General features: G+C 41.2%; 19 protein-coding genes across 42 annotated transcripts; 14 read left to right on the top strand and 5 right to left on the bottom strand.

Moving 5' to 3' along the window:
- Positions 1–7,959: 7,959 nt before the first annotated feature.
- On the top strand, positions 7,960–8,787 carry zgc:153044 (uncharacterized protein LOC751678 homolog). The gene has a single exon (XM_040155643.1). It carries the CDS (start codon positions 8,086–8,088, stop codon positions 8,632–8,634), a length of 549 nt encoding a protein of 182 aa, XP_040011577.1. The 5' UTR covers positions 7,960–8,085; the 3' UTR covers positions 8,635–8,787.
- A 1,812-nt stretch (positions 8,788–10,599) lies between these two features.
- On the bottom strand, positions 10,600–14,647 carry tgoln2 (trans-golgi network protein 2). Of its 2 annotated transcripts, none has more exons than XM_040155641.1 (4): positions 14,374–14,647; positions 12,027–12,868; positions 11,275–11,358; positions 10,600–11,174 (listed from the first exon to the last, which is right to left on the bottom strand). In XM_040155641.1, the coding sequence occupies exons 1-4, from the start codon at positions 14,426–14,428 to the stop codon at positions 11,169–11,171; spliced, it is 987 nt and encodes a 328-aa protein (XP_040011575.1). In that variant the 5' UTR covers positions 14,429–14,647; the 3' UTR covers positions 10,600–11,168. The 2 variants fall into 2 exon arrangements, with proteins under 2 accessions (XP_040011575.1, XP_040011576.1); XM_040155642.1 differs by having other exon boundaries at positions 12,027–12,865.
- Positions 14,648–18,205: 3,558 nt separating this feature from the next.
- tcf7l1b (transcription factor 7 like 1b) lies at positions 18,206–51,426 on the bottom strand. Of its 2 annotated transcripts, none has more exons than XM_040156214.1 (12): positions 50,421–51,426; positions 50,215–50,287; positions 49,989–50,116; positions 31,400–31,483; positions 23,953–24,088; positions 23,186–23,288; positions 22,473–22,556; positions 20,453–20,596; positions 20,156–20,318; positions 19,958–20,065; positions 19,702–19,753; positions 18,206–19,079 (listed from the first exon to the last, which is right to left on the bottom strand). In XM_040156214.1, the coding sequence occupies exons 1-12, from the start codon at positions 50,604–50,606 to the stop codon at positions 18,595–18,597; spliced, it is 1,746 nt and encodes a 581-aa protein (XP_040012148.1). In that variant the 5' UTR covers positions 50,607–51,426; the 3' UTR covers positions 18,206–18,594. The 2 variants fall into 2 exon arrangements, with proteins under 2 accessions (XP_040012148.1, XP_040012149.1); XM_040156215.1 differs by having other exon boundaries at positions 20,156–20,315.
- A 13,864-nt stretch (positions 51,427–65,290) lies between these two features.
- Positions 65,291–69,743, top strand: ube2d4 (ubiquitin-conjugating enzyme E2D 4 (putative)). 2 transcript variants are annotated; one of them, XM_040155419.1, is made up of 7 exons: positions 65,291–65,575; positions 67,019–67,082; positions 67,245–67,276; positions 67,373–67,450; positions 67,620–67,725; positions 68,405–68,498; positions 68,613–69,743. In XM_040155419.1, exons 1-7 carry the CDS (start codon positions 65,552–65,554, stop codon positions 68,656–68,658), a joined length of 444 nt encoding a protein of 147 aa, XP_040011353.1. In that variant the 5' UTR covers positions 65,291–65,551; the 3' UTR covers positions 68,659–69,743. The 2 variants fall into 2 exon arrangements, with proteins under 2 accessions (XP_040011353.1, XP_040011354.1); XM_040155420.1 differs by lacking the exon at positions 65,291–65,575 and adding an exon at positions 65,599–66,197.
- A 1,931-nt stretch (positions 69,744–71,674) lies between these two features.
- On the top strand, positions 71,675–80,631 carry dbnlb (drebrin-like b). The gene is made up of 15 exons (XM_040156152.1): positions 71,675–72,095; positions 74,020–74,075; positions 74,307–74,419; positions 74,509–74,583; positions 74,930–75,079; positions 75,635–75,712; positions 76,192–76,343; positions 76,457–76,511; positions 76,785–76,856; positions 77,070–77,193; positions 77,516–77,632; positions 77,991–78,065; positions 78,290–78,348; positions 78,435–78,522; positions 79,268–80,631. The coding sequence occupies exons 1-15, from the start codon at positions 72,013–72,015 to the stop codon at positions 79,402–79,404; spliced, it is 1,434 nt and encodes a 477-aa protein (XP_040012086.1). The 5' UTR covers positions 71,675–72,012; the 3' UTR covers positions 79,405–80,631.
- Positions 80,632–84,223: 3,592 nt separating this feature from the next.
- On the top strand, positions 84,224–91,659 carry arid5a (AT rich interactive domain 5A (MRF1-like)). The gene is made up of 7 exons (XM_040154261.1): positions 84,224–84,368; positions 85,565–85,635; positions 87,969–88,137; positions 88,242–88,294; positions 89,174–89,271; positions 89,354–89,513; positions 89,616–91,659. Exons 1-7 carry the CDS (start codon positions 84,311–84,313, stop codon positions 90,837–90,839), a joined length of 1,833 nt encoding a protein of 610 aa, XP_040010195.1. The 5' UTR covers positions 84,224–84,310; the 3' UTR covers positions 90,840–91,659.
- Positions 91,660–92,830: 1,171 nt separating this feature from the next.
- Positions 92,831–96,662, top strand: gins4 (GINS complex subunit 4 (Sld5 homolog)). The gene is made up of 8 exons (XM_040154216.1): positions 92,831–93,122; positions 93,244–93,330; positions 94,150–94,263; positions 94,383–94,480; positions 94,576–94,664; positions 94,833–94,923; positions 95,077–95,181; positions 95,494–96,662. The coding sequence occupies exons 1-7, from the start codon at positions 93,024–93,026 to the stop codon at positions 95,171–95,173; spliced, it is 675 nt and encodes a 224-aa protein (XP_040010150.1). The 5' UTR covers positions 92,831–93,023; the 3' UTR covers positions 95,174–95,181; positions 95,494–96,662.
- Positions 96,663–97,677: 1,015 nt separating this feature from the next.
- zgc:77112 (uncharacterized protein LOC406459 homolog) lies at positions 97,678–98,913 on the top strand. The gene is given in 3 exon segments (XM_040155698.1): positions 97,678–97,730; positions 97,969–98,789; positions 98,792–98,913. Coding segments are annotated over 3 exon segments (873 nt in total). The 5' UTR covers positions 97,678–97,710; the 3' UTR covers positions 98,824–98,913.
- Positions 98,914–99,409: 496 nt separating this feature from the next.
- LOC120805476 (phytanoyl-CoA hydroxylase-interacting protein) lies at positions 99,410–105,182 on the bottom strand. Its single transcript, XM_040155725.1, has 5 exons — positions 105,091–105,182; positions 102,564–102,740; positions 100,786–100,960; positions 100,452–100,569; positions 99,410–100,356 (listed from the first exon to the last, which is right to left on the bottom strand). Exons 2-5 carry the CDS (start codon positions 102,738–102,740, stop codon positions 99,810–99,812), a joined length of 1,017 nt encoding a protein of 338 aa, XP_040011659.1. The 5' UTR covers positions 105,091–105,182; the 3' UTR covers positions 99,410–99,809.
- A 2,876-nt stretch (positions 105,183–108,058) lies between these two features.
- On the top strand, positions 108,059–111,976 carry polr3d (polymerase (RNA) III (DNA directed) polypeptide D). Its single transcript, XM_040154373.1, has 9 exons — positions 108,059–108,207; positions 109,669–109,845; positions 109,953–109,996; positions 110,096–110,250; positions 110,333–110,457; positions 110,548–110,707; positions 110,832–111,079; positions 111,161–111,313; positions 111,513–111,976. Exons 2-9 carry the CDS (start codon positions 109,684–109,686, stop codon positions 111,627–111,629), a joined length of 1,164 nt encoding a protein of 387 aa, XP_040010307.1. The 5' UTR covers positions 108,059–108,207; positions 109,669–109,683; the 3' UTR covers positions 111,630–111,976.
- A 538-nt stretch (positions 111,977–112,514) lies between these two features.
- On the top strand, positions 112,515–129,427 carry LOC120804980 (glycerol-3-phosphate acyltransferase 4). 5 transcript variants are annotated; one of them, XR_005709491.1, is made up of 14 exons: positions 112,515–112,677; positions 113,521–114,171; positions 116,751–116,820; positions 116,923–117,223; positions 119,496–119,570; positions 119,702–119,791; positions 123,930–124,023; positions 124,166–124,281; positions 124,578–124,633; positions 124,743–124,828; positions 124,957–125,085; positions 126,714–126,793; positions 128,025–128,399; positions 129,258–129,427. XR_005709491.1 is itself a non-coding variant. In XM_040154740.1 (13 exons), exons 2-13 carry the CDS (start codon positions 114,004–114,006, stop codon positions 128,131–128,133), a joined length of 1,374 nt encoding a protein of 457 aa, XP_040010674.1. In that variant the 5' UTR covers positions 112,515–112,677; positions 113,521–114,003; the 3' UTR covers positions 128,134–129,427. The 5 variants fall into 5 exon arrangements, 4 of the variants coding, with proteins under 4 accessions (XP_040010674.1, XP_040010675.1, XP_040010676.1 ...); XM_040154740.1 differs by having other exon boundaries at positions 128,025–129,427; XM_040154741.1 differs by lacking the exon at positions 112,515–112,677 and adding an exon at positions 112,686–112,823 and having other exon boundaries at positions 128,025–129,427.
- Positions 129,428–131,294: 1,867 nt separating this feature from the next.
- On the top strand, positions 131,295–150,604 carry inpp5l (inositol polyphosphate-5-phosphatase L). Of its 5 annotated transcripts, none has more exons than XM_040154748.1 (16): positions 131,295–131,787; positions 136,270–136,311; positions 136,741–136,841; positions 137,308–137,395; positions 140,671–140,734; positions 141,371–141,474; positions 142,551–142,603; positions 145,074–145,193; positions 145,502–145,586; positions 145,691–145,786; positions 145,872–145,946; positions 146,277–146,350; positions 146,461–146,572; positions 147,203–147,271; positions 147,360–147,424; positions 148,154–150,604. In XM_040154748.1, the coding sequence occupies exons 1-15, from the start codon at positions 131,728–131,730 to the stop codon at positions 147,399–147,401; spliced, it is 1,185 nt and encodes a 394-aa protein (XP_040010682.1). In that variant the 5' UTR covers positions 131,295–131,727; the 3' UTR covers positions 147,402–147,424; positions 148,154–150,604. The 5 variants fall into 5 exon arrangements, with proteins under 5 accessions (XP_040010682.1, XP_040010681.1, XP_040010680.1 ...); XM_040154747.1 differs by lacking the exon at positions 142,551–142,603 and adding an exon at positions 141,740–141,792 and having other exon boundaries at positions 149,098–150,604; XM_040154746.1 differs by lacking the exon at positions 142,551–142,603 and adding an exon at positions 141,740–141,792 and having other exon boundaries at positions 148,198–150,604.
- A 1,240-nt stretch (positions 150,605–151,844) lies between these two features.
- nkx6.3 (NK6 homeobox 3) lies at positions 151,845–154,953 on the bottom strand. The gene is made up of 3 exons (XM_040154220.1): positions 154,127–154,953; positions 153,280–153,449; positions 151,845–152,841 (listed from the first exon to the last, which is right to left on the bottom strand). Exons 1-3 carry the CDS (start codon positions 154,539–154,541, stop codon positions 152,611–152,613), a joined length of 816 nt encoding a protein of 271 aa, XP_040010154.1. The 5' UTR covers positions 154,542–154,953; the 3' UTR covers positions 151,845–152,610.
- Positions 154,954–155,136: 183 nt separating this feature from the next.
- On the top strand, positions 155,137–160,205 carry LOC120804696 (E3 ubiquitin-protein ligase NEURL3). Its single transcript, XM_040154219.1, has 6 exons — positions 155,137–155,189; positions 156,534–156,624; positions 157,216–157,408; positions 158,642–159,154; positions 159,253–159,417; positions 159,543–160,205. The coding sequence occupies exons 3-6, from the start codon at positions 157,378–157,380 to the stop codon at positions 159,698–159,700; spliced, it is 867 nt and encodes a 288-aa protein (XP_040010153.1). The 5' UTR covers positions 155,137–155,189; positions 156,534–156,624; positions 157,216–157,377; the 3' UTR covers positions 159,701–160,205.
- Positions 160,206–163,399: 3,194 nt separating this feature from the next.
- On the top strand, positions 163,400–185,614 carry sorbs3 (sorbin and SH3 domain containing 3). Of its 10 annotated transcripts, XR_005709534.1 has the most exons (22): positions 163,490–163,588; positions 172,292–172,364; positions 173,012–173,194; positions 173,425–173,497; positions 173,849–173,982; positions 174,152–174,215; positions 174,923–174,961; positions 175,059–175,146; positions 175,926–176,034; positions 177,506–177,559; positions 177,722–177,829; positions 178,487–178,542; positions 180,099–180,169; positions 180,777–180,838; positions 181,030–181,076; positions 181,216–181,330; positions 181,429–181,554; positions 182,259–182,804; positions 182,936–183,039; positions 183,166–183,272; positions 184,116–184,312; positions 184,777–185,614. XR_005709534.1 is itself a non-coding variant. In XM_040155242.1 (21 exons), the coding sequence occupies exons 2-21, from the start codon at positions 172,353–172,355 to the stop codon at positions 184,175–184,177; spliced, it is 2,157 nt and encodes a 718-aa protein (XP_040011176.1). In that variant the 5' UTR covers positions 163,490–163,588; positions 172,292–172,352; the 3' UTR covers positions 184,178–185,614. The 10 variants fall into 10 exon arrangements, 9 of the variants coding, with proteins under 9 accessions (XP_040011180.1, XP_040011176.1, XP_040011181.1 ...); XM_040155242.1 differs by having other exon boundaries at positions 180,780–180,838; positions 184,116–185,614; XM_040155247.1 differs by having other exon boundaries at positions 182,259–182,360; positions 184,116–185,614.
- Positions 185,615–187,067: 1,453 nt separating this feature from the next.
- pdlim2 (PDZ and LIM domain 2 (mystique)) lies at positions 187,068–220,978 on the top strand. 3 transcript variants are annotated; one of them, XM_040155914.1, is made up of 10 exons: positions 187,068–187,497; positions 194,452–194,580; positions 196,524–196,675; positions 200,176–200,245; positions 200,750–200,901; positions 202,303–202,366; positions 213,705–213,823; positions 218,719–218,864; positions 219,650–219,761; positions 220,334–220,978. In XM_040155914.1, the coding sequence occupies exons 2-10, from the start codon at positions 194,488–194,490 to the stop codon at positions 220,524–220,526; spliced, it is 1,101 nt and encodes a 366-aa protein (XP_040011848.1). In that variant the 5' UTR covers positions 187,068–187,497; positions 194,452–194,487; the 3' UTR covers positions 220,527–220,978. The 3 variants fall into 3 exon arrangements, with proteins under 3 accessions (XP_040011848.1, XP_040011847.1, XP_040011846.1); XM_040155913.1 differs by having other exon boundaries at positions 187,073–187,455; positions 218,716–218,864; XM_040155912.1 differs by having other exon boundaries at positions 187,076–187,497; positions 218,716–218,864.
- A 4,803-nt stretch (positions 220,979–225,781) lies between these two features.
- Positions 225,782–264,178, top strand: adgra2 (adhesion G protein-coupled receptor A2). The gene is made up of 19 exons (XM_040155821.1): positions 225,782–226,695; positions 242,194–242,265; positions 253,977–254,048; positions 255,084–255,155; positions 255,256–255,327; positions 255,772–255,935; positions 256,313–256,526; positions 256,719–256,883; positions 256,962–257,160; positions 257,286–257,435; positions 257,550–257,711; positions 258,038–258,238; positions 258,398–258,587; positions 259,420–259,628; positions 259,714–259,841; positions 259,928–260,051; positions 260,138–260,286; positions 261,024–261,113; positions 261,269–264,178. The coding sequence occupies exons 1-19, from the start codon at positions 226,394–226,396 to the stop codon at positions 262,686–262,688; spliced, it is 4,155 nt and encodes a 1,384-aa protein (XP_040011755.1). The 5' UTR covers positions 225,782–226,393; the 3' UTR covers positions 262,689–264,178.
- Positions 264,179–265,342: 1,164 nt separating this feature from the next.
- rab11fip1a (RAB11 family interacting protein 1 (class I) a) lies at positions 265,343–280,967 on the top strand. Of its 2 annotated transcripts, XM_040155224.1 has the most exons (6): positions 265,343–266,069; positions 271,046–271,482; positions 271,617–272,556; positions 273,840–275,585; positions 275,945–276,050; positions 276,705–280,967. In XM_040155224.1, exons 1-6 carry the CDS (start codon positions 265,720–265,722, stop codon positions 276,906–276,908), a joined length of 3,783 nt encoding a protein of 1,260 aa, XP_040011158.1. In that variant the 5' UTR covers positions 265,343–265,719; the 3' UTR covers positions 276,909–280,967. The 2 variants fall into 2 exon arrangements, with proteins under 2 accessions (XP_040011158.1, XP_040011159.1); XM_040155225.1 differs by lacking the exon at positions 273,840–275,585.
- Positions 280,968–281,062: 95 nt separating this feature from the next.
- prlhr2a (prolactin releasing hormone receptor 2a) lies at positions 281,063–284,325 on the bottom strand. Its single transcript, XM_040155227.1, has 2 exons — positions 283,877–284,325; positions 281,063–282,966 (listed from the first exon to the last, which is right to left on the bottom strand). The coding sequence occupies exons 1-2, from the start codon at positions 284,323–284,325 to the stop codon at positions 282,330–282,332; spliced, it is 1,086 nt and encodes a 361-aa protein (XP_040011161.1). The 3' UTR covers positions 281,063–282,329.
- Between the last annotated feature and the right edge of the window lie 245 nt (positions 284,326–284,570).

Here is a 284,570-nt window from a genome sequence, read left to right as displayed (position 1 = left end):
CAATCAATCACGTCATTAATTCTTAAAAACTTAATTCTGTTAGTACATTCAGTAAGTGATGCAACTCCTCAAAATCAGGGTGCTTCACTAATTCTGCCACTCAGCACAAAGTTAGTGATTTCAGTTTTTGTTAGATTATTAGTTTATTAGTAGGTTAGTCGGTTAGTTTGTAGAGAGCTATTAAAAGCTCTTTGGGTTAGTAACTGTTAATTCAACTTTGGGAGATGTTAGTAGCTTGTCCAAATAACAAAACTGTCCAGCCTAATTATACTAACTGCTGATGTTGTTCTTAGTAGTACTGCTCATTGATAAAAAGCACATATTTGTGACACTAGAGGATGTTTTGGATAAAAGCTTCCATGTAATGGGATTTAATGAACATCACTGGTACCGCAAGGCATGCTTTGATCTAGGTAAAGATTAACAAGGAGACATCAGGATTGAAATGATGTTTCCGTCAGAGAGAACAGAGAAGTTAGTAAGAGCAACAGGTGGACCTTTACAGCCTCCACCACAGTTAGTAACAACACCGTAAGGAGCTGGAAGTGGAGCCGAGGTTTGCTTGGCTTGCGTCTCACTGCATTGCCTGTGGTGACAGCAAGCCAGGCACTCGCCTGCAAAGGTTGACCACACAGTGCACAGGCAGAGACACAATGCTGGTCTCTCAATAAGTGCATTTGGCCCGTAAAGTGTGACACAGTATGGTCATATCATTTGGAATCAGTTTTGTGAGGATTCTTTTAAAGTATGTAGTCAACCAAGTTTAACATCAGCAGCTCTGTCTGCTCCTCTTTTCATCTTGTGGTTAATAACATCTCCCTTCCCAGGTCCTGAAACCCTTCTTGACATGCTCACTGTAACATTTTCTCATTGATCTTTCTTTATGATTAATCTAAATTGGTCATTTCTAGAAGAAGGATTGCAGGATCATGAGAGAGGAGTGTGTGCATCAGACTGCGGGCGAAAAGCAGAGGGTTAGTCAGTGGGTTAGAGAGAACCAGGCCAGCCATCAGCATTCAGAGTACAGGTTAGTAATCATCCGACTGTTAGCAGACATTAGTACTGTTAGATATTAGTGAGATACTGTTAGTACAATCCAGACCTCGGCAAAAAGCTATTTGCACATAATTATTAGCATTTGCTGTAATTTGCTTAAGTATCAGATGATGGGGCTGAAAGCATCAGGACAGTTTAATTAATTCCAGCAGGCATCATTTAGAGAACTACACACCATTAATGGCCAGAGTCATTCATATGATTATCTAAATCAAAAGAATTCCCACCCCACTGGTACTCGAATGAGGTTGTAGCAAACGCTAAGAATCATTTGTAAATATTTTTTATCCCTTTTCTGGTACATCCAGTGGCTAAAAGAAGAGCTTCGGGCATTTTAAAAGTTTTGCAGCTATGAGAAAATCACTGTAAAGCAGCTTATAGAAGCGGTTTATAGCTTCAGGCCCATTACAAATACATTTCTATCAGACAGACAAAACATGCACATTTACAGGAATGAACACACACACACACACACAAATAGAGAACATGCATACAAACACATGCTCTCACGCAGACACACAAAAACACCCACAAACAACAGTAAAAAGAATGTACTGTATATAGTGTCAAACCCAAATTAAGGTTTCAAACAAAAACATACTGTGTGAATTACACATTGTCAAATGTGAGAACACCATCCTCACACACTCAAGCAGATTTTTTTTTTTTATCATTAGAGTCTTAAAATATTAGAGCCTTTCCAGTTCTAGATCTAACATAGATACATGCTTGCTTTGTTGAGAAGTTTACTGTTAAAACACCACCTCCAGTGCATTTAAAGTGTCTCCTAGAGGGGATAGGTGCCTTAAGTGTTAGACAGAGTAACCAAGGTAACAGAGTGAAGAGAACACTGCACACGGCAGCTGAAGAAAGCAAGCGTGAGGTGTTCGATGGCTGCAGTGTCAGTGTTTCTGAGCAGCCGGGAAAAAAAAGAAAAAAAAAAAAATGAGAGTGGGGATGGATGAAGCTATATTAGCATTACTCACAGCTAGGGAGAAATACACACATTTGAAATGGAAAAACTGCCGCAAATTTTGGACTCAAAAAACTACCCATGAAATACCTTCATGCTAAATCTGATCACGCTGACACTGACTACAAAGTAGCGGCGGCCTTTTTAACTCTTCAAAGCTCTTTTCGCTGATACACAAAGGCATCAGAAGTCATCTCTCATTGGGGGAACCCTTGAACATGGATCCTCTCCTTCTGAAGGTACAGGACAGCAGTAATGGTGCCGTGCATCAATCACTGCAGGAGAAATGACATGACAGTTGTTATAGTCAAAAGTAAATCAAAAGGAAGAAAGTGAATGAGGATGTGATTCACATCCCTGCTGACCCCTTTTAAAGGACATGCTTTTAAAGACATATTTTTGTCTAACAAATATGCAAACATTTTTTTCCCAGGATAATCCTGCAAAATGTTGAATAAATGAATTTTAAAAGTAGATTATGCTAATCTTATTTGGTCTCCACTTTTAGGTTGGTTTATCTCCCCTCTTAACCATAATCCTGGAGAGGAGAGTAGCATACAGTGGAAAACACATCTGTTCCCCATTTATCTGCACTCTCATCCAGCACAGAGGCTTAACACACATACACAGGGAGACATACTGTATGCGTTCAAAAACAAGATAAGATTCCATAAAAATGGGCTCTGCAATCTATATTCATCCAAACCTTTACAACAAATCAAGGTGTAGAGTGTCAAGTGAATATGAGGGAAATAGAAGTCACTGTGGTGTTAATCTCCTGAAAGATCTTTTACCAGTCTGTGAAGGCAGCACAGCAGAGGGCGTTGGTGCGATGTCACCAGGTGTACAGCGAGGTCCAGTGCCAGCCCCGATCTGCTTTTTCAACAGTGTAACTGGAGAGGAACACACAACACAAACCAGCAGAAGAGTGGAACACAACCCGACTGTCCTTCCAAGATACCCCAGGGAGTGCCTGTTCTTTCATTTTATTGTTTCTCTTTAATGCTTTTTATTTAGAGACAAATGGAAATGAAATACACCCACTGCTAAAAGATAAATCACTTGAGATCGTCATCATTGATGCCAGTTATCTAACTCACTGAGTAATGCTATTAAATCCTCCATCTGATATTGTGTGAAAATTAACCTCCCTTGTGATTTTAATGAACGTAATCCAGCCTGTACACATAACCTGTCCTGCTGTTGGTTCCCACTTGGATCCTCCCAGTGTCCTGACTGGTGACATGTCAGCAGCTCTGCGGATGAATCCAGTGCAAAGTCCATGCAACACTGACCACAAGGTTACCTAAAAAATAAAAGCATACTGAATAAGTGTGTGGAACATTTCACAGCTGATCATAAAGCTCTATAGTTTACTATGTTTTTACATTGCATTTTTTAAAAATGTAATGGCCCACTTTGCCTAATATTAGCCTAAAAGCTAAAAATACAATCAGAATTTTAGACCCTGGCTAAGGCTTGATATATCTGTTGGCCAAGCACTGCAAAAATAGGGTAGGCTATTATAGCCCGTGCTATACTATCTATCTGTACAGTACAGTATTGATGCACAACATCTTGCCCGAGATTAAAGAAGTCGTAGATTACTATTCTGGAGTGTTTCCACCAGAAATAGTTGTTGGGGTTTTTTTTTCTATAAATAAGCATATTTTAATATTCATAAACCCTGCAAGGATGTCAGGTTGAGGCAGGACAAGGCCCTCTGCTGCAGGAAATTAAATGAGCCAATGTTTATCTAATCAAAGAACAGGAAAAACCCAATATGAACGAGTTGGATAAGCGCAATAAAAATGTTGACTGTGAAAGAATAACAGGATAATAGAAACTATGGGGTCTTTTTTTCTCCTACCAGCGCTCTCCAGGTTCATCACGCACTTCTCCCGCAGCATCAAACGGTGCGAGAAAAAAAAAAAAGAAAAAAAAAAACACATCTTCTTGTTCTTCTTCTTTTTCCAGGCTGAGGGCAAGCTGCCTTACCCGCATATACACGCTGTGTGAGTGCAGTGACTTCGCCTGCAGTAAAAGGCTCGTCGCCTCCTGGACCTACCCGTTACGCACTAACATGAGCCGTGGCTGAACATCGTCTATATGGCTGCCGAGCTGAGAACAAGCAGATGTGGGAGTGCCAACAACAGCTGCGCGCTGATGGGAGTCTAGACCGGGGAAAACAGGAAAGTGGAGACGGAAGCCCCGGGACAAAGAAAATGGATGGAAGGCATTAAAGAGAATAGCGACGTCTTTTACTAAGCGAGATTGCACAGACCTGAATTAATCCGTGGTCTCGGTCTCCAGCTGCTGCCACAGGTTTATGGTCCTTTGTATGCGCGCCCTTCATCCACCATCTGTGTTTCCTGGGCAACCGAGGACTGCCTGCATGCATTAACACCACCAGCTAATACACAGCAACCACTTCAAACCAGAAAACGCTACAGTATTCGGCTATAATGTCACTTAAAGGTGCATACTGTAACATAACTACTGTTTTTAACTTCATTATTGACTGGTTTCTCCACATTAACCCGCATGCATTTGTCCATATTGTGATGCCTAGGCTTAATTTCAGCGTCTCATTGTGACTTTTGTTCGTTGATGCTCCTGTGATATTTTCTGTGATTTGGATTTCACTGCTTTTGTGTGTGAAGAACTTTGTCGTTTTGCTTTTTTAAATGAGGGAAATAGTTTTTAAAGTAATAATAATAATAATAATAATGATAAATCTATTACTTATTAACAGAAAAACAGTGTGTGCTGATGAAATAAAAAAACCGAACATACATCACACTTTTTAAGGTGTAATGCACATGTGAAAACAAAAAAGTTTGATGAAAGAAATATTATTATTTTATTTTTCTTTACCACTAATTGAGCAAAACAGGCCTAAGTCTGGTGACAGAGGAAAGGCTATGTTTAATCAAAAGGGTTTATTTTCTGGTGAGTAGAAATAGTTCCAAGATTTGTATGGTGCATTTTTGGACCTAACGATGGTGCTAGAGTAAAGGACACTATGTATTCACAGGATTTTGGGATATCTTGCGTATGGATGAGTAAATCATGATACAATACTGTTGTCATATGGTGAACATCAAAATAAAGGAATGAAGAAGGTGGTTTCACAAGACACTGCAAGACAATTACGGTCCTCATCCAGTCCGCTTGAGGAAAACTTGAAATCATAATATACTGAATTTTTATACAAGTCATTATACAACTGAATTGAACTAGTTTGTGATACATAGTAACACACAGCACTATGTGCTGTAGGTTACATAAAATTCAACTGTAAAACAGCAATAAACTGTGAAATGGCTGAACTGACAAACAGCAACAAAGTTCAATATCTGCACTTCTACCCTTCCTTTTCATTTTCTGTCAGAGGGCCAATCTAGCTGACCTGCTTTAGTCAAGATGTGAAAAGTTCTATTAGTTTAAATCTGTGTTTTACATTAAAGAAGCATCTGGTTAATACAGTAAGTCACAAGCAAACAGTCAAATCAATAAACAGATGATGGAAACAGAGGATAAAATATTCCACGTCTGACAGTGACGCTCGCAGCCTGTTTGTGTGCAGACTTGTGCTCACAATAGCAGATGTTTTAGCAAGTGGGCTTAACATTTTGGCTAAAATTAAGATAATGAACATGCTCCGGTTACTGGATCTAGTTTAATATCAATTATCCTCTGGGTACCATAAAGGTTTACAGGAAAGTTCATGGCAACCCATCCGACACATGTCAAGATATTTCAGTCTGGACCAAAGTGGTCGACCGATCGACGAAAAGACCTTGCCATCCCTGGACCCCTGTTGTGTATGGCTAAAACATACTTCTACTTATGTATCATTTGTATTTGAAGTAATTATATATCTGTATAGTACATTCCAAAATAAGGCAAGTTTAATGTCCAGAGTCCAAAGTGTAGGAACTAAGGCAATTTAGCAAAAAACATACATAAAAAGCCACATATTATATTATCAAAATCTTGCCTGAGCTATGTAATTTTTATAGGTTTCAAATTTTGATTTGAAACCATCGTTGTGAAGACATCTTGGCCAGTCCAAACAACTTCAAAGTGGTGTCTGAGGGTTAAGACTTGGTTTTCATGTCCAGGTCAGAATCAGTGTGTGTGTGTGCGTGTGTGCGTCCGTGTGTGTGCAAGTGTGTGAACTACTACAGTCTGCTATAAACAAGTAAACCCAGGTAACGATGGCAAAAACAGACCACAGAATACAAACATTAAACATGTCGACAGCTATAGCTCTAAAATACTTATTTATTATTAAAATATATATTATATATCTATTCAGTATCGGAAATATTCTTCTTCTTCATGTGGTCGTAGAATAATAACAAAATGTTTATTTACATGAGCACATGAACGCTTCAGCTTCATTTGTGCAAGTGTGTTGACTAAATGAGCCCCGCTGACTCCATGGTGTAACCTTCACACGTTCTCCTTCTCTCTTCATGTTCTGAAAAGAAAAAATCAGAGAGCTCTGAGGTGCTGATAAAAAAAGCATACTGTGCAGCAGCACAAGTCGCTACTTTGTTCAGGATTTTCAAAATTGCCAAGGGTGTGAATTTGAGCAAATCACAGGACATGGCTCTCAAAATCCTAAAAATAGAGGTTGCTGCGAAAAGAGAGGTAGTTTATTTAAATGGTTTTTAATGATTACATTTTTTTCACATATTCTTGATTATGTTTTATTTATTAAATTAACTGCTGACACCATGCTATGTCACTTACAAGCACCTATGTCATTTTTCCTATTTTCTCCACAGGTCAAAATTCTGGAAGTAGTGAGTGTTCTTGAGCCCAAGGGAGTACCAGGTTGGCACTGGCATCAAGCCCAAAATATGGGGGAGCCCTTTTACAAGTCTGGATAACCTGACGACAGTCTGTGGCCCATTTCATGACTAAAGAATGAAATGATAACAATTTGCTCTGTCGCTGAGAGACAGGAAGCAGTTCAACTGAACTGGCACCTTCTGTGTTATAAATGCAGCACTACCCAGAGATGCAGAAATCCATTGAGCTGAAGGAGCCGAGAGCATTTGTCGGCCTTCTGAAATGCCTTCTACACACAGATGCAGAGAAGAGTATAATTCCAGAGAAGGCTCTCACCCACCCCTTCGACACAAAGGCCCAACTGGTGGATGAAATAGACACCAGCTTGTAGTAAGTCACTGTGTTTTGGTTTTACTAGTGTTGGATAGATACATGTAATGGACAGATTTGTTTACTGATTAAGTGACCCATTCATTTATTGTCATGTTTCATTCAGTTTTGAAGATTCTTTACAGAAAATGGCAGTCATACCACTGGACAACTTGTCCATTGGCAAGACTGCCATTTTCTCCTGACTATATTTAACAACTACACACCTGGTTTCCATTAAATTTGCTCTGACATTCATGTCCCTGTGGAGGATGAATCTGTATTTCTTAGTAACTACGAAACCTTTTCTTTAACATCACTCCAAATCACTTCAAATTTTCCCAGCACTGAAACTTTTTTACATTATTTTAAGCAGGTAAATTTCACTGCTTGCCCCCTGCCATGTGCCCAGCATGGCTTTGATCACTCTTGAGCACCCCTAATTTCTTCATTTAAATATGTTTAATTTTTTAAAAAAATTCTCTTCATGCCAGCGTTTTAATAATAATATTAACACAGTTTATTAACAAAGTACTCAAAATCAAATTTGCAAAATTGTTACACAAAAAATAGAAATTAAGCAAAAATACAGGAATAAACTATCAATAAAATAAGTTACACTAAACATCTAAAAATGGAATTAGGCCAATTTCTAAATGAATCATTATTTGTTATGGTTTCTTATCAAAATACATGAAAATTGGAAAAAAATTTGTTATGTGTACCTCATGAAAACCCCTTCCAGCGGAGGGCGACAGCGTGTGCGCTCACACAAGTTTGGCCTTCCTGAGTTGCCTTACTAGTAGCAGTAGGCGTCTGTCCCGCGTTGCCTGATCCAGGATACTCACAATATTTTTGCCGCGGTAAATTGCCTACTGTGTATGCATCGGTCGGGTCCTGCAGGTCTCTCGGGCCTGTGCCAAGTCACCGATCATCTTTATCTCAGTAATGGCAGAGCCGCCGGTGATCCCGCGCAGGTGACTCGGTATGAGATCAGCTGCATCGTCAACGTTACCGAGACCGCGAGCAGCCGCCCTCCTCCTACTCCCGGGCTCGAGTACATCCACATCCCGGTCTCGGACTCCCCGCTGTCTCCTCTCAGCGGTCACTTTGACGAGGTGGCGGATCAAATACAGCACACTGCAGAGCGCGGAGGGCGCACCTTGGTGCACTGCAACGCCGGCGTGAGCCGCTCCGCCGCCCTGTGCATGGCCTATCTGATGAAGCACCGGGGTGTGACACTCCTGGACGCCCACAGGTGGGTGAAGGCCTCTCGGCCCGTGGTGAGGCCGAACAGTGGCTTCTGGAAGCAGCTCATCCGGTATGAGATGGAGCTTCGTGGGTGCAACTCTGTCCGAATGGTCTCCTCCCCCATTGGAGAGATACCAGACATATATGAAGAGGAGGCCAGAAATATGGTGCCACTATGAGCACCTTACCTTGCTGCAATACTTTATGTGTGGGGCAGTGGGACATGGATTCGCAGTGATGAAATGTACTGTGTCGCCTATGTGCGGTGGCAGTAACCAAAAATGATGTTTATTCATGGAAAGAGACATAAAGAATGTTCCTTCTTGACCTATTATGGGCAGTGGTGGTATTTAATGAAGTACATTTACTCAAGTATTGTGCTATACTTTATACTAGTTTATAAATTCCAGAGGAAAATATTGTAGCCTAATTTTTACTCAACTGTAATTATTTGATAACTATAATTACATGTTAGATTTCAGAATACAGTGTTACATTAAAACGACATATGATAAGCTTATAAAGTACAATACATTTAACCAGTGGTTCCCAACCAATTTGCTAATGGACTGCTTAGAAAAACGTCTAGTTGGGACCCTTTGTTAAGTTTCAGATGTCTGTGAGTTGTTAGCAGTTACATCAAAGGGAGATTTCCCTTCTAACTTTCTCATGCGATTTCATTTAAATCATTGTTTGAGGCCCAAAGAGAGCAAATTATAATATTTATCAAAAAAGAAGAGATTGGAGAGTTTGAAAGTTTGAAAAATAAATGTGTAATTTTTTCGTCTTTGCTACCCCATTAGCTGTGACAATGAAGGCAGTTCAGGAATCAAACTCATCTGAGGCTACAAAGTACAAAAAGCATTTCATCTTAGAATCAATATTCATCTTAATTAATTGAAATAAATACCTTACACTTAGTTACTTTAGCTATAAAGTCATTAAACATATTGAAAACATGCTAACATCCAGACTGTATGAAAGAATGACTCATTATATTCCAACAAATTCTGGTGCTTATTTCACTCATTAAAAGAGCCATGTGTTATTAAAAAAAAAAAAAAAAAAAAAGATTATGGAAATGCTGAATTTTCTTTGCAGAGCTCACAATAAAAATATATTTTTGAGACTGAATCTGCCAAGGAACAACTGGGTTATATCTCTTTTACTCGCTACATAACATAGATTATGACCACCAAACCGGTAAAAATATAATATTCATTTATGAAACAGGCACAATACAAGAGTCACACACTGAATCACAGTAAAATCATTCACAATTTGGCACAACACTGTCAGCTCTAAACATCAAGACACACATCTACTCTTGAAGAAAGTCTAAATCTAATGTATTAGTGGTCAACCTATCCTCAGAGACATTTTTTCTAACAGTGCACTGCCAACTGACAGTTGGCTGACAGTTTGCAGATAACCAACATTTAAACACCACCACCCACACCACGCAGATTGTTTTCCATTACTTTCAATCTGGATAAAAAGAGAGACATTTACTTGTTTACCCAACACCCTCACAGCACTTAAAACTTGAGTCAGTTACTGAGTTGTATTTGAAAGGAATAGCTCAACATTTTGGGAATATGCTCATTCAGCTTCTTGCAAAGAGTGGGATAAGAAGATCAATACCACTCTCCTGTGCGTTCGCTAAATATGAAGCTACAGCCAGCAGATGGCTCGCTTAGCTTAGCTTAAATGCTCCAGTCCCTGAAATAGTCTAGCACGTAGCCCCTTGTAAAACTGTAACATGTAATTTTAACAATTAAGTTTTTGTATGGATTAAACAAAGGAATATAACATGTTAATTAGTGAACTTTAAGAGGTGCTGGAAGGCAGATTTTGTAATCTTCTGACAGAATGAGGCTTACTGTTTCCCAATTTCCAGTCTTTATGCTAGGCTAAGGTAGCCAGCAGCTGGCTATACCCTTAGTGCTATACTTACTGGGCAGCTATGAGAGAGGAGTTGATCTAATCATCCAACTCTCAGTAAAAAAGCAAATAAACATATTTTAAATGATAAACTATTACTTTAAGCACAGATATCTGTTTATCTGTCTGCATTTTAAAGACGCTGCCGTTAAGAAGCTGAAGTAGGTGAGCACTGTGCAAGCACATCATTCTGAAAATAAAGTTTGATATTACATTCATCTGGCCAACACCATATGGTTGTAAGCAGATATCCCGCTGAGATACTTTTGCACATCTTAATGGAAATCTTGATTCCATTCAACTAATAGACATTTAAAACATAAATTGTACACAGCCAGTATTTTACAAAGATTCAGATGGCTTATTTAGGTACACAGTGCAATCAATAATGTACTGTACAAACAAGGCTGCAATTCAACCGGCTAATATTTTCATCTGATACTGAAATATCCTGAGTCAGGACCTTAGTCAGGTCGAATTACAAGATTGCCTAAAAAGTGGAATAACGACACAAGTGCAAAAACATCATGCTTATTTTGCACTCACTGCATTTCACTAATTCCCTCAATAAGGCAACAATGTCGTCTGCATAGTCATGCAATAAGCATCTAAAAGGTACAAAATAGAACAATGTTTCATTTAACACAAATTGAAATCACTGCAGAGTAAACCAAGAAAATATCTAACACTAGTATCCACTCGCCCTCTTCTCACACAACCCAGTGTTTTCAGCTGCTCCAGGCAATGGCTTCACGAGAATGACTTGAGATCAAATCTGAAAGAAAATGCAGAGCATTCAAAACTCACAAAATATTTAATGATATTAGATTTTAATTTAATAAAAGGGGGTGCATTTCTTTATATCAGCAGCCTACATGCTGTTCCAGCTTCTGGTACTCTGAGGATTTAGGTCGACGTGCGGATCTGGATCGCTTTCCTTCCAAAACAAAGGCAATTATCTGTTGAGAAAAAAGTGAGACAAAGATATTGGCAAGTTTTCAACTGGTTTCACCTGGCTAACCTGTTCTACAAAACAAACGTGGTTTCAATTACACTAGTAATGAACAAGAGATAGCACAGTGGATTTCTCTTTCTATGTATGTTCCATTATATACCACACAGTACTTGGCAACAGAGTTAAAATGATTCAGCTAACATAAAAACAGTTTTTCAGCATCTTACAGAAATAGTTGGACATTTTGGGAAATTTGCATATTCACTTTCCCTGCCGAAAGTTAAATGAGAAGATTTATATTCCTCGCATATCAATACAGTAAACTCACTTAGCATAAAACTGACCACATGCGCCAAATATTCAGTTGTACACAAATGATGTGCAGTGAATTGTGCTGTTTCATGCATTCGACACTGCCATGAGTTAAATTACTCCGTTTCACATAGTAGGGACCTGACTTAATACAAAACAAAAGTGTGTGACAGAACTAGCACTGTAATTTTTGGGTTTCATAAAATTCCATTTTCATCTTCATGTGCTGCAACAAGAATGCACAGACCACAATGGTTGACTCACATACAATATTTGCAACTGAAATCTGGGTAAGTGGAAACACATTAAGTGTGCTTCGGAAAGGTATGAGTGAAAACCAAAGTGTTAGAGGCCAAGTACCTTGCGCTTGTTGTGGTAAGTGATGTAAAGCACTGCCACCAGCACAGCCGTAGAAACAAGGTAGGCAAAGAAATGACTGCTTTCTGCCTCATCCTTCATTCCAGATGAGTTATAGTGACTATTCTCTCCTGTTTCTCTATTTCTGCCTTCCTCTCCCAGCTTTTCCTTTTTGGCATCTTCTCCTGGTTTTTTCTCACTGCCGTCCTCTTCTCCTGTTTTTTTCTCACTGGCCTCTTCTGATTTTTTCTTACTGGCATGTTCTTCTGGCTTTCCCTTCTGGATGTCCTTTGTTACTTGCAATTGCTCCTTAGCAACAGTATTAGGACCTTTTGTCAGCTTTTCTCCACTGGTTGTCAGAATGTCTTTAGGCTTGTGATCACTGGTTTTCACATTTGTGTCTTTCTTTTTCTCTTTTTCAGTGGAATTTTGCTGATCCTTCTGCAAACCAGGCACCTGCCCCTGATTCTGAATGTTTGTCATTGTGTCGTTTTCCACGAGCTCACCTTGCTGACTTTGTATCTTTGTTTGCTCTTGCCCAAAGTCTTCCGGCTCTTGTTTTTTTTTTCCTGCCATATCAATTTCCATCTGATCTTTCTTGGATCTTCCTTCATCATCTGGTATTTTGGTCTTGGACTTGGACATTTCATTAGGTTTCGTTATTTGTACATTCTTTCCTGCTATCTGATGTTGATCGTCCACTCCATTAGTATCATTTAATTTTCCACTCTTCCCATCTATACTAGAGTCTAGTGTTATATTTTCATGGTTTTTTTCCTGAACTGGTTTGCTTGGCTGTATCATGGTTGAAACTGAGTCCCCAGCACCTTCTGTTGGAGCCCCTACTTTGAAAAAACAAACAAACAAACAAACAAAAATTTAAACAGCAGAACACAGGACAACAGACACTATAATGCCATCTAATAATAAAAGCCATGAATGCTGCCATTGTGAATTTTTGGATTTTGCATTAGTAACCTAGATACATCTACTTGTTTGTCCTCCTTACTTTTCCTTGATTGTTTCCACTGCAAACTTATTATTTTATTAGCTGATTAGATTATATGTTGTAAATAGCATAACATAAAGGCCAAGGAGGCGGCCTCTGCACACTGGAAAACATTTGGAAATATGACAGCTAGTTTGGTATACAGGCTGAACTAGACCAAATGATAATAAAAGTAATTCTATAATGATTTTTTTATTCTAGAGTTCTAATGACGAATTATTCTTTTGGAAAGTTTTTATGCCTTGATTGGATGGCAACAGCAGAGAAACGACAGGTAATTAGAGGAGAGAGCAGGGAATTGCCCCATGAAAATTTGGAAAGTACAACATCAAATAAGGTGGGGTCCTGCATTATTCTTTAATCTTGTGACCACATCTTGCAGAGGGCCCCTGTGTGAAATTCTATTTTTAAAAGCTTTATTTTTTTACTTTTATTGCCCTCATACTGTGCATATTCCCAACTAAAATTTTGTTCACTCAAAATTGTCACCAAATGAATTAACACACATCTATAAAACTGGGGCAAGGAAGATTTCAGAATATGAGTCCTTGTTGGTTGGGCATATAATTAAGCTGCCATTTGTAGTCTGTTGTGTAATTAATGGGAATTTGGAAAGGAAATGGTTCATAAGGAGTACATGAAGATCTAGAAATATCAAACAACATACACCAGACTTCAGGGGGGGAAAATTATAATTAACAGTAAATGCTCCGGATCTGCCGCAAAATTTAACGGGTTCTTCCCTGGCCCATGCCCCACCCCTCCACCAAGTTCGGTGCAAATCAGCCCAGTACTTTTCGCATAACCGTATCAATAAACAAACAACCCAACAAACGAAAAATCTCAAAAGGAATCTCACACTCAAACCCAGCCATGCTGCTTACATACCAGCTAGCACAATAAGCACTGCTTTTGCTTTGTTTGGTTCTGTTTTCCGTGTTTTTTTTACTTTGTTTAACGTCATATATGGTCAGGTGCTTGTAGTTTTGTAACAGAAAATAAAAGTAAACAAATTGTTCCACTTAACTTGTCTGCAGTCAATACTTCCTGTTTCCTTTTGCATAATGAATATTCAGTAAAGCGTAGTTGATGTTTAAACTGAAGGCACTTGTATATTCCCAACGTTTCCTTGTGGGTAAATTAAAAAATCCGTCAGATGAGCTGATGGGACGTGATCAGTTCAACGTCTCTCATTTAAAGGAAGTGTTACGTTGTAATTCAACTGTAGAAGACTAGCTGCATTAGCTAATAGGGATTATGAGGGAGTCCCAACATATCTCTGGGTCTAAAGAAGGCACTGATAGCAAGGGGGGAAAAAACGATTAAAAAAACTCCACTCACCTGTGACCAAGCAGCAACTCAGAAATACAGAGAGAAGCAGGAAAGCCGGCGTCATTGTGTCTTACACGCCGGTGAAAACACAAACCATCAAATCCACTGAGTCCGTTTCCCCTTCGCGCACAGGGAACAAGCTGCGTGGACAAATCCGGCTCGACAGGTTGAAAGGTTTGACAAGTCTCGTTCCAGCTTCCGTGTACAAACCAGCTTGCTCTTCTTCTGCTGGTGACAACAACAACAACAACAACACGGAGATGGGCTCTACTGCCATCTAAAGCTGGACTGCTGACACACCAGGGCTGCTGTATTTGCCGGTAACTAAAGTTCCCTCGTGCTCTTCACGTCTTACTTAAACTGATTTCAATTGCAGTTGAAATTTAATATCGAAAAAAAAATGCATCAACCAGATTAAAATATATTCAGTGCCATTTATTACAATACATTTAATTTCAGCTCTCACATGATAATCTAGAAAGTGCCACTTCCCGGCACCTTTCCCAACAATGTCACCTCCGATCAAGTGTAGCAGTTCGAAGTCCCTGACCCTGAAACCTTGAACCCACCAGTTTATATACAAAGAAATCATATGACCAGACACAACCAGTCAGATTCCCTTATGTCTCACAGATCTTGCAGCTAAGTGAAAAGGGTTAGATAAATGCACTGTCATCCATGTGTCATCAAAATGCTGTTCATGCTGTTGATGACAGTTGTTCAAACAGAGAAGATGTAAAGCCCCTCTTGCCCTTTTCAGGGATTGTCATTGCACATTTCCTTCAGATGCCTGCACATAGCTATGTATATAGTGAAACAATGCATGTTTGCATATCTGAGCAAGTCGACTTGACTTCTTTATGTCAGTGAATCTTGGTATAGACAGCCATCCAGTGGGAGGACAGGACTCGACTCTCATCGCCACATTGTTTAGCTTAATTTGAATGGCACATGTTGAAACAAAGGGAGAGTAAATGTTTAGATCCAGATATAGATTCTACTGTATGTGAGGCTGACATCCTCCTATTGTACTTACACCCCATTACACTCAACCGGCCTGAGCTTGTAAAGGGGAAAGAGAGCACCGATGGAAAATTACATTTTATATTCATTATAATACAAGATCTTTTGTTTTTTTCTAATGATCCACCACAGGAGGGAGTGGAGCTGATATCATTTGTGTTGTTGCTGCCACCCACAGGCTGGGTGTTGACTTGGTGGGGATGTTTACTCCACAAGAGGTGGTTGTGTCAGTATTTGACCTTGTCAGCAGATGGCAGTATTGATATACGATGCAATTGAAAAAAAAACTGACAAAAACGCAACATGACACCAGACTACTTTATCTATATGTGATCGTAGGGGTTTTCAAATACTATCAACTCATTGTGTTATCCTTTAACAAGCTTAAAGGGTATGAAATAGTACTTAGAGTAAAACACCATCAAGTAAAAATAATTAGCATAAAGTCAGTAAACTTTGCTGCTGAGCACAGTGTTTACTGTAACAGCATTATAAGGATTACAATTGAATGTGTGCAGTAGCTTTAGAGGTGAGGTAATGATCCAGATGTTAATTGGTGTTTTACATCTCAGCATGGTGTGGTGGACCTGTGGGTTCTTGTAATGAATATGTCTTAATTGTGCCGGGCTCTTTGACATTTGAAAAGTCCTATGATCCCTCTCATTCTTGACACACATTTGCATTTCCATCTTTAAGGTCAAATGGGTATGAATAATACATTAAGGACGTTCTTAAGCTCACAGCCAGCCATACCTATCTCCACGAAGGCACCAGCTGAGTCTTGCTAAGCACAGTGAATGTTAGAGAAACAATCAATTAATATCACCTTGGGAAACCACACGTGAAGCAAACACAGCATCCTGTTATTAACACGAATATAAGGTCATGGAATCGGATTTAGACCTAATGATGCTGATGGGTGATAGTGACTTCTAGGTGCAATATTATGCCTGGGAACTATCAAAGAGTTAACCTGGAATAAATTCAAGATCAAAGGAAGGCCCAAAAAAGAAGCTTGGCAAGAGATTGGAAGAATTTAATGAGCAAAAATTAACATGTATTAAATCTGACCTCGTGCTTACATGGCAGATGTTGAATGGATGCGAACGACATCCGTGTTTAGAGATAAACAGCAGCATGTTACATTTTGAGTGGTGCATGGGAAATTTAAGAAAACATACCTTTTATTCCATTTCAAATAGACATTTTGTTTGATACTGAAACAAAAGGCATGTGCTTTAAAATCCTACTTGCTAATCTGCTATGTACTAAATTTCGCCTAAGAAGTGTTGTTTTAATAATCACGTTTTAATAGACTTCAAGAAAGAAACAAGTGAAAACAATAAAAATAAGCAGGCACAAGTATGGCGATATATCTACCAGAAGAATACCCGCAATAACCAGCATATGTGAAGTCATTCACTTGGGAACTGAGTTTCATAATAAAGGTACTGTTTTAGGAGAAATGAACATTGAACTAGATATATGGCCTTGAGGAGACAGATTTGCTGGCTGTTTTGACAACTCATTACCTGTAATATCACTGAGGGATTGGTGAGGTGCCTCAGAGTAGGCAGCCGTGGCACCACAGACTGTGTGGTTTTGCCTGGAATGATCTAAGACAGAACGGCACACAAGCAAAAACTTATTATGGCTAATGATTTCCCTAAAAACCGAGCAGCGGAGACTTGACAGTTTGGTGCCTCTCACAGGGGGGCCAGAACAGAAACACACCCTCAGTCCACCTGTCTGCAGTTTTAGGAGTCTCTCTGAAAGGAGAGGTCATTTTGTTTTATGACACTGACATCTGATTCTGTCACAGACAATTAACATTAAATGGATGATAAATAATAGCTCACTAACTGATTATTAATGCATGGCTTTGACTCCTACAGATCTCCGATGGTGTTGAGATCATGTATATAGTGTGCTTAAAATCAATTAACACAGACTGCTCTATTGGTCCGGTGTGTCCGGTGGTGCTGTTTACTATCTGGAAAGTCATCTTTAATAGTAAAATGTGTATATGCGTCAGTGGGCTCTTCCAGGCCATGACGCCCCCCGCTGCTCTGACATAGTTGGTCCATCCCTGGCACTACTCCTCATCTCCAAAGCCACCAAAAACTGTAACCTACCTTGTGTATTTTTCACTAATTGAAATGCCTAATGAGGTCCCAGGGGCTCCATCCCATTACCTCTGAGTTAATTAAAGCCTAAGCTGTGTGCCAAATGGTGAATAAAGATGCAGTAAAAGTGCAAAAGGAACAGGGAACCCAAGCAGGGTTTGTTGCGCTGGGTACGGGCTGACCTGCTTTTTTGTCATTGTTGTGGGACACTATATTCCAAGAAGGAGCAGACGTCTATTATTTTTTTAGTTGTATTTATTTTGGGCATGAAATTTTTTGTTACCCTGGTTCAGGCACTCGTTTTCCAGTGTGGGTACTCCAATTCTGCTTTATTAAACATTAAACTCCTTGCCAACATCAGCAAGGTTTTTATGAAGATGTTCCCTGGTTAGTGCTGAAGCATAAAATGAACCTAAAAAAATTGAGAGGTGTGTTATGGACTTCCATTCAATGTCATTGTTGCTGTAGTAAAATTATACTGCTCATTAAATCTACATTGTCCACACCTACAAAATTCAATTATAAACTTATTACGCACCATGGTCTCTATTATGAGAATATTAATCCAAACCACATTACCTTGTTAAGGAAACCTCTCTTTATTAAATGACAAAAACATGGTCTAAATGCACGTGAAAAGACAGACCGAGGCATTTCTTTTAAGAAACAATTTCAAATGTTTATTTAACATGTCAAAGAAGGGGAACACACTGAATTGAAAAGGGGGCTGCAATTATTGGCCAGTACTATGACTTAAACTTAATACTAACATTAATCAGGTTTTGGCTAAAAAGAAAACATGTTTTTGTTCCTTTTTGTTTTTATAAAGAAACTTTATGTACATTGGTTCTTTTATACAAGAGGTTCATTGGATAAATGCATCAAAAAGAAACCAGTTCTGCAGTAAACTTTACAAAAAATACATTTTGTTTCATTGAGAGATGTAGAAAAGGAGACGGTCAAATATTGACCAATAATATTTCTTCCTTTTCATCATTTAGAAAAAAAGTTGTTCTAATACCTATTTTAAAGAAAAGCAATATACAGCGCAATAAATGGGAGAAAATTTGCCTTTGCAGATTCATTCAGTTGGTTTGGTTACCAAGGACAGGGGCTGCGACTGGAACAGGGCATGATGGGAGTGAAGGGCTGCCTGATGGAAAGGGGAAGGGGGGGAGAGCATGGAGGGGTGAAGAGAGGTGAAGGGGATTGGCCGGGAGAGGATGGGTGTGGTTGACTGGCTACCTGAAGTACCAATTGGGATGGAGATGGTGGGTTGGGATGAGGAGGAGGAAGAAGAGGAGGAGGAGGAAGAGGAGGATGTCGATCCAGAAGCCTTCCCAGGTAGGGAGAAGTGGTGGTGCATGCGACCCTCTGGTTTGGTGGTGAGCGATAGCGGCTGGGCCTGCTCGGAGTGAGTGGCGGCCGGAGCAGCTGGGGAGGCCAAGGCTGCGGAGGGAGTGGCTGGCGAGTCCAACATGCTGCCGTGGGACGACGCAGGGCTGTCGCACATCTTCTCCGAGGGCAGGTACTGCACACACTGCTTCTTGCTTCTTATCGAGAAGTCTGGGGAAGACAAAGGAAAAGTGAAGATGATGAATTATAGATCTCCTGCTGGCTTCAAATCATGTTCAAGTCCCTCAGTGCTGCCGGGTGACAGAAGTGGAGGAGTGATGATTACAACAGTGAAAATGATGGCAGTGGATGTTCTTGAGCATGACTTGTTCAAATCAAGTTGAAAACACGTCACAACAGGGACAGTGAAACAGAATGTTAAACATATTCATGGTGGTATTGATGGTATGCATTTATGATGCAAAAAGGAACATGACACCATATTAAAATGTGCACTTAAGTGTGGAAAGCTATCTTATTTTGGGCCAATTACTGTGGTCATTTAGTTGGACAACAGCAGACATACCTGCCACTATTAGCACTGAACCTCATAAGCTGCTTGTCAAAGTACAGAAGCAGGGAAAGAAGTTAGTACGTGTTAGTGATGAAAAGAATCCATGCAAAAAAATAGGTAGATAAAAATAGCAGAATAAAGGTTTAGTGTCCCAGGTTGCACTTGAGTTTTGCAAGAGAAATACAGCTCTCACTGTTAGTTTCTACAGTTTTTCTTTCATACTCCAGTATGTGAAATACAAAAACAAATAAAGGCTGTCAGGGCAAAAAGGCCCCTTACCTTCTGGTTTTGAGTCTGGTTTATTCTCTCTCTTCCTCTTTTTCCTCTTTCCCTGCACAGAAAAAAAAAAAAAAAAATGTCGTTTTTCACTGTGAACGTACGCCACCTCAGTGACTTCAGTTTATGAGAACTAAAGTGTGGTTACTATAATTAACTGATACAGTCACGTTTGGCTGAATGTAGTCAGAAAAAAAGGACTTTTCTAACTCCCTCTACCCGTTGATATAAGAGCAGATCATGGTAATGTCCTACTCACATAGTTATCTCGTGCTGACCATCCTGGGTAGAGCTGGGAGTGGAGTTGCCTCTCTTTTCTGGCCAGCTCGTAGTATTTGGCTTGTTCCTCTCTTGACAAGGAATGCCACTGTGGACAAAGACAGAATATATCAAAGGACTGCTAAACACACTCGCACACACACAGTTATAAATTCACATCTCTGTCTGCGCCACTTACCCGTCTTCCAAGGATCTGGTTGATGGCAGCGCTCTCTTTCAGAGTGCACTCTGCCACCACTTTGGCTCTCATCTCCTTCATATACAACATGAAAGCATTCAGGGGCTTCTTGATATGAGGCTTCTTGTCCTCTTCCTTCTTGGGAGCAACAGGGGATTTCCTGCTAATCCAAAACATTAAAAAGACGCTGTTAATAAAGTGTGAACGGTGGAGGGGTACTGGTAACAGAAAGACAACAAGAGTAAACACTGTGCAGCAACACAAGCGGGTTTTGATGACTATCTGAATTGTCCGTACGCATGCATTGAGGGACTGATGTTGTCACTGCTGGGCTCCTGCTTGATGGCCGGGGAGACGATGGCAGGATGGGGAATGCCGGTCTGGTGGAGGCTGTGCGGAGGCGGAGTCACCATGTGAGGGGAGAAACGGCTGGACACCAAGCTGAGAAGGCGAAAGGAGGCAACATTGTCACAGTCGAGTTTTAGCAGCGAATTTCTGATGCTCTGTTGAGAGAAGGCTCAGGTAACTTGGCACATTACTGCCCTGCCTTACCCTCCAGGTGAAATTCTCTGTGCCTACCGCGTCCGTCTAGACTAAATTCATACGCACAATGAGTTACATGCTCGCTTTTTGTTCAAATAAAGACTTTTTCAAAAGCCCCTTTATTCAGCCATGGCTGGAGAAAAGTGGAGTGTGTTGTCGCCATGGTGACAGCATGGCCGTGACACCTGAAACCACTTTCTTTAGCACATTCCAGACCATGGAGAGCGTTCTGACAGTCGTCCACACAGAACACCTTTTACAAAGCGGCGCTCTCAATTTCCCACTGTTAATACAATGCAGCGTTGTAATGGACAGAGTTCCATACCTCTCTATCAAACACTCCGTACTAAATGTTACATAGGAAACGTCCTCTATTCAGAGTCTTTCAATATGTTACACAAACTGTCGTGGGAGACAACGCACAATATAGCCTTGTACTTGCGTGAGGTGAGTCCAGAGTTATTAGCTTTACCTTATGATACATTCAGCACGGACCAACCCAGTGTTAACTTATATCCTGAAGCTTTTCTAACTGTTTCTAGCCATCAGAAAAAACAGCAGTGGAGTCAAGGTTACAATTGCTCACACAGAGAGATAGATAAAGCTGGCTTTGACTCCTCAGTCAATGTTCACTATCACTATCTCTATATCTATTTAAGTTTTTAAAAAAGGGTATTAAGTCTTATAAAACATCTCCAATCAAGAGCTGATGTTTTCGCTGTGATCTATTTAATAATTTATATTGTATAAACAAGGAGGTGCCATAGCATTCCCTTGGTAATAAACCTATACTGACTCTATCTGTAAACATCCGGCTTAGTCCACAGTGAATAACTCTGCTGCTGCTCCAAGTAAAGGCATGCAGTCAAGCTACACAATTTTTTTTTTAAATGCTGCCATTAAGATTCATGTGATGCAGGATTGGTGTGTGTGTGTGTGTGTGTGTGTGTGTGTGTGTGTGTGTGTGTGTGCGTGTGCGTGTGTGTGTGTGTGTGTGTGTGTGGATTGGTGCAATATTTGGGATGCCCTAAATCTGATGCATTACATAGTACAAACAGTTGTGTGAAGTATGTTCTGATTGTTGCAAGTTCACCTCAGGATGGAGCTGCACATGGTATTGATCACAGAGACCCTTCTGAATATTTCATCTCATACTAACACCGGAAGGCCCACTACAAATCTTTCCAATTTTGACAGAGGGTCAGAGAGTTTAGTCTGATGGGACGGGTAGGTTCAGATGAGCTTTGATTTGTCCTAATCGATTCTCAGCCCTTTCATCTCGGCGCTATGCGTGTGTGTTGTGGAATGGCTCAGAACACCGGCCTGACCACAGAAGCTTAGCTCTGAGAGAAAAGACAGGAGAGGAGTGCTGAATGCCAATAATGTGTTCACTCTATTTAAGAAGCTGAACTTGTCTGTGATAGACTAAGACCTCACATCCCTTTGTAGGCCTGACATCGATGGTTGTCCGTGATCTGACGATGTTTTGTCAAAAGTGGAAGTAACTTTTTAAATTCTGCTTTATATCCCAGATGTATGTGTTTGAGAGATATTAAGCAACAATTCAAAACAAGATTTAGGCTGTTTCCTTAAAGTGATGCCGTAACAGCTTAACAATGGTTACAAATGAACTTTAACTGACCACCAGCCATTTATTTTACCAACAGTCTAAAAATGCTGGCGAGAAATGTGATTAAATCATGTAACAGTAGCAGCAGATATTAAATCCTTCCCTGTGGGAAGGTTGGGGTGTTGCTGAACATGATCTGCTCACCTGGACATGGATGCATTCATTGCTAGTGCTGGATAGGGGTGACGGAATCCCCCTGGAGGGATGGAGTACATGGGCTGGCCTTGCCTGAGAGACAGAGGGAGACAGAGTGAGCAAAAGCTGCAGTGGTAGGTGGATCAAACACAGCTGATAGCCAACCCACCAGCACTAATCCTCAACTCATCAACTCAAATCCCCTGATCGTGGAACATCACCGTTGCAATTGATTATGAGGCCTGTAGCAAAACCAATAAATGCTCATAAATTACTCCTGGTAAACTCAAATGTTTTAATTCATCATTGTTCTGATATGATATACCTGCACTTCAACCATGGAGCATAAAATTCCAACACTGCTGTCAGCAAAGCTGACAAAAATTGTGTCCTTCATGATTAACTTGACTTGAACTTTATTAAAAATTAATTGGGCTTTTCCTAATTTTTATCTCACTGTAAGCAGCTGAGTTATTTTGCTAACACTTTAAGTGTGGCGTGATGACATGGGACTTCAAAGCAAGTGAACATAACTGCAAAACAAATGATTCGAAAAAAGCGATTGAAGATGTCTGCCCAACATATTTGGTATAAATATTTTTAGGTATGAGCATGTTAATTTAGTTTCTGGAACAAAAAATTTAATATTCCATTATTTCTACACACTTTTTGGAACAAAACACATCTGGCTACTTGGACAGCTGACAGTAAAGGGGACTTACTGTGGCATGAGCCAGCCCAGAGGGTGTGCGATGGAACCCACAGCACCAGGAGACAGGGGGTAGTATGGAGAGAGCTCTGATGGGTGAGGTGTCCGGGGAATACCTGCAGGTGTTACAGACAGAAGAAACAAGCTTTTAATATACAGTGCATATTTGCTGATGCAGCATGCTCTTTCCGTAGAGCGGTGATTTAAAAGAATTTTTAATCTCTGAAAATAAAGTCAAAATCTTTGTTATACTCCTGACAATCTTTTGAGTGTTGGCATTAAAGGCAGCTGTATAACGTTTGTAGTTTCATCTTTCGCAGAGGACAGAAACTGTGGTGAATTCACTTTGGTGATTCCAACAGTAACCAACTTTCAAGGTAAAAAATAAAGTGTCAACAAAATGTCAGTAGAAACTTGCTCAGTATGTTCCACAAAAAGAACAGCTTTGCTAAAATATGTCTAAACACGCTGCTTCCTTTTCATACTTCCCGACTCTTTCAAGCTTATCTGTGTACGTTCATTTGTGTTCATTAGAGTGCCTGCCTCCTGGTTTCTGCGGATGTTTCAAGACTTTTGTCTATTGTGTCTATTAGTCACTATCTGAATTCATAGTAACTGACAGGAATTTAAGATGATTAAAGCCTCTGAACTCCGTAAAAAAGAAAACTGTAATTTTTACATTTCAACATTTCAAAACCACTGGCCGATTTTATGCGGAGTATCACTATAGCATCTGAAGTGTACAGTGATGTGAATCAGTGTCCATCCATGAGACTTCACCTGTCTTTGGGTCGAGGATCTCTGGGGAGAGGTGTGACGGCGGCGTGCCGGGGGAGAAGTGTTCATTGCTGTAGGTGATGAGCGGCGTCAGTGGGTGGACATGGTGGGCATGCTGCACCACGGGGACTTTATTGGACTGTTGATGAAGAGAAGAACAGGCACACGTATTTATGAGAAGGAAGCGACCGATTCGCAACAAGTGTTTGATACAACGTTCAAAGCAGAGTGAAAGTCAAGTAATCCATCAAAGTAAGCAGTTTTACTATCCCACACTGTACCCTGCACATGATTTCTGTTGGCCATTATTCAAAAAGAAATGCATGTAGGAAATAGTCCATCAAATGTGAGTGGCCTCCATGGTAAACATCACAGTCTGTGCGTGTGACCGGCGCTGTGATGCAATCTGGACCGGCACCAAGAAACACTAAAAAGTATTGCAGACACATGCCAAGACAATTACGGTCATTTAGCTAAGGAGAGAACTGTTTGTTCAGTCCAACAAGAAAAACAGCACTGCCACAGAGTCCAAACGTCACACCAGCAAGCCACAAACAAACACAATCGGGTTAAGGTAAATTGAATACCCATAAAGAAGTGGAGACATCATCTCCCACTCTGTCTGACAGCAGTCACTTGATGGGAATGAGCAGAGACCCATGGGTGGATTACACTGCCACGTTATACTACAGATGACCTAATGTTAGAAAAACACATAAAATTCTGTATAACTAACGATAAGTGGTGAAGAACAGAGCGTACAGAGAAAAACGTCCTTTTACACACAGTTTGGATCTTTAAACTATTTAGACAATACTTTGGAAAAAGCGCAGATCCTTGCCGAGGTCTAACCTACACTACGACTATGAAGAGGATGATGAAGACAATAATAATAACCAGCGTCTCTACTTTCATTAGGCAGCACTCAGCCTCACAGTCATTTCCTCTGGCTGCCTGGTTGAATAGAGCACTTGTTGGCTCAACTTGTCACATGGGAGGGTCAAGGGGTGGGGAGGGGGGGAGAAAAAGGAGTCTTGTTCCTCCAGGCTAACCTTTCTTCAATATCCCTTCCCACCCCCTTCTCAACCTCTCGTCTCTCTCCAACGTGGTCTGCTAGGGAACAAGGTTTGCATTGAGAGTTGTGTACACTCTCCTGCTTCACGCTGCTTAGAATTGTTCCAAATCGTAGCTTTTTTCTCTGCCACTTTTTTTTTTTTTTTTTTTTTTTAAAGGAAGGTCCAGCCTTTTCCTCCTTTTAAATCTTTAGCAAGTGTGGTTTCTCCCATGTCTAAAGCACGCTTTGATTCTGGTAATGCCAGATGGAGTGAGGAAAATATTTACTGGTGTTAAACATGGCTATATTAAGATCACTTTGCTCAGGACTTTTTTTGGGTTCTCCAGACTCAGAGCGTATAAGGTCAACGCATATGATGATGCGCAGAGAATACGGTTTCACACAACACAGAAAACGCTTTGATAAAGAGTCATGGCAGAAATTGTGTTGACTTGCTGGGTTGAAATCCCAGGTCCCACTTGTCATGTATATTTGAGTTGTGCTTTGTTGTTCTACTTGATGTACAATATGCCTGCATTTTCCCTATATTGTGAGGACTGTTTCAGACCTCTAGACCTGGGTGCCAACACATTTTGGGAAGAAGTTCAGTGAGAATTTGAAATGATGCCTATTAATTATTCACATCCTGGAATAAACCAATAGTGTGCTCTAAACATGTTTCTAAGTTTGAAGTTTCAACTCCGGGTTGCCTCTCAGTTCAGTAGCCTGACAGAATTGGGAAAAAAATGGAGTATGCAGGTTGCACATATGCAAAACTACTCTGACCTGTATCCTACCTGCCAGAGTTTGTCCGTTAGGAATAAAGACTGCTACTTCATCTAGCAAAGTCCTGTGTTTAAATCATTACATTTTTGAATTAAGTCAATCAAAATTTGCAAAAATTTCTCAACTAATTTAAATTAATTAAGTTCACCAGAGCTCTGAGAGAGTTCAATGTGGTTTTGTAAAATTGAAAAACTAGACTAATGGCTCAATCATGACTTAAAACTAAACACTAATGAATCAATGCCTTCTTTCACTTGCTTTATGTGTAGAGGTAATATTCCTCCGGTCCTTGACAGCTTCATATGTCTGGTTTCACAACCCACAAGCAAAGTGTAATAAGGAAACCACAAGGAACATGAGCCATGTTTTAAATATAAACAACACCTATGTGATAGGATGGATAAAGAGCAACCTGGAACCAGATGGTATCTACATCGAGAGACAGAAATCATGCTCTTTACATAGACATGCTTATTGCAAACAGGTCTGCAGTGGTGCATACCTCTCAGCTAGCAAGTAAAAACACCCAGAGCAGGCCTTAGAGAGACTGGACATAGTGACAGGAAGGTTTAAAAATAAAAAATAAAAAAAACACGGCAAAAAGTTGCTGAGCCGATGCAGAGAAAAGACGTCTGTCTCTTAAGAGGGTTTGAAGCTAAAAAGGCCGAGGTGGCAGTACCTCGCTTGGCTGTCCAACTTGGAACAGTGCTAAGAAAAGCACAGTTCTTGGTCAATGTGGGTGGAGGGGTGGATTTCATTCAAGCAAACATGTTTTTGGATCCTGCACATCTGAATTGAATTACTAGGCAAACAGCCGATGGGGAAGAGAGCTTAGAACAAACTGAATAACCCTGCAGCTTTGTGTGTCTTTATGCTCGACGATTCTGGGTGGGAGGCTCAGAGGCCTTTCAAAACTCCAGGAAAGACAGGGTGAAAAGAATGCCTGGCATGCTGAGAAATCCAAGCCTTGTTTGTCAACGCCAACAGGAAGCGGACGTGAGAGGGGACTGACCGTGTCGTATGTCTTTAAAATCAACCGTTCCAAAACTATGCCATTCATCACAGACAACGTGTGCTTTACGTCTGGTCATCGCCTCTAAAAAAGGTCAATAGTAGTAATATTCTAGGTTAGAATAATAGAGCGCAGAGCGGCGTCATATTACTGGAGTGAGTATCCCCAGCGGTCATTAAATAAATTAAAAGGGCTAGCAAAATCAGCACAGCATATATAGACACAAACATGCACAAATCTCAATGGGATCTAGCGGTGTAATAAATATTTTTTATTTATCATTAATATCATTTTCTTGTAAATCTGCCACTAATAAATAGTATCTTGTGTAATTTCACTCATTCTGCAATCACAGATTTGTCTGTTTCAAAGGTTGATTGGAATCAAAGCACTGGTTCCTTATTCCATTTCTGAAGAGGATCTTGTCTCTGCAGCGGCCCAGCAGGGCTGCAGACCTTAGATCAGTATTCATTTCAGTCCTCCCAAAAGCCTTTGATTTCATGATGGATCCCGGTTGTTCACTGCCTAATGAAAAAGGAGAAAATCTCACCGGACTCCCAGTCAAAAGTCTGTTGAACGAATATGGGTCGAAAGCAAGTATACTGTACGTATTGCTTTGAAAGAGCAAAAAAAAAAAAAAAAAAGCATCTTTTTCAGTTAATATGTCTACCTAAACTGTGATACAGCCCTGAGAGTTGACCAGAGACATGCAGGGAGACAAAAGGCATCTCTGGAATGCTGCTCTAGACCTTGCCACTTCAATTCACTTGGACAATTCGGTGACTAAGTGATTTATGACACGCTGACAGGACCAGGTCCCTCGTTGCCTATATTACTCTAGACACTAACGCAATATTGAAACAAAGAGGGGGATTTTTTATGACCCTGTCAAGTGAAGATCAGCCCATATTTACGCTGTGAGTGCGCCCTGATCTGATAAGTAACTGAGAGACAGACACTCTGGTCAGTTCTGCCTCATTAGAGAGTCACAGCTCCTTCTAATCCAGCATAACAGTACTAGTCAGTGTAGTCGGTAATGACACGGGGAATAGGCCTTATGGACAAATTACTGCAAATGACTGAATGACCTCAGTGAGGGAAGTACGCAGCCTTGACATCTTTATCAGCAGACTGTTAATGACTGTGAATCGGTACGTTGTGTAAGATGAGTATGATCATTCAGACAGCCATGCCACCTCTACTTCTTTCCTCCTCTCCTCTCCCCTCCTCTCCTCTGCTCCCTGGTCCAGCTCGGCCACTACTGATGGGCTGACAAGTTCCTCATACTGCATCACTAAGCCCTGCAGCACCTTTGATGTATTATTCATAAGAAGGCAGCCCTCTGAGCACAGGAGATGATATGGGGGTTTTGGGGTGCTGGACTGGAATGAGTGGGTGTGTGCCTGTCTGTGCATGCGCATGTGAGTGTGTGTGTGTGTGTGTGTGTGTGTGTGTGTGTGTGTGTGTGTGTGTGTGTGTGTGTGTGTGTGTGTGCATGGTGGGGTGTGGTATGTTCATAGAAAAGCTTGTTCCCCTCTTCCCAGTCCTCCCACCCCACCACCACCATTACTACCAAAAGCAATACCAAGTGAATGCTAAACAAACCTGTCTGTTGAATAATTGAGGATCTCTGGCCAGAGCAGGGTCCGATTAGCATACAGGCCTTATAGACCCAATCTGCAGTGGCAGGATGGTCTTTCCCTGGACTTTTTTGTACCCATGAATGCTCCGATTTCTATTTTGCGTCGTCTTCTCTTGTTCCACATTGCCAGAATTAGCAGAAATGTCAAAGCGATTTCAGTCCTCCGACAATAATTGCGTTGATCTCTGCGGGCATACGTACGAATGCGAGATGATATCATTCATGAAAAAATTTAAATATCAACATTAATTTCACGTTGTGACTCGCTCTTGGAAGATTTATTAATTTGCAGAGGAGCCTGACTGAGCAGGTCTCGAAACTAATAGACCTCAAAAACCTAATCAGTACACTAACATTATGGATAGTTACCACGTATACAAAATATAAGATGCACATGTACCTACAAGCAGGTCTCGACAGATATTCCAAACCATGCCAGTCCATCATTAAAAGAAAACAACAATGTCAGATTTAACACACGTTTGCAGAATGACTGCAGAAGTACAAGTCTGCTTCAGGAGTCCCTGCTGGTGTCTCCTCACCACCTCTCCTCTGGTCTCTCTCTGGCCCTGGGCAGTAATCCCTGGCCCCCCGTGTGTGCCCATCCGCTCCCCCTGCTCTCATTAGTGCAGTGTTGGGGCCTGGGGGGCCTGCAGGCCTGGGGAGCCAGCCTGCTGCTCCCCTCCCACCCTCTCTCTCCCCGGCTGGAGTAATGAGCACATAATCAGCCTGGCTCCCTGTCAGCAGCAGCACACCAGAGGGGCATGTGGGCTCCTGGCCCGGAGTGGGGGTAAGAGCAGAGCAGGGTGTTTCCCTTTCGTACCCGGTATTAGAGTTTCCCACCACACATCAAATGACCCTCTGCTAACAGGTCACCGGATCAAGCATGGCAACTTCCTCTTTTAGTTCACATAATGACAGCTTTTGCACTTTCAGTGAACCTCCCCACCTTTTATACCACTTTAAAATCAAAGTGTAACATAAACTTTAAGACAATAATGTTATCTCATTTTCTTCGGTCTTGGACTGCCCATTCATTAAAGCTGTATCATTCAATTGCAATAAAAATAGTAAAATGATCATATATCTGACCTCCTTTAAAAAGTCAAAGTATCAACTATAAAAGTATGAAATTTAAAATCAAGATACGAAGCAGCCTGCTAGCAACAATGTACAACCTGTATAGGATTCTATAAGTTCCCATGTACAAATAATAAAGCATTTCAATAACCTTTACATGCATGACACATAAGACCAAATGTTCCAAACTTAAGGAAAGTACCGACAGTATATTTACATATTTACGTTCACAACAGTGAAGGCTACTTATTATTCAGACAACGTGATTGACATTTCTGCGAAAACATTTTGATCTCTCTCATTCTCAGTCCTCTACAATGTTTCTGCCTGTATTGACGTCTCTGGCTTAATGACGTTCAAAGAGATGAAGGCCAGACAAAAAAGGAAAAGCGCCAACATTGAGCCACATGAAAAGTAGCAGCAACCACTGAAGGACAGAAACAATCCAAGCAGAGAACCCCACCCCCGTCAGTGTGCTTTCATTTCCTTTAAATCCAGTTGCTATTACCATACTCGATGTTTTCACTTTTTCTCTTAATTCTATCTCCCTCCAATGTGGATTCAAATATTTCATAATGTTACGCACGGGCTGGATGAATTAAAATAACTTTGCGGCAACAAAACGTCACACAGCCGCTTCTGTGTCTCTGAGAAAAATCACCAGGGTCACTGAAAGGTCAGCATTTATTCTAATAGAATATCCTGAATTGGTTTCCATTGAGACGTAAGTCAGTCCTGGATTCCCATGAGCATAATCCATCCCCTTCACAACAATTTCCCATTGACTGTGCTCAATGAGTATTTTGTCATGTGCATCACTGCAGATCCAGAGAATCAACCACAAACTCAGCAAACATGTCTAGCCAGGATATGTCAGGTCAAGGGGCTGAGCCACAAAGGTTCTTACTACTAAAGTGTAGTGCTTGTGGCTTTCTGCTCCATGCACTGCTTAACATGACTGCCCGAACCAGAAAACACCCTGATACAATCAAGTAGGTGAGATGTTAGATAGATGCTCTGAGCTTCAAGTTATCTAATGTTTTCAATCCCTAACACACATCCTTCAGCGAAGCCACTAACCAAACAGGTCTGCTAAGGCCCCGCATTGTCCAACCAGAGTGAGACACCATCATGACCAGTTCACACCTGTGTGGGAAAGTTCATGAGTGGCAAGGAGGTTCAAACTTGAGAGATTTATGGTGGAGACTGAGTTATTGTGGTAAAGAAAGACAGACTGTTCAGCAGTTGGCCTGCGGTGGCTGTAGGCATCATGGGGGTAGCTGTTCATGGATGGGAACCAGTAAATTTACATGCAACCTATAACTTCATTATTCTCAATAACCACATTATGGTGATAGTTTGATTAAAGCATTTAAATGGTTTGCAGTAAACGGATTTCCCCAATAGGTTTACATGATTTGTTTGATAATTGGATGTAGCCTGAAGGAAACAAAGTAAGGGATGAAAAATTGTGAGACTTTGCTGATGTTGGATTCATTCATTTACTGACAACCAGAACAAATAGCTCAGTTATTTTTGGTGTGCGAAATTTTACTGTGGAAATTATGAGATTTTTTCCCCTCCTCCAACCAGCCACATTGCTCTTTTGTCAAACACACTTTCTCTGGTTTACTCCACAGTCTTCCTGACGCTTGCACTGAATGAAAACCACACAAGAAATCAGACTACAGCGTGCACATGCAGCAGTAATCGGAAATGTTGATAAATGTTCAATAATACTAATAATCCTGACTCCAAATTTAGTCTAAACTCCAGGACAAAATCCTGCTTAACCTGCAGTTTTTGGAGTTTTTTTTGGCTTGATCTTGTCATAATTAAATTTTTGTTTTTCTTTTGAGTGTTGGTGTATACTTACTAAATGCCCTGGTGTTGGAGAGCGGGAGTCTTTTAGTCCTGCAGATCCGGGAACATCCAAAAGAGGCCATTTCATCTGCAGGTACTGCAAGTGAGAAAAAAGGAGCAGAATTAAACAACAAATCCAGACACACTGCAGGGAAAACGTGCACCGTAATGAAAACTGGGGGGAAAAAAATGCATTCAAAAACAGGCAGAGTATCGAGACCAAATGGCAAAAGGGTCTAATGCGCAAAAATCATTCTTAATATTTACAATTACTGAACTAAAGCATGCAAAAGTGGTATGAATGGTGTCAAACCCGCAGAGATCTCCAGCAGACACCTGTATGAGACCCACATTGCTGCTGGAGTCAGACAGAGATTTCTGGCACGGGGGAGAGTGGGGAGAGCGATGTGAACAGAACAGACTGGTGGAGGACTGTGAAATTGCCGTTTGTCAAGGAAAAACAGGAGGCCAGCTGTGGGCGACCATCGCTGAGCGGGTGGGAAGAGACAGCTGGAAGGAAGCCCCATCTACGGAGCGGCGAAAGGTTGAGCTGCGGACTCCAAGGTAACTCCCGTTTGTCCATCTCAATTGGTTTGGCCTTTTGACCCGAGCTTAGACCCTCCTCCTTTCAGTATCACTGTTTTTCACACATGTATCAAAGTTATCATATAAAGGGTTGTGTAAGTGTTTGCTTTCCCTCTTTTTTCTCACTTGTCACAAAGATTTCTACCACAGTTTGTCTTATTATTACTGCTGCCCGTCCCTTTGCTGCTGTGCCATGAAGCAAGAGCTATGTACTCGAACAGAGGTTTTTTTGTGATTTACTGCTCATACAACAAGCTGAGATATTTTTTTTTTTGTCCTCGAGCAATGAAGATAGCATGAAGCCAGAGCTCCAAAAGCACGGCTCAACCATCTGGTTTATGAATCAGTTTAAATACCGGATACAGCAGCTTGTCATGCATGTGGATTTTCTCACTGGTACAATTTCCAATTAATTACAAGAGTTTTATGTTATAGGTTATGCTTTGCTCATCCAGGCCCATGTAGTGTAGACACATTAAGGAATCATTATTTAAGTTGCCTTTTGGGCATGGAAGTGTATTACGGGTTGTAAATTCTGTTTGTAAGAGTTGGTTGCACAATCTCACCATGCATCCACTGTTATCATTCTGCAATAGATACTATTGTTGTTGTTTACATAGCATTGCGCTTATGAATCAATATGCACAGTTTGATGTCCACCCATGGCCGACATCTGACGAATGGAAAAGACAAGACATAATATCTGACCCTTAAAAAATGACTGACAAAGCCCGTTAAAGAATGTATGCAAAGCTTTGTCTACTTTCAAGATCCGGTGCAGGATAAATGATGAAAAACAAGTAAACTGGAGGAGTTGTGCATTCAGGTTTTGATTTTCAAAACTTCATTCATCACTCAGGGTTTTTAAGGAGGAAGGAAGCCTGGATGGCTGTGGGTTAAAAATGGAAAAGTCATTATAACAGGAGGGAGAGAGGGAGAGGAGGGGGAAAAAAAAAAGATTTTCAGGAATGAGTTTGTCGGAGCAGGCAGAGGGTATTGTTTCCTGACAGCTGGGGTCCAACAGAGCACTGAGGCAGGGGGAAGGGGACCCTCTTTCCCTTCGAAAAGGGGGGAAATTCTTGGAGTTGACATCAGCCCTCTTCATTTTCGCTATACTGCTCAAGGCTGAATCGTAGGTTCCAGCTAATGGGCCCAAGTCCATACAACTGTCAGGAGGCAGTTGCTTTTAGAGGCTGCTAGCTCCCTATTGAAACTTTACTCTGCTGTGTGCATGGTGCCTAATGAATGCTACTCTCCAGAGAGAAAATCTAAAACAATGCAGTTTTCTCTGTCTAATCTATGTCAATCATGAGTCCTTCCACAAATGAAACAAGCACTATTGTGAGCATTTGGTCTAGCCCAGCCGTGCCCACCCTGGCTCTCACACCCAAGCCATCCCTTATTTGACAGCTTCTGCCAGGACTGAAGAACATGCCCCCAGGCACTTTTTTTGTGAGCGCCTACTTTTCTTTTAATTGCCAGTGTGCCCTATGGAGCAACTGTTCACACACTCCCTGAAACATCCAGCAAGGTAATGCCAGCCGCACACTGTCACATTAGCTCCAGTCCAGACTAGAGCAGCACACCTCTCACTAACACATGAGAGGGAGAGACAGAGGGTGTGTGGGTCCACGAGTTGTTTCAAGAAACAAAAGGAGAGGAATTGCAAGCCATGCCGCTCAGCAAAAACTTTCTCAGTGTTACACAAAAGAAAAAAGAAAAAAGGAAAAAAAAAAAAAAAAACACAAGGGAAGCGTAAGAGAAAAAGTTAGGACAGAGCCAGCATTTAAAATGGATGATTCAAATAGTTTTGACATGGCTTAAGTGATGTTAAATGTTTGTAAAAGATTGAAACAGAAGATAAACTATTATCAATTTAACTTCAAGACATTTAGTAATGCTTTACACATGCCCTTATTTTATTAGAAACAAATACAGACATATGGTCGGGGCCTGAAGCAATGTCTGTTTCAGCATGGGAGCTGGAAGCTCTGGTAAATAGACTCGGACAGACTACTGAAAGAAATGTGTAACTAAGTGAAGTTTAGCTGATCCATTTTTGTAGCTCTCTAATTGTCTTCCAGCCTTCCCTGTTGCCTCCAACACTCAGAATAGACATCAGTAGAATGTGCTACTTTTACAGGACCCAGATGCGACAAAGGTGGCAGTGATGCCACTGAAATTTTCCAAAAAGCTGCACTAGAGCCCTTTGGTTTTTTGAAGAGAGAGAATACAACATATGCTCTGGGGTATGTGGTCTGCCAGAGCTGGGTTCTAATTGTTACATTGCTCTCACAGAGCGCAGGAAAACACAGCCAAGAGTCTTTGTCATCTCTGAAGTGTGTGGTGCCATCCTGCAGGCCAACATCAGAGCATGGAGAAGAGACAGATGTCTGGACATTTGCTGTCAAACTAAGTCACACACTCTGCCAAAAGGACAGAAAAAATCCTAAACTTTGCAAGCAACTATCTACCGACTTCAGAGCTGCAATGCCTGTCCAAATAATATAAACATAGAATTATATTTGTAATTCTGTAAAATGTGCAATAACACTTCACTGCAATAATCATGAATAAAACTCTTGACTATTGACTCTGGGAAAAAGCAAAAATGCTGATAACTACGACTACCTAAAACACTTTATATGTCTGGACATTTGTGCTGAATTGGATTAACTCAATCAATCAAGGCAAACAATCAAACACCAAATAAAACAGTGAGTATGTATAAAGTGGCAGCTCAGACGAGGCCTGACACTTGTGAAATGGCTTCGCCCAACTTCTGGTGAATAGCAGAGCAGCAGGAATGCCTCCATGGATCGCTGTAGCAGATAATGTCAATCACCTACTGTGTGGGGAACCCCTCCCCATTGTTTTCTTTTACCCCCCAACAGAAAACAAATGGGCCACACAGCTTGCTGTTTGGCTGAGGTGTTAATTACCATCCCCTGCCCATATGAACAGCAGCTTCATACAATAGCCCTGTCAGGGCCCCGACACAACAGTCCCTCCCTGGTTTTCTCTGCTGATATGGCCTGCTCATGCGGGGCCATTGACACCTCAACCTGATCTATGCACGGAACACAATTAAAAGCTTTCGGGATGAAGACAATGTGATAAGTAGCCCCCGCCTTGACTCAGTGTTTGCATGAAGGCTCATTGTTTGCCAACATTAGAGGCAATTACATTGACAATTCTTAAGCAAACCTCGGCAGTCATTGTGCTAATTAGTGTGTAATTGATGGGGAAATGACAAGCAGCTCAGCTCGTCAGACCTGTAGATGCACTACTGGGCAACTGCAAATTTTTCTGAATGAGGACTGTGTCCTATTATCCAGTCCACTATGAAGTAAGCAGATTAGTCAGGGAGGAAGTTATTAATTAAAGCTATCGTTTAAAAAAAAAAAAAGCACAACGAGGAAGAAGCAACAGAATTATTCTGGTGACAATGTAACGGTTGATAAGTATTTGTCTTTTTCGTCCAAACCAACTACACCTTGACCCTGGATCATTTTTGGCTTTCTGTGCTTATCAGAGGAAATGTGTTACGTCTACCTGCATTTAGATGCTGAATACAAACCAGTCACATCAGACACCCATAAAGAAAACAGTTGGAACTACAGTTGTCCCTTTTTCAGCTCATCACCTACTCTCTTGGTTTACATCATATTAATCCTGACAAGGCCGTGATGCTGCAGTGGAGATAGCATGCTGCTGATGGCTACCACATCTGAAGTGTCCATTAGCCCATAGAGGAATGAAGTTAAGTGATTATGACAGGGGTACTCCCTCAGTTTGCCAGGCCTCTATTGTGACCTGTTTGGTTGTCCTGCACTCTTATTCACAGCCAGTAAAAAAAAAAAAAAAAAAAAACTGGGTCAAAGGTCAGACATCCAGACTGCTGTTGTTTCTATGGTAACGTGGCCTATTAAGGCCAGGCTCATTGGCCTCTTAACATGCTCTTGTACACAAAAGAACTATTAGTGCAAAGACGGAGAGAGAAGAGTGAGGAGCGGAGGCAGCGCTAGGGAGGTCCTCGAAACACAGAGTCAAGGTTTTTCCAGGATTTCCAAGATGGTTCCACATTCTGCCTACAGCTCCATCTACGTCTATATGTAGACTATGCAGAATTTCAGTAGCCCCTTCAAGGGCTTTAGAGGGCACACGGTAGAATGTAATGTATGCCTGGTAATTTATTATTCCAATATCAGTAAAAAATATTTGTGTTGTAACAGTACGTGCTGCATATAAAGTGGAGAAGTCAGCATCTCGCACAAAAGATTTCCAAGATTCAACTCTGAAATACTCAATGAGCGATTGAGTGTCATATGACTGCCTCGTGCATATTCTGTACGAGGCCAAACTGGCCGGCAAACTGGGTTTATTTGAAGAGTTCTGTGAGTGAATTTACTGCTGTTTCAGTAATAAAACAGCACTAACAGAAAACAAGGCCAAGATAAACCCCACACCCCCACCTCCACCCCCCTAAAAAGCTGCTTTTACATTCTATCCCAGTGAGTGAGCTCCGACTTCAGCAGGAGTTTGCAGTTTTTGCAACTCAAGCAATTATTTGTTTCAGGGTTTATTTTTTTTCTTCCTTTTGCATGACAAGATCCTGAGTTATTGCTTCCTGCATCTAGAGTGTTATCGTTGAGCTCATATGAGTGGTTAAATGAAGCCGCCATTGTTCTTAGTCTGTCTTGTTGACTTTCAGGGACTTTTAATCAGATATAGTTATAGGAAAGTTCTTTAACTGAGGTTAGAGTTAGGAATAACTGAGTAACTCTTTTACACAGCACAACAGCAGGTCATATAAAACTCACTGTATAATTGGACACACAAGAAAATAATTATGCCTCTGGTAAGAGCAAAGCCATCTCATAAAGACAGAGAGGAGGGTGCAAAGCTATTCAAGTCAATTATGTGCAGTCAGTTATGTGGTTTCCGTACCTGGGAGATCTGCTTTCAGTGGTCACAGACTGCTCTGCTTAAGGTCAGTGTGATCTGATGTCAAGACAGGCTACACCTCAAATGTCAAAGATGTCATCCTTTTCCATGTCCTGTGGCATTGTTTGTCCAGTCGGACAGGAACAGAACTTTTTATTGTTTGGGGAGTAGTCCTGTTTCACTGAAATTCACAGCCGTAAACATCTGTATAATTAACTCCAGAGCATGAGGTGGTTAACAGCAGCTGGCTGGATGCTTACAGTAAAGTGCGACTTGGAAATCAGATGTGTGTGTAAATGTAAGTGTGTGTGTGTGTGTGTGTGTGTGTGTGTGTGTGTGTGTGTGTGTGTGTGTGTGTGTGTGTGTGTGTGTGTGTGTGTGTGTGTGTGTGTGTGTCCAAGTCTCCGCCAATGACACACAAGTGAGACCTGAATTTTATATTTATGAACCAAACACAAATTGACTGGAGACAGCATGGGTTACCAAAACAATACCGAGTTTCCTGCCAAGGCATTTAGGAGGCAATAATACGTCTAGCATGCACCCCTCACACTGAACAAGGTAAACACCACAGCACAGTAATCACTCCAAATTCTCAGTGAAGACATAAAAATAATCTTTTTTTCTTCTTTTTCCAGAAATTGCAGATAAATATTTACCCTCACTCTCCAAGAGTAAATTTGTGTACGTCTGCTAAAAGTGTGTCTTTTTTTCTGACAGGGCACAGTGGGTGATTGTTTCCCTTTTTTTTTTTTTCTTAGCTTTTCTTGGCTCTATTTTTGAAACTTCCTAAGAGCAGCGGACAGAGGCAGGAGAGGCAATGAAGCATCTTGAAGGGAAAAAGTCAGTTTTGAGAAATTGAGGTGGGCATAAGTGGGTGTAGTGGAGAAGGCAAGAGAGAGAAAAAAGGGCCTAAATTAAACACATTTGTTTCTGCTCTCACATACCACAAGTCTTATGAAAACAGAGGGCTGATTGTGTTCACTCTGCAAGTCCGCCCCCCCCTTCCCTCCTCTCTCTCTCTTCACCACCACCCAACGCCACCACCCAGCTCCACACCCCCACCCCCCTGTCCTGAGCAGCAGCAGCCCCTCCCCCCTCACCCACACACACACACACACACGCACACACACACACACACACACACACATACACACAGCTGCCTGCAGATGCCTCCTGTGTTTGCTCTCCGAGAGCAGGCGCAAATCTCCAGGCCTCGCAGACTTCTGGGCCCTGCCTCATCTCAGTTTTTACTACCTGACATCCCTATCACCCCACTGCTAACCCCACTCACTTCACTCTCCGTCTGCTCTCCGCCCTCCCTCGCCCCCACCGCCTGCCCCCTCCAGCTCTGTCCTACTCAAACACAGACACATTCACACGCCACAGGTATGCTCGGTCCTGTCGCACAGGGACACAGAGACAGACTGTTAGAAAAGAAACCCACATTATTTATGAAAACTTTTAGAATCATTTAAGGAGAGCTGACCAAATACAAAAAGACACATGATAAAACATGCAAAAGTTCTAATTTTGGTAAGAAATCAGTTGAATCAAATGGGCTAGAAGCAAAATAATTCTCTTATCTGTCATTTTTTCCAATTCTTGCAGGCTAAATCAGACTAGCAGTAACAAATAGCAAAACATAAAGATCTACACAGGATCTATTTGAATAACAAAATGTTTTCAAAAGTAGCTTCAAACTTCCTCAACGTGCGACACAGTGCCCAACTTACTACCATGACATTCCCCAGGATTAGTTATGCGTATTGTCAGCAGACTGCAGGGAGGTCTGGAACGTGGCCAACGCGTTCATTTTTATACATGAAACATTTGTAAAAGTAATTTACCTGCAATCTAGAGGCTTTATTTTCATCATGCTGCGCGTAGTGATATTGAGTGCTAAATCATGATCCAGTGATAGGCTTGGCTATAAATTCAATTCACGATCACATCCGAGGGCTCATTTTACAGGTCTAGAACTTTGTAAAGAATACATTTTCCAGTAAGCACGTATAGGTTTTTGGGGGTTGGAGGGAAAGCCTTTGCAGGATGAGGTTGGGTCATGAGGTCCCCTGCCTCTTCAAGGTTCATCAAGTCTCTTGAAAGCAAAGCAATGGAGTAGAAACATAAGCAGGGGACCGTCAATCACTTGAGAATGTCAGTTTTTTCATCCGTCGATGTTAAATGAATTACTTTTTACTCATTTTGAGAAAAGAGACGTTGTTGAACAACTAATATTGATTAATACAGACCGTTCCAATTCTCAGAGAGTCAAAAATGTCTTCACAACATTAACCAGACCACCGAGAACTCAAGGCTGGATATGCAATTTAAAACAATATATACAGCTGCTGCTATCTTTCAGTTTCAATACAATCTAATGAGAATGGCGAGGTGATTACGATCACGGGCTGCTGTAAATATCAGATTCCCAGGGACAGAGTTTAGGAGAGGCCCCTTACAATTACACAGTATTCAGGAATGCAGAGCATGAACCACAGTAACATGGAGCTGAAGACAAATGCTCACATCCCATTTTGGACGTTTAGCCAGCACCACACGACAGAGAAGGTTTAGGAACGGCCAAAAAAAGTGGGAAAGTTTATCTTTCATGAAGAGCTGTTTCTGTGAGCCCCAAATCTGCACCACAATGCAACAAACTTTTACTCAATCCAAAATGCACACTTCTGCAAACAATTAAGTGTTAACCCAAGAACTGTAAGCTGCTCAGAGAGAGAGACTGAGAGAAAGACGGAGACAGAGAGAGAGCGAACGAAGGGGGAGTGACTGGAGAAAGAGAGGGGTGCTTGTGCACAATTACAGCAGGGATTTATAGCCTGAGAAACAATTTATAAATCACAGCGCCTGAGCTAATGTGCTCCAGATTGTTCTCCATGCAGCTGCAATTTTGGTCTGCGTGAAACGGCATAATAAACCTGGCTGGAAGATATGTTTGGGTGGTGGGAGGGGGCAGGAGAAAAGTTGAGATTGTGGGTGGGGGCTGATGAGGGTGAGGCTGTGGACTCACAAAGTTTCTGAGGTGTTTTGAACAAAGAAACTTCTACAGGCTGGTGGGAGATTTTGCTGAGGTGCAATTCTTGATTATTGATGTCCACAGAGGAAGAGAGGTTAAGAAGGAATTTTAGCAATATAAATTCTCGAATCATTTATATAATGCTAATTAAAGGATGTTGTCTAATGTAACAATGGACCAACACAGTAGCTGGACAGTAAAACCAATCAAACTCCTCAAAAACAAGAACTCTAACTGAATAATTACACAAGTTTCCACTGAGAAACAACTACAGTTTCAAAACCAAAATCTAAGCCACATTTATGAGCCCATTGTGAAACTGTGAACTCTACCCTTACAATTACACCCTTGACATAAGTTAAAATTAATTTTAGGTTATAATAAGAGAAGACAAATGTTGCAAACTGATCCCTTCATTGTGGCTGCAGGCTGGTGTGGAAGAGGAGAATCGGATGTGCTGTGGGGAAGGCTGGGCTTTTGTGGCCACTCAGCCAACTGGCCCTGAACCTTGACCTCTAACCCTTCACCCTGGGGGGCAAACAAAGCTCTGAGTGACATCTGAAACTAGACACTCTGTGGGGAGAGAGTGTCTGGACAGGACTCAAATAACCCCATTAACTCTGCAAAAAAGATTTATGGCTTTTTATTCTGCTCCTGCAAATCTCGAAGCTGAGGAGTCTCACAGATCTGTCAAAGATAATCAAGAAATTAGAGGTGTGCACGAAGTTGCATCTTGTTTACTTGCCAATATCGCCACAATAAGCAAAAATGTTCAATAATTAACAATTCGATGTAGGGTTGTGATTAGCTGTGAAACACACATATGCCAGCAGTTACTCTGCAGCAAAATAAATTCTGCTTAATACAAGCAACATGAAGCTAATCTTCAGGCAGTTTTAAGAGGGTCGCTGATGCATATTCACCAGCACTACTGATGGATTCTATACAATGGATTACGTAAATAGCTCCGGCATCAGTATACTGTAAACACAAACAGAGAGAAAAGTTGACGGTAAATGTGCTGCGGTGAATGCGAGCCTCCGTCACCAGAATGCTGAAAGCCACTGTAGTATTTAAATCAGGCAAGGAGGGAGGAAGACTGGGCCAAGCATTCTGTAGCTCAGCTGTGAGGCTCTAAGCCGTTGCCCTAGGGTCTTTGTCCTGCTTTTCAGGGCAAGTCTGAGGTAGTCAAAGACCCTATTCATGACCGGCGCTCCCCCTGCCAACACACCCATACAGCCCCAGTCAAGTCAGCCGAGAGCTATAGAGCCTTCCCATTTCACACGAGAATCAGACCTGCCCCTAAAGCCTGCTTCAGGGATTTCCAATAGCCAGCCCCTCCAACCCATGTAGAAATCAAACAAAAGGGCTCCTTGGCCTACTCCATGTCATATAGGGCTGATTAGACCTTTTTTTTCTAATGTAGCTACTCTAAATTTGAAGCAAATAAGTCAGTCACATTTGTAGGGATTTGGTATCTAGCCATGTAAATGGATGAGGGATTATGTCAGCGGGGGCGCGGATCTCCCATCCAACCGTGCTCCAGCCATCGTTATCATCTGCTACGAGATTCACCTCACGCCAGTGCACATTTCTCAAACAGAGAGGAACCACAAGACCAACCTGAGTACATCAAATGATAAAATCTCAGAATAAAGACATCCAATCATGCTGATCGTCTGAGGCAGGCACATGGGGAATCCCACTGTGTCTTATGTCTGAGGAGCATAAGGCCCTCAACCACAGACATTACTCATAGCTAATCAAGAACATTAGCTCATAATTTTAAATTGAGAAGATAAGGTCAGGAAAGAGTGATGCATCCTGTGGCAAAGGCCGATGTAAAAATATCAACCCATCAGAAGTTTCTGCTGCTTCTGCTGTTTATTCTAACAGGATCCACAAGTCTGGACTGAGATAAGGAGGCTACACATTTTAGATGACTTGTGCCTTTTCTGGGCTTTAATTGAATTTGATGCTCTGCAGAACATTGTGACTTCTTAACAAGTACAATTGGTTTATGAGGGTAACTTGGGGAAGCAAGGGGCACCCAGAGGTTAAGTTATTATCAATATTAGGGCAAGTGGCCTGATCTAATGGGAAAATTGTTCTTACATGTATATTTAACAAACAAATTACACAACATATGGACCTATCATTCATTAAAAACTACTCAAACCAGGACCAAAGCCCTATCCTATTCCTATCCTAACCTTAACCAATATAGTTCTATCAAACCTTAACTTAAAAAAATATAACTAAACCAAATAGGTATTTTCTGATAGTCCCAGAAATAAACAAGTTTATAATTGTTACAAAAAATATGGCCATTTATTAGAATATGAAATGAAATGAAAATATATGCTTTATGTATGATCACAATGAGAACACATTGACACTTACAATCACAGCTGAACTAACTAAGTTAAAAACAATGCTGTTACTGGTTTTTAATTTTTAAAACTACTTTTAAGAGTAAACAGTTATGTATTACATATGCAACATCCTATAAAAATTGTACTTTAACCCCTGCCCCTTTTTAAACTCTTCTTTTCTCATTGTATTTAAGATATATATATATATACACACAAACACACACACACACACACACACACACACACACACACACACACACACACACATATATCATGGAGTCAGAGACAGATCCAAACTTAAAAAAAATATAAGAGAGAAAGAGGCGCAGTTGGTCGCACGTGTATGCAAGAGCACTGTGTTGACATTACATGTGTCCGTCAGGGGACATGAGCTGCACCGGCGGTCCAAACCTGGTCCACCATTACAGGGACAAACTCAGTGGGAAGTAGCAAAACTGATTTATAACTTCAACAAGAAGAACAGCTGCTCTGCTCGCTGTCAACTGAACTCATCCAGGACGGATGTGCATCCATTTTTTAATTTAGTATGACCAATACAAACTCACTGATACGACACACATGCTGCATGACATGGCCTTTGACAGACCCTGTGCAGGGACAGAGCATTTTTATGCCCTATGCATGAATTGAAGCGAAGCCTGATATAAATCTTAGTAGCACTGATGCTACGTGCATGATCTGGTAACCTCCTGCTGTTTGCTGATTGGACTTTGACAATAAGGGAATGGCGAGGCTTTGCGGTCTAGGGCGGAGGGGCTATGCTTTGTGGGAGACAGAATCCCTCAGATAAGTGAGTGCCTCAAGGTCTGGAAGCTGGCCCACCTCAGGATAACAGGCAAAGGACTAGCAGGACCCGTATCAGCCCCAGTTCATGCTCCCACCACCACATCTCATCAACAATCTCTCCTCCTGCCTGCTCTCTCTCCCTCTCCTGCTGCCTGCAGTGCTTAAACTGAAAACAGCTGCTTGGAATACCAGACTGATGAACGCTGTTTAGAGCTTTTCCTTTTTCTTCCTGCTGTACAATCACGTTTTATTAGCATGGAGTGAGGCGTTTAAGGTACAATTATGGAGGGAAAACATTTCTTTATGTGAGCTAAACAGTAGTGGTTATGGCTATGAAAGGGCCACATACACTTATATGGAACAGTCCAACAGCAAAAATCACCCCCCCCCCCAGTTGTATCAGTTGGATACAAGTGTGGCTGAAAGTGGGAACTATTTTCATTATCAGTTAATCTGAAGGTCTGAAATTACGTCTTCTAGATTTGAAATGAGTAATTGTTTTGCTAATAAATTGATCAAATTGATCAAATTGATACTAATTGAAAATTAATATTTTGATATTTCATATTTCGATCATCAATTAATCGTTTAAGTCATTTTTTTATCAAAAAATCTTCCAGCTTCTCAGCTGTGAGAATTTGTGGGGTTTTTTGACGGTAAACTGAATATCTTTAGGTTTTGGACTGTTGGTCAGACAAAAAAATCAATGTGAATATGTCACACTGTGCTCTAGGAAATTATAATGGACATTTTTCACTATGTTGTGAAATAGGGAAAAATGTCATTCTCATAATATTATGACTTTTTTCTGGTAAAATGGCAATAATCTAGTCTGACTAAAAGACCATAAATCCACATATACTCAATTTATGACATGATGAAAGCACAAAGAGCTCATGTATGTATTTAAGAGACTTTCTGTGGATAAATCAGTTGGACGATTAATCCATGACCAAAAATTGTTTCATGACTGTAGTCACCTAGGAGGGAGAGAGACTACACAGACCTCCTGATAAATCCAGCGACCCACCCCTCCCCCACTTGCACCAAGACTCCATGTTAATTCCACAGCACAGACATGACTAAGCTGGTATTCACATGACACACGATACGTGTCTCCACCTCCCACACCTCCGACATCCAGTTCATGGCAAAAACTTTTCTCTTACTTTTTTGATAATTAGCAGCTGTGTGGAGACAGCAAGCTTTGGATTCCCATTGCTTCAACCTGAACTCCTCTGCCTTTGAGTCTCGTACCAGTTCAACCCTGCAGTGACCATCCACTACACAAGGACTGCAATTGCTCAAAAGCAGAGACAGAACGTAGACATGACCTGCAGTTTCCTCTATGAATAGCCTACGATTTTTCGACTGACATGCTTTAATATCTTACTCTGCAACAGGAGTTTGGTTTTTTTTGTTAGGATGCTGAAAAGACACAGTCAACAGCACATCATTTAACAGTTTCAAAGCTACAAAGAGAAGCTGAGATTTTGGAGTGAACTTGGGTGTTTTAGAGATGTTCACCTTTGGCCAAATGTCTCTCAACTCAAACACAAATTCGCCCAAATGTTCACAGGGAAAAGCAATGTACGAAACTATGCAACAGCTCTGGCCAAACATAGCAAATGAGAAAAACACATAAATTGATAAAAACACATTTGCACACATATTCATCTTGGCACATCAAACGGATTCATTGATGTCACTGAACATGGGGAGTCTGCGGCTGGAGAGGGGAGATGTTGGTTATCCATTCCTCAAAGGGTGCTGAGATGCTCCTGATGGGCTCCGCGCTCGAGAGCCAGAGAGCGCTATAAACAGAATTTCTAATGGCAGGCGGAAGGGTGGGCGGGTGGGTTAGGTAGTGATGTAGCAGGCTATGGGGTAGCGGGAGGAATTGACGCCAGCTCATGCTTTCCACAGAGACCAAAGAGGGAAGGATGCAGACCAGGACTGACACCATTTCACACAGTTCTACACAAGTTATGTTATGCAGTGAGCATGAGCGAAAAAATTCAAACTGCATGTTACCGTTAAACTCTGTTAGAAAGGTTACTAAAAGCTACAGATCATAACAAATGATTTCTTTGTTACTCAGTAAGTGATTTATACATGTAAAGGGGAACATTATGGAAACATGTTATGGAAATATTATTACCACTACAAACTGCTTTGATTTGTGTTTCACTAATTACAACTGACCTTGATTACCCCTGTGTAACATAAATGTAACTGCTGAGACACACAATTGATTCCTCTTCCTAGAGCTCGGGTCCTCTACTAGAGGCCTGGGAGTTTGAGGGTTCTGCGCAGTATCTTAGCTGTTCCGAGGACTGCGCTCTTCTGGACAGAGACCTCAGATGTTGTACCTGGAATCTGCTGGAGCCATTCTCCCAGTTTGTGGATCACAGCCCCCAGTGCTCAAATTACCACTGGCACCACTGTTGCCTTTACTCCCTACCTCTTTTCTAGCTCCTCTTTCAGCCCTTGGTATTTTTCAATCTTCCCGTGTTCCTTCTTCTTGATGTTGCTGTCGCTTGGGATGTCTACGTCTATCACTACTGCCTTCTTCTGTTGTTTGTTGTTCAACTCGACAAATACATATATATCTATATATATATCTATATCTATATATATATATATAGATATATATATATATATATATATATATAGATAACATCTTCCTCTCCTTCTCAAACTAAATCAAGATAATTCAATATTCTAAACAAAATTTTTGCCAAATTTAATTTAATTTCCTAAACCCTGAGCAATGAGTTCATTATCGAAATGAATCACTCCAGGCAAGAGCTCTTACCCTGGGATGGCATTTCTGTGGTTGCTGGCGATCTGTTCCTAATTGAACAGTGCCCCTAAATTGATGTCGATGTGTTTGCCTTTGAAGAAAAAATCTTTTAAAAACTATAAACCTAGTCAAAAATGTTAGCTCTGTTGACACAGCGCTTGGTTGAAAAAATATTTGCGTGCTAACATTCAGGAATACAACACTGAGGGTTGTCAGAATGTGAGCCCCGTACACTGTTCCCTCTGTTGCAAAAGTATCCAGAGAGCTTCACCTGAACACCCAACCCCCCACCCCCGACACTCACAGACTTTACACACACAAACGTGCAACACACATGGAAAGATGTGTGCACGTTCACACACATACATGCGCGGCAAGGTGAGAGACATGCCAAGTGAGCCACCTGATGAAAAGACACCTCAACACAAACAGGCTTTGCTTATGCAGGGAGAGGCCCTTTTATTCAGCGGGACAATGTCTGTGTTGACTTTTCTTTGTCTGTGCATTTTTAAGCACCAAAAGCAGCAGGAAAAAAAAGAAAAAAAAAGTCAGAGAGGCATGCAATCGTAACCACTGACATGTTCAGACTTATACAAGCTCTCCTTTCATATCTCAACCTCAAACTATTTTCTATTCAACAATCATGCTCTGGAGTTCGAGTGTCCCACTGCGTATTTGATGAAGATATATTTGAGCGGCTAACCTCACTGTCGCTTACTTGCCACCTGTCACACACAAGAGGCATTTCACTCTTTAGTGATGATGATGATGACGTACTAGCAGATTTATCTCAAAGTGCTGATGAAGCTGACAAGAGATGGCGTCAAGTCGGACTATGTGTTCACCAATTAAATCTGGCACTAGCCCGTCACTACAGGACAATGCGGCGATAAGCACACCAATGAATCGACGAGCAATAAGCTGGATTTGTCGGACTGACTCCGTAGGAAAAAAAACCCCTCTTTGACTCCGCACCCCCACAGCAGGCCAAAGTCTGGTGGAGCATCTCTGCAAACACAAAACCTCCTCCTCAGCTCTCGGTGGATTACAGCGGAATGTCAGCTCCAAGCAGGCTTTAAATCAGTTATGCTCGGCCCTCAGGGGAACTCTGTGCTGATCCCATGTAGGCCTGTCTCTCATTGCTCATGATAGGGTTGCCACATCCAAATTTAAAAGTTCGGGCCTCAAATCCTTCATTGTGTAGCACACTGCGAAGTGAAATCACTGCACGACGACTTGTGTAACTCATATCAATTATTTAGAAGTGTGTTCTTTTAAGTCCTGGCGTGTACAGAATATATATGCTTTTTACTGCCTCACATAGCTTTATTATTACACAAAAAATACTAAGATGTCAGACCAGAAGGGGGAGTTGTAAATAGATACATGCAGGAAATGTAAAAAAAAATACACAGGCACACACTGTTCTATCCGTAATTACAAAAATATTTACATTGCGATCACAGCTACAGTATGAAACTGCAGCGCTCCACCTGGAAATAAAAGCCATGGACTCTGTTGCCTGGTATTAATCACATGATCTGTTTGAGAGAAATAACTTAGACGTGTCTCATGCAGCACAAGTACAACCACATACCACGCCACACTTATAAAACAAATCTGTCATTCCCAGCAGGGCTTTCCAGCACACACAATATAATAAAATTGTTTGCAGGCACCGAGACTGTTTGTATCTCAAGACCAGAGAGGTGACGGCACAAATTAGGTTACCCTGTGAGCAAATTTTATCTCACGAGCCAATCAGCACTTTCCACAGAAAGACGCTGTATGATAAATGTAACTGTAGAGCTCATTAGTTAAACTAAGTTGTTGGCCAGACGTGGGCCCAAGCCACTGGTAAATGTCATCCGCTAAATCTGACTGTATTCAACTTTATCCACAGGTGTAAACAAACCAACCGCCAGAGTTCGAGCCTAAATAGGTACTAAGTCGAACAAGACTCTGATCAATCAAATTCACTGCACTCACACTAATCCAGGAGCATAGAGCAATATGCAGACCTTGAGACATCTGCTAAGTATGGCAGCCATTGTCTCACTGCTTGTTTACTGCAATGGTGATGACTGACACTGTCAGCTCACTCTGTCCCATTGACCCCATTCTTTTTCTTTTTCTTTCTTTTTTTGATAATATGGAGGATTATACCTCCAAATTCTAAATCCCCTTCAATTATTTGTTACTTTGCCTCAAGGAACGGGAACAGCTGTATTAATTTTCAACGTTGTTCTGTTGGAAAAAACAAACACAAGGAAGACACAAGACAAAACAAAGCAGAGACTGGATAACAGACTGCTAAAAATGCAGTCAATTACAGAACAAACCTAATAGTCTAACTATTAGGTTTGTTCCTTAATTATACCAAAAATGTCTACCAAATCAGTCTGCAAAAGTCCCTCAGAAAAAGATATACTAGATATAATGATGTTATTATTCCTATGAAACTCTGGTGGACAAAAGCAGTGAGGTAGACAATCTACACGGGGCTATGTATCACCTAGTGTGAGCAGAGTAGCCATTTAGTTAATGAGCCCCAATGGGGACCTCCAATGAAGCCATCAAGACAGTTCAGAATAACAATGGTCAACTAACGCCTTTCTAATTGAATGGAAGATACTGGGAGGCAGGGGGAGTGGGCCTGGAACAGTGAAAAGGAGACAGAAAAGGGGGGGGGGGGGTGCGTGGGGGAGGAGGGCGTCTTTTCACTCAGATGCCTGCCAGGCTTTAACGAAAGTACTTGTTTTCTGGGGGTGGGGGGTGTGACATGCATTGGGGGATGGACGGGCTCGAAGGAACACTGGTCTCCAGCAGGGATTATTTTAAGGAAGTTTATACAGTCCTATTTAAATTGTATTTAACGGCCTACCATTCCAAATAGTGTTGGTTAACTTGCATAAAATCTTGCACGTTTCTTTGGAATCAGCATTCATCGTCACTTCATACACCATGTTCTTTGACCCAAGTGTGGGATTTTTTTTTATATCATGAACCCTCTTATGTGACTCCAATAGTCATGTTTGGCTTCATTGCTAACTGGTGTGAAACTAGTGTAAGGTCGCAGCACTTGATTAACCTACTGTTAGACACGCTAAATTGTGATACTTAGCCAGATAACACTTAAACTGCCGCAGCAAACAAACCAATGCAACAATTGGTATTACATATTATAGGCCTTTTAAAACTTCGTGAACAACTGGTGTGATTCAAGCTTGCAACAAGTAAATGTATCATTGCAAAATCTGCATCAACAATGCTAACTTGGACCTGTCAGCCTCATCTAGACTTTAAAAGTCTCTGGACAACGGCTGTCATGGACACTGCAGTGAAATGCCTCCCATGTGTGTCAAAGCAAGGTATTACATTGTTGCTACTGTAGGACATTGCTTCAGGTAACAGCATCTTCTCTTCTCGTTTTTCTGCAGAGAATGTGTGCACAAAGCCTGTAGTGTCTAAAATACACTAGGATGATAGCCTGCAAACTAAAGACATACTTCTCTTGACACCCCGAGTACAACATTGAAAGCAATTTAGTGGGAGCAGGCCAAATTAAAAGCATCTTGCAAATCTGAAATGAATTTCAGAAGAACACTAGCATCTACACTGCAAAATACATGTCCTTATAGGAGACTACGAGTGACAGCACATAAGATAAAATCAGCTTTAGTAGGGCAAGGTCACAGTAAAGTATATATATATCAAGATCCGGCATGAGCACTGCAGTGTGTTCTCGGTAAGGAATTGTCATAAATCATTTTTTTTTTTAAAAGAAAAGAATGAGTAATGTGTCTGAAGTCTGAGAGGCTGTCAAATGCAAGCCTCGACGAGGGTGGGTGGCAGAGAGAAATTTATATCCCCAAAAAGAACAAAGAAGTAGTTAGTACTCCTTGAGAGGCCACTCGGAGGGAATATGGCGGTCTGGCAGTGCACAAGGAACTTTTACGCACGGCCAAAGTTTTTTTTTTTTTTTCCGAGTGCGATAGAATAAGGAAAACACAGTAAAGGCGGACATATCCACAGCGACACTTACTGTTCTGGCACTGGGAGACAGTGAACCATTGGACAGGTAGGGGTTGGTGAGGTCTGGGATCATGAGAAACGGGTAGCCGGGATAGTGAGGACTCTTGAAAAAGCCACCATCTTGCTGCCTTCTCAGCGCTGCAGGGATAAAGAAAAGTCCGGGTTAATAAAGGCAGAAGAGCGGCATCATTTCCAACTATAGTACACAAAGTGGCGAGGCGGTGCTTTACTTTTACCCTCACTGAAGTAGTCTCTTGTTTTCTCATAACTTTCTGAGTCGGGTCTGGCTTGGGGGCGCCTCTCTGCTTGCTGACAATGAGAGAACACACACATACACACACACGGAGGGGGAAGAAACTATTGAAACTTTCAACACTATGAAATCACATCTGTCGTAATGCTGAGCGGTGTGGAGAAGGTGTTACATGTGCACTGTCCTCACCTCGGAGTCTGATGAGCTGCTGTTGTTTTCCGACTCGTTCACTAAGGAGGACTTCACATCATCCAAATCCCTTTCCGCGGACACGTTCTCGGATATCTTTTCCTCCTGCTCCCCCTCGTCTTTAAAAGATATCATCTCATCATTGGCCCCCAAATCATCCCCACCACCTCCGTTCAGCTGTGGCATTTTGGCGGACCCGTGGATGTATTCGCGAGGAGGAAGAAAAACAGTCGCAACAATTGCCTCCTTTTTTTCTTTTTCTTTTTTTTTTTAAATATCAGATCAGTGTAGTCCAAGCGAGCCACTGGAGTAGTAAACCTACTACAAGAAACTGTTCATGTTTCAAAGCTCCCTTTTCATCCCCTGAACGCGGTCCCGTGGTCCATGACGAGTCTTGCAACAACAATAATCCACAGTTAAAGTTGCAACAAAGACGCCGATAGAAAATATCGATGAATATTTGGCGTCAGTGGCCGGATGCGCAGCGACTTGGCAAAGTTTCGTCTCCTTCGCAGCTTGTGGACAACTTGTGGCCCCTGCGTGCCTCTCCTTGTTGTGCTGCTGAGGAATGGGACTCTCGCCTCCTCTCACAGATCCCGGGGACCACATAAACTAAAGTCCAAGCGACGGAGGGGTTACTCGAGAAGAATAAGCACGTCCGGTTTCATCTCCTAATATCCATGAGTGGGAAAACAATGGCTCGAGTAGCAAAAGAAGAAAAAAAAAAAAAAAAAAAAGAAGAAGACAGCAAGAAAAACACGAGACCGTCGGGCTGCAGTTTTCTCCACTTCTGACTCGCGTGCTTTCCCCCCCCCCAGAAGTTGTTCCGTTGCTTTTCCCGAGCGGACACAAAGCTCATACACTAGAAAACAGAAATAAGACCCGGTGCGAAGTATCAAATTTTCAGCTGGACGTGGTCGCCCTTTCCCTCCACATTGCTGCCGGGGAATGCGCCCTGAAAACTACTTGGTTGTTGAAGTGGAAGAAAAGCGCAGCCCGTCCGAAGAGGAGGAGTCTGCGCTGAAAACCGACACTTCATTCACCACCATGTAGATCAACTATTCTTAACCCTCAAGCCACCAACGCGCAACCACCGCAGCACACAATGAGATGAACAGAGGAGGTCTGTGCGTGTAGAAGAAGCGTAACCAACTAAATCCACCACAAAGTTTTGAATGATTTTTTATGTTATTATTTTTATTGTTATTATTATTACTATTACAGAATCAAGGCACGACCCCCCCCCCCCCCTTTCGCAGGTCTTGTTGAAATTAGCACATGAGAATATGCAGGAATGACGTTCTTCCCTAATGATGTTTTATTAGTTTAAGTAAACTTGAGCTGCAGTCTATCATGTGGTGTGACCAGCCAGGACCTCCAGTGTTGTCAAGGCAAGCACGAGAGACCACACTGCCTCCATCTGTGTGAAAATGACAGGCCCGACTCTCGGTGAGAAAGTCATAATTATACACCGCCATGTAAATTGCAGGTCTGCATGTCCTGAAACAATACGCTGGGAGAGACAAAGCTCAATAACACCTGGGATAAGCATGGCCTATTATGGCACAACTATAGGCATGACAGAGTGAGGCAACAAGCCTCTGAACATCCAGGAAAAGCCTGGCTCACTTCTCTCTCTCTGTCTCTCCCTCTGTCTCTGGCCCCATTGTTGATTTGAGGAACAGGATTGGAGGCCTGATTTTGCAAGCAGTCCTGGAAGAACAAAGGAAGTGGTTGCAACTCTTTTTTCTTTTCTTTTTTTGTTCCTGTGGAGTAACCTGCACATAAATCTGAATCATGGCACATTTAAATGCTTTAAAAAGGAATGTAGTGTTTGCACACAAAGCATTCAGACTTGCCAGGTTTTCCAAGGTGTAACACGCATAAGTTAGCTGCTAAGTTTTAATCTCTTAGAACACTGCCTTACCCCATCCTACCTTCACCTTTCTCAGTCCAAATCCACTGGACCTCAGGCTTTTCTTTAGGCTGCTTCTGATGCAATTCGACAGGCTTCCCCAGTTTGAGAAAAGAAGTAACTGAGGTTGTCGACTGCGTGTCAGCAAGCTGAGGACTGACTGACAGTTCACCAGGGTCTCCACGGGCCTCATTAGATCCCAATTCCTCCTGGATGTTTGTGTGTGCGTGCGCGTCAGTTTGTGTTATGTATTCCGTTAAAAGCAACATATAGTGTAGTTGCATACTTCATATTCTATGAACTGCATGCATCATGGTTATAAATGCATAGAAATACACATTTGCACTTGCATGCACACACACAGGTGAATATTTGACCTCAGGGCTACACATCATTGTTTTTCTGGGCTATAGTATGCAGAAAATGTAACAAGGAGGGCAATTTCCAAGTGATGCTCGGACTAGTTGTTCTTTTTATCCATCTAAATTTGTGTATATTTTCCCATATTTTCCCATACCCTAAACTAACACAAAACACAGAAAATACAGCCCCCCCCCCATTACATCTCATGTCAGAGATGTAATGGTATCTGCATGTCCCAGCAGGTGCAATTACAATTATTCAGTACTCATGAACCGTATCCTTATAAATGATTAATAAAGAAATCAAATATTAAAACAAGTCAACACAGAAAAATAATAATGAAATGTATAAGCAGATGCTGAACAGGAATATCTCTCATATACTGACATTTCTCACTCACGCATAAGTTTCAGCAGCCTGCTATTAAGAGCCATTGGCATGTGGTAGGTAAACTGTTGTTCACAGTAAGCTGTAACAGCACAGTGAGATATAACACTTCTTTGATAAATACATTTTAAAAAAAAAAAAAAAAAAACAGTGTATCAGAAGTGTTTTATTCCAAAGTGAGAAAAAAGACCATCATTTCAAAAACAAAAGGATGCCTATTGTTATAAAACCGTTGATGGCATTAAAATAAAGATCATTAATTGGTCGCTTTTAGCTTTGCTTGGAGAGCATAATTATTTTGTGGACAGAATCACAAATATATTTACTGACTGATGGATTTCAGGTATCTTTGATGCGTTTTGCTGGTACAAAGCCTCTCACAATGATTTATTCATCAAACCAGCTGCACATTGGCTTTTTGGAAAACCTGAGAATCAAACATTTGTTGAAAATTTATGTCTTTATACCTGATATATGTGAAAAGGGATTTGATCTCTTTTTATATTTACCTATGTATCACTCCCCTCTCCGTATGACTGCCTTGTTGGAGTAGGATTGGTTTTAACTGGGAGTTGATGAGGGGTCAGGAGAGATGCGAACAGCCACAATCTTAGCCTGGGGGCAGATCGACTGGTGGCCAGAAAATTTATTCAGAGGGTGCTGTCCCTGCATCTGTCTTACTTTGAAGTTGCTCCGCCAACTCTGGCTTGTCGTACGTGACTGTGTGTTCATTTTTTCGCCCTCGCTAAAGAGAGTGCAAAAAAAGCAGAGATGGAGCAGTCGTGTGTGTTGATGTACACGTGTGTGTGTGTGTGTGTGTGTTTTCGCAATGTGACGTGTGCTCCTGTCAGAGTGTGCTTGGCTATGAATGTTTGTGTGGTGTTATGTGAGTGCATGTGTGCGGGTGCATGTCTGAGAGGCGGTGAGAGTGGAAGAGAGAAAGCAGGAAAGGGAGGATAGAGAGAGGGAGAGATGCTGTGTGCCAATCCATACTCGCTTTTGAGAATTCAAGGTCATCCTTTCATGTTTTGCCAACCGTCGGTCAATCAGTTTCCAATCAAAGTGGTGCTTAATTCAGCAGTAATTCCCATCTCCTCATCACGTTCTCGCCTGCACTGTTTCGGGGGTGTTAAAGCAGTTCCCTTGTCTTCTCCCTGATCTGCTGCAGTGTGTTCAACATGTCTTGCCAGGCCAAACCCACCCTGTCAAGCTCTCTAATAATACTAGTTAAAGTGTGCGGAGGACATGTCAGATCACACAATGAGCTACTGCCGCTTCCATCTATCTCACTTCAGGAGATTTAGGTATCGCTTGATTGTCTTTGAAGCGTACCCAAGTCATGTTCCTTCATAATCCCACGAGCCCTCCAAAATGTCTCCATTTGGATTTGTGCATCTTAAATTTTGGAAAATGGAACAAAAAATTGGTCAAAACAAATCATGAAGAATTATAATAGATGTACTCTCTACCTTAATATATCCAATTCTGCTATTCACATAAAATGTTTTATTTTACATATGTACAACACACTGCAATTCACTAATTTATTCATGTTTTTTATTTAAAAAAAAACTGATCCTGTCACTGCTTCGATTTCTCCATGATATCTATATCTTGTTCAGTCATCCTATGATGCATTTCCCTAATCTGACCCTATTACAGAAACAAAAAGTGTGTATCAATGTTCGGACATCACAGAAGGATCAACAGATTTAAAAAACTAAAAACAAAGCATTTGTCTCTTCAACCAAAGGACTGGATCCAGCGCAGATGAACCTACACAACTCTTTTGCATCACCACTCTGCAATATTACCTCACCTCCTCAGTCATCACACTAAGTATGGATGGGAGTGCCTCGTGCAATCATGGATCTCACAAAAATAACCTCATATCCGTTTTAATCCGCAGAAAGGTCCCCTTTCCAGGCTGGTATGGGCGTACATGGCATTTAAGACTGTGTGAGGATATGATTAGATGACAGTTTTTACTGCCTAAAGGGTGTAACTGAAACACTAAACTGTGCAGAGAGGGGAAAATAAAAGACTGTGTTGCAAAGTTTTATTCCTGCCTTTCTCCTTCTCTCTGTTGTTTTGTTGCGTTTGTAGTATCATTTTTCCAGAGGGGACCTGGTTTCGAGACAAGAAAGTGTTTGTCTGCATGAAGAAACACCCAGCTACATGAAATGAGTGTCGACTCTGCTTATTCTTATATGATCAAATCAGAATTGTGCAACAGTTAGTTCAGTGAGAAGTAGACCAACTCATACACTTGTGTCCAGCCCTTCAACTGCTGAGACAGACTCCGGTACAGATAATGAGTGAATGAGTGAACAATTGAATGAGTGAATATTACCTCAAGGCTTATCAATGCTGCTCTTGCAAAGCGTATAACATTATAAGACTTAAAAGACATCAAAAATGTCCAAGTCCTCCAGTGCGGACTTACATGCTTGCGAAGTAGTGCTCGCTCACATCTCTTGACTGAAATACATGTTCCTGTTTTTTGTAGCCTTTTGCAGAGGACGCTTTTAAGGAGCACTATTTCTGAGAACTTCAAAGCCTGCCAAAAGCACTCTCTTTTTGGAGTGTGCAGCAGCTAGAAAATGTACTTATATTTTCCAAATGGACAGGAAGAGGCCCTCAATGGTATTGAGGTGATGCTAATGCAATGTGGCGCTAGTTTTTAGTTTACAGCACAAAAATACAGCCTGTATTTAATACTATTAATCTTTTATTGGCTTGATTTTACATCTATTTTAATTGCCATAATTGAAATTAAAAGAAGACAAATATACTCTGTATTTTGCTGTGTCTATATAGAAAAATGTCTTTTATGGTTTAAGGGTAAAAACAAGTACAGCCAACAATACCAACAGGTCCTTGTGGACACTGTTTACTATGTACAGCTCTTTAACTACCATAATTGTCCCCAAAGCCTCAGCCAGACTCTTTCCAGATGCTGCGTCCAGGCTTTCTGCTATCGCCTGGTTTTATTGATCCAGTTAACATTAACGCTCACAAGGTCACAGTCTTCAACTGTCTGTGTTTTCTCAGCTGAGAACGCATTGCACCGCTCCTCGGAGGATTGGAGAGTCTTTCCTGTGATGTAAACCCTGCCCAAGTGAGAGGCTGTTGACTTTATTTAATATGTCCGCCAGATTTTTTATGAGCATTACACAAATGAAATGGTTTGCATTATGCGTGAACCGTGCGTTCCGCAGAGGCATGCACGGCTGCAGACAGCTGGAAGTAACTTGAGCCCCTCAGTCACTTATCAGCCCTGGCATCCCTGCCATTTCCCATAGCCATCTTCAAGCCAGAAGAATCCAGCCATTGTTTTCATCTCTGTGGGCCCTGTGTTAACTCAGCAGCGCTTCACTGATTGTTGCAGAGATATTAAAGAAAATGCTAGATTTGTCTTTGTCCATATAAACCCTGTCTTGTGACATCCAAGCTCTTGCTCAGTTTGTGCGTGTGTGTCCGGTGTGTGTGTGTGTGTGTGTGGGTGTGTGTGTGTGTGTGTGTGTGTGTGTGTGTGTGTGCGTGTGTGTTTTTGCGTGTGTGTCGAGGGGGTTCTACTTGATGCAGTTGTAGAGAGCAGCTGCACCTGCCCTGTATGTCAACAACAGGGTCTGGAGCAGACACTCAAGAAGAGAGGTGGCTTTCACGCCACTGGCCTCACTGAAGCCGCTTACTTTCCAAAGACAACAATGACCACGCTGCTCGGCTGCGCCACGGAGCTTTTAGGCTCTATAGGCTTGGCGCCTGGTCTGTGTGGCCTTGAGATTATCTCCCGACTGAGTCCTCTACATACAAGCTTATTGGACTTCCTCACGTCCTCTTGTTTTTGTGGCTCTAAAGTTTCCAGGATGCTTTCTGACTGTCTGTTTTACACATAGAGACAGGATCCCCCGTGGGGGTTGTTAGGAGGTTACAGGGGGGTAGTAAAGGGGTCAGGGAGAAACTGTCAGTCTATTTCCTTTCTCTGGCCTTGGGAAACTGCACCACAAGTCTTTTGCATATTTTTAGCGTCCTTGCTGTTTTTTGTCTGCGTGTATCCACAGGAGAAGATAAAGTTATTCCCAGTCCATGAGGACTTTTGCTTTTCACATGGATTACTTATTATTAGTGTTGTCTTTTTAGTACTTTCTCTAGCTATACAATGACCGCATCCAGCACACAATCTGTGAGAATAATGCAGAGGGTCTGGAAACCATCATCTTTATGTGTTGGTCTGTAAATCTCTCTTCTATAGAATTACTGCACAACCCTGCTGGTGATTGCACCTGAATGTCTACAGCTTGTTGCGTGTGTGCACAATCACCGGAGGCGAGAGAGAAAGAAATGTATATATGTATGTGTATGTATTGTAATTCATGAGTATATTTTTACAGTAATATTGCTCTTTTGAGTTTCTACCAAAGTCTATGCACTTTTACTTGAATTTTTTGACATCAGTAATGAGGAGACTGAGAATTGCCATGTCCAACAAAACAGCTGTTCTCATCTGAGTCTATTTGAGTTCAATTTGTGTCATAAATATCAGGTGGATTAGATAATTTGTAAGGGTTGAGCTAATATGGGATAAAATGTTTTCTTGTTTCTAAGCTGTGAGAGAGTAAATACTATATGTGAAAAGTACAGATGTATTTTCCTGTTAATTTGAATGCTGCTATTAATGCAGAGGGTAAAATAGGTGCCATGTTTTGCTGTTAGTGAATTGACACTCTTTGAAAGGAACAGATTCACGCTGATCAGATGCATCAGAACTCTGAAGAACTGAAAATTGATATGACGGTGGAGGACTACTTGTGAAAGAGAGAGAGAGAGAGAGAGAGAGAGGAAAAGCATTTGAAGAGAAATGCCACGAGATAGGTTGGATAATTAAGCGAGGAGCAAAACCCACCTCCCTCTCTTCTTTGGCAAACTTTGCTCCAAGGTCAGGGCAGATACTGAGTCGCTGCATTCAGACCAGAGAGTGAGCTTTCATAAACCTGCTGGTCATGCTCATTTACATTCAGAGACCATTTAGAGAGAATTACCTGAACGGTGCCATAGCCCAGATAATATTGCTCACAGACATGTCTTACCTGCTGCACCACATTTCTTCCCGTGTTATCTCTAGGTGCATCGAAACCTGTCTCTCTCTCTCTCTCTGCAACTAATTCCTTCTCATGTGAGTGTCCACTCATCTATGATTGTTAAAATAGCTGCTGTATGTCTGTTAAATAATCGCAGCATAACTAAACAAGTCTATATGTTGCTCTGCAGAGTTGATGTAACCTTTCCACCACATACGTTACGTTATTATCATTCTTTGTATTATGGCAACAGTCAGCATTTGTGTTGTCACTCATGGGCTTCAGTATCATACATTAAGTGAGGCTAGTACAGTATGGCTTGGGCAATAGTCTGTGGTGAGAAAACAGAATTTAGTTGTGAGAAGAAGAGCTACTGTAAAAAAAAAAGCAGTGAGTGAAGACAACCACCTTGAAGATATTACATGTAAACAGAAAGCATGTTCAACCACATTAACATTATCTTAACCAGACTTTTGTTCTTGCTTTCTAATTCCACAATATAATTATCACTCAGTGAATGGGGAGGTACGTGCCAATAAAAATAAGTCATTTCTGTTTTTTTGCTTTAGCCCACCTCTCCATAATGCTCGACTCTGCAGCTGCACTGCGCCGTGGAAAACAAACAGTGCAGTGCAGCTGGGCTCCTCAAGACAGCAAAAGGGGAATTTTAATCCCTTTTTTTTTCATTTGGCACCAGTCAGATTTATTTGGTCATAAAGAAAGGAAAAGTACCCTGCCATCTGAGAAGGAATGGGAAGAGAGAACACAAATTATGCCAGTACCCCAATTGCAGACTTAGAAACACAACAGGCCAGGAAATGAATCCCCAACAGGTCAAAGTGCTCAAAACACAGAGGAGTCTAATTAACTCAGATAGTGACACATTACTGGGATACCTGGACGGCTCAGATTTGCATGCTAACAGAGATCTGATCTGTCATACTAACAGAGAACACTAATAGCCAGCTAAATATGCAGCAGTGCAGATTTTTTACAGTGATATCATTCACAGTAACAGTTTTATCACCATGACGCACATAAGTACAACAGCCAAAGGCTAACCTACACGTGTCTCTCATCCATTCCCCACAGCATGGTCTGAAAACAAACTATCCAGAGAGCCTCAAACCATTTCCAGCTGTCACGTCCCTGCTCCAGTATAACTCCTAACCTGATATGACAGGGCAAGACGAGGTGAGGGTCAGGCCTCGAGGAGGATTCATGACATGTAACTCAAACTATGAGCATTATATTCATAATTGCCTGTGGTTGAAAAGTGAGGATGACCATGTGCTGCACCTATTGTCTCTCATGTTACCTTTACTAACTTCTCATCTTACATCAGACACCACAACTCATCAAACGTACAATAACAAGGCAAAGAATAACGAAAACCTGCAATTATGCAGTGGTGGTGGAATGTAACTAAGTACATCTTGCTCAGGCATATTTAATTGAGTGCTTCCATTTTATGTTGCATTATACTTTACTGATACTCTGTAACTTTTCAGAGTAAATATTGTACTTTTGGCTTCATTGCATTTATTTTACAGTTAAGTTACTTTGCTACATAACATTTTAAATGCAAACCTTTACATGCACCGTATAAAATATGAGAAATGCTACAGACTAAAATATCCAATAGGATATAATGTTATTAAATTAGCTCAGTCTCGATAAACGACAGCAAAATGCTAAATGTAATCCAAGGGTAACAATCAAATAATTAGTATATTACAACAAAATATCACAGTTGCTGTTTGTCCACATAAAATATGTTTACTTTTGATCCTTTATGTACATTTCACTGATAATGCTTTTGTACTTCTACTTACGATTGCAATTGTGTTTGGAAGTAAAGTGTCAGCTTTTACCTATGATTGTGAGATACAGTAGATATGTTAGACTATCTGCTAATTGTTTGAACTGTACATCAGTTCTGACAAATACATGCATTCATGAAAATAAAGAAATCAGTTTGGGGACAGATACAAATTTGAAGGCTCAGAGCCTTTTCGTTGCTGTCGAGGTGCTGTGGATAGCAATCTATTAGTGGAAAGCTGATAAAATGCAATGCAACAAGCATCTGGAATATTGTTCAGAGCTCCAGCTAGGTTAGCTCTATAAAAAAGATAAATGAGTGTCACTGTGAATGTCCTGAGAATAGCATATCTACTCATCCCATTCCTCCAGTATGCTGAGGCACACACAAGGACAGGCTGCAGGCCCTGAAGTGCTTTGGTTCAAGCACAGTAAAAAAAAAAATAATAATAATAAGACTATTGTTCAAAAACCTTAAAAATAAATTTCACAGGAAATACTGCATGGATGCTGTTTCACACAGACACAAGAAGTTAAACTGATATACAGTACACCTGAGCAGCTGCTGTCAGTTTATGTGTGTAGTCTCAAGAGAGGTACAACAAGTTTCCATCATAGCAGCATGGTGTCTCTGTTCATAAACGTCTGCCGTTCGGCAAGATATTCAATCGCGCTGCAAAAACAGCATTTATATGGCTGTTTATGTGCTACCCTGTTTAAAGGGTCACTGCATTTAGAAGCATGTATCTGCTCCATAGTCATAGCCAGTGTTTAAGCTTTGTCTGTGGTTAAAGTGTAACATTTGTGTGGTGAAAACGGTACAATACAACCAATCCTTTCTTGGCTGTTTTTTTTTTTTTTTTTTGGTCTTTAATGATATGCCTTACCCTCTGTTAGCTGCTTAGATTGAATTTCCCAGTTTTGCATGGGAAGGCTTGTGGACTATGGCTTCCATTAAAGATATGCAAAGAACGCACACAAGGAACAGAGCTCCACACATGTACTGAAGGCAATCAGGACGTTCAATATGAAATAGTCTAGACATTGTCCTGATTTCATTTCCTGAAACTCTTAATAATGGCTGGGATTTTGAATGAAAGACGGTGTGACAAGAGAGGGGAAAAAGAAGCAATTTTAATATTTTGTTTTTTAAAGGGTTTGCGTCTTTGGAAGAAGGGGGGGGGGGGGTAGCTCTTTATCATGCCTCACTATCCAACCTCTTACCTCCCCTTTTGGGCCTTTAGGAGCATCCTGTGACCCCCGACCTTCTGGACAATAGAGGCCAGGACGTTTCCCAGTGAGCAGCGATGGAACCAACAACAGGAACATGAGGGGTGCTCCTGGGAACTAAACTGTTTATTGTGCAGCAGGATGGACGGCCCCCCCATGTCCCACTCACTTACTTTCATACACAATTACAGACACTAATTACACACCTCTGCACAGTAAAATCCTGTCAAGCAACAGGTGGCTGCTTTAATACCTCTGAACCACGCAGCAACTGTTCCATTCAAATGTCCCATGTCTTCTGAAAACTGTTCATGTGTGTGTGTGTTTGGCAGTAACTAAAAAAACAACAAGGATATTTCCCTTTCACTTAAGTCATAAACTATTACCATATGCTGCAACTAAAAAGACACTTTTCTCTTCTTTTATTATTTTTTGTCATATGAAGCTACTGTCTTTGTACATGTCCCAGGACATAGCCTGTGGAAAACATTGTTTCAGCTGTCGCCTTCTCCTTCATTTCGGCTCTGGCTCAGGCTGAAGATGATAAGTTTATATTTAGTCAGACTTTTTATTTGATAACAGTACCAAGCCATTTGTTGGTGCTGCCACTGCCTGTCTGTTTCAGAGGAAATCCCTCCTTTGTCTCTCAAGGAAGCTCAGCAAACTGGGAAAACCTGAATTTGTCATCAGAACTCAAACAGCTGGAACACATTTGATTACAGAGAGTCACCACTAAATGTATTAGTCAACACTTCAGACTAGTTATTACTTAGGCTCTGGAGACTACTCATTGCAAGAGCAGCACAGTAAAATCGTTTCCAGAGCTGTCAATCACTATGCCAGAAGTATGGTGCAACACAGTGACACAGAGGGCTCTGGGGATTTCTCTTTAAGTGCTTAACCCCAAAGGCTTACTGTTTCTATATGACTATGTGTTGGATTTGTGTATGTCCTCCACATGATGCACATTTGATAAGGGTGGATCAGAGGTGACAGACACAGGGGACTGAATCTGATCTCATTCTTTCTGCTCCCTTATTAAATCCTGACAATAAGAGAAAAACAATTAAAAAACAACCCATTAATCATTTTGGAAATGATGAATCCATGATCCATTCTTGCTGTTATAATAACAACAGTCTTTAGTGATATTGTTTTAATCCAAATGTGGAAAGTAAAGTGTGTTTGGACAAGAACTTAATAACACACTACATAAGTGCAGTTTGAGGTACTGGTTTTATCTTCAGTGACACTTCATTCTCTTACGTAAGTACATTTCAGAGAAAAATCCCCCACATTTAATTCACCACATTTCTTTGATAGCTTGGCCTCCGAAAACACTAAAATGAAGTTTCTGCACTAGCACCCCTGCTTGTAAATGAGACATCCTGTAACCAGCTATGCAATTAGACCAATAAAAGCTGGCGCGTTTTCCATGGCCACAGTTAGAACAAATAATGCCTTTTAATAAGCACATCCTTGAAACTATAAATCTTCATATGATTTCATGATGTAAGCCAAAAACAAACATGCAGTCATGCACCAGCTTGTTTTAATGTCGAGAAACGAGCTACAAAAAGCTCTAATAATGGACTTTTAATTATTGATCCAATATGTAAAACTCAGTGATACTGATACCCACAAAAGCAAAAAGGGAGATTTGAGGAATAATTCAGAGATTTTCTAGGTCAAACGCCACCTTAACACTGACAAGCAAAATCAAATCACAGCTAAGGAAATGAGCCATGAAACACTGATTGCTCCGTACATAATGACCCTTCTTCCAATTGCTTAGCTCAAGAATTATTTGATTGTGCAGAGTGCTGACTTCACTGCAAACTTGAGCACTGCTTGCACATATTGCCTGAGTGTATAATCAAATCAAGACCATTGATACAAGGGGTGAACAAATATCTCTTAGTATGTGGGAACAATGGATCTTTGTTCCACAAGACAGCCCTCAGAAAGCTAATACACTGACCGAAGGTAGAACACCTCTGGGGACTGGGAGCCCAGCTTGTGCTCAACATTAATTGGTTGTGCCTTTATTGGATAATTCAGACATCAGCAAGACCCATTTAAGTTAATTTTGAAAATGACAGTGAGCATATGTGCTTTGTCATTGTGACCATGGGAAAAGTGCCATCGAGAGGAATATACTTAAACTCAGACACAGCTTTAGCATAATTGCCACAATAAGTGGAACGCTTTCTGTCATACAATGGGACTTCTACTGATGATAATTCATGTGACCAAAAAGACAGATCACTGGAGTCTGCTGTGTCCATGGTTTCAAATAACAGCACTATGGGCTATTATCCTCATGGGACAGGTCAACAAAGCTCCTACTCCCACCCATATCTTCCCAGTTCTGACACATTCACACCTTGGCTCATACATCATTTTGGAACTTGGGGCACCAGTCTTGTAACTGAAAACTCAATTTCTAGGTATAGGTGGGAAATTCCCCATACAGGTCAGCGATACGTTGCCTTATAGAAAGAAAAGACATTTCCTGCTCATCGCTTTGAATGTTCACAAGGTAGCATGCACCCCATAAGTGAAGGGCTTACTAGTCTCTCTGTCAGCTACAGACATTATATGTTTAAAGTGCACAGTAGCAAGCAAACCAATGTGATTTGAGATTTCAGAGGAAACTACAGTAGGGTGACTATGGGAGGCTTTTCAAGCTGAAGCTTCAAGTCAACAAAGTATGGGCTTGACTGTGTCTGAAAACCTGATGCTGATAAATGGCCTCTCCAAGTAGACAAACTCAGAACACAAGGCCCCTGCTGCACAGGACCCAAACTGCTACCTCTGCTGCTGGCTGAATCTGATTACAGGCAGGCCCTGAGGACAAGAAGGTCATTGAGAGCACAGAGATGAGCAAACAATAAGATATTATCTGAAGGAATCTTCAGCTTTCCAAAGGAAAATGGTCCCTCTCAGTGTCACATTGAGGATAGGATCCTCAACCTGACACTGAATCAGCCATTTAAGAAGAATGAACACTGCACCCTATTCATACATACTGACTAAAATAATGAGGGCTCTTTTTTCACCCTTGTTTAAGATATATAAATGGGAGCTCATGAGGCTTTGCAAGACAAGGCTTTGCAGAAACTGGAGCATGCAGCTGACTCAAATGAATATGCCTTTACAATGATTGGGTATTGAATGAACAATTCTATAGTCTTTTTCTTTATTCTTATGTACATGCAAATAATACACGTGTTTGGCTTCGTTGTACTTTGCTGCTCCTTTACCATGCACTTTTGCACTTGAAAAAAATAATTCAAAAAGAATGCTTTAAAATAATTAACTGATTGTGAGCATGGGACATTCAGTTTGATAAATGACACTGTGAATCTTGAAAAAAAAAAAACGTTTTCAAAGCTGTACGTCACCTATTTGGGCTTTGTCTTTCCTGTGTGTGTGTGTGTGTGTGTGTGTGTGTGTGTGTGTGTTTGTTCTTTTTAAACAGTGACATCTTGTGGACAAGTGGCCTCAGTTATTTTGTGGAAGTCATAGGCTGTACATGTATACGTTTGTATATTGTATTTGTATATTGTATGTTGTTTGAACATTGCCTTCCTGTCTCTGTTATTAGTGCTGTGAAATTGATGACAAGGATGATCACTGGATTGATCATGATGCAGATTGAATCACTTTTTTTAAATAAAAGTTAAAAAAAAAAAAAAAAAAAACTATATTGATCTAAGACAGAATGGGATTACGTGGTAAACAGAAGGGACAGATATGGTAGCCACAGCAAAAATATAGGTACGCAAATTTCTTGGAAGCACTTGTATGGAGTTTTGGTTCATAGCATTGCATCGTGATAAAATTGAATTTAGATCACAAAGTAAAAAGTCATATCATTTCTTTTTAAATAAAACTAATTACTGTGATTATATGCCCCTATAAAAGAAACGTATGTAATTTTGATTTTTTTTCAAAACTGTTTAAAAAAAAAGTAAACAATTTATTTTTGGCTACAACCACTGAAATTACAATTGTCAGTTCACGACTTGTACAGAAAACTCTCGCGATATTAAACTGTCTGCCGGGCACCTAGAGGAGCAGGGATGAGAGGAGAGACAGCAAAATATATCGGTGGTTCTGTGTCAGTCTAAAGACAGCTCAAGCCTTAACACACAATTTCTCGCATAGGCTGTATTAGAAACCAAAAGCCCCAAGCCTGTTTCATGTCAGACGTGATTTCCTGATTATACGTAAAGTGAGATTTTGAAGTACGCGGTCACAAAAGACAAATTGTATGTGTGAAGTGCTAACTGTTAGCTGACAGGCTAGCTAGCATAGCCATTGAAGCAATGGCGTTGAAAAGAATTCAGAAGGTGAGTGCTTATTTCTTTCATGTGCCGGCCATACCTTCTAGTAGAAGTATTTTTCTCCATGTGGGACTCTCTGCGAAGGTAATACCAGTGCGCAGCCGTGTCTATAGCTCGACTTATCCCTGCTTGCTTTTTGTGCTCCTGTTAGAAATAATGCACAGACAAAGAGGAGCTAACCACTGGTGGCCCTGTTGGTGCATTGCTACAGTAACGCTGGCTATCAGTAACCACTCAAATAGCGTTATTGTTTTGACAGCTACGTTTTGTCTGTGTTTATTATTTGTTGTTTCTCTCTGACACATAACTTGGCACCTTATCAGTACTTAGGTAAAGGTAGCTAGCGTCAACCAAACAAATCGTTTCGCAGTGCAGCGCTAGGCTGGCAGTTATTTAGCCAAGGTTAGTACGAGCTTTTGCTCCTTGGTTTCATTGGTTGACATGCAGAGGATTTGTTATTAAATTCTTAGCTTGTCAGTTATCTTTATCCTTGTGGTTAGTCACTTAGAGCGTGGCCGATGATGTGTTTAGTCGCTGAATGACAGCTGCTTGCTGGTTGCCAAAATTGAACCCTAGTGTCAGTGTTGCCATATATGGATTGGCAAATGGGGCACTGGAGCAGCTCACGGTGTGTATTTATATAACAGAATAGATAGGCTTTCTTTCAAGCGATGTTAAATAACTGGCTTAATGTCTATTTAACCATCAGCCGTTTTGCTGTCTGTGCTCATTGTCATTTCATGAATAGTATGTAATGGGATTTGGCCTTAGCGTTTACATTCATTTCTGGTATAATAAACCGAATTTAACACAGTAGCTTATTCTTTGGTCTTGGTTATTTCTATAGAACATATTTATTTCTTTTCTATTGAGCTCTCTAACCTCTGTAGTCAGTGTCCTTGGGGTAAAACTGAATTGATGAACTGAATAAAATGTTTATGAAATCAGCTGTCTAAAAACCACCATTTACATGTCAACATCTTTGGACCATGACTGTAAAGCAAACATGGCTGCCACTGACAGGACTGGTAGTAATTACGGCCTGTCTCAAATTTTGGGTTGAACTCCCCACAAAGTTAAGTTAGTCAACCTCACATAAAGCCAGAAATGATATGGATTAAGCTCGGGTTACGCTTCAAAAAGGGTGGTCTCTGTTGCAAAGCTATACTACTTTTTCAGTCCCCCAAGATGTTATTTCAAAATAAATATCATTAATTCATGGTCCATTGTTTTGACATGCAGTGCATTGTTCTAATGATGAGATTCTAGCATCAGCATATATCCCTCGGTACCTACATGTACTTAATATTAATAAATGTAAAACAACCACTTTTTTGCTGAACCAATTTAAAATGTATGCAATTTCCTTGCAAAGAGCAAAGTTTTTACAATACTGCAACTGACCACTAAAACTGAAGCTGATTCATTATTCAATTGTCTTCCCTTTAGGAACTATCAGACCTGCAGAGGGACCCACCTGCCCAGTGCTCTGCTGGACCCGTTGGAGATGATTGTAAGTAGTTAGAAAACTGCTGCATCAGTGTATGTCTGAATAAAAAAATATATTATTGCTATGTATAAAAATATTTTTAAGATTACAGTAAAGTATGGCATTGTGTGTCAGGAGTTTGCATCTCTACGTATATACTAAAAGCATTATTCATCTTTTTTTCAGTGTTTCACTGGCAGGCAACAATAATGGGTCCAGTAAGTGATACTATATTTTAACTGAATTGAAATTACAACCAAAAAAATGAAATTGCTGTCAACAAACTTATCTTGTTTCTATTTATATTTCAATAGAGTGACAGCCCATATCAGAGTGGAGTGTTTTTCCTAACCATTCACTTCCCAACAGATTACCCCTTCAAACCACCCAAAGTGAGTAAGGGTCTGCCTATGGGGTCACATAATAAGGCATAAACATATCTCGCCTCACTTAAACTCAATTATCGTTGTTGTTGTTGTTGGGTTTTTTTTTTTTTGGACTGTGGTAAATGTAATTGGCATCACTGGAAAATTACAACATTCCTTTCCTGTTATTTTACAGGTTGCATTCACAACAAAAATTTACCACCCTAACATCAACAGCAATGGAAGTATTTGTCTGGATATACTAAGATCACAATGGTCACCTGCACTTACAGTATCAAAAGGTAAGGAATATTACAAAATTTATACTAGTGTGTATGTTGACACAACATGCACAGTACTGGGGTCCTGACTCTGTCACAGGTAAATGTAATGCAGGCATTATTAATGTTATTAGATACACCTTGGTGGGCAAGTCAAAATGCTCTCTTTTAGAGTGGCCTCTGGTATTGCTGCTTTACCGTTCATGGTGGGTGTAGCAGGTTTGTATTATGTGAAAAAGTGATATTGACACATTCCCTTTATCTCCACAGTTCCTTTTTTTTTCCACACCTTTGTCAGTCTTCCAAGTCAAGTGCTGAGACTGAATGTGAAATGCCATGTCAAGTCAGGGCCATGACATTAAGTTCTGTAATACTTTTCAGTTTAATATTATTTTTAATATACATAAAAATTACACAATGTATATTTGACCATTACAATAATATTCTGAAGGCACAAACATACTATCAACTATATTTTAGGGTATTTGGTTGTGTATCTATTTATATTGTATTTTGTTAATATCACCTGGCCCTACTGTCATGATTATCTAAAATGTCAAAATCCCACCTGGCTGTGCTTATGTTAGGAGTAGGTCTGTCTAAAAAAAGTAATTAATAAGTGGCCTCAATTCCTTAAGGCCATAGCTCTGTCGTTGTCCTCTCAATGTAACCTTTAACCTTCTGATTCGTTCTTCCGCAGTATTATTGTCAATCTGCTCTCTTCTTTGTGATCCGAACCCGGATGACCCACTGGTACCAGAGATTGCCCATACATACAAGGCTGACAGGGAAAAGTAAGTGTAAAACATGAATATTCATCAATATCAACATCAATATTTTTGGCGTTAAAGTTCTTAGTTTGCGAGTTCACCTCAAATTTTTTTCCAAACTTTGCATGTGTTTTACAGGTACAACAAATTAGCAAGAGAATGGACACAGAAGTATGCAATGTGAGAATGCCAGGGAGATTAAAATACAAATGAGAACAAAAGAAACACATTTGATTTGTAACTTGAGGCAAATGAGCAACAGAGGGAAAAAAACTAGACAATAGCCCATCTTTTGGAGAAGGAAGCGATACAATGAGGTACAGTGCCACCTGGCTTTCCGTGTGCTGAGCTGCTACCATATGCTGTCCTTCATAACTGGTACGGATCTGCTGAGCAGGACCTGATGGGCTCCTTAAAGCACTCTCATATGGAATACCGGAAACTCCTCACAGTCCATATCACCACACACAGACTCTAAACTCTTTATCCTGCTATTGTGATCATCACTATCATTTTTGCTATTCATATGCATCATTTTCACTGTCAAAGAGTCATATCATTGTGCTAATCAGAAGCAAAATGTTTGATTGATGTAGGATATTGGCTCTTCCTTTATTTCAGAGGTACTGTCTGTGTCCCACTGGATGTATTGTTATTACTGTATTTCCATGTATTTAGTGGCCTTTCTGTGTTATTATTTTCAAACGGTGTATGTGCAATTGAGGCAGAACACTCCCTGTTCAACACAAAATGGTGCAGTGCCATTACCAGCAGCTGATCTGTTGGCACATACTGTCTCCACCCCGGATCAATGTGAAAGATGTAAAGAAGGATCGGTCTCTATTACCCAATGCATTTGAAATTGCAACAGTATTTAGGGCTTTTGAAGACATTAGAGAGCTGCTTTTAAGAGCTAGCTGGCCCTTGCCTCACTGTGTTGGGACTCCACAGGGAAAATGTCAACATCCATTTTTTTTCACACATGCTGTAATTGCCCTTATAACCTGTATCAGTAACCACCCATGGCTGGTGTCCACAGTGCACAAAATACTAGTGTTTTATGACTTGTTCCTTGTTGTGTAGCTATGAACGAAGCTACTCTTTGGCATATAGCTACGCTGTGTGCCGCCTCCTCAGTACAGTTACTCAGGTATCTAACCAAATCATCAGCCTTTACAGCAGTGACCCATGGTGAGAAAAATGACCAGGGGCCATACCATCAGGCTTCTAAAAAAAAAAAAAAAAAAAAAAAAAAAAAAAATGCGTATCTACGTTCACTGGTTTGCTCACTTAAGAAAAAAATAACTCATGCTTCCCGAAGAAGCAAAATGATCAAAGACAGATCGGCACTCCTAAGGTTTTTTTATGCATATGGGCCCTGATGGTCTTTGTTGTCATTTTGTCATAGAGAGGGTTTTTTTCCTCATCCCTCTCCATTTCTTTTTGACACCATTTCCATTTATTTTTGAACAACACTTTGGATGTGAACAGCTGATAAATGACGCTGTTGAACATGCACATGCTACTGTTTTTCTAAAACAAAATGGCCTTTGGTTACAGCTGGTGTCGCTTGTACTCAAAAGGGGAATTTTGCAGATCCTAGTAATTTGAAGTCATGTTTATCTAATTACTTGAGGTGAATAAATACAGTAACTTGCCACGGCAATTGCATCTGCTTTAAGTATCAGGTGATGGGAATTTTGTTAGCAATCCTTTATGTTCCAATTCATGATGGGGTCTGCAAAGGTTTGTTTTGTTTTGAAATTAGTAGTCCACACTTACAGTAAAACAGTTTTGTCTGGGTGATACATTTGTGACCTTTTGTACGGTGTCTTTGAAAGCTTTAGTGTTAGGCTTTTTTTTTTCATTCATGTCATCAGAATTTAACATGATTGTGATGTGTCATAATTTAAAATTAGTTTTAATATAACCCATTGTGACTGTTGGATAAAGTAGTGAGGAAATTTTATGATTTAAAAAAAAAAATCATGGCTCATATGTGCTGATGCTGCCAATATAAAGGGAATTAACTGATGTTCTAAAGGGGAAGAAATTTTGCTATTGAGGCATTATTGTATGGATTCATCCAGAATGGTTCATAGTAAAGCATGAAAATTTTAGAAGCTTTGATTGTAGAATTAACACCATGGTTTAGGCACCAAATATAGATTTTCATAATATGTTAGCTGCTGTAGAGAAAATTGTAAAAAACAAGTTGTCCTGCAATACACTATATACAAAAAGATTTTGAAAATATGTCCTCTAAATGCAGTGAAAGTCTTTTTGCTGCCAGACCACAATTGAAAATGACTTGTGTGTAATAGTACTAGTTCAAACTTTGTGTGCATTGTCGTTTGTTCATCTGGCTGTTTATTTATTTGAAAGCCGAGTATCTTCCAATTGTCCGATTGAATGCAGCCTCAATTCATCATGTGAGTGATGCTACATTGACTTCCTTTGTCCAGTGTGCTCAATAGAGTTTATATAGGCAGCTTGGCGTGCTTTGCACTCTGGAGAACCTTCTCACAGCCATTTGCCAGATATCAGGGATTTCGTTACAATTCATCTGCCTAACACCTCTGACTAAAATTTTAGCCTTAACCCTCATTTTGTATATATACAGATTGAACGTGTCATAAACTGTAAATTTGCTATCAGGGCTGTATCCCCCAAAGGGGTGATTCATTTCATCAGTAGACATGGAAACCTGCTTGAACAGTACCAATATTTTTCTGTTGAAAATTTCAGCCTGGCTTTCTCTGAACGCAGGACCAGCTTTCATGCATCTTAAAAATTTGGAGTATGTGTGCTTGAACTGCCACCATGAACGTCCACATGTCCTCACATAGCCTACACAAGATAACTATTGACCTTGTCAAAACATATGAATAAAGTTAATCTTGGTTTACCGTTGTCTGCGGTCATTTCCTTCTGTGTCTGTATTATATGATGTAGTAATAACTAACGCCAGCATGAGCTAGAAGCAGCTGTGCTTTAGGCTGTTTATAAGAAGGAGGGTGTCCTGTCTGTGGATGCCTGTAAATAACAAAAACATATGCTTTAAAAAAGAAGAGAAAATTATGGAAATATTGTAGATTGGCTTCCCATATACGGTCAATAAAAGCACTGTAAAAAAAATGTTCTTGACGTACTGTATAGCAGCGCGTACCTGTGCGCGATGCACCCTAGGGCGCGTTTGATTCAACAAGCTCTCCTGCGAGGTTTTTGCGGTGCATACAACATAATCTTTGCGCAGACCTAACTTTTATTTTATCTCACTTTCATAAAGTGAGAATTTGGTGTATATTAATGATTATTTGCTAAGATTCATAGCCGAGTTTAGAATAATTAAAAAAGCAAAGTAGCTCCGCGCTTTCGGGATATATCGCGCTACATCGCGGGCAAGCTACCCTGGCTGAGACGTAGCCACTAGCTAAACTAGCTTCCTGCACAGCTGAAAGTCAGCATCATCGCCACTCCTCCCAGTAGGAAGGGCGCATCCCGGATAGCTAGCTGGCTAGCTGTACTCAGCATAACGATGGCAGTAAACCTCAGCAAAAATGGCCCTGCATTAACAGCTGCATATAAAGAAGTGGTAGATGAAAAATCCAACACCAACTGGTAAGGAGCAGCATTTTTAAAACAGTGTTAGCCCTGTGTGGGAGGCATTATACTAGCAGCAGTGTTGGCTAGCACTGAGCCAGTCGTCAGGTAGTTAAGTTAACGTTAACCTAACGTTAGATAAACTTAACCTGTACACTAATGGCACTTTGTTTAGCACAACCGATCCTTTGACTTACTAAATTAGCGACAACGTTAGCGCGAGTCAGCTTTGTTTACATTGAAGTTTAGTTTTCTTACATTTATTGTTAGACTGATGTGTACTAACGCTAAAGATGAGCTAACTGAATAGCCAGTAACATTGTTAGTTAACGCTAGCTGGGTGCACTGAACAACCAACAGGCTGAGCACTTAATCTCTAAACTTTGCATGTATTTTCTCTATATTTAAATAAGCTTGTCTGTCGTGAACTATAGAATAAGTTGCTCCTTCAAGTACTTCCTGGTAAGCTATTAGAAGTTAAATATAACCAATATGTGAAAGTCAAATTTAGGGACTTCCTCTTTGCGTTGCCTAACGTTACAGTGGCACTGAAACTTGCTTCCCTTGAGGTTCAAATTAAACCAGCTGATGACAGCTGCAGTGTTTAATGATGACCTGAATTAATGAATCCCAGGGAGTCCTGCTGGCCTCATATTCACCCTGAAAACATCTTGACATTCTCGACTCAGTTTTAGGCATTGGACAGCCACCACCTACGGACTCAACAGCTTGCTCTTACTGTCATTTTTTTTTTTTTTTTTTTTTTTAATAATTTCAAATTGTGGTGATGGGAAAAAAATTAAGATGTAAATATAGATTAAAGAAGTGATCTTACAGTGACTAGTTTCAGTGTGAGCAAGTTCATAGCTGTGAAAGGATGTTCTATATCCCTTGTATTGATAAGAAGTGAGCTTGTCTTCCAATATATTTAATTTTGCAAATATTGATTTCTATGTTTGGGCTTAAAACTGACATCCCAAATAGAGATTTAATTGTTACTGTAATATGTAGGTTCCCATCATATTAATTTTAAGGTATCACATGGCTAGATGGCAACTAGATCTTATTTGTTCTGTATGTGAACAGGTCAAACGATCATTCTTCAGTGTAGTACCTATCTGAGGCTAAATTATAAATGCATCAATGTTTTTCTATGAACAGGACCTAAAGGCCGTGGATATTATTTGTAAGATTTTCTTGGTGTGCCATTAAATTATAGCTTTATCTCTTAATAGTCAGACATGACTATTGAGAATAGCAATATAACAGTTAAGGCTACAAAATGGCCATAAAGTAATGTATACACTTGCCCAAGCAACTTACTATACAACTTACCCAAACCTGACACATTTTAAACCACTCTGTTAGTGCATATCAGCATAATCTTTTGACTAATATGATTATCTGGTATTTTCTTACTATATCATGCCAAGAAAAAAAAACTCTTCAACCCAAAGCTATTTGGTCCACCCAGAAATCAAGTAGAAGTACTTTATGTTCGTGTGAAGAGCACTGAAGCAAAGACTTCTTCACATGCCTCCATGCTAGTGTAAATGACAAAGAAAAGATAGGGAAATGTGCCTTTCCTACAGAAGATTTCCCAGCATTAACTAGGGGTTCATCTTGTGTAGGACTGCTAATCCCTAGTTATTTTCATTGGGCATTTAATACCAAGGAAAGGTCAGTGACATCTCTAATGAAGCAGGAGCACGCAACCTGTAAAGATTACTGACTACAGTGAGACTCTGGTATATTTACACTACCCTACTTTACCTGTAAATTGTATCCTTTGTGAAAATGGATTAAAATAGGTTTACAAAACATGTGTTGTTTGGTTTAGTGTGAAATGATGCATATCGACTATGGAACAAACTCCTCTGTCCGTCTGTGATATCTTTTTTAAGATGGTATTTTAATACCCTTAATCTGTTGTTTCCTCCAGGGCCTTGTTCACCTATGAGGGAAACAGTAACGATATCCGCCTGGCAGAAAAAGGGGGTGAGTTATTGAGTGGATATAGTTAAAACGTTTTTATGATCTCAACACGATATTATCAGACATGTGCAGGAATTTCATTGTCAGCATACAGCTGCAGTACTGGAATATCAGCACAAAAGGATTGCTTGCCTCTGCTGTCTCACCCCATCATTTGTAAGAGGAAAGAAATGTCCACAGTTACACAACCAACCACAGTAACCATTTGACTTTTCCACAATGTTTATGTATCAGATGGAGGACTGGAGGAGTTGGTTGAGGAACTCAACAGTGGAAAAGTGATGTATGCTTTCTGCCAGGTCCAAGATCCAAATTCTGGCCTGCCTAAATATGTCCTCATCAACTGGGTTAGTGCTACACTCAACTAGTGTTAACTTGTTCATCCACTTTGTAGTGGCCAGCCTTAAAAATGTAATTATAATTCTTTGTGTTTCAGACTGGGGAAGGAGTGAATGACGCCAGGAAAGGAATATGTGCAAATCATGTCAGCTCCATGGCCAATTTTCTTAAGGTAACCGCACTCTCATTTTTGGGTCTAGTTTAAATATGCATTTAAAATTTCTACTGCAGTCTGTTTATTTTTACAGAGGAGATTATTTGTGTCCTAAATTGCATATTAATGATGACTTTGAGTAGGAATTAAAATTAAAAAAAACAATAAAGAAAATAGCATGCTGCAGGCATTATTGGAATGATGCAGTAGCTCTGTGACTTGTGTCCATGTCATTCATGCCATACCAGCAGCCAGCGCATGTAAACAAATGGCTGGGTGGTGCATGCATGAACCAAGATAACAACTGTAGGTGTTTCCCTTTTTTTCTGTGCATTAAAAGGAACTTTATTTTTGCGGTTTTCAGGGAGCCCATGTCACAGTAAACGCCAGAGCAGAGGAGGATGTGGAGCCCGAGGTGATCATGCAAAAAGTGGCTAAAGCCTCAGGGGCCAACTACAGCTTCCACAAAGAAGCTTCCAGCCGCTTTCAGGACAGTGGTCCTCAGGGTCCTGTGGTATGCACTCCTGTTTGCTTATCTTGGATGGTAGAAAGATAAGCACAGGGCTAGATCATAACAAACCTTCTTAATCTCAAAACTTTAATACATTTGAAATTTCAGAGTGTTTTGTTTTCTCCGTCTTGTTATGGCCTTCCATTCACACTTAGCCAACCTTTCTACCTTTCAAAACAATTTTTCGAACACTCCAAAGCAGAAAAATGTGAAAATGCTGGACTAGGCTAGGAATTTAGACTCTTTTGGTTTTTCTCTTTCCTTTTTTCTATCATGCTCTCTTTTATGAGAGAAGGCAATCATTGGCTTTTATCTGAGCTTTGTTGTGAAGGGATTAAAACAACTCACACTACAAACAATATATTGTATAAGACACATAATGTCCTAATACTTCAACTATATATATGGCGGGGACATCAGCTACAGAGAACCCTACCAATCATATTTAATTGAGAATTAGTCAAGCAGACTGTTGTAAACCACTGTATTTTTTATAATTATGTAAAACTGTGATGTCATGTTTACACAATCATATTTAATAGTCTTTCCTTCATGTAGGGCTCAGTGTACCAGAAGACCAACGCTATGTCAGAAATCAGAAAGACCAATAAAGACACTTTCTGGGCACAGGCAGAGGTAGGCTTCTGAACTCGCTAATGCTGACTTCAACTTCACCTCTGAGGCAGTGTGAAGAGTACCTTCAGCCTCCTAAAAAAATCTCTCCCTTTAGAAATGTTTTTATGCAGATGATTTTGAATCATTGACTCACTGATATTGCAAGAACTCATCGAAATATTGCAAAAGTTTGCAGTTTTGAAATATCTGACACACACACATCTGACGCCATTTACCTAAAATCTTTTATCTTCTAAAATACTAGTCAGGCAGTTTTTATGCATCAACAGTGTAACCACTGTCAGCAAAAGCATGATTGTATCTTTGTCCTCTGTATGCTGTTTTTGCTCAGCAGCACGCCTGTCACAGATACAGCTATAGACTGGTGCTCATTGCCTTGCAGTTTTTTGATTAACTATTGTGAAATTAAGATTTTTAATAACAATAATATTGCAAAATGGTAAACCAAAGCTGACTTTCCTGGCCTGTTTGGCTGTTAGAAAGAAGAGGAGAAACGTCGGCAGGAGGAGCGGCGGAAGGCAGAGGAGGAGCGCCAGAAGCTGGAGAGAGAGAGGAAAGACAGAGAGGCCAAGGAGGCAGCGCTGAGGGACAAAAGGGACAAGGAGAGGGCCTCTCAAATCGAGCAACAAAAGTAGGTAGCAACTGAAGAAAAGTGTACACTGGTCTGAACTGGTTTTCAGTAGCATCTGTTGAAAGGTTCAAATTACATTTCCTCTGTCTTCTAAATGGCCTTTTGTTTAATAGGAAGTACCAGCAGCAGCAGGAAGCTGAGAGTAGAGAGCAGGAGAAACAACGTTGGGTGAGTGTCTCACTGTCCCATCGTCTGACAAGATCACACTTTGATCCTGGGACAGTAAATGGATATCAACTGTGAAGTAACTTGACAGAGACAAAAGGAACAAATGAGTGAATGTGGACAGGTGCAAAGTTTACTTCCATACTGAGTGTTACCCACTCTTTTATGATAATGTTGCTAGGTGAATAAGCTTCAGTAGCGCAAGCATCTTGTAAACACTTAAGTCAGGAAGGTAGCCAATGTCAGCAGTGCCAACAGTAATATCACCATCATCAGGAGGAGCAGGAGGAGAACCCGGCAGCCCAGAGGAAAGCAGTCAGGAGAGGTGAATCTGTGGAGAAGGCCAACGTGAGTTCCCCTTCCCCTCTCTCTCTGATCTCTTCTGGCCAAACTGCTTTCCTCTTTCTTGCCTATCTCAAGACAAGCAGTGGTCTCTTTCTAATCAAATGTGAACCCTTGAAGCTCAACATAACACACCTGTCTTGGCTTTATTGCATTACCTCTTTCCATAATCACACGTGATGCACTTGTACAAATTATAATTTGTTTTCTTTTTTCTAGGAGGCAGCTTCTCTCATCTCTCAGCGTGCTGTGAATCCCAGAGAGATGTTTAAGCAAAGAGAGAGGGGAATAACTCCCAGTGACTCAGACGTCCCCTCTGCTGCTCCTGCTAGCCCGCAGCCAGGTATCACCCCAGCGTAAACAGTGACCTTGTCATATAAATCTGTTTGCTTCTCCTGCATTACTGCAAGGCTCTTTTAGCCTCACTCTCAGGTAGCGGTAGGTACAAACTGGTGATTTTTCTAGAGGAGACTGCTGTCTCCCAACGCCATCTTTTTTCAGGCTTTAACTTTCCATCAGACTGTCTAGTTGTCTCATAGTCATACTTAACACTATGTCTCCATCATGGTGTCTTCTCTTTTTCAGCTCAACCTGTCTGCTCTTTGTTTTTTCTCTCTCATCCATATTTTGCACGTTTTGGGGGTTCCATGTGTATCTCTGCTCAGGGCGTCTGCAAAGCCCTTTTCTCTCTAAGCAAGAGTATGAATCTGAGCGAGCCAGCTCACCTCAGCGCCAAGCTTCGCCTGTTCCAGCAAGCTCCGCTTCCCCTGTCCGTGCCACAGGTGTGAGCTTTACACAAACACACACACACACACACACACATACAAAAAGAATGCACACACTGGGTTACAGTCTCATACTTAACTAAAAGCACCATGCTTCATTCTCTCATTGTTGTTCTTGTGTGTCATCATCTTCATATTCCTTATAATCATGAAAAACATCCTGAGTCATACATCCATTCCTTGTGCTTTTTGTTTTTATAAGAAACTAAGAGATTATTGCTTTATTTCTCCTCGAGTGAAAAGTGCCAGGAATGCCCCTTATGTATGAGACTGCTGGTGGTTTTCAGCCTGTGTGGACTTGTGAATGTGTTCCTCTGTGCACATGCATGTCTGTGCTTGTGTTTTGGGTTATAAGAGCCTGATGTGGATGATGGACAGTCCAGGTGTGAGTATGATGAGCAGGAGGCGGCGCCCCAGGAGCAGTGGAAAGGTGGGGCCCGTTTCACACAACACCAGCCTCAGTGTTAACATCAGCTTTCCAACCCTCCCATCTGCTTCTTATAAAAATGCTTTTGCAATTTGTTGTAAGAACAAACTGTATTACTCCCTCCAGCCCAACTGTGCTGTCAGGATCAGCTGGTGCTGCCGCCACCTGCTGGTAGCTAAACAGCTGAGCTCAGACACAATCGTACTGACATTAATCTCTCTTTTCAGAGCAGGCACCGGCTGCCAACTCCTGCGTCCAGGAGACGGCTTATGAAGAGCCCGCTCAGGTGGGTGTTTACTTACCTTTAGCAGGACAGTTTCCTCCATCATATAATTAATTATGAAACACAACTTGACAAAATTTCTCTCCCAGGTGGAGGAGAATAACTCGTATGAGGTGACTGCTGAGGAGACCCCAGACAGAGGCATCTGCGCCAGAGCCTTATATGACTACCAGGCTGGTAAGTTGTGGTTTTTTTTATTTTTTTATAATCACTACCATAACAGTAAATAACTGACATGTAGTCAGACCAAATAACTCATCTGTATCAAAGGACAGCTTAACACCCTGTTGTAGCATGGATGTGTCCCCTTCACAAATTCAAAACATGCATTTAAATCCAGGATCCCAGACCCCAGACCATTTTGGTCACAAAAAAAGTCTCAGACTTTTGGACTCCAATGTACACGTTTCAGACGATTTCAGTCGTGCTAGTGCCTATGCTAAATTTGCCACGTCTCGTTTTATCATCCATGCCGGCTGGTACCAGCCCAGCAGATGCAGCAGAGGTAGTGAAGAGTGACAGAAAAGGGGATGTGTGAGTGGAAGGGATGATGAAAATTTACCCCATTACTGTGATACTATTCAACACTGTAAACTACTAGTGGAGTAGTAGTAGTAGTGGTAGTATTAGTAGTAACTGCTGTAGAGTTTTCACAGATTTTATGGAGGTCAAGAGTACAGAATAGCTGTATAGTGTAATCAACTGCATGCACATATATGATGATAACTAAAAAAATGTATATTTAGTTCTATACTCTTTAAGTAGTTGCTTGTTTTCAGTGCAGGAATTATAGTCTAATGAATCTCTGCCTAAAATAGTTATTAGGTGTTGTTTACATTACAAAAATGTAATGTTTGAAAATGTATATCATACTTTAACTTTGCGGACGTTCACAATGTTCAGTGCTCTTTTTCTCTTTCAGCGGATGACACAGAGATCTCATTCGATCCCGACGATATCATCACTGGGATTGAGATGATAGACGAGGGCTGGTGGCGAGGCTATGGTCCAGACGGCCATTTTGGAATGTTCCCGGCCAATTACGTAGAGCTTATCTAGCCCGGCGCACCCCCCCCCCCACACACAGATCATCACACTGGCACCCCCAGAGGACCTCTGCAGTAAAACTACACACAGCAAAGTCAGTCCTCGCACACAAGTGATCAGTCTAATCAGGCTGAAACAGAGCAAATGAGCTTCCACATCATGGACCAATGAACAGATAGTAATCGTGGGCCAGAATCGTTTGAAATCTCTCCTCATTTCAAGAAAGTAATTCCATTAAATTATTGATGTTGTAAGCAACTGAGGGCATAGTGTATGGATTTTGTGAAGACCCATAAGTCGACTCCCTCCCACTTCCCCGAAAAAACTAAACTTTACTTATAAATGTGATGCAATACAATATCAGCCTTTGTTAAGTCTTAAATTCAGTAGAAAGCCTCAATTTCACTTCTAGTTCACATTCCTTACAAAGTGACTTCAGTTCTATTTCAGGTATTATTTTGTTGTTACTCATAGCAAGTGCTCCTGTACATTTCAGGAAAAAAAAAATCAAATTACCATAACGGTACCAGCTACAGTATAATCGTTTGCCTTGTTTTTGCCTTTCTTTACCGGCAGACTGGATTCTCCTCTTCTTTTTACTTTTTTTTTTCTTTTCTTTTTTTTAAATGTGATTGAACTTACATCCTGTGTGAATTTCAAACCCTTTTAGTACTGATCTGACTGTGGTTGAAGTGAATATTTAAAAAAAAAACAGACTGTTTGCTGTGCTCCAGGTGGTCGACTTGTAGTGGGGAATGCATAAATGGTTAAGTTCCCTTTTAACTGTGAGTATATAACGGTTTGTTTTCATTTCAGTCCCGTATATGGACCAAATCATTTCAATATATTTAGCTTTTCAGGGACAAGCTGAAGAGAAGAAAACATAAGTAAGCATTATTTTTCTTAGATTGGATCTAGCTGGTCTAAGTTGAGGTGTATAACAGATCATATGCGATATTATGGTGCCATAATGAGGGGAAGTGAATGCATTGATACCCTCCGAAAAGCGCTGGGTGACATTGTAATTGAACATTTGAAAGCAGGTTATGCAAGTTCACTGTGATCTTGGAACAAAATTTTTGCTCTTTTTAAAGCTTTTAAGTGAGTTGACGAAAGGAAAAATAATTGATCATGAATAGAAAAGGGCATCATGTATCCATTGCATTATTCATGTTTGGTTTTTTTTCAGAGTCTATTATAATGCACAGGAATTCTTCATAATAAAATAAATAAACAAGCTTCTGTTTTCATATCTTTTCAAAGAGGTCAAGAATGGCATAGGTTGCATACATTTTAGAAAAAGCTTAAAATAACGTAGAAAACCTTCAGGGATTTTCAGAGGTTTAACAGGAACTCAGACGTATACACAGACTCAGTATTTGCTCTACAATCAGTTTCCTGGAATGAGGCAACAGCTGGGGAATTCACCTCTAATGCATAGGTTTCATTTTCGCACGAAAAATCTGATTTTACCTCTCTCACATCCTTCAGTTACATCTTTGTTTGAGTGAATGAGAAATTGACTATTAATTTATTATTACATAACAATGTACATAGAAACTGGATTTCCAGTCAACTTGTGTCCACTCCCTCCACTAAAATCACATTTGGCATGCTTGTCTTGTCCTTTTCACAGTTTTGACTGGGGTACTGCCTCATCCCCACCCACCCATATGTCAGTCAGGTAGGTGATTGGAGATGTTAAAATGGATTTCCTCTTGAGTTTTAAAAACATCTTTTTATTATAAGTCTCACTTTTCTGCTGATATTGTTCAAGAAAACACTTCAATTAAGCTTTGAAATTTACAGCCCTTTGGTGTGTGTACTGTGTACATTTTATCAATTCAGGATAATTTTCACATACACCTACACTGCTCATCTAGAAAGTGTGAAGATAAAAATATTAACTCCCACTGATTGTCACCTCTGCCCTAAATGATTGCAGATTTACTTCTGTAACTTTGTTCTCATCCCTAAAACAACAGGGAGCATCTTTAAGTGCATTTAATCTGGATAACCTCATTTTGCGACACAACTAATGACAGTTTCTCATCATGACTGGAATCTTATGTGCCAGTTGAAACATTTGCAGATTGTTCCCAGGATCGTGACTCACTTCAGACAGGAAATCTTTTCCGTTCTGGATTCACAATATTTTCTCAACACGTTCTCATTTACATTGTTCTGCCCTCACCTCAACCTCATATGTTTATGTCAGTGAAAGTCTGAAATGAATAGCTGGGGATTTTCTCAAACTTACAACCGATGTTTTTGCTCACCATCCCCACATTTGTTGTCGGCTGCAGGAGATAGAACTGCTCACAAGAGTTCTGCAAAACATTGTCACAATTAAATGGAATTGAAATACATTTCCTATGAAGCCTCATGTAGGGCAAACTATGAATGTTATTATTGAAGTTCAAATCTCAACACGGACCTGATCTCTGCAGGTGTTTTTTTTTTTTTTTTTTTCTTAATTTCTGCAATTTTTTTCTCATTCGTGCCTTAATGAAGTCTCACTGTGTCTACATTTCAGTAGTGAATCAAATATCTGTCAAATCACAGATAACCAAGGGTGTCATTTACATATCTCTATTACGATAGTCAGTTCGTTGATACAGGAGTCGTGAACATGAACAGTTTAATATCACATTTCTTCCATTTTTGCAGACAGCCTTGTTGATCATCTCGACAATCAGAAATTCACAAAATAACAAAACCAAATCTTGTTTTGTATCTGTCAAAAGAAAAAAACTCCCTCTGAGATCTGGACAGTTTGTAGATATTTGGTTATTTTGACATTTAAATGTTAATCATTTTGAAATGTCATACTCTATCCGCAACAGATGGAGGAATAGGACATCCCCTTTTCAAACAGATCAAAAACATGCGGAGGAAATGTGGATAGTGTTGAGTGCAGCTTCATCACTCATCAGTGTTTTTGTCATGAGATGTGTGTAGTTGAACAGTCTGGGACACCCAAAGGAAAATGGAGGGGAATATAGGGTATATTGCAAATGTGACCTCATGAAAAAATAACAGAAAACAATTAAAAAATACTAGTGCAACGGTTTAATCAAATATGTATATATCAAATAATATAAAAGTAACTTGACCCTGATGCTTTCCAAGGTCACTTAAGACAACGCCCTCTGACTAATAACTGGTAGTAGGGACAAAGATGACCGTTTTTTACCCGTTTGCCACTCATTTCCAGTGAAAAAAAAAAAAAAAAAAAACTGCTTCTGCATTGTCCTGGCATAATGTTTTTAACCAAAATGTTTCAGACAATGGCCAGTAGAAACCATTTTAAAAGGTAGGGCCTCACCCCGTCCTTAAAATGTAAGGTCTTAAATCTCCGCAACAGTCTCAAAACCTTCATTTACCTACACGAGAGCTGATGGAGAAGGCGTTTACTCGGCTATTAGCTGTTATGAGTCAAAACTACATGCGTGACTCCTGTCCTTTTTCATTAGCACTTTTATTTACTACCTCCTATTCAGTGCAAGGTTGAAAGTTTTAATTTAATTTCAAACGACATGACGCACTCAAAAAGCAACATTATGTATACATTTCACTGAAGATGATGTACTTAAACGTATATACTTGTTATATTACTTACATCACCATCACCAATAAAACTGCTTTTCTTACCGTAGGTATTAGTGATACTCTTGAAAGATCCTGACTTTTGCTGTGTTGTAATTAACATACTGTATAAACTCAAAACAAATTAGGGGAAACACGATGCTTACCAGAGTGCTAATTAATTGTGGTATTTGATACTTCATGTTTTACTTCTCAGAAGGTATTTTGTGGCAGCAGGAAATGTCTCCTCTTTTACAGGCATTAACACAAACACTTACTGTATGTAACTGCCTAACACAATATGAATTCCCAGGCTGCACTAGCAGCACATATTTGTAGAAGCTAGTAAAGCCTCAGTGACACAAAACACTGAAAAAATTACCATTTAATAAAAAAGAAACCCAAACCACATCATTTGATTTTGAATCACCTTATCTGAATCACTGTGAAGTAGACAGCTCTTCTGTCAGTAAGAAGCCAGCTCCAAGAAATATTTGACACTCACTCAGGCGCTGCTGTACATTGACAGTAGGTCCCTTATTTGAAATACATTCCTAAAATACATTGTTCTAATTATGGAGACATCTGGGAAATGTTATGCTGACATTGAGATGCGTTTAACCTTTATTCTGGGCATCAGTTGAATGTTTCTCTCTCTTCCCCAAATTCAGCAGTTTTCGTGAATGTGAGTCCACCACAGGTTTTAAACACTGGTTTGGTTTTCGTTTTAGTCTGTCAAAAAAACCAAAAAAAAAATAATGTAGGCATAGTATGCTTGGGATGAGACTTTTATTTGTTTTTTCTTTATTTGTCTTCATTAATGATTATTATTATTTTTCTTACCTTTTCATCTTGTTGTGTCTTATTTTTGATTATCTTCATTTATTTTGTCAGTTCATACAATACATGTAAACTTTTCTTTACTTTGTACACTTTTATATACCCAATAATTTGTAATACATACAAAAAGAGTAATGACATCCCAGTCCCCTGTGTTGCTGATAACATTGTGAACATAAGACATCCACTTAATGAAATAATAAACATAATTATCTGTATAGCATCATATTCTGTTGAAATTGTAGACAAAGTATCCAGATGAAGAGTTTGATCCATGCTTAGACAAACAATTTAAACACAGCTGTCTTTTTTTTTTTTTTTTGACTGAAAGCTAGGAGACAAAACAGAGAGAACAGACATACTGAGACTTGAATGAGAAAAAAAAAATGTCTTCCAGACTCATTTGCTGCGGTGCCATCAGTCAACCAATGAAACTGTCCTGTGGAGACACCTTCCTATTTTCGAGGTGTGAAGTTGAAGAGGGTGCTGCATGAATTACTGTCACAAAACACACAAGCCGGAGACTAGCAGACAACTTCTGGAGATGGGTGAGAATATTTTTCATCTTTACTGAAACCAGATACTGTTCATATTTACTTTTTCATGTGCTTTCTACAACAGGTTAAACACTGTATAGTTTTAGTTATCCTGAACCTGATAAATATTAACACTCTAAATGACCTTGTTTATACATCATATGAAAAACTGTCTGCTTTTTCAGAAGTAAATTAGTGTACATTTAAATAATTTGTGAAAGAAGCAAACCATTTTGATTTAGTAGTCTATACTGCCTCAGGAATGTATTCTTAGCCTCAATCTTAAACAAGTGCCCGGATTACTCGATGACAATACTTTGACTGTAATGAATATCTGCTTAAAATTCCATTGCAAATGCTTTAATACATAAAGTTAAACACCCACATAACATAACAGTGTGTGTTGGAAACAATATATCAAAAATATTTCTTCAACTCATTAAATTGGAGAAGTTAGAGGCTACTGAAAGCAGAATTAAAGGTTCAAGCCACAGCACAGGAAATAAGAGATGTCAAAAGAGAAGCATATTGGTTTTGCACACAAATGATATGACCGTGGGTGGAGGGCTATGAGGTATTGCGCTGACAGTGTGTGAAAAAATGACATTTTATGGTTCTCAGAATTATATTTCATTCCCAGGGCTTGGGGCTTTTAACATGTATGTTTTATTTTCCTCATACAACAAACACACCCCCCACCACCACCCAAAAAGACAGTAAAAATAGCTTTAGGGCATGGAATTAAATGAACAGTATTTCTCAATATATTATATTCCACTACTAATAGTAATATTATATACACTGTTTTTTTTTAATACTGTAGTTAATGCGTTACAATATCATACAGTGCAGCATACAAGCGGTTATGTTCATGAGCAGGAAGTGGTTTTGCAACCTGTGGTTTTATATCAGGTTCAGTTGACAATATGTTCTACAGATTTCTGTTTTTTTTTGTTTTTTTTTGCTGATAGATCACCTGATCGTTGAACAAATTATGAAACTAAAACCTACTCAGCAATGATGAACATCAGTTTTAATACGTTTTTTTAATGAACATATATACATGTACATATAATTATAGTTCCTTGAAATGAAGAAGTTTTTTTTTGGTTTCTCCAGTGTGGTTCTCTGAATCCAAATTCATATTCCTTTTTTTTTCTTGAGTAAAGTGGTAAACGTCTTTTTCCCCGTAATGTGTATGTTTGTAGCTCAGGAGGACCAGAGTGAGACGTCACAACAAACAGCAGCCAGTGACGAAGAGAAGGGGATGATGAAGCAGGTACTAACTTCAGTCATTGCTGATAAAATGTCGGTTGTCCTTCTGGTAGCAAGCTGGGCAGTTTCCATCAGTTACAGTTAATCAGTGACTACAGACATGACTACTCAGAATGAGTTATGTGTTGTGTTTTCATTTCCCTTTTTTAGTGAATTTGAGAAGGTGGCAAATGAAATGCTGATTGTGTGTGTACAGTTGTTTCATCTTGATAGAAGATAGTGAAATGAGTAACAAGGAATAAGTGATTCGGCTTCGTATTCTGACAGAGCTACGAAACGCACCTATATATCTCACGCACCACAATATTTCATTGCACACAGAAACTGTAGGAGATCCTCACAGCCACTATTCTGGTAACTGAAATGAGAGGTATAATATGAGAAATGCGAATTAGCTCATCAAATTTCCAAGACTGATGTTAGTTGAAAGCCTGGTGGTTTCTGTGGTGACTTCTGGCCTGCCGATAGCATCGATCCAGCACGCCACTGACAATCATTGTGAGAGTCACATATCAACACATTGACATCAACATCACCCACACGGTTTTCCAAAAAAATTTCACCTAGTGGAAATCAACTGAATGTTTCAAAATCATATTCGCTCTCTGGTGTGGAGTGAGATCTGCATTATGTGGCTTAGAGTGCAAACGTTTCCTGTAGTCAGCCATTGATGCATTAACCCGAAGGTTTTGTGAATCAGATGAATGCAAATCAGTGGCTGAAAATAAATAAGCCCTTTGTGAATACCAGTGAATTTTATGCAAGATCCCAAGCAAAATTTTGCAATTTCCCCCGCCAGAGCTATCACACTCACATCATTTTGGACGCGGATGCCGACATAATTTAGCTCGTTCCACATTCATCAACCAATTGCTGTCCTGGAAATACAGACAACGCAAATGAGGTTTGGGAAGTAACATTTTCGCACGTCTCTTCTTACAAACAATGCAAACCAAATATCTGCCTCATTGAGGTGTATCTCCTAGGTGATACAGAATAACAGTGGAAAGTCAGAGGTGTCGGCTGTTCGCTGGGAACGGCAGTGTGGAGCTGCTCAACTGTGACTCAGCCAAGGCTATCTTGGTTAGAGGCCTGCACCTTCACTATTACTCACTCTAGAGGCCTACTTCTCGGAACCAGGAACCGCATAGAGGAACTTGATTCAATATGAAACCACCTCGAGCTGTTTTGTTGTACAATGGCTGCCACAGAAATAAAACAGCTTCTACGTATGGTGATTCAAAGTGAAATATTGACATTGACCATTCTGTGTCTCTTTTGACGTCCAGCCTGTCGAAATTGATTGACGCAGTGGCAAAGTGAGATTTCACATTTAAATATCTGGCATGAAATACCGTAACCTTCGATTCCACCGCAGTAACACCGGTGACTATACCAGCATTTGTGCTGTTGGAGCCAGTGTTCACACAACAGGAATAATATTGTTGCTGTAAAATAGCGACTGAAATTGAAATAACTGCTGTTTACTTATTCAACACACTATATATTGTCCACATCACAAAGCAATAAGGTTAAGTTTCCAGCTTGCGCTTGCACCAGATTTTTTTATTTAAGCCCTAAAAGGGCAATCCGAAAATCAAATTTAGAATATAAGTACAGAAATGGTATCGCTTTCATCAACAGCTTCTCATCTTATGTTTTGGATGTTTTACACTTCTCTTCCTGAAATCTTTCTAACTGATTATTTTAATTCTGCATGTCTTCACTGTTTCATTTCTGCTTTCTTGCAAACCACAAATAGTGACATTGTAAATTTCTTACACTGGAGTTCTGGGTAGTCTTGTTTTTGTAACACTTGAGAATTTCGTATCTTAAAATCCTCCTCAAAGTCACTGACACAAGTTCTGCAGAAATACAGCAAACATGCAACCGCATGTTTTGAGATATTACTGTAAAGCCGTTTTTTTTTTTTTTTTCTCAGCACTTAGCTTCTCATCAGTCACCATTGGTTTATTTTGTTTACAACATTTTATGCATAAATTCCTTCTCTTATGTTTGTTTTACAAAGTGACATTTGTGATACCAGTGACTGACAACTCTAGACCAAAAACCCCACAAGTCTGCTGCTATCTCTACAGACAGGATGTGTAGCGGTTATCTATTGAAAGTAGCGGTAAAACCCTACTCTGATTTTGATGTTTCATTTTAACATTTGTGTCCCATGAGATGACTGTGTGTGTCTTTTTCCCATCTGTGATAATACTGTCAACTGTAAAACAGGTTAACACATCAGTGCAGTGGACCATGTTCCGTTTACAGCAGCTACTTGATTTTGACACAAAACACACGCTTACACACGTTTTCTCTCTATGCTAGGCTTCTCCCCCTGTTATCGAGATTCACGACTCTACAACTGAATGTGTGGAAGAGACCAGGCCCAATCTAGTGCAGATGGAGGAGAAGGCCTTTGTATCAAGTCTGCACTCTTTTATGAAGGACAAAGGTTCACCCATAGAAAGGATCCCACATCTCGGCTTCAAACAGAGTGAGTTTACGCTCAGTAGCACTGTGCTTTGTGTTGAACGAACACAATATTCACATGGAATTGGGATGAAAATAATTAGGTTCTCATGTTTTTTCCACCCTCAGTTAATCTTTGGAGGATCTACAAAGCTGTTGAGAAACGTGGGGGCTATGATTTAGTAAGTACAAGTTCTTCATTCGGCTATTCTTCACAGTCCTTTGGTTTACTGGTTTCTCAGTGGAAAATGAGCGATAGGCCAGGTTCTGTAACGTGGTGCCTTTTACCACACTGGAGGACATTTAGGCCTCTGAACTCTCAATTCATCACCACCCATGCAGTGTTGCCTTTGATGATGACACCGTGGGACAAGTTCTGAGAGTGCAACTCATATTAAAACAGCACAAGAGCAGAACTGGAGCTCTAAACAGAGTTGACCGTCACCTCCACCGCCACCATGTCCCTGGGTGTAAACACAACAATATAAGCCGCCTACACATGCATGAATTTAAAAATGAAAGTGTTCTTTCAGTTCTGAAAACCAGCAGACATAGCACTTAAAGGGTAACCTGACAATGCCTTCCTTAAAAAATGGTTTAAAACTAAACTTGAAAGCAGGCACAGTGGGGCCCAAGCACTTGATGCAATGTGGAACCAAAGGGCCACAGTCTTGAGGCAAGTTAAGAGTGTGCACACAACAACTAAATGCAGTAAAATAAGAAAAGTTAAGGAGTAAAACATAGTAATAAATGAACAAAGTTAGACTTCGAGCACTATCTACTCAGTACAATTTCAGCACACAAACAAGATAATAATTTATATAAATAGTGGTTTCCTCATTTTGTGGCCCTCTGGTCGCCTTTGGGCCCTACTCAGCCCTGTAGTTTGTACTAGGGGAAAAGACCATGAGCCTTTTTGTTTAACGCATCACTGTGACAAGCCTTTGATTCTTCCTAAAAGCTGTCCCTTACCTCTCACATGTTTAAAAAAAAAAAAAAAAAAAGACTATCGTAGCAATTATGGACTCGAGCTGTTCTAATTGTGAATTTTTTCACAACAGGTGACGGCACAGCGTCTTTGGAAGAAAGTGTATGATGAGCTGGGAGGAAGTCCAGGTAGCACCAGTGCTGCTACTTGCACTCGCAGACACTATGAGAGGTGAGGATGATTCTGTTTCCAACTAGCCTGTCAATTCCATCACCATGTCAGGTTATCCATAATCAGAAATGGGTTCCTTTAGGCTCGTGCTGCCCTTTGAAAGACACATGAAAGGAGAGGAAGACAAGCCTCTGCCGCCAAGCAAACCACGCAAGCCATACAAGAGAAACTTGGAAGGCAAGGTCAACAAGGCTGAGGTTAAGAGGAAAAGGACTCAGTCGGATAGAGAGATGGACTCCGAGGTAACATATATCTCTGATGAAAAGTCTAAAAGTGAAAAAATTCTGCTCCACTATTGGTACATATAGTTTTTTTTTAAAAATATCCTGTGTGTTATTTTATAGATACTGACCCAGAGGAGTCCAGAAGCTGCCTGCCAGAGTGAAGCAGTGATGCATCCTCACTCTGCTCTCTGGGCTGCCACCACTGACAGACACCATCCAGACTGCTCTCAGCCAAACAGAGCCCCCGCCGATCTTTGCACTCCTGTCTATGCCCACCTTCTCCCGGTCCCCACATCCAGCCCTTGGACTGCTCACATCCCATCTGCTGCCGGAGAGGTCATCTCTCCTCTGGAGAAAAAAAAGCGAATGGCTCAGGCCAGCCTCAACTTGCCCCCGAGTCCACAGAGCGAGGATAAAGAAAGGCCCTCCGTCATCCGCTGCTCCCAGTCTCCAGCCCGGGCCTCCTCCAGCCAGAACTGCAACTCCTCTGATGGCTCCCCGCTCCCTTTATCCTCCTCCTCTTCCCGCAGCCCTTCCCCTTACTCTGTTTCATCAGAGGACGGTCCAGCAGGGAATGAGGATAAACCTAGATCAAGCGCAGAATTGAGAAAAAACTGTTCTGGCTCTGTTAAAAATGCACTCAACTGTAGTGAGGACGACAAGTCTGCGAGCTGTACTCAGATATCCAAAGAGCTTGCAGGATTGAATAAAGACCTTTCTCATGTCAGCTCCCAGTCATTGATTGCTGACTCAATAAAAAGCCAAATTAAAGACTCTGCCTGGAAGCCAATCCACAAAGGGAGTGGCAAACATTTCACCCATCCTTTCCACTCAACATCTACCTCTAGTTTCACCAAAGTTATTCCAAAATCTGTGCAGCTTCTGCGGCCCGCTCCTATTCGGCCAAGTTATAAAATCCACCAGAACAGGTTGATGCACCAGGATGACCCTCTGACTTGTGCAAAGAAGCTGAACAATGTGGCTCCGTGGCTTTATCAGACAGAGAAGAGGGAGAAATCCAGGACAATGCTACAAAAAGTTCCTCCTGCTCAGCAGAGTCTGTCCCATTCCACCGGCACCCTGCCGGTGTCGTGCGTCCTATCAAGCTACGACAAATTGGGGAGAGACTCTCGGCACCAGCCTCCATTACACCCTGTGTTTCTCCCCAACAGAATGAGACTACCTCAATCCCAGCTAATGTACCGTCATATACCGGTGGGTCCAGCTCACTCTGCTCTCATTGGGTCTGCTTGTTACACATATCCATACTCCTTTCCTCTGTTAAATCCCCAGACTGGATATACCCTACCTGCCATGAATCCCATTTATCCTCACAAGCTGTGACTTTTCGTATATCAAATCCAGACTTTAACAATTGTTTCTTGTCAAAAAAATTAATCAAAGTTAATCTTTACACTGAAGAAAGAAGCCATTGAGCTTGTGTTTTACAGATGGCATATGCAACACACATATTTATGCTCTGTGGCTTCACATACAGGCTGGTTTTGTTAGTTACTTTAATTAACTGACTCTGACCTTCTGTGACCTTTACCATACTAGACTGAAAGGAAGTGAAGTCACAGCAGTGATGGCTAGGGATATTTATGGGATCACTGTGAAACCGGTTGAGTCGTCCAAGTGCATCGAATGGGTGCATTTCTTTTTTTTTTTATACTCACAGAAGAACTGTGAAATTACTCAGAAACTGCAAGTGATATTTCTTTTGCTTTGAATTACTCTGGTGTATCATGTAAATTTGAAGTGTTACAGTAATAAAATTAGCATGTCTGATAGATTAGAAGATTTTTTTTTGTACACAATTACATGTACAGGAAAAAATATACAAATTTTAATGACATGTCTTCAGAATATGAAGAATTCTTAATAGATTCAGGAAACACCCAGTTAAGTTAGAGATTTTAAGTTCAGATTTTTTCAAAATCACAGTTCTTCCACATTTGTCTTCACTTGTACAATTTCAATACTTTGTCTTTGAAAGCCAAGAACTTCCTGTACTGTTCTTCACGTTACTGTATTGGGAAGTATGTTGAACATAATGATACTGTATGAGTACTGTATCTGCCTTATATAAGTGTTAAATATTTGTTTAAATATTACATGCAGATCTCTTTATCAGTTAAATGTGTTTAAACAGAAAGTAATCAACTGATCATGAGTAAATAACAAAAATAAAAATATTTAAACCTTTGGTCCTTTGTTCTCAATTATAGAAATGTTGCTGTAAAAACTATCATAAACTGTTTCACCATAACAGCATTAATTTTGATTAGAATTTTTTTTTTTCAATTGCTAATAGATTTTTAAATCAGTTTGTCCGTCATTTTAGGTTTTACAAATTCATTTATTAGTTGAGTTGATCTACTTGACAAAGTGACTGCAGCTCTCCAAGCTGGGGTGCAACCAGGCTACAACCCTGCAGATCTGATGTAGCACAGATACGCCTAGAGGAAGCTGCTGTGAGAACTGATATGCAGTACTGAACGTCAGTGCGTTACAGTGGCAATACCACAGCGGATGCAAGATCACTGCTGGTGAAGAAAAATGATGTGGCAAGTGCATTGAAGAAGGAGGAGAAAATCAGACAAATGAGATTCTGCTGCAAGCTACAGTGTGGTCTGAAACAGCTGGAACAAGCCAAGCAGAAGATGGCACTTCTGTTCAATTCACTCGAGCTGATAGGGACCCACATGGGTGGAAGAGAGCGAGAGCAGGCATAATTATGCAGGGGGGACATGGCGTTTTCTCTGGGGGAGGCCGGCTTCCATGTTTTGACTGCATATATATATATATATATATGTGTGTGTGTGTGTGTGTGTGTGTGTGTGTCTGTGTGTAAATAATCAGTCAGGACTAATGAGTTATAGACTGTGCATACTTCCATATCCCATGCTTTCACTGCCTGCAGGCAATGAAAGTTGCAACTTGTTTATATATCATTTTTGTTTTCACTGAGCTTCTCTCCAGTGAAAACTAACCCCAAAAATGCGTCTTGCTGCACCATCTAATACTCTACCAGCATAATTGAACTGACATATTCTTCAGAAATAGTAAAATACAATATGTTTGTAGTAGCGGGGACGTTATAAGACTACTTATACCTGTAAGGACTTTGGTAACACTCCGTGTAACTGCGTTCATAACGACAGTATACACGAAGATTTGTATCCCTAAAGTTACTCTCGAGGAGCCCCACTGTACCTAGGCAGTGTTAAAATCTCGCCTATTACACGGGGAGAGGCAAACCCTTACATCAACCATGATATAAACTCCAGCCTTAGTGTCTATAAGTGTCGCGAGAATACGGTTGCAGTGGCGCCAATGAACCAGGGCGTCCAGCAAAAACATGCCGATTCGTAGCTAGTTCTTGTCTCTTTAGCAAAAAAAAAAAAAAAAAAGATCTCACTAGTTTCGATTGAATGGCTTTAAACTTTAGATAAAGAGTAAATGTACACGTTTTTGTTTCTGTTAAGCTCCGTGTTTTGTCTTTTTACTTCGTAAAGGAAAACTATGTCGGAGTCTTTGTCTGACGACGGCAACGGTACCAACCAAGATGACAGTCAGGAGGATGTTATGACCCCGGCGGAGCTGATAGCTAAACTGGAAGAAGTGAGCTGATGTTAACGAAATGATGACATTTGTAACATGTAGCACCACAGACCTCGCACTGTCTCTCTCGCTAGGTTGTCCAGTGTGTCTTCACAGTTGTATTCCTATCTGTACGCCGCAGGCCTGGCTGAACGAGAAGTTCTCACCGGAGCTGCTGCCGAACAGATCAGAGGTGGTGGAGTGTGTGATGGAGCAGCTGACTCACATGGTAAATTAAACGGCGAATACCTCCTGTGTTTACTGTATGTGCAAAAACACCCACGATTCTCCTTACATTTAAAAATGTCTCAAAACAGCAGATACAGTATGGAGCAGGACTGCAAAACAAACGATTATTCTCATAACTCATTCAACTGCATTGGTGGAGGATGCGTTCAGGTACCAATACCACACTGTAAATTGCTCTACCAGTTAAGGTCCTGCATTGAAAACGTTACCCAAGTATACACACGTGTATTAATAGCAAAATGTATTTGTAATATTAAAAGTAAAAGTACTCAGTGCAGAAAAAATGTGTTGATAATCTGTTGATTGGTTTTAAGTACAATAAGTAAAAAGTACAATATCACCGTCAGAAATGTAGAGGAGTGGAAGTGTAAAGTGAAATGAAATTTAAATACTCAAATAATGTACCTCAGAATTTTGCTTAGGTACAGCTCCGGAGGAAAAGTACTTAGTTAAATTCCACCACTGTTGAACTGTCAATTATTTAGTCTAGAAATGTAGGAAATAGTGAATAGAGTGGGACAGAAAATAGCAACACATTTAGTCCTCACATTTGAGAAGCTGTAACAAGCAATTGTTTGAATCTGTTGTGTGTCAGTGTGACTTAGATAACATTACTGCTGTTGAAATCCCAATACCAGATCCAGCTGTTGAGACAGAGGTGGATTTGTGCACTTACATAGTCATTCATAAAAATAATCCAATCATTTAACCAGCGTATGATGTTGCTTTTCTGGTCATTGTAAGTCACCCTGGATAAAATAAATTTCTCACAATGCTGTTGTGACCTCCGTACCAAAAGGAAGCCAACTTGCAGCGGGTGAAGAAAGGTGATGCAAAGGCCAGCATCCATCGCATGGAAATAGACAGGATCCGCTTTGTTCTGAGCAGCTACCTGCGCTCTCGTCTGCAGAAGGTCGGTCAGGTCAAACAGTACAGCGTGCAAAATAAAGCTCTCATCTCACTCAGTGCTTGTTGAGTAACATGCCTGATTTTTTTTTTTTGTTGCTGTTGTTGTTGTTGTTCCATGTCTAGATTGAAAAGTTTTTCCCACATGTCCTGGAGAGAGAGAAGTCTCGAGGCGAGGGAGATCCCTCTTTGCTCTCACCTGAGGAGTTTGCCTTTGCTAAAGAGTGAGTATGGTAGAATAAGGTCAGAGCTGTTTGTTTAATTTACTGCTGTTTTAGTTGCACATCAGATTAAAAACACACGTTTGTCTGGCATACAGGTACTATGCCAACACAGAAACCTACCTGAAGGCTGTAGCACTGAAGCGCATGCCCCCCAACCTACAGACAGTGGATATGCTCAGAGCAGGTAAAATCTCCTCTGCTTTTACCTCGCAGGCACTCGTTCTATTTGTTTGTTCTTAGATGACCCATGCCCGAAATACTGCTATTGGCATGCGCTGGCAGAAGGTGGCATTTGCTCTGACATTTTCACTGACCGGGACACTAAATCCCATATATTCTAATGTTATCCCAGTGCCTGAGCCCTGCTTGGACTCATTTGTGTTTCTGCGGGTAAAGGAGAGGCAGGAAAATATCTTGGTCGAGCCTGAAACAGATGATCAGAGGTACTTAATTCATCAACATTTCACTTGACGTGTTGTCACTGTTTTTAAAACCCAGTAGGTGGCAGTGTTACCTTTTTACAGTCAATGCGGTTATATTTTTCTGCCTGGATACTAAAACACCTGATATTATCTCCACTGTGTCTCTTCTATCAGAGAGTATGTGGTGGATCTTGAAGAGGGCTCTCAGCACCTAATGCAGTATCGAACTATAGCACCACTTGTTTCAAGTGGAGCAGTGCAGTTAATTTGAATGTCGAAGTAAGTAACAATGAGTTTGACTCTGTCATTGTTCTCATCAACTCGATCCCACCCTTACACCCTGTTGGACAGACATCTGTTAATTTATTTCTGCAGATCTTCCATAAGCAACTGCTTTGCAGTGACATCTGGATGTATTTGTAGCTCACTTTTTTTCTTTTTTTTTTAAGTGTTTATTGTCTCTTGGCAACAGATTATGGAAGAAAGTACCAATTTTAAGAGCCATAATATGTTTACAATATGTTGGACTTGTCATCTCACTGAACTACAGTTTACAATTAAATACAACTAACAGTGATTTTTATGTAACAGGTCTGCATGTTAGCGTGGATGGCTCCGGGAGAAATGGATAAAATGAGAACTGGCTCATTTTCATTGCCTAGTGCTCATAAGGAACGGGCAGTTTAAGCTGCAGGGATCACATCAGGAAACATGTCCTTTGTCACTAGTGTCAGGATTAAGGAGTATCTTGTTGGATGCAAACACTGAGGCATTTGTGGTAATGTCTTCAAGAAATGTAATTCAGTGGAAAATATTACGACCAAATATAAGGTCACTGCTAATGAGAAATGAAGGCTGCCGATGAATCCTGTTCACCAAACCAGCTTTTGCAGTGCTGTGGTGTTATTTTTGGACCTTTTTAATCATTCCACAACATAAGTTGGGTTACATAATCATAATGTATTCTGGTGTGTTGGGGTATGTGAGACTGGTAAAGACTCTTAAGACTCTGTCTAATCTGCTAGTTCATTCCGTCTGTTGCTGTAGCCAGATAAGTTGCATTACTGGCCTTTTTGTCTGCTGCTCAATAACAGGATGCACCAAGTGACCTGGAGGTGAAATTTCATTAGTTCACTTGGCATCACAGTGCCTACCATCCCAAGGTGCAGATTTTTAATTTTTTATGTTTGAAAGAAAGCTGTTTGTTTTGGTGATATTCACATGTAAATGAATATGCATTACTGAAATTATAGATAATAGAAATCCTGTTAATGCTCAGACAACCTTGACCACCAAATCCAATTGTATCTGTTTTTCAACACCCCTCTGCCTCACAGGTTTGAAATTTCTTTTGATTGTGTGTTTTTATTTTCACCCTAAGAGGATGTGAGGAACATTGTGTTCTCTGTGACATAATTGTTGTAATAGCATTGTTATGTAAGCGTTTCAGAGGGAGCAATCTGCTAATTTTTTGCCCTTACAATAAGTGCCCATTAAGTGGAACCGATAAGGGATTGAGAGAAAGCGGGCTTTAAAAAACTTAACCACATGTCAGGAGACAGTCATACTCTTGAACTGCACCGCTGATCTAGCTAATATCAAATCTTACAACCCTATGTTGTTAGATTAAGAATAATCACCTAGAGTGCATGAATTCTATTATTCATATTAAAATGCTGGAAAATGATGGCAGGGTTCACTTGGACCTTGACAATGTGGATTTGGAAGAATTAAAAATAAAAACGTAATGTGTAAATGATTGAATGGTTGTGAGAGTATTTCAATTTATTCATTAATCACAGCACCTGACTTCATCAGTCGACCTCTATCAGCTTTCTGGATGTCTTTTCATCATGCAATGGCAGAAAGTCCAATCTTGACCAGTGTAACCACTTTCATACAAATTGTGAGGTTTTAAGTCATCAAAATGTCCCCGAATATGGCGTCCAAATACATCTCCAAAAGTGTGGGACATACTTCATGCAATTCAATACGTACTAGGCTTGATTCCTGAATAGCTTCCTCGGTTAGGTGATTGGCATGCTGAGTGTAGTTTGTAATCTGGCCCTTACTCAGCCTCACATCCTTGACAGACTGTGGGACAGTGATCCCTTCACGACACGATCAAGCTAACAGTTGACTTGGATCCAGGCCTAGGCGTCGGGGGGGATCTGTGTCCATTGACAGGACTGAGAATAGATCCCAGAATGACTTGAACAGTTTCCACAGTGAAGAGTAGAATTACATGTACATAAGTAGACCTGTATGTACTTTATCACAATGTCAGTACTGGACAACACAGGCCTGAGGCCACAATACAAAGACATAATTTCACATAAATCTTTACAGCTAAAAATACTGTCGTGACAACGTGTTTTTACACTGAAAGTCAGATTCTGAATTAGGCTGCGTATAAAACACATAATTTAAAAATAGGGAGTGTTGCTGTACATCATCTAGAGTCTTTGTTATACGCAGGTCTAAAACAACATTAGCAGAACAAAACCACATTATTCAGCTGATTGGTCAGGAGAGTGGAGAGGGTGGAGTATACAAGATGACATCTTGACTGAGGTAGATTACATAGGACATTGTGCCAGATTTTCCTGTGAGCGAGGGATGACTGAGACTACAACTTGCTGCTCATGGCTGTCTGTAAGTAAGATTTTTAATGTATGACTACAGTGATTTTGCAGTATTTATCAATACAGACATACAGTTTTTTGTTTTTTTTTTTCTCTTCGGTTTTCTAGAACTCCAATCACATAAAAGGATAAGATTCCCTTCACTCAGCACAAGACTAAAAACATGGAGATCTCCAGTACAACGTAAGCACCATAAGTGTGTGGTGATTCTGCTGCTGTGGGGTGAATTATCTTGTATCAATTCTTCCATAAATTTCAAAAAGTGAGGGTGAATTGTAATTATTGTAATAATTTGGTGTCATCTTAATGTTGTGATGCTTTCCTTGATGCACCTCACTGTCCAATAACAGCAACGTTACAGAAACTTAATCCTGCTGCGAGGGCAGCAGTCTTTATTAAAATCACTGATATCTCCTGCAAGGCTCCTGTCAGAGTGTGGCCTCGGATCAATGGCCCAGTCATCTGGACTTGTGGAGATTGCTGTCAGGATGTGCTTGAACCAGCGCAAACAACTGTGTCCTCATGTTTGGGTTCCCATCCTGAAGCCCCAGCGCCCTTGCATTCGTCCGCAAGTATCATATCAGCTACCCTCTGTCATCTTGAGTCAAGCTTGTTTGACCCACCCTCTCTCATCTCTCTTGGGTGACTTGGATGATGAGGTTTTGATCCCAGTCAGGAACAAACGTGTGGTTTTCGCTGATTCAAGAGGATTGTCTCTAACAGCTGTGCGAGTATTTTCTGACGAAGAGGAGCAGTCCGACCTCGACCTACTACCATCGCTGCAGGGCTTGGGAGGCATGAGAGAGGACGGCTACAGCTGCACCGTCAGCACCTGCTGCCCAGGAACACGGCTCAGAGTGAGCTTCCCGCAACCCTCGGCAGATTTCCAGGCCTTCCGTGCCAAGCTGGAAGAGAGCATGGTTATCCTGGAGAACTGCAGTGTTACTGAACAGGCCCTCCAGGGTGCTGTCCGAGTCAGGAACATCGGTTTCCAGAAGGATGTGCGTGTGCGCATCACCTTTGACTCATGGCAGAGCTACAAAGATGTGCCCTGCACGTACCTGCAGAAACGTTTCGGAGGACCAGAGATAGACAGCTTTGAATTTGACATTGCCATTCCTAAAGTGCTGGATGCCAAAAGGAAGATAGAATTCTGTTTAAGGTATTTACCAGGAGGGCAGCGAGAACCTTTTTGGGACAATAACAATGGACAGAATTACAGCATTGCAGTGTGTGTGAGCTCACATGTGGGAAGAATCTAAGTGAAAGGGCATGACTCACTCAACCTAAAAAGGATCCCTGTGTTTGTCATACATAATGCATCGGTTCTGATGAGGTGGATATTTTTTATTATGTTTGCATTGATTTCACTCTGAGTTGCTACTTATATCTTAATAAATGTTTAGACATTTTAGTAACTGCTTTGTATAAAAAACAAGTCACTTTTGTTGCACTCAGTTTTCTTTTCTCTTTCACATTCAGCATCAAATGATGTTTTTCAGTCCACACTCTCTTGTCATGTTCTACACGTGGGCCACTCATCAGCCCATGTGTTACTGTTGTGCACCAGGGAGGGGATCCCTTTCACTCTGGGCATTTCTGGGATTCCCGAATAGGTCAGAGATCACTGCAGAGGAACAAACAGAAGTAGGAGATAAGCTAACTTATCGCAGCCCTGTTTATTGAGCCGAGGCTTGCTGTCAGAGAATGATGCAACATTTAGAAACTGTCATTAAGGATTACAATGAATTCCCTAAATATAACTCTGCAATTAGCTTTTTAAGGAAGATTAAAGTACTTGGCAGGGATGCTGAAAAGTAAAGTTAAAGCTACAATGTAGCATTAAAGATTAGACATTTGACATTAAGTCTTTTTTTTTTTTGAAGACAAGGCATCTGTCAGTGACTTCATAGACAGAGCATCATGAGAAAAACAAATAACAGAATATTTGTTATGAGCTCCATTATGTTTAAAACCACTGACTTATAAAAGGGGCATGCTTCTAGCATTTGAACTTCCAGGTTGTACCAAACACAAATTTCTTTAAAATAAATCACATCAAACTAGTAGTCCAGCATAAGAGCGATACACATTGTAAAAGTCTAATAATCACTATTCTAGTCCAGGCAGGAGGGAAGAGGGAAAGCAGCATGCACACACCCCGAGAGGTGGGCTGTTTCCACTGTGTTCTGACCTACACTTGATGAACTTCAGCATTGCAGGCTCACACACTCACAGGTCTGTCTTACATCAGCATCTCCCTCAGCGTCCCACACTAATGTTGCACACTTTGCAGCTTGGGTCTTTCTTGGCATTGGCTGTGGTCAGACTCATAAGCTGGTGGTGCCCACTGATCTGTGCCACACTGCCCTGATCCAAATGAACCGGCTCTGTAAAAAGCACCTCAAGGATGACGTCACTGGCATGGCAGTACAGAGGCTCTTCCCCCGGCCTCTGGGGGGGAGTGTATGTCAGGAAGGGGTTGGAGGCCAAGTCCAGCATAGGGAGGCGGGTGCGACAGAAGGTATCTCCCTCCGAGCCGACAGGGGCCAGCACCAGCACCACATAGTGGTAGGCTGTGTACATACAATAGAAGTCTGCAAAATACAGGCAGATGTTGGAGTTCAGCATGTATCCAGCTGGGATCTGGAAACGCAAGGGGCCGTATGGGGAGTCTTTGGGAGGGAGGCCTGTATCAAACTCTGTGTTGCAGCTGAAGAAGACTCCATGCAGTTTGCTGTTGATAGGAGAACCATGACTCCCACTGCTGTCTTTCAGGGCTGAACGCATCAGTCCTCCACATTCCTTCCTAATGCCAGACATGAACAGGAAAAGAGTAGTACACTTAATTACTAGATGCATGGCTTTAGGTATACAATGAAGAAATAAGAATGCAGCACTGACCTGACGTATTCGAAGTAGTCTGGGTGCTGGTTGCGATAAAACACAGAGAATTTCAGCAGCCTCCCTGCAGAGCCCTTGGCCTTGTCAAGAAGCTGCTGTAAGTGTTCCATGGCATAGTCTGCAAAGTTGATAGGATCTGTATAATCATTTCAAGTCTGCACTGCTTTCAAATGCTAATGACTACCCACTACTGAGACAGAATTGTTATTGCACCATTTCTGTGCGCTGCACATCTTTGTCCCTATCTTGTAATGACTCAGTTAAAGCTCTCATATTTCACTGCATACATTATCGGTGTTACTTTAGCTGTCACAAATGGTACTCTATGTCTTACCTCCAGTGCAGAACTCCACCACCTGGCTCCACTCTGACACCAGGTAGTCCCCGTCTGGCTGTCGGACAGCAGTTTGAACAGCAACACAGTACTCTGTCCGTGGGCTGAGGAACCAGTGTCCCCTAACTGCCATGGGGAGAGGCACAGCCTTGGCCACCAGCTTGGTTGGCACATCCTGGAGGACAAATGGCAGGAAAGATTTGAAATCAGGGACAGTATGCAAGGCTATAACAGGCTGCTGTGTGTTTTAATTTACATTTCCCTCCATACATTTTGCCTTATTAGCATGATTTTCCACTTCAAGCCCAAGCTGCTGTAACTAGGATACATCTAATCAAATCAGCGGCTTTGTTTTGGCCATGGCCTCTCAGAAGCACAGCTAATTACTACAGGCTCAGAGGCCCATATATCCATGGAAACATCTCTGATGCAAGTTTGTTTGTGCCACTTTGTGTATCAGAGAGAGAGAACATACAGTATCATCCTTTCGGTTCTACCACTGCCTTGACTTCACAAAAACATTTTTTCAACTGTTGAATGCCAGCTGCAATAATAAGCCATGATTACAGTCAGTATCTTGCATCTGAAATGAAGGGAGATCATAAATGTTAGACTTCGGCTACTGGAACTAAATTTAGACACCTAATCGATCACTTAAATGCTAGTAACATTATTAATGTCAGTGTACCAGTGTGAAAAGGTCAAATCTTTCCTTTAGCAATATTTAAACAAGATGAGTAAGAGACTATAGCCATGCTAGCAGCTCCGTGAGGCAGAGGGCTACTTAAGCAGAGCAGTGCTTTGAGCTAAAGGCTAGTTATACAAACCATTTCACTAAAACCCATAAATGTCAACCTCACGGTAGCTAGAGGTCAGAGTCAGAGGATCACCAAAGTCAATAGGATTCATCTGCTGGGGACAATGAATGTCAATGAAATTTCATGGCTATCCATCTAATAGTTGTAGGGATATTTTAGTGTGCAAAGATGTGACTGACTGACCAACCAACAGACAGACCAAGTTTAACATCCCCAGAACAATGCTGCTAGCATGAATAAAAATACCATAGATAGGTAAACATCTGTAAGGTACTTGAAAGGATACGTTGTACATGCTTGAGTTTCACTTCATCCGCAGATCCAGGGACTGTAGATAGAAAGTAGCTGGCAGATAAATTTGGTACAAAGCATTTCCCCTCACTGCTTGACATTAATGGTCCCAGTAAAATACATTTATTTAAAAAAAAAAAAAGAAACCCATTTCAAAGTGTCTCTTTGTCACCTTATTTCTGTGTTGCCTGAACTTTGCTTAATTTGTTAATTTAGTGATGCACACTGGAAAATTAACATGAAAAGAGTGTGGTGCTGCAGCTGAATTTGTCAGTTTTTACCCACTTTATGAGGAAACTATGTACAAGTGAGTCACTGGCCTGAAGCAGCTGACTGCACTCATTTTCCTTTTCGCCTGTATTGGAAGTGACTGAAATGACGCAACTGCTGTTAGAACCATTTGTTAACCCAACCAGATGTCTATAAAAATGCATGTTTTCGTGTCTCGTTTAAGCTGTCCTCTATTATTTTAAGGGGGAATACAGTACAGGGTGGACTTCTTAACCGGTCACGTGGTGAAAGGCACATTTTTTTTTCAGTAGCAAAAATTGATTTGTATGAATCTGGAATATGAACATAGACAACACAACAGGGAGCAGACTGCAGTCTGGGATCAGACAGGGGAAGATGCATGAAGTTACAGTATGCAGCAGTTTCAGATGGTCAGACCCTGTGTTTGAAGCGGTTGGGATCCTTGCTCTCTTTGCGGCTCAGGTCAATGAAGAAGTGTGTGGCTCTGGCAGTGTCCTCGGGGGTCATATCCCACATGATGCGGAAGGAGTCGCAGGTCACCTCACAAATCTGGATATTGCATGGGGTGGAGAGAGGGGCATCCATTTCTGTCATCTGCCATTAACATGAGAGATAAGGGAGGATAGTTAGACTAGAGTGTAATCTGGGACTGTAATACCAGTGCTGGAGAATGGCAACATCTGGTAAGCGAGATTTAATTGTATCACCGAGAGCTACAAAGTGGACAATGTACAGCAGTTAAGAAACACCACCACTGAAAACACCTCACAGAATCCAATTAACCTTTCATTCAGGGATCTGTGTCCTGGCTTTTTATTCACTGTTCTGCTCTTTTATCTCCTTCTCCCCCTGTTTTCTTGCCCTTAACTGACATTTCCCATCATTACACAACTCAATACGCTCCCAGCTGAGTGACTGGCTTCTGTGTTCCCCATGCATCTCATAATCCACCCACAGCAGTCTCCCAGCAACCAAACATCTTCAGCCTCCCTCAGTCTTCTCAAGGAAGGGATCGCAAACAAAAACACTGCTGCACCTGTCAGCAACAATTTAAACTAAATGTAACTTTTTAAACACTTCTGCCCCTTGCTGAAGTGCATACCTTTTTAAAACAGCTGAGCAAGTGAACTCCTTGCAGCTCAAGGGAAATCTTCAGCCAGCTTTTACATTGGACTGAAATGGGGGAGGTTTAAGTAGTCATCAGCAGCAGGTGATGTATGATCGTATTTCCTTAGTTGCCCATCAGCAATTTGATCCAGGCTTCTGCACATGGCCAAGTGTACCGGGTTGGGGGCAAACTGTTGGTCAGCCTGTGTTTGCGTTTGAATAGCTGTCACCTTCTCTCCTCTGAACTGCTGGTAACTCTCTGCAGCGTGTGCATTAGGGTCATCTTCTTTGGCCCTGAAAATTAGTGCACATCCACTCCTCCATAATCTGCTTGCAATTTTCTTCCTTCCTGAGTTTGTTATTGCAGTCCTCTCCTCCAGTATTGCTTACTGATCTTGTAAAGCATTCTCTCCCTTAGTTTCTCTCCATTCTAGCAGCTCAACACCAAAGCAGAACCTTGCGTGTTTTTCTTATTAAAATCGCTCTCACACTGAGCATATGCTAAATCACAGATCTGCCAAAAATAACCTTCTAGAAATTTAGTACAAATAATCTTAACGTGCTCATTTTCTTGTCTGTGTGATCCTACAGATGCCTGGTGCATTGCCATTGTCTGACTGCCAGGTCTGCTAAGGTGGTCTCCAGTCAGTATGATGGACAGGCTGCAGCAGCTCATTAAAGCCTGTGAACTGTGAAAATTGTGTGGTAGCTCGTTCACACAGGGGCCAGGGGAGAGAGCTGTTGCATCACGCACGTGTGTTTCCACGCGTTCTGTTTTCCAGCTGCTGTTCTCAAATCTTCCCATGTTGTCTTTCCAGAACGGAAACTGGGGCGAGAGGAGATTCTCACAGGACAAGTCACCAAAGCCCCATTTTTCTGCATGTGTTCCACTTTTGGATCGAATACGTGTGAAAATAGTTCAAACCCAGGTTTCCATACCATTCACACAATCCGATGGTCATAATTTATAAATCTGTCTTTAAATAGAAATGTGATCCAATCATCTTTGCTACCATACTAGCTTTGATAGACAGTTGCTCCAAATAAGGCAAGTGGGTCTAATTAATAATTATGACAGGGACTCACATCATAAATCATAATTTATCAAGGAGTGTGTATATTCCGGCTGTTAATGCTCAGTTACAATTCTTACACCAGCTGAAATACATGACACACACAGAGATGTTGTTATCTCTGTGAGACAGCAACATGAACGAAGCTGCCGCATTCATGCATATGGAACAGGGCACAGAAAGCAAGTCTCTGATTCAAAGTCTGTTTTTTTTTTTTCTTCCAGGGAGAATACTTTAAAAACGCATTTAGATTGTTGCACAAAGGAGGAAGAAAAGGCACAATTTTTTCAGTATATTTTTTAAACTGAAGGGGGTGAAATGGTCATTACACGGTAACAGTCAGAAATATTGTGTGAAGTTCAATGAACAAGCTGTTAAAAAGAGAGACTGTGTTACTAATAAAGGTTGCAGCCCCTCGCACAGTTAAACCAAGCCTCAACATTTAGGATAACGAGCATCAAATCTCATTACTCGAACCAGTCAGTGCTGATGTACGAAAGATCCTCACAGTCGCAAGTGAAATGTCATCACACATGCATGAGTACATCAACAGAATAGCATTCAGATAAAAGTCATGCATTAACACCCCAACTACTGCATTCATCTGACTTGATATCTAATATTACTTAAGGAATGCACAAATGAAACGCTCCATCACAGCATAGAATTATTTGGTGTCCACAACTTCAGAGTACAATACAAAGGATTTATTTCTGAGCACTTACAAGCATCAATAAACAGACTGATTTAAAAGAATACCTTACTCGTATGGGGCTCAAATTTGTGATGGGAGGAGATTAAAGCTGGGCTGAATTGTATGATCTTCTTTTTCTGCTTTTCTACTTGCCTCCTCTGCTGCAGTCGATGATAGATCGCAGGAAAACTGATTTAGGAGGTGAAACCAACACACAGGCTCATCTCCCTCTCTCTCTCTCTCTCTCTCTCTCTCTCTCTCTCTCTCTGTCTGTCTCTTTCTCCAGCTCCCCCTCAGTTTCTCTCTCTCTCTTTCTGTCACACCAACCCTCTAACCCCCTCCACCTCCTTTTCCTCCCTCCCCCCTCCCAGTCTCATTCTTGTTCAGGGCTCTGCATGATGTTTACTTGACTCCTATGCAGCCACACAGGATGAATTAAAACCCCCCCAAAAAAAGAACAAACTGGAGTGTGACCACAGTGACACACTCAGACAACCTTGTCAGCATCTTGCTCTTGCCAGCCAGTCACACACAACACATCAAATGCCAGTAAGTCTGCCCTGAGGCACAGAAGCCGCACACATTGTAATATATACCGAACACTTAGCTGCTTGCATAAATGTCACCTCTCAGATATGGAGACAGTATGGACGCTGGGGGTGTCAGGAAAAAAACGAACCATTTTGTACACACTCCACTAGCTAGTGAGTGCTCAAAAGAGATTAGGCTGTTAGTGATGTCCCAGTAAATTACATAGAGCACCATCAAGACCTCAAAAAATATATATGTACCAACTGTTATGCCATATGGACTGCCTCCACAGGGCAACCCCCCCCCCCCCAGCCCATACGGGTGTGAGGGATGCCACTATGTAAGTCCAGAGTAAGCAGATTTCCACTGGCATTAATTTTCAGAGGGATGTTTTTGCACTGGTTCAACCTCATGCGACATCTTCATTTAGGATTTCATTAAAGATTAAAAGAGACCCTTCCCAGATTAATGGCTATAATCTGCTGCTAAAACAGTGGATTTGAGCATACAATAAAGACAAATAACAAAGAGATAAACTGATAGTCAGAGTGCAGTCCATCGACAAACAGGTAATATTTGTATTTGTTTAAATAATTATAAAGATACCTTGCCATAATTCCACAGACTGTGTGCGATATTGAAAAGCTTCATTTATTTCCAGCCAGCCGCAGAGAAGTGATGCCCTCAGAGTGTAATTAAACTGCAATCATCCATCATTAGTCATGCCATGACAGTCTGCCTCTGTCCAAATAACCCTCACAGCTCCAGAGGTGTGAATGGCCAGTTTGTTAAGGGAGGGCTGGCAGTGTGTGTTTAGACAAGAGATTCTGGCCCCATTTATGTAACCCATTTATGATTTTAAAAAAAGGATAATATCTCTTGTATTTGAGTGATGCGTGCAAATTGGCATTTTTTATTATTTTCTGAAAAATTGTGTGGATTTATTCATCACAGTCCATCCGTTACCTATATTACAAGACCAACCCCAAGGTCCACGCATTATCAGCAGGACCAGACACCAGCAAACTGGAGTGGGTGTCTGGCCTTACGCACTAAAATGGTCAGAAGGAGCCCGGAGCGGGGCTTTATTTCTCCCTCTTATTCCTTCAGCAGGATGGTACCCAAACAATTTACACTTTACAGACGTTTAAGCATCATTTTTGCATTTCTTCATATGGTTCTGTGTGCATGAACAAATTAAACAAGTATCTTAATGCTGACTTGATGCTTATGGACATGACATGAGAAACTTATCAGTTTTCTTTGGGTACATGGATAAGTCTCTCATGACTCATTTCCAGTCATTGGTACACACTGACAAACCGCAGTGTACGTTTGCAAAAGTCACATTATACATTAATAATTATGTGCAGATTCTAAATCAGTCATGATGCAACAGCTGGGAAACAGTGACAGGATATTATACGGATGCTGTGATATGAAACTAGATATTACCATGGATGGTTTACTAATTGGGCATACCAGGCACACACCCAGGGACCCGAGAGGTCATGTGGCCCTAGGAGCTAAGAACTACAAACTACAACTACACACTTAACGACCACAAAGAGACATAAAATGACTACAAGGAGCAGCAAAGTGACCACAGAGAAAGTCTAAACATCTACAAAGAGACTAATCAATTGTAGGCGTTTTGTTTCTGTTTCAGTCTGGGTGTCGTACTCCTTTGTAGGAGTGGTCCATGGATATTGTTTGGTGTCGTAGTTGTCGTAATGATACAGCTTCAGTGTTAGCTTAAATGTTGCTGTTAAGTAATGCAATTTTCTGATTTCATTGGAGTTTTCTAGCTAAGAGAAAGGAACACCTCTACCAGCTTTGTATAGTCTACTTATATTTTGAAAACACCTGTAGTCACAAATAGATTTCCCCCACCCAAAAAGATTCTATATGTGTGAATGGAAAGCCAGTTGAAAGAAGAGATTCAGTTAGATGTTAGCAGCTGTGTAGATTGGAAAAAATTGTCTCTGATCAAAAGTTAGCTTTTGAATGCTACTCTCAAGTGCTGGAGCCTACTCAGCCTGTAAGAAACGCTTTACACATGAATAGGGCATTATGAATATTATTAATGCACTGTATTATTATTAATATCCATTGCACTGTACTGTTATAAGAAATACTGTGCATATTTTTCAATGTAGAGGCCGATCTCACCATCCCTTAATTTAAAATTTTATTGGCCTGTAAGTGCTTGAAGTATAATTAATCCAAAAGAGTTTATACTGTATATTGTAAAATGTGCCTTGTGCATTAGCCTACTCTCATGCAAATGCAAATGCACTCTTTACACTGACCCAAAAGGACCAAAATACGCAAAAGTAAAGAGTGCATCATACATACGTCATGCACGGATTTACTGATTAATTATGCACTGGAAATATGTATTAATGTAGAGCCCAGACAGCACAGTGGATGAAATTACTCATAGATAATAAGGGAAATTCTATAATTGATTGATATGCGAGTCTTTCAGCGCAGGTTTGATCCACGTGAACTGAGGCTGATGACACAGCGGAAGTGTCATGGCGCCGTGCGTCCGGCGGTGTCAGAAACAGCGTTAGCACAACAGGACTTGTAATGAATCGTCTCCTCCAAGTTTGGACGTAATATCTACTTAGGACATCCGAGGAAACACAGTGTAAGTATCCGGAGAAGCACAAAGTGTCAAAAGCTGGCCTTGACAGCGTTAGAGTTGATGTTACCTGTACGTTAGTAGTCGTGTTGTGATTTGGCCACGTGTTGCTGAATTTTTGCTGTGTTGTTGACACAAAATCATTAGAAAATTACGAGCCATATATCACTATGGCTTTTTACTGATTTTGTGTCGGCAACAGTTTAAAGTGGTCATTCTGCTTGCACACGTAAAAAATAGCTGTCAGTTGTTTATGTCACTGAAATACAAGCGTTGCTGTGGTGCAAGGCTTTTTTGTTTGTTTTCTCCATTCAGAAGAACCCTGCTTTTAAAGGCCACATTTTAAAGGGAAATTATGCCTTTGTGAATGCTTACTGGCTGTGTTTTTGGAAAATTTCCACTTTTATAGGATGTCACAACATAATGTGCTGAAGCAATTACAAACTTTTAAACAAAAGCAAGAATTCTTTGGGATACTGCGTTGTATAAACACTCTACAAAATTCAATGAATAGTATAGTTTGCCTTTCCTGAACACATTCATCGACCAGGACATTTAGGTTACTCAAATATAGCAGTCAGGCTTAGATCCTGTAATGTGTCTGTCCAAGCGTCAAGACAGACTATCAATTCTGTGCAGGGGAATTACTGTTTTTACAATCAGTGTCTGTGTAAATGCATTATTAGCTGCTAAGCAAATACATCAACAACCACAAAGACACAAATAGCCACGCTGTCTTTATCCTTCCATTATCTGAAGAAGACCTGTATACTTTTCAATGCAAAAGAAATCAGTTCATAGACTATCTGGATTGGTTGCTTGTCTTGAATTAGTGAAGAAGCTTATTCACTGCAACTTAAAGTCAGCAGTGGATGATTTTTTAAAAATCAAATATCACTATATTTATGACTGAGCAGAATGAAATTGGTCTCTCAAGACGGGCCAGTATTTCAGGAAAGGATATTTACAGTTAAGAAACCTTTGAGAAAGGACCATGAGTAATGTAATTATGATGGCAAGATAGGTTGAGAGCTGCAGTGATTAGTTGATTAATCAATTAGTTTATTGTCAGAAAATGAATGGGCAACAATTTTTTTATAACTGAATAATCGTTTTAGTCATTTTTAGGCAAAGTCAAATATTTGCTGTTTCCAGCTTCTCAAATATAAGGATTTGATGCTTCTCTTTGTCATACATGATAGAAAACTGAATATCTTTGGATTGCGGACTGTTGGTAAGACAAAACAAGACATTTGAAGATGTCAACTTGCTCTGAGTGAAATTATAACAAAGGGTTTTTTTTATTATTATTATTACTATTTTCTGGCATTTTATAGACAAAATGATGAATTGAAAAAAATAGTCCGCAGATTAATCCATAATGAAAATAATTGTTAGTTGCAGCTCTAGTTCATTTTACTCCTGACAGCATTTTAATGCACAAACAAATGAACAAAAAAACTACAGTGTCTCCAGTTTAGGATGGCTGACTCAGGCTCAGGTGACCCCAGTGGTCAACGTGTGCCAGCTCCTGGAGGGAGCAGTATAGGACTGCTGATGGGCCGCCGACCATCAGCCACCATCTCTCCCGGCCGTCTCCCTTCAATGCGATCAAGAGACCTCACCCTAGGAGGAGTGAAGAAGGTAATTTACTGTATTTCACTTAACAATATATTGAGTGAATGATACATTAATCATTTTCTAAAATTGGTGACTGTTTCAATAGTTAAGTCCTGTTTTTTATTTTTTAGAAAACGTTTACACCCAACATTATTGGCCGAAAAGCCAAAGAAGAGTAAGTTCATAATGGACATTAAAAGAAAAAAATATTCCTTAGACAGTGGATTGAACTATGTATCTGACTGTTGACCAATAACTTTGTCTGTCATGACAGAACAAAAGTTGAAGGCGGGCAAAGGAGAGAGAGGAAGGATGCCGATCGAGGTCGAGGTCCAAGAGATAGAGGCAGGGGCCGAGGTCGCCCGGAGGTCATCCAATCCCACTCTATTTTTGAACAGGGGCCTGCAGAAATGATGATGAAAAAGAGAGGTAGGACATCAGCTGGATAACCACTCACTTTGCACGGGTTTGGCTGATGTTGCAATCAAGTGATTTCTTGTATTAAACACAGGTGGCTATGAAAGTGAGAGAGATGCTCCGAGCATGGGGCCTTCACCCATCATCAATATTAAAAAGGAGAAGAGGGAGACTGAGGAGGAGACCAAAGAGATCCTGCGCAGTCTGGAACGAGACAATGTGAGTCCTGCTTATCAGTCATCTTTACTAAGTTGCTTTAGTTTGCATTCACCATGAATTTAACCTCCTTTTCCAATCGCATTCTCTCAGTTTATAGACGATCCCTTCCTGAGGAGTGAGCAGAGGAGCTGCCCCGTCCAGCTCCCCCTCGCTGTGTCGGGATGGGGATTCAAGGAGGAATTTAGTAACGCTGCTGTTAAAATTGAGAAGGTGGAGGAGGATTGTGAACCCATGGAGCCTGCAGTTAAAGGTAACTGCAGAATTTTGTCTTTGTCAGAATTCACTTGATTATTGGCTTGTGAAAGCAGGGAAGAGCTTACAAGCATGCTGGCCACGTAGCTGCTCTCTCAAAATACACATTGTCTTCTCTTCAGTCAAACAAGAGCCAGAGGAAATGGAAATAAAGAAGTCAGAAGCCGCTTTCAAGCCTCCTCCTCTACCTGAGCCTGAAGTTCTGCCTGACCTGCTGCATAGATGGAGTCTGAGCAAAGGAGACGAGCTGTTCTTCATGCAGCTGCCGGACTCCCTGCCCGGCCAGCCTCCCACCAAAGAGCACAGGCCGGTGAAAACAGAGGTGCAGTCAGAGGACGGACAGTCTGTGCTTCTGAAAACAGAGTCTCAGGTAGATGTAGTTGCCGTCTATGTGTTAAATACATGAAGATATTGAGGTTATATGTGTAAAATAGTATTTTAATTTAAACAGGAAGAGGAAACTGAGGACAACAGCTGCAATCTGAAAGATCTGCGTGAGGGTCTCGTAGGAAAGATGCTAGTGCGGAAGTCTGGCCGGGTACAGCTCATACTGGGACAAGTGACACTTGATGTGTCACTGGGAACATCATGCTCTTTCCTTCAGGTATGATAGTAGTATAGTTATTGATGTGTCTGGCTCTCTGCTTTTGTTTTTCTCCATTCTGTATCTGTTTCTATACATGTTGTCTTTCATTATCTCTCTACAGGCCAATGTTCTATCAATTTATCAAAGAATAAATGTATACAGTCAGAATTATGAGCATTTCTGACATACTTTTCTTTGCTTCCCCCTGCTCTCTCAGGAGCTGGTCTCTATTGGTACGGAGGGAAGAACAGGTGACTTGACTGTATTAGGAAATGTCAAACACAAAATGGTTTGCTCCCCAGACTTTGAGGCTCTACTGGAGGGCATCGCTTGACGCTAATCAGAGCACCACAGTCTCCTCAAGCCTGACAGATGGATGCACTTGTGGTGGGTTTTGATGTTGACAAGAAGCTCACTGTTACTGTGGATTGTCCCCTTGGAAATGTGACATCCAGTACAGGTTGATTGCGCTTTTTGGTTTACAGAGTGGCTATAGTAATGTATTGAAATACACTATCTATAAATATGAAACATAAAACGGAGGTATTATTTTCTTCTTACGGAACAGGCATGTTAACTCATGTGCCAAATTTCACTACTATTTCCATTTCTCAGTGTCTGAAAGTACTTGACAAGACTACATGGATGTAAATGTGTGAATAAAAAAGTTTTGTTATTTTTGTTAGTGTCACATGATTTAAATTGTTGGTTCAGCCGTGCAGAAACATTTGGGGTTTTATTTGCTTAGGTTTGAGATATGTGAGATTTATGTTGCCTCCCTAATACAAGGTGATGCTCTTTTGTTGTGCTGAAAAAAAAACACTTATCTCTGCTTACAACGACATTATAGTGTGTTATCAACCATTTATTTGTACTGATTTTAAATGCTAAATAGGGGAGAACTTAAAAGTGTTACAGAAAAGTTCAACACAGCCCTTTGTCCGCCCTGCTTCTCTTTTCTTTAGCCTCATCAGCCGAAAAACAATGTTTTTCAAGCAAATTAGATGACTGAATTCTGATTTTTTTTTTTTTTTTTAAATTTCTATTATAAAATTTAAATGCAGCCATTGCAGCTTCATGTTTGCCTTCGCCTCTCAGTAGAGCCACCGTGGCAACGTTGCTCATAGCAAAACATTGCCCTACAGCGCCGCTGGTGGTCAAGAATAGTACAAATATAAGTTTAAAAGTCCAGTGCAGTGTTCTATGTCGGCCACCAGGCTTCAGTGCAGAACTGAGCGTGTTGTTTCGGGGTTTCGACCGAGGGCTGGTCGTTTCAAATACGTAGCCACCGTCGAGCCGCCAGTTGTTCGCTCGTGTTGTCCGCCGGGTGGAGTTTGGCTACAGTCCAGCAAGACAAAGACAAGTGATGGACCAGTGAAACGGTACTGTACAGGCGCTGGACACAACGTGACTGAAGCTTTCGTCGACTCTCGAGTCCATTAAACTACGTGTATTTGAACTGTTAGTTAGGAAGATAACCTGTTAGGATACCGAGTCGGCGTACCGACTGCAAGATCCTAACAAAAAGGTCGGTTCAACATTTCGTGTAACCCGGACGGCACTCTCAAGGGCTCGGAGCGAGCTAGCTGAGCGAGGTGTAGCACGCCAGGAGACAAAATCTAGCATACCGTTAGCTTGGAGGCCACAAGCTAACTTGAGCACAGTCTTAATTTCGTCCATATGGATTCAGGAGCCTTCGGTTATCACCACCCAGCCCTAGGTTAGGTCTTCCTTGTATTTAATTGGCTCTGTGGGGTTGGGAGGCTGCTATATTATTATAGAAAAGCGTTTGATAACTGTTAACTGTAAGTAATGATGAGGCAAGCTAACCCAGTGTGGTTTTTATCCGGGATGGAGCCTCTCGTTAGCCGTCCGGCTGCATCACCCGAGGGGGAGAGGACGGAGGGCCTCTAACGTTATCTCTGCACCGTGGCGGATAAGAGCCACGTTAACATGTAAACTTCTCCGGTCCTTCACTGAAAACAGATAAGCGTATATGGCTATTGATTAACGTTTTCCAATATTAGTAGCATCCATTTCTTTTCAGAAAAGCCAGAGGGCTAGTATTAACTTTGTACACCGGTATTTAAAATGCTCATAGAAGACATTGACGCAGGGACACATTTTCCATCTTGCATTATTAAATTACACGATGTGCTAAACTCAGAGAGGAAATATTATTGTGACAAGGACTATCCTGACTGTTCATTTGTACACGTTTGCAGGTCTGCGCGACACTGAGCTGCAGAGCCCCTGGATCTTCACCAGACTAGAGAACCACCTGCTGTGCCCACTTGGTTTTGTTTCGTTGTTTACATCTTTCAGCAGCGGGAGGCTTTGCTCACATAGCAGAGGACATCTGATTCAAGGACAGGCCATTATTTCATCACACCTGTTTTAAAGACTTTACCTTCCTTTTCCTGGAATTGCATTCAGCTGAGGTTCAGAAACCAATTCTTGGCGAAAATAATGAAATTCAATGATATTGCCCAAGTGGGCAACGTCAAGATGGTCACTTGTACTTATATTGATTCTCTGTTCAGCGTGAGGAGAAGCTCCATCCCCTAGTTATCTTGATGAAGGCCTTTTTCTGACAAAAGATAAGGGCCACTTAGGGCCAAGAGGTGGATTGCTGTACCTCCTCTGCCATCTGCTCTGCCCTCTGAATTCAACTATTTAATAGATTTCATCACCCTCCTGACTTCAAGATGGAGCTCTTCTTCAACCCTTTTGACAACTTGGTGTGTATCCTGCTGGGTATCTCCTTCACCGTGTGGTTCACCCTGCTGCTGGTCTTCATTATCGTGCCTGCCATCTTTGGGGTGTCCTTTGGCATCCGACGTCTTTACATGAAAACATTGTTAAAGATCTTTGAGGTAAGAGCCCACTGCATAAGGGCCATTCATCTCTGTTTATTTGAAGAAACGAGGAATCATACAATGTGAACTGCAGTTTATATCATAGATTTTTACTTCTGGGTTGAAGCTGAGGAATGGAAAACGCTGTACATACAACGTGTAACAAGTATCGCTAAAGGTTTTGTTACTGTCTTTGCACTGTTCCCAGTTAAAGTAGTTCTCTGTGTCTGCTTAGGCCAAACATCCCGTTATTCACAAACTATAATTCGTAAAAGCTGTTGGCTCTGCTCCTCAAGGACAGCCTGTGTTTGCTCTGGTTGTACATCTTTCCCCCCACCCTTTCAATCAACACAGTTTGCTTCTGGAAAGCAGCTACCTTTTATACAATTACAAAGAAGAAAAGAAGTTTTAGAAAATTGATTCCTTCCTTCATCCAGGCACATCTCAGAGCAGGTGGCCGGGTGCAGACTCTAGGATTGTCTTCAGCCTCTAACCAGCGGCCATTGTCTGAACTGTCCAATGCAGATTAACAACACAACCACAGAGCCATTATTCCCTTGTTATGTAATAGGAGAAAACGGCGGTACAGACCTTGTCAGTAACTGTTGTCTGTGACGTGGCCCCAAGCGGCTTGGAATATTGCTTACTGATGTGCTGTTTTCACTGTCTAGAAATTACTATGAATCACCATTGATGGCATTAATGCATTTAGCATTTAATATCCTCCTTCCCTATTTGACTCCAGACAGTTATCCAGTTTCTCTCCTTCTGCTATCTCTGGTGTAGCTTCACTAGTAAATCTGTCAGCAGATCTTATGCCAGAAATAAATGAACGAGTGGGAGATATGATGAGATTTTCTCAGCTCATAATTCCAGTAGCCAACATGAAATTTAGAGGAAAGGTCAAAGGACAGATGCTGTACAGACTGTTTCAAGCTCAAGCACTGTTTTCTGGTTTGTCGTATTTGCATATTTCACATTGCCTTGTGAAGGTCTCCATTTCAGGCTGGTTGAATTTAAAAAATTGAATGTTTGTCATGGTTATTATTAGGTGTAAAACCAATACTTCTCCTGATTCCCAAACCTGTAATACGTCATGGGGATAAATAAGTAAAAACCTCCTTTCACATGTAACTCTGGAGCCACTTGATAGCATGATGTACCCACTTAATCGTTCTCTTACTAGAATGAGCAGCTCTCTGTGCTCCTCTTCTCTTCACTCAAAGAATCATTACTGTCAACTGCAGCTGCATTTGAACACGATGACTCAGTGATACAACTTGTCAAGACATGAATTAAAGGTAGCTTTAAAAGAAAGCAAAATAAATGCTAGATAGGCCAGTAATGTGTGTGCCTATTCTATTTGAGTAAAGTTAACTGGAGTAGAATAAATCAAATGGACTTCACTGCTGTGGTCTAAATGTCTTTAATCTTCAAATCTTTTCAGAATGTCTCTATTTTCAAGTTGGCAGCCAAGCATTTCTTAATACTTGTCAGACAAAAAACAGGTTACAGACAGCCCTGTTTCATAAAACGTGTGTGCCTCTTTAGGTCATGTGAAGTATGTAGAAAAATTAAAGTCAAGTGTTTTACAGTTACAGGTTTTTTTTTTTTTTTTTTTTTTGTTTTGTTTCTCAGCATGACACGACTTTCTCACTCACCATTGTTAGAATTTTTTTATTACCAGTGCCCCTGGCTAATTCCAGTGTTTTTGACCTATACAAAAATGCAGGCAGAGCATGACTGTGTTTTAGTATACTTACAAACATGCAGCTTTCTTGCAGTTTGAGTTTATCTGCTATTATTGATTTTATGTAGTCAAACCTTGGAGTTATCACATGCTGTTCTACGAAGTCTAGTCCGAGACTGTTGACTGAACATCCAGCACCTCCCAGTCCACAATTTCCTGATCTTTTCTGCTTGTCTCACAGCTAGGAGAACACTTTGTCCTTTTCCTGCCTCTCAGTGGACATTAACTTTTTGTGTTTGTCTCTGCATGTAAAGTGTACACTAAAGGTTAGGCTTTTCCATTAGACATTAAATGTTTGTCACTTACTGTACTATATTGCATCAATACAAGATGTATTATACAACAAAAAGACAGAGAAGTGGAAATTATAATGTTAGTTTCTTAGAGCATGGCTGAGGTCACAGATAAGCCATGCGTATTATTGGCACAGGATGAGGTCAACCCCTGAGAATTCAGAATCTTGTATCTACAACTTTGACAACAGTTTTAAAAGATGAACAACCACACACAGTATAGATAGACTCAGTAGACAACTTTAGCCTTCAGCACTTGTGACTCTGACCATAATGAAGAACTGTTTGACTGATTTTCTTGAATGATCCAATTTAGAAAATCAGACATTACAACATTTTGCTAATAGAGGCAGCCAGTTGCAACAGAAGGTTTTTAAATGTTGTCAGGGCTCCTTTTTCTAATTTTTTTTTAAAACAGTGTGTGTCAGAATCAAAATAAATGAAAGTTTAATGTCAGCACATCTTTGTTGTTTAATTTGTTAAAGCAACAATATGAACCCATGTGATTTCGGTCCCTCATGAGTTTTTACACACTTTTTGTTCTTTCTCTCTAGTGGGCCACACTTAGGATAGAGAGAGGCGCAAAAGAAAAGAATCACCTCTTGTACAAACCCTACTCAAATGGTAAGATGTGCTCCATTTGTTTTCATGCATGTGTTAATCTCAAGTAGGTGTATTTGTTTTAGAGCCCATAGGCTGACATCCTGTCTCTCTTGCTCGCTCCAGCAATCATTGCCAAGGAACCCACCTCCTTGGAGCAGGAGATCAAGGAGATCCGGCGGAGCGGCAGCAACAGAGACCTGGACTCAGCCCCTGAGTTTGAGATGTCAGACATCTTCTATTTTGCTCGGCGAGGAGTGGAGAGCATCATGGACGATGAGGTGACCAAGCGGTTCTCTGCCGAGGAGTTGGAGTCATGGAATCTGCTGACCCGCAGCAACTACAACTTCCACTACATCAGCCTGAGGCTGACCGTCCTATGGGGGCTGGGCCTGCTGATCCGCTATGGCTTCCTGCTGCCACTCAGGTATTAGCTGTACCTCCTAAGAGTAACGCTTACCACCATTAACCTTTTTTAGAAATACTTAACACACAGAGACAGGGCTTGTTATGAAACGTTAGTCCCTCCTGCACGAGTAGCCACCAGTATAAAATCATTCCGAAATTGGACTGTGACACTGACACTAGTGCCAATATAACAGTTTCAGGAATTTAACTCTTCTATCAGTAAAATATGGTTATTAAATACTGCGGCAATAGACGTGTCCTCGAAAGTCATCTCTGTGTTTTTAAGTGTGAAACAAATTCTGCATTCGGATTTAACTAACAAATTTCAAGATTATCACTTGTTGGGTATCAAAAAAGCCTCCAAGATGTAACCTGAGGCTTCATATTTCACTGCTATTTGAGGAGTCAAGGCTGAAGTATAAAAATGTGCAAACCGTTCAGGGTGGGCGGTTCACGAAGCCTAGGAGTTTGGAGCATTATCATTACAGGTGCTATATGTAAGTTTTCTCTGCCGCCGAACGTGGTTTCTTGGTGGGAGCAGGTGGTGGTGGTCATAACGATAATGATTATTTGCCAAGAGCTTCAGCCATTGTTGCATTTACAAGACAAGAGGTTAGAATACAACGTCTGGGCAACGTCACTTTTTCATCCTCTAATGCTGAAGTGAGGGTAGACTGGATGCTACACTGACTCACAGTCGCAAAGTAGTGTCATGAGACAGGACGGGCCGGGGCTAGAAGTGATAGAAATAGAAGCAAATCAAGAGTTAAAATTGCTGTTGCTTTCCACTGCTGGAGGAGGCTCTTGGGTGAGTAAAGGAATGAAGTTTGATGCTCAACTTGAAGTATAAAGCTGTTATTACTAACATTGGATATGTAGCAATAGCAAAAACTTACATATGGATCCTTTTTAAAAAAAACAAAGCCAAACCAGCCAAGGAACCAATACCTTTCTGTAGTCACAGGTTCGCAGACTTGTAGTACCCGAGAGGTTGGGTACACACAGGCAACACATTCACATCGATCGTAAATTTAGTTTCCAACTCATGTAACAAGGATGTGGTTTGACTGTTGAGGCAGACCTACACAGAGGCACAGAGCGATAATAGACAAAAAGACCCCAACCAGCAGGCTCAGGTTCAAATTCTGGACCTTCATGCTGTGATGCAACAGTGCTACCCAATGAGCCACAATTCAACCCCATTATTTCAAATCAAGGGCTTCAATTTCCTTTAAATACCACCTTTTTTGTCTTGTTCTGTTGTAGAAGTCTCAAAAATGTATAGGCATCTTTTTGAACTAGTGATAAGAATGATAGAACAAAAGCTGATTTTATTTTCCATATTTTCAACAATGGAATTGGTCTTATTTTATTCATAATTATCATAAAAATGTGCTCGACATGTTCCTCTTTTTTGCTGGCCAGACCTGTGCTTACTCTATTTGGTGTGGTCATAATGTAAAAATTTTGCTAAATTGATATGGGAAACTGTTATATAACCAAAATATTTGGTAATGACACAACATACAGCTGTATTCATGATGTGATTGAAAAGTCATGAATGCGTACAGACTGCATGGGGTTTGAGACTGCTCGGCAACACCAAAGTATCCTTAAATGTTGGCACATGCAGTGAGTAAAAGAGAGAGGTCCTCCTTCAGGGAGAGTTTAGATAGGTGCACGGCAAGTGACTCAGTACTAAGCCTGGCTGGCTCATTTCCAGTTGCCAGTGGGGAGACAAATCAGGCCACCATCAGACATCATTCTAGTGTCCCATCCAGCTAACAGATTCTCTCAATCTGTACTTGTACAACCTAATATTGGCCTAGCTCACCACTTGCATGAAACCTTCATCTCTCTAATGTTTTTCTAACCCTTGCCCAATTTAATGAGCACCTTCTCCAAACCTGTATGATTGGTTCATCCAGATTAAGTCAACCTGTTGGTCAGTTTAACCATTGCCTAATATGCCCTCCTGCAGGTTCTGGAGTTTATTATCAGTGCCAGTGGCGAGTAGAGGAGTGTGTGTGATACTTTTAATTAATAACAAGAACCCCGCTCTCCAGGACCTTTATATGTTAACTGAGAGGTTACTCTTCTCAGTGAATGCTTCTAGTGCAGAAGGGAACTTTTATGGCTAAGGATCGTGTTCTTGCATTTAAATGCCTGTGAAAAGATTAGTGTACAACCAAAACATGGAATCCCTCTGTTCTGTGTTATACATAAGTATTTTTATGTAAGATTCCGTGTCAAAGGATTATGGGTAACCTGCGTGTCTGTCTCTCCACCAGGGTAACTCTTGCCTTCACCGGTGTAGGCCTCCTTGTGTTCTTCAACTCTGTTATTGGGCTTCTGCCGAGTGGAAGGTACAACTGATGACAAGTTTGTCTGTTTTAATTTATCAAAAATATCAGCTCAGACCCCTGGGTGTAATCATGTTAGACTTGCTGTCTTGACGCTTAAAGTCAGTCATGTTGTTGTACGCTCCTTCTTGCAGGATGAAAAACTTTCTGAGTGAGAAAGTCCATTTGATGTGCTACAGAATATGTGTCAGAGCTCTGACGGCCATTATAACCTACCACGACAGGTAAAGGACCAACACTGTTTTTATCTATTTTACCAGGAAGTCTACTACTTGACTTCCTGGTAAAATATTTCAGCCCCTAACAGATAAGGACTAGATGGGTAAAAGGGAAGGTGGGAGCACATGTGGGAGAGTTAGTTCAGTCTTTGAAAGTCTCTAAAAGAGTGTATGCAAATACATGAGACATTCACCTAATTTATTTGAGTTAGATGCATGACTTGTGGTGATGATGTCAACAGAGATAATGGGAACAAAGGCCCACAACCAGCAGGCTCCAGGTTCAAATTCTGGACCTTCATCCTTAATGATGCAACAGTGCTACCCAATGAGCCACAATTCAACCCCATTATTTCAAATCAAAGACTAATTTCCTTTAAATACCCTTTTTGTCTTGTTCTGTTGTAGAAGTCTCAAAAATGTATAGGCATCTTTTTGAACTAATTGATAAGATGATAGAACAAAAAGCTGATTTTATTTCCATATTTTCAACAATGGAATTGGTCTTATTTTTATTCATAATTATCATAAAATGTGCTCGACATGTTCCTCTTTTTTGTAGCCAGGAACCTTGTGCTTACTCTATTTTGGTGTGGTCATAATGTAAAAATTTTTGCTAAATTGATATAAGGAAACTGTTATATGCCAAAATATTTGGTAATGACACAACATACAGCTGTATTCATGATGTGATTGAAAAGTCATGAATGCATTACAGACTACATAGGGTTTGAGACTGCTCAGCAACACAAGTATCCTTAAATGGTAGCACATGCAGTGAGTAAGAGGTCCTCCTTCAGGGAGAGTTTGAATGGGTGCACATGCCAAGTGACTCAGTACTAGCCTGGCTGGCTCATTTCCAGTTGCCAGTGGGGGAGACAGAATCAGGCCACCATCAGACATCATTCTAGTGTCCCATCCAGCTAACCAGATTCTCCCTCAATCTGTACTTGTACAACCCTAATATTGGCCTAGCTCACCACTTGCATGAAACCTTCATCTCTCTAATGTTTTTTCTAACCCTTGCCCAATTTAATGAGCACCTTCTCCAAACCTGTGATTGGTTCATCAGATTAAGTCCAATAACCTGTTAGTGGTTTAACCATTGCCTAATATGCCCTCCTGCAGGTTCTGGGTTTATTATCAGTGCCAGTGGCGAGTAGAGAGTGTGTGTGATACTTTTAATTAATAACAAGAACCCGCTCTCCGGACCTTTATATGTTAACTGAGAGGTTACTCTTCTCAGTGAATCTTCCTAGTGCAAGAAGGGAACTTTTATAGCTAAGGATCGTGTTCTTACATTAAATGCCTGTATGAAAAATTAGTACAACCAATATGGAATCCTCTGTTCTGTGTTATACATAAGTATTTTATATAGATTCGTGTCAAAGGATTATGGGTAACCTGCGTGTCTGTCTCTCCTGGGAGTAGCTCTTGCACTTCACGGTGTAGGCACTCCTTGTGTTCTTCAACTCTGTTATTGGAGAAAGCTGCAAGGGAGTGGAAAATTACAACCCGGTAACCAAGTTGTCTGTTTTAATTTATCAAAAATATCAGCTCAGACCCTGGAATTGTAATCATGTTAGACTTGCTGTCTTGATGGCTTAAAGTCCAGTCATGTTGTTTGTCACAGCTCCTTCTTGCAGGATGAAAAACTTTCTGAGTGAGAGAGTCCATTTTGAGTGATGTTCTTTACAGGGAATATGTGTCAGAGCTCTGGCGGCCATTATAACCTACCCACGACAGGTAAAGGACCAACACTGTTTTTATCCTATTATTTTACCAGGAAGTCTACTACTTGACTTCCTGGTAAAAATATTCAACTTAACAGATAAGGACTAGATGGGTGCAAAGGGAAGGTTGGGAGCAGCACACATGTGGGAGAGTTAGTTCAGTCTTTGAAAGTCTCTAAAAGAGTGTATGCAAATACATGAGACATTCACCTAATTTATTTGAGTTAGATGCATGACTTGTGGTGATGATGTCAACAGAGATAATGGGAACAAAATATTGATCCATTAAAGACCCATAGCAGCCATACTAGTTTTGTTAAACCAAAGACACTGACAGTTGCGTCGCTAACACTTTGACATTAAACAAAGTGCTGTTCACTGACTTAAAACAGCAAGTGAAGTAGTTTTGACACCACAGTGGTGATAATATACACCAGCCTAATTATGAAAGTGTTATGCACTATTTTTAAGCAGGTCATGTCATTACTGCAGATATTATTAGAGTAAAATGTCATCTGTGTATATATTGACGCATAAATACATTTTGCCCCAGAACAAACCATTTTTTCCTCCTTTTATATGGAGGTTCTTTGCAGTGTTCCTAAAATACCCAGTTCTTACTCTGAACGCTGTGTTTTCAAAACATACATTTTGCCTGTCAAATTGCCATTGACTCAGTTGGTTAGAGTTTATTGGCTCATCATCTCCACGTTTTGCCACCAGTTTGGTCAGTCTTTATCATAAAGGTTAGCATGATAGGTCTTACTGCTGGTTGATTGGATTGGTTTTCTGATTTTAACACTGCCGCCTCGGTGTATCCATTAAGTTTCTCAACTTTTTGGTCAGTTTCTCAATCTCTTATCTGTTTTTTGGTACTGTATTGTAATTTTTTTCCCTTTTTTACACAATATCTAATAACATGTCACACGTCAAAGACACACCTGTGACGCATGGATAGTGCTCTGCAAAAGCTTTTACTGAAAGGCAGTAACAAAGGTGTAGCAGTGCTGCTGTTGATTATGGGCATCGTTAAAATAATTTTTTTTATTTTTATTTGGGCAGATTTCTGTACTGATGCTCAGTTGTTTACTGTTGTGGAAGTAACTAGTGATTTGGTATCTTGAGTCTGTTTTAAAGCTTTATGTTTTTGGCAAATTTTTTCCACTAAGTAAGGTAACAAACATTTGAAGACAAAGCATGGTAAGGCAAGGTACGAAAAATTTAAGTTTTGATTTTATGTTACAATAAATTTGAATCCAGTGGGATATTATATAAAAAGGCACGAATCATCTTGTTGACAGGGTCCTTTTTATTCTTCTTTCTCAGACATGATCTGCTGCAGACCCTCTTACCGTGACATGAGAGAGGTCTATGTGAGATTACATAATGACAGATGAGTTGTCTTTGGAGAACAGAAGCCAGGGTGTGTTAACAGTTGCAATGTGAGCACACTGAGTGTGAGTATGAAAGGGAGGGTGCCTGAGGCTAGACTCAGACTGTCCACATTCATATTCATTCCAGCAGACATCATGAGCCTAGGTGTAGCACAAAACCCTAGTCAGTAATGTTCTCTTATACACAAAGCCAAAGCACATTCAGACAGGCTAAAGTAGTTTTTAAACCTTTAACAAAATGATTGGAGCGGCTAAATTCATATAGTAGATATACAGCTGAGGAGATAGTGGATTATGCGCCGGTATTATCTGCTGTTACAGGTGTTAGTGCAGGATTTGATTTGTAAGTGAAGGGGAAATTTTATTTAGATGTGGCAGAGTAAGAATCAAAGACGAACATGAAACGGGAGTCAGAGCTTTTATCAAGAGGGTAGCACATGCAACAGGATGTGGAGGAGGAAGTTGATGCCTCATGTAGTTGCCCATAAACCTATATACTTTAATAGGTAGTGTTGTTTTTGGTTAACTGCAGTGCAGGTGTGACTGAACTCCTTTTATCTTTCTCTATCTTTTAATGAATTGGGAAAAGACACATTGATACATATAAAGTACTCATATGAGACAAGTATCTTTATCATTTCTTGTGGCTGAATGTCTGTGATCAAGGCCAAGCCTGTTGTAACATATTTGTCTCCAGTCTGGGGCTAAAAATACACAAGCGACATAGGCAGTGTTGCGCTCTCTCTCTCTCTCTTTAAGATTGTAACTCTATCTTTGGAATGTGGACTTAATGCGTTCGGGTCCTGCATGCTCCGGGGTCAGACCTTTAACATAGACACCAAAGGATACTTTGTTTTTCACAAGAAGACTGTGAGAGGCAGTAGACCAAAGCGTACCCACACTGCCACGAAGATTTATACTATCTTATTACTCAACATTGTTTCAGTTCTTGATAATAAATCGTCCAGGAAGTGCCTTCATGATAGATTAACTGTCTTCCTCTCTCCACTTTACCAGTGAGAATAAACCTAAGAATGGAGGCATCTGTGTCGCCAATCACACCTCACCCATTGATGTCATCATCCTGGCCAGCGATGGCTGCTATGCTATGGTAACTACACTGCTGCCTAGCAGGAAGCTACAGGATCACTTTTTTGGGTCACTTTTTCCCTGGCAGCTGCTTGTCTGTTGAAATAGATAGCGGAAATAGATGTGTTGCTATTTGCATGTGTTTGTGTTGTGTTGTCTGTCAGGTTGGCCAAATTCATGGTGGATTGATGGGGGTCATTCAGAGAGCCATGGTCAAGGCCTGCCCACACATTTGGTTCGAACGCTCAGAAGTCAAAGACAGACATCTAGTGGCCAAAAGGTAGCATTACAACCTTGGTTTTTATTCAGCTTTTTTGTTACTGTACACTTTATTTTACAGTTTTTTCCTTCAGTGTAAAAGACAGTTTCTTGGCACTCAGTTACAGTTGTTGCAAAGTAAAGTTTTAACATTGAATTTTAGAGTCAGTCTGTTGGAATTTTTATTTGTTTAACTTGAAAAAATGTTTTTTTTTTCTTTTTCTTTTTTTTTCTTTTTTTTGTTGATTTCTAATTTTGTGTCTCAAGAATCTAAACATTTGATTTTTAGTAATAACCTAAACACTTCTTGTATTGCAGATTGAGTGACCATGTAGAAGATAAATCTAAACTGCCCATTCTAATTTTCCCAGAAGGTGAGCTTGTTGAGTGATCTGTTACAGATAGAAGGACTGGTCATCTAGTTTTCTTAAAAAGGCTCATAAGTCTCAATTTATTGTTTTTGTAACTACTCTAAACTCTCAGGTACCTGCATTAACAACACGTCAGTTATGATGTTCAAGAAGGGCAGTTTTGAGATTGGTGCCACAGTCTATCCTGTGGCCATTAAGGTGAGAATGTCTTTTTTTACCTGTTACATATTTTAACCATCAATATTTATATTTTTACAATTTTGCAACAGTTTGTTCACAATAATACATTAATTAATTAATTATTCTGGTGTGTGTGGTCCTTGCAGTATGATCCCCGATTTGGAGACGCCTTCTGGAATAGCAGCAAGTTTGGCATGGTCAACTACCTGTTACATATGATGAGCAGCTGGGCAATCGTCTGCAGTGTGTGGTACCTCCCTCCCATGTCTAGAGAGGTCAGACTCCATGGTTACCAGGGGACTTTCCAGCTGATTTTTTTTTTTCTTCTTTTTTTTCTCACATTTGTGACTGGAGTGGTTCTGCTGTGTTTGTCATAAATACATTGTCAAACGCTGTAACAACAAGCAAAGCACATATACAAGCTCTTACACAATGATTTCGAAACTTACTAGGAACTCCAGCTTTTCTTTATTTCAGAACTTCTCTTTTTCTGCTCTTTTTGCTGTAAAATTCATGAAAAAAAAACCACTGAGAAGAACCACAAATATTTGGTTGATTGTGACTTTTTCCATTTTTAAATTAGCAGCAAATGACAAGGCTCCACATTTGAATAAAGCTTTTACAGTTGATAATAGCTGTGCTATAAATTATTTGTTATGACCACTTGTTTGCCTGTGTTTACATTAATTTCAGTCTCTATCAACAGGAGGGAGAGGATGCTGTACAGTTTGCCAATCGTGTAAAGGCAGCCATAGCTGAGGCAAGGGGACTGATTAGGACCTCCTCTGGTAAGACAACACCCATGAAGCTCAAAACGTTTTGACACTTTCTTGCCCATGGGAAAAGCACACATGTGTAATCCATAATGTTAATAACAACTGTATTCAGTTTAGGGGATCAGTCAAATGGCCTGGTATCATAATAATGCTTGACACAATGGTTTTTAATAGGGGCTCCTCAATAGAACTTCAGGCCGTCACTTATGTTATTGGTTTCACCTGTGCTTTCCTCCTTAAATTAAAATTAAAACAACTTCAGGTCTGAAACTGTAGTCCCATACACGTACCTGCTAAATGACAGTAATATACCAGATTCATTTTTATTATTTACAGTTTTGACTTTAAGCTTTATTAAAATGGTCGCTGCAGTTAAACTAGAGTTTCAGCAAGACAGTGAGCAAAGTCATTACAACCCCAATATCATTCCTTTCCTGTATTTGGGCATCTTTATGAGAAGTTAGTACAACCACCACCATTTTTGCTGTACTTTTCTTAGTTTCTCTGAGCTTTGTGAAGAGCAAGAAAATGTAATTATTGTTAGCCAGGCTACAAGATCGCATACAGCTACTCTCTGCTATCGTTATTAAACACTAATAATAATAATAATATAGAAAATTATAGTTTAGTTCACTTCCAGTATTCTCATGTTTTTTTCCCATCACTGATTAATGCTTGACCAGTAAAAATATTAGAAACCACCTACAGTTGAATAAATCATTTTTGCAGCTGACATTTTGACTTGTCAATCACAGGTGTATCCTAATAAGATCAATTACGGCTGACTGCATTTCCTTTTTTTTAAGTGTGCTGGTTCCTTGGCCCTGCTGTTGTGCATGTTGGCCCGCTGGCACATAAATCAGTCAATTAGTACTGTCTGTCTTAACATTGGCAGTTACATCTCTCTTTTTCTGCTCTTTTTGCTGTAAAATTCATGAAAAAAAAACCACTGAGAAGAACCACAAATATTTGGTTGATTGTGACTTTTTCCATTTTTAAATTAGCAGCAAATGACAAGGCTCCACATTTGAATAAAGCTTTTACAGTTGATAATAGCTGTGCTATAAATTATTTGTTATGACCACTTGTTTGCCTGTGTTTACATTAATTTCAGTCTCTATCAACAGGAGGGAGAGGATGCTGTACAGTTTGCCAATCGTGTAAAGGCAGCCATAGCTAGGCAAGGGGGACTGGTCGACCTCCTCTGGTAAGACAACACCCATGAAGCTCAAAACGTTTTGACACTTTCTGCCCATGGAAAAGCACATGTGTAATCCATAATGTTAATAACAACTGTATTCAGTTTAGGGGATCCAGTCAAATGGCCCTGGTATCATGTATGCTGACACAATGGTTTAATAGGGCTCTCAATAGAACTGAGCCGTCACTTATGTTATTGGTTTCACCTGTGCTTTCCTCCTTAAATTAAAATTAAAACAACTTCAGGTCTGAAACTGTAGTCCCATACACATTACTGCTAAATGACAGTAATATACCAGATTGTTTTTATTATTTACAGTTTTTGACTTTAAGCTTTATTAAAATGGTCGCTGCAGTTAAACTAGAGTTTCAGCAAGACAGTGAGCAAAGTCGTACAACTTAATATCATTCCTTTCCTGTATTTGGGCATCTTTATGAGAAGTTAGTACAACTACCACCATTTTGCTGTACTTTCTTAGTTCTCTGAGCTTGTGAAGAGCAGAAAATATGGTATTGTGGGCTACAAGTCGCCGCTACTCTCTGCTATACGTTATTAAACACTAATAATAATAATAATATAGAAAATTATAGTTTAGTTCACTTCAGTATTCTCATGTTTTTTCCCCATCACTGATTAATGTGACCAGTAAAAATATTAGAAACCACCTACAGTTGAATAAATCATTTTTGCAGCTGACATTTTGACTTGTCAATCACAGGTGTATCTAATAAGATCAATTACGGCTGCATTCCTTTTTTAGTGTGCTGGTTCCTTGGCCCTGCTGTTGTGCATGTTGGCCCGCTGGCACCTAAATCAGTCAATTATACTGTCTGTAACATTCGCAGTTACATCTCTGCTTTTTTCTGCAGTAACAAATCTAAAATAATGTAGAGGCCCACCCTATTCAGTGCAAACTCCACCAACTGCAGCGTCATAAGTACCATAGAGATTAATTTAACATCTCTTTGACAGAATGTGAGCTACAATTTAGAAAATCAAAATTTATAAACACTGCAAAGTTAGTGTTTGGTGAAAAAAAGTGTTAAATTGGATCTTGTTTCATTTGTGGTTCTGGTCAGCACAGTGTATATACTGCATATCATGTCAGTTGCAGTGTCAGAATCACCGTTTGTGATACAGCATATTTGATCTGCATTTCAATCCTTTGTAAGAACATGAGTGAACTGCGTAATTGTCCACTACATCAATAATTGTCACTAATTTCACACTCTTGTAGGGATGGAGGATTGAAGCGAGGAAAGGTAAAAGATACCTTTAAAGAAGAGCAGCAGAAGCTGTACAGTAAAATGCTGGTGGGCACCCAAGAAGACCGCAGTCGCTCCTGAAGGACTTGTGGTGGAGGTGGACTGGCTCAGAGACCCACTTGGGCACCTCCTGACTAAATAGGCAGTCAGCGGGGCTCACACTCCGTTGGAGCTCCTAGACTGGAAAATTCCCTCTCAGATGTCCACAGTACTCCATTTGGCTTCCTCGGTCACTGCCTCAGCCTGGCATGTTCAGTTTGCATTGCTGTTGCGGGTCTTTCTGAGTCTGCTGCCTTGTGTTGGAGTAGCTTGACTGAAGCCTTGCTTGCATTAGAAATGAAAATAAGGTGTGCACAGCGAAAAGACTATTGTCTTCCTTGGTGGCAGTCTTTTGAGGGAAAACTTGTATTATTATCTATCATTGAGTTCCGGTCTTTGTTTGATAGTTTTGAACTTTTTAATTTTCATTTTACTGTCATGTTTGTATTGCACTGTGTTAACATTACAGACCTGATTATACCTGGGACGTAGAAGAGAGTTATTGTAGAGCAGAACTAGTTTGTTGGAAAGCTAAAACCTGTGACTGAGTTGGGGTTTTGCGTGACTGGCTCGTGCCCATGATTCAGGGCAACTATGCCAGATTTTGTTACATTTCAAATATTTTTATGGGCTTTTTTCAAGAGAAAAAAACTTGTATTTTGAGCTTTGTGTTTTACATTAAGACTTGTAGCAACACATGTGGTCACTATAGGACTTGCATTGCAGATGAGCTTCTTGATATGTTGTTTGTTGCTGTGCTTTTTCCACGGAATGTGTAAATCCTCACATTATGAAGTGGTAATTGTGCAACTACAGTTACTCTGATGGAGGTTTATGGACTGGGGCAGATATTACTGTCCCAGCTAATGGAGTAAAAGGGTTTATAGTCCATCCATTAAGAATTTATTTTGGATGCTTTTAGCATTGTCCCAGTTAAGGCCCATGGCACACGGGTAGTGATGTAGGATAATGACCATCACAATTAGTCTCCAGACTAAAACAGTTATAATGAAATTTGCTGATACATGTTCATACTAATACACTCCTAACAGCCATCATATTTTCATTGGCTCCCTGCTTCTGCAGTGACCATCTTGCCTAATTTATTTTAAGTAAACTCTAAAAGCTATTTCTGCCCTCACGAGTGATCTTTCTCCTACTGTCAGCCTCTTCAAGGAGGCTTATAGGAGTGAGAGTGCAGCTGTGGATCCGAGTCCCCGTTGGGCTGAGGAGCATGGTGGACGGCCTCGTTGGTTTCTCCCTGAGGCTTTCATCCCTCTAGATCAGGGATAGTCATTTAGATTGTGTCAGATCTGTTCATCAAAATAAATGTTCAAGAATGTGACTCTGCCTTTCACTTGCGTGTTTCTTTTTTTGTGTGTGTTTCTCAGACTGTCAGCCTTGTTTGTTTTTCCTCTGATGCAGACACAGAGAACTTGTTCTTACAGAAGCATATGAAGCTATAAGCCCCAGGACATAGCTGCCGGTGAATGTGGAGATGTAAGCGCAATATTTCAGATATACTCTAAACTTTACAGTGTTTCAAAGACATGTATGTCTATAAAGATAAAAACTTTAAATTCCAATTACATTTTTTTATTTAGAAGCAGCCACATGAGCTACAACTATAATAAATATGTAATACTTCTATAATAATTATTGTTTAAAACTTCAATTTTTTGCCTATCTTATCCAAGAGTTTATTTTTCTTTTACTGGCAAATATTTTCCATTTGATAATTTTGTAATTTAATAGTTTTGCTCGAAACAGTCCAGCCTTAATTAGCTTTTGCTTTTCTGTGCTTTTCTTGGCCAGCAAGCCAGGACTCTGGTAACATTTCCTGTCCGATTTATTGCCCAGTGGGCACCTAGCTACAATAAATCAGTCTGGCATGATGATTTATTTTGAACACTGTATATTTTGCATTTATTCCTTTGGCAAGGAGGATCAAGTTTAATTCAGGTCTCTTTCCATTGATGATAAATGTGGTTCTTTCATCCAATCCCCGGGCCTTTCCTCCAGGCCGCCTCAGAATCCTTTCAGAGAGGTTTTTCCCCTTAAGTCTTTGTTTTCAAACTGGTGATGGACATGGCGGCATTCTTCTGCATCTGTGTTGCGACAGTTTTAAAAAGATCTGTTAACGTTGGCGAATAAAGCCCACAGTGCTCAGAGGAGGAGAAAAAGGAAGCAGGGAGAAGAGCTCAAAAGGTTGGCTGTGTAAGCCACGACGTGGTTGAGCAGCTCACCAACATCACTATGGCGAGCCAGAGTTAGCCCCCCAGCAATCTTTGATTTATCCTGGGCTGGAGCTCAGACAGCGAGATGGCATGGATCCATCTACTCCAAATAAAGAGTTTTACCGACCTGTGGTCCACAAAGTAGAGAGCAAGCGACTGTAGCTGTGTTGTAAAATATTGTGGTTACTCTGCTGTTGTGGTGACCGGAAGCTTTAGGAGGCAGGCTGTCGCAGCGGAAACGACTAAACTATAGGTCCTTCACATAAAATCAAAATTTGTCCCCCTGGTACGCTATCCTCTGCTGGTGCAAGACTTTAGACAAGAGCAGTACAAAGGGCTGTGCTTTTACTGCAGTGTGGTTAAAGGTGACAGCAGTGATTGGGCCTACGGAGGATCACACACCTAAGGCAAAGTCACAGATAAAAGATAAGACCCCCGCCTATTAAACATTTTTTTAAGGCTTAACAGCTGTAAAATATGTAGGGGGGGGGGATTACGGAAGCAAAAGCAAGCTGCCCTTAGTGAAAGAATATTTCATTGAAAGAAAAAGGGTTTCACACAAAGAAAATGACTAACTTCCTGTTGAGACTACACAGAAGGAGCCTGTGGTATGTTGAGTGGTGAGTAGAGAACCCTTTCAGGTATTTTTAAAGTCCTCGTGTAGTCAAGTTACTGCATATATATAATGCCCTTTCATGCCATCTCACAAGTTGGTATTGTAATAGTATAGTGCTCAATACATCATAGGGGCTTATGGTGAGAAAACAGACTGGTTAGGCTGATTAGATCATTAGCAATACAAGCCATATACGCAGGTTTCCGTGGCCGTGCAATACTGTGGGATTTCCTTCTTTAGAGAAGCTCACGCTGTCGGAGTGAGAAAGTTGACATATCATGAGGAAGTCTGTAATTGACTGCTCGCAGCATATGGGCGGAGCAGCGCGGTTCATAACACAACACCGCCTGTAGGTGAGAAGTGCTCGGCCCGCTTTATCTGAGCGGTTTGTCAAGGCAGCGGCAGATGCGCCGTCCAGCCTGGTTTAAGTCTGTTAAGTAAGAAGCCACTAGTCCAATTAACGGAGGGGAGGCGGGGATCCACACATGCGGGCCGCCAGACCACCTCGCTGCCGCCCGGCTCGACGATGGATGTGAGCGCCGCTCCGGTGCACGGCGACGACGCGACACGACAGCCCGCCATCAGCGAACGAGTCGGCCCAAACGCGACGCGGCGTCGCCAGTGAGATGCCCGGGTATTTCGGGCGGCCGTAGACGCGACCTGGGCTCCGACAGTAAGCCTCCATAAGCTCCCGGCGAGCCGCTGCCACAGGCCCTCGGCGCGCGCGTCACCTGGCGACGCGGCGGAGTTTCCTCGGACTGCTCGCGGAGGTCGGTCGTTAACATGGAAACGTTCGCCGATGTGCTGCTCGTCACCGCAAACGTCGGCTCACTGTTCGACAATGTAAGTAGAGGCTGGTGGGAGCCCACCAAACACCACACTGTGGTCCGTCGGACCCTGGTCCTCCCGGAGGATTATACTTAATGCCGCTTGGGCGACGGAGAAATACTGTAATTAGCCGCGAGGGTGTAGGAGGCAGCTTTCTACCTCGAACGGTCTCCATTGCTGGTATACATCTGCGGGTACGTAAGGATGTAACGAAGCGCGTCGAAGTCTTCACGCGCTCCCTCCTATCATAATTCGTGGGTTTCACGTATCTAATAGCGGGCGGTCGAGTTTCTGTTTCGGCTGTCGGCAGCATGCGCTCGATGGCATTCACGCGCCGTCGTCGATTTAAAAAAAATAAATAAATAAAATTAAAAAAAAAAAAAACTGACAGAGAGAAAGAACGAAAAGAGCCGCGAGCCAAAGTTGATGGTGGGATGCGGGAGTTTCACGCCTCACGTGACCTCCTCACATTCCGAGGAGACTAGTGAGCGTCCCTGTGGCCGGTCGGGTACCGTGACACTGAAGGGCCGGCCGCGAAGAAAATACTGAAATGTTCTCCATATGTTGACAGGTGTGAAAGCCTGAACCTATCAGTAACGAAATGGTTTCATTTTTCAAGGGCTCTGCTCTCGTGTTAATGATAGTAAATAGAACGTGTATGGGGAGAGTGTTTGTTTGGTGGGTTGGTGCTTCCTTTCTTGGACAGAACCTTTTTAATCTCAAAGGGGCTCCCTGTTAAAAAAAAAAAGGGTTTAAAAGGCTGTTTACCACATACGTTCATTTTCATTTCTTATGTTCCCTCTAACATCCATGACATCTCACTTCAGTCAGTATTTGGGTATGCCTGTCCCAGCAAGGGTCTACCTGCCCCCCCCCCCTTTACTTAGGCTAATGAGTCCTATGTGGACCCACTCCAGGTGTGTCCCTCCAGTATCGTCCTCACCTTTCTTATCACTTGTTAAAAATCACTGGCTTTAATGTCCGTACAGGGAGGATCTGTGTTACTCACTAGTCCGTTTACAGTATCCTTATCATACTGTATAACATTTACAGCTCCAGTGGTCTCGCCACATTCACGTGTTATATAAGTTGTCGTTTTTTTAGCCTAGTCTTAGATCTTTGTATCTTTTAAAAAATTCAAAGAGAGCATTTTTTTTAAATAAGGGATTAAAGAGATCTGACTGTAATTTGACTCTTCTAAACAGTTGGCTAAATATATGAATCTTTGTAGTTTTGGCCTAGGTTGGGTTGACCAAACTTTTAGACAGAGGAAGGAGGAGGGCTCTTACACTCATGGAAATTTGGCTCAGGACCATGTTTCCGGTTGCCCGATCTGACTCCAATGAAAACATGTTAGATCCCATTGTGGGAGATATGTAAACAGATTAATATCTTTCCCAGGGGACCTGAGCTTTTCTACGTACTTAGGCCCACCTATTTCTATAAACAAACACTCCTAAACGTTCACTCAGCCTTCTGGATAAGAGCAAGACCTTAAGCACATCACGGGGTAAATCCTAATGCTTGACAGGCCTGGAGTAGCCGAGTGTCCTGTCAGAGCAGCTCAGCCAGTGAGACAGTCAACTCTGACGGCTGCTCTGTGCCACATTTCTGTGGCACACTGTGGCAGCATCCTGGAGATTATGTCTATTGTTTCTCGTGAGCTTGTGTAATGACTATGTAGAGACTCAATTGCAATGGGTAGATATTTTTCTTACACAATCTTTCCCTTTATTCATACAAATTATCATTTGCAAGAGTCTCAGCTATGGGAACACTTTATTGCCAAAGAAACATTTCAGCTAATTTTCCCGAGAAGTATTGGACAGCTTGGAACTAGAAAGCTTTAACCTAATCACTATTCCGGATTCATTATGGCCAACATTTTCTTTGGAACAGTGCTGCTGTTGAAGCCCGCTTAGGACATCTCTTGATGGACGAGCCTGGTCTTGTTGCCTGACGCAGGGCTCATTTTTTTGCCACAAAGGGGAAGAAAATACTCTTTTGCTGGTGGATCAGGAATGTGGACTTCTTTAGGTGTTTCAAGTTTTCCTCCACTAATTTTTAATTTACTCTATTTCTCTGACTCAGTATAAGTAAGCAGAATTGCATCGTGAGTATAATTGCTGTATGAACATTATCTGTAAGGCATATAGGTTACAGTTATGTATGAATGAATCAGGATCCTGGACAGACCCAATGTTGTTGTTCATGAGCAGGCACAGGCTGTGTTAATTAAAATGACGTGAGAGGAGTCCTTCAGGTCACAATGGCTGAGCTGCAGTCACCCATGCTGCCCTGTCATGCAAATACACTATGCAAAGCCATTTCTCAGGTGCCATGAATGCACCTGGGTACGCAGAAGACTGTGCATGACCCTGCACCTACACCAAATTCTGATTTGGGTGTTCAAGCAACAACGTGCCAATGCCAGAGTTTAGTTTACGGTACATACGGTACGCAGTTGTTGATCATTGTACCACTCAGTGCCTTTAAAAAGCCACAGAATCCAGTTTTGGAGTTAGGGAGGATTCTCTGGTATGAGAATCAGAAATGCGATAAGCCTACTTACCACTGGAACAAAACATTTCATTTTACAGGAATATTTGTCACACCCACCGTGGAGACCTGTCAAGTTGTTTTTTCTGTCACGATTCAATAAATTAAGTAATTTCTCATATTACTGCTGAGAATAATAATATCAGTTTGAAGCGACAGCAGCAAGGAAATATTGTAGGAAGATGTGAAAGAAGAAATGTTCATACCAGAAAACATATTTTTATGTGCTTGAAACTCCCCTTAAGCTGACAAAATTGGTTATTTCTTCTATACAAATTTTGCCCAGTGCAGCTTTAATATCTACGGTGTAAATGGAAGTCTACCTGTTCTCCAAACAGGGAAGAATCTGCTAAATAAGCCTCAACCTTGTTTGACACATTTCTGTGTGTAAAGTTCACCTGCCTGCTTTTCTCATACGTGTTTTAAAGTATAGTCAACTGTCAAGTGGGCACGCAGTATATATTAAATACACCTCAAGGGACAATGTGTGGACGGTGGCCAGATTATGACAGCTTAACTTGAATGAGACTACATCCTGGAACACACAACCAATGGAACACACAGGATAATATTTCCAGACAGTCCTTATTGTTTGTTTTAACCTGCTCAGAGTTAATATTAGCTCGGAGTATTTCCTTTCTGCGACTGATAACTCGTAGACTTCCATTTGACTTGTTTTTCTGTTAGCTGGCGATGTAATTTTAAATCCAGAAACCATAATTATTTTTTGTAATTAATAAACGCATTTTTTTTGTGTATCCCATTTGTGGGTTATTATACTATAAATGATTAAAACTGACTCATTTTGTGCCGTTGGAGTGAAACTTCATAATTAAAGCCGCTCTGATCAATATTTTTATATTAACAACAAGTTAAATGACTATGTGTAATATGAAAGGAGTTACTTGTAGTGACACAGCCACAGATAATTACCATCTGTTTCCATTCAGTTTAACAGAGCATGTTTCAGCCCATTGTTTTGGTTTTATGGCCTCCAAATTAACTAGTATGATTGACTCTAACAGCTGTCCTCGGCGTCGTTTCCCGCTGAAGATGAAGATCATGCTCTGTAGACACAAGCACAGTGTCTGTAGCATGAGCGAGCTACGTTTGTTAGGGTTAGCTACAAATTGTTTATACAGTATATACAGCGATGCTTCAACAGTATGCAGCACAGTATATGGATTATTAACATTGCGTGCAACGGCTGATGCCATTTTATGACGCAAGTTGGCTGCAGCTAGGTTGATAGCTGAGACGGCTCCACTGAATGAAATGTGGAGAGGAAAAGGAAAGTGTGGAGTGGGGAAATAGATCAATGATTAAATGTGTGCCAACAAAAAAAGAGAGAGAAGAGACATTCAGGAAGAAAAATTAAGGAGTAGCAAAGCAAAATAAGGTAGTAAAGAAAACAAAAGTATATTTGTAAAAAAAAAAAAAAAGTTAGAGCTTACTTTTCTATAGATATTAGAGTTTGATATGTCTGTTTACTCTCCATTTTTACTTATTTAATCAATAGTGTTATTACAGATATATTCAGGTATTTTTTTGACTTGTCTGGAAACTGTTTACTGCATTTTATCAGTTTCGAGGCATCATTAGCCACCGTAGCAGGGGAACATGCAGAGCATCTACAGCTAAGGAGCTGCTTTCCTCTGGTGTTGATCAAGAACAGAAGGGAGCTAAATGAGAGAATACTGGAGCTGGAATGATAATCGTGCTCCATATCTGCTGGATGTCCTAATGGGCAACTGTTTGCCAACATTTTTGCCATAACAGCTTTATAAGGAAATGATTTGTTAATCATGTGTTTACAGGTTGTTGCACTGCCCCCAGGTGGCCAAGAATAAATCAATGCAGGTTTAGAATTTGATTTTGTACCATTTCTTCCAGAAAGATAGCATGCCTTTGATGATTTTTCTCTTTTTCATTTTACAGCTGGGTGAAATTCAAAGTGAATGGTTACAAGAACTGTATAAGGTAAGTTTGGGCCTCCTTGGTCTTGCATTAATAATTCACAGTTTAAAACATTTGGTGTTTCTACTCATTACTAACAGTGTCATATTTTTCTCTTAAACTTTCTTGACAGTCTGGTGCAGTTCAGACACATAGAAATTACGTTACATAGTTGGTTCTAGCCCACTTTCTTAGGGTGTTGGCATCACCACACTGGTGACATCCCAACAAACAACTGCTCCATGTTCCTCTGGAAAACGGATACTGTGCTGATAACTGATAACATAGCCACACCAGGCCACGTGCAGAAATTAGATAACAGAAAAACTCCACATGACTCCTAATGGATCGTTAACTTCATCCTGCAAAACACAGTGTGGACCCGCTCCACTTCTCATCACCCTGTAATGTAACACCTGTAGACTGAGAGCTGTTTGCTGTGCTTTGTTACAGACTATCCACAGCCACAAGCCACAGTTCATCGCCCTGCACTTCCAGGAGGTGGGGGGGAAGGACTACATGGTTAACATGGGCCATGCAGAAAACTTCTTCTGGTAGGAGTAGCGTGCTGATCATGATCAGTGTAACGTCATATTCTTCCTTCACCATGTAGTGATTTTAATCCCAAACTTTTATAAAGAGGGTCCTGTTTCTTTCTTTATACATTTCTTGGAATCAAAAACACTCATTTTCATTATCGATAAATCTGTTGATTAAGTCTGTATTAAACAACCATTGTTTAGTCTATAATATGTCAGGAAAACAGTGAAAAATTCCCATCACAATGTCCTAAAGCCCAAGCTGACATAGTTGAGAATTTAGATCCAGTGAATCTTTGGCAGTCATGCTTTTAAAAAATGGCTTTAAACTATTAAATGATTATCAAAATTTTTGCAGATTCATTTTCTGTCCATTGACTAATCAGTTGATCGTCTAATCTCTTTAACTCTGCATCCAGAAGAAAAAGCTTTTTTGGTTCTGTCGCCTAATGGTTGATCTGTTGTTGTGCGGTGTTTCCAGGAGCATTGAGTCCAATGAGGAAATGAAAGACTATGACAGGGTCTGCATCTATGTGGACAACCAGTTCCAAGCGGAAGACGGCTTCACGGTAAGAGACAAGCAAACTTTTTCTCAGAGTGGTCAGAGTAGTTCACACCCGCTTCCACTAGATGGGGTCCTCCTCCATGTTAGTGCTCAGTGGTGGTTTGAGGTGTTGTGGTGTGTGTACTCTGCTTTCGAGTGACAAGGAGCTGGTTGTAGACCCCATTGGAGCATCAGAAAAAGTAATTTGTTTTGTAGTTTGTCAATGTAACACAATTTTTGGATTGTAAAACAGGATATGTAAGAGAATGTTACGAAGTCCTCTATAAGAAAATGAAGTCAAGTGATGCACACGTGCATATGTCATTGTACTCCTGGCTGTGTTTCTGTATTTGTATTGAGTCAGTTTAAAGGTATGGATTCACTGTGAAAAATATGGACGGAGACCAGCTCTCTGATAAAAGAACCGACAGCGCGTCACTGCTACACGGAGGCTGAAATGTGATAAGAACATTTTAATCAAAAATCAGTGAGACTGGAGTGAAACTCAGTTTTCTCATAAAATGCTGTAAATCTCACCAAAGAAGTAACAAAGTTGACATTTTATCGGCAATTTTTTTTGAATAAGCGCAATGGCCGTCACTGGATATTTTGATCAAATAGAGACCGCTCTGTAGATCTCAATCAAAGTTTTCCATTTCTGATGAAGACCAGGAAATTAGAGCTAAAAGAAACACAGGCAACATTTTACACCATCAGCACATACCATTCTCTGTATGGTATGTGCTGATTTGTCTTCCTTACTGGAATAGTTGTGCGTCTGTGCGTGGCGTGTGTGTTTGTGTTTATGTGTCGAGTGTCATACATCAACGCCCACTGCGCCAACTCAGACGTGTACAAAACCAGAGCCTTATATAAGTGACATAGATCTCAAAGATATGGTGTAAAACAATGTTGCAGTAGTTGCACAGTATGGGCACAGAGAGAGGAGATTTGTCACTCATGCCACTACCTACATCTCTTATCGTCATCTGTTAATGAACCCAAAGTCTGTCTCTGTAGCTGAAGTCTGGGCTGGTGCTCCTCGTGCCACTAAAGAGCCATTACAGAGCTGCCGGGACGTTGCTGGGGTCATGGGCTCAGCCTCAATCTCCACGCCTGTTGTGAAAGCCATCCCTGGCTTCCACCTTCTTTTCTAGTGACCTCACACGGCACAAGCAAGTTTTCAAGTCCCTTTTTTAGAATTGAATTATGTTTTTAGTTGCTCGTAACGGGTTTGTCAGCGTTAGTTTGTCTGAAATTCTGCCCTGATCGCGAGTAACACCTCCCCGGCTGAGTAGCTCTTGAAGTGTTAACCCCTACTCCTCCCAGGTGATACCTTCTCACTGGGGGTCTGACAGTAGGGGTCAGTGGCTTCATCTGTAGACTGAAGGTGCGTGAAGTAAAAAGGGGAAAGTCAATGGCCAGGTGTGGGGGAGACAGGCCAAAGTCAATACATTTAACTCTAGATTAAAACTATTGATCTCAGCCTATTTGTGCACAATAAATAAAGTGTGAGGGGGATTGGAAGACAGCTGGGACCAAGTTTCCCTTGCGCTCGAGTGTTTGCACCCTCCACTCTTTGCCCTGAGAGGGTTGCACCCCCCACCCACCACTCCTAATGCCTCATTCTCATTTCGTCGGTGCCACCTGCATTGATTTTCAATTTGTTTCCCCTTGGCTGCGGATCATCAGTTATATGGCCAAGAGAGAGTTTGGGGGGGTTTCTCCTTCCACGGGAGCTGCAGGAGTAGAGGGGGCAGACTTGCATGCATTCCCAGTACAAATGGTGTTTTGATAAAAAATCACTTGTAAGTCAATATTTTTTTATTAAACTGTGCACAAACCTGATTGATGAAGATAGGTGTTTGGCAGAGTATGTGGAGGAGAACGTGGAGGAGTATGTGTATCTGTGTTTGAGTGTGTACATGTGTACTTGCGTGTACGGTTTAAACACAGTATTGTTACTGATCCAAAATAAACCAGGCCAAGCTTAGATTTTTTTTTTTTTTTAGCTAATTATCAGAATATAGTCCTTGAATTGCCTCCAGGAATGATAATTTTGCACAATTTTGAGCTAAAATAACACAGTAGCTCCTCAGAAAACATTCTTCAGTGAGCATTTAGTTTTATAAAAAAAATAAATAAATACAAATCCCTTTCAGACTAGTTTGAATAAATCTCTGGCAATGCCCTAACCTCGTTCCCTTAGTTTGGACAAGTTGGTCACTAATTGCCGCTCCCGAGAATGGAGACTCTTCCATTTTATTAAATGAGGATAACTTTGGCACTGAAGATAAATGATCTCTTCAGGGAGAGATCTCTCATGCTCTGGCTGGATGAGGAGGACGTGGGTTGCACAGTGGTCCGTCACGCCCCGAGCCCTCTGAGCGCTGGCTTATTTTTCTTCAACCCCCCAGTCACAGTGGCAGCATTGGCAGACTGCAGGCCTACTGCTTAATACCTTTTAAATTGTTTTAATTTTCTGTCTTTATTGATCGCACAGGGCACGATTAATCAGATCAGTGGAGCAGGCAGTTAGTACATTAAAAATTGTCAGTCCCACGTCAGGGATGATTGGGTGCTGAAGTGTGTGCACGAGGGGCAGTATGTGGGTGTGTTGTGCAGTTATATGTTTGCTCTGTACGTCTAAATTCTTTAGAGTTTCATGTGTCTTTGGGAGAGTAACAACATACTGTATCGTTCAATACAAGGCTAACAATTCAGCTGACATGATGGGGAAATGAACAGTTCAATCCATCTTCTCAGCGGCTTAGATGATTTCTCCTTTTTTTGCCATCAGATTTAGTTGATTCGGTTTCACCGTGGATCACTGCTGAGAAACCCCTCTAGCTGGGTCGGACAGAGCTCTATTGTTTAATTCAAAAGTCTTAAATATTCAATACTTTTATGAAGTAAAGCTGCATTTTGAAAACGGAAATATGTAAGGCACGTGTTCAGGCACTCCATAGTTTTACTGCATTGAAAATACATTCTGGTGTTAATGACAGCATTTCAAATGAAACTTATGAAGTTGGGTTTGTCTTTTTTGCTGGACTAAACATGTCAAAATTGAGCTTTTGGTCAGTTTCTTGTGGTCTTTGCAGCAGGTGTCTGAATGTAAAGGTGTATACAAAAATAATGAAAGTAATGTTCCATTTTAGTATGATTCATCTTGCACTTTTTAGATGTTGCGATTTGAAGGTGGTTTAACCAAAACTGACCTTGCAAACTGTAACTTGTGTTGCTCCCAGGTGCATTTATCAAATATTGTAAAATTTGTGTTTCTCTGTCTCTCCACAGGCTCTGGGGAGCATGTACTTCATCCACAAGACACTGAAAAACATCTATCAATATGACTTTAATGGTAAAAACTTTACTTCTTGCATGTGACATTTACATTAATTTTAATTGTTTTATTATTCATGAATGTGATGGATTTATCTGGCTTTTTTCCTTTAAAAAACAAAGGTAGGAGGAGTCTTTGCACACCTTAAACAGACAATTTAAAAGCTCAAAGTAGACCACCCCCTTGCATCCTGTACTGTTTTGGTAATGGCTCATAAATGGCTCATACCGTCAATGGAGTTAGAGCAACGTTGCGTGTGATTGGCAAGGTTCTTGTGATTTTTTTAATATCAGGAATAGCGAAAATATTTCTCTGTGTATAATGACAGTTTGATGGCCACCCTACCTGGCCAGATATTTGCAGAGAGCCCAAATTTATTTTCTTACTGCATAGTCCAGTCACGTTAGGTGTGAAAAAGCTCTTCAGAAAAGCTTATGGAAGAACCATAAACATCCTGGAGCTGCCACTCGCTGTGCGGCTCAAACCGATTGTTGTTCACCAAACGCAGTCTAATGGCTTGCTTATAGATTCTCTCATCACGTATGCCGCTCTGATGAGGTTAACACCAGTTTATTGATTGCTGTTTGCATGTTTTCTCACTCTTTTACATGTCACACCCCTGTCCCCCTCCCTCTCTCGGCCTCCCTCTCACAGTTAAGGATTTTAAAGCAGTGTCAGGGCAGAACAAGTACGTGGGCCCTCTGGATAGGGTCGCCTCAGTGGAGAAAGAAAAATTCCCAAAGAATTTCTGGCCAGATGTGAGTATGTATGCATGAGTGTGCATCTGTGTATGCCTGCATTTGTGTGTGTGTACGTGTGTGTTAGCAGGTGTGGGGAGGGGTACCCGTGGGCCAAAGGGAGATGTTGGGACAAATGAGTCTACTGGGGCTGTAGGGACTGTCTGCCTGCTCTGACAGGGAGATGAGACAAATTATGTGAAAGAATCAATAATTATCAGTTTGGCCCTTCAAAGACACGGCTCACTGCTGTTTACTGACTCACTCTAATTTGTCTCTGTTGCAGTTCAAGTGGTCCAGAAAGGGCTTCATGAGGACCCGCTGGATCATACACAACCAGTATGTACTGTACACTGACCTCACCCTGATAAACCCAGTCAGGGTTGGACTCAACTTACTTCCACTTTCTGTTGTTATTGACTTTTCAAGATTTCGCAAACAGCTTATAACAACTACTTTGGACCAGAGAGATTGCTTTCAGTTTCCTAATGTTACATCAGAGGAGGGCTGGGTTAGTTTTATTAAAAAACAAAACCAACCCAGACTTCCATACTTGTTAAAAATAAAACTTACCTTAAGTTTTGTTAAAAACCAAAATGTATCTTACTTTGACACGTATGAATACAGTGGATAAAATAAATACTTTTATATTACCTATGGATTACATGACTACTCATAGTCACTCATAGGCCCTGTTCATACCTTGCATTAAAATGCGTCTCCACGGGCATCTCGAGTGACCACTTGTGATTGGATCTCACTTCCCCACTCTATATGCACATAAACACGTACATTTTTTCGGTTTGCAAAGACCAGATGCGTTGTTGTTTTTAGCCAGGCTGATTAAGACAGACGGCTTGTTGTCAACGTGTTTGTGTGTGTGTGTACGTGTGTGTTAGCAGGTGTGGGGAGGGGTACCCGTGGGCCAAAGGGAGATGTTGGGACAAATGAGTCTACTGGGGCTGTAGGGACTGTCTGCCTGCTCTGACAGGGAGATGAGACAAATTATGTGAAAGAATCAATAATTATCAGTTTGGCCCTTCAAAGACACGGCTCACTGCTGTTTACTGACTCACTCTAATTTGTCTCTGTTGCAGTTCAAGTGGTCCAGAAAGGGCTTCATGAGGACCCGCTGGATCATACACAACCAGTATGTACTGTACACTGACCTCACCCTGATAAACCCAGTCAGGGTTGGACTCAACTTACTTCCACTTTCTGTTGTTATTGACTTTTCAAGATTTCGCAAACAGCTTATAACAACTACTTTGGACCAGAGAGAGATTGCTTTCAGTTTCCTAATGTTACATCAGAGGAGGGCTGGGTTAGTTTTATTAAAAAACAAAACCAACCCAGACTTCCATACTTGTTAAAAATAAAACTTACCTTAAGTTTTGTTAAAAACCAAAATGTATCTTACTTTGACACGTATGAATACAGTGGATAAAATAAATACTTTTATATTACCTATGGATTACATGACTACTCATAGTCACTCATAGGCCCTGTTCATACCTTGCATTAAAATGCGTCTCCACGGGCATCTCGAGTGACCACTTGTGATTGGATCTCACTTCCCCACTCTATATGCACATTAACACGTACATTTTTTCGGTTTGCAAAGACCAGATGCGTTGTTGTTTTTAGCCAGGCTGATTAAGACAGACGGCTTGTTGTCAACGTGTTTGTGTGTGTGTGAGAGAGAGCGAGAGACAGACAGGGTGTGGAGCAAGAAGGGACAGAGGGTATAATGTACTGCGCACAGCTCTAGTTAAAAAAATAGATAATCAATTTGTGGCGGTCAATTTTGATAGAAGGGTGCCACAAATAAATCAATATATGGGAAACACTGGGAGAAATGTAATAATATTTTTGGTTCATTATGAAAATGTGGCGGGATAATGATGTCAGTTGAGTGGGCTTCGATGTGGCCCAGACCACCTGCGAATGTAGTCTGAGTGATCGGACCTCGAATGCGTCCTCAATAATTCTTGGGTGCATTCACACCTGTACCTAGAACTGTCCATTTGTGATCGGATCATTCAAGATGCATGTTAATGCCAGGTCTGAACAGGGCCATAGTGGCAAACCCACAGAGAATTAGCTAACATTCAGACGCAGCAGGCAGCTGCTTCTAGTGAAGAATCTCTGATAAACCTACTGTACACTACCTGTCCAGCACCAAACGACAGACGGACAAAGTCAGCAAGTAGCTGGTGAATATTGTTGAGCATTCAGCAGCTAACGACCCAGATATTTCCTTCAGGAGTTGGTAGAGACCAAAACAGAGCTAAAACAGACTGAATTTTGGACGTAGTCAGGTCATCAGCCTCATTTGGATGGGACTCCAAGTGAAAGATGATCATATGCTTCACATATGCTGGATGTGTAAGCAGGCAACTGTTAGCTAGAACGTTCACTATATCAAATTTATAAGGTGGTAATATGTCAGTGTTGCCTTTACGGCTTGTTTTTACTGACTCCAAGAGGCTAAAAATATCAGTGAATGCAGATTTAACACAAAAACCTACGTTGAAATTTTATATGTTCTCTAAAGACAACCAGCGATAGGAGAACTTCATCTAAATAAAATAGTGTAAAATACATAAAACTTAATCAGTTGATAACTGACCAGACTTTTAATGCCCACTTTTGATACTTGATAGTTTTCATGTTTTGGGTTGTACCACAAAAATAGTGAGGTACAATACCCAGCCTTCCCTCGGAGTTTGAGTTCTCTTCACATTTAGAAACAATTATTCACTTCTGCTGCAGTGGCTCAAACTCACACCTTCTGTTTACTCATCACCTAAATCACAATTTTCTTCTCATTTGTCCCCCCTCGATGTTTCAACAAAACTTTGAAATCAGTCCTTTAGCTTGGCAACTAAATTGTCCAGTTAAAAGTTATCAGCTATTTTATATACATAGCCAATGCAGCATGTTGCCCCGGTGCCGATCCACATTTTTATTTAATTAGCTAAGAATGTATCTTTACTATGTATATTCTGAATCCACAGAAATGAGATTGCACTAAATATAGCTGTGGAAAGAAACAGGATAAAACACACAGTGCTGCTGCTACAGCCTGTGTTTTCTGACAGCTGTAGTAACTATTTGCTCTACCGTGTTGTTACCTTGGGGTAATAACAAAAGAAGCCCACAATCTGTGTGCCGCAACATCATGCTGTGAGTCAACAACACTCGTGTGTTGGATGCACATTAATTGTTTTCCAGTGACAGCCAAAGAAAGGAAGTGAACGCTGGGCACAAAAGACAAATGTGCTTGTTTGTGGACTTAGCATTAACGCAAGTGCACTCACTGATAAGAGAGCTTCTCATAAGTGACACCTGTGTTGGACCACACACACACACACACACACACACACACACACACACACACACACACACACACACACACACACACACACACACACACACACACACACACGCACACACAGACACACGCACATACTCACCTATCAGATGTCAGGCTTTATCAGATTGTTTCGTATTTTCTTCCTCCACCTGCCAAAAAATCATTATATTTTGCCTGTGTGTGTGTGTGTGTGTGTGTGTGTGTGTGTGTGTGTGTGTGTGTGTGTGTGTGTTCTTCACAGAGGTCTGGACCTGGTCAATGTCCACCTGTTCCATGATGCCTCCAACCTCACTGCCTGTGAATCCAGTCCTTCCGTTTACTCAGCCAACCGCAAAAACGCCCTCAGATATGTCATCAACAGGTCGGATTTGCGGCTGCACACAACTATGCAAAAACATGACCGTAAAACACTCAAAGTGACAGAAAATATCCACTTAGTTGAACCACAAAGTACAATTCCAGACTTGATTCAATGTCCTCTATGAAAGGAAGATGTGCATGATGGTGTCCTGGCTAATATCATCTGCAGCTTTGCCTATCTTGTAAACAGGATATTTACAAAAACCCTCTCAATCCTGAAAATATTATCATATTTGTGTGAATTTGTAAACACTCACAGTAATGTTTAAAATAATTAAAGACCCAAACATCTGTGTGATTTCCTTCCAGGATATCAGACAGCCGCTACACTCCGCTGCCTTTCTTCCTGTTTGGAGATTTCAACTTCCGTCTGGACACACTTAGTCTGGTCCAGGTATGTAACAAAAGACATTTCTCCCGGAGATCATGTGATAAGGACGTGTGTTAGCCTGGCATTTTGACACAGGCCCTTCCTCTTGTTTGTGCCTCTGTGAGCAGCAACTCTCCACCACGGCAGATGTGCAGACAGTGAAGAAGGACAGCAGTAACGAAGTGGAGAAAATCATCTGCGAAGAAAAAGACAACGACCATCAGGTAATGAAAACTGTCAGTCAAGACAACAGCTGACGTGTCATTTTTAGTGCTGCTTCTACTTTACTTGCCTTCACCGTTTGTGCAGGTGCTGCTCCAAATTGAGGAGAAGCTGTTTGCCTACCTGCACCAGGCGTATTTCAGGGAGGACAACGTCCCATCAGTGAGAACACGATCTCAACTTTCACCCACACAAACCCTGTCAGCTACACCATAGTCTCACAGAAACTCTGTGATATGACTGCAACCTATAATTCGACAGGTTGCTTAGCAACAATCTGGCACGTCTTTACAGATTTTAGATTAGATCCTATTAGCGGAAATAAAGTCCTATGAATGACAGTAAAGTAAATAAAAAAGCTCAGAGGTAAACAAAACTGAGATAACTGTGACAGTTTCATCCGTGCTAATGTTGTACTCACTCACATCGTGATTATTTGTAATGCATTGAGATTAGCCGTAGTGCTGATCAGTAATGGCTTCTATTCCTCAGCTTTTGAAATATGACAAAGAAGTCGCAGCCTTTCATGATGTTATTAGGGAGGAGGACATCACGTTTCCACCCAGGTGAGACACCTAACTGAGCTACTTGCTGAAAACATGCTGTGTAAAACCTCCCAACTCTGCTTTTATCCCTCAAATGCACTTTGGTTTCCTTTCTGCCGTCTCATCCTCAGCTACCCCTACAGTGAAGAGTACACTAAACCGACCCAGTACATGAACACTCGCTGTCCCGCCTGGTGCGATCGTATCCTCATGTCACACACTGCCCAAGAATTCATCCGCAGGGTCAGTCGGCGCTCACTGTATTTAACGCTGAAATTCACAACTTTCTGCACGTTATCTGTTTCCACGTCCACACAGTGCAGAATATACTCTCTGGTAAAAGGCTTATATGTATTCACAGAGTTTAATACAAGACTCTAACTTCTTAATAGGTTACTTGTTACTTTGAATAAAGGCTTTTATTTGTTAATTACAAGATTAGTGTCATTTATCTTAGAAGCTAACCAAAGGTTGTATTATTAGTTAGTAAGTTTACTGTGCAAAAGAAGCATCAACATCTTTAAGTCCCGTATCTTTCTTCTGAAAGAATATTCATCCTTGTATTCCTAGTGTTAAATATATGGTGAGGTAAAATGTAAAATCAGACTGTTATTTCACTCTAAGCGAAACTTGAAATATGGGCTATTATGTACCATTACCATTATGCTGTTGATTTAAATGTGTGCAAAAATAAAATTGTGGAAAACACACTTTGTGTGTAAGGGCTTCGATCTGACCAGAATTGATTTGGCGCTGTCACCATATGGTCCTGTAATCCGGCCCGGGCAAACATGGCAGTCTCAACATCTATTTTGTCTTTTAATTTGCTTTGTTACCTGTCGAAATGATATAGAAATTCATTCTTCTTTTCAGAGAGAGGACGGTGAGAGGGGCGTTGTTTACAACACCGTGGGCCCTAATGTCTGTATGGGAGACCATAAGGTAACAGTTTAAAAAGCATATATAAGGCGCAGGCAAACAAAGCAGCCATGCAGAGTAACCCTGGTGTGTTCTTGTGTTTTTCCTGTAGCCCGTTTTCTTGTTCTTCTCACTGAAGACAGATGACCATTGACTCGACTTGGACTCTTCTCAATGGTAAGAGCATGTGCCAGGGAGCGTGTCTGTGTGTGTGTGTGTGTGTGTGTGTATACTGTACAGCACATGGAGGTGTGGATGTGTCTATGTACTGATTCCAGAGGGAGGATTCAGAGTGTGAGAGCGATCACAGTAATCTAGCTCCGGTCCCTCGAGAGCCATAACCTAGGCTGGCCCAGTGGAGTCAGGGTGTGAACTAAGATTAAGTGCCTGTGGGACACAAGTGCTCCTTTGTGTCCAGTGTAGTCGGAGCACAAGCGATCAGCACCTTTCACTGATCTATGTCTATTGAATCTTCTCCACTGTCACTGTGACTACACACTAAGTGCAATGCTGGCCTGCTTTTCATTAATTACCATCAGGATGGTCGGCCGGAGAGACATACATTGTGCCGGACAGTATATTGGCATTTTTACGGCCATGATTTTGTTTTGCTGCTGTTTAAATGTTTTTTTTTAAGGATGGACTGCTTTTTCATGAGGGTCCCTCTTCACGGGGCTGCAAAAATGATGAGTTACACGCAATGAAGGGACTTCTTTTGTGTGTGACATTTTGAAACATGGAACAAGTTCATGCCAGTAAATCAGTAACTTGGTATTTCACAGGCAACATAGCTCAAAGCTATCTACTCTCATGCTGTACTTTTGTTTTTCTTGGCATATAATGTATGGTGTGTGTGTATGTGTGTGTGTGTGTGTGTGTGTGTGTTTGTTTGTGTGTGTGCGCAAGCGCGCGCGTGTGTGCATGTGTGCGCGCGTGCATGTCTGCTGCAGGTCCCATCCTCGGAGCTCCGCCACAGTATCAGTACCAGAGGGTAATCAGCATGACGGTTACCCACACATCAGCCAGCGGCAGGGCTGGACTCAGTTAGCTTCCGCCGTCAACATCCCATCCTCACGTCACTGGTTTCTCAAATCTGCTCTCACCGCCATGTACCGTCGTCCACAGCTTTAGTGACCTGAGCACATATTTTTCTGCAGCTGTCATGAATTTCTGAGGGAGTTTTCCAGATGCTTCTCACTCTCAGTGAAGTCCCCTGAGCTGAGAGCCCAGTGACACTGAGGTTGTTCCTACAATTCCTGCTGTGTTTTGCTGAATGAGAGCAAACAATGATGTAAAGACTCAAGTGTGTGAAACTGGACCAGGCCCTTTACATGGATGTGTACATGCATATGCAAAACTTTCTAACATTTTTCATTAGAGTGATTTTAGTTGTTGCATTTTTGAAAACATGCCTTTTGGTTTTTCGGTTTTTTGTTGTTTTTTTTTTACAGGCAGTGTCAGACAAACCCCAGCCATTGCATCACAAATTTACTCATTCTCATTGTCCCTAAACAATTGATTAAATGCCTCCTGTTAGTCAGGCCGTGATGTAGCAACTGAACGGGACAGCTTCCAATCAGTACGTTTTAAATTAGCAGTTGAATTCAGCCAATCATAATCCAGTATCATGAAACATAGAGTAAGAGACTTCTAGCGAAACATTTAGAAGAATATTAATGTTATCATGAGCCAAGGCGTATGTAAAAATTTGATCATGAAAACTAAAAAATATGGGATCTTTAATATCAAATATTGGACATCTGTCCTACTGACTAATTGTGTATGCTTTCATTTTGTATTTGATGCAATTTTTAGTTCTGGTATCTATTTTTTTTTTTCTCTCTCCACAGACCCAGTAGAGGAATGCTGCTATCTCAGTTTGTAGTCGACATCTATGGCCAGATGTCCTCTGTAGATGTCTTACTGACCTTTTGGAATTTTTCGTACACGTAGCTACTTCACACACAGCGGTTTTAACTGTGTCAGATGTCTCCTGATTGCGTAGCAAAATCAATTTCAGAATGGGTTTTGATAAATGTGTATGAAGTTTTTAATAGTGACATTATTAAGAAATGACACTAGACAGTCAGAACATTTTAAAGCAACAGGGAACCAACTGTAACTACAGCAGTTTTGACTGGCTATGAATGCTGTGGTAGGGGCTGAATTTATTAACATAATGCGGGAACAGAATCTTTTACCCTGTTGAATTTATAGTGACATTCTTTCTCTGGACCAAATGCATATTTATACCAAGTGCTTTATTCCACAAGCTACAACTCAGCAGTTCTCAGTTTTTTTTTGTTTTTTTTTGTCAGTTTTAGCTGTCCTCACTCAGAGAAACCCCTGTTCTGGTTGGCATCGACCTTCTTTCATTGCCAAAAGAATTATACTGTAGGCCTCGTGTGTTTACTTCTAACTGTAGTTAAGGAGTGTGGATGTTTGAGTCAAACGGCGTCACTAAAACTTCCCAAAAACCCGCATATATACACGCGTGCACTCACACACAACACAAAAGTTTGATTTTGGATTTCTTCGATTTTTGTCTTTTTGTGTTTCCTTGATTATTAGCCTCATACTGTAGCACCAACGCTGTAATATATTTTTGACGCGTGGATTATCGGTTTGATTTTTTTTTGTCCGGCTTCAATAATGGCGGAGACAATTTAAAATATGTTTGTGGTTTGTTACTAATTGTACTTTGATTTTTTTGAGTGTTAAAGTTTTTCTTAAACAGCACCCAGTACACATTCATAAAAAAATACTTTTTCATGCATACCTTCACAGATATTCATATTAAGTTTGGTCATATTTGTACAGAGGGACCGAGGCCTCGCCACAAAAGGATTCAGTTATGTTTCAGTGATGCAAATGTCTGTGTAGACTGAGAACAGTTTGTAAGTAATAAACTCTTAGCGATTCATTGTTGACCAGTCATGGGAGCGGAGTTGGTTATAAGACCAGTATTACTTTTCAATGAACTCTGGTCCAACACTACATCATTGTGATATTTCACTTTTGTAAATAAAATATTGCCCTAATAAATTTGTTTCATTATTATTTATTGGCTTTATGGGCACTCTGCTGTAAATGCAGTCTGCATTGCAACACATAGGCATTTTGAGATTGACAGATTTGGCTTTCGGGAAGACCCACTGTCATCATGTTAAAATTCCGTTCAGTCAGGCCTATCTGGGGAAACGCCACGTGAAAGATGTGATCATATCCACCAGCATTCTCATTGGTATCATTTCCCCCACGGATCTGACGGACCTGAAAGTGTTGCATGCGACAGGCTGCATGTTCCTAAATCCTGTCTTTCTGGATGTAGCTGACTGTAATTTCACTGATCTTAACTGGAATAAGAATTGCAAGAAATAAATAAACAGATTATACCTTTATTATTACATTTTCATTCTGTTGGATATGAAGAATACGAAAGCACACTAATGCTGACTTTTGTACTGGTCAGACTGAAGAGTCGTGCAAAATGGACATTCAGCCTGCACAAGCTTAACGCAAGGTGTATATTACTGTATGTCTGTGTTACGCATTGAGTTTCCATAGTTTTCCAGAATTCAGCCATGGATTGAACTGCACTCATTTTGTGGCAGAAGAAAAATTGCATCTAAGACAGACGAGGTATCAAGCCTGCCCTCTATAGCTGGAATGGGCTGACTATTTAGAACAGGTTGTTCAGACAGAAAGTCTTCAAGGGCCAACAAATCAAGAGACTAATTCTCACCTGTATTGCATTTCATTTTTGTGTGTGGCTTGACAGAGATAAATCCAGCTTTAAAAATGAAAAAAAAAACACAGATAGCAGCATGTATTGCCTGCTGAAAATTCATAAATCACAAAGATTTGATAATAGCTGCTCGCTTTTAAATATTTGCATTATCATAGCTCCAACGCAGACTAGAGCAACATTTACATAATGCCAGAATTGGCAGTGTATGATATTCACATTAATACAAATACAGTATATTGTTGGTACATTGCAGTGTATTTTATTGTCTTTGATATGAGTGTCTCAGCAGCATTCCTCGGCTTTTCCTTTGACAGAATCATCGGGCCACCTGAACCAGATGGAGTCTAAACTCACTGAGTCTGAATGGTGAATGAGCTAGTCTGTTGCTATTGATTTTATGTTGGAGTGGGTTGCGGGGGTCATTGTCTCCAATTAAGCCACACCGTAATGGTAAATCGCACAAAATTTGACCTTTGACCTTTGCATTTCCATTCAGCTTGTGTGCCTTTTTGCTTGCTGTTTCATTTTAACTGTCACTTAACAGCAAACACACAGAACTTGAGCCAATGCAGCCGAATAATGTTTGTTTAAATTTCAGTTTGCATGAAAACGTAAGAAAATTAACCACCAAGTTTCATAAATAATCCACAATAATTTATTGTGCAGTATTTCAGGTTTTTTTTTTTTTTTTAAAATTGTCCACCTTAACATTTTCACAATGTATTTCAAAGTGTACAATAAAGAAAACCAAAGCTGTCAACTTTATTTTAACCAGCTTCAAGTCAACGTTCAGTTTAAGCATGTAGCAGAATCACAAATCCTACATGAGGAATATTATACTAGATAATAACATGTGAGCAGTCCTTATCCCCTATAAATGTTTCCATTACCTACTTCTTCTCTGCACTGATTTAATGTTTATAATGTATATGCACTAAAAATCTATTCCTGCCTTTAATCAGCACATAAACGCAAATGAATATGTTACATATGCATATGTCCTGAAATTACTTTCCTTACAGATTTATCCTTTTTTTTCAATTTAAAATGTATTTTCTGAAGTTTTAATTGAAGGGCTAAGGATATTTGCCACATTTGCTCTTTAAAGTCTGCAAGTAGATCGGGTTTATGATGAATTAAGAAAGTCTCATTAGGTTATTTTACCATATGGCACGGCACTTTTCCGTTGAATTTTGAAATTAAAATGATCACAAACAACTTCAGCTGTTCAAAAGGAGAACACACGAATAACGTCAGGTTACTCTCTTGTTTATTCATTAGGATTACCAATAGCATCATGCAGTTATTTTTTTAAAATGTTTTTACAAAATGAAGTGTATGACACAATTCCCCAACATATCGATGTAACATTAACCAGGCCGGAGATCATTTCTTACTTATAAAAGTAAACATCATTTCTTTAGCTTCTTTTTTTCAGCCGGTTTGTCTATTTGACAAATGACCTGTTCTGAACATGCTTGACTGCCCACTGATTAAACTTTATATGCAAAACTAACCTTTCCCCCCCTCCATTTAATCATGCAGGTCTGCAGAGAGGCGCGTGTAAGTGTGTGTGTGTGTGTGTGTGTGTGCGTCATTTGCACGTAGTGTGTCAGACGTGATGTGGCCCGAGGCGCAGGACGGAGAAAGCCCTGCGGTGTTTGCGCAGCAGCAGTCGGATCTTGTCGTCGTCAGAGTCGGGGTCCAGGGGCTTGTTGTACTCCTCGTCCTCCACCTCGTTCTCCGAGGCCTCGCCGGCCTGCCCCGTGTGGCTGGCCTGCGTGGAGCTCGGCTCCGAGGCGCTCTTCTTCCTCCACTTGGTGCGTCGGTTCTGAAACCACACCTAAACACATGTTTTGTTTCTTTCTTTAATGTCTGTGGGTGTGACTCCTGATAAATGAACTGGTGTAACAGGTGTATCTTGTTTGCAGACATTATGAAACAGAAAGCAATGAAAATCCGTCTTTGCGGTTGTTGGTGGTGGTGCTGTTGACCTCCTCGTGATAATGACACAGATACAGAAATTTAAGTTATTTTCTATTCCTCCACTTGAGAGTAACAGCGTAAGGAAACTTTATTTTTGCAATACCTTTCAGAATAGGACCTACAAGGCACCTCACATAAAACCACAAAATACAACAAAAAATGTATGGGATCAAAGATAGAGAAATGGAACAAAAAAGAAGAGTAAGATGTTAAAATGTCACCATATAAGTAGCAAGTCATCTCCCTGGAAAGAGTCGGTTTAAAAGTCATTATGTAAATGCACTGTCAACCTTACCTTAACCTGCGATTCAGTCATTCCCAGGGAATAAGCCAGTCTCGCTCTCTCAGGTCCGGCCAAGTATTTGGTCTGCTCGAACGTTTTCTCCAGAGCAAATATCTGATGTCCACTAAATGTTGGTCTGGTGTGTTTCTTCCTGCCGGACAGCTCCACGAGAGGACCACTGCCTGAGCACGTCAAAGCAGAAAACATTACACTCAGTTGATCTAACTTATTACATAGGCTTGCACCTGCACTTAAATACCACAGTGTGTGTAAATAGCGGGGTTAATTTCATGTGTGTATAACCAAGGGGGGAAAAAAAGATGACCACAGAAGTATTTGCTTTCTCACAATTTTAAATTTAGATACTCTGTGTCATGTTCATTCTCTAGTCATAAACTCTACGTATTTGTTGCTCATATGCTGAGTGTTGAGACCGAATCAGTTGAATATTATTATTTAATAGGGTAGTGTAATATCTACATTAATAAACACAATATGCAGCACGATAGAGGTTTCAACAACATATTATCTAAAAATGACATTTTATAGATATTAGACTGCATTGATCTACCATCTTATACAATATAAGCATTATTCCCTGTTTCAAAACAATAAAAACAATAAAATTTGAGTCAAATCATGCATTTAACCTACTGTACTTTATAAATATGAGTTGTTGACACTATATACTGTATAGTTCTGATAAGGCTGTTTTCTGATTGATTCACCACAATGAATTTGTTGGTTTTCATGGCTTCAAGATCATTTCTTCACCTCTGAAAGGTAACATCTTTCTGTGGGGAGTTGTAGTGCAATGATGGGCTGCATGCTGAGCCCAGCCTGAGGTATTTAGACTCACTGTTGGTGCACTGCTGCCTCCCTCCTCTCCAGTCACAGCTGCCCTCTGCCCAGCAGCTCACACTGCGAGCCTTCATGGGGCACTCGGCGCCCGGCTTGGAGAAGCTGCCCAGTGAGGAGTTGTAGTCTCGGTTATAGTACATGGACGTGCTGGTGACGGAGGGGCCGAATCCCCCCATGGATGAGTATCCCGACAGCAGGGTGGTGGTACCCGTGGAGCCCACCCCTACCATGGAGCGACTCAGGATGTCGCTGATGCCGTGAGGCGTCCCTGCCTGCAGCTGGCTGTTCAGGGCCGGGTTGAGCTTGTAGAAAGAGTTGGGCACTGAATACTGACACACCGGTGCCTTGAGGTCTGAGGGGAATTGGTTCAGGCTGTTATTGAACAGGAAAGACCCCTGGATGTTGGGATCCATGGGAAGTTTGTAACTCTGCCTCCAGGTCTCAGTAACACATCCAGCAGGATCCAGGCAGGAAAAGACCTGTGATGGGCCCGCGAGGAGTTCTCTCACCCACGGGTGATGTCTGGATCTGGGATCCCACCCACCGTCACCAGATATTCGAATAATAAAGAGCACCAATAGCAATTTTCACAAAGTCCCTGGTGTGTGCCAAAGTTGCTACCACATCAGAAGCGGCGTAGCAGTGGATAAAACTCTTCACTCTCGCCTTTCACCTCTCCTCAGCCACAGCATGGCTTGCGATAGCTCCATATCGAAAGTTCTGGTTGAGCCCTCTGGACACAGATTTTAGTGTTCTCCTAAAGACATATGCCTCCTGCCGGCTCTCTCCTCAGAAATCATAAATAAGCAGTATCTGGAAATGGAGTGGCACCTTGATAAAGATAGGCCACATTAGAATGCAGCCTGGGATTGGCCTGGGTCTAACTGCATTAAGGCCTCTCCATTGGCTCCTCGGTGAAAGCCAAGCTTTTTATTGGAAGGCAGCAGATTAATAGTGTTTTGAACAGGTGGAGTGGGAACAAGTTGATTTTTTGATGGCCTGCCATGTCTGAGCAAGTGTGGTGGAGCTGAGGCAGCTGGACTACACAGAGGAGGAGAAAGGTTGCTCTGTTTTTTGGTTTAATACTGGAGAAATGTCGATTTGAAACAAAAAAAAAATACAGTCTTTTATTGTACATAAGATAACCATAGCCCAATCTAAACAAAATCTACATGTATGCACTAGTTTATATCTGTTTGTTTATATGATTCAGTTCATGAATATTCCAGAACCCATGTAACGTATGAGAATTTTATCTGTCAGTCGTTACTTTTCTCCTCCTATTTCATGCTTTGGAAAGATATTCAAAAAAAGCAAAGACACTGTCAGAAAGGTATTCGATCAAAGCACCATCCTCAAACAAATCTAATCCGAAACTTGACCTTTTTTAAACAATGTTTGTACAGTAAATGATGATATAAAGGAAAGCAGAGAATGAAAATGAATGGTGTGTACCACCTCATTCACAGATCTTCGCATCTTCATCCATCCTGTTATATCCTCCAGGAATACACCGCGTCTTTTCTTAGCTTTGAGTGTACGAGTGTTATAAATGTTTCATATCAAAGCATGGTTGGTTTTGTCTTAGCTCTTCAGACTAAGTAACTTTGAGATTTAAAAATATCTATAAAAGTCTATGTTAGATGATATTGATTGAGGAAATAAGTTATTGTAATACATATTTTGGTATAATATTCAACTAGCACGTCTAGTTTTTGAAAATACCAGCACAGTCATTTAAACGTCTCTCTTTTCCTGTAACAAGCCTCATATATATATATATAGGTTGATATTGGGCCAAATACTTGAAATTTTACAATACATTTGAATCGATTCTAATATTTAATGTTACATATCTATCACTCCGTTTGACAAGAGAAATTGCGTTTTTACTTCACTTCCTTCCACTTCACTTTGTCTGACTAAGATGAACTATATGATGTTATGGTGTCGTATTATGCATCACGTGAGTCTGGCAGTGGTTAAGATTATGTGGTCTATTGTTATGCTTTTTGAACTGGTGCATAAATGAAAGAGGTTTTCTGACTCCTGCAGTGTCTCTACTTTACGAACTGGCATATTTTAGCCACAGAGCGTGTACAGAATATTTCATGCTTGGACAACAAGGCCACAGTGTTTCTTCTACCGCATGCATTTCTATCCGCGTATCACGCTCGTAATGCACGTTAAAACATGCCCGCGAAGCCCGCGCAACCCGGCGTGACCTGCGGTCTCTCGGGCCTCGTGATATTGCTGGGTTTTCTGGGGAAAGTCAAGTGATTCCCAGTAACTTTCCAAGAGCCATGACGCCGTTTCAGAGTTCAGTCATAGCTTCATCCTGTCACATGATCGGGACCGCTGTGTGTGTGTGTGTGTGTGTGTGTGTGTGTGTTTGTTTCCTGTAGAGGGCGACAGAGAGAACGGATCTATGCTCCGCGACCGCCAACAACGGAGGAAAATTTTAAGTATGAACCTCTGCGTGCTGTCATCGCTCAGGTATGTGTGGAGCTCCTTCCAGTTCACACAGCCATTCCGGGAAGACATACCCAATGTTTTGGTGGCAGTTTTGATGACATGTTCTTATCAGTTTTGATGACGTGTTCTTATCAGTTTTGATGACATGTTTTATCAGGTGAACCCTCCCAGCGTTTCACTAAAATGAGGCCAAATTGCATTGCACGTCTTTAAGACCGTCTCGTGCGTCGGCTTCGATAAAATGGCGAAATTGGGGATCAAGACATTCAGTTATTTACTATGTTCACAATTTTCATAAAGAGGAACTTCAGCGGAGAAGGAAAACAGGTGGATTTGGTCACTGCACAAAGTGTCGCCATTCGGCATCTCCAGAGAAGAAAACATGCGTCTGATTTTAAAGTAAACAAGCAAGTACAGTGAACTTGATACGTACACTTTAGAAGTTTACATACAGGCGGAAACGGCATCTTATTATCTGCAACATCGTATGTAAACCAGTATAAACCCGACAGCGTTGACACCGCTCGTGGGATTTATTGCTGTGAAGATATTGGCACCGTTCCCCCCCCGGGCTCTTTAGGTAAATTTCCAAAAGTGTGGTCCCTCCCTCAGGACCTCCCCCTTCCACTCCCCCGTTGATCCGTGGCGAGGTTGTGTTTTGGAGCCGCACGTGCACCGTGCCATAAAGCCAGCCAGAAGCTCCCATCCCTCGACAAATGAACCCAGTCACAGACGGGCAACCCGAAAGAGGACTGCGCCATCCACCGCCTCATCATGAAGAAGGAGACACGCGACCTGAACTCTGGTGAGATATGCATCCTTGGGCCTTAATCTTTACAGACAACTTGATTTGTAAGTTACGATATTGCTTTCAGTATCAGTGTGATACTCTGTAAATCTAAATTTGTCATGTTGACTTTTCTTTGCCAAAAAACCTAAACAAAAAAAAAGTTTTGATTATATTAATCAACTAAATTGTGTTTTACATGTTAATCTCAAGCAACAAAACTATGAATTTTATGGTAATGGAATATTACTGTTGTATGAAAATCCTTACCTCCTTACTTTTCTCCAAATCTACTGACAGCTATACCATTATGTCGGTTAAGACAGTGACCATTATTGTTAAGAATTCGATCAGGTGAGATACAAAACAGAGGCATGTTGTTCATGTTCATGTTGTGCTGTAAAACAGATTGGAAGATTTGAAATAAATAGCATGGAGTTCGGGATTTATGACCTGTGCTGTAAAATGTAACAAAAAGGACATGAGAGATAACTAGAAACTATAGACTGTGGTTTACGGGAAATGTGCAGCTTAACACTGATGAGTAAAAGGCTTTTAATATACCAAGTAACTGGTTACCAGTATTGCTACAGATGTGTGAGTCACATCTGCAAGATGAATCTTTGGGCTTAGCTAGCAGGTTATCATTTAGTGCAACTTTTCCCTTGCCAAACGAAGAAATGCTTTGAGATAAAGCTTTCTCTTTTAAGTATCAATCTGAATTGAGGAATGGCGCACCCTCACCAGTTCCCTAAAATTGAAAACAAGAGCGTCTTTTACTTTCAGTATTACTCGTTATCATACAGTTTGATAGTAGTAAAATCGTCATAATTACTGCAGTAAAAAAGCATAAAACAGAAACCATTTGGGTAATATGGCCATATTCGCAACAGCCTGAGTTTATTAGGATGATTTATTTCTGATTTCGCCAAGGTCAATCGTATAAACAGTTTTTCATTGATAGCATTAAACGAGATGGAGAAAGTCATTAATTAAAAGAGGAAAAGTCCAGTATTCACTTCTTATAGTCCAAAATTCTGCACAATTTCAGCACAAATTTGCAGAATAATTTATTATTTACTACACTGCAGTAGATACAATAGTTTCTGGCTTCTTGTTGTTGTGATTGCCTGTTACACATGCACATTGTTGTGTAGATTTAATCTAAAAGATTGGACTGAAAAAGAATTCACTGTACGCAAATATGGCTTGCACATGAAGATTCCTAACGTTGGTTTTGTCCTCTTGCAGTTGTTGCATCAGAGGCGTCACACTGGTGCAGCCTGTTCTGGCTCAGACCTCTGTCCTTCCACCATCAGGCTAAGGGAGACATGGTCCGCCTGAGCCAGGGGTGTCGACTCGCAGAGAGGATGGGGTACACATTCAGAGACAGTCTGGTGTTCAGCAACCGCCCACTGAAAGTCCGAGAGAAGATTCGTCTGAGGGTGGAGAAGGATATGTTTATGTGGCATGGAGCCCTGCGAGTAGGCTTCACCAACGTGCCGCCCACAGCCAGATCTCTGCCTCTGCCCTGCGTGGCCATGCCCATCCTCACTGACGCCCCTGGGCACTGGGCTGCTCCTGTGCCTGAATCCTACTGCCAACCAGGTTCACAGCTGGAGTTCTGGGTTTCAAGGGGTGGCACCATGTACGTCACAAGCAAAAACTGCATGCAGCACAAACTGCTAACAGGAGTGGACCTCAGAAAGCCGCTGTGGGCAATGATAGACATCTACGGACAGACATGCTCCATTTTCCTGCTGGGTAAGTTTGCTACCAAATAACCATGATGTATTGTTGCCTTACTGCCTTATTTTTGCTTTCAACCACCACTGTTTGAATGACTGTACTCTTTGTTGCAGGCTCAGAGAGAAGGATAGGGATTTTCACTCAAAGATCCCGTCCTGCTCCTGAACACCTCACCACACCTGATGTTGACATCCACTGTGGTTCGATTTCTGATGTCTCAAGCCTCAATGGAAACAGTGATGAATCCATCTCCTCTCTTGACACGGAAGGCCCAGCAGGTAAGAAAGAGTTCTTCCAACCAAATACTCCATGATTTCAGTGTTTTGAACATTTTGAGCGACAGAGGAGGAGGATGAAACCGTGTTGTCAGTCTTGTAATGAAGATTCTGCTCTTCACTCATAGATGAAGACTGTGTGGTGTGCAGGGGAAAAAAGGCCAGAATCACTCTGCCCTGTGGCCACCAGTGTTTGTGTAAACACTGCAGCCCCCGAGTCCTCCAGCAGTTTGGCTTCTGCCCACTCTGTCGATATGTGATCAGAGCTCCATCAGCGGAGGAGTGATGCGTCTCTGGGGCGCTCTCAGCTCCAAGACACCAGAAAGCTCCTGAGTGACCGCACTGAAGAATGCACTAAGAGTGGCACCTGCTTAATGTGTCCTTGTAGCCCAGTGGTTGGGGAGGTTTACTGTGTGGCCACAGCGTCCCTTGTCGAAGCCCAGCCAGGAACCTCCGTCACATGTTTTTCAACTCTCTCTCTTATTATGTAAATGTTGTACTGAGATGTATATGTGAAGATAGTGAACTGGAGTATTTTCTGATCATGTGAGAGAATGAGTGAAACTTTACCTCTTAAGGTAGATGGGGATGAGATTTGTTCTGGTGAGGACAGCACAAGGTGTAATGTAATACATATAATATAATAATAAAATTGTACATTATATTTTTGCTCATTGATTTTATAAATCTTAAATCAATCTTTAATTTTGTAAAATTTGTAAAAATTGTATAGAAATGCTGTTTTATATTTTTTTAAATCAAAATATCATATTAAAATATGCCTGTAAAATTAAATGTTATTGTGACTATCACATCAGTCTCCTTTCTGTTATTCTTATACTAGTTAAATGTGTTGTTCCGATACTTGTTGTAAAATGTGTGTACGATACAAATTCCCCAAAATTCCGAAACAATCTCGATTCAAGTTCCACATAGCCACTTGTTCCCGGTACAGTAAGTGGACCTTGAGTAGAGATTGTTTGGTCGGCTGCTCTTTACAAGGTCAAGAATGAACTGTCAAGCCCAAAGTAAGAGCATGTGGATTTTTGGAAAGAATGATTTGTAATTTTAGAAAATAAAACACAATAGTAGCACATGACAGAAATCATGAATTTCTGCCCTGACAGACCACAGATGAAACTAAACTTGCAACTGCTAATCATTGCGCATGTGGTGGTTAACAAAGATTAAAAAGGCAGTTAGTCAATCAATGAAGAGACTGTCCCCTGATAATTTAAGATGAAAACAGTGTTTAGAAAAATTATTTACCGTTCCGTGAGTTATGTTGCACCTCGTAGGGCAGGGCTCCTCGTACTTGATGTACGCAACAATCCGCTAGTTTCATTATTACTTGTTTACAATTCTGGTTTTACAGGCTTAAAATAAATAAGTAACAAAGCTGGTGACAATAAAATACTGTCATGTGTCTGTGGTTTGACCTTGAAGACCAAAAGTGGCTGATGGTGCAAGAGATAACCACCATCAGCACCAAAGTTTTTTTTATTTTTTATTTTTTTATTGAAAACTGAAAAAGCTCCATATGCTTATAGATGATTGCTTGTCTGGTACATGGAGGTTTAATAAAATAGATGTTGGATCTCTCCTCCTGTTCCACATACTATGCAGATTGTTTTGCAGATTTTGCCTGACTGAAAAAGAATCCCAAATACAAACACAGGCTTTGTCTTTTCCGTAACTCTCGTGATTTGCATGTCAAGAATATGCATTCCAGTAGTAAATACTGTACGCCACAAGAAACAGCAGATCAGACTAATAACAGGTTTTGTCCTCAGCCACCCGTTGTGGGCTATGATCAATATCTATGAGGAGGAATGCTCTATTTATTGGATAAGCATGGGTGATCAGGTTCATTGTATGCAAAATATACTGAGGAACCATTTTTTTCCTCTCATCTCTTTTTCCACATGTAAAATCTAAGCCCAATAATAATATGAATATACGAGAAAACTGATATGATTTGTCTCTGACTCTCATGGCATCCCAATGTCTTGCCTCACTTAATGATGACAGCTGCCACAGTGTGGACCCTGAATGTGCTGAAGTTAAGGAAGCCTTTCATTAAGTCGAGAAACACATCCCTTACCTGGCCAAGGAAACCCTACAAGATCACAATCAGAGCCAGCAGGCAGCATCAATATAGAAAGCGAAAATAATTCTACTGTAGAGCAACATATTGTTTTGCACCTTGCACTCAGGTGACAGAACCAACATTTGGTAACTTATTGTTTGGACTTTCATATGCTGATTATTTTGGAGATGTAATCTAGAGAAGGAATTCACTGTTTGAGAACAGCTGCTGTTTTTCTTCATGAAGTCCAGTCAAATAACAATGTGTGTGTGTCCTATTGTGTGCTGCTCTGTCGGGGAGGTCACACAAGCTTGATCCATGAAACATATCTAATAGACAGACCTGCTCAAATTCCACAATATTTTTCAAACGTATTGGTGGTAGCGATGATATGCATTCAGACTTTAGTCTATTGAGATGTTCTGTCTTGAACGTTTATACATTGCCCTTAGGCAGCTATAACAATGCATTAAGCTGTTATGTGTAGATATTACAATATTTATTAGGATAAGTATTATTTGACGTAGGAGGTGTTCTATGAGGTTCTGTGCAGATTGATGGTGGCGTGTTTGCGATTCTGCCGACATCTGTCGGTGCCCCTGCTAAAATATTCACTTCCCACAGTTCTCTTCAGAACCACTAAGAGGCAGTGTGGTTCTGCTTATCGTGTGAATGTCCATTGCAAAATAAAATCTGTGAAAGTGAAATAAGAGAATATTTTGGCAAAGTGTAACTTGTACGCTGGTTTTCAGAAATGTGAGTTTGTTGCAGAGAATAGTGTCTAATTTTGCACAAAGCATAGCATCAACGAGAAGTAATGATCCATTTATAAACATTACAAATACATTTTAGATCAGCAATGGAATAAAATTTGAAACTATTTTCAACAACTAGTTTCACAGATGTAATAAAGGCAAAGTATGCATCATAAACTAAATATGTCTTTCCACATCTGTTAATCACATGTTTCTCATCTGAAAGTAACTCAAGATGTCACTGTGGAGCTGCCTGGCTCCAACGTGAAGATGGACTCCAGAAAAAAAGAGAGAGATGTGACCTTTGCTGTCTGATCTTGCAGCCAACCTGTTAAATATTTATCTTGGATGGCAGAGCAGAGAGCTGCTTCTGGACTCAGGATGCAAGAATCCAGCGAGCCAGCAGGCCTCTGCAGACTAATATCTCAGGACAAGGAAGCGCGGGAGTGGGAACTGACTGTTAAACCTCTCAGGGGCTAAACAGAAACTTCGCACTTGCACTGTAGTTACAGGAATTCAGCTGATCTACTGTGAGGACAGTGTGGACTGAAAAAGGAAAGCAAAGGCACTACTTTCGGCTTTGCTGCAGGGGTTTTCACATGGTACTGGAACAGAACATGGAAATACTGAGACTTCTCTGAGGCTCTCAAGTGTTTGCGTGTGTGTGGGCCTTAGCATGTGTGCGTATGCATTTGTATTTAGAGCTTCATTGAGAAATACTCTTTCCTGGATGCACAGATTGACCTTGCAAAGTGACAGGTGAGCAAGACAACTGAGGAATCTCATGGAAGTTACCCTGCTTGATATGAATGTGACAGACATAACATCTAAAGCCATAATACAGTGACTAGACAATGCTATTAGAATGTGTGTCACTCAGGCCTATTTCTTGCGATGCCTATGGAAATCAACTCCTCTTCCATTGCATGTAAAACACTAGAGGGCGGTGCCACTGAGCCTGTGCCTATATGGGAATCTCTATTATTTCCAGCTGTGGATGGAAACTATTACTGAGCGCCCTCTCCCTGATGAGCTTCACAGTGCGTGCTCACACACAGACATGCAAACATTAAGCCATAGTCACACACACACACACACACACACACACACACACACACACACACACACACACACGCCTACGGACACTCAGTCAAACATTCAGACCCATGCTGAATCATTCACCAAAGATAAAAGACACTCTGTTGGCCTGAAAAAGGGAAAAAGGGAGGGAGGGAGAGCGAAGAAGAGCAGCAGTGGTTCCCTCCTTTTTCATTCACTTCCTCTCTCCCTCTGCACTGAGGAGACCTCACTGCTCAGCCTGCACTCGCCTGTAAGTACGACTGTATGTACAACTTGTGCTGCCGCTTCACACCGTGACTAGAGCAAGGGTTAGTATCACAAGGAAATAAATATTCAGAATTCAAAAGCAGTTTTTCCAGCCTCTGCTATTGTCATGTAACTGACTTTGTAGCTTTGATTTAGTAGTTTTGAGTTACATTTTTATCTGAAAGGGATTGCTTCTGGCACAAAGTTGAGCATCATGTTGTTGGTGCTATCCTTCATCACTGGATTTTTTTTTTTTTTTTTTTCCCACTGGAATCCACTGTGACAAACAAGATACAAGTTTTTTTTTTTTTTTCAGTTTTTCTCAGAATGTTGTTGAGCAACAGTTGAGCAGTTATATAATGGGCAGATATGAGGAGGACTTTTCTACAGTAGATGCCAAATCTTCTATCATCTGTGGTTCAGAAGATGGTCATCATCAGCCCTCCTACCAAAAGCTGCCTCCTGTTGTGGCTTTAGCTGTTGTTTTGGTCTTTCAGTGTGTGGATATTTTCCTGTTATACATGTACTAATCCATATATATATATTTTTTTTTGGTTTTGTTTTGTTTTTTTTAAGAGCAGCAGCTCCCGTGAGGATTCATGACTATACTAGAGATGTTTGTCCTCGTCAGCCAACAGTGTGACCCAGAGTCCTGGGACATGCACAGCTCAGAAAAAGATTTTGTTTACCACTAAAATAAACCCTGATGCTCTTGTGTTTGTTCTCAGAGACATTCCACCAGCCCAACCTCAGAGCGCAACCTGCGGTATAAATGACAAAGCAATATTATGTGATCCCCAGAATTTCTTATCTGTCCTCCACGTTTATGGTAATACTTGTTTACCTGTTGAATCCTATCTCTCCAGTTATATGTTCCCGTTTGATGATCATTTTTTCTTGTGATTTGTGCAGACTTGCTTTCTCTTGTTTCCTCCGAGTAGATAGGATCTGGTAGTTTAAAAAAAAGCCCAGGGCTGTAGTCATCAAGTGATGTAGTTTTTGATTGTATAACAGATGTATGTCATGATTAATTCACTGGCTGGAATCTTTGGCTTTTCAATGAGCTTCTGTAGTAACACACTGGCACATACCACTCAGTGTGAAAGGACAGTGGTTGGCCTTTATAGCATAGTAAAGTTGTGCTGGAATCCATCCATCTCAGAAGGACTGAGGTAAAACATCATGCCTCTTTCTACCTGTCCTGACAGTTTTCCTCTGTAATAAAAAGCGAAGGTGGGAAGGGTGAAGCCTTGTGTTTGTTCAGTTAAGAGACAAAGCGAACAAGGATCCAGTGTGGGAGAGGTGTTGAGTCCCAGGCCAAAGCTGCAATCATCTCTTGCGTGATTACCTCATTTAGCTGCAGAGTGACAGGGTGTCAGATGTGGTCACAGCGGGGTGAAAGTCTGCTCCAGCGGGACACAGATTACGGAGGGAGCCTCTGCCTGAAGCCTGCACTGCCCAGTTTGCCCTTCAGGTTCGGCAGCTCAACCGTTTGGCAAAAACAACCCTGTGAGGAGTATAGGCTCAGTAAATGAATATCTACTCCGCTCTATCGAGCCAGACCACTGAATCTTAGAGAAGAGCTGAGTCCCTCCATTTCAAGTTGGAACTGGCCAGTAGATACACACACACACACACACACACACACACACACACACACACACACACACACACACACACACACACACACACACACACACACACACACACACACACACACACACACAGTCATATCTGAATTCAAAAGACATTACATTGACTTACATTAATTTCCTGGACACTTACTCTAACCTTAAAAACATTTCTTTGACTTTAATGATTTATGTTATGGGGACTTGCTTATTGTCCCCATAAGGAATACAAAATGTGTAAACAGATTTATATCCTCACAACATGAATACTACCTGGACCACAGACACACACGCACGCACGCACGCACGCACGCACGCACGCACACACACACACACACACACACACACACACACACACACACACACAGACATTCACTTTTGAACCAATGGACAGACCACTGACTCGACCTGGTTACATATCATTCTTTGTCCTATCTTTAGTTTATTGCTAGTTCATTGCATTTGTAAGCAGGTGACTGGACCACTCACCTGCAACGTGGACCTTGTAATCCAGTCTACCTGCTGCAGACTCAGTGCCAAAACAAGCCTGTCAGCAGGTTAGACTTCAGGTTTTGCGGCGTTTGTCTTCAAGTAATGCGGGCAAACTGGAAATCCTGGTTTATTTGGGGCAAGTATTGCAAGAGCAACAGAGGGACTTGAGAATGTGCTTCATTCCTTTATGACTGTTGTTGGCTCTGTGGATTGAACAACCATCCTACTGGAATTTGACTGACTTATCAGTGAACATACTGCATCTCGTACTTTGAATAATTTGCCTTTAAAAGTGCAAAACATGTTTTAGTCTCTGGTTATTTACTTCAGCCTTTACATCCAACAGCATTGCTGGTGTGTGTGATCGTGGGAGAAGAGTCAACTGTCAGTGGCTGACTACATGTTGTAGATTAATGACTCTGAAACACTTCCAGAGCTACTGGTACAGAAAGATCTCCGATCCTCCTTTCATGCCTTTAGCTAGGCAGAGACCTGGCCTTTACATACACACACAGACACACAGACACACACACACACACACACACACACACACACACACACACACACACACACACACACACAAAGAGAGAAACACACAGACAAACACACACACACACACACACACACACACACACACACACACACACACACACACACACTCAAAAGAAGAGAGAGAGGTAAAGTAAAGGGGGATGCCATGGAGTCACTGGTCAGTGTCTGGGAGGTGGAGGTGATAAACTATTTGCATTCCCCTTTGGTTAACCCTGTGCTGTGAAATATCACCTTATCGCAACAATAGGGCTGCTTCACTGACAAGCCAAGAGCACGGTGGCTTTTGAACGGGGGCTGAAGTGGGTTGCTATGGCGATGCCTGTCAACCGGGAAGTCCTCCGCGGAGGCAGGCAGAGTGAGGGCTGGGAGAGAGAGAGAGAGAGAGAGAGAGAGAGAGAGAGAGAGAGAGAGATTGTGTGTCCTGGCTAGTTTCATGAGTGAGAGAGAGAAAGAGCAGGGAAGGTCTGCAGCGTGGTGGTTTATGTGCAAGACAGAGAGAGGTGTTGAGGGCCCGCTTTGAAGGTGAGTGCGCTCTTTCCTATGGGAGCACAGATTTAAATCCCAGGGAGTGAACATTGTGACCTCATGGGAGCTTATGTCTGGTCGGCTGTTTTGCAAGTGTGTTTTTTGAAGGTTGAGTAACCTGTCATCTCCCAGGTTGATGCTGAATGCTCAGGGCTTACACGCTGCTCCACGGGATTAGAGGAGGGATGCTTTTGCAGTACACCTGAAAACATGTTGACTCATGTGATCTGTGCAGTTTTGGTGTTGAAACAGAGCGGTGGAGGAGGCAGCTGTGAGTTACAGCTGGAGCACAGAGAGAGAGAGAGAGAGAGATGGAGACAGAGAGAGGGCACCGTGGGCAGTGTTTCCCAACATGCCATCCCTTATTGCTCTGCTCAGTGGGTAGACAACCTGACAACTGCCAGGTGAGCTGCAGAGTCCGGGGAAACCATTTGTTCTGTCAGAATACTTTCCCATCCCACAGCAGATACCAAGCCTAATGGCCCCAGGACTGTCCAGGCATCATTGGAGGCTCCCCTTACTGTCAGGGTGATTTCCACAGCCGGCTCTGATTCCCTTTGTGATATTACTGAGGGGTCTAGCTGCCAGCGCTCATATCCACAGGCTGTACTCAGCTTTGAAGATACAAAATGACAGGCATGAGGATTTGTGACATTTTTCTCTAGTTACTGTGTATTTTCTCATGCTTTCTGTGACAGACTTTACTTTTACACACTCACACAAATAAGGACCTATCTTGAATAATATGATGCCTGTTTGTTTTACGTGCAAACCTGATAAAACTGCTCAGTACTTCAGCCGGGCTGTTGGGCTCTTCTTGCAGAGAGAAGCTGCGATTTATTGCCGTGCAGCTCCTCCTGGGAACACGTCGCCTCTCCATTGACAAGAAGCACACAGGCTGACTCCTCCTGTTGCTCAGACAGGAGGAGCACCATACAAGGAGGTGAAATACTTCCCTCCTGATAAATGTGTGTATCCCCTCAATAACGGCATATCATAAACTTGTAGCTCCAGGACCTTGTATGGGCTGCGTCTGCACATCTGCTAAGTTGCAGAAGGGCAGCGGGGTTGTGCTATCAACCTTACAGGACCTCGAACATCTCTCACATAACTGCAGAGTGACTCATTTAATGTGTTTAGAAATAAATGCCCGCTTTATCTATTCACAAAATGTTCTTGTAATTACTTTTGACCACTTTTTCGGGCAGGATTTCTTCAGTGTTATAACCTTCTTATGTAACTTGTTGGGCAGCAGTAATATTGTGTTTGTTCAAACAGGTGATAAGACTTTAACCTTCCGTCTGTCACATTGTTCTCAGTTAATATCCAGGAACTAAGCACTTCATTAGAAGATCCGAATCTACACTTTTTGAAAATTGTGCAATATCTCTAAGAGTGTTTAAGCTCAAATGTAATGCAGGTCAATGCTCAACCAAACAAAATGACCACCTTAAGCAAATAATGAACCCATATCTTGCCCGGTTTCCTTCATGTAAATGACTTAGATCTGTTCGTCGGACTGTGCGCCGCAGTTTCCACCTTATGGGGTCAATGATTAACTTTGTCTTTCTGCTCACCACCCTGCACACAGAAGCAGAGGATAACATTTGTGCTAATGAATGGCGATCCATTCATGAGTGACAGTTATATTTGTTTTATTTATGTCCATTGTCCCTGCCCATTACCGACACATTCTCCGACGCCACTTGCTCGTACAGATGATTTATGGACAACACGAATCTCCCTCCGACCACAAATCATCACTTTCCTGATCTGAGGAAGAGGTCATCGTAGGTCGGAGTCTTCTCAGAAAGACCTGGTCTCATCCTTCTATGGAAGAAAGTGGGAGGTTTGATGACTAATGAGTGTTGAGAAATATTGATCTCATTGCAAAGTTCACTCATTTAAGCTGACCTTGCCGTAGTGCTGAATAACAACTATATATGGCAAATGGTTTCATCTTGTTACACATTTTTAAGTCTTTTTTGCAACAGTGTTATGACTGCATTTCTGTTGCATTTCATTTCTGTTGTGTTGCTGTTCCAGGCTGTGGAAACCTCCCATTGTGATTCACAGAAATCACAGGGGTGTGGTGAAGTTCACTGACCTTGTGGCTGCTGAGTAGGTCTGCTCTGGCTCAGCAACTTCAGATAATAGTCAGGTTCCTCGTCCGCTCCTTTTGGATGAAAAGACGAGGAAAGGAAATCCTTATGCCCAAATAAAGCAACTTTTTAAAAAAAAAAACATGTCACAACACAAATGTTTGTATAGTTGACGGAGCTGTATACACTTCTTTTTCTAGGATTAGTGTACAAAGTTTAACATCTGGTCCAGTGCTTCGAGAGACCGGATGAGTTTCCTGGGAACAGAGGCAGACATTTCCACACAAAAATTTCATTTTGCAAGTTCTCAGTTACCCTGTGCTGGACTATACGTAAAGCAAGGGTAGAATGCGTTTTCAGCGAGCTAGTAGTATAAAACACTGGTGTTGTGAAAGCATGTCTAAAGCAGGACATCATCTCATCTGATATGCACGTGGGCCTTTTATGGCTCTGTTTTTTCTTCCATCACAACAATATGATCCAGTGGTTATAATGGACCTCTCACCTAGCAGGGGTTTGACTTGTAAATACGTGGGTTACAACCTCCGCTCACACGCTGCCAATACCGAAACCTTGTCTTCATGTGAAAGCTTATAGCTGCCTCCACTGTTGAGTCTCAGTAATTACATAAGAATGCACTGGGCGTTCAGAGCAAACTCAGGGAGAGCCAAACTTCTGGATAGGGATTTTCTTGCCTGATATCAACACTGATTTTTCCTTATTAGGTAGGATTGTGTTTGGTGCTCTCGAATGGGGAATGCGTGCGGTGCTGGAGTATTTCTCTGTTTGATTTTTGCTCCCCGGAGAAATGAGGCACAGATTCTGCTATGATATGAGCTTACTCATCAGGAGGGTACTTCAATGAAGCAGGGGTTTAAGCTTTAGGCCTCTGAGTGGAGGGAGTTCCCGTGCCAAATTTTAATTATATAGTGAAAACAAAAACTAATCCATAATTCTTAAGTTATTAAGGGAAATTTGACTTTTATTAGTTTATTAGGAACAACAATTCAGTCCCACAGAGAAATTATAAAAAATGTTTTACAAAGATTGAGTTTGAAAGACATTTAGGAGGCAGGGAGTGTCTAATGAAATATGCTATTGAGTTGCATTATGGGAAATGGGGGATCCAGTGCTTTTGGGGCTAGATCCTTATTTTTGACTAAAAGTCAGGTTATTTTAGCCATCGCTGCTTCAATCTGTTTTGGAACTTTAATACTAAATACAATACTAAATCAGTGGAGTGCCCCTTTATTTCTACATCTTAATAATCTATTTGTAGGTATTTTCCATGTAGCCACACCTATTGTGAACTACATGAGTTTGACAAACAGAGAGCAGCTGTCATGGACTCCAGCAGCTGCTGTTGATGCTTGAATGGCAGCAGTGTAGAGGTGAAAAAGGAACGTTTTTGTCTCCTGAAATAAACAGGCCTGTGTGGAAACAGTGCTTCTTGAAAATGCCAATGAATTACTCACCTAGTCATTTGTTCATCAGCATGATGGGGCTTTTAAAGTGAGCAGCAGCCTGCTTGGGGGAGATCTGGTCTAAATACGGACCACCATGTCAAACACATTGTAAATAAAATTGCTTGAAGCCATTATTTGTAAATGCTGCTTGTTTGCAGTGTTGCCTATTGTCAGAGAGATAATCAACTGTCTGTGATTTCTCTGGGCAATGATAGGTCATTTGTCATGCCTGAGGAGTAATGGTATTGCTCTAGACACAATCCTCCGGTTCCCATATTTTTCCTCTTATGTAACACAGTTTACTGGGAGATGACGACTCAGATAGAGTAACATCGTTGTCTGGAAAGTGGAACATTGATTCTATCACCACATGGGCTCTGTCCTGACTCCTAACCTAGTGCACAGCCTAGTTTTCTTGGTCTGCACCAAAATGGTTATAAACTTTAATGCTTAGCTGCAAATGCCACATGGAAAACTCATCAGTGCAAACTGTGTCGGGCAGCTCTCATTCTGTAGTAGCCTGGCCCACACTTGGTCATTACTTTCTTGCAAGCTACAAAGCCATAGTTTGCACAGAACAGAAAAAGAACCTATTAATTTTATTAAAACCAATGTTTGCTTCAACAGTTTTGTTGTCTGATGTTTTTTTGTTTTTGTTTTGTTTCTTTGTTTCTTTGTTTGTTTGTTTTGGTTCGGTTTTTATTTTGACCACAGTCTGAGCACACAAAGACTAAGAATCACTTAACAGCTTACTTCTGCCAGATTTGCAGGGATGCAGGGCTGTACGCTGGTCTTGGCTTCTTTGCCTACACTGTTATTATGGGCCATTTAGCCGCTGTAGATGAGAGGTGCCTGCCTCATAGGCAGGAGCGGAAATGGCCTCCCCTTCATTCTCCCCATGCCTTTGATGTTGAAGCAGCAGGCCTGATCTGTGTTTCTGAGGTGCACTTGATTAGGAGCTGGTCTCAACTTTCAGTAGCTGACCTTCTCCATCATTCAGTCCCCTCAAGTCCAGCGTGTTACAGCATTGTATGACTGGGAAGAATGAGGCAGTCATGTGAGTCACACTCATTGTTTCGGGTGGGTTTTTCCATAGTAACAGGGAAAAAGAGGGTGATACAAACTTTCCTTCTTTGGAATACTAGTGGGATGGGATAATGGAACAGTTGTCAGGTCTGCCTGGATGTAAAAAGTGATTTATGAAAGAGAGGCTTTGTGGAACCTCACACAACAAATGACTCAAAGGGTTAAAAAGGCCACGCCGCAAGATTCAGAATAAAAATTTAAGAGATACAGTCTTCAGATCTTTCAGTTATTTTCACAGACATTGATTCGATATCTCCAATTAAAAAAATATGAGCTCCACAGTCCTTAAACGTCCTGAAAACCTATTTTCTCATTCAGGTTGTTGTTTGAACAATTTTCTACCTGAGTTTGAGCAGTTTTAGTTATGTCATGTCTGTTGCGGATTTAGTTACGAATATTTGATTTTATATAGACACACGTAAGAGTTAAAAGAAAGTTTTCAGGGGCTTCTGGTAACAGTGGGTAACCAATGTAAAATGTCTCCTGGATATCTCTGACAATTTATCCTCAAAGTAGAGCAATCATGACCTGGCAATACGATGCACATGATGAGAAAGTCCTTTATATCTTACTGCACATTTGATAAAAGAAGCCAATAGAATATGAAGTCTTCCACAGAATCATTTGCTCTAGCAATGAGGCAACACAGAAACTTGACTAAAACCAAAACAAAACATTATTCTTGGTCAAATGATAACCTGTCTAGAAGGTGCTAGTTAATTTCCCTTTTAAAAAATATAGCATGGCTAATATTCCTGACAGGGATATTTCAACTCCTCTGGAAAATATTTAAATGGAAATGAAAAAAAGAGTAATTTCATATAAAAATGTTGCATTTTCTATGTGTGTGCAGATACTTTTGATGCTGGGGACAAGCGTTTGATATCCATCACACAAGGACCATAACAGATCACATGCATTCTCAGGTAAAGCCATTTTTAATTGTTCTAAATATCGACATTTCCAATTGTTTAACAAATGCCATTTTCTTGAGTAAGCACATTTACCCACCACCCCCAGCAACCATATAGCACTGAAGCACCTGATTGAAATACATAGTGTTCCAATGGAAGAGCTAGACTGGCCATCATGAGCAGGAGGGGGGGTAAAAAGATCACTATAGAGACCACAAGACCACTGCAAGCCCCGTTGGACTTTGAGGGTGAAATCAACGACCCTTTCACAACCTCTCTGGCCCTAGCTCCACCCTCTGGCTGAAGAAAAGGGATGCCTGGTGAATAGGGAGTTAATGGGCTCATAATGGTCCTCTCCTGTTTCAGTGCCCCCACTCTGCACCTTGAGTGAGGCCTTTCTGGAGTTGTGGCAAGAGAGATGATGAAGTGGGTTGAACACGACTTCCCACTGGTCCCGCTTTAAATAAATTAGGGGCCTTTTCATCAGAGGCTCCCCCACAGAGGTCAGTTATTCACTGGAGAATAGCTGGGCTGCTAACAAGTTCACATGACCTCGCATAGAGAGCGGTGTTTACCCAGGGCCAGCAGGAGGACATGACAGGAGCAAAGTTCATGCATTGTTTCTGTTCATCCATATTTCTTTTTTCCTCCATGTTTAGCAACTTGTGGCTGGCAATCCCAATGGCTCCCGGATTATCTTCTCCGGGCAGCCTGGAGTTTCTTCAGGGCAGCAGATACTGACTTCTCCAGAGATGACCCATGAGGTGGTCATCTCCCCTGGACTGCCTACTCCTCCTCTGAGCCCGTTTCGCTCTGCAAGGATGCCAACTGGAGAGTTCAAGGTATGCACATAAATATCCAGGAGGCTGTGTTAATGACAATGCTGAGGTTGAGTGCAGGGAACTCAATAAACAATTGCTCCTCCCTGTGGACATATGAAGCATCACAGGCCGCACAACCGGCCAGGGACATATGTTGAAACCATCAGTGTTGTAGCTGTCAGTTACATTACACTGAGATATGTGTATTTAGACTAAATAAATAACAAATAAATAATTCTTCCTTTCTCAAGGTTTCAGAAGTGAATGGAAGTAGCCCAACAACTCTCAGCTTTGGATCATACTATGGCCCCTCACAATCACATGGTAAGAATTTTCAAATCTGTCAATCACAGCAGTGCTGGACAACTAAGAAAATGTTTTCAGGAAATAGATAATATTCTAGGATAATTTTAAATATGAAACGTTAGGCATCATAGGAGTGTAGCATTGCATTACATGTTTTCCGATGTGAGTGTGAGGTTGGAAACAATAGCTTGAAAATGCTACGTTTTCTGAAGAAAATGTACAAAAGAGCTTGGACATCTGAGTTTCATGTGATGTGGTAGGGTTTAAAAGCAGATTAATGGTTGTACATGTTACCTGAAATCAACTGAAAAAAAGAATGAATCGGAACAACATAGTTACTAAATTCACATTGTTGTCACTGTCACTCAGGTGGACTGGCCAATGGTGTCCAGAGCTCTGCCACTTTACCACGCAGCTGGGCTCCCACCAGGGAGGAGAGGCTTATCAAGTTCTCCGGCATCGGTCCAGTGGATGAAACTGGGATGCCCATTGCCTCCAGATCCGTAAGACAAAAAAAGCACTACCAAATATCACAAGCTTTATTAATTTTTTTTGCACACCTTTTTTTGTTTTGTTTTACATGCCTGTTATATCTGATGTGTTGCTTTTCTCAAAGCCTTATTTGACAGGTTTGTTTTCTTTCTGCACCTCTCCTCTCTTCTTATATACCAGAGTGTGAACAAGCCCAGAGACTGGTACAAGAGCATGTTCAGACAGATTCACAAGAAGCCAGAGGGTAATGACGTTCTTCCTCCTCCTCCTCCTGCTCCTCCTCCTCCTCTTCTCACACACTCAAGTCCAGAGTGAATTCCTCTCTGTCAGTGTCAGGCACTACCAAGGTTATCCAACAAACAGATGATAGCAGAGGCAAAATAAGAAATGATGAAAGAGCCCTAAAGTCTTATGTCATTTCGTCTTTTTAGCTCTGAAAATAATCCAACTTCTTATCTCAGCCCCTACCAAATCTAGCTCTTCATTTGTCTCTGTTACGTGTTGCGTAATAGAACCACATTCCCTGTTATTTATGCGGTTAATGGCACCATCACAGCGCAGAGGTGGTTTTAGTGGATTACTCTGGATCAGCTCTGTTTCAGAAGAATATTTTCTACTCTCTGCCTCTCTGATTTGTCTTCGTAAACAATGCTGGATTTTAAAGTGCTGAGAAGTGTTTTGTTTTGAGTATTACTAAAGTAGTCTAAAGTAGTTAAAAGTTCTGGAATTACTACTTTGACTTAAGTAATGGATCTAAAATACTCCTTCCTGAACTACTGTTGTAAGGCTGGGTAAGGTCTCACTATAAGACAAATCCAGCCATATTGTAAGAGAGTAGTAGAGTATAAAATAGAAATGTATAACTGTGATATTTTTGATTGATTTATCTATATAAAGTACCTCAGTTTGATAAGTAAAAAAGAAAGTGTCTCTTTTGTACTTGTTTACCAGAATCTGAGCTGGAGGATTCAGAGCGGTGGTCAGTCGAGCGTAAGTGAATCCACCAAAATCCACACTTTTGTCCTGTGCATGGATACATAATCAGTTTATACTTAAGACTGATCTGCACTGATCCATTGATCTGCAGGGCTCCAGTTATCTGCCAAGACAGAAGAAAGTAATGACGCAGAAAAGAATCTCTTCAGACTGACACCGTATGGAGCGCTACCAGACTGGTGAGTTTACACTGATTTGAGGTAGCTGCTTCAGTGTCATGGGGATGGCTTAGCATATCCCAACATGCACTGGAGAGGAGACAGGCAAATTCCCAGTCCATCACATGGCACATACAAACGGACTGACAATCACTCACTTTCACACCTTTGGGCCAATTTAATAAAGTCTTGAGTCAACCTGAGCTGCATGTTTTTTCACTGTGGTAAGAAAATTAAACCCAAGGGCCCTCAGTGTGAACATGCACACAGGAAGTGGCAGAAGCAGGAGTCAAACTTAAGGGAACAGACATTTTGGGAAATACACTTTTGATACCGCTCCCGCTTCTTAGCTCTAAATACGTCTAAATGTGTAGCTACAGCTAGGGGCCGGTTAGCTTAGCTTAGCACAAAGACTGTATGCAGTAACTTCTTGAGATATCTGCTGGCAACCGCACAGTACCTCCAGATACTGAAATACGGAATTATAAGTGTTTAGCGAGAAGGGAGATTTGGTAGTATACCTATGTTTATGCATGTAATGTTGATTACCCTATTAGTAGTAGAATACACACCGATATGCATTTATATTTCACATCAGATAAAGACTGCAGGTGACGTCTGTATCTGAATACCAACCAAAACTCACGCCGAGAGCAGTGGAGGGAAAATGTGTGGGAGAGACAAGTTTGGATTTGTTTTTACAAGCACTCACAATGAAGCCGTGATTAAGTTGCTGTCCATGGTGTGTGTGTGTGTGTGTGTCTGTGTCCGTGTGTGTGTGTTGGGGTGTTACGTTTCAGGAGTGAGGATGTAGATAAGCTGTCAGACCCGGGAAAGCAGCACCCTCAACCGAAGAGCATATTCGACTTTGAGCCAGGAAGGAGCAACACTTTAGAAAGCCACAGCCAGGTACGACCTCACACGCAGTCATGGTTTCAGAATAAGCTCTGATATCACTCTGATTTCAGCAGGAAAAAAATGCTTCTGCATGGTTCTTTGACCTCTAGATTTATTCAGCGTTATTGTTGGATGTAGTCACAGGACTTCTTTTTGTAGTCTTGCACTGTTTTCCCAGTGCGGGGCTCAAGAGCAGGTTTGAGGATGGGCACCTTTTCTTTAAGGATTACAGTCTAAGTCCTCGTATTTCATCTTCTCACGCAAGGTTTCTAAAAGCTTGCCAGTGTGGTCATTCATCAGTGTACCTGCTGCTTACCACCAGATGTGCTCACTCCATCTTTTATTCTATCACTCATTAAGCTTATCAAACAGGAAAAGACAGGATCTAAGTTTTTTTTTTCTACTGTTTGTCTGATTTACAAGCTGGTGAGGTTGGCACTTTGACTCAAGAAGTATTTTATTATCACTGGGGTTATAATTTATTGTCTTGCTGTAACTGAGTGTGCAGCCGTCTGTATGTGTCTCTGCGTTTAAGTACCCCTGGTGAGTTACAGAGCGGTGTCTCTGAAGTGTTTTTGAATGGCTCCTCTAACATTGTCCCAGATCCAATGCATATTGTGCCTTGTGTCTGCACTTGTGAAGAAAAGGAATCTTTATTTCCACTCCCCCACGGGAGCTGAGGTGTCTTGTGATCTGTATTATGGTGTTAACCTCTTGTGGTGTATAATGGCTCACAGCATGGAGACTTATTTCATTTCCTCTTTATGACAGTGGCCTGTGTTCTATCCCCTGGGCACCATTTAGAAAACCAGCGCACAGACCATATCAGGTGTTGTGTTGCTTCACAGTGACATTATAGTCTGTGACTGCAGTGAGGATGACTTCCAACTGAGGGGCCAGGACTTGGCGTTCAGAGAGACTCATTCAGCCAAGGTTTTACAAAAAAGAAATCCTGAAAATGGAGCAGGGGGTCTGTTGTTGTTGCCAGCACAGCCTTTTAAAGTAATGCTTGATAGAATCAGCTGCTTCTATTTTGTGTTAAGTTTTTGTAAAGAGAAGGTGAAAGTGGTATTGGCTGGCTAGTCAAATCAAGCTCACTAAAATATGGATGTTTCCTTATCCCTCTGCTGGCATTTTGACATCCAGCCTGTGTCCAAATCCTACGTAACTGTTGTTTCATGAAGGAAACTGAGAGCCAAGTTACAGAACTTTCACTGCAATAAATTTGCCCTGTGAACTTGGAATACTCGTACATACTGACGTTTACAACATTTTAGGTGGAATTTACTTGCACATATTTAAACTTTTAAAACTTGTAATACACTGTTTAAAAAAAGTCATGAAATGGTGGCAGCATGGCTGGATTACACTGCTAGGGGGGCACAGGACAAAAATTTGTGGCAGGTGTCCATGATAAGTTTAGTCTAGATTAGTAATAAGGCAACAGCACCTTCTGTTCAGTGATGTTTTTTTCTGTCCTTAGACTCATCTATCCTCGAAAAAACATCCTGAAAAACCAAAGTCCCCTTCAATTGAGGTGAGCAGCAGTGACACAACTTTCATTTCTGCCTTTCTGCATTCACTTTACCAAGATTTTATTTTTTAAACCATTGAAAAGGGACACCATTAGCTCCAAAAATCAGACTCTGTATTATTATTTTAATTTTGCCCTTCCAACTCTATCATTGCTCGGGCTCAGGCCAGTCTGGTCTCTGAGCTGAGTCGATTTGAGGCTGAGCTGGACTCGGAGATCCAGGGCCTGGAGAGGAGACTTTCCCAGAAGAAGCAGCGTCGAGGCCGGGGTGAGGTACTGAGCCCCCCTCCTGACTCTCTCTGCTGAAGCCCCCCCCCCCCCAGTTTAGCAGAATCCCACCTTCACCCTTACTCCCCCCACTCCGAATGGAGGCTGCGTTCTCAGTGAGATCACCCTGCTTGCAAGCTTTGACCACATATGTTTTTTTTTTACTCTGTGACCTGGATGACAGCCTTGAAATTGCTTGCCTGCCTTGCACTCGGATCGATCTGCTATGTTAATCACCTGCCTGCAACTTCCCCCCACCCGCCTCAGCAAATGTAGATCTGGCTGCCAAAAAATGAAGAACTTTTGAAATCAGTTTTCTTTAAATCAAATTTTTTTGATAATGTTGTTTAGAACATTATCAGAGTTCAGTGCTTGTTTTAGAGAGCAAATTGGATGTAACCCTGCCAAAAATGTTGTTAATTCTCACGCTATTTCTGATTCTTGTGTGATTAAATCAGCTTCATGGGTTGTAATTTGACTGAAATCACAGACAGCTCAGACAGATCACGAGTGATGCTGTTTGTAGCCCAAGGATGATAGGACCCAGGGGATTTCTCACTCCTCTGGGAGTGGTCAGCACCTCTACTTTGTCTGAGTTGTTGCGAGATTTCCTCCAAGCCGTGAGATACAGAAGGCTGTGTTTAAAGCTCACTCTGTTTGCAGGAGGCCAGAGGCAGGGAACCAGTAACTACTCCAAAGACTGGAACTGCAAACTACAGGTCAGTCACAACATTACTTAAGAAGGCGAAATGCAATATGTTGACTCCAAATGATATTCAGTAGGTTCCAATGGCATCTTTACTGACCTTTTAACCACATTTTTCTACAATAGATTCCACTGAAAGACTAGCTAAAAATGTTGTTTCTACATTATAGTGTAGTTGATACTTATGTTGTATTACATGACAATGATCAATGATTGAACAAACATACTCTGATTTCACTCAAATCTACCATAGTGCTCAAAGTGTACAGATATTCTCACACATGCCGGTGAGACAGTTTGAAGTAGATTCAGGGCTTTCAGACTGACTATGAATAGGAGGTGTTTCTTTGTACTTTTTGGTTTTAAAGATTTTTTTTTTACAAAGCTGTGGCACTCCTAGTTTCTGTTCTTGTTACTGCTACAACGATGCAGTTTGTTCGACAACAGGTGGACAAGTGGATTTCAGAGAGAAATATGTATAGCCTCCTGAGAAATTGAAAGAAGCTTTAAACTAAATAATATCCACTGAGGCATTTACTAGTTATTAAACTGGTTTTATTTTCATTGTGTGGATTGTATTATAAAGAGACATGCAGGGCAGGTTAATAGAAAAGGCCAGGGTCAATCACCATATAACAGACCTCCCCTGAGCACAACACCCTACGTCTTAATCTACTTTGATATTGCTTCATCAAGTAGGAGTGGCCGCCTATTGCTTCCTGCTGTTTTAAGAAACGGAGCACTGTGATTGGACCGAGCAATAATACTTTGCAGGGTACCTGTTAGTTGATCACGTGATTCTCTGCGCTAGACTCTCTGTTAGGAAGCTGGTGAACTTTAACAAGCTCAAGTACAGTATTTGTTGCTTCTAGCAGCAGACAGCATTCCACATTTCTCACCATGTGTGTGATGCATTCTTGGTGGATTCTCGCTGTTGTTTGCTAAGTTGAGCTCCTGGGTTTTGACCTTTTCTGGTTAGGTGGGATAAGGGGCTTTTTAAAAAAATTTTTTAAAGAGTTTGCTGCTGAGGACTTATGAAATCACAAGTAAAAGCAGCAAGAAACTGTCAGTTTAATTTTACATTTTTATCTGTGAGCATCCAACTGCAAAACCTAGAATATAGAATAAAACTGTCTGGAAATATGCAAATGAGAAGCTTTAGGTTTTGGATTCCTTATTAACCCAGATACAACTAGACTCGTGATTCTGATCAGGAATCGAGTTTCAGGGCTGTAAAGATAATTTAAGATCAAACATAATCAAAACCAGATTTTGAGTTCAGCAACATGTGTCACACAGTATCATCTGCACATCCTTTTTAGCTGTCTAATTACTTCTCTCATCTCTGTCTTCTGTATGAATACCAGTAGCTAAGAATAGATGCACTGCATAGTAAATCTGCAGGAAAATGCTACACACACACACACACACACACACACACACACTTTCTCCCCACTGTATGTGCGTGTTTGACTGTCCTTTGATGTTATCAGAAACCTTCCCCCTTACTGGGATCCACAGTGACAGTAATATAAAGACAAAAAGCTTATATTTTTCTCACTTTTTCAGCAATTCATCAGCATCCAAGCAGCCCGTCCGTCACTCTGTTGGCACATCATTGTCTTCCGCCCCCACATATGGTAAACATGGAGTTTCTACCCTTTTCCTTCCCAACACACATGCATAGTGTGATTTTCCCGCCAACTCTGCCACGGCGTTGATAACGATTTTGATATGAACCCTAGTAGTTTATACTCTATTTCTATTAGTTCTGTCCATAAGTTTCTTGAACCCACTGACCCACCATAAGACATGTGCGCTTTCATTGAGCATTAAATCAGGCCATATTTAAGGAAAGCTTTAGTAATTTAATGTATTCTGATGGTCCCATGATTTTTTTTCGTTGCCTCTGCTGTCTTCTGCATTGGTATTTCACATTTTAGGTGAGGCTGATGTGAGCATGGAAAGCTTTAGCAGTTTTTTTTCCTATAGGAACAGAAGGTGCTGTAGCTGGGTGGGGAGGAAGCCCACAAAAATAGGAAGTGGAACCCGGAAGGCCTGATTAAAGATTAGCTTTATCCAATTGTTTTTCCTGGAAATTCAAAATCCTTTTTGAACTTATGCTCTGCAGCTGTTAAGGCTGTGATTGCTTTTTTATAGCAACACATTCAAAAACAACATTTGCTGAACAAAGTGGGCATTTTTTAGACTCCACTCATACCATTGTGCCTTTACTTTGTTCCACAGTAGAACATCTTTCCCCTGCAAATGAAATCATGGAGCTCCCGCATAAGAAAGAGGAGAAAAAGGTACGTTTCTAAAACTTTCTTTTTACCTCAATGGCTGGAGAATTTTTCAAAAATCCTTTTTGTTATGTGGTGATTTCAAGTTGTGGCATTTTGTTTTTCCGATCTGAATAGATTCTGAGTTGTATTCATATGACAACAGCATCTGTACAATTCTTCCCAAAACACTAAATGATTTGGCTTTTTTATTCCAGATGAAAGCAGCGCGAGTCAAGTTCAGTTTCCAGGCTCAGTCACCCAAGTGAGCTACACTTTGAGCTGATATAATAAAAATGCCATGTCCTTTCTTGCACACTCAAGAAAGCATTAAGTTATAGCAATATCAAATGTAAAGCTATGGATTAAATCTGAAGTCTGAATTCAATTTTTCCTTTCCTCAGGGAGCTCACACTGCAGAAAGGCGACATTGTTTACATCCATAGGCAGGTAGATGCCAACTGGTTTGAAGGAGAACATCATGGAAGAGCTGGTATTTTCCCCACATCTTATGTGGAGGTGAATGTCTTCAAGTCTCTCACTTGATGCTTTCTCTCTGTAATGCGCTTATTATGTAAGATCATGTGACTAAAAACTCTTTCCTTTGTCCTTCGTAGATTCTGCCTCCTACAGAGAAGCCAACACCCATAAAGTCTCCCACTCTGCAGGTGTTGGACTACGGAGAAGCTGTGGCTCTTTATAACTTCAACGCTGACCTACCCGTTGAGCTGTCTTTTCGTAAAGTGAGTAACAATATGGTTCATGTTAGATAATGTGTCAGTTAATTCATTGCTGCACAAGAGAATATCTTTGTGTAAGAAAAACAGCCCGAGCTATAAATTGGAGCTGCAACAGAGACAAAGATGCTTTCCCTCTTCATTGAGCCCCTGTCAATTTTTGTATTCAGAGTTACAAAGGCTGCCAGCAGCTGGTTGGCTTGGCCTAGCACAAAGACTGGAAACAGAGGGAAAGAGCTAGCCTGTCTCTATCAAGGGTAAAGCTGCAAGAGGTTGTTTTTCACACTTCATTTTTGTATAGATCAAACAAACGAGATGCTTGATAAAGCAAACTTAATAATAAGTGAACTTTAGAGGTTCTGTTAGGTAACAGACATGAAAATAGTATCATATAGTATCATCCAAAATGCCCAACTGTTTCTATAAGATTGTTCTTTTCAGTTGCCATGTGCCTGTTCAGGAACACAAGTGTATGTATAATGTCGGGATCTGTCCAAGGGGAACAAATGTGAAAAGCTCCTTAGTTCAGTTTTAAAAACATCACAGTTTCAGAGTTTTGCATCGTTGATGTGGCTATCACTGTCATATTAGAACGAGCTGATTACTTAGATATGTCTATGTCTAAAAGACATCTGTATGTAATTCTCATCGTGGATGAGTCTTTTGTGTGATATCTCAGTCTCCATAATTCTATTACATTTTGTCCCTAGGGTGAGGTGATCAGTGTAACCAGGCGCGTTGATGATAAGTGGTTGGAGGGGAGGATCTCAGGGACCAGCCGGAGCGGCATCTTCCCAGCAACATATGTCCAGGTCAACAAGATGCCGCGCACCAAATACTCCACGGACGACTATTCACCAGGCCCTATGTCTCCTGTCTCCCCTGGACCTCAGAGTCCAGGACGCCCACTCCACTCACCCTGTCCGCGGTCACCATTGTCCCCTTTCACCCCCACTTCCCTCAGCCCCAAACCTGAGCACTCCCCCCTGAAGCCGTCTTCACCTGTACCTTATGGTGGCTCAGCTTCACAGTCACGCTCCCCCACCCAGACACCTGCACAAATGGCCAATCAGTGGCCCCACAGCACCTCCAAAACTGCTTCTCCCACCAACCAGAACAGCCACTGGGCTGGGACACCCTCAGCTAACCAGAGCGCTACAGCTAGAGTTGTTTCACCTCCCATACAGTCGTCAGCGTCTGCACACAGAGCAGGAGCTACCACAGCGAACACTCCCAGATACACTGTCCCCTCACAGGTCTGCTCTCATTGCCTCCCTGAGAAAGTCACTGCATGTCCTCACCCGTGGCATTACTGTTTGTGTTGGCAGGAATGTGGCTCATCGTTCCTTATTTCATAATGGCTGACATGAGGTTTCTATCTTTTTAGGGTGCAATACCAAACCAGGCTGCTCCGTCTAATCCGCATGTCAGTGCCCAGCTACAACCACAAGTCCCAGACAAACCCGGGTCAAAAGTGGTGCGACACCAACCGTACGTCTTGAGATTTAAATGTTTTTATTTGCTCCCATTGTTGCAGTCCAGAACAAGTGTTGCAGCTCTGGTGAACTCGTGGCTCAGACCATTTGTTTGTCTATTTTTCTTTGTTCTCAATTTTAGATATAAAGCTGTTTATAACTACAAACCACAGAATTCAGATGAGTTGGAGCTCAGAGAAGGAGATATTGTACAAGTGATGGAGAAATGTGATGATGGCTGGTTTGTAGGTAAGAAATAAAGAGATTTATTTTAAAATCACAAAAAATGTAATGTAAAATGTAATTCTCACTCTCCCTCAATTAATTTCCTGTGGAAAAAGCTTAGTGAAATTAGAAATTATGTAAAGATGGTTGACAAATGAAAATCAAGTGTCTTGATTGTGGGCCACCGCGAGCCTCCAGAACAGCTTCAGTGCCCCTATTGGAGGAATCAAACATCAGTCTTCTAAAAGATTGTGTTTTTATGATGTTGATGTGGTGGAGTGCACTGGCTAACACGTCCTTCCAACATCTCCCAAAGGTATTTATTTATATTAAGATGAGGTGACTTCGAAGGCCATGATTCACATAATTTTCATACTCAACAAACCATTCAGCAAGCCCCAGTGTCCTGTGTGAAGCATCGGCATTTTTTTTTTTTTTTTTTTGTGATTTATTCAGGTTTTTCCTTTCATTTGTCCCTTCTGTAGATTGTACACCCATGTGGTATCGGTTAGGAACAGTACAGTAGGTTTTTATAATAACAACAACTGTGAATCACTAAAAATACACTTTCCATGAAGCCATGAAAGGATTGGAATTCACAGTAGGTCTACAGTATTAAAAAAACACAAAATATTAAAATAAAATGTCATAAAAATTGGCATGGAAATTTTCTGAGGCAACTTAGTATTTTTTCATCGTAATCAATATCAAAACGTTTTGCGGTGCCAGTTCCCCCTCTAGTGGACATCATGAAACATTGCAGATGTAAATGGCACAATGAACTTAAACTGTACATTGTTTTAGGATACATGCCTAAATGTACTTATTTCTGTTTCGTGACCACACCGTGTGCTCTGTTCTCTGTAGGTACGTCAGAACGGACTCATGCTTTTGGGACTTTTCCCGGGAATTACGTGGCACCAGTTTGACTCCCTCACTTCCTGCTTGCCCACATCTGTCTGGACTCATAAGAGCCCAACTAATAACTCCAGCTCACTCCAGCAGATCCTGCTTTGACACCCCAGCATTCCTTCATCCCGTTACCCACCACACTCCCAAACCTGGTTAAGTCAGACCTGCATGTTCATTTGGTTTCCCAGAACAGAGGTGAAGGCAGGGCCATTGTGTGGTTTCTCACCTCCCTGCATGAGTGTGTGCATGTGTGTGTGTGTGTGTGTGTGTGTGTGTGTGTGTGTGTGTGTGTGTGTGTGTGTGTGTGTGTGTGTGTGCGCGTGTTGCATTGAGACTTGGAGAGTGTTTTCACACACACCACTTGAGAGGAAAGACTGAATGCTGATGATACTGTTTCAAATGCGATGAATAGTCTTTTTTGTTCCACAACTATTTGCAGCTGCAGGAAATTTGCATTCCTTCCCACTGTTCTTTCTGAGGTCCTGATACAATATGATGCTGCATTCAGCTTTTTGTCACCACAGTGCCATCACAAACCACTGCTTAGAATTTTGAATGAGGACGGCACATTTTTCTAGCAATGATTATTAATGTTTCCTTCAAATATCTCCCCCAGATTTTCTTTCAGATCTCTGAAAATACCCTGGGCAAGTTTGCAGAAACAACATGAACATCTGTAGATTTGTGCTTAATGTAAAGCAAAGTAAGTGCTCAGACATGTCAAGAGAAAAGTATAATTAGTGCATGTAGTGGTTTCATAAGCAAGTTGTTCATTATAGAATATGTGGCTTTTTTTGATGACATTTGTCCTTCATAAGCCATGGAGTGGATTGCCGAAGGTGACAGTAAAGTGGCAGGTCATGTTCTTTGTTGTAATGGAAGTTATTTTGCTCTGGAATGACATTTTAAACCTCTGTAAGTCGTACAAGATCATCCTTGTTGAATAGCCCTAAGTTAAATCTAGACAATGCCTCCACAGCAAATGGTTGGATGATATTTTGAAGTATTTGAAGTAATGCTGTATGTGCCAAATCTAACCTTTAATAACATTTCTTTTTTAATTATCCACTGAACAATCCCAGCTCACTTGATTTCTGCTATCTTTGCTACTGCTGCTTTTACAATGTTTTCTCTGCTTAGGGAGTTAACATTCGCACTCTGAAAACAGTATTCAGAAAATCACTTATGTTTTCGCCAGTGTCGTCCTCGATGAGTGTGATCTCTAAGCCTAAATGGAAATCCTCATCATGAAGTGATTTTTGCCATTTTATATGATAACGTCATGATTTCACTGTAAAAATAAACCATACTTGGTAAACAAGAGATGATTGTACAGACTGTAACCTTTTATCAAATTGAAAGTATAATATATATTTGCTTATAAAACAATGTATCTGACATGTATGGTACGCACTTTTTTAAAAGCAATTAGACATTACAGAGTGATACTGAAAGGAGTGTGTGTTCTTGTTTTTTTTTTCTGTCTTAATTCAACAACACTTAAGGCAAGTGTGAAACTGACTAACAGGAATGACCAGGATTGAATCTAATAAAATATACACAGATCCCTTAACATAAAAATGGAAACCAAAATAGAATTAAAACACATTCAAACAAAATACAATAAATAAAATTTGTAGAAACCAGCCTATTTTCAGTTTCACTTTCTTGACTGACTGTATGACATTTGCATCCAGAATTTGCTGATATTTTGTGAAATCCATTCTTCCCTCTATCTGTTCAATGTTTCCTGTGCCACTGGGTGCCACAGAACCTCAAATAATAATATTTCCACCCTGATGCTTAACAGTTGGCAAGGTGTTCTTTTTGTCAAATGCTGCTCCTTTTTTCTCCAAACACTCCGATGGATCTGATTGTGCTCATAGAGCTCAATTTTAACTTCATCTGTCTGCAGCACTTGTTTCCAAAACAATTCTGGCTTATCCAGACGTTGCTCTGCAGACTTCAGGCGCTGACTTTCGTGATGAGATCGCAGGTAAGATTTCCTTCAGATGACTCTTCCATGTAGATCCTGTTTGTGCATCAACGCTGCACAGTGGAAAGGTGCATTACTGCTCCTGTGCCAGCTAAACCTTTCTACAGCACCTCTGCAGTCATAAGGGATTTTTGTTTTGCCTTTCTGCCCAGCAGATGTGCAGTTTTATCTGCAAGTTTTATTGGTCTTACATATCTTCTCTTGATTTTCCACAGTTCCCATTAACTGTCATTTCTTAATGACATTTCGGGCAGTGGAGGTTTAACGTTGGAAGCACTTTGAATACTTTTTTGTAGCCTTCCCTGCTCGGTAGGCATCGGTTAGCTTCATTTTCAGATCCTCAGTCAGTTGCTTAGAGGAGCCCATGGTTGTTGAGTGTTACCACAAGGTTGGAAGAGTCCGAAAATTTATCAGCTCTGGAAATGGGATCAGTTCTTGACCTGCCTTACAAGTCCTAACAATTCAGTTAAGGCCTAAAGGATTAATGAATTTCTTAGTGTTTTACAAGTAGATGGGTGACCAAACTTTTGTACATTCCACAATTACTGTGGAATATTTAATTTTTTTTTGCGTGTAACTTTTAAGTTAATGAAATAAAAAGTAACTGCATTGACATTTGAAGAAGGGGCTATTTTTAATGTTTGCTTGCTGGAGGGGTTGTATTTACTCCTTTTTTCGCTTACAAAATCAATAGAATGTGTAAGGGTGCCCAAACCTTTGAATGCGACTGTACAATTATTTGACACCAACCAGTCATCAAATCCAGCCATCTCATCAGCGACCCGGTCGCAGCCGTGTCACCACGAGAAAGCCAACAGAACTGCAATTCCCTCGCGGGCAGGATGCTCACGCGCTGCTCTGCTCCGCGCCGTCAGCAGGTGGCGCGCTGGCACCGAGGGCAGCCGCGGTATGACCTGCGGGCAAATGGCTCAATTATCACCGCGGCACCCTCCCCTACCGGTTTGTTGCCCGGGTCAGAGCCTTTATTTTGGAAACAGCACATGGCGTCGCGAGCTCGCCCCCGGTGACACCACTGCGCGCGCAGCCACAGGTGGTGTCGAGGCGTGTCACTGTGGTATCTGAAGCAACGGAGGCGAGAGACGAGAGACACCGAGCGCCTCGTCACCGCTTCAGCGCTCCCGCTTTTCACGGAGAAATCCCCCGAAGCTGCTCCCCGCTTCGCTTCGTCCGCATTTTGGAGGCGGTCGTTGTCTCCGGCTGAGGTGGACTGGGAACCTGCCGTCTCCGGGGCGTGTGCGCCGTCAGCGTCTTGTCGAGGACCGCGCAAAGACTTAACAGGTGGAGAAAGGCCCCTTTCTAAATCGCACTGCACTCACCTGGGTAAGTGAACTTAGTGTTGTTAAAGGTGTGTGAACGTCGGACTGCTCGTAACATCTGTTTGTTGTTGTTTTGATGGCGAGTAGTGTGATGAGTTGTAAGTGTAAACCCCGGAGACCCATATCCGCCGATGGGAAGTGTGGGAACCGCAGAGAAGGCGGTGAAGCTTCGCTAAACTATGATTGACGCCGAGTATGTGCGCGGTTAAAGTGTGCAGTGTGACCTGTTTTGTCTAATGATGCGTGGTCTAAGATGGAAATTGAAAGTCACTCTAACCAGAAACACGTCAGCCCACACAGAATGAAGGTTTTCCCAGCACCTACCGTCGACCCTCCACCCTGTATATGCATCTGTATTCAGGAAAGCCGGGGGGGGGGGATCATTTTTGCACCTTAAGCAGTCGGCGTGATTTGTGGATGGGCCCGGACCAGGTGCAACCTCGGGAAACGCGTTGCGCAGCGGGTGAAGGTGTTATCTTTTCCTCTCCTCCGCCTAAAGTGGCCTGTTGAGGGTGATGACAATGAATTAGCAGGTCCATTTCAGGTCACCTTCAAGCCAGCTCTCCAGCACCGTAGTCCTTTCTTTTTAAAAATACCTAGACATGGCTGTCCGTCCAGTTCACGGAATCAGGTGTTTAAGAAATAAATAGGCCTGGTTCGTGAGCTCAGCAGGTGGGTAACTACTTGAGGTGTCTCTCGTGTGTAATCCCGAACAGTCCCACTGAAACCTCATGTTCCCGACCCCCCCCCCCGCCTGCTGTTTGTGTAACTTCTCCATTGTGATCGTGCTGGACTGCTTTTCATGTGTGTGCTCTACCTACCCTCGTCTCATTTTAAATTGTTTTGGTTTCCTGATGGCTTTGCATTTTTTTTTTTCAGAGAGAACACTATGGTGTTACTCAGACAGGACCGAGCCATCCAGGAACCAAAAAAACAGACCACTGTAATTTAGGGGAGAGCAAAGCAGTGGCTTTTTGAGAAAATAGGGAAATGGCCAGCTGTTTACCTTCTAACTTAGAAAAATTTTTGTTTTCATAATTGCCTTGAGGTTTTGTGTTGAGTTTTGCAGAATGTGTTGCTTTTCTGTTTAGTTCAGGGCCTGTAACAGGCAGCTTATCTCTGTGATGAACATGTGCACAGTTATGCAGGAAGTGAGCTAAATCTGTTGAGTGAATAATGAAGTTTTTTTTTTTTGGCTCCCATCTCTCAGAAATGTGGTTTTCAGTTTTAGCTGAGGCAGAGGTTTTTCAGAATGGTTTTGACTGTTATTTCCTTAACATTACATCGAACTTTTTAGAAACAGCCTGTGAGATACAGAAAGTGTCCCCAACTTTACCAAATAAAGTTGTTTCTCCTCAAACATCAAACAAGTTTCTGAATGACATGCATCGTAGCAGCAGTATATTTTGAGAGGGTGCGTCTAAAGAACAAAGTGGTGCTTGGTGTGTGCGTTTGGTGAGGAGTGCCTAATGGCGCATGCAGAGGATGCGGTGAACTGATTGCTGAGCAGAAGAGTGTGGAGTCTGTTCAGTGTGAGCGGCAGTAACATGATCTCCAGATGATGATGATGATGATGATGCAGAGGGAGATAAGTGGAGCCAGTACCACAGTGTCCTTGTCTTGTTACCACCATACTTCACAGTGGACACAATCCACTCCACTATAGAAGGGCTGCAGCAAAGTGGTAAGTGGTTTTCAGAAAGAGATGAGGGATAATTATGAAAATTGTCTTTTTGCACTGTAGTAGATGAGATTGTTTAAGATTTTTAGGATGATTTTACAGCATGTAACCCTACATGCACCCTTGAAAGTTTTTTTTTTTTTTTTTTTTTTTTTCTCCACTGAAAAGTGAGTCACCTAAAAAAATTACAGGTATGGCTCAGTCTATGATTATTTTGATGATGCATGAGCTATTAGCGATAGGTTTCTGTATGGTTAGTAAAGCTGCTATCAACCAACACCCCTTTTTACATCATTGTTTATTGTTTGATATTTTCTCATCTCCCTAGTGACTGCAGTTATATCTGACCAAATGGGTGTGATTTGGAGAATGCACAGAATGTTGTTTCACTCTGCCCAGTCCAGGGAGAGGCTTGCTGTTGCATTCTTCTCCTTTTATTCAGTGGGTGTGTGTGTCCAGGTAGGTCCCGACCAATTAGTATACTGCGTGACATGCAGGGCAGAGTCAACATCAGACTGCATCACTGATGCACACCGTGAAATGTTCACACTGGCGTATGGCCACCAGCGAGAGCTTTGACAAGTGATTCATACCAGGAATATTCCCCTGCAGCCACAGTGGTTAATCTGAGTGTTCCTTCGCATCAAAGTTCAGCCAGAGCTTTCAGTTGAATGTATTGTGTGTATTGTATTGTGTATGTTCATCAGCCATTCTTTCAGTATTAGCAAGTTGGAGAGCCAGTGTTTGTTCATTTTGATCCAGTGGATTTTGGCCCAGAGTTTTCAAGCAGAAATAAAACCATCTCAGTTAAGCACTCTGGTGATTAAGGGAAGAGGTGAAGAGTTGATGTAGATGGCCAGGTTTGACTGCCAGACATTTCATTATACTGAGGTTCAGACAGCTAACTATTTACTAAGCCTAATGCCATTCTGTTTAAATGATTTCCACGACAGAACATACGATAACAGCTTGTTTTTGAGAATGTTTCTTTCCTTGGATCAAATGTGGTGATAATTCCCAGGAATTATTTTATTTTTCAAATACAATGACTCGAATGGTTCTTTAATGTTCCTTGCATCAAAAATTTTTTTTTTTCACTTTGCAGTATAAAGTAATAAAAATAACCGTCAACAGGACTACTGGTTGACATAATTGTTGTGGGGACATTCAGATTAAAGTTAATGAGTCATCAAAGGTGAGTCATCATTTTTGCTACACTCCCGTAAATTACACACACAGTTTCATACTTGTGCTAGCAGGGTTCACTAATTTAGCCCAAACTACACATTACAGTAAACATGCTAACATCAGTTATTGTGTGTCTATGAACCTCAGCCTAATGGCACTCAAGGTTACTACCCCTTACCATTTGGGAGTTGCGCTACGTTACTGTTTGCAGTCTGCTATACAATATCTATTATTTTAATAAATTATGTGTTTTAACTTTTTTCAATATGTCAAAAAGTACTATTACCATCAGCAATATCAGAAAATTGTAGAAAATCTATATAATGGTGATTTTTGCACAGTATTGCCCATTAAAAAATATTTTACCATGAGTACAAACCATATAATTAAAAATCCTTTGTAAATGAAACCCTTGAGGCTCTCTGCATGTTGAAGCAGTGAGTCTTCAGTGAATCCATATTACGAAGCCCCCCCTCACCTCCACTATATCTTTTTGCCTGTAGGGTCAATCTCTCATAGATGTGACAAGAGGCAAAAGGCCTTTAACATACAGTGTACATGTGACAGGCTTAAACTGCTTAAACTGCAAGAAAGTCACTGTTGAAAGTGAAATACAGTGTAGCCAAGTGATGTCTGAGCTGAGTATGGTTTTGATTACATTTTGAATATCTCATTAATCCTGCCACCTCAAATGGTGCTTTAAAGGCACAATAGCGGTCTTTGAACCATGTGTATCCAAATATTTTTTGTCATTTCTCATAATTTGTGCCAGTACATATCATTCAATGAGTAAGGTTTTACCTAAAACAATTCTGTTTACCATGAAGCATTGATTAGCTATTCAGTTAATATTTAATTGACTAATTGTCTCAGTGCTACATAATAGTAGAAACAGCGCTCATAATACACTTCAACAGCACAGCCTTCTAAAGCCTCCAAAATTACTACAAAGTTGAACCCACACCCCTTTTAACCAAAACTAAATGTGGGATGTAGGATTTATTGCAGTACTGTTATATTAGACTACATTAGTTTCAGCTACGTGTACCTGATAAACTGGTAACTGAGTTTATGAGCCAATTGATAAACCTGTCTAGGAGTTTGGATGCTGCCTCTTGGCAATTTGTCAGACTTGACACCACATTTTTTTGTCGGTATGCAGGTAAGTCATGAACCTGTCAGTTGGAAGTGAGAGTATTTCACTGCAGTTACAGTACCAGTTTCCATTCTCCTCCTCTGCTGTGCGGCTGATGCTGAACTGCCAGCCACAGAAATGACTTCATGACTAGAATTCTTCTCATTGTGTCGGGTGTGTTGAATTGTGCTGCCAAATTGGCATGCCAGCAAAAGTGGCGAGATGTCACCAGAACAGAATTCACCTTTTATGTGTATTGGCAGTTGCACAGCAGTACTTTTGTGTGATAGAGAGGTTTCATCAAACTGTGTTCAGCAGTTTGTTTGATGGGAGCAGCAGTCAGTGCAGTCCTGAAACCTCATCAGTGGCCAATTAAGCACAGCCCATGAGTGTGTCACTTATCCTCACCAACACTGTGATGTTTTTCTTCTCCTCTGTTTGTTAGCTCTGCTGCATACTTTCACCATCCTTTCACTTTGACATGATCCACCACTAGCGTTTTTTATGATGCAAACAGTGGACGTTTATACAGAGAATTAGCAGGGTACTTGTTGATAATGGTACTCTATAGGAGAAGCTGCCAAGGCTCATGGAACTAATTGACCACCCCCAGAGGCTGGGAAACTTTGGGGCCCCTGCTCCCTGTGAGTATCACAGCTACACTTATTTCCCGAGGCCACAGCAGTTAAAAGACCTTAATGGTGGTGACCCCAGTAACCCTGCTAATTGGCCCAGACTGTTAATGAGTAACTAGGTCTGCACTGCTTGTCCAAAACACTTATGGAATGTACAGACGATGGGATGGGCCAGTGGTTGGAGGGATTTAGGGGAGTAGTGTGGCTGATGTCCCACATCCACTGTCCACGGGCCTGTGAATGCCAGAAGTTTGTCATGCTTGTTCATCATATTGTCAGGAACTTTGCTATCTGTATTACGCAATATTTGTAATCATTGACAGGCTTTTGTTAATTCATTTATAGAGACATTGAGTAAGATCGTCGTTTACATTACTCATGGTTGGCCACAGTGTATATTACAGTGTTTACAATGCTTTGGAGCAACCTGAACTTTTAAGTATATTAAATTTTGTGTTGGGAACCTTTTAGACATTAACCCATGATTAGCTGACAGGTGCAGCTAAAGACGCCACATACGGATCTGCTCGACTTATTTATACTTACGTGATTGTGCTTTTCTCTGAACTAAAGTGTGTATGGTGGTGGTTGTTGTTGTTGTTGTTATTATTTTATTATTATTATTATTAATTATTAATTATGATGATGATTAAAACATTTTTTTTAAAATGTCACTGTTTTTTAAAGTGTTTTCTGCTCTGGTTTTGGCCCACTAATATTTTATAAGATAGTGTAAATGGTAATTACGTAACAGTTAGTTTAGTTGACTATTTGGATCTAGATGTTCAATGACAGTGGTGTAAAAGTGCTTGAGACACCCCTTCCAAAACAGTTAAAGGTTTGTTGAAAATGTATCAAAGGCATTAACTATTGCCAACATCGTCACATTTTGTAACCCATCTGATTACCCTTTAGTACCTTGCTGATAGGGACACTATCATCTTGTTGTGCTGTTCATGTCCAGAGCGTACACACTGATAAATCGAGAAGAATTTTGACCCTAAGTGAATTGGACATCGGAATGTCCCAAAACAACATCAAAAGATGTGGTTACTTTATGAAAAAGCAGTAAAAGTCAAGCAACAGGGAACTGGATCAACAGGGAAAACACCCTTTCAGCAAACAGCATTTATTCACATGGATCTTCATTTTTGTAGTTCTACTCAGATGAGCTCATGTCAAAGGTCTCACAGGCTTCTGGAGAAAATCTGTATACGACAGACAGTAGCATACATCTCACTGTCATCACCAATTATAATTTTGTAATATTGTAAAGTTCCCTTCACAGTAGTAGATAAGATCTACATCTAAGGGATCTGCTACTCAACTATCCTGTCATGTAGCTGTATAGATTTGTGATGGATAAAAATAATTAGCTAGACTTCACAAAATTTTGAGGCACCTCCCATACAGCATGATAATAAATGCTGATTGTCAACCCCAGAATATTGTTAAAATATTATGTTACTTGTCCCATATGGGGGAAAAAATTAGTGACAACTAACCCCGTAGGTGGTGATTAAAATATGATTTGTTCTTACTTAATACTGCCTTACTGCCATTCTGAACTTCTCACATAGTTTCACTATACATTAGCATCTCCAATGATTTGATTTTTAAACACTAGATTTACAATATTAAATTTAGAAATTCACAATTGACTTTGTGGAAGGCAGAATCTGTAAATTTCTGTGCAAAACCTTCACCATACAAATATAAAATATCCAATAAAGAACTACAGATTTACAAAACACATCAACAGAACTGTTAGACAAGTTTATTTATATAGCCTATTTTCATAAACTGGACTTAAAGGACCACTATACTACATATCGTAAATCCTACTACACCACTTTATACTGTATTCATATACATTACTCAGTGTTCACAGTTAAACACAATGAAATGCTGAGCTCCTTGTCTACTGTGCTTGCACAACTTTTTATTCACGTTTTTTTTTCTTTGTCTTGAAAGAGCATTTGGATTTAATTTAACTCTTTTTGCGTTGCAGGAACTTTAGCAATGTTAGTGATGTGTCTTTTAGTTTCAGATTCTTCCCATTCCTATTTGATGTGGTTACACAATCCATGTCAAGGTGACGTATGCCAGTGGAAGCAAAGTGTTGCTGGAGATGAAAGGCAGCTTGTCCAAATGTTGTCTTCAACTGTTGATCTAATATTAAGCAATGGCCAGCAGAAATGTGACTCCAAGGAACATTCAGGCATGCGCATGTTTAGGTCCCACATATTACTCGAATTTAATCTTGTGTTCACTCTCCCTTTTTTTTTTTTTCTTTTTTTTTTTTTTTTTTTTCTCCAGGGTTTTGACAAGTGAGTGTGCTGACCTTATCACTCAATGGCGCTGACAGTGAACCTGATTGGCCCTTCACCATGGGGCTTCAGAATATTTGGAGGAAGGGACTTTAAGAAGGCCATAACTGTATCAAAGGTACTCGTCAGCAGCCACCCTGTTGCTTAACCTTGTCACACCTTATCAAACTATATCCTCTGTTTTTGACAAAACAGTCTGTTATGGCATGTCATGCAAAGTCAACTTCCTCCTCACTACGACTCTTTTCTTGTCTTTGTTTGTGTCCGTGGGCTGCTTCGTACCTATTTCCTTGACTACCGAACCCATCAGAATAGAATGGAAGGAGATTACATTAGAAGGAAACCACTGATTACAGTTACAGTGGAAGTTGAGGTGGGAGGTGAGGGGGTTCCTGGTCTCAGTGCTCGTGTGTGTAAGTGTGGTTTTAGGTTTGTGTGCTAAAGTGCGTGCACTACCACGTGCATCGGCACATTTGTATTTTAGCATGTGCGTGTTGTTTTTAATTGTCCACATTTTCCCCGGTCACTGTTTAATTTAAAAAAAAGAGAGAGAGAGAGAGAGAGAGATATTAGAAGAGCATTACAAATGTAAGCAGACAGCACACAGTAAACACCACCAGGAAACATTGCTCAGACCAATTTCTGAATGCCAGAGACACCCAGTTCTGCCCACTCCACATCCTGGTCCTATTTCATCACCTCAGCCTGGATTTTTCCAGTGAGTCTTCCCTAGTAGTTCTTAAGACCATTAAGGATAAATTATGGTAAAACCATTGCAGGGTACCAATGCATACCAATGAGTTTCAAGCTCCTTCAAAAGCATTTGTTTGCCCCCTCTTGCAACTTGTGCTTCTCATGAATAACGGGTTTTAAGTCTGATTTTTGTTACTGCTATATAGTAAACAACGCCATGTTTTCTTGTTTCAAATATCAAAAAGGTTCTGTGAAGTAACAGGGATTCCTGCTGAGAGAGAAACTTCATCACTGAAATTGGTTTGCAAAGCCCAGTTTGAGAAATGGTTTTTCCCCCAAACCACCACAGTTAAGCAGCCATAGGGTTGAACCATTTGAAGTGGTTGTCGCTTGGCACAGAGATGACATTGATGCCCCCTTTTATTCCAGTTGGCCTGAAAGATAGCTTGCCCCTGTTTCTCTAAGGCACAGACCCTCAAAACCCCCAACTGCTCTTAGTTTATGTGAAACCAGGCATGTGCTGATCAGAAAAGGCACGCACTATTGAGGGTCACCACAGCAACGCTTAATTACCTCTCGAGTGAGCCCACAAACATGGTACCTCTGCCCTCTTGCTTGGCTAAACTTACAAACAGCCTATTGCCTGGCATTCTCTTTGCATCCATTTTTCCTCTAGAGATGCAGGAAAGAGAATTTCATCCTAACTGACTGGCTCTTTATTTTGCTTTGCATTGTTTGCTTTATTGCCCTCCTTTTTAATCAGAAGGCGAGCACTGTTTGTGGCAAATGTCATACTTCTCTCAGAAGTTTAAGCAGTTGAAACATCAACCTCCTCATTTTGGCTTTTGTTTTAGTGAGCCTGTGTGTTTGGGTGTTTAAGCCTGAAACACAGGCACTAAGCTAAGACTGGTGGGTTAGACGTTGTGTTTCAGCCCATTACTCTGGAATTCACTCTGATGTAGTGGTATAGCATTGGCTTTGACATGCAGTGAGGCTGGTTGCAAAGGTCAGGCCCAGTTAAACCATCAAGTAGTGTCACACTAATGACTTCTCCCCAAGGGTGTCATGAATCTGTCCACTGTCGACCGGCACTGCCTCTTTCCATGTGTGTGTGTGAAATGCTGTGGCATCTGTTGGTATTTACTATGAGTGAGTTTTAGAGAGACACACTTGGATTAAGTGTTAAGCAACTCGTCAACACTTTTTCTCAATTACTCATTTGTTGAAGTAACCGACAAATTGTCCATGTAGCCATTAGATACAGCACTGTCTATGCTTGACAGATGGATAGAATCCATTAAGTGTCATTTTTGGAGCAGGACCTGGGGCCAGTAGGACCTAACTGGAGCTCATTCTTCTGTTTAACAGGTCAATGGGGGCAGCAAGGCAGAACAGGCAGACATGCAACCTGGCGACGTTATCTTGGAGATCAATGGGGAAAACACGGCTGACATGCTGAACGTGGAGGCCCAGAACAAGATCAAGAACTCAAAGACCCATCTGCAGCTAGTGGTGGAAAGGTACGCTGGCATGCAGATCTGCTATTAGACAAATATTCCTGCTAAAATGACGTGTAGCTTTATGTTGTGAATATGTATATTTTGGATTTATAAACATAACATGAATATAATACAGTGCCATGCAACCTTATGAAGCATAGCTCCCCATATGAATGTCTTAAATGTCCTTAACTTTCAGTGTTTGTGCCAAGACCACGGTCCCCCCAGCTTCTATCTTTCTTTACTGTTTTTATCATACAAGCTCTGTACAAACAAAACAAGTGATTGTAATCAGGGGAAATGCCAGCAAGAATGAGAGCCACACTGTTCCCTTCCCTGGGCATTCTTAATAAACCCTGTTTTGAGTTTTGCCAAGACCTTGTTTGGATGACAGGTAGTTGGCTACTTAAAAGCTTTTCCTTTGTGCCAGGACTGATCTTGGCTGGCATTTTGATTAAAGGTCCTCCCTAAATTCTAATTTCTTGTCACTGTTGCCCCCTGTCACACTCTTAGTTTCATTGCACACAGACACACACACAAACATGCACACACACACCCTCTCACGCACGTACGCTTTCACATACTTCCTCCCTGGATGTCCTACGTCCATGTGAGTGAATTTTTCCCTGCTGACCTCATGTCTCCCACCAAGCCAGAAACAACAACATTACTGCTTGCCTGCCCAGGACAATGCCACTGTGTATCTCTGCCATGTCTTTAATCCCTCTGTTAACTGTCAGTGCTTGTCAGCATCAAGATTCTTAAGCACTTCACAGGCTCCTGTTTAATGCTACTCATCAAGCATATTACCTATTTGAATTAAGTTCAACAAGCTCTCAAGAGGTCTGGTATTGGGTGGCACAATCTGTAATGTTTAATTTGTTCTTTGCTTAGTTGAGATCACTCCCTTTTTACAGCTCCACATCTGGTTGGCAGTTGATCATCCTCAAATCAGCAGTGATGTTGGTACTGTATGTCATCACACAGATGGTGTTGCCCACTAGGAGAAGCTGGTATCAACCCATCCTCAAAATAGAAAAATGTTGTTGTTAGGCGTGTCTGCTTTATACAGAGGGAGCACTTTATTGTTGGTGCATCTAGTAACATGTTCATCCCAGACTTTGCTAACTGAGGATATTATTATTATTTATGACAAACCAATCACTCCATTGCTGTCTTGTCATTGACCCTAAAAGCTTTTTAGGTGGGCTTTGTTTGCAGCTTCTTCTTTGGAACTTCATTGTTCATTGATGCCTTGTGGGTGATGTGAGGTTGACCAAAGTCTTGTCTTGTCCCTCTGTGATCCTATTGCACTCTCTAATGGAGTTAGCCATCGGAACAACGCATGGGTATAGCTTTAACACAAAGCTATACTGCTACAATCCAAAAGAGTTTCCTCTTTGATACTGAGATGCTGTGATGTGTATGCATGAACTACTTTGTGTGTGTGCATCCACAAGGTAGCATAGGTCATTATGTTTGATCACCAAAGATTCAGAACACTTGGTGTGAAAGTGCTGTTGCTACAGTGACAAACACCAAATCAACCTTACTGCATTACTTTGATTTATGTTTGATTGGTAAAGCCGCGGGGCTAGGTATCAGACCTCAATAGGAAAGTCAAGTCAAGTCAAGTCAAGTAAAGTAAATTTTATCAGTGTAGCCCAAAATCACAAATGTGCCTCAGAGGGCTTTAATATTTCTACAACATACAACACCTTCTATCCTGGATTTGGATAAGGAAACGGCAAAACAAAAAAAAAGAAACCAAAAAAAAACAAAAAACTTTGTTGGTACAGATCAAAATGGGTCATAGCACAGAGTACCAAAATACTGTAATCTTCTGAAAATTTCTGGTCAGATTTGTAGTTTTGGTTACTTACTCTTTTGATGATGATGATGATGATTATTTTTATTTTTTATTTTTTATTTTATTTTATTTTATTTTATTAATTTATTTTTTTAAACAAAGTTTTTGCCACTTTTATTTAGGTGGAGTTTGTGTGTTTGTACAGTGAGCAGCTGAGAACTTTGGCTTATTTTGTTAAATGAATATAGGAATTTGTAGGAAATTATATTTCTAAAAGTAAAGTATTGAAAATAAAAAGGAGCAGTTGAGCAATTTAGGTATCATACCAGCACTAGTATCAGAAATTTTCAAACAATACCCAGTCCTATAAAGCAGTGGCTTGCCCCATCCTAAATACGAGTCACAACTTGACACAAAATATGTACACTTTGCTTCTTGAGGATTTGAATCCTCTGAACTCTGGTCAGTATTAAGTCTTTTAATATTTTTGTTCTCAGAATGGAGAGGTATTCTTACAGTGCACACATTTGAAGAATCTGCCTCAGGCAGGGGAGCGTGAGAAGTCCAGGTTCCCTCCATGACAGCTGTGAACAGCTAATATCAGCTAAGGGTTTCAAGTGCTGATTTATGTCAGTTTCACATCTCTGTGGTATAAAGTCACAGTTAACGTTTTGACCAGAAATTCTTCTGTAAACCTGTAACCACAAGTCATTGGGTGTAGACTAGACACAGACATCTGATCACTGCTCTAAAATATGTCTCCATGTCTAAACACCATGACCTGCTGGTGTTCTTATGTCAATGATAGAAAGTGAAAGTTTAGAATACAAGCAGAGCATTTTTCAGCTGTGCAGTTCCTGACTCAAAGCAATGACTTTTTCAGGCCTGTCACATTAATATCTCTCCTACGGGAAGAAAAGTCTTAGGGCTACTGTATCAGTTTCTGTCTTCTTGCCATCTGTCTCCTGCACACAGTATGTGGAGCCCAGGCCACTAGAGGTGTGTTTCTGGGTGATTTACCACAGGCATCCAGGCCTTCCTGTGTGCCTCCATTACCCCAGGCTCAGCCAAGAGCCAGTCAGCCTCTGGCCCTGCAGTCAGAGGGGCACTGTGTGTTTGCATTGGCAGTTATACTGCCCATATTTTCCCCTCCAAATTCAGTGATGGAATTACTTACAGAATGCCTTTTCTATTTAATTAAAGCAAAAGCAACTAGTTGGAAAGATGAGATTCAATAGGAGAGTAATTTAAGAGGGACAGAGTCCGCGATACTCGTCTTTTGCAGTAATCTCTAAGATGCATGGGAAAATACCAATGGATTCTTACCAGATCATTATCAAAAGGGGTGTCAAAAATGATTTTATTTTTTACAAGCCTGTCATAATGAATGTTAAATTAGATTTATAACTCCTTAGAAATTGATCATTTATCCTACACTCAGCAGTTTCCTTGCAAGTTCTTGAACATATTACATACTTTGAGTATATCAGCTAGTATTTAACTGTCATTTAGACCAAGTTTGAACACCTTGCTTATTTCTTTAACATGCACTTCCTTACTGCCTTTGTTGATGTTTTTCTGTTTTTGAAATTCAGCAGTGATTGGATCAGACTTTATCCCACACAACACATGGATGGAAAATGAAACTTTGGGTAGTATATATTAGCAGTGTTGAAAGTTAGTTGATTTCTATGGTTTTCTGTCTCTCAAGACGCGAACCTTCTAACCCTGGACAGACCAATGGCATCAGCACCCCTGAACAGCTCACCGGACGCTTTCAGGTCAGTGCTGTACATCCGCAGGAGCTTTAATCTGTTTACAGTTTGTCTTGGTTATCGTTCATCATATAGCAATTTGACTTCCAGAACAGTATTCTCCATCACTTTTTGCTCCACAGCATTGCTCACAAGTGCCTACTTTGTTTTAGATAATGTGTTGTTTTGACTACACGGTATTCTGCTTCATTTCTACTAATTTATGCGGCAATCATCTGTTTATTACATATCTGTTTATTTCCCTGTACTCAAGATGGAAGTAGTAAAGGATATTGTAGTGATCCAGTGCTTGTTCCTGTGTTTTTATTCAGTACATGGTGATACAGATTGCAACGTCTGTAGCTCTGATACATTTATTTCTGTGTACTTGTGTCTAACATTCTCTCAGTTGTCCATTATGCCTCTCACTTAAGCATTTCAGTGCTTCTATGGCAAACATGCAATATTAAGATAAAGTTACGTTCAACACATACTAATGCAGTAACAATCATCTGATGTGATATTTTTTAGGAGGCAGTCATAGTGAGTCGAGATGAGAACCAGAACTACAGAGAGTATACCATATACAGCCCTGCATCACTGTCCCCTGGACCTCATTCCCCGGATCCTCCTGCCAGCCCCAACGGGAAGAGGGAGAGGCTGACACCCACCACCAACAAGAGGTAGATCCCTTAACCTACTGTTTTTTGACATCACTGTAAAACATTGCCATGTTCAAGCATCCAGATCAAATTTGATTGTATTGCATATCTGATAGAAAACAGACATTACTGATTGGCTGCAATGCTATTTGATGCTTATGTTTGTATAAAGGTTTTTGAGCCAGATACCACCCTTGTCCTGTAGCATCAGTAAAATTGTGCAGTGTAAAGAATCCACTCTACAACACAGAGTTTGGAAACAGTATTTTTTAAAAATGCTGAAAAACATTAGAACTAAATATTAGCTTGTTGGTAGCATTTGGTGTTGGTGGACAGTGTTTACCGATGTTGTAATTATACTGTCTCGAGTCACACACATGCAGCTTGGTTATTTGTAAATTACACTGAAAGATGAGATTAAAAAGAGATTTTTTCAGCACAAACATGGTCTGCGATAAAGTCTTAAGACATTTTTGAGCTTGACATTTCAGATGGACAGTTTTTTTTTTGTTTGTTTTTTTTTTGTTTGTTTTTTTGTTTGTTTTTTTGTTTTTTTTTTCCCCCCCAAGAGTTCTTTTTCAGAAACTCGTCCATTCACTGCTTCAATAGGCTTACATCTGGACAAAAGGCTGCAACAAGTGTTCTCTTGACTCTTGACTCTTGACTCTTGACAACAGGCTCAGAATCAATAGGTATGGGAATAACAGACAGAAAGTGGAGCCATGGGATTGTACTGTAGTAACAAAGGATATGCACAGGATATCACATTCCACCGTTGGCATTCACTTTAACAAAAGACAGAATGTGGAACGTTCACCAAGCTTTCTCTATGCATGGGCATTTGTTGACTCTCCCGGACAACTTTTAGTAGGACACAGTTCAAACACGACTTTTCTCCCTTGTTTACACTGACGAAGCTTCTTGCCTTGCATTTACTTGATTTTTAAAATTTTTATTTATTTATTTATTTTTTCCAACCCCTTGGTGTTAACATAATTAAAATTGATCTAATAACTGTTTTGTCATCTTAAACACTTTCTACTCTATTTCATCATATAATACAACTGCAATAATTTTAGGAATTATGGTTAATTTCTCTTTTACACTATAGTATATTCTAAAACAGATTTACAGTGATATCAGATTGGGTCTTGCATTAGTCCCTGTTTGGGACTAGAATATCTGGCAAAGTATGATTACTTACGATTATGAATGAATCTTCTAGGGATGGGTGATCATGGATAAAACCCGGTATCATGTTATATGTAATTTTATATTGTGTATCCAATATGGCCATCAATCAATCCGGCTCATTTATGTACAACATTGTCCACAATAGTCTCATACATACAGTGGCAAATAAGCAACATAATCATGTGTATATATATATCATTGAGTCTCTCTTTTGTCCTTACGTTACAGTGTCCAACTGCGCTCGTGGTCTCCAGAGGACAAGAGTAACAGGCTGTCAAGACCACTGTCACAGGTTGGTTTCTGCCAAATCCTCTTTTTGTTTCTTGGCTAAAGATTGGCTTCAAAAGCAGTAGTTAGAGATTTTCAGTCAAAAGTTGTTTACCATTTGTTTAGTCAATAGCTTTCCACCCTGCAATAGAAAAGCAGCTGAATTCCAGCTGTAAAATGTTTTTAATTAGATGGGGACAGTTGGTTCTTGGTCATCGTGAAATTACTGTCTCCACCTACCAGAAAAAAAAATGTTTGAAAGTGTCCTGGTCAGAATTTTGTCACACAGATTTTCTAAAAAATAAGTTTGTTACTGTGTTTTTATATAATATTTAGGAATCAAAATCATTGTCTGTGTGCATGGAGCGTATACTTTTTGTAAGTAGTAGTACAGTATATTAGACAAATACTGCACTCACAAAGTCATTCTGTCTCACAAAGTCAATTTGTCCTTCATCTGTAGCTGTAGTTTTAGGAGTTCACTCAAACAGTACAGTTGAAGGTTTCTCTGTAGCTCTCAATGAGATGTATTTATTTTGACTGCTATGCCCTAGCCTGTAAGAATAACACATCTGATTTCTTAGCCTTTCCTCTTGAATTGTTACTTTGATGCCACAGAAGATGCCCTACAAAGGTTTGTGGACTCTGGTGTACTGTATATGGACTTCACAGTAGAGGGAGGATACGGATAGGGTTTGACATTTTTATAGCAGGGATTGCATAAACTAGAAAGGTCATTCTTTGAAAATATCTGACATTAAGCCAAACGACAGTCTGGAGCTGTTTCATTCAGAGCCTGCTCCAAGGAAAAAATAATTACTTTACTTAAAACAATAGCCTTAACCTTTAGTTGTCTGAATGGAGACTCATTAGTCTCAGCAAGAAGTAAAATATGGAAAGTGGTGAAATACAGACTTGGGGTTATCATAAGACTGAGCTAAACTATGCTTTACTCATTTACCATTCCAGCACCAAAACCAAGTGGGGGGGACTCAACCTCTGGAAAGACTTCAGTGAGTTACAGAGAGAAAATGTTGTGGGAAAGTTCATCATGAGCTATTTGAGCTATGCCTTCATGCTTTGTCTCAAGCATGGGTCCCACTGCAGATGGAACATGTGCGATGACAGGGCAGGAAAAAACATACGAGACCTTTTGTAATGACACAAGGAATTCCAGCCATTTTTATAAGTTAGATAAACATGCAGAGGTTTGAACTTAAAAACATTCAAGCGCTCCTTCCAAGAGGCCACTGACTGAGAGAGTCCATTTTTAAAATTTCTCTTCAAGTTTGGGATTCTTTGTGTTGTTTACATGTTAAACGGTTTACAGATGCACTGTCACTCACAGCGGTGTTGATCTTTCATAGTGGGAGAAAGATGAGCCAGTCTAGCCATAGACTGTAACTGGGATCCAAGTGGGTCTTCTGAGGATGTTATTACTTTTTATGAACAGTTTTGACTACTCGCCATTAAATCTGGTCCCAGCAAAATGTAGTCTTTAGTAATGCACGACAGAGTCCCTTCTAATAACTAATTTGATGTGACTGCAGAGTCACATGGCATGTTGTCTCCTTGCCTCCTTGTTTTAGGGCAGTTGGGGGTTACAGGATGTCTGTGTGTGCAGACATAGATAAGCTCTCTACCTGGCTCTCTAATTTGGCATATTCAGGTGAAATGAGTGTGATATGTGATGTTCACTTGGCCGACTGACTCCTCAAGTGGACAGACTGGACTGGAGGTGATAGAACTGTTAAGTATCATGTCCTTACACTCGGAAGTGAATTAGCTTGTCTGTGACATGGATCCCTTTTGGCTGAAAAGGTGTTATAAATACACTATTCGAAACTCCCAGTTGTGAATTTTGGAGCTTTTAATGGGTTACTCCACCTATTTTACATACAAAGATCAGCTTATCATGAAAAGTACTACTCATTCTGTGAAAACATTTGTATAATGTCTTCTTCTTCTTTTTAAAGTCTGAGAAAATAACATTGATCATGTCATCAAGGTTATCTTTGAGTTGGTCCTGAGCTTTCAAATTTACAGAGAGTCTGTGTTGCGGTTGAGTTTTAAAAGACATAAGTGTTTACTAGGCAGGGAAAGTTTAACAAAAGATGCTATTGACTTGTAATTTTGAAAATGTAGGATTCAGTGTTGTTGGAGCTAAATGTCAGGATATCTTGGCCTCTGCCGCTTCAGGTTTGTTTCTGAGAGTCCCTCAACTTAATGAAAGCACAGTGCTAAATTGTTGGAGCACCCCTTTCACATCGCTAAAAAAAGAATCTTAGAAAAGTCATTGTTTACAGTGGTGTTGTCACATCCAGTCCTTTGGCTAAATGGTGTGATAGGCTACAATAGTTAAAGTACAAATGCTTATTTCAGCTTACTGATATTACATTTTAGGTTTATCATTGTATTATTTCTCACTGAAGGCACTGCAACCGTCTGAACTACAGATGCTGATGTTTTCATCAATCCAAAACCACAATCAAAAACCCACGGTGGAGTTGTAGTGAGGCTGCAGCCAGCAAACCATGGTGGAGCAAACTTCCGCATTGGCCTACCGAAAAACACATTAGGAGCTATGTTGTGGCTGAGAGCTCCATCAGTGAGCCCCTGGGAATGAACTGGCTCCTGTCATTGCTGTCCATCCGGGACGGCCTTGCATGTTTGTGGTATTCATGGAGTCGCCTGTTCTTCCATTCTCCTTACCATAATTAAATTCACCCTTTTTTTTCTCATTTTACTTATGGTGGAATTCGTATCGTTTTGTATGCTCTGGGAGACATTACATTCCTTTTATCCCCCTCCACTCCAATATCAACATGGCCTTTTTTCCTCACTATTTATAACTGTTCATTTAGTATCTGAAATAATATCAAGCTATAGGCTTTGAGGTTACAGCGTTTTGAGATGTTTAATCCCTGCTTTTTCCACTTTTTTTTTTTTTTTTTAACTTTTCCTGGACTTAAAGCTGATTTGGATTGCTTGCTCTGAGGTCTTTGCCTGACAGCCTTGGTGTTTAACTATCATCCAGCCTAGTGGATCAGAATTTTGGGTTTTGGCTGACCCCTTCCTCAAAAGGGATGTCTACCCTGGTTTTGAAGTGGTGACGAGCCTCCCACTACAGCGCTGTGATTAGTGAGTTCTTTCAGAGCGCTCAGTGGGGAAATGGCTGAGGAGAGGCCTGCCATGGGCACACTGTGTATTATGCTGCTCGGGCTGGCAGGAACACAGCAGCCCAGTGAGTGCTGAGATGTGGAGCCCCCATGACAAGGGCCTCTGTCCTGCCTGAGAGGTGCAGAGTGCTGCTGTATTAGGTGATCAGCCTCTCTGAAAAGCTCCTAAAAGGCTTTTTCACCCCTGTTTTGGCTCCCTGAGCGAGGAGAGTGAGATGCGCAACAGGATCCCCCATTTTCCAGGGTGTTGGATATCCTGAGAAAATGCCCCTGTACAATAGTGGCTGTGATGGCAGAACCTGTGGAAGGCTGGTCCTGCGTTTTCCCTCGCATCACAAGGCTTGTCGTTGTGTGATGGTAGCTGGAAGGGGGGGGGGGGGTCAGCGTGGAGCGGTATTGACACCAGGGAGGCAGCTGAAATTCCCAAACTGTACTTAAGCCATCGCACTACTCTGCAGAGCCCGGAGGCTGGTCAAACACAGCAGTGTCCTTTGTGCTTCATCATGGAGGCACATGTATAATAGTATACAAAGATTAGAATTGCATGTCTAAAAATGGACACTGCATGTCATGACTTTTTATAGAAAAACACCCTTTTAGTTGAATGCACTTGACCTTTTCTACACATTTTTACATTACTGGACATGTGTGTAGTTTCTTTGGGATTTATTTTGATTTGTTTGTGTTTAGTGCATCCAACATTTTGAACAACTTAACGGTAAAACAATTTTCCCTTGGTGTCTGCATTGACCTTTACATCTCCCACTCAATAAACATGTGGCCAAGTGAACGAATATTTTTTAGGGAAAACTATACCATGCATCTTGATCAAGAGCTCTGACGTGTGAATAAGGAAAGAGACTTTGAATCAGAAGTTGTCGTTTAAGTCCTTGCTGCAGGAAGCAAAGTGTTGTGATTCATCTCTCAGCCTACCGGCAACTGTAGAGATTTAAAATGCATTGCTACTGAAATATGTCGGAAACCCTTGTAGGAATAAGTAAAGCTGTTCCTATGATTCTGGAGAGGCAATGATGCACTTTATTATGTGTAGGATTGCACCCTGCAGTTTTGTTCTGTCATGCCATGATATGACCGGCTATGTTCATGGGATTTATTATCTGCTATCTTACCACCATGACAAAAGGAGCAAAGTTATCCTAGATTTCTGGAAGCCGAACATGAGATTGTATCTGAACTGGCCGTGCATCATTATGATTCAGAGCATCTGTTTATATCATCACGAAGTGACCACAAAAGGATCTCTATTGCCATGAGTGCGGCCAAAACCAAACTGCTTTTGACGAGACATGACCTGTCACCAGGCCATTGGGACCAGCCTCCGTGTCTGGGTTTGCAGTTGCTGCACTTTGAGGTTCCTGAGGGCTGCCTTAGTGGGATGCCTGATCCAGTGCTGGATTAGGAAGGCAGCCTTATAGATATTCCTCCTAGTGTAGGATGGCCAGCTCCTGCAGGGTGACACTTTGTATAGACCAAACTTTTCCCCTCAATGGTAAATTGAGTGGAGTGGCCTTGGCTGTCTTACATGTGTCACTTAGCTCTTTATCCAGAGAGGACAGGGTAAGCATTCATCCATACATCGTCTATCTCATACATTTCTCTCCCCACAATTCTCCTTACAACAGGCCAGCCTGCACACCAGCAGCTGACTTTGTCCGGCTCTATTCTGGAGGTTGTGGTGGACTGGAGTGCAAATCTGTGGTCATTGCTTTGGAACAGGAATGGAGAGTTGACTTGCAGGAATAGAACTAAGTTTGTTTTTTACATGGAGTCAAAATGTTAAACTGTATATCGCACGCACTGTTGGTTGAAGAGTGAGAAAGTCTTCATTTTCAAGACTGAAAACTTGTAGAAGTAAATGCACTTCTCCTGTAGTGGCTTCTTCTCCAGCACTACATACAGATATGCATATCTTTTCCTTGACGATGATGGCTTGGAATGATGTACTATTTCAGGTTTGACATGAGTGGGGCTGTTGTTTGGTTTGGCAGGCCAGTGCTGTTCTAAGCCAAGCCTGTGTCAGGGGGAGCGATGCTGGCTGTGACCACTGTGGAGGGATGTTTTCTTCTTCTTCTCTGCACATTGAGCTCTGTGACTGGACAGTGAGAGGCCTTTTCACGTGGACTCGTAGCCGTTAAGCTTGGGGTCCATTGTGGCCACTGCACGGGCAGCATGCCTCTCCTCATCCCCACCAATTGATCAGCATGCCTGTTTTTCTTTCCCCTGGAGTGGAAAAGCAAACCGGGGCACTTTTGATTCCCCATGCTTTCCAGGCTCCTGCGCACACTCATGGGGACATTTGGCCCTGTGTGTTTTTTATGGGGAAATGTTGGCCGGCAGAGTTGGGCCTTTTTTACTAGTTGGTGCTGTTTACGAAGGTGGTTGAGCAGTGTGTCAACATTCCAAAAGTTGTTGTCAAGGGAACGACCTGTATAACTGCCCCTCAGTGTATTCACGCCAACAAAACAGACATGTCAGCATATATTCCCCTAGTTTTACACAGGAAAACACCTACTTTTTAGGGTAATGGTTACTATGACTGCATTTGTTGGTCATAAATCATAATTGTTAAGCTGTTGAAATGGCATCTGCAGTCAACACTGAAGAATAATTCTGATACACTGACACCATAAATGCATGTCTTGCCGACATTTCAGATTTATGTTTTAGCCATTAATGGAAATTATTGTTGAAGTATTAAGCTGTACTCCATCATATTGTATTTCATTAATAGTCATAGTAGTATGTGATATAGTAGAGTTTCTGGCGTTAAACCAGAGAACGAGACACATCAGATGGTTTCCGTCTAATCACTGCAGTTGCGATACTCATTAACCATTAGAGGCTTTTATGGAGTTTTTTTTTTTTTCTTTCTCTCTGAGCTGATAAAAGTGGCACTATATCGAGACCTACCAGCTCATGATTACAATTTTGATCGGCACATTTGACTTAAACTCAGCTTCTTTGGATTGTTGTCTTTTTTTTTTTTTTTTTAAAATGAAGTTTCAGTAAGTCCAGCAATTTTAGTCCAACCATAATGAACTCCAGATGTCTGATGAGCTTGATACGCTGCTCAAATTGTAGCCTTGTGGGGAATTTATAATAGGGATGAAAAATGTGTTACTTGTAGCACCCTTCATGGATAAATAAACACCCAGACTTACATACATTCTTCATTGTGTGTCTGACTTTCGGTGGCAGTGTAGGTTAGTACCTCCCCAAGAATGCCTACACTATGATCACATGAGACGGCTTTGACTTATGTTCCTGAAAGTATTAACTGTGCCTTTTTATATTTATTTATTTATTTATTTTATCCCTCCCCCCTTCACAATTCACACATTCAGATTTGTCCACATTTATCATGTGCTGAGCTTCAGGAATCTTGGATGTTAAATTAAAACTGCAATACAGAATAACTGTTACCTGATGTTCTTGCTGTCCAACATATCCTGGCGCATGTCCGTGTAAACTCTTTGGCACTAATATTGAATTAAGACTGGAAACTAGAAAAGGCAGAAAAAAATAAAAATAAATATAAATCTTTTTATAGCTGACAGTGGCAACAGTGCACAGAGTGAATTACTGTATGCTTGCAGTCATCCCATTGTCCTCATCCCTCTGCTGTTCGTTTGGCCTCTAATCTTGTACATATGGTTTATATCTGGAGCAGTCTGGTGTGTGGCCGTGGTGAATGAATGGAGGGAGGGGGAGGTATTAGCACTGGCATCATGAAGATCTGTCACTTTATTCCATGTTATTGAATGCTGCACTATGTAAGCGTGTGCCAAAAATTTATATGTAGAAAGCATTATAGGAGATTGAGAAGATCGAGCTTGACTTCTAAAGCTTACTCCATGTACTGCAGTATGAACTGGGTACTATATATTAAGAGTTTTATATTCTTGTTTTGAAAAAAGGTAAACTAAGCATGCCTTAAGGCTAGAAAACTATATGACGCTTTAGTATGTTAGATGCTTTATTTGAAAATATATATGTAGAAGGAAATGGGCTCATCATGGGATCTATAGGAGATGTAGTCATTCTGTACCCATCAGCCCACTGGTCTACTTGTATCATTATTACAATCAGCATTTTAGTTTGAGACCTTCCAAAAAGCAGCTTGAGGCAATAAAAAAGTTAAACAATGTTAATGACATTAATTTTGATATAAAACGATGCCCCGTGTTCAGCAGTATATGGTATTGTATTTGTTACAGAATGTGGACACAATGAACCATCGTTCATAAATAATTACAAGGCAGGGACCATCAGTGATAGTGGATAACGAGTAGGTTACTGTCAGCCTCAGGTCTTTGCTCAGGACCTCCACCAATGAACATGGCTGGATAGGAAACACTACACAGCTCTGATTATTACCCATCCCAGGATGTCTGGTGCCCCCCACCTCATTTTAGTTTAGCAGTCATGTCTGTGGTAGAGACAGTGAATAAGCAGTTATAGCACTTTCTTACAGCAGCACCAAGTTTCCCAAAATAAAAGCTCCCGTAGGCATCACTCTTGTGTGCTGCTGGCCCATGCCCTGTAATTGAAGCTGCAGGGTGGTAATGATGATGATGCAGAGTGGCTTGCTTGGAGCCAGACTGAAGGCTCCTCCACTGGCGCTGTCCCCAACGTCTCCCATGGGCCTTGATCTGAAACAGCTGCCCTCACTTCACTTCCCCATTTCCTGTTTGTTTGTGTCTTGAAGCGGCCAATCATAGAAGGAGGTTTGGTGGTGTTTTAGAGTGATTGTCTTGCACGTTTTGACTGTTGGTCTTCCCTTTTTTTCTTCCTGCACCAAGTCTTTTCTTGAGCATAAGTGAGTCCTTTAGTCATTCATTCACTGAAATCAGGTCATTTCAAATTAAGTGTATTTATGCTACACTTTTTTAAAAAGTTACATAAATATTGTCTTTAGAGCAACAAAGGGCAACATTTTTTTAAAAACAAGGGGGGAAAGCAAATTCTATATATGTTTGAAATATTTCTGTAATATTAAACCAATAAATAATAAAAACAAGTCCAGTACAGAAAAAAAACATCCACATGTATTATTTACAGAAGCCAAGCAACATTAGCATAGAACCCCTTAAATGTCATCACATTTTGAAAAAAGCAGAGACAAAAACGCAAATTCAGAAATCTTCTGCGAAATAACCAAAACTGTTCTATCCTTGTCAGAAAATAGTATTTTTGTCTCGGCCCCCATCGCTTAAGAAGCTGATTGAGAAAATGGGTTTTCTGGACACTTTTTTAAAAAGTGAGAGCTTGTGTTTGAGTGTTTGCATGTAGTCACACATCCTGTTAAGTACAAAACTCTTAAGTGGCAGACTTTTAGGTTAGATATGTTATTGCATATGTAGTGCAAGGCCAGCACAACATACCAGTGACTTGCCCTAATGATCCCGGGTATGTTGACTATGAACTCCTGATTAGAGTTCAGTGCAGCTTTTAATCAGAGCTTCCTCCTTTAGCCAGCCACAGAAACCAGGAACAATTGGCTGATGATTTTCTCCAGTGATCTCTCCCATTTCTGAACCATGCTCCCATCCAAGACAAAATAATAGGCTTTCCTCAGCTTGCCTGTACCCCTCCCAAAGTTTGTTGGTGCATGAGACATAGGGCCGTTGTTGGCACTGCCATGGTGCAGTTTACCAAAAACATTGCAGCTCTGAGATCAACCGTGTGTAATGGTTTGATGGCTTACAATGAAACGGTGATGGTTTTACAACAAAGATGTTTTAAAGAGTCCAGTTTAAGGCTGTTGCCAGCCGTGCCATGGTTACTGCTATAAAATTCTGGCACTGGATACTGCGGAATGGAGGTCGGTGATGGGATGAGTTTTTAAACTTTCTAAGGTCAAGCTCAATCACAGCTGCATTCTCCCGGTCACAGTGGAGCACTTGTGTTTTTGTTGGGTTTTTTTTTCTCTCTCTCCTTCTTTTCATTTTTCTTTACTTCATTGCGTTCCTCCTTGAGTTGTGATTTTATCCGTAAATTCTCCTGCTGTTGGAGAGCCTGAGGATCCACACTCAGTAGCCACTTATATAACATAGGTTTGGTTTGCATTAGTGTGGATTCATATGCACATACTGTGTTGCTTCACTACGTCTTCCTGAAAGAACACCTAAAGCATGTATTTCTATCAGGTAAATGCCCTTGAGATTGGTTCATAGCAGCAGAGGACATGGATGTCTCTATTCTTGTACTCTGATGATATGGAATATCTGATCTTATTAGCCTGCTGTTATGCTGGGTTTATACTTTGAGGAATCACAGGGAGACGTCCCAATGATCGTTTCTGGTAAAGGCTTCCTGGCATGCACCACTAATCTGCCCACTCACTAAGGAAAAAGAAGAGGAAAATTGGACTCAATTGAGAACAGAGACATTGTTCAAAGAGTTGCTGAATTGGAAGCGGGTGCTGGCATCGGACACACAAATCTTTGACTCAATCAGTGCCACTGTGTCAGCATCAAGCCCCAGCATCAGCTCCAGCTTGAGTCTCAGACATGTACTGGTTCAAAGAGCTGGGTGGAGACATTTCTCCTTTGGATGGAGCCCGTGTAGCACTGATGCCAGCTGGTGACGGTTGAGGGAGGAAAAACTCAGTGAGCTTTATTGTGAAGGCTGTACTCTTGAGTTGTCTGTGGGCTGTTTGCAGTGTTTTCCTGGACTGTGCACAGACCTAAAATAAAGTAATAGCTTTGTTTCCCCAGCAAACTGGAAGTTGTGAAACTGTTTTGAGACTTGTTCCTTTTTTTTTTTTTTTTTCCTTTTTTCTAAACAAGTCATTTTGTTAGATGGACCATTGCATTAGTGCATGAGTATGCTTTCTGTTATCAGCAAGTGGTCAGCATTACAGGTCGACATGATTAGATGTCAGACAGTGTTGTGGATAAAAGCAATTTGTTTGTTGGGGTTCCGGACAGTAAAAGTGCTTAGGTGGAGTTATGTGCTCTGCAGACTTTGTCCAGGTGTGCTGAGTATTTAGTGTGTACATGTGCCTGAGGTCAGTTTCACTAGTGGCTCACTCAAGCTCTCTTCCAGACATAATTAAGTTAAATAAATCAACCTTTTGCACTTAATGTTGTAACCGTGTGCTCCTGTCTTTGGTATCTGCTAGGAACAGCTACAATAAAAAATGTCATTGGCTTATCTGCTGAGACCTTAGTTTATGAGCTTCTTGTCTACAGTAGGTCTGTAGCGCCCTCTTGTGTCTCAGGTCAATTATTATTCACTTAACTAAGACTTTGCTCACAGTTTCCTACCTGTTTGTACAGAAAGTGTTCAGGTTTGTTGAATGAGGTTTTCACCATGTGGAAGGCTTTTCTCATTCCATGACGAGGGACACTGTTTATAACTACCATGAATAATCTTTCAGATTTGCTCTGCATCTGGAACCTATTGAAGTACATGCTGGCAATGCCTTTCCCATGAAACCAACCCTGGAGCTTGTGCCAAACATCTGTTGACACACAATCTATCATCTATCAGCTGAGGGGCTGAAGTAAAGCCCTGATTATAAATGCAATCAAGATAAATGTTATTGGAGTTTGCTGTCATTGTTGAAACTGATCTCAAACTGACTCATGCAATAGAAACTTTATTTGAGAGCACAGGGCACCAAATACAAACAGTGAAATTGTATTGTTTATTCTGTCCTTGAAACTAAAAGAACATCTCCATGTTTCAGTCAAATGTGATGATGATGAAGTAGAAAAAACAAGCTCCAGCGTTCTGTATGTGGTCTTTTCCATCTGGAGCTCATTTAAGTTACTAATAAATCCCTCCATTTTGATCCTGACTGAATATATCCTACATGATGGTATGTCAGACTTTGAACTGTATGACATCCTAGAATTAAACGGTCTCCTCAGATTTAGAGCTTTCTGAAATGGGGACACTACATTTGTTCAGCGCCAATAAACTGCTTGGTAGAGCAGTGTTCCAGAAACACTGCTGGTGAATTCCTGCCTCTGCACTCAACATAGCTCTTTTTGTGACTCTTTTACAATGACATTGCATCATGGTCTCAGCACTTGCACAAGTGTATCAATAGATTCCTCATCTGGCAAAGTTGGTTTCAGCTGCTGCAGGAAGTTTGTTCTTTCATGCTCGCTCACTCTCTTGTTTTGTTGTGACTTTTCTCTTCCTCCACAGGAGTTCTCCCCTTCAGACTACAGAAATAACTCTGTGTCCAGCAGAACCCCAACCCCACCAGGACGCTACTCACCCCATAGTCCCATCGATCGGGATGTACCCATGTCTCCCCGACGCAGGTGAACAGTTCACAAATGATAGCATCGTATTATAACATGTTGTAATACCATAGTTTTTTTTTTTTTTTTTTTTTTTTTTTTTGGGCAATGAAAGCATAAGTATGATACAGATATAACCAAAATCAAATAATTCCTTATCAGTGACTGGGGGGAGGGGGATCATATTATTGAGTATGAGCAGAATTCTTAGATACACAACATGCAGAACTGCCCCTTTTTTTCCCCTCCACCTTAGTTTTATGATTACTTGTGTATTAAAGTGTAATCTTTTTACTATCAAATTATATTTAACAATCCAAAAGTATACCTTACTGTCTTAACACTGTATAAATATAGTTCCTCTTCAGAGACTAGCGTTTACAATACAGCCTATGCTTCCAAAGCAGTTTTGTGTCCTATTTAACAAGAGTGTGTATAATGCACAGGAAGTCATTCATGAGGCCTCTACTACAAAGCAGGATTTGTGGTTAGCAAGGTAACTTCAGGTTTAACCCTGGGTTTCCAGGGTTACGATGGTGGTTCTCTTCTTACTGGGGTACATCGCCATGGTAACTTATGCTGCGCACCTAACCTGCTCTGGAGCAGGTTATGTTCGAGATAACAGATCAGCGCAAAAAAAGCACCCTCTACTGACCAATCAGTTATCTTGGAAAATGGCATCTCCATTCGTACGAGATCCCATGGAACTCGGTGTGCAGGTCGTGAGATGGTCTCTTAGGAGGGCAAGAGTGTTCAGAGACCAACAAACCCATTTGGCTTTCCCTGACAGTTTTTTTTGTATGAGTGACCCTTTATTATTGCAGAAGGCCAACTGCAGTAGGAGTGTACTCCTTTGTAGGAGGGCCCCCTCCTGTCTTCTTAATTTCATTTTTTCCTGTTGGCTGCAAGGAATGTCAAAGGCATTTCATTGTGCCTTTGTATATCGATCGAAGCACGAAAGCCTTGGACTTTTTTGTATTTATAAGATATGAAGGTAAGCCTACTTACTGCTTTGAATTATGTTTTTATATTTATTTTTTATTCGCTCTCAAGTCCATTTGACACTGCTGGGGTCGCAGCTGAAAGAATAAGGTTAAAACTGTCATACATCATATAGGACGGATTAATTTGATGCAATAAAATATAATTATAGTCAGATCTACTTGTGCCGTAATGATAGGGCAGTGATATTATAAGCCTATTAATTTATGCATTCACACAGTCTGCGATTGTTCCCCCCAACTGTCCTTCCTGCATTTGGCAGCTGCCACTGTTGCTTTTAGCCTGGAATATGTGTTTAGCTTCTTCTTATTTGTCTAAGGTTATAGGTAGCTCTTTGTTTTTAAAATATGCCGCTCTGCTGCCAGTAGACTTGTCCATGTTTGCAATTGGTCATACGCTACAAACATCGCCCCTTTTAATGTGAACGTGCTCTGGAAAACTTGGGTTGGCTTTCCGAGTTGAGTTGATTGCCACTGTCGTGTGACCGCTTGGTGTGATTATGGTTGTTAGGCTTAGCGAAGCCGGATAACGAAAAGATTATAGGTATACTGAACTTGCTTCGTAGTACAGGCCCCAGTAGTGGTTACACCCACAAATTCAAGTCTAACAAAACATTACTCTGTCCTGAAAATCAAGCTTGCAGTCTTTTCATACTTTCAAGAAAAAATACGTTAAAAGCTTTGTGTGTGTGTGTGTGTGTGTGTGTGTGTGTGTGTGTGTGTGTTCGTTCCCTGTATGTTCCATATTTGGAATTTAACTGAGAAGCCAATCTCCACTAGAAACATTCCTTTGTATTTTTTTAATTATATTTTCCTCCTTTCAAAGTTCTGTGTGGAAAAGCAATTGAAAGTGTAAATGGACTGAAAAGTCTGTCAGCTTGTGAATTCAATGCTGTGTTGCAGCTTACTCTTGGTGCTTAGAGCTGTTTGCAGCTGCCCTCTGAGTCAACGACTACATGTGCATTTTCAGCCTTGGGGAAACACTATTGTGTCTACCACCTGTATTTCAGTTTGCTTTTTCTTGCTTTGCCCACTCTGATGAGGTGATGTAGCATTTCATTGTGAGCAGGTGCTGAATATGCTTTGGATTCACTTAGACTCAGCAGTGTTTTTTGTTTCAGCAGAAAGAAAATCTTCTTTTGGTTTCTCTCGCATAATCCTTTGTGTCCACTCTCTCTGCTGGAGAGCCTGGTGCCTGTGTTTCCACAGTGTAGGGTGATTGACTTCGGCCCCAGTTCCCTCCTGGGTAACCACGGCTAGTGATACGACGTGTCAGCAACCTCAGTCATATCCAAACACCCCATATTGCCAAAAAACTTTGATTTTACCTCTCCCCCTGATTGGCCTCCAGTCTAGAGCCCCCAGTCTCCACAGCAAGCCTCTCCCTGCTCCTCTCCAGCCAATCACAGACTCATTGACACCCATTTACCCACCCCTTTATGTCGCATGTCCAATGAGTTTCAGCCCAGGGGCACACCTTTCAGTCAGACTCTTGTTTTTCTGTCTTGTCTGGTTTAGATAGAGGTGTTTGTTCGGCATCTGAGTGTGTGCTAGTATTGTTTTTTTTTTTCTCTTGTATGTTCTGAGTTACTCTAGCAGTGTTAGAAATAGTTGGACTGTTACAGTGAGGAATAGTTGAGCTCCCTCTCTTTGTTCTCTTTGAGGTGAGTTTTGTCATTTTGATCTCTTTTGTCCGGATGTTCTGATTCAGGTCTAGGAAGCCGGATTCAGAAATGTGTTTGGAATTTAGCCTTGTGATCCTAGTTGTTTTGGCTACACACATTCCGAGTCCCTGCTATGACTAGATCGCTATCTTTGCTCCCCTTTGCCAAGTCTGGGTATGGAAACCAGCAACACATTTGTCTTGGATGCAGACATTGTATAGATGTGAAAAGACAATTTCAAGATGACGAACTAGTCCGAAGTTCTCTGATACTTTCTACACACTGCCACCGTGAATCTGTGCACTCAATTTCTCTCCCCAGATGCATGCCATCTCTCTGACCATGATTTCTGTTGTTTGTTTTCCCCATTTGACCTAGACTTTCCAATTGTTTTGAGATTACATGTCAGAGGGGATGGTGAGCGAGGCAAAAAGAGAAAACACATTGATGAGGGTGGAGCAGAGCATGAAGAGAACTTGGAGGGTGTGCTTTAGAGGTCTGTTTTCATTTTGAACCATGTTCAATGATGCAGAGGAAAGGGTCTGAACATTTGTTTCACTCACATATTTGTTGTATTGTCTTTTTGCCATCTCCTATTTCATTCAGCATCATTAATGAGGAAATGATGAGGGAACTCATCAATGAGGAAAATTGTGTCTTGGAGTAAATATAAAATTGTGACTCAGAGGTTTAAGTGACTTTCAGCTTTGACAGAGACTCAAATGCAGGACCTAAAAGCCTTTCTCATGCATAGTCCCCTAATTTTTCTTTTACTTACATTTTCTTGACTGGCCAGGTCCATCACCAGACCTTAGTTCCAACTAAGCATGTGTTTCACAGACTGAAGGCAAAAGCCCGAAACAAGCAAGAAGGAAAGATTGCTGCAGTACAGAACTGGCAGAGCACCACTGCCAGAAAAAAAGCCAAGTATTTGCTGATGGCTGCAGTTCATAAATACCGTAGACTACAAAGGGTTTGACACCAAATATGTGACCCAACTTTACTGTTAAAGTTCATGGTAATTTGACAAATGACTTATCATTACAGTAAACTGCGGGATCACGGGTAAAAAGCACTCTAATTCCCACACTGTTTACCCAAACTAAAGCTTATACATGCCAATTGCACACAGAGCAAACTAAACAATATAATCAAATTCAAGGCCTAATAGTGCTCTGATAGTAAGAGGTTTACACCTATATATTAAATGACAGCAAACCATTTACATTGGTGAAGTTGTCGTCGTTGTTTCCAAGCAGATTCCTCACAACACAGGTGTCAGTTGAACAGTAAATATTTCGGCAGATCTGTTGTATGTGACAACAGGCTTGGCAGTCAGTCAGGTTAAGTTAGCTGACTGGCTGACAAGTTAGGTACAGGTGGAAGGCATCAAACAGCACCTGGCCCTGATAGTGTTTCTGTCCAACCGGTTCCTACTGAGAGCAAACGCTCCGCAGCTCCCTCCAGACAAACAATATGTCTTCGTGTTTTTTCTAACTTACCAGCACATTTGTCAGTCCAGATTCGAATGCATGTGTTTCTTCAGCAGGGGCAGGGAGGGAATGGTATTCAACCACGCAGTAAGTGTGGAAGAAGCAGTAAAAAGTACATACTTTTCCGTCACACTAGGGGTAAAGAATTTGCTTGTAAAGTCAGCCACTGTTCTTTTTGCTAATTGCTTAATGAGCTGACAGCCTATAATACCCTCAGGTGAAAGTTTCCTCTACCCTCTTGCCTACTCCTGTACACTGACTGGCCGGAAATGGCCACAAGATATATGTTGGTTCTTGGCTTTTTTTGTAGTACATTAGTTCAAGGTACAAAGTTCATGTCTGTTATTTTAGATCAGGCCTTGTGTCGGGTATGATACTTTCTAATTACTTTACACAATCATGGTTGCTGAAAAGATTTAACCACTATTACTTTGCATTAGAAAAGACACACATGCTATATAGCTTCCACTGTTAGCCTCATGTCCTCCTTTGTTTTTACCTTGGGGCTGTTAGTAAGGCAGACTCTGTTTGGCCTCTTGCCTGTGGTGTGCAATCTAGACTTCATGCTTAGAGGTCAAAGTCTCAAAGCCAGCTACTGCCCCTTTCTTCATTTCCTCTGGATTCAGTTAAACAAAACTCTCAAGTCTTTCATAAACATACATTTACAACTGAAAACATCAGAGTTTGACTTACAGTATGATTTTAGCAAATGTTATAAATTGTGATATCTTCTTTTTAATCTGTTCTTTCTACAGTAGTTCGAGTTCTGACTTTGCCATGCAAAGGTTTGACAGGGACTCGGAGGTATACAAGATGATCCAGGAGAACAAGGAGTCCCGCACAGCACCTCGTCAGTCCAACACCTTTAAAATGCTGCAAGAGGTCCTGGAGGCTGATGAGAAAGGTTAGAAGCACTCTGCAACAATTGTGCACAATTTGGGGGGGGGGGGGTCTGGGTCTGGGTCTGGGTCTGTTTAACTTGCCATAATCGGACGTGAATTAGTGTATACACAAAAACGTCTTCAATAATTTTAATCTAACTTCTTGTGGTGTGAAATGAATGATGCTAAACTAGAATATGTTCAGTGTGTTTATAATTAAAATGTACAACTTTTAACAGGAAAGTTGTAGGAAAATAGTTGGAGCAAAAGCAGTCGGACTGCAAACATGTTACAGATTCATATCAGGGGTTCTTTTCACGAGATCTGTTATGTAAAATGCAACATAACTTGCATCATCTCCTATAGTTGTTTGCTGTCTGCATCTCTTGAAATCATCTCTGTCAAATGCGCATCATGCAGAACAAATTAGTGAGAGTTACTGAATAGTGACTTCCATATGGTCATCACCTGTGCTGGATGGAGAACAGCCCTCCAGTGTGCAGTTCATAATGTGAGCAACATATCATGGAATGCATCTGTTCTCCTTTCCCCCTATGCTTTGATAAATGTCAGGGCAAATAAATCCAGATAGTAATAACATTCTTTCATGACGTGATAAGGACCAACATGCGGAAAGCCATTTCATGAAGCGTGTCCCATATGTGTTGAGCTAGTGATGACTAGTGGGAAACACAAACAAGCTCCACTGACATAGGGCAGTTAAGATAAAGCGTTGATGTAAACAGAGAGACATAAGCCTATTAGAACATCCCAGTCAGCAGCTCTGTTCATGTGTGCTTTACTCCAGAGGCAGCCGTGCGGTTCCCAGGGAAACTTTCGCCCAACGCCCCCAAACCGAGCACATCGGTGGGAGGAGTCAGCAAATATCACACCTGTGAGAAGTGTGACACCAGCATTGTGTAAGTCTACTGCCACCTGCTGTTACACACTCACACATAGGTGTGTGAGTAATTACAATGATAATTTTTCCTGCAGTAAAAGATGTTCCAGTTATGGAGCTTGAGGGTGTGGGTGTGGTGAGTGTTAATAATTGAGTGTGTAGCTTAGCTTTATTTTACTTAAACAAGTAAAAACAAATCTGCCAGTGGGGCAGTTTTACTTCATTCTAAAGCTGATCAAAAGTTTCACTTTTCTTGATTTAAGTATCATGATATAGATAAGTTATCTGCCTCACTTGTCAAAACAGACAAAACTGCAGTGGCAGCAAATTGTATCACCACATTGGCAATGCATTTGTTTATAAAAAAATGAGAAAACAAGATTAGAAGACTCAGTTTTAATCAATATGATGTGAACATGCTAATGTGTTGTAAACTTTTTCTTTAAGATACAAATTAAAATCATGTTTGTCTCTGCTGATCTTTGCAGCTCTCAAGTTGATTTGCATTGGAAATGAGGGAAATCATTTTACGCTGTTGTCAGATGGACTAGTGTGTTTGTCTGGTCTCTGACTGCATTCATTTTTCCACAGCACACAGGCCGTGCGCATCACGGACGACCGCTTCCGCCACCCAGAGTGCTACACCTGCACAGATTGTGGTCTTAACCTCAGGATGAGAGGTCACTTTTGGGTTGGAGATGTGATGTACTGTGAGAAGCACGCCAAACAGAGGTACCTAGGCCCAGGTAGTTCCCCCCAAGCCACTGTGTCCCCCCGCCAATGAGTACGCCACTCCAAATCTGTGCCGCTTGTCTGCCTGAAGATCCACATCATCTGACTCAGTTTATAGACCTTGGGATGGGGCGTGGAGGTTGACACTGGTCAATGATATGGCAGAGGATGTTCTTTTCTGATCACATTTAACTATACTTTGCAATATTATGATTCGCCTTCTTGCCTTTCTTATAACTGTATCAGAATTTGGGCTTTGTTTTTCATAAGGCCCAGCCTCCACAGTCTATTTAGCTTAATCTTAGCTCTAATGATGCACAGCTGCCATGGACTCAAGCCACAATACATTTTACTAAGGCGGGATTTACATAACAACAACGCTTTAGACAAACTCAGCAGGACTGGCTCTGACTCTGAGGATCCGGATAATCATTTGAATCTCCTGCTGACACAAAGGGACCAAAATCTCACCTACACTGCATGCCGTTTAAAAAAAAAATAAATAAATAAAAAAAAAAAAAAAAAAAAAATTACTGTACACAGACAGTGCTGCGTGTGTGGGTGTGTATGGGTGCATGCTTTCACATGCAGAAGTGTGGTGGCTTCTGCATGCCCTCCCTGCATCTGTGCGTGCGTGCGTGCGCGTGTGTGTGTGTGTGTGTGTGTGTGTGTGTGTGTGTGTGTGTGTGTGTGTGTGTGTGTGTGTGTGTGTGTGTGTGTGTGTGTGTGTGTGCATGAGCAAAGAGAGATAGAAGGGAAGGGGGGTCCGTTATTACAGACATAAAGGAGTTTGTGTAATTTGCGCTACAGTTAGGCCAAAAGCCCTTGAGTTTTTCTGTATTTCTTTTGTAAGCAGAATTATAAAAATAATGAAAAAAATATATATATATTTGCTGACTTGTTTGGCTGTTTTGATGCTTATGAGGGACAATAGATTCATTCAATATACAATATTTTTGATGTTTTGTGATTGAACTGTATAATATAAACCATTTAAAATGCATAATGTATGCACAGGACATTTAGTGTGAAAAGAACTGATGACAATACTACACTTGTCCAGTTTACAGCAGTACTCAGATACACTAACATGTTCGCATTTCATGTGGCACTTAATAAAATCACACAACCTGAAGCTTCTTCAGTGATTATGATTGTGTTGGAATAGTGTTGAGTGAAAATATCTTCATACATTATCACGGTTTCAATACTTTTTGGTGATGTCTGTCCTGTTTTGTGTCCTGTTTATCAACTTCGCATTACACAAGTACACTTCACATTATTACCACCTGCAGGGGTCTTCACCATAGAGCTATGGCAAATATTAAATAATGCAGATAATATATAGATAAACAATAGCTTTCTGTTAATGCTTTATGTAATAAAAAGACAGGGTTTTGTCCTCTAAGTTTAACAGAACTTTTTTTAACACAGCTGACATTTTGTCTTAACAGTGAAACCTTAGTGTAACTAATTCCGTTAATGATGACTCCATTAAACTGAAGTCTTAGCAAGTCAGCTTGTAAATTACCAAATTATTAGTTAAACCTGTGCTTTTCCTACTATAATTTGGCAAAATGTCTGCTGTGAAAATGGCCTATTTACTAAATATCAAGTCATTAACTATCTGTTTTATTTAAGTGTTTCAATCTAAAAATACATATTAAAGATGACTTTATATCAGAATAAATCCTTTTTTAGAGAAGTTGGGGGACATACTACATAACAAACATTACATTAAAAAAGTTTTATTGCCACTGTCCTACCGGTGTTTATTTTTGCCTCACTGGTGTAGAGGTAAAGTGATGCCTGTGTTTACCCCCACATTCACATATAGTACAAGGACTGTGAGACTTCAAGACCTACATTAGACAAACTACACAGCCCGCTCCTTCTATGAGACAGGATTGGATTGAGATTGGACTCCCAGTTCATCATTCACATGAGCTGATTTGTCATTTGGACACTTGAGACCATATGAATGACAGCTGAATGTAGTTTACAGCATTGAAAAAAATGGGGAGTGGCCACTGTTCACTAATTATAGAAGACAGGCTTGACAAGTAGCCCACATTTGACAGACTATGCAGCATATTAGCAAGGTGAGTTATACCTTGGGCTGCCTTTAAGAGGCTCTTAATGTGAAATGTGAAGCTGACCATAATAAACGGCAACCTGGGATGTCCCAACTGTTCTGTCACACTTGAAATATTCAAGATGTAAGTGTGTTATTTTACAGGTTTTTCATAGTCCGCATAAAATATGACCCTGATTAAAAGATAACTGAATTATATCAATATTACTTAAATTATCTAACCAGAAGAGGGCAGCATTGCTAGTTTCAAATGTGTCTGAACTTAGAAAAGGGCTGGAAAATGAGAATGGAAAAGTAGAACCACCACTATTACAGCAATACTTCAGTTACATGTATATCAAGACTGACCTATATTTGTAACAGGTCAATTTACAGATTGCATATACGAAGTTATAATGACCCTTTTCAGGGCTACCTTAAATATGGATTGCAAAATATATGTATTTTATATAAATACAAGAATGTACAAAAAAGAACACAAAAGCAATGTTACAATATTTATACTGTGTTAAATGAACAATTGAAATTGACGGTACTGCTGGTAGATCCACTGCTACTAACAATAATTCTTAATGATCGACAAAGGTATTTAGTGCTGAAAAGCATGGCACCACATTATGATTTGATAAGCCCATAAATTGTGGAAGCAGTGAGTTTAACGTTACCATAAATCTGTAATTAAAACCATGCATCCAGGAAATGCCCATAGCTGCAGGACTGACAGAGCAGCACAGAGAGGGTGGACCTTCTGTGTGCGGCTGATCACACCACTAGATGTCATGGGCTCCTCAAGAAAGACAGCCACAGATGAGGGCCGTATAGAGGGCCTGATGTTTGCATCCCTGCGGGAAGTCTTCTTTTGTTTATCTACTGGCAGAAACATTAGCCTGAGCTATGCCTCAGTCCCAGCACTCACTTGGTCTGCTTCGCATCTCTTGATTGTGCTGAAAACCCCATTGTTTTTGGATGTTTCGGCTCTAGCGTGTTATTTTGGAGGACAACGGGAACATGCCCAAGAGGAATCATCAAACAGCCGTCTCACGTATTGTCTGTCGTTTCTCATATCATCTGTCATGCATCACAAAAGCTTGCGTAACTTCCACCAAAATCCCCCCTAAGACATTATCTCAGTTTTACTTTTTTAGCCTCCAAGCTTCTCTGCGTTCCACCTTCCCATCCCAACATTTTCCCCTTTCTCAATACCCTACCTGGAATGGAGTCCAGATGTGAAAAAGGGAGAAGGAGAGATTGCTTGCTTGGCTATAAGGAGTGAGGGGGCTGTGGAGAGCATAGAGAGAAAATGTTGGAACGACATTAAAGTTTGTCTGGATGCCATTAAGTACAATTTGATGTAATGTGGAGTTTGGAACGTGACATTTTAAATGGAAACTGTGCTCTCCAGATGAGAGAGATCTGGGCCTTGTGCAGTTGGAGGGGGGTGTTGTACTTGAAGCCTTATTTAACAGCCTGGATAAACAGCCCTCTGTTTCGTTGCTGAGCAGGCACCCATCCACTCCTTGTGCTTTCCTTCAATAATCATGCTGGCTTTCTGAGGCTGCCCCAGTCTACAGTATCATATACAGGAATAACAAACCCGGGGACCACTGTGTGGGTCAGAGCACAGTACGCCATTATACTGCCGGACATGCTCGCATGACTGAGGTGCCTACAGTTTGGATATGTCAGTGAATACATGTCAAGCCCAATTGCATAAAGTCCCTTTTCAAAAGCTTTCCTGCTTCACCTTCTCATATTTTGAAATATTCTCCAGATTTCAATCGCCACGGTCCTAATCCTCCCCAGGCCTCTCGCATATCAAAGTACTTTAAAAACAGAAATACGTTACTGTATTTTGGGAACTTTCCATACACACCGGCAAAAATGTGAAAAGGAGACCTTGAGGAAGTTTATGGTCCTATGTGTTTTTTGGATTGTGTCTGATTCTTTCAGGGGGGGAAAAGTCATTAAAAAAAAAAAAAAAAATATATATATATATATATTCTTTCAACAAAAGATTCAAGTTGTTGGAATATTTTTCTCTCAGGATATCTCTAAATCAAGGCATTTGGCTTGTGCAAGTATCAACGTGCAGTCGATCTGTTAGCTCATATAATAAATGTACTTTAGCTAGTTGGGCTTGTTAGATCTGCAAGAACTAATTTGCATTCGGAGGCAAGGTTACTTTCATTACACCAGCTCCTCTGTAACAATGGCCATCACCACATAAAAACTTGTATTGAACAACCTATATATTGTTGTGTTTTATGGGTAGCTTGCTGAAGCCCATGGCCTCAAAGTGGACATGAAAATAACAATTAAGAAAAATATATCACCAACTCATATCATAAAGGTATCATCTACAATATGACAGCTCAGTCTCAGTACATTTTCAAGATCAAACTCTTCTGTGCTACCATAACTTTCTTTGCAGTAACAATACAGAATTTACTGAAGTGTATCTATAAAAGACTTTACTTCCTCTCCTTCCCGCTGATTGAATGAAAAGCCTTTGATCTGCTGAAACACACAATACACAAGAGGCCTTCAGCACTCATTTATAACTTCAGTTTGCTCTCCTGATGCAGGCGCTCATTGAAACCAAGACCTTCCTGTCTTCTACAACCTGGGTGGAAATGGCTAATTCAAATCAAAAAGCAGCAAAACAACAGCAATAGGGCACTCGACAAGCTTATATGTCATAATCTCTCCCATCATTTCATCAAACAGGCTCTTCTTTCTTACCAGCCTCATTACTATTATCTGAGTCTTTGCACCATAATGTTTTCCTTGTATGACATTATAGGCTTTGGATGTTGTTTCTTAGTTCATGTCACCTGCATAGTGATGACTTAAAAAAAAGTTACTAGTTTTACGCGTTTTACAAATTAAACACAAACGAGGAAATGCAAATTATTTAAAACAAAACTTTGAGTTGATTAGTGGCTGCAAGGGAATCTGCAACAAACATTCTTTACTTTCTTTTGTTTATTTTTGTGGATTTTTTTCTGGACTGCGCCGCGAAGTTCGATGTCGGTGCGTGGAGTGAGTTCAGGTGGGTTAAACCACTGGTCCCATGTGAAACCTGCTCCGTGTGGCGCGGCTGGATGCGCTAGGACCGCGGGGACCAGAGCGCAGACGGAGACGGGATGGGCGCACTTGGGGTTGTAACTAAGTGAGTTTGAGTGTGACAGAGGCAAGCAGGCAAAACCGCTAGATTTTGGGAATTACACAGGGGCCGACCAAGACCAGCTCACTTTCTTCCGTCCCGCTTTATTACGAGTTGCGCTCGAGATAAAGTCTACGGAGTCCTCCGGGATCGGGGAAAATACTGGGGAAGCCCTTTAAGAGCAGCGAGACAACTGACAAAAGTCTGAGAATATACTTTTTTCTTTACTTCTTCAGAAAGATGACAGTGTGGCTCTGGCTGTGGCGGCTCAGTCGTGAATCTCATCAACCCCTGGATTAACTTTTAGAGGGCGAGGTAACGGTAATAGATTTCTTCTAGGGCCATTCATACGACCACCAGCTCTTTATGACAGAAAACTGCGCCCGTTTGACGGTGCTGAAGACGTTTGGATGCACACACACATCCCTTGGATTAATTAACTATTTGGACCAAACGGAGTTTTGCGCCCGGGCTGCCATGACATAATGGGACACTTGGAAAATCAACGGTGCTGAATATTTTCGGAATGACCGGATGATGTGTGTTCATTACTGACTGGAGGATCTCTGAGTTGACCATTCATTCAAAACCTGAAAGATAATTTTGCTTCGTCTTGCCCTCCTTGCGCCCTTCGAAAGCTTCATGGTGGAGGTATGGGATGACTGGCGGCGGGGGTGCAGCTGAGGTGAGATCCAGCCGAAGGACAATGTTTGCGCCCGGCGTTGGCATCTCTCTGCTGCCGGGGCGTCTGGTACTGATGCTGCTAATGCTGTCCGCCTCCGAGCCGAGGCTCTCTCAGGCTTGTCCCGGGCTGCTCGCATCCACCAGCGGCTGCAGCTGCGCGGACGAGCGGTCCAGAGCGCACGGCGTCCAGGCTATGGGCAAAAGGGTCAGCTGCAGCAAGGAGGAGCTGACTGAACCTCCGGATCCCAGCCTGCTGCCCAACAGGACAGTCACTCTGTGAGTCTGACAAGTTTACTGTAACCCTTGAACTGATGACATATCTCTATGCTATTACTATGATCATCCTATTGTGGCCTACTGTAGCTAGTGCCTTTGAGGCTGAGAGTTGAGATCACATGGTGACCTTAAATTATGGTGTCATGTACTTCCTCTGCCGTCACTACACTATTCCTTTAATGTCCCGTAAAGATTTTTGGAAGAAAATGGATAAACCAGTCATGCTCCACTACAAGCAGACATAGCTTTTGCCACAGTCACAGTCAGTCTGAACTCTAATTGGCTGAGGAGCCACAGTGTTTCCATGTCACGTTATAGGTTTTAACTGGTGATTGTTCAGCTTTAATGGCGTAATTCACATAAGAATACACAGTATGGAAAAAAAAAACAAGGATTCAGTAGCCTGATCAGGCCCACACACTCAAGACTCTGACCCCATGGCCTTCGTTTTAACTGTATTGGGGTATTGTTGTAGTAGTAAGGCTTGTTAGGTCAGAAGTTTACATCTTGATCTAGTTTAACTCTTCAGTGGTGGGCTAGGCAGTTCCCTCTCTGCAGAGCATTAAGAAGATCAGTGAGAGGGCAGACTGACTGTTGCCATCATCATGGCCCAGCCTCTTTGACACAACTCTGTCACTTTAAATGTGACTCTGACCCAGCCAGGCTCCCAGAGATCAGCCCCCTCTTTCTCCCTCCACCACCACCGATGTGCACATGGTCCAGCTGACTTGGCCTTGCAAAACTGCGATAAACAGAAACACATTTCGTGTTTTATAAATCGGGCTCTGTGCTTTACTGGTGGGCTGGTGCCTACTTTTAATACCACGACCCCCTGTCTCACTATCACCTTCTGGTGAGGACAGCAAACACCAAAACCATTTGCTGAGAACTAGACAACAATCATTCTGAGCCAGTTCAGTTTGATATTTTTTTAATTATGAAGCAATTATTTGTGTGGTCTGTTTGGAAAAAACTTGAAAGGGCCACAGCATGGGCCAAAACACACTCTCTTTGATGATGGATGCGCTACCAATCTATCAGTGACAAATTTTTGGGTGGTGTTTTTGCTCAGTTGTAATACAACATTTTCTTCACAGCTGCTCAGACTTTCTGAAGACGTTGCTCATTCCCACAGTATGTTACTGTCTCTGTGCTCTGACCCAGTGGGGGAAATGCTAGCTGCACATGGGCACAGTAAAAAGAAAAAAAAAAACATGATCAACTGCCGCAATGCAGCGAGCATATGAGGTAAAGTAAGGGGATTTATGCCCCAGGAGAGCTAAGGCTAGGGCCTTATGTATCTTAATAAAAGCAGGACAAACATCTGGGGAACACATTGCTGAAAAACCAGAGGAAAAAAATGGCCTGGGTGGCAGTGGTTGAGGTGATTGAAGATAATCTTCCATCCCTGCACCTACTAATTTTGGTTGACTTGTTTTTTTACAGATGTTTAGCATTCTGTGACACTTTAATGAGGCTCTGTCTGAGGAGCTACAATTCCACCCGGAATCCGCCATTTTCTTTACCTTGTCCCGAGAACTCTGGTGTCTGGAAAGTTCATTTTCCTGAAGATTCGGTGAGTTCCGCAAGCGCCCGTGCTCTCATCGTTGCTCACGACATTAGCTCCAGATGTGGAATGTGAGAAGTTGTGTTGATTTTCGTGTTATTCCTGACATTCCTCAGTCCGCTCAGAGACTGCAGACAGTATCCCAGGTGCAGCAGGGGAGCTTTCTCCGTGGCCTACATCACTCTCCCCACAATCGAACGGCCTGACAGCCAGCCCTGTTGCCCCTCTCTCCTGGGGCAGCCTGGAGGAATACTCTCCTCCATGCTGAGCAGGCAAAGCCTGGAGGACACCAGGCCCAGGGCTTCCGGGGCCGGCTGCTACGTGTAATGCACAACAGCTGGCCCCTGTGAACATTCCAGCTGAGGCCCCTCAGCCTCATGGGAAATCCCAATGGGGATTTGTTTATTAAACTATTAGTTGGCTGTTTGTTGTTCCTGCCAGTCATAAAGGGGTAACCAGTCACCCCAATATTATCACCTCCTTCTTTGGCTTCTCAGTGCTTGTGTTGCACTTTGATTACATTGCTGTGTGTCAGGTTATACACCATTTCCATAAACTCACACTAATAACTGTTTTAATGATGTATTATGTTAGTCTCTGCCTTCTTTCACAAGCTCCAGTCAACTGTCCCACTTTCCCTCTTTTTTCTTTATCTCCAGCTGCCCATTTCTCTCTCCTTCCCACCCCCTCTATCATGAGTTCATCCACACTCAGTAACTCTCAACCTAAATATTTAGTCGTCTTGGTAGGAAACTGCCATGTCCAAACTCCTTCCAGATGTGAGCCTGCACAGGCTTGTGTTTAGGCCTAATTATGCACGGCTGCAAAGGAGCTGGATCACTGGGAGAGGAAGAGGAGCGGAAGGGTAGAGAGGGGAAAATAGATAAGCAAAAAGCGCCATTGTTGAGGAGAAAGTAGGAATAAATGACTGAAGGTGAAAAGGGGCTGAAGTGAAGGAGAAAGTTGAACATGAAGAGTATAAGAAGTGGGAAGAGAGGACCGAGAGCGGAACAAAAAAAGAGCAGAGAGAGGATGGAGGAGGGAGAGAAGAAGCTTGGCAGGCGGTTCAGAGGGATGTGTCCCTGGAGACTGAAAACTCCCCAGCCCCTGACTAACAGATCTTCGACACTGGGGTGAGAGGGAGGAGGAGGAGGCAAGACTCCTCAGTGTAGCAACATATCTTCACTTCCAAAGCATTGCTTCATGTCTCTATTATTATTAGTCTTCTGAAAGAGTGCAAAAAAGGAACTTTTGTTATTTTGGTGATGAAAAAAATCTGTGCCTGCAGATGGATACATATCATACACATTCAGGCTATAGCCCCGAACCACACAGGGCGATAATTCATTTCTCAGCATTGTGTGGTGGCTTCTGTGCCTGTTATAATGTTAATGGGTAACAGACAAATGAAGAGAACATACAGTGGCAGTCTATGTGTGAATGTTCTGATGCTTCATTGCTTGTGGTTTTTTCCCAAGTGAAAACCATACTCCTCCCTTGCCGTATTTTTCTGTCACCGTTGTCAGTGACTGATGGCCTTGGCTCAGCGGGTGCCAGCCTGAATGAGCGGGCACACATGCCCCTTCACCTAACACCTAAGACAGCTGCAAGACAGTTGCTCCCTGCATGTTTGCACTTGAGCCCAGCATGTCAAGGTTGCTGGCTGATAGTCAGGGGTTTAAGATAAAAATATTATAACTAGGGTGGGAATATTTTTATCAGTATTGGTCATCGTTGTAAATGAACAGTTGTAAAAGTTCCAGCTTATACCAGGGGGTGGAGCGTGGGGGGGGTTGTTGCTGAACAAAGGCCTGATCTTGATTTTAGCTTGCTCTTTAAAGCGCTAGTTAATACATTTATTTGCTCTCTTGTGATTAGTCAGATGAGAGGATTGATATCACTTTTGTGTCTGTGCACTAGATCTTAAGCTACAGCTAGCAGCCAATTAGCTTGGTTTAGCATAAAGACTGGATACATGGGAGAACAGTTAGCCAGCTCTGTCGGAAGCTAACAAAATCTGCCCACCAGTTCCTCTAAAACACATTACAACCAAAGCGTAAGCTGTTTACCCTTGTTTCCAGTCTTTATGCTAAGCTAAACTGGTAGCTGTAGCTTTGTATTGAATGGACAGAAAGTGCTATTGTCATCTAACTATCAGCATGAAAGAGAACAAGTGTATTGCCCATAATGTAGAACCACCAATCTGCCACTGGAAAGGTGTGGAGGTTGAATGCGCTTATTTAAAAGAAGTGTCTGATGGAGAGGGCAGCCTTGTTTTTACATTTAACCCCACATTTGTCAGGTTCCTCTGTTGTCACTTTTGGTTCCATTTAGCCAACCATCATATGCAGTCTGTTATTGCAGTGCTCCCATTCATCTCAACAGTATCATCTACTGGCTACAGTATGAATCTGTGTACACCTTTAATCACCATTATATCTTCTGAGTCACATCATTAGTCTCTCACTTTTGGACCATGTGTGGATTGTTACCAAAGGGCCAACAGATGCATTAGTGGTTTATGTTGGGTCAGTGAGTCAGTATGTGCTGAGACAGGAGTATGTCGATGAAACGTCCCAAACAGTCATCTTATCAGCAGGGAGAATTCCAATAGCTGGGTGAGCGCTGGACCCCAGGCATTCCTGCAGCGATAGGGTTTATTTATGTGGGGAAAGGTGTTGAGTGGAGCGGGAGTGGGCTCTCCTCCACACATGTTAGGTGGGGCAGTGGTCAGCAATAAATCAAAACAGTTAACAAAGGCCTCACATTGGATACTCAAAGCTTTATACTCATCTGCAGCACCTGCCAATGCCACACAAGCCTCAGATTTTAATGTGCCCTCACAAATCAAGGTAAAATGACCGAAGTGGGACATCTCCACATGCCTACTGTGCTATACTGTAGCTGCCCGCCCGTTTGGACAATGAATGTGTATTTCACTTATCACCTCGTTGAGTTTGTTGATTAAAAGGCTGCGATAATTCAAAACTTGGCAAAAACAGAGAGATGTGTTGTAATAGTAGTCTCATATCCCCAAGTGGCTTTTTGTTATTTTAGTTTTTCTTTTCGCGCGGCTCTCTTCTTATCTTACTCCAAAAATGCCTGACTTTGACTTTTCTTTGCCAGTGCTAACTTCCCTCTCCCTGTGTCTGACCACAGCGGCCCCCAAAGTTCCTGCTCTGGGTCGACAATACATGGATACAGACGGAGATAATGGGTGTCTACAGGGGGAATGCCTGTGGCTTCAGTGTGTGTGTGTGTGTGTGTGTGTGTGTGTGTGTTTTTCTGATATGCTTACCCTTGAACTCACTAATGTAATCTGAGTACTCCTAAGCTTTTTGATGACTCTGACTCCAAGTATTCATTTACAATAACATATCTATCAGTATGAATAATACGACTTTACTTGCAGATTTAGAGTGTGGCTATAGATGCACAAAATTTTTATAAAAATAGGTTTTCAAGAAATGTTTAAATGAAGTTGCTGAGTGGACTGATCTAAGCTCCTTAGGCATCAGGCATTTGTCATCAGAACAACTGTTTTGATATTAATCTTGATCCTGGTACAACTATTGAGAGCTGAAGTCATCACTTGTTTAGCATCTGTTCCACTAGCCTCTTTAACGAATGCAGTGTCTCATTCAGCATTTCTTTAAATGGTCTTTCTGAAAAAATGGACAATGTTCCAGGGAGTTTAGTCATCGTATTTTTAGACAAATTGGCCTCCACTAAAGTACTTGCTATTAGATTATTTGAAACCTTTGTGATTTTAAAAAGTGAAACAATTCATTCATCAAAATACAAAAAAGCACAATTTCTATGAAAACTTACCAGCAGGAACTTTGGGTTGCTGGTATTAGAGGCTTCTATTGCATATGGAATTTTTTCAATGACATTTAACCTGCGATGTGATTTTTTTCGACATTTAACCTGCAATTGTCTGGGGCTTATAGGAAATGGTGTTTATTAAAGGCCGCTAAAAACAGACATATTGAGTAAACCTCAACTGAAATCAAATAATTCTTTTGAAAGCATGTTGGTCTACCATATTTTTTATTATACGTACCTTATGATTGTTTAACAATTTTTAAGTAAATTTTGCTGTCACTGGACTGGTTGACGTGTAGTGGATTGGGGTGATGTGAACAGCGATTCTTAGAAAATGCTGTGGGCACACAGAAAAAAACTACAAAACAAAAACACCACCTTCTCACAGATGCCTCTAAAGACACTATGAGAGTATCTGGAGCAGAGAGATTTTAGCCAACTCTTTGTAAAAGCAGCCTGATTTACCAACAGCAGAAAACAGAGGCTGGTTATGAGACAGAACAATGAGACAATTTTAGCCAGGCATACACCACATTCCACTCACTGTCTCAAAAGGCTAAATTCACTTAATTGCCTCATTAAAAGTGTAAAAACACTTTAGATGGTGATTAAACTGACTATTTTGCTCCTGCTCTGCAGCCATAAACTTTCCAGCTTGGATTGTCTTGACTTGTCTTTGACTCTAAATATTGCAATCATTTATTGCAGCTTTATAGTAAAGCGGCGGTATTTCAACTTGTGTTCCCTTGCTGTTAATATTCATAGCAGCTACTTGTTTATGTCTTTAAAGTTCACTGCTTGTACAGCTTTAGTAAATTGTGTATAGATGGCCCAAGAAACACACCTCATGGACGGTTCCTGTTAGCAAAACTCGATGAATTGTCTAATAAGACTGGCTCCAAGTGGGGGACCTTCCTCTCCAAAGTGTGTACTGTGTCTGTGTGTGAATCTGTTTGCCTGTGCACACACATATGGGAAGGGCGTGCATGGCCACAGCTCTCAAAATAGGCTTCAGTCATCCCCTCTCTAATTAGAGACATTTCAAAAACCCAGATTTTAATTTTAGACTAGTAGCTTTTGGACCGCTTATGCACGCGCGCACACACACACACACACACACACACACACACACACACACACACACACACACACACACACACACACACACACACACACACACACACACTCATACACTTGCACACATTGAGTTAAATATACATACTTTCCGTATAAATAAATCTGATAGGTCACACACTTGTGCATCTAAATCTGTACACACACACACACACACACACACACACACACACACACACACACACACACACACACATAGCCACAAACCACAAAGCCTTACTCCCAGCCTGGTAACCCATGTACAATGCAGTATACGCTATAATAAGTGGTTGCACATATCGAATACTGGAGCACACTCCCCATATCTAGCCTCAAGGCAGGAAAGTATGATAATAAAGCTAAGTAATGCAATATTCTTGACATACTATATATTATATAACTCATATATTTTTTTCTCTTTAACATGTATGAAAAGAATCCATTCCACTCCTTAATGTGGCTTCTGTCTCCCTGTCTGAATTACCCAACCAGGGTTCACAAAGTGATTTCTCAAAAAATATTTGTCATGCAATTACATGGATGCTCCTTTCCATGACAGGCAGTAAATGGGGCTTGTAGCTTGGCAGCGTTCCCTGGTTGCTGCTACAAGCCCTCTGGTGGGTCAGTCACAATGGGCACATTCAGATCTTGACATGCATTTGTTGCTAAAGTGCCTGTTGTGCTCAAGGGCATTTAGTCTCTCTGTTACATTCAGTGCCGTGACAAGCCCAGGGTGCAAGGGGCTCCTGGGACCGCTCGCTTAGGTGCCTCTCCCTCTTTTTTACAACGAAAGGGTTAAGCTATTTGGAAGGACACAGGCGCTGAACAGTCTGGAGGCCTCTTATAAAGTACTCATTGTAACAAAGATGACCCAGTCACCTCCCAGTCTGAGAGATCTCTCTGCTTATGCTCTTTTTCGTTCCTCCTCCCTCAACCTTCCACCTCTTCTTTCTTGCTATTAGCAGAAGAGAGATTGAGAAACTAGGGGTTGGGTTTAGCTGTCACAAATACTGTCAACTGTCAGCAATCAGGAATGTCCTAACAGTCACCATAAATATCATTGAATTGGTCAATTTTCAATGAATAATAATATTTATAAATTTCTCAAGATTAAGATCACGCCATGCACAGCCAGCAGAGTAGCAAATCTATAAATCTACAGTCCAAACATAATCAAACTATCTGCACCATATTCATAATATTGGGGTTGGGTGATGCAGACTGACAAATATGAAACTTTTATTTTTTTCCACAGCCCACTTACGCATATTTCCTGAAACGACAATTTACATTACCAAAACTATAAACACAAAAAAACCCCACAGTTATTCTGGCCAGATGTCAGACATCGGAGACAAAATTAAGCACTTTATTCAAAACATGTTATGTTCCATCGAGATTTAACTACAGATTACTTCTTGCCTTTGGATGATATACAGAAACTGCCACTTGCAGAAACACCAGTGAAATAACTGTAAAACTACTACAATGAATCAGTAAGCAGGCAATTTAAGACACAAAAAATCTTATCACATTTAACAATTTTAAACAACTTTCCGTTTTGATTTTGTAATTCTTCAGTTGTGAAAATTGATAGTATTTGATTTGGCTTATTGACAACATTATAATTAAAAAAAACCAAAAAAACAAAACGTAAACAATTGAGCCTTAGACTTATTTCCATTACTGTCTCTGGTGTTTCTGCAGTCCATCAGCTTTTATCAAGACTGAGCAAGGCATTCAATAGTACTAGAGTAGATAAGTAAGGGAAACCGATCATATAGTAAAATTTTACTTTGATAAAAATCTGATTAAACAAATTCATAATAGCCTTTATTTTTAGCGTTTAATTTTTCATCTTTCTGTTTACTGTCCTCGCTTGGAAATCTGTTGTGCATGTGCAGGTTGAATTCCTTTTAACTGCTTCAGTTTCAGGGTCCTGGTATTGTGCGTGTTGGCTCACTGTCACACTGTCATGACTTACTGGGACATTTGACTAGAACAGAGACATTGTTAATGATCTGTGTTTTACCTACTATGACAAGTCTAAAGACCCATTGTGTGAAAACAGGTGAATATTGTACCTTGATTTGCTCAGTGTTTCTTTAGTGATTGTGAAAACCTGTAATAAAAGGTATACACCATTCAGTATATACCAGCAAACCTATTGTATGTACCAGTGACACACACACACACACACACACACACACACACACACACACACACACACACACACACACACACACACACACACACACACACACACACACACACATGACCCAGAATTTACGTCAACTAATGACAGTCCACATAATATTGTGGGACACACACACACAAATGTTTACATTTTGAAGCCAGTTTATCTTCAGACATGGGTCAGATAAATAATATTCCTGAGCCTGAGAATCGACCGCTCATATCTGAATTTCCCTGTTGAGAGAAAAATCCCACCCATCAACTTGAACAATGTTAAAACAGATGGTAATTTCTGAATACATCATGCTGTATAATACGGGTGCAATGATAGTAACTCTTCTCACTGACGTATCCTGAGCTCTTAAGGGAGTCCGAAATTAGACTCTGTCTGAGGGCAGCTCCTTGTCAATGAAGTTAAACTGCAATGTAATATCGCTCTGTACTGGCTTTTGATCTATTGGACCTGGCATGTGGATGGGGAAAAGTGGCCTGAGAAAACTTGGTAACAGCCAAATTAAGTAACACAGTTTTTAATCCATCTTTTGGTTCAACCACAATATTTTGTAGATCCACTAAATCTGTTCTCATTACTCTGTGTGCTATGTGTGTGATGTGTATATAACGAGAAATGCTGCCATGTCCACTTAGTTCTCCTCTGTGAACTGCCAATATACTTGAAATGCAACTCTGGCAAGCAAAATCTGCTTAAATGGAAAGTAAAGAGGGAACATGCAGTTTTAAAAAAACATTGATGATCTTGTATAGAAAGTTCTCAGCTGTGACATACAGAGAAAAAAGTGCTAAAAGTGGATAATCGTAGAATTTAATTAGCTCTAAGGACAATTCCCTCAAGGCTAAATTATGTTTTTCATTTATATGAACTTAAGCACTGCTCTGACACAGACCAGCATGTGCATGATCAAGTCAGCATGCTAATTAAACCGGGCTTAATTCAATAATGACGCTCTGAGACTCTCATTGAAAATCACTCTCATTATCTGGCTCCCATTGGTCTCCGAATTAGCACTGGATTTATGGCACGTTACCAATCTCTTTCAAGGGTTCTTGTCTTTCACCTCGCGTGTGGTCCTCGAGGGTAAGAGACCTATCCAAAGTTAAATGATGTTTACACAGTGGCCCGTTGGGTTGTTTTGACTCTCTTTATTACACTGAACCTGCACCTCTCTGTCTCTGTTGGCCTCGGGGCGCTAGATCAACGCTCAGGGTGAGACAAGAGGTGGAGCGTCTAATCAGCACTCATGTCTTAAGTGACCAGCTTCCAGTCACACTGCAGCAGCTCGAGGTGTTTTCAGGTGGATGCTAAAGAAAGGGTCTCTATTCAAAATGAAAGAAAACATTACTATTATTCAGAGATTACACAGGTAATGAGAGTGAGCAGCTTAGCCTGCAGATGAATTCTTATTAAATATAAATCCCTCTTTAAGACCCTTTTTGTGCTTGTGAGGGTGGTTCTCTGTAGAGGCCTGCAGCTACATAGAGCTCACTGTCTGAGTCTAGCATGCTTAAATATTTGGAAGGCAACAGAGGCCAATTGGAATCAGCGCTTTTTACTCAAATGCATCTCATTCATGTCCTGGACCAAATGCCAAACCAGGATGAAGCATTTCCTGTGTATGCTTCCCACTTAGGAAAAAAACAGAAGCTTCAAGTGTGTCTAACAGAGAGACAGGATGACGGGTGCAAAGATATTGACACCAAACTTTCAGTGGTAACCGACTGCACACAGGACATCCTGTTGTGTATGGATTTAAAGCATTTTCGCTGCGGTTAGGACAGGAGATAGAAGGATGTGTTTTCCCTCTCTGTCCCTCTGCACCAAGTTGTGATCTGGAAAGCTGAAAGGACTCTGTTCAGCTGCTGCTCCCTGTGTTGTTGCTGTACACCACACAGCAGCCCTTCCCAGCTCCACCACAGAGATGATTCCTCAGTCAAAATGATTGGCTGAAAATGACCCAAAACCAAAGAGCAGCTGTAGGAAAAGCATTTGACAGACAGTTACACTTTACAGTACACACAGGTACCCACACAGACACACACACATGTACACACACACATTGGGCCTCCCCCCCGGAGCTGAGGCAGTATGTTACAGTGAGAAAGCCTTCCAGTTAAGAGTCAGGGGGAAAAGCGGAAGTAAATCAGTGAGCAAAAATACGATTTGCGACATGCTGTCATGCCCCTGTGTGGCCCCCAAAGGCTTTGTGGGTTTAGGAAGCAAATTGAGCAAACCAACAAAGTGAGTGGCACAGTGCAGGGAGGAGCTGCTGTGGTTCACTAGACAAGACTATTTGTATGGCTTTTACTTTTGTACACTCCATCACGCACAGAGGAAACCCTGAGCTAACACTGCACGATGGCACTTGATCCTGAGACACAAGGGATATTAGTATTTGTAATGCCTTTTTAGTTTATAATACTGAATTGAAATGACCCCCAAAAAACATTGCATCTCTTACAATATGCTTCTGTAAATCCACACTCTGTACAAGTAATTCTTAGTTAAAGTTTGCTCTTACAACAGTATATTTGTTTGAATAGATCTCTGCCAACATCTGGGTTAAGGGGATGTGAGAGATTTTCCAGCCATTTATTTATTTCATGCTAGAAGATTAAATTATTCTTTAGTTTGAATTTTTGTGGTAAAACACTGCAATTTGTGCTCCAAAATTTCTAAAGATATCACATTTTCTATCCTGGTTCCTTTACCAGATTACCAGATTCCATTTTTCGCAAGGTCACTGCTGGCTTGAAAGGGTAGAGACCGGTCTTTATCCAGAAATGTACCAGAGCTCAACACAAACAACTAAAGTCAACTAATTATGGAAAGTGTGGGCCAAAATACACCCAAACAAAATGCTTAAAAATATTTGCTTATTTGAGGTATTTGGGAGCAGGTTTGGACCCAGGTATTTTATTATTAAATTGTTTGCACAAAAATATAAAAAATACGAGTTTTCCACCTTGCAGCATTCTGCAAAGACACAGCAAAACTTTCCTTGAGCACAAGATAACTTTCAACAACATGATGTGATTTTATAAGAAATCAGGTTTGTCACTGTTCAATAAGACACTCAGTAGCCATTTATTTTTAACGCTGGTGAAGTGAAAGAATGGACTTATATGTATTTATTTTCATTTCAGACTTGTAGGCAATAGAAAACATAGTAGAACATGAAGTCAAGTGGTGATGTATACACCGTGTGCTTTTTGTGTCTGACCCTGTTTAACCTGTCTGCTACATATGGGTACATTAAACAATGGAAGGTCGTGTCTGTGCTTCTGTTTGACCTGGTCCCTTGTGTATGACCTCCTGTTTTTTTTGATCTTCATGTAAATGAATTAGATGTAATGGTTGAATGGGATCCTGGAGCCTAATATGGGGCCCTGGTTTTTTATATTGATTAGATGGATTCAATTAGTTGTCTGATTTTGTCTGAGGCCTTTGTGGTCTGAAAGAGTTAAATGAATGAGAGATGCTAAATGCAGCTCTGAGAAACCATCCCTGGTCTGGACTAAGTTAACACACTGTCGTGCCATGTACCATACAGTTTATGGCTCTTGAAAGCAGATTAACTCAATCTGTCACTGATGTTGAGTAGAAACAAGCCACTCGTGTACAGTGAAGCCTCAGTACGCCACAGAACTGAGCAGACAGTAGGCCTCCTGGTAGCGTGGACTTGTATGATTAAGAAGCTACTCATCTTCTCTGCTTGTGGAGCTCTGTTAACCTTTGGATACTGCGGTGATGAAGTGATGCACTCTCAAACGCTTCAGCTGTCACCTGCCTCCGGACACTGCTCCGTCTGTCTGATGACTGTCCAGGAAGTGCTCTCTCTACAACCCCTGACCTCTGAAACTGGGTTCTGAATAAACAGCTAATTGGCTGGGTTTCCTGTTTAGCCTGATGGGAATGCTGACTATTTCTGTCTGTTTACAGAGTTCTGCCCCTCTCTCTTTCTCAGAGTTTACTCTCTGCATTGTTTATGAGCGAACAATGTCGTCTACAACTGGGCTCCAAACATCAGGCTTTGGGGATTATACAGTAGTGTCCTGCCTCTGCAACTCCCCTGCGTTCCTTGAAATCTGCACCTTTTGTTGTCTGTGGGAGTGTTTTAGTTAGCTCATTTTGTGGTCTTTGTTTATTTATGAAAGTCAGCTTTCAAGTCCTGGTGTACAGAGTAGTAAGCTAATTGAAATATTATGTGGTGAAATGTCTTTACTTGAGAAGGATGACGGTTATTGTGATAGAATGCCACATGTGTATTTTTTTTTTTCCAAGTGCACATGAACACAACACATGGATAAACACATCTGAATAGTTATGAGGAAACTTTCTAAATCATGCTGTAATTATATGAAAGGTCATATTTTGTTCTAATACAGTAGGTTTGTGGACATGCACACATAAGCACATTCATGTACACCAAAACCAAATGTACACCGGCCGCAAACTAATAGTTTTTTTTCTGCATAATAAGCTTAGTCAAAAAGGAACTATCTGTATTTAAACTGTCTGTGTTGAATTAAATGGCTTGTTTCTTTGCCAGATGTGACTTTCTCCTCTCCTATCTGTATTGAATTATTCAGGCAGTTCCGGATCTTCTGTAGCTTTCATCTCGGGCCTGTATCCAGTTATAGAAGAGATATTGTGCCCAAAGTCTAGTGAGAGACCTAAAGGTCCAGGAGTCACAGGTTCAAATTCAGGCTACAACACGAGAGAACTGCTCTCATTTAATATCCACTTTAAAAATGTCTTGACTTAATAACTCTGATTTATTTCAACAATTCTGTGTGGATTTGTGAACATGACATGTTATATATATATATATATATAAGAGGCTATGATCTGGGACAATGTCAATGTCTGAGGCTTTAACTTTGGGGAATTAAAAATGATGATGATTTTGACATGCTAAGTAAAACAGTCAGAGAGGCCTTGGTTTCAGTGTTATAGTCATTATCAGTGGACCAGTTCTCGTCTCTTGATTGCAGCCCAGTTTAAAAATACATCTCTCTGGTTTCTAATTTTGGTAGATAATTGTAGGAAGATATTGACTGAGGTGTCCAGGATAACTGGAACAGAAGATGATTTACATTCCATGTCGCCTTTCCTTTTGTTTGTTTCTTGGATGGATAACGTTTCTGTCTTCAAATTGTACTGATGTTGTGGTTGTCAGTTCTAAGTTACTGAATTGAAGAAGTAAGTCAGGCCAGTTTGTCCCTGTATACCAAGACTGGATGATTAAATCTGGTCATTAACTGAGTTGGAAGGCGCAGAGCTAAAGGCAGTGTTTTTATTGATGTGGCAGGAAACAGGGGGGCCGACTGCTGCTGCTGAATCTGTAAATCTCACAGACTGTTCACAGTCAGCTCCCATTTTTAAAGGCGCACACACAGCTCCACTCTCTCGATTAAGAACAGATTAAGAACACACAATGTCGCAAACAGCCCATTAAGCGCCATGTGGTAGGGGCGAAGATGATGTGAACCTTGAGGGTGTGTTAATGATCGCGAGCTGTCGCCAGTACAGGGCCCCTGCTGTACCCTGAGCTCCTGCTGAGCAGACATGGGCCGGTCTGTGGATCCACAGGGATGGACACATTAGTATGAATATTGTACCCTGTCTCTGGAAAATTATGTTCATATACAACAAATTTGCAATAGTGAAGAAGATTTTGGTCTTGGCTGAATATTGAAAAAGCCAACACTGAGGTGAAGCACAGGGATACATTGGCTTTTTCAATATAAGCAAAACCACAGTCTTTCCCTAACCTTTCCCAAGTGCATTAGTGGCCTAAACCTAACAGCACATGTGATGCACTGTGCGAACCCTGGCATCACACTTCCTGAACTGGAAAAACTGTCGCCAGTGACTGTAATCCAGGCAGCAGTTTTATTTCCTCCAAAATATATCTGGCAAAGTGAATTAGTATATGATATAAATGTATTTTGTAGGAGACTGGGATAGATCATGAAATCCATCCATGTGGTTTCAAACACAGGTGTACGTGCTATTTTCCAAACATGTATCTGATAAACAAATTTCATTGTGGGTGCAGTGGGTGTAGTATTGATCTTCTCATCTAACTCTCAGCAAGAAAGTGAATACGTTTATTTCTCAAAAAAAAGGAACTACTCACATTTATCCCCCTATATTACTTGCATAGGGGATAAAAGTCTATACAAAAGTCTGTCCTTACTGACTCTGACAATGGCTAGTCCCTTGGAGCAGAGTGATTACTGTAACTATCCATTTCCCATGATCCCCTGTCAGGCAAAGCAATCTCAACCTCACATCCAGTTGTCCTGAAGCCCTCTGCCCTCTGGTCTGATAAGAACCCTCCAAGTCAAGTGATTCGCCATAAGGGAAAGGGCTAATTAACATGGTCTGTGCCGCCAATTGTTTGATGTGGAAAGACATCCTTTTGATGTAAAAATGTATGCGAAATGATTACCAAGATTACAGCTTCCCTCCTAATCTTGATGTCCTATTCTGTCTTTAACATTAATTGGAAACATCTTTGGCTAATGTTTCTGCTCAGGCTAATCTCTCGTGTGACTGCAGCACTGAGTGGGCATTTCACTTTGGCTCTCATCTCCCTCTTATGACCCCCTGGCTGTATGTTTGGTTAAAACTGAACTCTTCTCTAGGAGTGAAACTGATGTCCAAGATAGTAATTTTGCATATTTGAGTTTAGCATCATAAATGAGCTTCAATTTATTCTCACGGGAATATTTTTAACAATACTATGGGTTTTTTCTTTTTTTTACAGGTTACTGAGCCACAACAAAATTCGAGTTCTGAGAAATGGATCCTTCTTTGGACTTCATGCCCTGGAGAAGCTGTGAGTATGCTATTTCTTACCATCCTTTATTATTTTTGCACTTTGGCAGATGCTACAGTATCATGTCTATTGTTTACTTTAGATTTATGTGATGCATCTATGTGGGAGCTGTTATTTTAGCAAGCCTCAGGGTCTTTGTAGAAGAATAGACAGCGTATCAGTGAGATCTTAGCAACTCTGTGCACTTCTATCAGATCATGGGCTTCTGTCCAGCAGGGAGGATGATACACTCAGACTGGCTATCACAGAGTGATGTTGAAAAGTTCACATAATTACACTTCAGTGCATTATTATCAGGTAAGCCCCACTCCACGGGACAAGATAAGGGAGATCTCTAGGACGAAGTGCGTGTTGGCAGCCTTGCCTTTGGCTCACAGACAGTCTGGCCCTCCTTAGTAGCATCGTAATCTCTCTGAATGGGGTGTGAGACAGGTGATGCAGGATAATTTCTTAGGAGTTATGACTCCACAGCACTCCTGGTGACACACAGGAAAGGAGCCATAGTGGGAACTGTTGTCTATCAGAGTAGCTCCTTTTTAGCTGTTTGTTGGTTGGTTGGTCCACCACCTCGGTCCACTCTGAAATATTTAAACAACTATTGGATGGATAGCCATGAAATTTGGTTCAGACATTCATGATTCCCAGATGACAAATCCTAATGTCTTTGATGATTCCCTGACCTTTCCTCAAGTGCCACCTTGAGGCTGAAATCTTGGGTTTTTAGTCAAGTGTCTCGACAAATATTGGATGGACTGTCATCACATTAGGTGCAGACATTCATGGTTTCCAGAGGATGAATTATAATCAGGAAGAATTTTAACAACTTTGGTCATCCCTTAACTTTTCATCTCGTTCCATTGTCAGATCTTTTGTTTATGACTGGTGCTAATTAACAGATGTTAACATGCTAAGATGGTAACCATGCTTTGCGTCAGCATCTTAGCAGTTTCATTATGAGTATGTTAGCACGCGGATGTTAACATTTATCTCAAAATGAGTGGTGCCTAGTCTTGTTAGAAGATTCAGGTGACTCCAAACAAGGAAAATTGCTCAGAGACTATAGTAGATTAGTGACATTTGATTTGTTAGAATCAAATAGCAGGAGATGAGCTAGAAAGCTGGCCATGTGCACAGAAGGTTAAGGATACAGTATGATATTATTTGACTTTAAAATCATCATGGTCAAAACTGGTGTTTACCGGCTACAACCTACCACTTTTGGCTCCTCTTATACTCTGATTCTCTAACATGAGAGTTACATCTAGTTTGTGTTTCCCAGACACAAATTTCCAGTGCAAGGTGTGCTGTATTACAGAGCATCCTAGTAAATCTTTATAGTGGCCCAGTAGCTAACAACGCACATGGGGCAGCTTCAGTCAGGATACTGTAGTCTGCCAGACATACTTATTTTGTCAGAGAGGGGGAGGAGTATGTTGAAGGGATATTAGTTCCACATGCCACTCGGAGTTGCCACCCATGAAGCTAACGGGCTTCTCAAAAATGTTGAAAGAAAGAAAAATATGGTAATTTGCTGCAGTTGTTACCTTGTTAGTACCTACCTACTGGAGCTCAAACCAGACGTGCCAGTCACGAACAAAAGCCAAATTTGCTGAAATTGCTGTTTTTATGTCTGGCATGTGAATGCCATGGGTGAATGGTTTCAAGGCCAAGTTCTCAGCTCTCACCTCAACTGTCTTGCATCCAAGCTGCTGATAAAGCTGTTGACAGGAAGACACTACATCGAGATTCTCTGACTAATATTACTTGGGAGAATAAGTGATAGTAAAGTAAAGCCAAAGTAGATCTGTAGCTTGATGTGTTCAATGTAAAATGAGCTGATGTTGCTTGTTTTTGTAAGTTCGGATAAGAATCCTTGTAGCGGCGTGGGGTCGGTGGGTCAGGTAACCTGAGCTTACCCACTAACTGGCCCTTGTACCTGAAGCAGTGATAAAACTAGCAGGGGGCAACAGGGTGGAGCTTTCCTGGAGGCTCACACAACAAAAAGATCTAGGAGAAAAACAAAGAACAGGCAGATAAACTAACACACACACGCACACACACACACACACACACACACACACACACACACACACACACACACACACACACACACACACACACACACACACACACACACAGACGGAGGGAGATGTGGGTGTTTGGTGTAAGGAGAAGACATAAGGTAAATTATGCAGGCTTCATTTCACTCCTCTGCCTCAACCTCTGCTGGCTCTCTGACACAGCAGTGGAGGTCTGCTCACTCACTCTGATGTCTTCAACCTTTAATTGAGCCCTGCACAGCTCATAATTACATCTGAGCTCATGGGAAAATTGCTGTCTGATGTGAAAAATGCCACATTGAAATTCACCATTGCAGTGATGGAAGGGTTTGAAGGGATGACTTCAAATGTTAGTTTACAGTAAAGGTTTGGATGTGAGTTTTTGTCTCTGTTTTTTTCATTTTCATACTGGGAGTTTTCAGTTTTGTTTGGTCTCTCTTAGCCTGCCATCAGTCTTCAGGTCCTCTCATTGTTTCCAGTATGTCGTCTACATGTGCTTGTCATTTGGAGCAATAGTGAATAGTTACTCATATTATGTGGTCAGTGCTGTAATCAAAGGCCAGCCCACTAGGGCTGAGTAAACACACATCAGGGAATTACACTGCATCTCTTCCCCTACGAGACAAGGATAAACACAGTCTGCTCCGCTGACTGCACACACACACACACACAGACACACAGACGGAGGGAGATGTGGGTGTTTGGTGTAAGGAGAAGACATAAGGTAAATTATGCAGGCTTCATTTCACTCCTCTGCCTCAACCTCTGCTGGCTCTCTGACACAGCAGTGGAGGTCTGCTCACTCACTCTGATGTCTTCAACCTTTAATTGAGCCCTGCACAGCTCATAATTACATCTGAGCTCATGGGAAAATTGCTGTCTGATGTGAAAAATGCCACATTGAAATTCACCATTGCAGTGATGGAAGGGTTTGAAGGGATGACTTCAAATGTTAGTTTACAGTAAAGGTTTGGATGTGAGTTTTTGTCTCTGTTTTTTTCATTTTCATACTGGGAGTTTTCAGTTTTGTTTGGTCTCTCTTAGCCTGCCATCAGTCTTCAGGTCCTCTCATTGTTTCCAGTATGTCGTCTACATGTGCTTGTCATTTGGAGCAATAGTGAATAGTTACTCATATTATGTGGTCAGTGCTGTAATCAAAGGCCAGCCCACTAGGGCTGAGTAAACACACATCAGGGAATTACACTGCATCTCTTCCCCTACGAGACAAGGATAAACACAGTCTGCTCCGCTGACTGCACACACACACTCTCACTTTCGGCCCATCTCTGTTGTGACTTCAGTGTGTTCTGTAACTCTCGAGTGTGTTTCCTAGTATGGGCACCCTCACTTCTTGTCCAGTCATTTCAAATGGATCTGGTAACTCTCAGCCGACGCACACTCACGCCCACACACTCACACCAGACATCTATTCAGAGTTGAATGCAGTCTGATCTGCCGTTGTTAGTGGGAGAATACAGCTCCAAGGCAGGCCACCCTCCTCCAGGCCTGGGCCAGACAGTGCAGCAATCTACACAGTTAGCCCTTTCATTGGGACAAACCTCCTCAAAGCCACTATTGCCTTCATAACCTGCCAAACCACCCAAGTGCAGAGGAGCAATTTAGCCTTGTTTGTTTTTTCCCTCTTACTGGACTACTATGTTTTTGTAGCTCTTTAAAATAGGCTTGCCATCCAACAGCTACATTTGGATCTTGGGATACCTTGTTTCTTTCCAGCTTTTGGGCTGAAACACCAGTAGCTGAATCATACCTTTCTTCTGTGGCGGTGCTTGCTATATGCAAAATAAGTCACACCATTAGGGCTTTGATACTGTACTTGTGTAACTATTTGTGCACCTCCATCTCTATGCACACCCTTTCTGATGGGAGCTGACGCTGGCAGCCCCACTAACGAGCCGGGACCTTTATGAGTTGTGGACAGATCCCAGCAGCCTGTCCTGCACTGATTTGAGGCGAGGTAATGAGAATAATGAGCAAAGAGGGCCGAAGCAGTCTGGCTCTTGTCCAACCGGGCCCCACTGCTCCGTGGGACACAGGACAGGCAGGCAGGGCACAAGAGGCCCTCATTACCAGGTCTGCTCACCCTACGGGGAGAGAGGGAGCAGAGAGCAGAGAGGGAGAGCAGAGGGCAGCGATGATGATGGATGAGGGAGCAGCAGGGTGCTTGTAGTGGACAGGTCTGAAAGGCAGGAGTGAGGTTTGTGGTTAGGACTGGTTAGAGGCTCAAGGTGTTGGCAGCATGATAGACTTTGTCAACAAGAGAGTCTGAAATGATCACTACAGTATAAACCTACTTGACATGACTGTAATTTTACTTTTGTTGTGCTACAGAAGAGTATGCACAGGAAACATCATGCAAGATTACTAAAACCTTCCTGTTGACTTATAACAACTTCATTCAAGAGCAGGAAATAAGGAGTTGCTTGTGATTAATGCTTGTAGAGCAACAAGAATTCAGGGAAGTTTGCATAGAAACCTGCGACCAATAAGTCACACAGGTCATGAGAATGGGTAGATATGTTTAGAAAAATGTCTGCAAGATGGAAAATATATACAGTATTATCACATTATGGTTAAGAATGCCTAGACCAATTTATTACATTTTGACTTGATAGTATCTGTTTTAAAAAAGGGGAGACAGGCCACTCAGTCCTTGCCTAAGCCTCTCTGAAACCAACCCTGAAATCGCCTCTGCCATTCTGAGCAGCTGGGGTTAGGATGAAGTCCAACTTAAACAACTTTACCATCTGACACAGGGGAAGCGGAGCCGAGATGGCTAAAGATGGTATGGTGGCTGGAGAGAGAGAGGGAAAGAGAGGAAGAAGGAGCGTGAGGGAGGGAGAGAAGGAGGAAAGCACACTCCTGCAGTTTGTCCTGTAAAAATCTGAAGTTGTTTTCCTTAGCGGGAGATTAACATTATTTCCACACAGGCTAAGAAAAAATTACCCTGATGAGTGGGGAAAAAAGCACAGGTGGGCAGCACTATAGCATGTAAAAACAGTGGAGAATGTGCGGACATGGCAAGGAGCCCTTCTGTCTAGACCAGTCTGGGTAGGACCTGACCTGCCAACCACTCTGAAGAGAGCAAAGGTCAGCCATGGAGGTTGCACACGGGAGTTGCATTTCTCCCTCACACAAAAATTAACATTTGGGTTAGTATGTTTTCCCGCACACGCCACTGAGTGGCCCCCGGTTCGGCAACAGTCATCTAATTAGAGTGCATGACATTAAGGGGTGGACCGGGTGAGGAAGGGGTTAAGCGTGCTGGAGAGTGGAAACAGAAAGGGGGGGTGTTGCTGGAGTTGATAGATTCCAGATGTGTCTTTCAGATAAACTAAAGGAACGGGGTGTGTTTGTATTGCAAGCCTAGCTCAGTCATGGCTCGGGGGGTTTATTGAAACAGTGAGCGAGCCCCCTCATAAGCCCATTACCAAATCGTACGCTTTATACGCCAGTAACTCTCTTGCACACTCATTTGGCAAACTTGATATGGTTTCAATGGCCTTTTATTTTTTGGAGGAACTTGAGCTTTCTCTGGACTTACTTCCCCCCACTTCCGATTGTGTTCCTTTTCTGCTTTATTTTTGCATCTCCCTTCTCCCTTCTCCCAGCTCACTGGGTCTCTTGCTGTTCCTCCCCCTTCTCATTCTCTACAAGCTGTAGTCCACCTACTGGCTGAAAATTCACTCACGTACATAAGGCTGTCTTTTCATTGATAATTTGATTGAAAAGTGTTTGTTCCTGTTTCCTTCCCAGGCATAATGTGTATTCTTTGAGCCTATGTTATGATGGATTTTTCAGATCAATTGACTAAATTTGACACAACAATAATATTGTAGTTGTGTTTTGCCATACATTTTATTAAGATAAGTAAGGGAAAAAACTGGAAAAAAAATGACATCTTACAGCCTACTCTCTTTTCAGAATTCTATCACTTCTGACTCTGAGAAACTTTGACCTTACATGATCATAAATCTGATAAACAATTGTAATAATCTACTGTAGCCTATGTTGCATTAAAACCATAAACTGAGATTGATTGTTTATGACTTGCTATGCATACTAGTAGAAAATCAACAGAGCATCCAAAGCGGGCATCGCCCCCGTCTCTCAGCTGCTCCATAAGCCAGAACTGAAGTCAATAACAGTCCGTGGTTCCAGAGTTTTCCTTGGCAGAATAATCCCAAGCGCCTCTTGCTGCAAAGTATAGAAACATATAATCAAGTTAGGAAATTTTACACTTCAATTAAAACTGTATATTGCTATTTCTGTACATCCAGCTGACGGCTATGCAATTGGATCCACAGTTTGTTACTGTCAGTTATGAACAGTAAACCATAGTACAGTAACAGCAGGGGATGGTCAGGTTGTGATTGTCCAGGTCTGAAGGAAATACCTTTACCCCTTAACTAACACATCCATTTTTGTACACAGACTATATAATAATGTACCCAGAATTAAACAGTCACTATTCTTCAACCCTTTTGATTAAAGTCATGACCCTGGTCTTCTTTGTAAGGTAATTTACAGCCTAAAGTTCAGAATGAGTAAAAGAAACGCTGACCCAAAGTTAGAGAGGCACAAACATGGTAGAAATGTGAGTTTTATTGCTTTGCCTATTCTTTTCTAAATTACTAAATAAGGGAATAAAACGCTTGTACCAATACCTTTTGTGTGGAAAACACTTTGGAGCCATAGCCACAAATCTGAACCAATTTTGTGTCAGCAGCTATGGCAGTGATATGGATGATCCTAAAATGCTATGCACAGACAGAATCAGAAGACTTTTAAAGACCTTCAGAGCTTTCAGACAATGTATAATTTTTCAAAGTTGTGTGAAGACTGAGTCTGGTACAGACCAAAAAACAACTAGAGTAGTGCTACCAAGGCCAAAGCATCCCACGGGTAGGGTGCTATGTGTCCAGCGGTAATCCAAATGGCAGCAGTATTATGAATACAGTATAATACAAAATGCCTGTTTTTGCTCCTTTAGTTTCATCAAAGCAATTGGTTTCCTGATGAAGGCAAACAAAAAGTTGATTAGGTATATCCAATCTGAGAGGAACCAGAAAAAAATAAAGCAAATAATCTGGGGAAGGGGCAGCAAAGCAGGAAATTAGTAGAAAAACAAGAGCTCGGCAGATCCTGGTTTCCTGTTTTGGGGGGAAGGCAGAAATACGTTTGGGGCCTGTGTTACAGAGCCCCCATTGTGAGCAAGTGTGTTGAGGAGTAGGGAGGTGGGGTCTGCGGGGCCATACACAGGGACAATTTTGCTCAGAACTGAATCCCCGAACCCACCTGCCCCTCCCTTCAGGGGAAAGCTAGCTAGTAAAAAAAGGAGAAAAAGGAAACTGTAAAAATAAACGAGCAAGAGCCTATACTAGAGACGCCAACCAGACAGGAAATGACACGCGGCACAAAAATGGTCTCCACTGACCTCTGCCAGCAGCCAAGGTGCTAGTTAACCCCCCTTGTTTTTCTTGTCCAACATACCTTTTATTCATAGACTTATATATTCGTTTCTGTCTTCAGGAAGTTTCTTATATTGGTCTGCATCAAGAGATACAGGTAATTAAAGTATAGAAATTGGCCCTGTAATGCCATGTTATTCCATCAAAAAATTCCAGGAACGGGAAATTGTTGATTCCAGTCTGGTGATAATGAGTGGCCATTCCCTGGTTTCAGTCATTTTCCCAGCTCCCTCCGGGGGCCAGGGCTTAAACAATGTCAGTAGAGCACTCCAGTCCCTGCCGTTGCGCTCCTGTAAAGCACTCCACGTCTGGAGCGCTTTACAGACCATGTCTTCATTATTACCCTCTTGCTGCCCCACAAGCACGTCGCTCCTCTCCAGCCTGCATGGGGCCCAGGTGCTCATCCCTTATACCCACAGAGAAATGACTCTTCAGAATGGCAGAGGACCAACCCCATTGACCAGGAGGAGTTTGTAGGAAAAAATAGACATTCTTGATGGCAGCCTCTGGTGTTAGGCCCAGTGGCAGCAGACAATGGCCCTTTTTTTGGGCTGGGAGTGAGCTTGAGTCTGTCACAACCCAATCACACAGGCCACATATGGTGAAGGGGAAAAAGCAATGCACTCCCAAGGTTACAAAGCGTAACTCAGAGAGGAAGGCCATAGTCACAATAATACTGTGTCACCACCAATCATGTAGCTTTTTTAAGAGCTACATGCTGCTACTGAGGAAAATAATGAAAAATTAATAGCTACGAGTTGCAACTTCTAAACTTTTTAACAATAATATTTTCATGCTCAGCAAGTGTGAGGCTTTGAAATATTTCTTGTCTCTGCTATTACCCTCTTGCTTTATGACAGCTGTCGCCATTAGTGTCAAGGCCACTGAGCTGTGAAGCTGTTGTCTGTCTACTCCAGAGGGCACAGAGACAAGTCATTGCCAGAGTGTGAGGCCAGTTGGAGCTGCAGTTTGTACTGTACTGTAGGTTTGAGATAAAGTTGGAAATAAATCTGAGAGTGTGGACAAGTGGCGTGGGGCTGCCGCTGAGATTTAGCCTGGATTATGGTGGTGAATGAGAACTGACATTTGGGCTACGGTAAGGCTAAGCACTTGGCAAGGACTTCAAATCCTGTCGACTCTGGAGAGCTCCTTCAAATTCCCCAGCTTGGTGATAAGAGAGTGTATCAGAAGTAGTGGACTGCTGATACACACAGCACTGTACCCTTTCAAGCCGGGTAGGAAATGCAGCTGTTTGGGGTGTATTGTTAGTTGAAAATTTGTCTCACAGTTCAATGGCCCAAAAAGCTCCCCTTCAGAGAGTTTAAGGCACTTATGAACTCCATGCTACCAGTGTCACTATGTGGCTCTCAGTGCAAGATTCACTGACATGAAACCTCTGTGCCTCAATGTGTGTGAGTGTTTGAGTGTGTGTGTGTATGTTTGTGTTCGATCTGGTGCGGGTTCATGGATGTATCAGTTATTAATGTAACAGTAAATCGCCAAGTAAAGTGTAATGTCCTCTAAGAACAGCAAAATCAATGTGTTTGTTTGTGTGTCTGTACGCCTGTGTATGTATATTTGTGTATGTAAGTTCTGTTTTTTGATTTAGGTATTGTCCGTATGATATATTGTGTCTTTCCATTAGAAGATGACATACCAACACAAACACCAGCACAAACATCTCTAAATAGTTCTATTGTTAAAAGTTTTTCTTGTCCCCAAGCTTGTGAGGAACCTTTGTTGCTTTCTTGTAACGTCTCTATAAAATGCCCCAAAAAATACATGTAAAAAGCTTAAATCAGCCAACGGGTTGAAACATTTCAGTTTTAGTATTCGTTGTAATTCATTAAATTCATATGTAGGTGTACCAGAAGAGAGTCTTTCTAAATCCAGTATTTCCATGGGGGGTATTTGGAGTCAGTCTTGAGATTTTTTTTCCAGGGTCGTTAAGATTCAGGACAGGTGTACAATAATATGTAAAGTTATAACCATATATTAAGTGTCAGTATAAGATACTTGAAAATTAGAGTGGAATGAGCACGTTTTAATCTTTACTTTCTGAGACAGTTGAAAGACATGAGGTTTGAAAGTAAAATTGCAAACTAGTGACCTAATCAGAATTGGGTGTGGGCTCTACCTTGTTTGTAGTATCATCTTAAGCCACTTGCGAAGCATGTTTTAGTGCATATACATGGAGACCAGTGTTACACAGCAAATGCATGCTTGTATACAGTATGTCTGTGAAAAGGACAGACAGGGAGGGAGAGACGGTCATCAGAGAGAGGAAATAGTGGGCCGTGCCTTTTCTTTCATCGCTGCACTAATGAGCCCCGGGACACACAGACTGGAAACTGCAGTATTGTTCTCCCCCCACTCGCCTATAATTGCATGTACATCTATAGTGGGACACATAGGCCCGCAGAGATTACAACATACACACACACATACTTTGGTTCTTTGTCAAACACACACAAACTCTACTTTGTGAAGCTAAAGCTATCAAGATTTTTTTTTTGGCTACCTTATTGGTCACAATCATAGAGGTGAAGAGGTGGAAATATCTCCACCTTTTAAAAAAGCTGTGAAGTTGTTGCAAAATGTTCTGTGTGACAAGCTGGCATGTACTCAAAGAGTTGAGCTGAGCTGTCCAAAGCTGTCTGCTTTGAGACAAACACAACAGACCTCAGCTTTTTGGTCGGAGGCCAGATAGATTTTGCTCCGTCATTATAACCTGTCTCCTGTCTATAATCTAGATATGAGCGATGGGCTTGGAGAGAGCTTGGACCAACAGCAAAACCCCTGATCTCTGACTCTATCCAAGCCATACCGCATGGTCTAATTTGTTACTGGAAGCCATTTTCTAAAACAATTTTCCTGTCCTAGTTTGATCAGAATAACTCATCTCTTGGAAAGCAGACAAGAAAATGGTTAAGAGATGCCTGAGGTTGTACATGGTGTGATGCAGCGTGGTCGAGAACTGCGATGACAGATAATCTTCGTGAAAAAAAGGTCCAGAAAGTCCCCTGAGGTCTTGCCTACCTCAGTGGCATCTCGGTAAAAAGTGAAATAGACAAAAATGCAGCCACTGCACTGATGATTGTGCACTACTGGAAGGAAATCCTCCTCTGTGACTATTCCATTGGGACCAGGCATTTTTCATGCTGCAGAAACATGGATCACATTCCAGCCCACAACCACCATGTCCTGCCGATAACCATCCATCTCCTGACCTGCCTTAACCTCACTATTCCCATCTGGCCAATAAAAAACTTCTTGGATTCCAAATCTAATGCAGGTTAGCTGATGGAGAAGGGGCATCTGTCTGAATAGTTTAACACGTGGGTGTGGGTGCGGAATGGAAAGAGGGTGGAGAAAAGTGCTGCAGATAGTATGAAATTAGATCTTAAAAAGCAGTTAAAGGAATTCACATTTAGGATTTGCAATAGCCAGGTTTATCATGGAAAGAGTTATTTTGAAACAAACGAGGTATGACAGAACCCCTTGTATCCAGGTTTAGACTCCACCAATATTTAATTTTGTCAAGTATTTGCATCTTGCTAGCCTCAAGTCCAGGTTACTTGGGATGGGATCGGATAAGATTTTCCTATGTGTGCAGAAATATCTCTCCGTATCCCAGCGGAAGGGCCAGGTTTTGGAAATGTGTCTCCAGTCCCCTTCATTTTAAACTTAGAAGCCTTCTCTTGGAGTCTCAGTGGAATACTTTTACATTTTTGGAAATACACTTATTTGCTTTGTTGCAAAAAGTTAGACAATTGATACCCCTGTCATGTCTGTCTGTTAAGTACGAATCTACAGCCCGCAGCCAATTAGCTTATCTTAGCTTACAGGAGCAGGGGGAAACGGCTAGCCTGGCTCTTTCCTGAGGTAACAAAGTCAACCTACCAGCACCTTTAAAGCTCCCAGAGCCACGCTACTTGTTTCCCCCTGCTTCCAGTCTTTATGCTAAACTACGCTAACCAGCCACTGGCTCCAGATACATATTTACAGCACAGACATGAGAGTAGTGTCGATGTTCTCATCTAAATCTCGACAAAAATGTAAAGTTGTGTATTTGCCAACATATAGAAATATTCCTTGAAGATTTGTCTGCATTATCCCTGCATGCGTTCTCTCATTGACCTAATATTTTCTCTCTCCCCAGGGACCTCAAGCACAATTTAATCAGCACCATCATGCCTGGAGCCTTCCAAGGCCTATCTGAGCTTCGGAAACTGTAAGTAGACATTAACATAAATCAAATTCCATGTGGTTTCAGAGCATCAAACACTGAATTCAAATTTTGAATTCGTTTTTTTTTCGGTTTGTTATGAGGCGGATGATAGCGTCTGTAGGTTTTTTTTTTTGGGGGGTGATTGTTTACCAAATTGACAGCAGTCGTTCAAAGAGAGAAGCTAATACTATTCTGGTAGCTCACGGCAGTCGTCATGTGTTATATTGAGCTCCTGGTGTTAGTGTGACCATAAAGGCCTCCTTCTCTAAAGTTTTTCTGCTGATCCTTGTGGGGGTCATACAATATCATCTCTGGTGCCCCGCTCCGCCACCGTGGAAACCTCGGGCCCAAGCAGAGGCTCCTCACATGTCACTGGATGTGACAGGCAGCTGTTTGCAGCCGCTCGCTGCTCACGTTTTGTGTTTTTGGACACCGAGGTCTGGGTACGGCGTGGGTCGGAGCTGGTTGTCTGTGCTGCACCGCGTGACTCCCCTTTCCTCCTCCTTGTGTTTTCCCTGCAAAGTCTGGGGCTTCTCAAAACAAACAGGGGGAGATAAACACATGCTCTGGACAGCTCTCTGCTGGGTAGTGTCAGAGGTGCAACAGAGCAGATCCCTCTCTGGCTGTGGCTATACATCACACTCAGGGGTGAACAGCAGAACAGGGGCCCTGCTTTTACCTCATTGGTGATAAACTTTTACTGGGGTCCCATGGAGTTGTGATAAGGGAAAGTGGCAGAGACTGTTGGCATGCTTATTTAGATTTTTAACTCTCTAAGAAAAGAGCAGACTGCAGTAAAATATACTATAGAGGTACTAGAATCAAAGAAAATCCTTTATCATTATTCATTTCATTATAAACGAGACTGGAAAGGAAGTGTTGCACAGTTTTGTCTGTATGTTGGATATGTAGTATTTGATCTGATATCACAAAAACAACATAGGCAGTGAAAGAGTCAAGATATCACAATCTGTGGCTGAGTAGCTGAGACAAATCTGAAAATAAGCCACGCATTCCTTTGTCTTTTTACACTTTTAGCGACCTATCCAACAACCGCATTGGCTGCCTGACTGCAGACATGTTCCAGGGGCTGACCAATCTCACCAAACTGTAAGCGACAGATGAATTGATTCCATAAAAATAATAGACTTTCTGTGTTACGTTCAAGCTATTGAGTTAACTTGCTTGTATCTAATTTGTGTTCTGCCAGGAACCTCTCTGGCAACATCATATCGACCATGGATCCAGGAGTATTTGAAGAGCTGCCGTCCCTGAAGCTAGTGTGAGTATTAGACGCTGTCTGCAAAAAATCAGTCTCATAGCATACCATTCCATATCTGAATAAAACAATAAATATTCTAGACAAAGATAACATTTATTTAAGTTAATATTTATTTTGGCTAGGGTTTGCTAACTGTTTTAAAATCAATGTGGACATGTGTTTATTTGAATTTGGATATTTTCATCTATGTATTATTTGTAGATGAAAACCATATTTCAATTTAGGCTATCATGAATCAGAATATGAGTGTGTCAACAAACTTTTTTTAAATTTTTTATATGAAGTACTGGTAGTACTGGTAGAATAAAACAGTTAATTCATTTCAGAGTGAAAACAATTCACCAAGCCTTTAAGGGTTTTTTTTGTCACGTACAGGTATGATACTGTGTGTAGATCCTATAATAAGCAACTAGATATAACACTGTATCTGACTTCTCTCTCCAGGAACTTCAATTCGGACCATCTGTCATGTGATTGCGGGTTGCGTTGGGTCCCAGGCTTTTTTCGCAGCAGTTCAGCCCGGTTGGGGGATGAAACCCTGTGTGCCTATCCCAGGAACCTGAGGGGAAAGCCCCTGCGTGGACTAAGGGAAAGCCAGCTGAGCTGTGGTGAGAGCCTGGCTAGATTGAGGCTATGCTTTGTTTCAGAGAACATTAGCTTCTGAATGACAGTGAGAGTAAACTCATAACATTGCTCAAGATCACCTCAGTAATTTGAAGAATTAGTAGAAAAAAAAGAGAGAAATATATCTTTCCCAGCAGCTCAGCAGGGAAATATTTCTAAATGTATCAGTGAGCTGTGACAACTAATCCTGTGGGTTGCATTTATGAATTGCTGCTGTCTGCATCCAATCTTTTCTAGAACAGCAGACTCATAATAGCTTCTGTGGAAACATAGCTGAGGTCTAGTAATGAGAGAGCAGCAGAAAAAATTCAGAGTTATGTATAACAGTCACATCTGTGACTTTTCCCACCATGGTGCTCAGATGGCCCTCTGGAGCTGCACACTCTGTCGCTGCTGCCGTCCCAGCGCCAGGTGGTCTTCAAAGGCGATCGACTGCCCTTCCACTGCACTGCTGCCTTGGTGGACAAGATCACCACCTTGCACTGGCGTCACAATGGTCAGTTGGTGACCTCTGACCCAGAGATGGGTGTCCAGCTGGAGAACAGTGTGCTGCATGACTGCACCTTCATCACCAGGTGTGGTTACAAAACTATTCAGGCACTCTGACTGCTCTATTTTGCTCTAATGTGCTTTGACGATGCTGTTTTTCAGTCATAATTCAAATAGTTTTTGTGCAAACAAAATATAGAATGAATAAAGTTAAAGCACACCCATGAGTATATGGTGGTGATGTGTTATAATGAGCTTGTTACATCATCTTTATCCAGTGAGCTTATTCTATTCAACGTACATGTGGAGGCCAGTGGAGAGTGGGAGTGTGTGGTTTCTACTGGGCGGGGCAATACGTCTCGCAGTGTTGAAATAGTGGTGCTGGAGAACAGTGCCTCCTTCTGTCCAGAGGATAAAGTTGTCAACAACCGTGGGGAGTTCAGGTTAGTTACTGTTACATTATTTATTATTACACACCTAAGGATTCAGCATTCTCATTATTCTCTGGTTTTGATTCCCAGGTGGCCAAGAACCCTGGCAGGCATCACCTCCCATCAGTACTGCCTACAGCTGCGTTACCCTTCCCTGTCTGTGGAGGGGGGTATGGAGCAGAAAAAAGCCTCTCGTTACTGTGACCGTACTGGAAAGTGGCAGGAGGGTGACTACTCAAACTGTCACTACACCAATGGTATCACCCGTGTCCTTCATACGTTCATTCTGGTCAGTACTGCTGTCAGGGCAAGGTTTACCATGGTACATAGTTCATGTTCAGTAAACACATTGTAGATTTAGTTTCATGACTTCACACCTTGTGTCCTCACCATATGTTTGCTCTTGCTTTACAGAGGCCCATCAATGCGTCGAATGCTGTTACTGTGGCACATCAGGTGCGAACATACACCCTGGAGGCTGCAGGCTTCACGGACTCAGTAGATGTGTTGTATGTGGCACAAATGATGGAGAAGTTTATGGAATATGTCAGACAGCTGCGGGAGGTGAGGAAGATTTTATTGCATATTAAAATGACTATGTAAATATATGCTTGTGTCATGCTTTCTCCTGACCTTACTGTCCTTTTACTGTAAAATTTCTGTGTGTGTTTGTTCTAGTTGTCAGAGGTGTTGGTCGAGATGGGCAGTAACCTGATGCAGGTGGACGATCAGATCCTCGCTCTTGCACAGAGAGAAAAGAGAGCCTGCAGCTCCATAGTCCACTCTCTAGAGACACTGGCCTGGCCTCAGCTACATAGTCATGCTCAGGACTTCTCCATGGTAGCGACCGTCATCCTAAGTTTTCTTATTTCTTTTTTTTTTTTTTAATCTCCTCATAACCTTTTTTTAACAGTGCAAGCGGAACTTCTAGAGAAACACACCGAATATATTTATAGTTCATTGTGACAACAGGAAAGACATATATGAGTCATTCATGAAATTTGGGAGTAGTGCATAAATTTACAACCAAAGTGTAAATGTGAATATTTTTTGTTGTATTTTCAATTTATTTAGATGTTAGACACCCTATATGGATGACTGAAGTGAACAAATGACAATACATGGAGATAATCCTTACCCTTTATATTCGATTTTGAAATGTACAGGTGTCTAGGAATATTGTGATGGAGGCCCACTTAATTCGACCTGCCCATTTTACTGGCATAACATGCACTGCATATCTGCGTCTTGAGGTCTCAGTGGGCAGCCTGGGAATAGAAATGACAGAGTCTGCCCATGAACAACAGCTTCGTTTCCGTTGCAGCACTGGCTCCCATAACATCTCCCTCAACAATTTTCTCCTAAAGGTGAGGCCGAGCACCCCTCTTGCATCTCCTTGTTGCTTCTATTACTATATGCTGTGCCATTAGTAACCTATTTTATCTGCATTCACAGTTATCAAGGTTTAGTGCAGGATTTTAACATTAGATACATGATTTGCATGTGTCTTATGTTTTCTTTTCCAGAATTCAGTAGCCCTGGCATCTGTGACTCTCCCAGCTACTCTATTTCCTCCCGATGCTACTGCAGACTGTAAGCTGCAGTTTGTAGTCTTCCGAACTGGCAGCTTTTTTCCTCTGTCTGGGAACTCAAGCAACACAGGGGAACACACCCGCAGACGTAGTGTCAACACTCCTGTCATCTTTGTAGGCCTAGGTAAGGAAACTTCTAATTAGTGAAATCCACTTCCTATTCCCCATATTTAAAGAAAACATGCTTCTTAAACTACTAAATAGAAAATAAAATATAATAGAAATATGCACAACTCAACATTAAATCCAGTTACCGGTTTTAAATGTGGTTGATCGATGTATTTTTGGGCATTTTTTAATTCTAGTTCTTGTAGATATATATAATATATGACATATTTTTTATAATACTTCCAGTACTACTACAGTGTAGCATAATTCCTGTATAACATGAACAATCATGGTTATGTCTTGGGGTAAAACAAATACCCAACATTTTGTATTTATTTTAAACAGTTTTAATCTAGGAAAAATCTATCGTAGAAGAAGCAGAGAGCCACTTTCTATACTAACAGTAGTGCCGGTTACATTTTTGCAGATTGGCTACTGGTACAACACGAAGTAAAAAAACTTGCATTGTAAAAAAGTTGTTGGAATTTACTTTATCTGAGCTACTGGGCCTGACAAACCACAGCCCCGTTCTTTGTCCACTCCCTTTTCTCTTTTGGTTTTTTTGACCTTGACAAGCTTTGCTGTTATTTTAGCTCTTTCCACCTACATCTAAAGAGCACTTTGGATCCCTTTCTCTGGGAGATGTTGAGAGGCATTTTGGACATTTTAGAAACTCATCAAGCAGTGTAAAAGAACATGACTCAGACTGAGGGAAGCTGACTCCAGTTTAAACTGATTTACCTAATAATATTAAATTATCCATCAATGATTTTTCAATTGAATGTACATTAAGCAACTCTGGTGTCAGTACATTTTTGTATTGGTAATTTGCTCCCTTTCTGTGACAGACGGTTGCAGCATGTGGAACCACTCAGAGCCCATCTGGGTGTCGCTGCGCCACTTGTCTCCTGGTGCTGACGCTGTGGCAGCCCAGTGGAGCCTGAAGGGACTGGAGAAGCAGGGAGGCTGGAGCCAGGAGGGCTGTCAGCTGGTCCACAGTGACAGCAGCACCTCCAAGATGCGCTGCTCTCTGCTTAGCAACTATGCTGTGCTTCAGGTAGGACAGCCCTGAGTATTTAACTTATCATTCATCACAAAGGTTAATGAGACTTTCTTTTGACCGTCATTGGGGTTTTTTTTAGGAGGTGCCTGACTTCCCAAGCTCCACACCCATCTCTGTAAGAGTGCTCCACCCTGTGGTCTATGCCTGCACTGCAGTGCTACTCTTATGCCTCTTCACCATCATCATCACACACATCCTACATCACAGGTATTGTAGTGCATGTACATTAACAGACCTCTCGGTTCTATTTGTTATTTGTTTCATTTCCTCATTATTTTACTGTGTCCTTACAGTACTATTCACATATCAAGAAAAAGCTGGCACACATTACTCAATACCTGCTTCCACATTGCCATGACAACAGCTATCTACGCAGGAGGCATCAGCTTGACCAGCTACCCAGTGGTTTGTCAAGCAGTAAGTACTGAATTTACACAGATTCCTTATTTTTTTTATTACTGGCATGTAAGCTTGATGTCTGATCTGACTGCAATGCGTGACAGGTGGGCATTGCTCTGCACTACTCGTCACTGTCGACCCTGTTGTGGGTCGGAGTCAGTGCCAGGGTCATCTACAAAGAGGCTTTGTGGAGATTGCCGCGGCAGCTGGAGGGAGAGTCTCCAGCTCCACCGACTCAGCGACCTATGCTCAGGTCAGGGAGCCTGCCATAACCTACCCTCACCCTACTAATGTACCATGAGTTTGTTGTTTGCTGTCAATAGGGTTTATGCATTAGACAGAGTTCTTGCACATGGCCACCCAAACTGTGCACCATCAACAGCGGTCATTGTGCCCAACAACCAAAGTCCCTCTGTTTTTAAGAAAACCTTGGAGGGACATAAGAGAGTATTGCTGTAAGGCACAGAAAAGCCGTAAGCCTAGACGAACTCAGGGGAGGGGAGGAATGTATGAATCCAACATAACAGAAGCAGAAGGGGTCACCATAAATCTGAGCCGGGTGATTCAGGGGGTGCACTGTCTTTCCAAATATTCCCCTCTATTTATCCCACCCCCCCTACCCCCACCCCTCTGACCCTGAACCCGCGATCATACACTGTGCCCCTGACCTCACGGACCAGCCACCCCTTTGTTGCCTACTCAGCCACATGTGATCAGGCTGAATTAAATCACAGCCTTCTTGGGCCTATACTGACCTTCGTAACACTCTGCCCACTAAAAGAGTGAAGGACCACACAGCTCTGTTGAGATTATAGACAGTCAAAGAGACATAAAAACAAGAAAAGGAAAATGACACCAACATGCACACTTTAAAAACATCTTAGCAGCCAAAGGTCATACAGCATCCTGTAGCACAAACAAGAACTGCTCTTTATTTCTAAAACTGCAGCTGGGAACTTGTGTTTGATATGTTTTTCTCTGTTATTCAAGGTTCTATTTGATAGCTGGTGGAGTCCCTCTTATCATTTGTGGGATCACTGCAGCTGTCAATGTCAACAACTATGGAGACAACAGCCCTTAGTAAGTACTTCTCTCTTTATCCTTGAGCCATTTGTCCCTTGACTTTATGTTGTTTTGTTTGGTGCTGATGTGAATAATTCTGTCTGACATGTTTAATACACAGAGATCTCCTTGTTTTGCACTGACCCTCCTAAAATCTTTTCTGCCTCTTCCAGCTGCTGGCTGGTGTGGCGCCCCAGTCTAGGGTCTTTCTTTGTCCCTGCTGGCCTAGTGGTGTTGGTGACCTGGATCTATTTCCTGTGCACTGTGTTTCGCCTGAGGCACCGTGTGGCTAAAGAATGCACAGGAACCACACTGTCCTCTCCTGTGACTGAGAGCCAGCCTGCACTGGCAGGAAGCACCAGCCTGCTCTCCACAGACTCAGTGGTGGGACCTATAAATCCTGTCGTGGCTCCAGAGGACCAGTACTCGCTGAAGACACAGTTCTTGGTGCTGATGGCAACCCATTTCCTGTTTGTGGTTCTCTGGTGTTGTGGAGCCATGGCAATGTGGCTGACAGGGCACACCAGCTTGTTGTTCAGCTGTCTCTATGGGATGGCTGCCACAGTTTTGGGGGTGTTTCTGGTGGTGCACCACTGCTTCAGACGTCTGGATGTGCAGGCCTCATGGCTGGCATGTTGCCCAGGCTACCGCCGTTCACATCCCATGTCTACTCAAACACACAATTGCACTTCCAGGAGTGGGGAGCAGACTTCTGAGCAGGGATCCCAACTTTTCATCAACTGCCATCCACCCGGTGACTCTCATAACTCCTCATCAGCTAGGTCATCATCCACGCCAAGTGGGATCAGCAGCGTGGGTCCTGGACCCTGCAAGCTCACCAATCTGTTGCAGGTGGCACAAGACTATCCAAACAACACATCACGTGCCCCTGCAGGCAACAACACTAGCACCAGTACTGACAACATCACCAAGCCAACAAACAATATTCTGCCCAGCGTTAACTCTGCAGCCGCAGTGAATCCCCAGAGAAGGAAAGTGAGTAGCAGAACTAAACAAGGGAGCAGCCAGTATCACCATCGGGGTGAGGGCAGAGGTCATTATCGTCTCAAAGCTCTAAGGACTGCTGGCGGTGGGGGCAGCCTTGGAGCTTTAGGGCCCACAGGCTTAGAGCACCTCAGTTCTTCACATGGGGTTTACAAACAGGCCACGAGTGAGAATGGCAGCATCCACCACAGCCTCTCAGAGAACCAGGCCAGCCCGCTGACAAATGGGAAGCGGGTGGGAGAGTCAGTGGCCACCAGCCCCTCGGAGGGAAGTGATGGGGGCAGCAGTGGGAGCCGCAAACCCTTCCCCCTGCTGCCCTCTGTGGCCAGCAGAGCGGCCATGCACGATGCTCAGAGACGATGTGCCAGCAGAGACAATTTGAAACTGGCTGCTGCTGCAGAGCGGGAAACGAAGCGTTGCTCCTACCCTTTGAACAGTGTCACCAATACTGTGCCAGGGGCCACTGCCCCAAATGGCACCTTGAAAAATTCAGTGCTAGAGCTGGAGCAGGATATGAGCGGCACAGACCAATCCCAGAGCTCTGTTGGAATGAAGAGTGGTTTGTGGAAAAGTGAAACCACAGTGTAACCTATACTTATATGTGAACTTCTATGCATGACCTTAATGGACTCTGAAATGATTGGGTTATGTTTGAATGGTCTCTTGATTATAATAATTATATAATTTAAGATATAAAATCATGAAGGCATCCAGGACCCTAAACTGGTACTCTTGCCTCTGTAGCATTGTAAAAATTTGCTGTGAAAAGGTGAAAAAAATAATAAGGCTGGGTTTTTTTAATTCTCATTTTCAAACATAAGATACTCATTTATTTTATTCATTTCACAAAAAAATGTGCAAGATATCCCAAATTGGCATATGATGTTGATTTTGGATGTCTTATGAAAGCTTTATTGTTTTAGTTGGGATTTTTCTATGCATATCAACTATAGCATGAAATGGAATGCAAGATTGTCCATTTCCAAACTACAGCTATATGCATTTAATCTGTGGGCAACCTTTCACCCATCTGTTTGCTTCAAGTAATTGTTTGTGTGTGCTCATGTATGCACTTGTATGTTCTGTGTGTGTGTTTGTGTGTGTGCGTGCAAGTGTGTGTGCGTGTGTGTGTGTGTGTGTGTGTGTGTGTGTGTGTGTGTGTGTGTGTGTGTGTGTTTGTGCACATACAGTAGGAGAATAATTGTGTGAATGTAGATGTACAGAATCTCTGAGTGAATTTTAAAAAAGCTATGCGAGACTTTTGAATATATGATGAAAATGTTTCATTTTTAATGGTATGTACTCCCATCAGCACTGACAGAGTTCCCCCTATCTAATAAATTCAGAAAGAATAAAAATCAGGGGAAACAATAATTGTCTTTCTCATTCGCAGTCACTTGATTCAATTTCCACATCTGACAGAGGACTTTTACTGGTCTAATGTATGAATGACTGCCCCCTTTTGGATGACAATGAAACTTTTCAGTCACTGTCACAGATTAGAAATGTGTTAGAATAAATGTGTCAGTCACATCGCACAGGTTTTACAATGATGTTTTTACAATGACTGACTAAACAGTAAATTGTCTCACTATAATTTGATAGGTGTTAGTATTCGAAATTTCTCAAAGGAGTATCCACAAAATACTAGTCATGTATCAGGGGCACAACCAAAAAACATCACCGCATGCACTGAATAAATTCAATCTGAATATTGCCTTCACTTTTGAGGAGACTTTTTTAGTCAGTTTTATACAATTGCAATTCAGGAAATTACATTAACAGGAAATATTGTATCTACTATGCAACTCATTGTCACTGCTTTTCCAGTTGTTCTTTTAGAGGAAGTCTTCATGAAATTCAGAAAATCACAGACTGTATTCTGTTACTGTTTTAATATGGTCGGTCTGTTGTGCATACTGTTGTATATTCTGTATGCAGTATCCTCTTTTTGATCAGCCCTAAGCAGGATGTATTCAGGATGTAAAACATGAAAACTATTATCTGTTACATATGACTGTGACTTACAGTATGTTGAGCCTCTCATGGAAAACAAATATAAACATTGAGATAGTCTTGTCTAGTCTTGAATCTCATGACTCAGTCATCATGCTCAAGTACATCATGTGTGTAGATCCATGATGTAGGTGCAGCTGTGCACACTGTCTTTCATGGCCATGGCTGAGTTACCCATAGGTCTACTCTTGACTTTGCCTCTGTATCATGATTTTGTTAATAATCTCCAAGTTTTCCCGTGTATGCAAAAAAACCCACATTTTTATATAAACATTATGAGACACTTTTTGAAAAATTATAATAATTAATTTTTAATTGTTTTTTTTCCTAATGTGCCAAAATGCCTGCTATGTTGCTGAAAGATTGGAGACCTGTCAGTGGCTTTTTCAATCATACACATTTCTATTTATTTATAACTGAATGTTAAATTCTGCTAAATGTTCCAGCCTTGAAACAATCAGTCTGTGGAGTCTACTCTGTTTTGCATACTACACAAGCCTACAAAACCCCATGAAAATGTGGGGATACGACATACATTTTCTTCTCCCTTTTCACACCCCAGTATAATCAACCATTAAAGGGACATTGCCTGAAATCAATTTGCACTTAAATATCTTGATGAAGGCCTCATTTTCATAGAAAGATGTGAGAGATGAAAGATTAAGTGATTTCACCTTGAATATGTGTATTCCATGGATTAACATTTAGGCCATCTGCCATAATTTAATCAGTCATTACATGAACATACTTTGAGCTTCCCCAAACAAGCAACACTATCATCAGTTTTGGTGTGTCAAAACATTCCTCTTAATAAGAAAATTAAATTTAAGATTTGCATATAGACCTTATTTGCATATAGACCTTATTATTATAATAACATGTCCTGCAGTGACAGTCTATAAAATATTTTTGAAATCCTTCTTTGACTCAGTAATATATTTCTCAAGAAATCCCAAAATAAAGTGAGAAAAATAATTTGTCTGGACATCTTCTGTCCTTAAAGTGCTAAATTAGCACCGCTGGAAATTGTTGATTGTTGCCCTGTTTAAGTCTTCTATGACTTTTGCCAGGGTAAACTGATCCCTGATCAGTGGCTGATATTGCTAGTTAACGGTCCGCCATGTCTCAACGCCCACCTTCTCCGCTGTCCAATCGATGACGCACTTCAAAAATTGACAGAAATATTAGCCAATTGGGTAGCGCTGTATAGAGTATGGGTCGGAACTCATAACATCGGGGAAGTGAACTGTTAAACTTTGCGGAGGCAAAGCAAGGGAAGTCTTCATACAAAAGCCTCCCACAGGAACTAATTGCACCGCAGTTATGTCCTGGTTGGGTTACGCAGGCTAGTACTAGCGTAAATGTGGTGTTAACTCAATTCAGGTGTTGGATATAGCGTTACGGAGTCGAGGGAGAAGTATTACGACATCGACTTGAGCTTCCTGGGCTGAAGTCAAGCTAGGTAACCTAAACCTACAGCCGCAGAGGACACTGAAGGTGGAAAACACAGCTCAGTAAGAGGTTAAGCAGCAGTCCGACTTTGTAAGCTATTTTTACAAGACAATTCGGATTGAGTTTTGGTAAAGCTCAACGGAGGTTCGCCATGTCTCTGGCCGTGCAGAGCCAGCACTGGTTTCCTACGAGTGTACAGGTGACGGTGCATCAGGCTCGGAACCTGCGCGTCAAGGGCAAGAATGGCACCAACGACGCCTATGCCATCATCCAGGTGGCCAAAGACAAGTTTTCTACCTCTGTGGCTGAGAAATGTGTCGCTCCAGCGTGGAAAGAAGAGGCTTCGTTTGACCTGCCACTCTTCCACCCGGGAAACGCCGAACGCTGTACACTGTATATCATAGTCATGCACCGCGCACAAGTGGGGCTCGACAAATTCTTGGGTCAAGCTGTGATAAACTTAGTGGATCTTCATGACAACAAGTCTCGCAAAAAGACAGAGTAAGTAACCACTATTAAGTGGGCCTAACGTATTCATCACTCGCGCATTTATAGCATGCTTTTGTTACACTGTGTCCCATTAAGCAGATAATCAGGTTATTAACCCTTGGTTTGGGGTTATTTGTTGCAGTTAAGGGTTCCACAAAGGTTTCCACTAGTTCAGAGGAAGAATGATTTTTTACTTCTTTAAGCTCAGCTTAAACCTTTCTCCAGTTAAATTACAGCATCCACCCCAGAACGTCTCAGCACACTTGCAGAATGAAAATATGGTCCATCCACATAACTTCAATATTACTTAAAAAACTTAATATAATTTAGACTAAATCATAAAACTGTATAGCATCAGTAAACTTTAATCTTCCAATAAATAGGGAGGGAAACAAATAATATGTTGGTTCCCTTATTTTGAACCAAGACCGACAAAACCGCCTTCTCTGTAAAACTTACTTCCATATTCCCCTGAGTGGGTGATTCTAAACATACGTTAAAGGAACAAGTCCCTCAAAACAATTAATGCCAGACTGGCCCATATTTTACTGTGACGGATGACTGACTATATTTTTATTTCATTGAATGGTTTTCCTGCACCTTTTGTGTTGTGTTTTCGAAATGGCCAGTGACTTGTTGTGTTTTTCTTACTTGTCCTTTTATTGCAGATGTGGGCTTAATTCAACCTTTTCTAAGAAAGCATTAAAAAAAAATATTAGTGGCTCATGAGCACCAACCTGATGGTGCCTTTTACTGACATGGGAATCCAGTGTTTACTTCATAAACTGGTGTGAAGCCAACTCTAATGGAGGCCTATCTGGAAATAATTTTCTCACATTGCTGCTGTAAATCCTGCATGTTCCTCAGACTAGTTAACAATACGTCTGCTCACACCCAGATGTGCTAAATGCGTCAGGATGACATCTGTGGTTTGTAATAGCCTGGGTGTAACATGGGTGTAACAGGACTCAAAATAAAACACGGCATTAGTGTTAAATTGGGATGTACACACCCTTTTATGTAAGTGAAATTTTAAATATTAAGATGGCTTAATATAAACTCCGTAAACTTTATCCCACACTGGTAAACCTTTACCAAAGGTCTGAGATGACCTTTGGTAAAGACAGAGTGAGCTAGTGGTTGCAAGTTCTCTGTAATCGCTCAACCAAGGGCAGTCTTGATATGGTGCTGGAATGACCTCATTCACTTGGTTATTATACCGACATATCTGAAATGTTATCTAGTGTTTGCTGTGTAAATTTTTACACTTTATTGGCAAAGTTCATTCCTCGCGCTTTCCTTTCAAAGTCTGAACACTCTCACTCTGCTTACTTGGCCTGCTCCTTCTGTCTCCTTTAAGATCCAGTATGCGGGCTGGGTATTGGATGTTGCTGGTACCGCCTGTAAGTGTGGTGTTAGATTACTATCCTGCTTCCCTTTCGTGCTGATACAGGGTGTGACATTGAGGACTTTTTTTTTCTGCTGAAAGGGAACTCTACAGTTGCTTCAAATACAAAAGAGTGTGTTCGAGATGAAATTAGGTTATAATGCCAAATATTTGAGTTCGTCAAAGACTGGGAGTCATTTGCTATCCCAAATCATCAAATAAGATAAATACCTAGGAAAATGTTAATTTAAAGGATTAGTTTTATATTAAATTTCGGGAATTATTCAGTATGGAGTGATTTAAAGTTGTGATTTGACCGTAAGGCTGCAACTAACAATTATTTTCATTAGCAATCTATCTGCCAAATGTTTACTCAGTTAATTGATTAATCTATAAAATGTCAGAAAATTTGTTTTGTCCATCCAACAGTCCGAAACTCAAAAGTATTCAGTTTACAATTATGTAAACCAGAGAGAGGCTGCAATAATCACATTTTAAAAGCTGGAACCAGGGAACATTTGGCAAAAACTAATCGATTATCAACACACTGATTTTCTGACGATCTATGAATTGATTATTCACCTAATTATTGCTGCTCTATTTGGGTAAATTTTTACATGAAGAAATTATTTAATCAGCAGGATGTTCTTTCACAGATTCTTTGATAAATTTGTATCAGTAACAATTATTTTCATTATTCAGTAAACCGCCAATGATTTTCTTGATTAATTGATTCTTTGTTTGGTCTATGAAATGTTAGAAAACTGTGAAAAATCACAAATTTTCACAGTCCCAATATCTTGAATCCCAAATTGATATCATCAGATTGCTTGTTTTGTCCAACCTATTGTCTAAACCCTAAACAGAGTATAAGTTTTCTGTCATATAAGACAAAGAAAAGCAGGAAATTCTCTCAAGAAATTCAAGCGTTACCCAGTGAATGTTTGGAATTTTTGCTTGAAAAATTACTTAAAAGATTAATCCATTAATTGCACTAGATATGGAGTAATGATATTGGACTAGTTCCGGTTGTGGCAGAGCCGGTTCTTCAGAGTCAGGTCCATTTGTTCAGACACCTCAGCCACAATATTTATATTATAAAGAAACTGGAGCAGTGGCATTAAAAAAATCTCCCTTCCTGACATAAGATTTATATTCACCTAGTATGAGAGTCACCTTCGGTGAGATAAAAAAAAATATCAACATATAAAACTTTTCTGCCGAGGCTTTGAGAACATTTTTAAATAGGATATTATTATCAGATAATTCCTTAAAAAACACTGAAATCTAGTTTAATGTCAGCGCATTGTATCAGTTAGTGTTAAAGCAATATTTTGGAGGAACCCATCGATATTTTACTCTCTTTACACTTTGTTATGTAATTGGCTGAGTCCATTCTGGTATCCACTCACAGGATACAAAATACAGGCTCTCTTGTTAATGATTACACATGCAAGAAAAGTGCCCTTGACAGTTGACAGAGGGAACCTGTCCAGCAGGACAGGTTAGAGCGAGCATCAGGGGCACAGTTCTGTACTTCTGTGCAGACAGGACAGAACATGCACACCCTGTCAACCTGATAATGATTGCAACAATGCATTTTGTTTTTGTAGTCAACGAAAGTGCATACTCTGTTTTAATTGACGTAGACAAGACAAGAACCACTATCGGTTTCTTGATTGGCTTGAGAAAGTGTGATCTCTCTGCCCCTGTGGTTAGACTTGGTTAGTGATTGTTTGACTTGGCACGCTCAGTTTAGGGTGGGAGATGAGGAATGTTTGAATTAGGCTCAGTATAACTTTCATTACCCACATACTGTACAGCACCTCCCTGCATGTTTGAAAGTGTGCGAACAATGTTTGTTCACTCCCCTGCTTGTTTCCTGACTGCTGTCCCATTGCAAGCCTGTCTGGATGTCTGCTACATGACACAAAAATGAATGCTGCAGCAGTAAATTCCATATGAACTGCAGATAACTGTCCGGTCAATGTCACACCACGTTCTGTATTTACATATAGTGATAGATATCGTCAGTATACCCCAGTTTATCACTTACAAGGTTAGACTGAACCTTAATAGGACCCACATACAGTATTATTCTACAAAACTACCAAAGTGCAAATCACACAGTTACCTTTACTTAAAGTGAAACAATTGGAGGGCTCTGCTGTGGAACAAAAAAGTTCAAAAGGGGAAAGGCTCACTATAATCGGCACTTCTGCCACAGTATTAGTACATCTAATAATAGCAAGGCTTTAATTATACAAGCAGAAAAGCATCTGTATGTAATGGCACAAATAGCTTGTTTTGGCATGGTTTTAGACAGGGCTCTCCAGAACACTCCTACCTTTCCCCTTGCAGACAATAAGTGCTGATCCTGTACAACAGAGAGGACATGGGGGGATGGGAGGGGTGCTGAACAAAGCTGTAATTGTCAGGCTTTATCTGTGGTTGGCATGGTACTCCCAACAGGAACTGGAACAAGCCATACAATGGTTAATGACACCTATCAGTCTCAGGTTGAACGAGACACAGCAGAATAATGGCAACAGATTCGAAGCGTTTGAAGTCAGAGCCATTAAGAACCAGGGGATATATGTTGGGGATGTATTTACAGTATGTTGTTTTTTAAATTCCTCTTGCATTTAACCTCATTTAACCCCAGTTTAAGTGAGCCTGTAGGTTGCTTTGTTTACAGTTGTGTAGGGCCAACCCAAAATCAAATTACTGTATACTGTTCTGTACAAAATATAGTTTTGTGGCATACCTGTCTTGGTTTGTAGTGACACTACCAATACACAGCAGTGAGCACAAGATTTATATGAACTCAGATTAATTTGCAGTCTAGGGCTGGAACTAATTATTCTTTTGGATATCGAATAATCTATACATAATTTTTTTGGTAATCAATATGTTTTTTAAATGTATAAAATAACAGAAAATAGTGACAAATGCTCATATCAAGTTGCCAAAGCCCACAGTGACATCTTCAGATGGCTTATTTTTCCTGACCAATAGTGCAAAACTCAAATATATTTAATTTACAATGATAAGGAACAGTCAAAAGCAAAGAAAAAATCCTCACATTTGAGAAGCTGAAACCGAAGAAAGTTTGGCATTTTTGCTTAATAAATGACTTAAATGATTAAGCAATTATCAAAACAAAGTGTTTGATTGATAATTTAATTTTTTTTTATTTTTCAAACAAAAAGCTTTATCAGAAACAGACATTTACCACTCTTTTAGTTTCAACTGGAATTAAATTATTTCCCCTGTTTCCTACACAAATCAACTTGTACAATTTCTAGGATCATGTAATATGTATCTTGATACCAATTCAGTGCCTGGAAAAAAAGCCACATGCATTGAAGACAAGTGGAAATCTCAGTCTTACCCTGCTGCAATGTTTGTTTGTTTTTTGTCTAATCATGAAGAGTGACTATGAGACTAATTTACCTGATAAGAGGGAAGTTTGTTGCAGTTTAAGAAACTATGTAAAATGTCAAAGTTTTATGTCTATCATTATTTCTAAAGAAAATTTCTCTCAGCTTTCAAAAATTCTGTTTTAAACATCTGATTAATTTTTTTCTGTCATTTGCAGGTGGTTCAAGCTGGTGGACAAGACTGGAAAAGAGGACAAGGCGCGAGGGGAGGTGTTTCTGGATATACAGTTTATGAGAAACAACATGTCGGCTAGCATGTTTGACCTTTCTATACAGGACAAACCACGCTCCCGAATCTCCAAGCTGAAAGATAAAGTCCGTGGGAAGAAAAAGGATGGCTTCTCTGACTCGGCTTCAGCTATTGTTCCATCTGTCAGCCAGGTCCTCACTGACAGTGAGGGAGAGGCTGATGCACAGTCACTCAATCAGTCTCCAGGGGCGAAAAAGAAATCAAAGCTCAAAACCCTCTTTGCCCCCAAATCAAACTTGCATCGTAACATCTCGCAGTCCATGTCTACATTGGGGACTCTTCCCGAGAAGAACTCATCTCTCAGTGGCAGCCGCTCATCTGGCCTGAACATAGACTCTCCTGAGGGTAACTTGACCTTTCTGTACTCTTTGTGTACTGTATGTGGACAGTTGTCTTTAGTGTGCTGCACAGTGCAAGTTAAATAATGGGGTTTTGCATGGCAACAATGACATATGGCTTCACTTTCTCTGCTCCCACAGTTAAGAAGAAATTCAAATTCCTGGGACACAAGCGGACAGGCAGCTCTGACAGCAAGGTCTCTCAGGGTCCTTTCTCCCTACTGGGTCGCTCCAAGCAGAGCAACAGTGATCTGAACAACCTGTGCATCAACGGCAGCCATGTGTACACAGAGGAGGCAGAGCCCAAGAGTGGATCTACACTCAGTCTGAACAGCTCAGGCCAAGGCTCTGTGGAGGATGTCCGCAAACACACCTCTGATGTCTCTGCAGATTCCTTTAAAAGTGTACCTGTCCCCACCTACAGGCGTGAGTCTACAGATAGAGCCATAATGGAGCAACAGCGCCATCAAGAGGAGGAGGAGAGAAGGCAGGCAGAAGAAAGGCGCAGAGCAGAAGCAAAGAGGCTGGAGGAAGAGGAGAAATACAGAGCAGAGGCCAAGAGACTGCAGGAGGAAGAGGAGCTCAGATACCGAGAAGAACAGGAGAGGAAGAGACACTTCCTCGAGGATGAAGCAAGGAGTAAGAAACAGAAGGAGGAGGAAGAAGAGAAAAGAAAGCAAGAGGAAGAGCGCAGGATACTGGAAGCAGCAGAGAATCAGAGGTTTGAGGAGGAGCGTCGCAAAGTAGAGGAGCAGAAACGACAGGAGGAGGCCTCCATGAGTGACAGGCTGTCGACTCTTTTTGGAATGATCAGAAAGAAGGAGGAGAAAAAAGAGGAGGTTCAGCAACACACTGAAGAGGAGTTACCTACACCAGCCCCTCGCAGTGACTCAGGAGATCCTGATCAACCGATCTCCCACCATTCCACCAACCCCTTTGTGGACATTCCCCTCAGTTTAGATCCTACAATTAGCAGTAATGAAAGCAAAGCTGATCATCAAATATCCAGCCGCAACCCACAAACCCCCTCTGCCATGGTCTTCCTCAACCGCACGGCTAAAGTGTCTGCAGTCAAACCCAGGTAGGCCTTCTTCTCATTTGGTTGCATTTTATACTCTTAACAAGTTGCGGCTATGTAATAATGCTGTTGTTAAATCACTGTTGTGATGCTTGGCATGCTATTTGTTGCTTATAGTCACACTATTCTTAGACTTGTGTGACTGGAATTTGATGAATGGGGCCACAGCCGTGCCCGCACATTCCGTAACCTTTTTGGTGGTATGTGCATTACTATCCAGGCACAAGTAAGAGGCACATATCAGTTACAAATGTTATTTAAGAAAACATAACACATATTTCTGGTTATTAATTTTTATCCTACACCATGTCTGTCCACACTGAAACTCACAACTTTCCATCCTGTCTCTGTTCATGTTGACTCAACCTTGTGTCTGGCCAAAACTTTGAATTGCATCCAGTGGATGACGGACCTGTTTGACCTGTTTGGTCTCTGTAGAGATGAGAATCTGGGTGTGGCAAGTGTTTGTGAAGATGTTGTGGGGCAGGTTGTGGACTGACCAGAGCTCATAAGGAGTGACTGAGCCACAGTGTGACTTTCTATGTAGCTGTCTTGGGTGATTGGATTCTGTTTTTATATTTTTTTTAAAAGTTGTTTCTGAAGTGGATTGGACTGGATTATTTATTTTTGGATCATAACTGTAAGGGGCTTGTGCTCGCTATTGGCAGTGATGTTGCAGTAATCCTTATTTTTAAGGAGGTTTGCTAGATGGCAGATACTAGACAACGCATTTAAAGTTGTTTGTATTAAGTTGTTATATATATTTTGTTATATTTTAATCCCACTTTGGGTTACCTAGGATGATCTAAGTGGCAAAATCTTAAAGCAGAAATGTCACATTGTAGTCTTTACGTGTTGGAAGGTTGAAATTTCTCAATGTGAGAAAGTCACAGCTAAAAACAGAAAATGTAATTGAAAGACATGTGAATATCAAGTTCTGTCTTTAGTTTGGCCATTGACATTGAACAGTGGACCATTTTATAACCAAAGGATTTTGTCATATTGAATGGGAGCCTTTTCTAGTGCATAACTGTGATACAATGAAGTTTGTTGTCACAGATCACAGATTTGTTCTCAGTTGTATAAGATTTAGGATAAATTGTTTTGTATCCCATTGTTAACATTAATGTGAGGTTGTAAACGGGGATTGAATAGTTTTTGTTGACCAACTTGTTGACATGCGAGACGCTGGTTAAATTGGTGACGGGTTGTACATTGGTGGAAGTGACTTTAGGTGATGTGATGGTCACACTGACCTGTAGGCCTTTGTTTTCACTCCTTGGCAGATTGGCTCAATCTCTGAAGTGTGAACCCGCTGACTGCCAAACCCACAGTCAGCTGTGTCCTTCCCCAGCCACATCTGAGTCCAACCTCTGTAGTGTCACATCTGAGTCCCCTGATAATTTCTCCAACCTCCACTCATCCTTGGCTCCGCCAAACATAAGTCAAAACCAGTCTGGTTTGCCCTGTTGCAGCACAGAGAATTTGTCATCGGTGGAATCTTTGGGATCTTCAACCACCATGGCGGAGAAGAAGAGAAAAGCCCCCCTGCCACCTCGGTATCATGTACATGGAACCCAAATTGGAGGAAATCACGTTCCTGTCAGAGAGATCAAGAACCCTGCATATGTAGAAGCAGATGGATCACAACATGACAAAAAAACGTCTCTTCCACTTCCTGATTATGAAACCCTCTATCCACAGAAAAGGCATGGAGTGCAAGGGCACACTCGATGGGATCATATAATCGCTGAGGTCAGTCAGAGACACAGGGACACTCCACCTGAATTTATTGGCCCAGAGATGAGTGTGGATGGCCCAGGGGAGCATGAACCAAGTCCTAGGTCTTCCATCTCACAACAGAGTCCTGCTATGAGGTATCATCAAACACAAAGTCAGGAGACCAAACCTATGTCATCAAAAAAAGTAGCTGCTCCAGCTCCCCCCAAACCAGTCACATCTCAGCACCCTCAGTCAGTAGCAGATTCTAGTCAAAGACAAAGCCAGAACATTGCTGAGCAATCTGTCATGAGGCCTAATCTATCTGCAATCCCAGGACCTGTAAACACTGACATCTCAAGCAGAGAAAGTCTCTCCGGGATGTCAATGGATGGAGCAAAGAAGGTGTTGCACCCACCTCCTGCAGTAACACATGTACCCAGCCCAACTAGCCACATGGATACAGCTCCAGCAGATGAACAAAGGGAAGTGCAGTTCTCCATGAACAAAGAAGCGCCAACAACCAAACCCAGACGGAGGGTTAACGGCAAAGAGCCAACACAGCAAGAAGATTCTGCTGTGACACCGGACAAAAATATGAACAGTGACACCCAAAAGTTATTTAGTCAAAGTGTGAGCAGCTTGGACAAAAAGGGCGGGCAGACAAAGGAGAACTTTTCAGAGTTTGACCCATTCCCCAGTACTGAGTTTCTTTCCAAAGGCCCATGGACACAGGTGAAGCAGAAGCAAGAAGTCGGCGACCTCTTTACTGGCAACATACAGAAAGAACAGAAGCCTGACGATCGGGGAATGACGGCAGATGATCTTTATAAAATTTTTAGTGAAGATGAGCCAACAGATTCCTTTGCTATTTTTAATGGCAGTGATTCAGACAAACACAGTGAACACAGGAAAAAAGATGATGATTCAAAACAAGTCAGTTCTGTTTTCCAAAGAAGGAATTCGCAGAGACAAAAACAGATTCTTACGCCAAAAACTCCCTCAGATAATAAAGGCACACAAAGCCTCCCCACAAGCGATGTCATGAATGAGTCTGTAACACTTCAGCATCAAGTTGATTTAAAAACACAAAGCAATTTTTATGGAGGAGAGGATCCATTTGGAGCTGAGACTTTTACTGCGCCCTACGCTTTCACTTCCTCAGATCCCCTCCAGGTAATTACGGAGGAACCAGCAGGAGGTTTGTCTTTGGGAAAGACGACACTAATGCGAGCATGGGTTTCACCGTCTGAGGTTCAGCCTGTCAATGCTCAGATTAGCAATGGAGGTGGGCTAGCCTCAACGCCACGCAGGTGAGATTAAAGAGGCCACTTACAAAGAATGCTTCTGTGGACTGTTTATCTAGATTTGCGTATGGCTGATGCTGTTGTATTGTAAGGTGTTGGGATTTACCTTGGGTTTGACTATTTTGAAAGCTTGTGATTTCTTGGTTTACTTTCCTTATTTTGAGTTTAATTCTGAGTATTGCACGTAGATCACAGTGGAGTGATTTGGAAGATCTGCAAAATACTAGATTAAATCGTTTAATCTTTAATTCCTATTTATAATATTTATTTTTTAAAATTATTTTCTGTGAAGTTTCTGTATATATTGTTGTACGTGGAGTGATCTTTCTGAGGGCTTTATAATAATGTGTGGTTTTTCTTTACAGGCCTCATCCCGTGAAGCCCCTGACCTCAGTTGAGAGCCAGCATGCCACCAGCACCCAAGCTGTGAAAGAGATAAAGGTCCGGGACAGCACACTGGGGAAGATTAAGGTACCATCATGACATAAATAACACACTGAGACCAAAAGACTTGATTTGACATGTGCCCACACGCCAAGTTAATTGGATTTTCCTGCTGGAGGAACTCTGGGATGCATTACATAAAATCTCTTTTCACCCTGCAACAAAATCTACATTTTACATATTTACAAGTAGTGCTTTTTTGAGTAAATCCAAAGAAATATTAATGGAATTTAAAAATTAAATCCATGAAAAAAATGTCAGTTGCAGTTGGAGTGAATGATTTTTCACATTTGAAAACTCTGAAAATATTGTTATGTAATGAGTTTAATTTTTGACCTTGAAAATAGCAGTTTGATTAAAAAAAAAAATCTTCACAAAAAAGTCCACTTGCCACATTTTTCGACTCAGCGGAAGGAGTTTTTTTCTCAGTTTTCAATAACTTAAGAAAAACTCCATCTGCTGATAAAAAGATGTGGCTGAGAGCTGTGGAAAACTAAGTAAGTAAGACATAATGAGATGATTTTTTTTATTTCTTTTTTTTTTATTCTCTGAAAAAGCGTTCGTGAGTTTATTCTATCTGCGGATAAACCAAAGAGCTCTTAACAGTTCAATATGTACTTAATTAAATTAATCAAATGTTTAGATGGTATATGCTGCATTAACTTTTTGCATGCCCCTCAGGTGGCAGACTCAGGTCAAAGTGGACCCTATTCTCAGCTGACCCAGGAAGAGCTGATCACACTGGTGGTGAAACAGCAAACAGACCTGTCCAGGAAGGACGCCAAGATCGTTGAGCTCGAAGAGTACATCGACAACCTGCTGCTCCGCGTCATAGAGGAAAAACCCAGTATCCTGCAAGCCCTTAGCCCTGCCAAGCCAGTGTAAGGTCATGGTTCCTCGAAGGAGAGAGTCCCACTTAAGGTCCCAGTTTTGTCTCTTGTGTGAGTTTGTACTGTTGTCACTGTGTACTGAGAGACACAATCTCTATGAAGGTCTTAGAGCATATGCACTTTTTTTAGTTTCAGAGTCAAATTTGTTTGAGAATGCTGGAAAGTTGTCTTTGAACTAATTATACTTGGTGATTACTTAATGACAAGCGAGTAAATATCTTTATATAGGCAAATTAAGGTATTTGTTGTGACACTAAGGTACTAGAATTTGCTTAAAAAAAACGTATTACATGAAAATATATTCTTCATCTTGATTTATATACCATACTTGATGAAACTTGGGTTGAGCTTTATTTAATATACTTACAATGCAGAGAAAAGTATAGTTTTCTTAAACTATTCTCTGGACATTTTTTTTTTTTTTTTTTAAACTCTTTACACTGGGCTTTGTGTAACGTACTACTGTGCGATGCCTTAACATACGCATAAACTACAACCATTCCAAATTCATGCACCATCTTGATGAGGTAGGAATGAACGGTAAATATATTTGCAATAAATTGTTTAATTAACTTGCAGTGCATTGCTGCAGATAGTAACTATGAATTCTGGCCTCATCAGCCAAGTCAAGACCATGATTGTTCATATAACAAGAGCACGCTGACTTTTCCCTCCACCACTGAAGTCTTAATTATTTATTTTCATCAAGCATGTATTTTTTTAACCAGTTTCACCTGTGTCACTCACCACAGTTGAATGTCAGCTGGGCGTCCAGTCCTTAAAAAGATATTGTGCCTACTTTTGCTTCAAAGAGGTGTTATTTAGAAAACCAGCAATTAATAAAAGCAAGCAGCTACTATGTACTGTATATACCTTGAGTACACAGTAGTTACAGCAGTTTTTTTCCTTTATGTGGTAGTAATGTAGCCTGTGCACATTGCTGAAAGTAAAATATTATGCAAGTAATAGTAAATACTCAAAACTCTTCTAATAATAATGTAAGATTTTGATCACTGTGATGTTTGTGTTGTATTTATAAAATAAAAACCAAGAGCTGGTCAAAAATGAATCATCAGAGGAACCCTAATAGACTCAGTATCAGTAATAACTAGCCTTGTCTTTGTATTTGAACTACATAAATGAATGAAAACCTGCATCTACGCCTTTACATGATAATACTGTTTGATGTCTTGGCAGAAATTATAGCAATATTAATCTTCAGAATGTACAGACCTGTGCCTTCAAAACCTTTTTTCATGACTTTTATGTTTGCTGGATGTTGGCTATCTCTCTGCTTTTTCTGGAGTGAGAGTTCAACAAATTTGCAGCCTGATGTGTTTGTCTGACGTGAAAAAATTCTACAGCCAATGTAAAACTTCTGAAAGGAGTGATTACTCAGCAAAATATGGTTTTATTTGAAATAAAGACACTAATTATTTCCCCAGATTTTTTGTATCTGCAATTACTTACAATAATTTTATGTACATTTTGAAAGAAATAAAACCAACTTGCAGAAATGAAATGTTAATCTACATAACACTTATCATTTTATAAGCCTTCAAACAAGCTACAAATTGCATTGACAACTCCAGCTGTTGTCTTATGTGTTTTTCGTTATGTGTATCTCCCACTTCCAGCAGGGTTATGTTGTTTAGTAATCATTTTGTGTATTGTAACATTTATCAAGAAAAAAATAATTTTAAAAATATATATAAAACTTACAGTTCAGAAAACAAAATAAAGTAGTTGGGACTGATCTATGAACAGACGACCACAGGGCACATCTATTTCATGCAACAGCTGCGTAGGAAAGGAACATAAATGGCTTTGGGATGGGATACCTTTTTTCCACACACAAACAATGCGTCGATACATACCTGTTGTAGAGTTGTGGAGCAAGATACAAAATCTTTTATAAAAAAAAGCTTCCTTGTATGAAATGATGAACATTTAAGCCATTGTCATCAAACCAGCTGATAAAGGAGGTGGTATCTATATCCTAGATGCTGAGAAATATAGGCATGAAATTCTCTCTAAATTGTCAAATGCCAGACCCCACCATTTCTTTTCAACAGGAAATACCTTCTTATCTTGAAGATGCTAAAAAGAGAGGTTGGATTTCGGAATCAGAACTTGATTTTCTATATTGCAAGCTCCCTACACGGCCTATAATATACACTTTGGCTAAAGTACATAAATCCCTAACCAACCCTCCAGGCCGTCCCATTGTGGCACATAAACTTTGTGGACTTCTTCATTAAGCCCCCCTCCACACCCTGCCAGTCTACATCAAGGACAGTAGTGATTTCATTGATAAAATTTCATGCCATCTTTCAGCTGACTCCTGATATCACGAGCCATCATACTAACATACCCCATGAAGGTGGTTTGGAGACCTTAAGTTTTTATTTACAAGACCGCAACAACACATCCATCCTTCCTAACCAGCCTATCATTGACTAAGCCAAATTTGTTATGAAATACAACCATTTCAGTTTTGAAAATGATTTATATTTTCAAGCAGGAGCATGGGCACCATTGTGCACCTGATTATGCTAATTTATCTGTAGTTTTTTTTGGGAGAAATTTTGTCTTCAGTCAAGAACAATCATCTGTCTAAGATTATAAAATGGTACAGATTCATTGATGACATCGTCTGTATATATGATGGAAGTTCAGGTGAACTGGCAAATTTTGTTACTCAATTTGTTACTGCAATTTACATCAAAATACAGTCATGAAAAAGTGAGTTTCTTTGACATGTGGGTCACGAAAAAAATGGGTTCCATCATTACAACACTCTACTGGAAGGACACTGACAAAAACGCCTTGTTGCTGGCTACAAGTTTTCACCCTACTTCCTTTTTTTGATTGAGAAAGACCTGTGATTCCATAGAAGACTTCATGGAGAGGGCCAGGGGTATGAAAAACAGATTTGCACAGCAGGGACAGCTGCATTTCAATGACGCTCGCAATGACATCGCTTTATTACGTTTCTTTGGTATCAAACAGGTCACCTACCATTGGGGGGGGGGGCATAACAAACTACTCAAACAGCGTGAGGCTTCATGGATTTATACTTTTCAAACATTAGCCCTTAAAAGATTGAATGATGAATTACTTCGTAACTTTTTCTTGTGATTCCTTACTCTGAATATTTTCAGTATATCTCCTGTACATTGTTTTCTGTGGACTTCTTGTCCAGCCCCAGACAGTCCTGTATACTTATGAATAAGTACGTATGTTATTGGCTTCATTTACCAATGTGACCTGTTGATTGTGTCCATTTATATATGTATGCATTGATGCAGCATGAATCTTCCTAGACTAGATGTCCATTATATTTATTAATTTGGAAGGTCAAAGTATATTTATGATTGGTGATGACTTTTTTATATGCTATGTTAAGTTCATCCAACAAATGTAAGCTACCACATATGTGCATTTTTTGAATGTAATTCTTTTCTTTGGGGCCTGCAGGATCTATTTAGAGGTAGAGGTAGATTTGATTATTGTTACTTAACATCTGTAGTGTTTGCCCATTAGAATTGTGAGAGGTCTTGTTGTATTTATTTATTATGAAGAGTTCTATTTATGTACTGATGCTGTTTTCATATGCCATGTAATTGTATCCCTCCAGGTTCATCTAAAATGTGTTCTGTAATATTTGGGGAATGTATCTTTTTGAGAATACAGTTTAGCCTTTAGGGCCTTAGGCATTCGTTTTATAGTAATTTACCCATTTCTTGTAAGATTTTTGGGGTAAATTTACTATGTATTATTGCTACAATATATTTTGAATTTTCTAGCTGTACGTATGATTCGAGAAACTTTTATACAGTAAATTGATGTTTGGTATTCATGTCTTTCTATTTCACATGGGGTAATGTGATTGGTTGCAGGCCTAAAGCCACTGCTATTTAAGATGGCTCCTCATTGTCACAAACCATTTGCCTGGTGAAAGTCTAGCAGTGAAACGTTGAAAATAAATTTATCATTGCAAGTTAGACAGTGTGTGGGATTTTGTTTGCTATGTTGGACTGATCCCTAAAAATGGAAATAAAAATGCAATACTGTATATTTCTGACTCAGATAAGTTTGCTGATAGATATTTTTATTATTGTCAACAAATCCCAGTTTTCTTTTTTGAAAAGACAAACATCAACAATGAATTAATCCTTCTAACAGTTACAGAGTATCTAAAGCCTGAGTGCCATAGACCTCCATTTTTGTCCAAAAACTATTAAAAACACACCAGTGAGAGTGAAATGATCCTTCATTATAATGAAGAGGGGCACTGTAGTTTATTCCCAATCAATCCCACACATTTCGTCCTGCTGTCATGACTATTTGCTAGCACACCAAATCTGCAGCAGAAAATAGTCCCCAACAAATTCACAATTTACTCCTGCTTGTGTGACGTTTGCAGAAACTACAGTGACCATCTATCTGATGATATTATTTAGTCTTTTTTTGAAAACAAAAGTATATGTTTTTGACCCATTTTTAAAATCTTTTTTCATATTGTTTTTCATGGTTCAAACAACCAAATAGATCATACAATAAGATTTTTTCCAATGAGCTGACCTCCTGTGAAAGACATTTCAAAAACAGAGAAATTAAATCTTAAATTTACAAAAGGCATGGTACTCGGTGTGATTGCATCTGTATAAACACACATGGCAGTCGACAGTCAATCTACTGTGTTTGGGCTTCAAGGGGAACTTCACCAATTTTACACATAAAGGTCTGTTTAGCGGTCTTGGGAAGTGAATCTGCATATGTGAAAAAAGTTGTCTAAAGCCTTTTTGTGGCTCCAGAGGGAGCTGCGCAAAATCTGATAAATTACCTGTATGGATGTCACTTGAGACAATGTTGGTGGCGTCTACAAGACTACAGGTTTGAAAAAGGAAAAAAAACGGAGTTGTGGAGTTTGAAAGTAGTTTGAAAGTAGTGAGCTTACCAGACCTCTGTAGCCCGCTCCCCATCTCTGCTTTAGGCTAGTGGCTTGACGCTACATAAGCCGTTATTACTAACACACCCAAATCTCCAACCGAACTGTCGGCAATCAAGCCACACTGTGGGTAATGTAGGTGCCAGGTTTATGACAAGGAAGGAGAATTCGTGGAACGAAAAAGATGATATCTCGGATTCTGCTTCATCAAATTTGTTACAGGATGTTATAGGAATTCAATGCCAAATCGGTGTACTCTTTTTTTCAGCTTTTTGGTACACAACAGAGCAAAATTTAATGTGGCTGCCTTGTGTGAAAGCTAGGCCACCATAGAAACTAGAGAGTCCTACCCATATACACCTATCTAATTTTGCTTTACCTGTATGTTACCAGAACGAGATGAGTATACTCTACTGCCCAAGAAACGAACACTAACCGGCAGTAGCCTAAAACCAAGGAGCTTCACAAAACCACGCTGGCAGTGGCGCAGTTATTGGCCGAGATGCCGATGCGACGGCGGCATGTGAACATTTTGCGGAGTTCAGCACGGAAGCGGTCGTGCAGCCAGGCGTAGAGGAATGGGTTACAGCAGGATGAGCTCATTGCACACAGGTGACAGAGCAGCTGAATGAGCAGAAAGTACCGCTTATCAATCAGGTCAATGTCAATGTCACGCAGAACGTTGAAGACACTGATGGGCATCCAGCAGATGCCAAATGCTGCCACCACCAGGCTAACCAGGCGGAAGGTCTTGCGTTTTCGCATGCGCCGAGCCTCTGCCTGGCTCTGGGTGTGGTGGCCAGGTACGACGCAGTTCCGTAGTTTGACAGAGATGCACAGGTAAGAGATACAGAGCGCTGACAGAGGCAGGACGTAGGTGACGAAGAGGGTGCTGTACGCATAAGCCAGCCGCTCCCTCTCCTGGCCCATCCAGAACTCCTCGCAGATGGTGAAGCCCTCGTTCTTGAACTCCACGTGGTAGGTGTGAGCCACAGCCGGAGCCACCAGACCACAGGACAGCAGCCAGATACTGGACAGAAGGTAGGTGCAGGCCAAGACTGAAATGCGCTTTTTCAGAGGGTGCACTGTGGCATAGTATCTGTAAATTAGGAGAGGAGAGAATAGAGTAGAGCTGGATTAGATTAGATCTGTCTAGCTAAACTGTAGGGGAAAACATGCCAAACAAGTTCAACAGGCACCACAGATAATACAGCCTCATGAAGCAAACAACTCAGTCAACACCAAATCAGAAAAAAAAAAAAATCATGTTTTTTATCTTCACTAATATCAAATCCAATTCAGATCTGCCACTGTATCCCAGGGTCAACAGACAAAGCAGGATTTGGGTTTCCTGCACAAGAGCTGCGTAGTGTGAGCAGCTACAAGCCGCACGTTTTTACAGATGCAAATGGTAAATGTTGAATTTCCATGGACTCCCAGCTCACCAAACTTACACACAATGAACCTTCAGTAAAAGCTTTGGAGTGCAGACACAAAAGCGATTGGAGATCCACTATCCTTGAAACATCTCAAGTATTGCTTCTCAAAGAAATACCCCACAATACACTTCAGGACTAGTATTAGACTAATCAAGGAAGACTTGTGAAAAAACGGGTCCCATATTATTGTAATATATGCCTGTATTATGCTTGTATATGTTCACTACGCTCCTGGAACCTCAGTAGGTAGGTTATTTTCAGAGACGGCATAAAAATCCTCTACATCCAGGGGCTGACATTAGCATCTGCCTCTGCAATTTGGTGCAATTTTCTTCAAGTTATGGTGACATTCAATGTGAGGCATTATGTACCCTATTATTTATACATTTATGTGGCGTTTATAACAGGCGGTCTATAAATGCATCAGGCTGAAAACCTCACAGCTGGTCGCTTCTTGCTGATTTGATGACGCATGGCTGGCTATGGCCTATCAGTGAGAGACAGGTTGCATGCGAATGGGGTGTATTGCCAAAGCGTGTGCACGGTTCCTCTGGCTCACCGTGACCTTACCTGTCCACACCGATGGCGGTGAGAGTGAAGACTGACACATACACCGTCACAGGCTGGACGAGGTACACCAGGTAGCACATGAAACGCCCGAACACCCAGCCGTGCGGGTTGAAGGCGTAGGCCAGCGTGAAGGGGACGCATGTGGCGCACATCAGCATGTCCGAGAAGGCCAGGTTTCCGATGAAGAAGTTGGTGACGTTGTGCATCTTGCGGGTGCGGCAAATGACATAGAGGAGCAGGTAGTTGCCGAACACGCCCACCAGAGCCACCAGAGTGTAGCAGGGAATGACGAGCAGCTTGAAGGACTGCAGCAGCTCCACGCCCGCAAACTGAGGGCTGCGCTTGGACGAGCTGTTCCGCAGCGCCACCTCAAAGACCTCGCCGGTGCCGCTGCAATTCGCACAAGGGGCGGTGGGCTCCGCTGCCCAGCCGCTGCCTGCGCCCTCCATCCCAGAAGGCTGGTGTCGGTCTGGAGGGGGTCAAATCCCGATTGCAATAAACTGCAGTGCATGTACTCAACAACATGCAAAGTAAAATATGAGACGCTGCCAAGTTCAATGGAAATTTTCCGTTTTATTACAATCCTGTGTAACTGCAGATAAACTGTGCAGCCTAATGAATCATTTCCTCTGTCTAATTATAATTCTGTCCCTTGTGATAACATGTTTTTCAGCCCCTATGTGGCTCCGAGGAG

This window comes from Xiphias gladius, chromosome 19 (genome assembly GCF_016859285.1).
Source record: "Xiphias gladius isolate SHS-SW01 ecotype Sanya breed wild chromosome 19, ASM1685928v1, whole genome shotgun sequence".
In the NCBI taxonomy this organism is placed as follows: domain Eukaryota; kingdom Metazoa; phylum Chordata; class Actinopteri; order Istiophoriformes; family Xiphiidae; genus Xiphias; species Xiphias gladius.
The sequence above is the reverse complement of the archived record's forward strand: the minus strand, read 5'-3'. Positions and strand labels throughout refer to the sequence as shown.

Excerpts from the sequence above, each read along its gene's own strand:
- zgc:153044 (XM_040155643.1), top strand. The coding sequence starts at position 8,086 with ATGCATCGGTCGGGTCCTGCAGGTCTCTCGGGCCTGTGCCAAGTCACC.
- tgoln2 (XM_040155641.1), bottom strand. The coding sequence starts at position 14,428 with ATGACGCCGGCTTTCCTGCTTCTCTCTGTATTTCTGAGTTGCTGCTTG. Across the intron at positions 12,869-14,373 it reads GAGTTGCTGCTTGGTCACAG|TAGGGGCTCCAACAGAAGGT; the intron begins GTGAGTGGAGTT and ends GTTTTTTCAAAG. Across the intron at positions 11,359-12,026 it reads CTTACCACAACAAGCGCAAG|ATAATTGCCTTTGTTTTGGA; the intron begins GTACTTGGCCTC and ends TTTTCTCAACAG.
- tcf7l1b (XM_040156214.1), bottom strand. The coding sequence starts at position 50,606 with ATGCCACAGCTGAACGGAGGTGGTGGGGATGATTTGGGGGCCAATGAT. Across the intron at positions 50,117-50,214 it reads AAGAGACTACTTCAGTGAGG|CGCTGAGAAGGCAGCAAGAT; the intron begins GTAAAAGTAAAG and ends TTATCCCTGCAG. Across the intron at positions 20,319-20,452 it reads ATCAGTCCCTCAATGCATGC|CAGGAAATCCCCTGTTGCTC; the intron begins GTACGGACAATT and ends GTTTTGGATTAG.
- ube2d4 (XM_040155420.1), top strand. The coding sequence starts at position 66,108 with ATGACAGCTGCTTGCTGGTTGCCAAAATTGAACCCTAGTGTCAGTGTT. Across the intron at positions 67,083-67,244 it reads TGGACCCGTTGGAGATGATT|TGTTTCACTGGCAGGCAACA; the intron begins GTAAGTAGTTAG and ends TCTTTTTTTCAG. Across the intron at positions 67,451-67,619 it reads ACCCCTTCAAACCACCCAAA|GTTGCATTCACAACAAAAAT; the intron begins GTGAGTAAGGGT and ends GTTATTTTACAG.
- dbnlb (XM_040156152.1), top strand. The coding sequence starts at position 72,013 with ATGGCAGTAAACCTCAGCAAAAATGGCCCTGCATTAACAGCTGCATAT. Across the intron at positions 76,512-76,784 it reads AGCAGGAGAAACAACGTTGG|GAGGAGCAGGAGGAGAACCC; the intron begins GTGAGTGTCTCA and ends CACCATCATCAG. Across the intron at positions 77,633-77,990 it reads TTCCCCTGTCCGTGCCACAG|AGCCTGATGTGGATGATGGA; the intron begins GTGTGAGCTTTA and ends TTGGGTTATAAG.
- arid5a (XM_040154261.1), top strand. The coding sequence starts at position 84,311 with ATGAATTACTGTCACAAAACACACAAGCCGGAGACTAGCAGACAACTT. Across the intron at positions 88,138-88,241 it reads ACATCTCGGCTTCAAACAGA|TTAATCTTTGGAGGATCTAC; the intron begins GTGAGTTTACGC and ends TTCCACCCTCAG. Across the intron at positions 89,514-89,615 it reads ATAGAGAGATGGACTCCGAG|ATACTGACCCAGAGGAGTCC; the intron begins GTAACATATATC and ends GTTATTTTATAG.
- gins4 (XM_040154216.1), top strand. The coding sequence starts at position 93,024 with ATGTCGGAGTCTTTGTCTGACGACGGCAACGGTACCAACCAAGATGAC. Across the intron at positions 93,331-94,149 it reads TGGAGCAGCTGACTCACATG|GAAGCCAACTTGCAGCGGGT; the intron begins GTAAATTAAACG and ends CCGTACCAAAAG. Across the intron at positions 94,481-94,575 it reads GAGTTTGCCTTTGCTAAAGA|GTACTATGCCAACACAGAAA; the intron begins GTGAGTATGGTA and ends TCTGGCATACAG.
- LOC120805476 (XM_040155725.1), bottom strand. The coding sequence starts at position 102,740 with ATGACAGAAATGGATGCCCCTCTCTCCACCCCATGCAATATCCAGATT. Across the intron at positions 100,961-102,563 it reads CCAACCGCTTCAAACACAGG|GATGTGCCAACCAAGCTGGT; the intron begins GTCTGACCATCT and ends TTTGTCCTCCAG. Across the intron at positions 100,357-100,451 it reads GACTACTTCGAATACGTCAG|GAAGGAATGTGGAGGACTGA; the intron begins GTCAGTGCTGCA and ends GTCTGGCATTAG.
- polr3d (XM_040154373.1), top strand. The coding sequence starts at position 109,684 with ATGGCTGACTCAGGCTCAGGTGACCCCAGTGGTCAACGTGTGCCAGCT. Across the intron at positions 109,846-109,952 it reads CCCTAGGAGGAGTGAAGAAG|AAAACGTTTACACCCAACAT; the intron begins GTAATTTACTGT and ends TTTATTTTTTAG. Across the intron at positions 110,458-110,547 it reads GCAGTCTGGAACGAGACAAT|TTTATAGACGATCCCTTCCT; the intron begins GTGAGTCCTGCT and ends GCATTCTCTCAG.
- LOC120804980 (XM_040154740.1), top strand. The coding sequence starts at position 114,004 with ATGGAGCTCTTCTTCAACCCTTTTGACAACTTGGTGTGTATCCTGCTG. Across the intron at positions 124,282-124,577 it reads AGACATCTAGTGGCCAAAAG|ATTGAGTGACCATGTAGAAG; the intron begins GTAGCATTACAA and ends CTTGTATTGCAG. Across the intron at positions 124,829-124,956 it reads TCTATCCTGTGGCCATTAAG|TATGATCCCCGATTTGGAGA; the intron begins GTGAGAATGTCT and ends TGGTCCTTGCAG.
- inpp5l (XM_040154748.1), top strand. The coding sequence starts at position 131,728 with ATGGAAACGTTCGCCGATGTGCTGCTCGTCACCGCAAACGTCGGCTCA. Across the intron at positions 137,396-140,670 it reads AAGCGGAAGACGGCTTCACG|GCTCTGGGGAGCATGTACTT; the intron begins GTAAGAGACAAG and ends GTCTCTCCACAG. Across the intron at positions 145,587-145,690 it reads ACACACTTAGTCTGGTCCAG|CAACTCTCCACCACGGCAGA; the intron begins GTATGTAACAAA and ends CTCTGTGAGCAG.
- nkx6.3 (XM_040154220.1), bottom strand. The coding sequence starts at position 154,541 with ATGGATCCCAACATCCAGGGGTCTTTCCTGTTCAATAACAGCCTGAAC. Across the intron at positions 153,450-154,126 it reads GAGGCAGCAGTGCACCAACA|GCAGTGGTCCTCTCGTGGAG; the intron begins GTGAGTCTAAAT and ends TGACGTGCTCAG. Across the intron at positions 152,842-153,279 it reads TGACTGAATCGCAGGTTAAG|GTGTGGTTTCAGAACCGACG; the intron begins GTAAGGTTGACA and ends ACATGTGTTTAG.
- LOC120804696 (XM_040154219.1), top strand. The coding sequence starts at position 157,378 with ATGAAGAAGGAGACACGCGACCTGAACTCTG. Across the intron at positions 157,409-158,641 it reads GACACGCGACCTGAACTCTG|TTGTTGCATCAGAGGCGTCA; the intron begins GTGAGATATGCA and ends GTCCTCTTGCAG. Across the intron at positions 159,418-159,542 it reads TGACACGGAAGGCCCAGCAG|ATGAAGACTGTGTGGTGTGC; the intron begins GTAAGAAAGAGT and ends CTTCACTCATAG.
- sorbs3 (XM_040155238.1), top strand. Across the intron at positions 177,560-177,721 it reads CAAAGTCCCCTTCAATTGAG|GCCAGTCTGGTCTCTGAGCT; the intron begins GTGAGCAGCAGT and ends GCTCGGGCTCAG. Across the intron at positions 181,555-182,258 it reads TTGAGCTGTCTTTTCGTAAA|GGTGAGGTGATCAGTGTAAC; the intron begins GTGAGTAACAAT and ends TTTTGTCCCTAG.
- pdlim2 (XM_040155913.1), top strand. The coding sequence starts at position 194,488 with ATGGCGCTGACAGTGAACCTGATTGGCCCTTCACCATGGGGCTTCAGA. Across the intron at positions 200,246-200,749 it reads AGCTCACCGGACGCTTTCAG|GAGGCAGTCATAGTGAGTCG; the intron begins GTCAGTGCTGTA and ends GATATTTTTTAG. Across the intron at positions 218,865-219,649 it reads CCTGGAGGCTGATGAGAAAG|AGGCAGCCGTGCGGTTCCCA; the intron begins GTTAGAAGCACT and ends GCTTTACTCCAG.
- adgra2 (XM_040155821.1), top strand. The coding sequence starts at position 226,394 with ATGACTGGCGGCGGGGGTGCAGCTGAGGTGAGATCCAGCCGAAGGACA. Across the intron at positions 258,588-259,419 it reads TGTCATCTTTGTAGGCCTAG|ACGGTTGCAGCATGTGGAAC; the intron begins GTAAGGAAACTT and ends TTTCTGTGACAG. Across the intron at positions 260,052-260,137 it reads ACCCAGTGGTTTGTCAAGCA|GTGGGCATTGCTCTGCACTA; the intron begins GTAAGTACTGAA and ends AATGCGTGACAG.
- rab11fip1a (XM_040155224.1), top strand. The coding sequence starts at position 265,720 with ATGTCTCTGGCCGTGCAGAGCCAGCACTGGTTTCCTACGAGTGTACAG. Across the intron at positions 266,070-271,045 it reads AAGTCTCGCAAAAAGACAGA|GTGGTTCAAGCTGGTGGACA; the intron begins GTAAGTAACCAC and ends TGTCATTTGCAG. Across the intron at positions 276,051-276,704 it reads GCACACTGGGGAAGATTAAG|GTGGCAGACTCAGGTCAAAG; the intron begins GTACCATCATGA and ends CATGCCCCTCAG.
- prlhr2a (XM_040155227.1), bottom strand. The coding sequence starts at position 284,325 with ATGGAGGGCGCAGGCAGCGGCTGGGCAGCGGAGCCCACCGCCCCTTGT. Across the intron at positions 282,967-283,876 it reads ACCGCCATCGGTGTGGACAG|ATACTATGCCACAGTGCACC; the intron begins GTAAGGTCACGG and ends CCTAATTTACAG.